Genomic DNA, 282788 nt, shown 5'->3' on the forward strand with positions numbered 1-282788 from the left:
TTAAGAACTTATAGACTTGTCATACTTAACCTCTGCAAAGCCAAACTTAGTCTTCTGACACCTTCAATGTCTGTGCCTCCTCCAGTCTTTCCTATTTTAGTGAACACCACTGGGATCTATCTAACTGCTCAAACTAGAAAACTACAAGTCATCCTCAACACCTCCTACTCCTACAACCCACAGACAAACCAGCACCAATGCCAAGTCCTGTCAGTTCACTCTCCAAGATGGTTTTCAGATTCATCCACTTCCCTGCATCTCCCTTGTGAATGCCCTTGTGTAAATTAGCATCAGTTCTTGGGACTTCCCTGATGGTCCAGTGGTTAAGACTCCGAGCTTCCACTGCAGGAGGCACGGGCTTGATCCCTGGTCAGGGGGCTAAGATCCCACATGCCACACAGTGCAGCAAAAAATAAAGAAATAAAAATAAACCAGCATCAGTTCTTCCTCAAATTACTCCACTGGTCTCCCTGCCTTCACTTGTTCCCTTTACAATTCTGTCTTTCTGTGGATCGGGCATCCAGGTTCACTTAGCTGAGTCCTTAAAGTTCAGGATCTCTCAAAGGCTTCAACCAAAGTGTGGACACAGGTCTCAAAATCACTATAAAGCTTCAGTTGGATCACCAGCTTCTCCTGCTTGTGCTTACTTGCTCAGTTGTGTCCAACTCTTTGCAGCCCCATGGGCTGTAGACCACAAGGCTCCTGTACCCATGAGATTTTCCAGGCAAGAATACTGGAATGGGGTGCCATTTCCTATGCCAGGGGATCTTTCCCACCCAGGGGTAAAACCGTGGCTCTTGTGTCTCCTACATTCTTTATCACTAGTGTCACCTGGGAAGCCCTCACCACCTTAGAGCTCCTCAATGAGTTTTCATCAGTGAATCACAGTGCATTGATGGGGAAATCCAAATGCCTTAACGTGGCTTCTGGGGCTGACCTTCAGCTCTCCTCATCACTCACCAGCATCCAGCCAGCCTGGCTTTTCAGTTCCCCCAATGTGACCAGCTATTATTTTTTGCCATGTGGCATGTGGGGTCTTAGTTCCCCAACCAAGGATCAAACCCATGCCTCCTAATGGAGTCTTAGCCACTGGACTGCCACGGAAGTCCTCTCTTTTTTACTTTCACATCAAACATTCTGTCTCCTCCCCTACTCCTCACCACTCTTTGTTTGGTTAATGCAGAACTCTTTTTTTTCTGAATAATTCTTAGTACAATCTACAGTTTTCCATTTATATATGTATTGTTATCTTGTGCTGCATAAAAAATTACCCCAAAACTTAATGGCTTACCACAACAATGTTTATTAACTCAAGTTTCTGTGGGTGAGGAATCCAGATTCACCTAGCTGAGCCCTCATTTCAGGATCTCTCAAAGGTTGTGACTGAAGTGTCCACTGGGCATGAGTTGTCTGAATGCCCAACAGGAGCAGGACCCTGCTCCGAGATCACACGTGGCTGTTGGCAGCATTCTGTTCCCTGAAGGCTCTTGTGCCAAAGATCTCAGCTGTTGGGCTAGAGGTCGCCCTCAGTTTCTTGCAGCATGGGCCTTTTCAGCATCTCAACTTGCTTTACCAAAACATACAAGCTGAAGGAGTTTCCTGGTGGTCCCATGATTAGAACTCCATGTTCTCACTGCTGAAGGCCAGGGTTCAATCCCTGGTGGAGGGACTAAGGTTCTATACCTGCATGGTGCAGCACCCCTCCCTCAAAAAAAAAAAAAAAAAAAAAAAACCAAGCTGAAAATGCAATAGAGAGAGTTGTGCTAGGAAGACAGAAGTCAGTCTTCTGAAACCTAATCATGAAAATGACATCCCATCACTTGACAATATTCTCTTCATTGGAATCAAGTCACTGGGTGAACCCTAAGCTGGAGAAGGGGAGAAGGATGTGACTCCTAGGATGTAGGAGTCATTTGGAATCGTCTTAGAGGTCTGCCTATTAAATCTGCCTCTGTGCTCACTCACTCAATTGCGTCTGACTTTTTGCGATCCCAAGGGCTGTAGCCTGCCAGGTTCTTCTGTCCATGGAATTTTCTAGGCAAGAATACTGGAGTGGGTTGCCATTTCCTCCTCCAGGGGATCTTCCTGACATAGGGATGAAACCAGCATCTCCTGTGTCTCCTACAGTGGTAGGCAGATTCTTTACCACTGAGCCACCTGGGAAGCCCCTGTGGTGAGATATGCACAACATTAAATTTACCATTTTCACCATTTTTAAGTACACAGCCCAGTGGCATTAAGCACGTTCACACTGTTGTATAGCCACCATCATCTCAAGGACTTTCTCATTTTCCCAAACTGAAACTCTGTCTCCATGAAACACTGACTCCCCAACCTCCCCCAGCCTCTGGTCCCACCATCTACTTCCTGTCTTTGTGGATTTGACTCCTCTAGGACCTCCTGTGAGTGGGATTATACAGTATTTATCCATTTGTGACTGTCTTATTTCAATTAGCCTAATGCATTAAGATTCATCTATATTGTGGCATTCTCCATTTTTTTCTTGGTAACTCTCCCATGCCTGGCTCATGGTAGGCTGATAATAAGATTTTAGTTAACAAATGAATACAGTCTCTTCTTTCTTAATTCTGGTTGCTTTTGGGGGGCTAATATCAAGCTATTTTTAAAAAAGTCTCCTTCTCCCTGTCTAAAAAACATCCATTTGTCCCAGCAAATTCACTCCTGGGTATATATCCTAAAACAATCAATCAAACAAAAAAGCCTCAAAATAGCAATTCACCACCCAGCACTCTATTTTTTAAATATATTTTAATTTTATTGGAGTAAAGTTGATTTACAATGTTGTGTTGGTTTCAGGTCTACAGAAAAATGCCTGTTATACATATACATATATTCATTCTTTTTAAAAAATGTTTGTTTATTTTTAATTGATTGATGATAAGTTTACAATATCAGTTTTTATGTCACACATCTACATGAATTAACCACAGGTGTACATAAGATAGTCATTCTTTTTTTAGATTCCTTTCTCATATAGGTTATCACAGAATGTTGAGTAGCGTTCCCTGTGCTGTACAGTAGGTGCTGTTGGTTATCTATCATATATAGTAGTGTGTGTGTGTATATCCCAAACCACCTCCCAACACTCTTGATAACCCTCGCTGGGCTCTATTACTCCAGAGCACTTGTCACCTTCTGATATAATTTTATTACTTATTATGTTTATTGATTATTTTCTGTCTCTTAGAACGTAAGCTCCAAAAGGGGAGAGAGCTTTGCTTTGTTGACAGAAGTTCTCCAAGAAAATATCCTGGCACATAGGAAGCAGAGATGTTGAAGGGATAAATCTGCTTCTTAAGCCGACAGGAAGGGCATCAGCAGCCAGGACGCTCCGAGAGGGACAGTCACTCGTAGTAAATCCTTTCCTGACAACGGCCAAGCCTCGATCCGAACGGGATTCAGCACCAGGAGCCCCTGGACAGCTCTGGAAGCCAAATACTCCCGGAACCCTTCTTCTAAAGTCTTAGTTTCCCGCCGGAGCCGTCTTGTGGCCGTACCCGCCGCTCAGTGGGAGGAAACTACTTTCCCTTGCCGGTAGGAGAGGTGGAGTCGCAGTTTGAGTGGCAACTGTAACAGCCAATGGCGTGAAGAACGTGGCCCGCGGCGCTTGGGGCGGCCACTGGTCAGAGGCGTGGGCGGGGCGTAGACAGCGGCGCGCCGAGCTAGGGCTCGGCCGGGATCCCGGCAGAAGGGTAGACACCGCCCGGCAGTTGAGCGGCAGACGGCTCTGGCAGGCGGGCGAGGACCCGGCGGAGGTACGTGCGGGCCGGGCCTGGGCGGCTCGGGACCAGGCGGGCTCTGCTGCCCATTAGCCGAGGCCCCGCCTTTGATTTGCGTCGGGTTCCCCCAACGCAGCGTGACTTGTCCCCTGTCGAGCGGGGCGCCGGGTGCAGCGCTGGGTACACAGAAGGTGCTCAATAAATGCTGAGTGAGAGGATGAATGAATGAGGCCGTCCCCTCTGCCTAGCCCTATTAGCCCCCGGTTTGAGGGCGTCCAGGCCACCCTCACCTCTACGCTACTGCCTGCGGCATTCCTGATTCTGGCAGGTATTTATTGGGCGGTTACTGTGTACCTGGCTCCGGACTGAGGAAGACAGACTTCTTGATCCTGTGGAAGTCGCAGCCCAAGGCAAGTAAGGACATTCGGGGATTTTATGTAGTTTCCTGTATCACCAGTGATGCCTAGGGCCGGGGTGTGAGACATCTCCCCCCTGGTGGCATCTGAACTGACTCGGGGACGCGGGCAGTGAGAACTGAGAGGTTGGGGGGCAGCCGCAGCCTCTTGTATTAATGGTGACATTTTCGGTCTGTCTAGGGCGAGATCGACTTCAGTTTGGCTCATCGTGTCCCATAAAGAGGTCCACATGCTTCAGCTCATCCGTTTGTTCAGCCAACTGTTACTGAAACATCGGTTCTGCTCTGGGCCTTGAGGTGGGTACAGCCGGTACCATTTAGGGCAGGGGGAGGCCCCCTCAAGGGGTCCTGGAGGCAGCAATCTGAAAGGCAAGCATCACTGGAAGGTTAGGGAAAAGTGGCTTGGGGAAGAGAGCAGGCTTGCCACAGTCAGGGACCACAAAGGCCAGTGAGGGGAGGCAACGCAGAACCTTTGTTTCAGGGTAAAGCTGTTGGATTTTACATAAGGGCAGGGGGATCTAGAACATTGTGCAATGATGGAAGTGTTCTCTTTGCTGTCCAGTATGGTGGCTGCTAGACTCAGGTGCCTGCTGGACACTTGAAATATGGTTAGCGTGACTGAGGAGCTGAATTCTACTGAATTTTATTTAAATGTTTATTATTTTTTTTGCCTGCACTGGGTCTTAGTTGTGACATGTGGGATCTAGTTCCCTGACCGGGGATTGAACCCGGGCCCCCTGCACTGGGGAGTCTTAGCCCCTGCAGTGGAGTCTTAGCCACTGGGCCAGCAGGGAAGTCCTTATTTCTGCATTTTATTTAATTAACTTACACAAACTCATGTGTCTAGTGACTGCCATACTGGACAGTGCAGCCGTGGAGAATTTTCTGCAGGAGACAATGACACATGCTAGGCCTGGAGTGGGTAGAAATACTGGGGGTGATGGGCTTGGTTTCTTGAGCTGGTCAGAGGACCAGTCCAACAGCTGACGCGGTTGCCCCTGACATTCACAGAGGCTGGACTGAGGCATGAGCCCCCAGCTGTGTGGTTGGACCCCCTAGCGCACTGTGGGACGGGAGTGTGCACCCACACATGGTTTGGCCAGACGGCGACCAGAGCAGCCAGGGGACACCACCATGGTGAAGCTGTTGGTGGCCAAAATCCTCTGCATGGTGGGCATGTTCTTCTTCATGCTGCTCGGCTCCCTGCTCCCCGTGAAGATCATCGAGATGGACTTTGAGAAGGCCCACCGCTCGAAAAAGATCCTCTCGCTCTGCAACACCTTTGGCGGTGGGGTCTTTCTGGCCACGTGCTTCAATGCTTTACTGCCGGCTGTGAGGGAAAAGGTAAGGCTCCCTGGGCTGGCAGTAGTGGCCCTTGGCACCTTATGGCCAAGCATCTCTGCTGCTTTTATTTTTTCCATTTTTTTTTAAATGAGATATAATTGATGTACAATATTTTGTCAGTTTCAGGTATGCAACATAGGGATTCACAATTTTATAAAGGTTATACTCCATTTATAGTTATTAAAGGGCTTCCCTGGTAGCTCAGCTGGTAAAGAATCTGCCTACAATGCAGGAGACCCTGGTTCAATTCCTGGGTCAGGAAGATCTGCTGGAGAAAGGATAGGCTACCCACTCCAGTATTCTTGGACTTCCCTGGTGGCTCAGCTGGTAAATAATCTGCCTGCAATGTGAAAGACCTGGGTTTGATCCCTGGCTTGGGAAGATCCCGTGGAGAAAGGAACAGCTACACACTCCAGTATTCTGGCCTGGGGAGAATTCCAGGAACTGTATAGTCTATAGGGTCGCAAAGAGTCAGACACAACTAAGCGACTTTCACTTTCACTTTCTTTATAGTTATTAGAAGCTATTGGCTATATTCCCCATGCTGTGTAATACATCCTTGTAGCCTATTTATTTAATCTTTTCCGTCTTTATTTATTTCTTTGGCTGCACCAGGTCTTAGTTGTGGTACATGGGATTTTCACTGTTACATGCACAATCTTCTTTGTGGTGTGTGGAAGCTTTAGTTGCAAACTCTTAGTTGCGGCAATTTGGACTCTTGGTTGAGACATGTGGGATCTAGTTCCCTTAAGAGGGATCAAACCCAGGCCGCCTGCATTGGGAGCTCAGAGTTTCAACTGTTGGACCATTAGGGAAGTCCCTATTTTATACATGATAATTTGTGCCTCTTAATCTCCTACCTTTGTCTTGCCCCTCCCCCATCTCTGGTACTTTTCAACCCTGATATCAAGCTTAGGGACCTTGACACTATAAGAGTGAGGGGAAGTAGAAAATGAACTTGCTATGTGACCATGAGCTGGTAGCTTTTCCTTTCTGAGTCTTACCTGGTAAACAGGGGGTTTGAGCAAGACCTGGGGTTCCCAGATGGTATGCTCATCAGTCGTTACTTGACCAGACCACTCACACCAGGCATGTGCTCTTTGTCCTGAAGCTGACGATTGTGGCCTCTCTTCAACTCCTGTATCAGTCAGATGTTTGCTGCATAACAAATTATTACAAACTTAGCATCTTAAAACAGCACATATTTTAAGACCACAGTTTCTGTGGGTTAGGAGTCTGGGTTACACTTGGCTGCTGGCTTTCATGAGGCAGCAGCAGAGGTATCTGCTGGGCTGTGGTCTCATCCCAAGGTTCAGCTGGTGACAGGTTGGCATCTGAGCTCACGTGGTTGTAAGACATAGTTCAGTTCCTTCTTGATTATCAAACTGGGGCACAGTTTCTCCCGAGCTCTTGGCTGGGAGTCACCCTCAGTCCCTGGCCACATGGGCTTCCTCACTGTGCTGTCTGCTTTATCTACAAGCCCTATCCTGTGCCTGGACTGCTGACATTGAGGGCTGGGCAGTGTCTTACACTTCTAAGCTTGTGTTCCTCCATTACGGAGCCTGGGAAACTTGTGCACTTGGCATCAGTGAGGATGAGATCTGAGTCCTCTCTGATGTACTCTCTACCCGCTTTCTGAATTCCGACAGTGTCACCACCAGCCTGGACTACTGTAATGGCCTTGCCCCTCCCTGTTCCCCTTCAGCGCTCAGGGCCCTCTCACAGTCCTCCCAGAACCACACCTGTGCCATACCCCTGCCCCAGACTCCCCAATACCTCAGTGGGCCAGGCCCCTCCTCCTGGCCACCCGCCAGCCCCCACCGGAGCTCCTGCTTCATGGTCCAGTGTGGCTGCCACTGACCATTCCAGCTGGTCAGATTTCAGTGAATTGAAATCGAACACAATTCAACAGGCCAGTCCTCAGCTGCACCAGCCACATTTCAAGTCCTCAAGGGCCACGCGTGGCTGGTGGGTTCCATGTTCGACAGCATAGACAGAGAACGTTTCCGTCATCTGGAAGGTTCTGTTGGACGGTACTGGCTCAAGGGGTCTGGTGAAGACAGCCAGATGTGCTGGCGAGCCTCCTATTGGTTCTCAGCACCTTCACCCAGGAGGGTGGAGTGACAGGGGGCCCCAGAAACAGCCTCTTGAGTCATGTGGAAGCAAACCAGTGGAGGCCTCAGGGCCAGAAGACCTGACTGACATCACCATCTGGAGGCCAGAGGTCCAGGACCAAGGGGTCAGTGGTCTGGGTCCTTCTGAGGCCATGAGAGTGAATCTATCCCGTGTCCCTCCCGACTTGTGGGGATCGTCTGCAGTCCCTGGTGTCCCTGGCCCTGTATGAGCATCACCCCATCTCTGCCTCCGTCATCACATGGCCTCTCCCTGTGTCTCTGTGTGTCTCTCCTTTTCTCTCTCAGAAGGACACCTGTCATTGGATTCAGGCCCCATCCTTATCCAGGAAGATGTCATCTCAAGATCCTTATCTTATGAATGAGTTTCTTGGGGTGACCATGACAGAAGATCAGAGATGGGGGGCTTGAACAGCAGATACTTACTCTCTCCTTGGGCTGGAAGCCACAAGTCTGAGATCAAGGTGCTGGCAGGGTGGGGCCTCCTGTGGCCTCTCTCCCTGCCTTGCAGACAGCCATCTCTTGCAGCCTCTTCACAGGATGGCTCTTCTTCTTCCTGTTAGGACACCACCTAGTGGCTTAGGGCTACCCTGACAGCCTTCTTTTAACTGAATCTCCTATTTGAAGACCTTTTCTCCAAATAGGGTTGGTTTTGAGGCACCAGGCTTCCCTGGTGTCTCAGACGGTAAAGAGTCTGCCTGCAATGCAGGCAGGGAGATCTGAGTTCAATCCCTGGGTCAGGAAGATCCCCTGGAGAAGAGAATGGCAACCCACTCCAGTATTCTTGCCTGGGAAATCCCATGGACAGAGGAGCCTGGCGGGCTACAGTCCGTGGGATTAGAAAGAGTTGGACACAACTTAGGGCTCACACACACACACCTGAGGCACTAGGGACTGGGAGACTTTCATATAAAAGTTTCTGTTTGTCAGGGACACAGCTCAGCCTGTTGCACCTCAGTTATGTCTGCAAAGAGCCTTCTTCCAAATGAGGTCACTTTCTGAAGTTCCTGGTGGACATATCTTTAGCACACTACACTATTTTATTTTTTTTAATATTTGTCTGTTTGCTTGTTTTAGAAGCTACCTGTAGATGGCTGGAGGAGTACAGAAAGGAAGGGTATCTTAGAGGGTATCAAATGGTTGCTCTTATTTTTTATTATTTTGGCCACACCGAGCAGCATGCGGAATCTTAGTTTCTCCAGCAGGAATCAAATTCGTGCCCCCTGCTGTGGAAGCATGGATTCTTTTTTTTTTAACTATTATTTATTTATTTACTTATTTTTGGCCGTGCTGGGTCTTCTGGGTCTTACTGCGGTGGTTTCTCTTGTTGCAGAGCACAGCTTCAGTAGTTGTGGCCCAGGGGCTTAGTTGCCTCAAGGCATGTGGGATCTTCCTGGACCAGGGATCAAACCTGTGTCCCCCTGCATTGGCAGGCAGATTCTTAACCACCAGGCCATCAGGGAATTCTCCAAACCATTTACAAGTTGGTCAACAGATTGGAAGTGGCGTGAGCTCTATTCCCTTTCTAATAGATTTTTTTTTCAATCCATCGAGGATGAGTCACTGTCCCCTCCCCTTTTTAAAACCTGTATGAACTGGGTATTTCTGTCATATCTGGTGACCTGTTGTATGGGCAGTGGGGTTACGGTCTCTGGCCTCTGAACCTCTCCCATCCTTTCCCCCTGGCACTCTCCACTCCAGCTCCAGGAAGTCCTGACTCTCGCGCACATCAGCACCGACTACCCACTGGCCGAGACCATCATGCTGTTGGGCTTCTTCATGACTGTCTTCTTGGAACAGCTGGTGCTGACCTTCCGCAAAGAGAGGCCAGCCTTCATCGACCTGGAGACATTCAACGCCAGCTCAGACGCTGGCAGCGACTCAGAGTACGAGAGCCCCTTCATGGGTGGCCAGCGGGGCCACACGCTCTATGCAGAGCCACATGGGCACAGCCACGGCCTGAGTGTTCAGGAGCTGTCACGCTACAGCCCGCTGCGGCTCCTCAGCCTGGTCTTCGCCTTGTCGGCCCACTCGGTCTTTGAGGGCCTGGCCCTGGGCCTGCAGGAGGAAGGGGAGAAGGTGGTGAGCCTGTTTGTGGGAGTGGCCATCCACGAGACGCTGGTGGCTGTGGCCCTGGGCATCAGCATGGCCAGGAGTGCCATGGCCCTGAGGGACGCAGCCAAGCTGGCCATCACCGTGAGCGCCATGATCCCACTGGGCATCAGCCTTGGCCTGGGCATTGAGAGCGCCCAGGGTGTGCCCAGCAGCGTGGCCTCTGTGCTACTGCAGGGCCTGGCGGGTGGCACCTTCCTCTTCGTCACCTTCTTCGAGATCCTGGCCAAGGAGCTGGAGGAGAAGAGTGACCGGCTGCTCAAGGTCCTCTTCCTGGTGCTGGGCTACACTGTCCTGGCTGGCATGGTCTTCATCAAGTGGTGACAGCTCTGCCCCCACCCAGCCGGAGCCCCACAAGATGCACAGGGCCCTGCCCCGCCTCCCCTGAGGGTTAGAGCTCAGCCCCTAGGCCATGCCTGCACATAGAAGGGCCACCTGGGACCACACTACACCCCACATCCTGCACCCCGAGCCTTGGGGCCCCACTCTTACTTTTACAAATTCTTCTCTTAAAAGTATTTCCCAAAGCTGTGTGGCCATGTCATCCTCGGGCGCGGGGATCTGGTGACTCATAGGGGAGGCGGGGCGGGACCCAGACCCTCCTCCCCACACACCCCAGCTTGGACGATATGGAAGTGGCCAGCCTCTGTCCTCCTTGCCGGTGGTGGCTCAACTGGTAGAGAATCCACCTGCAATACAGGAGACTCTGGTTCGATTCCTGGATTGGGAAGATTCCCTGGAGAAGGGATAGACTACCCATTCCAGTATTCTTGGGCTTCTCTAGTGGCTCAGATGTTAAAGAATCTGCCCACAATTTGGGAGACTGGGTTCGATCCCTGGGTCTGGAAGATCCCCTGCAGGAGGGTATGGCTTACCCATTCCAGTATTCTTGCCTGGAGAATCCCCATGGACAGAGGTGCCTGGAAGGCTACAGTTAACGGGGTCACAAAGAGTCAGACAGGACTGAGCAACTTAGCACCTGTGGCCACCCTCAGCCTCCCCTGGAGCCCTGCAGCATGCAGCTGGCGGAGTGTCCCCAGTGTTAGCAGAGGGGCCAGGCGCTGTCACGTGACACCCTGAGTGGTTTCCATTAGGAGGGCCCTGCAGGGAGCCTCTGTTCAGGGTTAGTTGGAGGCCCTGTTCAGGGTTAGTGGTTCCTGCTGCCTGAGGCTGTGCTTGGTGGGTGGACGTATGGTTTCAGGAACCCCGGAGACACCCTGTTCCCTGTTTTCGGTGCGGCCTGCCTACATGGGGAGGTTGCCACCCAGGACCTGGGGCTGAGCTCTTTGGTTCTGGTCCAGAGACACATATGGGGAGGTTCCAGGTGCCCAGGGACTCCCGGCAGGCCAGGGTCAGGGGCCAAGTGACTCAACTCCCCCCACTAGGCACAAATGAAGCTCAGGTTCAGGAGTGCAGGGGACTAACAGCCCTGTGGGGCTGGCGTACACCCTTCCCTCCATAGGAATGAGCTGTGTTAGTGTTGTCAGGGCAACCAGCAGACGCCCCCAGGGATGAGCCAGGGCTGAGGGCCCTTTCTGGGGACTTGGCTGTGTTTCTCTGGCACGGCCTTGGCTCCTCTAGGCCTGACCCCATTACGCATACCCTTCCTGCCAACTCCTTCTCCCATTCAGCTGGGGGCCCAGGCACCTTCCTAGAATCTCTAGTCTACTCCTGTCTCAGTCAGGGTCACTGCCCAGACCCATGCCAGCAAGACCTGCTGTGGCAGTGGGGTTGTTTGCGCTCCCTGACGAGGACAGGCCCCCGTGCCCTGTGGGCCTGGGCTCAGCAGGGACTCTGGCCCGAGTGTACCTGGAGCATTTAATTGCTGTTTGAGCGGTCACCCCAGGTCCTGGCCTGCTGCTGCCAGCCAGGCTCCAGAAGCATGAGAATGCACAAGCTCCGTCAGTTTCCCTGCCAGTCTCAGGGAACAAGGGTGTATGTCCAAGCACCCCCACCAGTGCTGATGGAAGTACTGGGCCTGTTTCTAGGAACATCTATCTGGCTTTTACCAGCACCCGCATCTGAAGTTCACCTGGCCTGATGCTGTCCCCATGCCAGGCAGGTGACCCCCGCGGGGGTAGGAACACATCCGCACCTTGTCCTAAGCCCAGCGCTGCTGGTGATGGCCTGCCCCCGCTTCACTCTGCCCTCAGCGGGCAGTATCCAGTGGTCTGCTAGATTCCAGGGCCTGTCTTCAGATGGACGGGTGCGACCCGTACAATGGGGTAGGGTCCCTCAGGGGCTCCTCTTCCCAAATCCAGTAGGAACCTCCCGTGGGGTCTGCTCTAGGAGTCCCCACTCCATACGCCCTGTCACCTAAGCACACACACAGCAGGGTCCCTGCCCTTCTGCCTGCCATCAGCTTCCTGGATGTCCTGGGGATACCGCAGGCCTGTCCGCCCCTCAGTCCCCACATTTCCCCTTCCATCCCTCCCACTGGAGCCCTCAAAGCCCTGCCGTTTCCCCTCACTCTGAGCCAGCTTTTGGACCAGGAAGGGCACTGCAACACCAGCAAAGAGGGGGAACCCCAGTGGGCCCCACTCATGTCTTAGACACTGCCACCCCAGTCCCTGGCGTCCTTGGATCTCCAGCCTGCCCAGCCTCTGTCAGGCTCTGGCCTCCTTCCAGGGTCCTACCAGCCCCAGGAGAACTGCTTCCAGGCCCCTGGGGATGCTGTGTGGTGTAGGAGAGGACACAAGCTGTCTCATCCACCAGCCTCCCCCAAGGCTACCCCTCCTGTCTGCTGTCGGAGGAGCCAGGGTCAGTCCCAGGGTCTGCTTCTCACTGAGATGATGGTGTCAGTCAGTTGTGGTCAGCTCTCCCCTCTTGGGGTGAGGGTCAAAGCTGAAAGTTGAGGTGAGAAGAGAGGCTCATCTCATCCAAGAGGGGCCAACCTCACTCCTGAGGGCCCCTGGCCCAAGGTGGTCGTGTCCAGTCTAGACCAGGGTCTTCTGAGGACAGCTCAGTGGCTCCACCTTCCCACGGGCTCTGATGTGAGAGTGCCACGTGGTGACGGCACTTCAGCTTTGGCTGAAGAAGCCTGTGGGTTGGAAACCCACCTCCTGGGACCCCGGACCAGCCGTGACACAGAACTGCACATTGGCCACAAAAGCCTTCATCCATCTCTAACTTTGCACCTTCGAGGAAGTGTCACTCTGAGCTCTCTGTGTCTCATGGAGGAGAAGGGGGTGGACTCCTGCTGATGATCTGTTTAACGTTGCACGGCGACCAGGCACAACCACCTTTGCTTGGACGCCAGCAATCCCAGACAGCACAAATGCCTTTCTGTTTGAAAAATAAATAAAACACGAAGCTTTCAGTACAAAATACCAGGTGCCACCTTTATCCGGATGTGCCCAGCTGGGTCAAGGCCACCCCAGCCACTTGGCCCTGACCAGGCAGGCTCCTGGTGGTACGATTATGGAGACACTAGGGGAAGAGCAGAGGCACTGCTTGGAGCTCTGCAGACAATAGAGTTGACCCAGAACCTGGCTTCAGTCCTTGGCGGAGCATCACCCTCCCTCGGCCCTGCTGCCCTCCACAGTCTGCCGGGAGAGGAGGGGAGTCGGGGCTCCCAGTGCAGGCTGTAGCTGGATGGAGTCAACTGGGTTCCCCTTCCTGATCCTGAGACAAAAGAGAAGAAAATTAGGAGGCGGCACCCAGGCTTCGCAGATTGAATCAACCATAATAACAGCATGTCTCAGCCTCTGTTGTCTGCTGTTTACATTTCTGGTGGGGAATTCATTAGCATGGGGCTGGGAGAAGGAGCCTGGTTCCCAGCCCTTCTGTGTCTTTTGGGCCTGAAAAGCAGGCATCAGACGGTTGGTATGTCCCTGCACACTGTGCCTCCAGGCCTGCCCCGACCACCAGCCCTGGACCCTCAGCCCTGCTGAGAGGAGAGGGCTGTCGGAGCCCTCCTGTCCTTGCCCCTGTTCACCATGAGCAGCTAGCTGTCCGTCAGCTTTGTGACAGAGTCAGTGACCTACCCACCTGACCTTCCAAGATCCTCCCGCAGGCCAGGAAGAGGCCAAGGAGGACTGCTGCAGGGCGTGGGGGTGGTTCTGAGAAGGCCCTAGAACTCTGTCACATTGCTGAGGCCAGACTGGGCTGCTTCTGCAGACCCTCCCCCCACCCGCTCCTGTCACCCCCGAGACCTCTACAGCTCCCAGGGCAGAAACAGCTGACTGGCCAGACAGCAGTGTTCTGGCCAAGGACCCAAGTGCTTGCTGTGTGCCTCGCCAGGCTGGAGAGAACAGGATGGGCAGTTGGGCCTTTCAGAGCCCCCGACCCAGTGCCTACAGGAACAGCTGAAGTGCTGTGTTTAATACAAAGGAAATGGCCATGATGATTCACACACTCTCCCTCAAGGGACCGGCTGGGCCTCCCTCTGAGCTAGTTCTGGTCCTGCCACTCGGGTGGACAAACTGACCCTAGAAAATGATCCCTGCACCACCACCACCCCCCCCTCCCCCGCCCAACTCCCACCCCCGACTCCTTCCGCCAACCTCCTGCTCGGCACTGGGGACATTCACCCGTCCTGAGCCTTATAGGATGTGAGCAGCAGTCCTGGCTGGGGGTGGGGTTGGAGATTTTGCATTTCCTCCAAGCTCCCAGGTGATGCTGGTTAGGGGACACGTTTGAGATCCATTTTGACCTACCCTAGGGTTCCCTCAGAACTTCTGACCTGGGGCCAGTTCATCCCCCGGGGAAGGATGTGAGCAGCAGTCCTGGCTGGGGGTGGGGTTGGAGATTTTGCATTTCCTCCAAGCTCCCAGGTGATGCTGGTTAGGGGACACGTTTGAGATCCATTTTGACCTACCCTAGGGTTCCCTCAGAACTTCTGACCTGGGGCCAGTTCATCCCCCGGGGAGGTCATTGTGGATGCTGTGAGGTATGGAGCAGACTCCCTGCCCCCACCCACTTGGCACCAGGAGCTCCCCCTGGTCATGATAGCCACAAATGTCCCAAGATATCTCTCAGTGTACCCTGGGGGCTGGATCATCCACAGGTGAGACCCACATTCATAGAGCCTAAGCAGCTCACTTTCCAAAAGTGAGACTCATGATACATGGACACGAAATGCATTAAGTGCCTTGAAGATAAAAAAAAAAAAAAAAAAGCAGGGCTTCCCTGGTGGCCCAGTAGTTAAGACTGTGCTCCCAATGCAAGGGGACACGTCAGGGAACCAGATCCCACAGGCTGCAATTAAAGATCCCGTGTGCCGTAACTATGACCTGGCACAGCCTAAATAAATAAATAAATATTAAAAAAAAAAAAAAAAAGGCAAGATAGAGGAAGAGCCAGGAAGGGAGGCAGAGGCTATTTTATTTATTTTTAAAATTTATTTATTGATTTTAATTGGATGATAATTATAATATTGTGATGGTTCAGAGACTATTTTAACATCGTGGTTGGGGGGAATCTTTGAAGGTTTCACTCCAGTCAGAAGATGGGGGGGGTGGGCATTTCTGGTGGAGGGAGTGGCCTGCAAAGGCCCTGAGGTCTCCTGCACATCGTGGTCCTTTCCTCTGACTGATCAAAGCTTCCCTGTCTTATCTTTCGCTTAAAGGGGTTCATCCTGCCAGTGGCAAAGTCTACAGTGATGGAGGCGGTGATAACCATACAGCCCAGGATCTGGAGAAGCCCCTCTGGCCACCTCCAGGGGCCAGGCAGGTGACCTCAGCCAGGGACCAGCCTCTTCCACCAGGGCCTGGGGTCCAGCTTCCACAGGTGCCGGCTGACAGAATTGAGACACCAGCCTGTTCATTCGTCAAGGCAACATGTGTTTTGACAAACGATATTCTTATTTTTAAATGTTGACACCAAACTTAAACAAAAAAACCTCTGTGGACCGGTGAGAGCATCGGTGAGAGGCTGTGGTGCCCAACCTCAGCTTCGCCCACATAATTGCATTAATCCCAGGAGCACAGAGAGAGCAGGGCATGAGACCCAGCTGCTTTGCTCCCTGCACAGTGGGCCTGGAGGCTGTCCCTCACCTGGAGCAGCCAGCAGGAGGTCCCTAGGCTGTGAGGCTAGGCAAGGAGCTGGGACCTCCTCCTCGATGAGGAGATGTCCCGTTGCATATAGGAGGACTTGTGCAGATCAAGGACAGCAGAGGCCAGGTGGGGGTCCCTGGCCCAGGCCCCCAGACAGCCAGGGACAGAGGGAGGCTGGCTCAGAACCCAACGGGCCCCAGCTCTAGCCACACACCCCCCCTTGCCTCTTCCCAGCTGGGCTGCCTTGGGAGAGCTGATTCCCTTTGCTGACCTGAAGAAACCCAGCACACTTCTGTGCTGGCTCACGAAGGCCAGGGCTCTCCCGACTGGCTGTGAAGGGGGACTGCTGCCTTGGTTTGGGGTGCTCAGGTGGGGGTTGGGCCCCATGCCCAGGGAGAGCCAAGCAGAGACTCTGGGCCAGTCCTGCCCTGGCTCACGAGGCTGAGAGGCTGGCCTGGGAGCTATAAATAGCAGCCACAGAGTGGAACTGCTCTTGGTGCCCACGCTGCTCCGCATGAGTCAGCCTGCCCCTGCCTGGGCTGGCACCCTGAGCAGCCAGAGGGCTGGCTCAAGGCCCGAAGCCCAGACCAGCACCGTTGGTCACTCAGGAGATGGAAGCAGGCAGGCAGTCAGAAGGGGAGAGAGCTGCGGCTGTCATCTCTGAGCACGCAGGTGCCTAGCAGCCCCACCGAGGTGGACGTCAGGCCCAATCGCTCCCAGCAACCCTGACAAGGAACACAATGGTGACCTTCATTCACAGATGGGGAGACTAAGGCTCAGAGGCATGCTGGGCTGGGACACAGAGATCCAGACCAGAGTGTAGGATCTGTCTGCACATGGGGCTGTCTCCATCGCTGGCTGAGAGCACTTGGAGATGCCAGCCTGGGACCAGGCCACCCTCTGTGGTACCCCACGGGGCCTAGGACACGACAAGAGGGAGGTGTGCCCAGGGAACAGCTCTAGGCAGCCACGGTTGGAAGGGGAATAGGAGGGGAGCTTGAGGAGGGCTGAAGGGGGCGGTCCAGGGAGGCCAGGAGGGAGGTGGATGGTCCAGGCGTGAGAGGTCGGGAAATGCAGCGGAGGGGTAGAATCAGGGAGAAATGGGGCTGTTCACACCCCAAAGCAGGGCAGACCTCAGGGGTCCAGACTCTGGGGGAACCAGGTGGTCTTGGGGATCATGCCCACATCTCCAAGGGAGCAGGAAGAGTCTGGCTCAGCTGGAGCCACAGACATGATGGGTCAGCAAGAATCTGGAGCCAGAGGGGCCCTTGGGTTCCAGCTGACCATCTGCTCACACATCTCATGATGGGGCACTCACCACCTTATGAAGAGCCTCTTTCACCCTGTGACCACTCTGACCCCAGAAGGCACCTCCTTGTGGGACCCTAATGTCCGCCTCCTCATCCAATCTGGGCGTACCTGCCTCTAAGAGGCGTGGGCCCTGGGGTGAGCTCAAAGACACCCCTGCCTGTGCCCCAAAGCCTGGCCTGCTCTGAAAGTCCACCCCCAGAGTCCACAGGAGGAAGGGGTGATGGCATCCTGCTAGCTTAAACGTGGACACATGGACGTCAGACACACAGATGCTTCCCAAAGGCAAACATCTACTCTCAGAGACAGCTCTGCTTTGAGACAGAGGACATTTTCCTACCAGAAAACTGCAAATCCAGCCTCCTTGGCTCCCTTTGTTCACCCCTCTACCTTTAGAAGCACCCCCCCACCTCAAAGGCCCAATTGCCATCTCTGTCTCAGTGACCTGCCCTTACCGCCATCAACCCAGACCAAGTCCCACACCTGCCAGGAAAAAGCCTCCTAGGAGGACTAGTCTCCTGAACACCCGCATTGTCCCGAGCCTTCTTGGGCCACCTCTGCCTTCTCACACATCTGTTTATTGATTATTTATTCATTCCATCAATGCACATTCCTTCCCTTGCCCCTGAGCTGGACACCTCCCACCCCCTGGACCAGCCCAAGGGGTTGCCATTCTGTCCCTCAGTACCCTTATCTACAGTTCTGCCAGCGGGCCCCTTCTCTTTGCTCCTGGGTGCCCCTCATTTGGCCCAGCTGCTGGCTGCAGGGTGACCCTGGGGTGCTACAGCTTCATCCCGGAGAAGCCGACCCCACCCCCATTGCGTCCCTGGCAGCACTGTGTGTTTGCCAGGCGGCGATGTAGGGGCGGGGGTCTGAGCGAGGCCCGGGAGGGACTGTGCGCGCGCGGCCGGGCGCGGGGCGGCGGTGACCTTGGCCCGGGGCGCGGGTCCCGGGGGAGGGGCGGAGCGCGGCGCCCGGCGGCGGGCGGGGACGGGCGGGGACGGGCGCGGGCGCGGGCGCGGCGGCGGCGAAGGCAGCTCGGGCGGGCGGCGGCAGGCGTGCGCGGGGCGGCGGCGCCCAAGCGGACACGGAGCCGGTCAGCAGCAGCCGCGGCGGCGCTGCAGGGACGAGCGCCCAGGTAGGTGGCCAGGGCGGGGGGCGGGGGGCGCCAGGGCCCTCTGCATCACCCCGCGAGGCCCGCAGGTCCTCTCCCCGCGCGCCCCTCCTTTGTCTGAGCCCCACCCTCCGCGGCCGCGGGGCTGGGCCCTCCTCCCCGCCGAGCCCTCCACCGGAACCCCCTCCTCAGTCCGGCCGGGCCCTGGCTGGGCCTCCTTCCGCGTGCCCACCTTGGACAGCTCCCTTTTGGCATCACCCCTCCCCCACGGTACTGACCGGGAGCCCTTCGACCAAGCCAGCCCCTCCGGCCCACCTCAGCCCCTCCTCGGCCCCGCCGTCAGGGCCTCTCCAGGAGGAGTCAGGTGCGCCCCGAGCTGGTCTTTCCCGACCACACACCCATTCAGCCCTTCCGCTCCCTCTTCAAGCCAAGCCCCTCATCCAGGAGCCCCTCCTCCGGTGGAAACCCCCTCCCCCATCACTTAGATCCTCCGTGGGCCAAGGGGAGCCCCTGGGCTGACCTCCCCCGACAGGCCCCTCTAGAGCAGGCCCTCTGTCATCAAACCCCTCATTGGTCAGGTAGTCCCTAAGTCAGACCCCCTTGGGGCAGCCAGCCCCTGCCCCCAGGCCCTCCCCTGAGCTGGGCCTGTTTTCTTGCACCTAAGGTCGCTCCAACCTTCCTCGCTGGACTCCGAGGCCCAGGACTGGGCAGTTTCGTCTGGCCTAGGAGTCTCAAGGTGGGCTGCCTTGCACAGGGGAAGGACCCCAGGCCTTGCAGCCAACCAGGGCCAGTTCAAACCCTGCTCTGCTCGGCCACTTCTCTGTTGTGACCTTGAGCCTGTGCCGCCCCCTCTGGAGCCTCGGTGCCCATGGCCCCCTCCTCCCCCCACCCCAGCCCAGGGGAGGTGAGGGTGGGATTCAAATGGCACCCAGGGAGGCTCCTGGCATGGGTTTGGGGGTTATGGAACAGGGCTCCCGGTCAGAGATCCCAGGCCCCCATGGATCCCTCCTGGAGGACACCCCCGTGGACATGCCTGGAAGCCTGCTGGGGGGTCTGCACTCAGCTCAAGGCAAGGGCTGGGTCGGGTCAGCCTAATCAATGGTTACCAGCCACCCCAGGTCCCTCAACCAGTCTGGGCGGTGCCTGGCTGCCAAGTGCTGAGCCCACTTCTTGGGGTGCTCACCCAGGAGAGGGCAGTAACTGCAGAGCAGGCTGCCAGCCCCACCAGCCACTGCCCACCAATGCTATGCATTTCACCAAGATGCCTAACAGTCCCCCACGAGTTAGAGCTGCTAAAGCTCCTACAAGTTTGCCGGGCACGTCATTTGTGAGGTCTGTGTCAGCCGTTAGCTTCACAGTCTGTCTTTTTCTGACAAACCTAGTACTTTTGATCACTGAGAGTGTGCCTTCCAAACCTGCCACCAGCCAGGTGCTTTACACCCTGGGTCCTTGAGATGGAGAATCATGTCTGTCCATCTTTACTGAGGGCTCTTGTGTGCCAGGCACCCGGCCAAGGGCTTTCTCCAGCATCTGGCACTCTTTGTCCCAGCACCTTCATGGAATGGGCACTGCAACTGCTCACATTTCACAGATGGGAACACTGAGGCTCGGGGACATCAATTTACTTACTGGGGTTTTCATTGCCAGGTCCATGTCGTTGGGTCTTGCATACCACATGCCCCCCCCCACCCCCAATACCTGAGGTCAGTAGCATGGCCAGGGGGGCAATCTTCCCATGTCTTCTCTATCTCATTGTAGAAACACCCCTCCATGCTGATGGATCCTCAGAGATGGCTGAGAGGAGGCAGGGAAGGGGTCTCTGCTGTTTCTATAGATAAGGATGCAGATGCTGGAGACAGGATTCCTGCCTTTTCACCCCCAGGCCACAGTTTTTCCCCCACCGTCATCATTTTAGGAATTGCTGTGCTGTGTGACCTCCCAAGGTCACTGGACCTCTCTGAGCACAGAGGAGGGGACAGAGGATGAGAGGACTCCCTCGCAGAGAGTTCTGTTCCTACAGACACATCAGACGTGAGTGGCAGGCCAGACTGTAGTCTGGGTTTGGAGTTTAGGAAGTGGGGCTTTCTCTAAGCCTAGTTCAGTTTTCTCATCTACAACCTGGAAAACCAGCTTTATGATTTGCAAATTTTTGGACCTCTCACACCAGGATCACACTTAGGGGATGTGGGAAGCAGAGCAGCTTTAAAATGCAAGTTCCCAGGACTGTGGCCCTGGACCAAAGGATTCACTGCTTCCAAGGCTGAGGCCCTGCCATTTGCATTTTAAAGATACCCCACCATGCAGCTCCCATGGGCTTGAGGGAGAGCAGAGAGCCTGTGATGGCTGGAGACAGGCATCACTTCACCTGTTTTGCAGAGGAGAAAACAGACTCAGGGTGGCAAGGCAGCTTGCCCCAGTCACAGACCCAGGGAAAAGCCAGTGCCTCCTGGGGGCTGGGGAGCGCACAGGTGGAGGAAGCTGTGGGTGTGCACCCCATGCCAGCATCTCCACGCTCCTTCCAGTCAAGTCTTTCCACACCCTGAAAGAAGCTCAAGCCCCAGATTTCATTGAGGGAAAGCAGACAGGCAGAGGGTGCGGCTCTGAATGGCAAAGTCAACCAGATCAACAGGGAGGCAGGAGAAATGCTGCCTCCTCCGAGAAGCCCACCCTTCCCACTCCCTCCTGACCTGGGTGGGCCTTTTGCATCTGACACTCCTCTCTGTGCAGGGTCGGTCTGGGGTTCTAGCAGCCACAGCTGCGAGCTCTCCCGGCCCCGCCCCCCACCCCCGCGTGGAAGATGCCTGAACAGAGCAACGACTACCGAGTGGTGGTGTTCGGGGCGGGCGGCGTGGGCAAGAGCTCGCTGGTGCTGCGCTTCGTCAAAGGCACGTTCCGGGACACCTACATCCCCACCATTGAGGACACCTACCGGCAGGTCATCAGCTGCGACAAGAGTGTGTGCACGCTGCAGATCACTGACACCACAGGCAGTCACCAGTTTCCGGCCATGCAGCGGCTGTCCATCTCCAAGGGCCATGCCTTCATCTTGGTCTTCTCGGTCACCAGCAAGCAGTCGCTGGAGGAGTTGGGCCCCATCTACAAGCTCATCGTGCAGATCAAGGGCAGCGTGGAGGACATCCCCGTCATGCTGGTGGGCAACAAGTGCGACGAGACCCAGCGGGAGGTAGACACCCGCGAGGCCCAGGCTGTGGCCCAGGAGTGGAAGTGCGCCTTCATGGAAACTTCAGCCAAGATGAACTACAACGTCAAGGAGCTATTCCAGGAGCTACTCACGCTGGAGACACGCCGGAACATGAGCCTGAACATCGACGGCAAGCGCTCCAGCAAACAGAAGAGGACAGACCGCATCAAGGGCAAATGCATCCTCATGTGAGCCCAGAGAGCCCGCCACCGCCGCTGGCACCCCTTTGTCCCAGGCACAGGCCTCTCCCCAAGTCCTGCGCCCTCTTCCTCCTCCCTTTCTCCTCCTCTCCTGGCCTCTCTCCCATTTCTTCCACTTCTCTCCCTTCATCCACCATCTCCGGCGGGGAAACTGAGGCCTTGCCGAACCTGTGGCAGATCTGGGCTTGTGGCAGCCCAGCTCTGTTGCATCACTCTGCGGTTCCCTCCCTCTTTGCCCCGACCCCCCATCCTGTCTGTATCCCCAGAAGGCGAGTGCTGGAGGTGGCCCCCATGATCTGCACGTGGGAAAACAGGCGGCGGGGGGGAAGCTGTTTGTCCCCATCTGGACTGAGGACGCCGGTTTTTTTCCCCATCTCCATGTCTGCCACTTCTGCCCCTTCCCCTTGGGTCCCCCCATTAGATCACTGTGACCTTGCTGGGGAGGAGGGAGTTGAAATGCACATGGACCTCAGATTTTGTTTTCTCCTATTTGGTGTTTAATATACACTCCCCTCCCCCTTCCATCCCTCATGACCTCTGACCTGGGCCCCCCCAACCCAGGTCCCAGACTACTCCTCTCGCTCCCATCCCCACAGCTTGGTGGGGGGCTTTGCGGGCTGGGTCTCAGGCTGCCAGGCAATAACCAAACAGGGCCCTCAGCAGTGCCCCACCAGCCCGGAATCCCACTCCACACCTGGCCTGGGCCTGGGGTGCAGGCAGAGGAGGCCCAGAACCGGCCAATGGCCACAGCACAACTCCAGGAGACTGTCTGGGATGAATGTGGAGGGCCATCCTGGACACAGCCCATGGACAGAGAGTGACACAGCTTGTCACCACTGAGCCTTGGGCAGGGAGTTGGGGAGGGGGAGCTGGACCCTGTCAGAGGCAGGCATCCGGACCCAGCGCTAGCAGGGTCCGTGGGGCTGGAGACGGAGCTCTGCCCAACCTGTTGCCTCCATCTACTAGGCCATGGGGGCTGCCCAGGAAGGTGTGTGTCCCGGAGTCCGGGTGTGCCTGCCACCCTGAGATTATGTTTTTGTAAGTGTCTAGATGACACCACACTCATGGGACCTGGTGAGGCTGTGTCGGCCAGTGTGAAGGTGACCTGTAGGCCTAGAGTGGGGTGGGGGGATCCCATGGGATGATAAACAGGGCACCTCGGTATGCTGGGCGGATGGCTTATGTCTAAGCATGTAAGGGGGGGGGCTCCTGTGTGTGTGACAGTATGCAGTGTGATCACAGTGTAGGGTGTATGGAGATGTGGGTCATGTGGTTACCAACAGGACTGGACACTTGTGACGGGTGACCTGCATTTTTGGGTGTGGGTGATGTGGTTTATTAATAGCAGAAAGCATTGGTAAACCTTTTTGTCCTGACTGAGGAATACCACACCTGTTTCACTCTGTAGTAAGGTGTCTCTCAGCCTAACATCTGTATCCGTCAGTTGTTGCTAGGGAACACATGACCACAAACTCAGCAACTTGCAACAGCATGCATTTGTGGCCTCATCTGAAGGCATGATCAGGGATGGACCCATATCCCAGCTCATGTGCTCATGGCAGCATTCAGTTGCCTGTGGTCTTGGGACGGAGGATCTCAGCTGCCTGTTTCCTGGGCCTCTCCCTGGAGCCATTTAGCAGCGCTGGTGTCATGAAGTGTAAGGAAGCTGTGTGTGTGTGTGTGTGTGTGCATGCGCACATGTGAAAGAGAGGCCCTGTAGCTGTTGTCATGTGACCACGTGGACTGTATGTGGGTGAGAAGGACTGTTTGTGTCCATCTTGGTGGCAGTGTGTTTTTTGCCCTTGCGTCTGTGCGGCTGTTCATTCCACAAGTATTTACTGGGTACACTGTGTGTGTGTGCATATGCACATGTGTGTCACTGCCCGGCATGTGGACAGGCCCATGGAAGAACAGGTAACATCCTATCTGGGTATAGCTGATCTCCCCTGGCCTGTGGTGGGTCCAGGGCCCACAGCAACTGGTGTTGACCCCTCCCACTTGAAGGTGCCAGAGAAAGTAGGGCTGGGCGGGGGCCTGCGGCCCTTTCTCAGGGACACACCCTGATAGCACAATCTCCCTGGGGCCCTGCCCGCCTCCAGGCCTCTCCTGCTCCAGGCCCTGCCCCGACCCTGGGGGACAGAGGGGTTCTGGGGACCGTGCCAGGCCATGCTTGCTGTGACCCTGCCCCTGCCCCTTGGCCCCCTCGCATGTGGGTGTCCCCCTGCCCCCCGTTGTGGGGGTCTGTGTAGCATTCACTCTAGAAATAGTCTTCCTGCAATAAAGTCGTGGATTCCACATTCCCCACCAGTGCGCCTTCTTTGGGGGTGGGGAAGTCAGCTCGCCACCTGGAAAGGATGAGGGACCAGAAGGATGGGGAGGTGTGGGGCAGAGCTGAGGGAGGGGGCTGTGGGAAGAGCTTGGACTGCTGTGAACAAGGACTCTGGGGCACCGTGGGGACATTTCAGTGCTTCTCCTCTGTGGTCCCCTCTGGAGATCTCACAGGCCCTGCTGGACCAAGTACTGACTGCAGTCAGTGAAGGGGCTCTGGCAGGCATGATGATCCCCATATTATGTGGGGGGAAAACCTGCAGGGCCTCAGCTTTCCCATCTGCTAGATGGCTCAGGACAGAATTTGCAAATTTATTTTTTTAAAACTTTATTTATTTGACTACACTGGGTCTTTGTTGTGGCACATGGGATCTTTAGTTGAGGCATGTGGGGTCTAGCTCAAACCCAGGCCCCTGGCACTGGCAGCTCAGAGTCTTAGCCACTGAACTACCAAGCAAGTTCCCAAGTTTGCCAATTGACAAGTGGGGCTGGGGCTAGAAGGAAAAGCAATGAAATGTCCCCACGGTGCCCCAGGGTGAGGAGAATGAAGCTCTCTCCACGGGTGAGGGAAAAAAAATACTCAAGTCATCTAGATATATATATTTTAATGCAATATTTAATGCAAAGGAATCCATGATGAGCAAAACATCACTATTTGAAATAAAGATAGGATCTGACAGGGCTGGGGCTAGAGGGTAGCAAGGGAGCTGGTGTGCACAAACACAGAATCAAATCTTGTCTTTCTTTAAAACTGTAGTTATTTTGTTCACCATGGATTATTTCTACATCTATTTTTAATTTTTAAAATATGACATTTATGGGGAATTCCCTGCCAGTCCAGTGTTTAAGACTCTGAGCTTCCAATGCAAGGGGTGCAGGTTTGATCCCTGATAGGGGAACTAAGATCCCACAAGCTGCACACCCTGTGGCCAAAAATTTAAAAAAAGACATTATAAATATTATATAATAGTATTTATCTTGATGGTGAATGTTTGGGGACACCCCTTTAGGTTCTGGATTTGAGAAAAGTGTCTCACTTCCCTTGCCCCAGCCCTGCCTGAATCTGTCTTTGGGGCCACTGGCAATCAGTCCCTTTACCTGACATCTGAAGGAACTGCCAGACCTAATTTTTCAAGAGCTCCTGGAAATCTGAATTTCTTTTCATGAAACATCCTAGTTTTTCAATTTTGGCAACAAATTTAGAATTTTTACAGGATTTGGAGGCCACATCTTGCCTCGGGGCCACCAGTTGGCCACCCTTGTTCAGACAGTAATTTCTCCTGAGGGATGGAGCTGGGGAGGAAGATGCAGTCCCCAGATCTCTGGTTCTGTCTGTGCACTGCGGGGAGTGAGCAGGGAGATTCCTGCGGGGATGACAGCAGCCCTGGGGGGCCCAGCTGGTAGGCCAGCAGTTCAGATCAGAGAGTAACAGTGTTGCACAAAGTTCCTGATGTCCCACAGTACAATGGCTTCATCCTCCCGTATGAGAAACTCTCCTCTCCATGACTGCTGTATACTTTTAGAGACACACCAAATGCTTCCCAACATCACCAGGGGAGCATGTCAACAATGCACACTCCAGGGGTCCAGTTGCCTTCAGGGTTCTGGTTCATTCCATCTGGGTGAGGGCCCGTAAATCTGCATTTTACAATCAAGACTCAGGATATTATGAAACCCTGGACAGGGTTGGGCGAATGACCTTGAGTTTGACCTCTCTGAGACTCATTTTCCACCTCTGTAAAACGGGGATAATATCGTTTCTCTTCCTAGCTTTATGCGGACCATTCAAGGAGAGGAAGCAGTTATTATCATTGTACAGAGGTCAAGCGACAGATCGGAAGGGGACGTTACTACCCCCAAGTGAGCTAGGATACGGATTTGAACCCTCTATCTTACCCGGGATTTGAACTGGCAAATCGCCTCGCGCCTCCTTTACGTCAGTCACCAAGTCACCTCTGAAATTCAGCTGGACCCTCGCGGAGCGGTCCACCACAACGTACCTATTTGCATATTAGCATAGCCCCGCCCCCCGCGCATTCTTCCCTTGCGGGTGGCCATCCGCGATGCCACTCAGCGCTCCGCCTCCTGGCCCCGCCCGCACCCCACACCCCGCCCTCTCTCCCAGGCGCACCCTACCCCGCTGCCTGCTCTGCGCCCCGCCCCCAGCCCAAGCTCCTTTCGCCGGGGCTCTCGATTGGCCGCGGCAGCCTCCAGTGCCCGCCCCCCGCCCGCTGGCCCTGCCCCCGCAGAGGGGAGCGGGTGCTCGCCTGCCCGCGGTGGGTTCGGCTGTGCGGCGGGGCTGAGGCGGCCGTGGTGGCCCTAGCGCAGGTAAGGGCGCTTGCCGCCGCTATTCGGGCCTGGGTCTGCCACCCCCGCCTCAAGCCCCCTGGGCAGGGCGCGGCTGGGGCGGAGGGGAGGCCTGGGCGGCTGCGGGTGGGGGAGCCCTCCTGGAACGGCTCCGATTTGGCTCGGGACGGAGTTGGGGGTCTGGGTCTGTGAGGAGGCGCCCAGGATTCTGGGCGGGAGCTGAGGGTCGGGTCTGTGAGGAGACACCGGGAATCCGGGCTGGAGTTGGGGGTCGGGGTCTGTGAGGAAGGACCAGGGATATGGGCTGGAGTTGGGGATCGGGGTCTGTGAGGAGACACCGGGGACCCGAGCTGGAGTTGGCTGTCCGGGTCTGTGAGGAGGCACTGGGGATCCGGGTTAGAGTTGGGGGTCAGGGTCTGTGGGGAGGGTCTGGGAATCCGGGCTGTAGTTGAAAGTCGGGGTTTGCGAGGAGGGTCTAGGAATCCGGACTGTAGTTGAAAGTCGGGGTCTGTGAGGAGAGTCTGGGAATCCGAGCTGGAGTTGGGGGCCGGGTTTCCTGAAGATGGGCTGGGCCCTGGATTGAGTTAGAGTTGGGGTCTGGAGCTGGGGGTTGAAGGTTAGCTGGGGAGGGGGCTGCTGATGGAGTTGAGGGTTGGAGTCCCTTGAGGAAGAAGAGACTGAGGCTGGGAATTTGGATTGGAGTTGGGGGTCGGGGTCCACTGAAAGGAGGCTGGGGATCTGAGCTGGGCTGGGGCTCTGTCATTGGAGTTGGGGATTGGGCTAGAGCTGAGGATCCAGGGTAGCAGGGGAGTGGACAGCGATGGAGTTGGTGATGGTGGAGGAACTTGGGGTCAGGGTGAGCTGGCACAGGGTCAGAGAGCAGACTTCGGGGGAACTGAGAGAAGTGGGGGGGGGGTCAGGCTTCTTTCAGAAGGCATCGATGGCTGTTGGGAGAAACAGAGTGTCTGTGAAGGAGGAGAGAGAGAGGAGAGTGGAGAGAGGTGGGCTAGAGGCTGGGAGACCACCTTCCCACCCCCGCCCCCGCCAGGTGTTTTGCAAGAGGTTGACTATTCAGGAGGAAATGGAGGGGTCTAGGTTTGAAGTCAGTAATGAGGATAGTAGAAGGGAGTTGCACCCCACTTTGACTAATCATCTGGTGTAGGCAGAGACCCCTTGGTAACTCACTGAGCTGCAGACAATGGATGCTGGTCACACTGTTTGAGGTTTGTTTCTGGTGTGCAGGGCACAGAGGGGAAGTGGAAAGGCTTGTGTTGGTGGCTGAATTTTTCAGGAATTTGGGGAGTCAGAGTCAGGAATCAAGGTAGAAGTTTTGGGGACAATGATATTGAGGGAAGTGGGTGGCACTTGATTTTCCCTGTGAAGTGGGGGTTGCTCAGGGCTGGAATATGGGTGGGAGAAGACAGGTGTGATGAGCAGCAAAGAGTCTTCACCATTGCTGGATGTCAGCGAGGCAAATGCCAAGGTCTCAGACTTGCTCAGTTGCAGGCTATGGTCTTGCACAGGTTGAGAGTGGAGTGGGCTCTGATAGGTGGGCCTGCCTTCTCCTGTTCCCTCTGACTGCTCTCTTGGCTGTGTCACCTCTGGGGGTTTAGTTTATTCCTCTGTAAAATGGGAGTAATAAAACTGGAGCAGGTACCTCACAGGATCGCTGCGAGGGTGAAACGAGGAGATGCGTGTACCTCGCACACTCCTGGCACATGGCGAGGATACGTGCGTGTTGATAATAATGTTCTAAATTAAGGTTTATTGGGGGGGAGGAAGGTGGGTGGGTAGAATTACTGGGTTGTCAGGGAGGAGAGAGAAGAAATCACTTGGAGCTTGATTTCAGTCCCTCAATCTTGGGGTGCACATTAGAATCCCTTTAGGAGTTTTAAAAAAAGAATCTGCAAAAAAAATTTTTTCTTCACATTATTAAAAATGAGGGGAAAACAACAGTGACAAAGGACAAGTCTACCTGGATCTGCCTGGATTCTGAAGCTTTATCAAGGAACAAGCACATCTACTTAAGAGAAAGCTTCTTGGGTCGTTCTGATGAAGTGTACCCCACAGGGACCATTCGAATGTGTGCCATGAAGGGGGCCACTGGGCCACAATTATATGCTCTTTATTATTATTATTATTTTTGTTTGTTTGTTTGTTTTTTATATGCTCTTTAAATACATGAGCTTTACATGGGACTTCCCACTCTGCCTTCCAATGCAGGGGGCGTGAGTTCAACTCCTGGTTGAGGAATTAAGATCCCACATGCTGCACACTGTGGCCAAAAAATAAACTAATAAAAATAAATATACGAGATTTATAAGTTGACTCTCTGTGATGGGCCAAGGTCTTTCCGCTTGTCAGTGCTCATAAACAGTGCACTGCTGGCCTTAATGCCAGGTCATCCTTTGTGGGGGGCCATCCTGGGCCCTGTGGAGTGAGGAGCAGCATCCTTGACCCCATCCGCTCAATGCTAGGAGCACCTCCCCACCAGTGTGACAATGACAGATATCCCCAGATATTGCCCTCTGTCCCCAGGGGGCAGAATCACCCCTGGTGGAAACTCCCTGTTGGAAACAAAACTAAGTTATTTTCTCCTTTAAATATCTCATCTCGCCTTTCACCCTTGGGAAGTATGGCCATTCAGATTTGGGTTGGTTTTTATGTCATCTTGTGTTCTTTTGAGAGGAGAAAAACAAAAATCACACCACTTTTAGAAAAATTTAGAAATGCTAAATTCTTTCTAGGTGGGTCTTTCATGTGGCTTTCGAACACTTCTCCTGGTTTTGAGTATGGGATTAACTGGTCAGCTGCCAGCACTGAAAGAAGCCAACATTTGTGATTGTTTTCCTTGGTTGTAACTGAGTACAGGCGTCTTCCTCAGAAGCTTGAGTTCTTCAGATGGTTCTTGGTCTTTTACTGAAAATGATTGTAATCAGTGCCTTTGCTTTCTGCTCCATGTTTCATAAAGGCCAGGGCCCTATAGTTTGAAGGGAAAGACAACTGAATATGAATTACCCTAACACAGTAAGCTTTTCGCTTACTGAATGGAGGCATTTTTTTTTTTGGTATACCCTGTAGTAGTGTAAAAAGCACCTTCTTCCCTTCAAGGTGTCATTACAAGTTTTCTCATTTGCATTTGGTAATAAATAATTATCTTTAAAATAGTATTTTCTGGGGCATTTGTGTGTGTGTTATTTTTTGTCGGGGGGCTGTGCCATGGGTCGTGCGGGATCTTAGTTCCCCAACCAGGGGTTGAACCCATATCCCCTGCAGTGGAAGCTCAGAGTCTTAACCACTGGACCTCCAGGGAAGTCCTGGGCAATTAAATTCTTGAAACTCCTTTGTAGTTTCTTAGAGAAGCATGGTTGGGCCTGGTCTCCATGACTTTGGAACTTCCTGGAGCTTTCTAGACGGGATGGTTCCCAGGACAGTTGTGTGATTGCAGGGTGTGGACACGAACTTCTCTTTCCATTGCTCCCCTACAGGTGGCTGTGTCTTCACAGCCCAAGGATGATCAGCCGAGCTGTGTCTTTGTTCTGGGAAGGTTTGTCTTCTTCAGTCTTCTGTCCTTGATGATGTCAAGGTTCACCATGTTCAATGCTCACTTCAGTAGCTCTGGACCTCACTTTTCACCACTTCTCTCTCATGCTGTCCTTGGGCATGGCCTCTCTTTCTCTCTTCAGGGTCTAGAAGAAAGGTGGGTGACTTGTCCCAGCCGCTCAGTTCCCGCCATCTCCTCTTCCATCCTGTGACGTTGCTTCTTGTCCCACTAGCTGGCAGGCAGGGGGGCTGGTGGGCCGCTCTGAGACTCTTCTAGGAAAAGTACTAGTTCTCCTGGTGGGTGCGGACGTGTCTGACTCTTTGCAACCCCATGGACAGTAGCCCACCAGGTTCCTCTGTCCATGGGATATTCTAGGCAAGAATACTGGAATGGGTTGCCACTTCCTTCTCCAGGGGATCTTCCCCGACCCGGGGATCAAATCTGAGTCTCCTGAGTTTCTTGTTTTTCTTTTCTTTTCTCTTCTTCATTTTTGTCCTGCGTTTCTTGCATTGGCAGGCAGATTCTTTACCACTGTGCCACCTGGGAAGCAAGTTCTCCTAGAGAACCTTGCAAAGGGAAAAAGTCTTACTGCTTATTTCTTAAATGGAGGTACAATTGCCACATCATAAAACTCAGCCAGTTTAGCACACACTTCAGTTTTTTTGTAAGTTTATGAGTTTTGCAACCATCTCCATAAACCTGACTTAGAACCTTCCAGTACTCCAGTAAGACCTCCATCCCCATGAGCAGTCACCCCCACCCCCTCCCTAGCCCCTGACCACCAAGAACCCACTCTCTGTGTCTGTGGATCAGCCTGTTCTGGGCATTTCTCATCAGTGGAATCATACCCTGCGTGTCCTGTGTCTGCTTCTCTCACTGCATGTCGTGTTCTCAGGGTCTGTCCACGTGATAGTGAGTGTCAGGGCTTCTCCTTTTCATGGCTGAGTGACATTCCCGTGTGAAAGGACACATGTGTTTATCTGTTCACTTGTTGGTGGACATCTGGGCTGCTCCTGCATTTTGGCGGTGAAGAATCGGTCTGCTGTGTCAATGGCTTCTTTCCTGAGCATTTGACAGCCCTCCAAACTAAAGCTCCATAGTGGGGGGTCGTTCAGGCATGAGCCTTCTGGTTCTCTTTCTCTTTCTCTTGTCTGCATTTCTTCCCTCATTGAGTTAAATGCTTCCCTGTTTCTTGCTCAGAATATCCCAGCCGGCAGATGAGCCTCTAGTCTCTCCTGCTCTGGTGGGTTGACCCTCACCCCCACCATAACCAGAATCTTCTGTCTGAAACTGAGATTGGTTCATCATTTTCCCTGCCATCTTCATCAACTCATCACCCACTCGACAAAATCAAATTGCTCCCCATGTGGGGAGTCGGCCCCACCCCACCTTTGGGCTGACCTTCACTTTGACTCCAGGAACGGCCCCTCCCACTCTGCCCACCCAGCGCATGCCCTCAGCTTTCCTGGATGGTGCAGTTTGCTGTCTCCTTTGTCTGAAACCTTCCTTCCTTCCTTCCTCTCCCCAACAAAGGCTGGTTGTGTGCCTATTTTAAGCTTCAGACCGGGTGCCAGGCGCCGGGAGCACCACGTGAATGAAACGCTTGTGTGTGTGCGGGGGGCGGTGTGGAGACGGGCCCCTGGGGCCATCCTGTCCCTGGCCCGGCTCTCTGAGTCAGGGTCCCTGGAGGGTGGTGGGGCTGGGGGCCCAGGGCTGTGTATTTCATTACCTTCCCAGGTGTTCAGTGAGAGGAAGCAGTCTTTCAGGGCACAGAGATGTGGGGGTGACACCTGTGCCCAGGACATCGAGGGAAGAGGCCAGAGAGGTCTGTGCTGAGAAGTTTGCTAGGAGACAGGTTGGGGTGAGGATGCAGTCATCATGGGCAAAGTCTTCCTCCTCCCCAGCACTCTGGACAGCAGGCCTGGTCATCCTGTCTGGGGGGGCCCTCCTGGGCATCGTGCCTGTGGAGCAGCCTCCCAGCCCCTGCCCCCTGCATGCCAGATGCAGTGCCAAGGGAGAAAGACTGATTTGTAGAAATTTCTCCTTTTTTGGAATTTCTGAAAGTTAACTGTTTGGAGATGATAAAATACAAAAAAGTGACCCATCTTTGCTGCATGACAATTAGTTGAGAGTCTGCTTTTCATAACCATGGGTGTGGGTGGGTGTGTACTTGTGTTTTCCGCGCCTCTGTGCTGACATGAGGAGGTGCCAGGGGGAGGGGCCAGGTGAATCTGGGATGCAAATGAATCTGCAGCCTGCCTGGTAGCTTCGTGATGGTGACCACTGGTCACATCTTGTCCTTTGTTGTCAAGGCCATGACCTTGGCCCCTGCCTTCTTAAGAAACCCCTTAATTTAGTGGACTAAAAAGTCAAGAGAAATCAAAGACAGGAGGTGAATCGGGCCAAGTCCATGTAGCTCCCAGGCTGGACAGACAGGCGGTTGCTGGGGGATGGGGCGGGGTGGGGGGAGGTTGAGAAATAATGCGCCAACCCTAGCAACCTTGTCTTTGGCTAATTGTGTGACTTTCCTGGGGCCCCCGTTACAAAGCACCACAGACCACATGGCCTGAAGCAACAGAAATCTCTCTTTTCCCAGGCCTAAAGGTCAGAAGTCTGCAATCCTTGTGGACAGAGCCATGCTCCCCCTGGGGCCCCCAGATCAGGAGCTCTCTTGCCTCTTCCGGCTTCTGGAAGGTGGTGTGTGTGTGTGTATGTGTGTGCTCAGTCCCTCAGTCTTGTCCGACTCTTTGAGACCCTTTGGACTGTAGCCTGCCAGGCTCCTCTGTCCATGGGATTTTCCAGGCAAGGATACTAGAGTGCGTTGCCATTTCCTTCTCCAGGGGATCTTCCTGAGCCAGGGATCAAACCCGCATCTCACTTCGTCTCCTGCATTGCAATCAGAGTCTTTACCACTGAGCCAACTGGTAAAGTCAATTCTCTTTTCCTCTGAGAAGGGAAACCCTTCTGAAAGATGGTGGTTGCCAGCAACCCCTAGTGCCCGGTGGCTCACAGACATATTACTCTGGTCTCTGCCCATGTTGTCACATGGCCTTCACCCTATGTGTCTGTCAGAGAAAACCCAGACCTGGACAGTAGTTACAACAGTAAAAACAAGAGTTTACCCAGAAATGATTGCAGTGGGGAAAAGAAACCTCATTTTAGAACTGGGCTCCACTCTGAATACAGTGCAGACCAGTGGCAATGAGTAGCCAAGGAGCAGGTGAGGGTCAGGGGATGGAAGATTGCTAAGAGGAAGCACTGGGGGAATTCTGGATAAGGGATCGCTTAGATTCCGGGTGCAGACATTAGCTGGGGGAGGAGCTGAGGAGCACAGTGAAGTATGGGGGTGATCAGATGTAGAAACTGGTGGGAATCTCAGTCCATCAACTTAGCAGGATTCTTGTTGAAATTGTACAATGTAGAGATGAACATGGGACCCAAACGTCGAGGCCCCATTGAAAAGTTCAAGATAGCCTGAGTAGAACTGGTTAAGGAGAGAATCTGTATTAAGCCTCATGTGTGTCCACATTTCCCTCTTCTGAGAACGCCAGCTGTTGGGTCAGGGCCACCCTACTCTGTGTGACCTCTCTTTAGCTCAGTGGTACCGCCAGAGACACTATTTCCAGATCAGGTCCCATTCCCAGCCACCAGGCTTAGGAAGCGTGCTTATCTTTGGTGGAAGGGGTACACAGTGTACCCCATACCACCTAGAAAGGGGCCACCCTTGCAAGGTGAGAGTCAACTTTTTGGGGGCCCTCTGATCCTAGTTGCTAAATGCCCCCCAGCCCTGCTTCACCCCGTTCCCTCTTTCTCAACACCGGAAAAGTCAACGTTTGCACCATTGCACAGAAAATGGAGAACTTGGGGCCAACTGGGCCCCTGGGAGGAAGTGGGAGTTTTCAGGTTCACTGGGACAGGGGGGTAGAGGAGGTCACAGGTGACCTTGCAGCCCCAGGGAAGTTCTTGGTTATTTGTCATCTGCAGGACACCTGTCTTGGCTGTCTTCCTGGTTGAAATGAAAGTATAAGTGTTAGTTGCTCAGTCGTGTCCAAAAAGCGTTAGTTGCTCGGTCTTGTCCGACTCTTTGTGACCCCATGGACTGTAACCCACCAGGCTCCTCTGTCCATGGAATTGTCAGGCAAGAATACCAGAGTGGGTTGCCATTTCTTCCTCCATGGGATCTTCCCAACCCAAGGATCAAACCCGGGTCTCCTGCATTGCAGGCAGATCCTTTACCATCTGAGCCACCAGGGAAGTCCCCTTCCAGGTTGTGCAGATCCAATGAATCATCTCCAGAAGGAGGCGGGGGGAGTTCTCTGTAAACATGAGCTGTTGTTGTTATTGACATGGTGGTTTTGATTAAGGCAAGGTCTCTCCTCCTTGGCACTGAGGACTGCGAGACCAAGTCATCTGCTGTGGGGTCGTCCTGGGTGCTGTGGGGTGAGGGGCGGCCTCGCAGGCCTCCACCCATTCAGTGACAGGAGCACCTAGTCCCGAGGACCACAGATGCCCCAGTCATGGCCCAGCATCCCCTGGGAGGAGGCAGAATCATCTTCTGATGGAAACCATTGGCTAAACTATTTCTAATAAGATTTTATGATTCTATGATTGCACTAAAGTAAGAAGATATTTTTCCATAAATAATTTTATTTATTTATTTTTGGCTGTACTGGGTCTCCTTGCTGTGAGCAGGCTTTGCCTAGTTGCGGAGAGCGGGGACCACTCTCTAGTTGCCATGTGCAGGCTTCTCTTTGTGGTGGCTTCTCTTGTTTGCGAAGGCGTGGGGACTTCAGTAGCTGTGGCGCATGGAGTTAGTTGCTCCGAAGTATGTGGGCTCTCCCCGGATCAGGGATTGAGCCCATGTCCCCTGCATTGGCATGTGAATTCTTATCCATTGTGCTAACAGGGAAGTTCGATTTTTTTTTTTTTTTAATAAACTTTATTTTTTAGAGCAGTTTTAAGTTCACAGCAAAACTGAGCAGAAGGAACAGAGGTTTCCCCGTATGCCCCTACCCGCCACCTGTACACAGCCTCCTCATCATCAAAATTCCCCACCAGTGGGACATTCATTATAATCAATAGACCTACATGGGCCTGTCATTATCACCCAATGTCAGTAGTTGACCAGAGGGTTCATTCTTGGTCTTGTATGTTGTATGCATTGAGACAGATGTACACTGACATGAATCCACCATGAGAGAACAGTTTCACTGCCCTGAAAATCTTCTATGCTCTGCCAATTCATCGCTCTCTCCCCAGTATTTTGTTTTTGTGGGAAAGGAGCTAAGAACAACTTAGTAACTTCGAGTGCCTGTTGGGAAAGGTCTAACTCTATACCGTGTGGAGTTTTACATGAATCATTCCTCTACATTCTCCACTCCCCAAAGCTGTGCTGTCCAACAGAAACAGGGCTGAGCCTCAAATGTCATTTTATTATTTTTTTATTTTTTTTCACTTTGAATTTTTTTTTTTATTATTATTATTTTTTTTTTCCAGTGGGTTTTGTCATACATTGATATGAATCAGCCATGGATTTACATGTATTCCCAATCCCGATCCCCCCTCCCTCATTTTATTTTTAAAAAGTTTATTTTGTTGAAGTATAGTTGATTTACAATGTTGTGTCAATTCCTGCTGTATAGCTAAGTGATGCAGTTATACATATATATATATATATATATATTATTTTTCATATTCTTTTCCATTATGGTTTACCACAGGATATTGAATAGAGTTCCCTGGTCTGTGCAATAGGACCTTGTTTTTTATCCATCCTATATATAATAGTTTGCATCTGCTCACCCCAAACTCCCAATCCTTCCTTCCCCCATCCCTCTCCTCCTTGGCAACCACATGTCTATTCTCTATGTCAGTCATAATTTTATTTTTTAATACTTTTATTGACGTCTCATCCTCTGTTGCCCTCTTCTCCTCTTGCTCTCAAATCTTTCCCAGCATCAGGGTCTTTTCCAGTGAGTCAACTCTTCACATCAGGTAGCCAAAGCATTAAAGCTTCAGCTTTAGCATCAGTCTTTCCAGTGAATATTCAGGGTTGATTTCCTTTAGGACTGACTGGTTTCCTTTAGGATTGATCTCCTTGCTGTCCAAAGGACTCTCAAGAGTCTTTTCCAGCACCATAGTTCAAAAGCATCAGTTCTCTGGTGCTCAGCCTTCTTTATGGTTCCATTCTTGCATCTGTACATTGACTACTGGAAAAAACCATAGATTTGGCTATGTGGACCTTTGTCAACAAAGTGATGTCTCTGCTTTTTAATACACTGTCTAGGTTTGTCATAGCTTTTCTTCCAAGGAGCAAGCAGTGTTGCCTCTGATGCTACCTAGTTAGGAGCTTGGATTCCCATAGCCTTCTGGGTGGGCAGGGGTTAATGATTTGGGAACAGATGTATGGAATGATTATATTTCCCATAGCATCGTGCCCTACTGAGATGGATCACTGGTTTTCTCTAGTGTCTCGAATTGTGAGAGACATGCATCTTAGAAATGACAGGCTCTTAGATTTGATGAACTGTGGCTTCTGATAGCTCAGAAAGAGGTCATATTTTAAAACATCAATTATATTTATTACAACATTCTTTAAAAATGTACAAATGTGAAACTTTGTTTATAAATGTCTGTGCTCATAGCTTTTACATTATAAATCCCCCAAAGTATGTAAAGTAAATTAAAACAGATGCAATGAACACATACTCAGTCAAACTCTTATAATGTCAGGCACTGGGTGTTTTGTAGAATGATGTTCCAGGAGTCACAGTTTGCCAGGCGAAGCGTCCCAGAGCGAGCTTGGAAGAGGCCGGGTTGACATGAAAACTAAAGCTTCCTGCCCTTGGCTGGGCGCCCACAACAGGGTTCCTCGCTCAGCAACTGCTGAACTTAGCAACGCCTTTCTCTTTAGGTTGAGAAACTGACAGATTAATTCTTCCAGGCTGACTTTTAAATATTTGAGACAAGCATGAGAAATGGAATTTTTTTTCCCCTCAAATTGCTGCTTAATGAAATGCAGAGTTGTTTTTTACTTGAATGATCAATAGCAATGGGGTTGGTGGGGCTCTGGGGATGAGCTGGGCATTTATTGTTTAAAAAAATAGATTGGCTTCTATCTCTCTTTGTCTTTGTCTCTCTGTCTCTCTTTTTCTGTCACTTTCTTCCTGTCTCTGTCTTTCTGTCTCCCTTTTTCTGTCTCTCACTCTCGCTGTCTCTCTGTCTCTCTGTGTATTTCTCTGTTTGTCTCTCTGTATCTCTCTGTCTCTCTTTCTCTCTTATTAGACATGTCCAGGAGCCTCTCTGGGACTGTGTGAAGAAAAACTGAAACATATCCAGTGCTGTTCACAAACCTCAGGTGTGTGTTCAGGTTTGGGGTGATGAAAGACAGGGGGCCAGTGTTCTGGAAACTTGGGTTCCAGTCTCAGCTCCATCTCTGATTTCCAAACTGTCAAAGTCCCCCCACTCCTCTGGGCCTCCACTTCCCTCGCTGTGAAATGGGTGCAGGATGAGCTGGTACCCACACCCGCTGCTCTGGTACCACCACTAGCATCCCACATGTCGTCTCTAGGAAAGATAGTGGACTGAGTTTTGAGACCTATTTCTTTTCTTTTTTTAATTTTATTGAAGGATAGCTAACTTACAGTGTTGCGTTCATCTCTGCTGTACGGCAAAGTGACTCAGCTGTAACGTATACATTCTCGCTCACATTCCTTCCCGTTATAGATTATTTCAGGATATTGAATACAGTTCCCTGTGCTCTACAGTAGGACCTTGTGTATTTGTCCTATATATGCTAGTTTGTATCTATCTGCTAATCCAAAACTCCTTGTTTCCTTTTTCTTTAAATTAACTTTTTATCTTGGACTAATTGCACATGTCCAGAAGGGTCACAGAGGTAGTAGAGACGATCCCGGTTGCCCTCCGCCCAGTCCCTCCCACCCCAGCACCCTTCCTCCCTAGAGCGCCTTGGCCACCCCCGAGAACTCAGTGCGGGTGCATCACCACCGACTCAGGCCCGCACTAGGTTTGGATTTCACTGGCTTCCCCTGATGTCCTTTTCTGCCCCAGCCCCGCTCCAGGATCCCACGTGACATTCAGTCGTCACATTTCCTTAGCCGCTCTGAGTGGTGACAGTTCTCTGACTTTCCTTTTCATGCCTGGACAGCCGTGAGGAGGCCGGGTCAGGAGTTTTGCAAGACATCTCTCCGTCTGGGTTTGTGTGATGCTTTTCTCATGATTAGATCAAAGTCGTGGGTTTGGGAAAGAACACACCGAGCTAAGTGCCTTCTCAACACGTTCCAGTGTCCCTGACACCCACATGGCTTCACCCAGATGTTAACCTTGATTACCTGTCCCCCCCCCCCCAGGGTACATAGAGGCCTGGGTTAGTCTCCTCAGACCCCCAGAACACCTCAGTGTGTTCCCAGTCCGATGCCAGATCCTTCACCCTCTGTGCTGAGAACTTTAAAAAAAAAAAATTTATTTATTTATTGGGCTGCCTTAGGTCTTAGTTGCCGTATGTGGGGTCCTCCATCTTCATTGCAGCAAGCGAGACCTTTAATTGTAGCATGTGGGATCTAGTTCCCTGACCAGGCTACTTGCATTGGGAGCATAGAGTCTTAGCCACTGGACCACTGGGAAAGTCCTTGCGCTGTGAACTTTGCATACAGTCTTTGCAGCGTGATGTCAGCTTTCTCTTGGTTCAGTCGTACTCAATGAAGGCTGTGTTCCTGGAGATGAAACTGAGGAGTTGACAGCTCATCATCTGGCATGTGTGGCTGCAGACACTGAGGGATGTTGGGGAGACATGTCTTCATATTACTGTGAGACACATGGGCCCCACACATCCCAAATCCATGCATGAGGGTTGGGGGACTTGGGCTCATTGCTGGTGACTGAAATCCCAGTGGAAGCCTGCCTAAGGGTTCTGGCCCAGTTTTGGGAAGGTACCATGTTCTGATCAAAGGAGGTGAGTGAAGTCACTCAGTTGTGTCCGACTCTTTGCGACCCCATGAACCATGAAGCCTACCAGGCTTCTCCATCCATGGGATTTTCCAGGCAAGAGTACCAGAGTGGGTTGCCATTTCCCTCTCCATCAAAGGAGGGGGAGCTTTGAAACCCCAGGGGAGAGTTTTGGCACAGGCAGCCCAAGACTTGGAAGCCCCGTGAAGCTGCTGCTGTTCCTACCCTCTCGCCCCGTCTCCCAGAGCCACACCCTGAGTGCTGGTTCACATGTGGGCAGAGTGTCTGGCCAAAGCAGAAGGCTGCTGGAAATCAGGCTGCTTTCTGGGGAGGTGTTTGGCGTGTCCTTTGAAAGTGAAACTGGGAGCCCCTGGGAGATGTTCTGAGAGAAGGCAGGCAGGAGTTGCCCCTGCTCTGGGGTTTGAATGGAACCCTTTGTTGAGTCAAAGCCTTTTTCTCAGCGGCCTCTTTACTCAGCCCACAACGGCGGGATGGTGCCAGGGGTGGTGCTGGTGACCATCCGTGCTGCCTGTCTCCTGTCGTCCTAAGGGAAGGCTCGGCTGGTCACAGTAGTTTCCGGAAATCAAAAATTAGTTTATCACACACCAGACACAGTCCACCTTTCTCCCCCCTCCCCCCACCCCCAGCCATCTCTCTGCTCAGCGCTGCATGAGTTTCCCAACTCACCTCCTTGCATCCACTTCAACCCACTCTGATTTGCTTTGTTTTTTCATTGTGGTGAATTACGTGTCACATTAAATTCACGGCTTTAACTGTTTTTAAGTACATTCACGCCATTATGCAACCATTCTCCCCCTGTCCTCCATCTACCCGGCACCTCTTCATCTTCTAAATTTGAAACTGTCCCTGTTAAACACTCACCGCACCATCCCCTCCTGAGCCCCTGACCGTCGTGAACCCACTCCCTGTGTCTGTGGATCGGCCTGTTCTGGACGTTTCCCATCAGTGGAATCACACCCTGTGTGTCCTTCTGTGTCTGCTTCTCTCACTGAGCATCGTGTTCTCAGAGTCTGTCCACTTTCATAGTTTAGAGCAGAATCGTGTTCCATCATATGCGTCTGTTGTGTCTTGATGTCTTCATCTATCAGTGGGCACTTGGGGTGATTCCACTGTTAGGCTGCTGTGACTTGCGCTGCAGTGAACATCCATCTTCAGGTTTTTATGTCGATGGTTGTTTTTAGTTCCCTCGGGTGGGTCCCCAGGAGTGGCATCGTGGGGCCGTCGTCTATTTTTAAACCTCTCGATTGTTTGTGCTTCTCTGCCTGGTGGGGTTTTCGTCCATTTGCTGCTTTTCTCTCAGCTCAGCCCTGGGGTCTTTGGAAGGATGTGAGTTTTTCTGGCTGATGGCATTCATCCCCCATGCCCACTCTCGTCCCCATCCTTGTTAACTGTGCAGCCAGCCCGTGGCAGCTTTCTCTGTACTGTCCATTTGTCTCCCTCCTGCATCTGGGGTCACACTCCTGCCTCTCCTGGCCTGGGATGCTCTCTGCTCTGACAAACACCACCTGCTTGCTGTTGACCCGCCCACCTCTCCACCGCACCCGGCCTCCACCTGCCCTCCTGCCCAGTGACGCCGCCCCGAACCCACTGGACTCTCGTTGGACTCCCAGCCACCTCTGCTCTGCAGTCACCAGGGGGCCTCACCCGGCTTTCTTTAGCCAGAGCTTCAGTTTTTGGTTGGTTGGTTTTATCTATAAAAGAGGCTCCTCTGTCAAGGGCGGTGGAGCAGACCACACAGAATGTATGTCTAGTAGCCAGCAGGTATGAAATAGGCAGAAAAAAATGGCTTTAAAAAAAAATTCAGACAAAAACATGGAGGGAAAAATCAGAAGCAAGCTGTGATAGAGTGATGGGGCCCCCAAGGGCGCCCCCATCCTGTTTCTTGAACACTGTGGACGCGTCACCTCATGGGACAGAGGGGACTTTGCAGGAGGGATTAACTTAAGTAAGGCCCCTGAGATGGGGATGACCCTGGATTCCCCAGGAGGCCCAGTGTCATCACAGGGTCCTTATAAGAGGGAGGCAGGAGGGTCAGAGGCAGAGAGACAGGAGATGCTGCTCTGCTGGCTGTGAGGATGGAGGGAGGGGCCATGAGCCAGAGATGTGGCGCCTCTAGAAGCTGGAAAAGGCAAGACCTTGTACTCCCCTGGAGCCTCCGAAAAGACTAGCCCTGCCAACGCTTGGATTTACCCCTGTGAGGCCTGAGCCGGACTCCTGAACCCCAGAACTATGAGAGAATCAATGGGTGTGGTTTTAAGCCCTGAACTGGTGGCAGTTTGTTAGAGTAACTGCAGGAAACTGATGTGGTTTAGGGAACTACAGTGCAGATAAAGCTCTGTGTCCTCACAGCTTCTCATCTCGTTTCTGATACATGATGCGGATCAAGAGCCTCCTGTCATGGGCTACACTGGACCCTAAAGGGCGGGTGGAATTCCCAACCACACACTTTCTACCGTGTCTGTGGCTGAGCCCATGATGCAGGATTCTATCCTGGACCCTCTTGGAGATGAACTTTCCATTTTAGTTACATCACCTGCATGTCTTTAGAGGGATTCTTATTCACTGAGCCCAGGTTGAATCCTCCAGAATGCTTTAGAGTTCTGGGGCTAATGTGATGCCTTCCTGTCCCCAGGGCTGCAGCTGCGCCTCTCTCCTCCTCCCCCTCCTCCTGCCTCAGGTCAAGGTTCCGGTGATGTGCTGGTTACTGTTGACTTGCATTTAACTTTGTGCATAGTGGTTCCCACCCAGGGCTGTATTGGCCCCAAGAGCACCCACCTGGGGTGCCCCTCTGGGGGTCTGTCTTCAGATAAGGAAACTGAGGCTCAGGACTGGGGAAGTGACACTCCAATGTTCATAACAACACTACTTATAATAAATAAGATGTGGAAGCATCCCAAGTGTCCATTGACAGATGAATGGATAAAGAAGATGTGGTGTACATATACAGTAGGATACTACTCAGTCATCAAAAAGAATGGTTATGCCGTTTGCAGCAACATGAACGGATTTAGAGTGTGTCATACTAAGTGAAGTAAGTCAGAGAAAGACAAATACCATATGATATCTCTTATATGTGGAATCTAAAAAGTACTACAAATGAAACTTATTTATAAAATAGAAACAGACTCACAGACTTAGAAAACAAACCTCTGGTTACAAAAGGGGATGGAGAGGCATAAATTAGGAGCGTGAGATTAACATATACACACTACTGTATATAAAATAGATAAACAACAAGGACCTACTGTATACCACAGGGAACTAAATTCAACATCAATATCATGATCTTTTAATAAACTATAATGGAGAAAAATGTTAAAAAGAATCTAGATATATACATATACATGTATAACTGAATTACTTTGCTGTATACCTGAATCTAATGCAGTACTACAGATCAATTATATTGTATACTTCAGTTAAAAAGAAAAGAACCAGGGAGCCAAGCCAGGAGGGACCCAGCCCCAGGCCCGCCACTCTGTAGCTCTTCCCTGAGACAAAGCTGATCATGTTGTCTGAATTTTGCGCAGGCTTTTTTGTCTCGGGGACAGAAGCAGCCATACTTCCTTCGGGCCGTGTAATTGGGTATGTGAGGCTGGCTTTGGTGCACCTGTCTCCTAGGATTAAAAACTGTGGTGTTGGGAATTCCCTGGTGGTCCAGTGAGTACAACTCAGCGCTTTCACTGTTGAGGGCCTGAGCTCAATCCCTGGTCAGAGAACTAGGACCCCACAGGCTGCACAGTGTGGCCAAACCCGTCCCCCTCAGACTGTGGTCTCATGAAAAGATTCTCCACGCTATTAGCTTTCAGAGAAATGCAAATCAAAAGCACAGTAGGACACCCCTTCACAACTATCAGGATGGCTAGAATTGAAAGACAGTGACAAGCATAGGCCAGGGTGTGGAGAGGAGAGAACCCTGGGCCCTGCTGGCAAGAATGGAAATCAGGCAGCTGATTGGAAAACGTGGGGTTTCTATACGACTCAGCAGTTCTACTCCTGGATGTCCGCTCAGGAGAAATGGGAATATTCATCCACACAAAACCCTGAACATCAATGTTCACAGCAGCATGATTCACAACAGCCAAAAGGTGGAAACCACCCAAATGTCATCTCATCAGCAGACAAGCAGATAAACAAAACTGGGTTCCCGCCACACACAGGAGCATCCCTCAGCCATGGAAAGGAGAAGCCCTGACACTCGCTACCACGTGGACGGACCCTGAGGACACGATGCTCAGTGAGAGAAGCAGACACAGAGGGACACACACGGTGTGATTCCACTGATGGGAAATGTGCAGAACAGGCAGATCCACAGGCACAGAGAGTGGGTTCCTGGTTGTCAGGGGCTGGCCATGACTACTGATGGGAACCGGGCTTCTTTTGAGATGATGGAATGTTCTGGAACTAGTTAGTGGTGATAGTTACACAACTCTGTGACTCTATTAAATGCTATTGAATTGTATACTTTAAAATGATTAAAATTATAAATTTTCTATTATGTTTATTTTACTACAACCTCTCCAACCTGTTGGTCTGAGGGGGGTGCCATTTCATGGAGTGAGCCCACATGCACTCCTTGACGGGTCGTGAAGGATGCCCATCTCTGGTTGAGGTCAAGCCATGATCTGACACTTTCTCCTTCTAAGCCTTGTCCTTCAGAGCCTGGCACAAGGACGTGAACTCTCCTGTGTCCCAGGCTGTCAAGCAGTCATACCTTGGCCTTAGCTCTTGCCAGCCCTGGGCCCTAACCGGCCATGGGTGGAACTAGGAGGGAAGGGGGAGTGCTCTGGGGTCCCTGGGAGAAGGCAGTAAGTGAGGCTTGGCTCGGGGAGTTTTGAGAGTCCTTCCCTCCTTTGTGGGATGGGGACTCCCCGGGGAGGGGTGAGATGTGGAGGAAATGTAAAGTCAAAAATGATGGAAACTTCTGGAACCTTTTGGAACCTGGTGGAATGTAGGGAACCTTGTGGCATAGTGAGACTTTGGGATTGGGGTGACTACTTAGACACTGGATGACTTTCTCCCTGGGCAATTTTGGGCAAAACCTCTTTGTTTCTGTTTCCTTGTAGGCAAAATGGAATATAAATCACTGCCCAGGATCCTCCTAAGGGCTGAGATGGTGGCCAAGGCAGTGACCCGAGTCAAGGGTGGACAGGCTATTACTGCCTTTGCTGTAATGTTATTATCATTGTTAATGTTACTATTTTATTATTAATTAAAAAAAATTTTTGGTGACACCACATGGCATGTGGGATCTTAGTTCCCCTACCAGGTATTGCACCCACGCCCCCTGCAGTGGAAACAAGGAGTCTTAACCACTGGACCACCAGGGAAGTCCCTTAATATTATTATTTATGTTACATTAGAGATAATATTCGCGTTACAGTCGGTGTATGTTGTGCTGGGTCTTTGTGGCTATGGGGGCTTTTCTCCAGCTGCAGTGAGTGGGGGCTGCTCGCTTGTTGTGATGCAGGCCTCTGACTGCGATGGTTTCTTCTGTTGAGAAGCATGGACGCGGGCCCAGGGGCCCAGTAGCTGTGGCACATGGGCTCAGTTGCTCCACTGCATATGGGGTCTTCCCAGACCAGGGGTCAACCCGTGTCCCCTGCATTGGCAGGCGGAGTCTTAATTCCTGAGCCACCGGGGAAGCCCTGCAGCGTATGTTAATATTAATGCTATTGTCTTCCCAATGACTGCCACAGACCAAAGTGGGGAAGAGACCAGGTCTGTCCCTGCAGAGATGGGGTCAGGTGTGGAGGAGACTCAGTCATGGTGGATGTGACTGGACACTGATGGCCATTCCTTGGCCCAGGAACTGAGGACCAGGGATGAGGCTGAATGGGCTGGTGGTGAGGTTGGTTGGGAAGGAGCTGCCCACTGTTCAGGTCCCGCCCTAGGCTGGACCACCCCATCTGTGCTGCAGAGGGGGAATCTGAGGCGCCACCGCAGGTAAGGCCCTGAGTCAGGGCAAAGTGAGGACTTGGTCTCGTTTACTGCGGTGCCACCACTAGGGCAGGTGACCATCCGTGAGCGGAGTGAGGCCAAGCAGAGGAGGACCTAGGAAGACAGCCTGCCAGGTGTCACCCTGTGTGGTCACTTGCTGTGGTTCCTCCTCTATCCCTTCCTGGGCTCCCCACCCCAGCCCAGCCACAGGAACTGTGTGCCACACATCCACCTCCCCGTGTGTTGCTGGGAGCTGGGGACATCCGCTGCCCTTCTGCTCAGGGCCACATGCAGGGAACGGGACCCCATCAGCTGTCTCTCATGGGCTGCTGACCCTCTGCTGACCTTGTTCCCAGGCCCTGGTGTTCAGAGGCAGGCGGCCGGAAGATAAGAGAGTTTTGGACAGGGTGAGAGGGCTTTAGGGTGTCACAGGGCTGGACTTGTCCTTCAAGCCCAAGGACCACGTCTGTGGAAGGGTGTCAGTGCAGGCCACGCATGGTCACTGCTTGGGCAATGGCCGGTTACCCTGTAGTGGCTGGTGGGCTGGGGAGTATCTGTCCCCTCCTCTGCCCTGCTGACATGGGCCGAGTCACCCTCTGCGGGCCGTCCTGCGTGCTGTGGGGGGTGGAACAGCGTCTCTGACCCCACTCCTTTGATGCCAGGATCCCGCCGCCCTGCCCTCGGTCGTGATGACCACAGATGTCCCCCAGAGTCCTAAGCCCTAGGGGGTGGGCATGCAGCCCATTACATATGTAATGGGCTCAAAGCCAAAGCTAATATGTTTGAATTGTCAGTGGCAGGTGGCGCTACTGGTTAAGAACCCACTTAGCAATGCAGGAGACCAAAGAGTCGAGGGTTTGATTCCTGGGTCAGGAAGATCCCCTGGAGAAGGGAGTGGCTACCCACTCCAGTATTCTTGCCGGGGAAATCCCATGGGCAGAGGAGCCTGGTGGGCTACAGTCTATGGGTTCACGGAGAGTCAGACACGACTGAAGTGACTCAACACATACTGTGATGCCTGTTGACATCAGCTCCACTCTGACTCAGCATCTCCTGGAACGTTCTGTCTCCAGACGATGTTCCCAAACTGTCTTCCCTAAAAAAGTTCCCGGTAGCACGTATGGAAATGTAATTATGTGACTATTTCTCCTCTGCGGGCATGACACAGATTTGGGTCTGTAATAAAGACGAATAAGTCCCTCTAGCCCTGAGGGCCAAGCCGGGCGGGCGCTCTCAGCTTGGACCCTGCTGACATCACGGCCGCCAGGAGGTCAGGTTGTCCTCTGTGGGGTGTCCTGAGCACTGTGGGGGTGGTGCAGCCTCCCTGACCCCACCCCCTCGTTTCCAGGAGCACCCCACCCCCAGTCATGATGACAGCAGACGTCCTAAGACATCACCTGGTACCCCCCAGGGGCGAAGTTGTTTCTCTTCCTCATTGAAAACTACCATGCAATGTATGTGAATGTAAGCTTTTCCTGTGTTTTTCTTGGCATTCTAGAGGAATGGTCCCCAACTTTTTGGCACCAGGGATGGGTATCGTGGAACGCAGTTTTTCCATGGACCGAGGTGGGAGATGGTTTGGGGATGATTCAAGCACACTACATGTATTGTGCACTTTATTTCTGTTATTATTACATCAACTTCACCTCAGATCATCAGGCAGTAGATCCCAGAGGTTGGGGACCCCTGACCTATAGAACCCTGGAGAAATGTTCCCCAGCACTTCTCTGGGTGGGGGGAGGCGAGGCCCACACATGAACCAGTTTAGGTCGCGGCTGTCCATCATAGTGGTCCTAGGAGAGGGGTCACACAAACTGAGATTTGCAATCTGTCACTAGCCTAGTTTGGTAAATAGTGTTGCCTGCCTCTTTACCTTCAAGCGACCTCTCTCTCTCCTTGCTGGCCAGCATTTCCCAGTCTTTGCAGTCACGAGTTTTCAACGGATAGCACTGAACTTGGCCACGACATTCTCCCCTCCAGCATTCCCTATGCCTGGATGTTTCATAAAAGCCAGGATCCTGTTTCCTGTGATGGTCCAGGGGGTGTAACCAGGCCTGCTCTGTGGTGGAGAGACCCTCTAGTCCCTCCATGCATCTGTCTCCAAGAGTGTGATCTGTTTAGATTCACTTGAGAATATGACCAACTGTCAGGGCAGTTGGCACAGTCAGGATATGTTTGAAGAATATAAAACAGTTTGCAACCTCATAGAATGTTCCATGTGTTAAAACATTGCCGGTCCCAAGTGCGTAAAAATCTGGACTTTCATCTATTCTAGTCTCAGCCAGAGAGGGAGGCGTCATGGCAGTTCTGTTTTAAGAAAAGTAGTACGATATATATATATATATATATATATATATATCTAACATATAGCGTTTTCTGAATCAGTTTTTCTTTTTGGTGACACACAATAGCACAGCTTTCAAACCCAATAATGCAGAAAAACTGCCTGACGTAGTATATGCAATTGAGTGTGAAAAATCTGGTTATAATTGTCAGCTAAGTAGAATCTGTTTTGTTCATTACCCCAGATTTCACATCTCCATTTTCAAACAATCACCTTGGGAGTCCTTGTCCTTGAAACATTTCTCCAGTGTGATTGCCTTCAAGACCAGGCTGGATTGCTTTTGTATATTTCAAATCTAGAAACTTGTATGTTTAAAATAGATTTCAGATTTTCGCCTTTAGAGGGTGGGTTTGAATTTGGAAACAGTCTGTATTAGTGTGCTAATGCTGCTGTAACAAATCACCACAAACTTAGTGACTTGAAACAACGCATGTTATTGCCTTAGGGTTTCTGTTTCTGTGAGTCAGGAACCCAGGTGCAGCTTAGCTGGGGCTTCTGCTCAGGGTCTCTCAGGCTGCAGTCGAATTCTTGGCCTGGGCTGCTGCCTTTAAAAAAAAAAAAAATTATTTATTTATGGCTGCATTGGCTCTCCATTGCGGCATGTGGACATCTCTCTAGTTGTGTGCATTTAGTTGCCTCGAAGCACGTGGGATCTTAGTTTCCTGACCAGGGCTTGAACCCATGTCCTCTGCATTGGAGGACAGATTCTTAACCACCACCAGGGAAGACCCCCTGGGTTGCCATCTTACCTCAGCTGAGAAAGGATTGCTTCCAAGCTCACTCACATGGCCGCTGGCTGGAGGCTATTCTCAGTTGTTTGGCTGTGGGCCACTGGGCCTCCCCAGCCTGGAAACTTGCTTCATCACAGCAGCAAAGGAGAGAATCTGCTGGCAAGGTGGAAGCTGCCTTCTCACATGAGATGGTCCTGGAAGTGACATCCCATCTCAGTGCTGTGTGCTAGTACAAGTCACGTGTCCTGCCCACACTCAGTGGGAGGCAGGGATACAGGCACAGGGACCAGGAGTTGGGATCACTGGGGGACCGTCTCAGAGTGCCCTCCACCCAGCCAGAGGTCACTCAGTGCTGAATAAGGTGGATGGCCCAACAGGAACAGAGTTGCTTTTGGTTGAATGTCAGGTGTTATTATTGCTAAGTCACAGGACAGCATTTCTTCTGAGATTTTTCCTTTGTCTCTGATGGTTTCCAAGGACACATCCCTGAGATGACATATCGTTCAGAAATAGTTTCTCAAGATGGCTGTTTGAAGGGAAGGATGTCTGCTTAATTCTGTCATGACGGTTCATCACCCAGCTATTAATACTTGCTGTGGATCACTTCATGTGTTTGTTAATGGAGAGTTGGAGACTAACTTTTGTGTGTTTGAAGGGACTTAAAATGAGATGAGGGGGAGGGAGGCATGCTTGGGGTACTTCTGGATCTAGAGTTCTTTAGGTGTGGGTTGCATCCAGACTGTGCCATTCAGCAGCTCTGTGACATTGGCAAGTCACTTAACCTCTCTGAACCTCTATCTTCTCATCAACAAAATGGAGGTGTCGGGGTATCTTAAGGATTAGGGATGACACGTTGTTGTTCAGCCCCTAAGTTGTGTCCGACTCTTTGCAACCCCATGGTCTGCAGCGCGCCAGGCTTCTCTGTCCTTCACTGTCAGCCAGAGTTTGCTCAAATTCATTCCCATTGAGTCAGTGATGCCATCCAACCATCTCATCCTCTGTCGCCCCCTTCTCCTCCTGCCCTCAATCTTTCCCAGAATTAGGATCTTTTCCAATAAATGCAATGTGGTATCCTAGATGGGATCTGAAACAGAAGAGAACCTTTAGTGGAAAAACTAGTGAAATCTGAATAAATGTGGAGCTTGGTTAATAGTAACGTAGCTACATTGATGTCTTAGTTGTGACAAATGCACCTTACGGAAGAAGCTGGGTGAAGGATAAATAGATTTATGTATTATCTTTGCAAGTAGTCTTCTTCAAATCTAAAATCATCCCAAAGTTAAAAAATTATTTTACAAAACCCCAAGAAGACTCTATTTTTTACGTTTAAACTGGTGAATATTAATAAAAGTAATACCCACGATAATGAGGATATGGATAGCAGGATAATATAAGATGGCATAATCTTTCTCAGCACTAATTTAGTAGTGTGTTTTCAAGAACCTTAAAAATGTGTAATGGTTTCTGATCCCATAGTGCCATCTCTAAAAATATATATTAAGAGATACATCATGGGACCTCCTTGGTGGTGAAGTGGCTAAGACTCTGAGCTTTCAATGCAGGAACCTTTGTCTCCCGCATCTCCTGCATTGGCGGGCAGATTGTTTACACAGAGTCACTTGGGAATTTGTGTGTGTGTGTGTGTGTGTGTGTGTGTGTGTGTGTGTGTATACATCCACATGTACAAATATGTCTTTTTAAGAAAAAAGATTTTAATTTAGATGGATTGTACTAGCCAATGTACTGATCTGCAGTTCTTGATGTGGACTTTTTTTTTTTTTAAAGTCTTTACTGAATTTGTTACAATATTGCTTCTGTTTTATGTTTTGTTTTTTTGGGCCCTGAGGCCCCTGGGATCTTAGTTTCCTGACCAGGGCTTGAACCCACACCACCTGCACTGGGAGGCAAATTCCTAACCACTGGACCACCAGGGAAGTCCCTGTCTTGTAGTTCTTGGTAGTCAGAAGTACCAGGGGTGACTTACAGTGTTAGTACACATGGGTCTGGGCATATGACAAGATATTAGTCCCCACCTGTTGAGCAGGGTCTCTCGCTCAGCTCTGTTGACATTTGGGTCTGATCAGGCTCTGTGTGGGGCCATCCTGGGCACCGTGGGGTGTGGAACAGCATTTCTGACCCCCATGCACTTGATCAATGCCTGGAGTGCTCCCCTGCCCTACCTGATGTCTCCGAACAGCACTGAGTGTCGCCAGGTGGGAACTGTTGGGTTTCCCCCTTCGTGAGCTTTGTACTTAAACTCAAGTTTAAAGTCTTTCTTTTCCACTTACTGATTTTGGGCAATGTCTTATGTTTTGTATTATTGTTATTGTTCAGTCGCTAAGTCATGTCCGACTCTTTGCAACCCCATGGACTGCAGCACGCCAGGCTTCCCTGTCCTCCACTATCTCCTGGAGTTTTCTCAAACTCATGTCCATTGAGTCAGTGATGCCATTCAACTATCTCTTCCTCTGTCGTCCCTTTCTCCTTCTGCCCTCAATCTCTCCCAGCATCAGGGTCTTTCCCATTGAGTCAGCTCTTCACATCAGGTGGCCAAAGTATTGAAGCTTCAGCATTAGTCCTTCCAATGAATGTTTTGTCTAGCTTTTTTTTTTTTTAAGCAGCCTTTTTCCTTACCTGAAATAGACAGGATATAGTTCCTGACCTTGCAGGTGTACTGACCTCAACCTGGTTCCCCAGGGTGCCAGCTCTGAGATGGGCAGCCGTGGTCACTATTTCTGCTCCAGAGTGGTGTCCACAGACATGGTTTTAAGGCCCTTTTTGACTCGGAGGTTGCTGGGGGCCAGGGAATGGCTGTACCCCGTGTCTCCTCTCAGGGGCTCCCCACCTCCTAACTTTTTGCACCATCATTTCAAATGCCTGGGAGCTTAACTAACCTAGCTTTTCTTTATTATTATAATTATTAATCATTTGCTGCACCAGGCAGCATGTGGGACGTGCAGAGTCTTAACCACTGGACTGCCAGGGAAGTACTCCCCCAGTGGTTTCCTAATTTCTAAAAACAATGGTCATAACTATATACTTATGTTTATATGGTGGTCCCTTTGGAGAACAAGCCAGTCAAGTTTGGAAGACATATTCATAAGGTAGTCCTGAGCGTCCTGCAGTGTCTTATGCTATATACCTTGTTTCTAGCGGTCAAGGTTTTCTTTAAAGTAAACTCCTCTTGAACCCGCGTTGGATTTACAGAAAAGTACAGAGTTCATTCCCACCTACCCCACACTCAGTTTCCCTCTGCTAGTAGCACTTAGGTCCAGGGCTGTACATTTGTCACAGTGGTTGAACTGATATTGATAAATTTTATCTTCATAGTCCATACTTTATTTAGATTTCCCTGAAAATGTTAGTTGCTCTGTCGTGTCGGACTCTTTTTGACCCTATGGGCTGTAGTCCACTACGATCCTCTGTCCATGGAATTCTTCAGGCACGGATACTGGAGTGGGGTGCCATTTCCTCCTCCAGGGGATCTTCCCGACCCAGGGATCGAACCTGGGTCTCCTGCATTGCATGCAGATTCTTTACCATCTGAGCCTTATTTTTCCCTAGATGTCCCCTTTACTGCCTCAGGGCACCTTCCAGGACCCAAATGGAGTCGTCGTGTCTCCTTAGGCCCCTCCTGGCTGTAACAGCTTTTCCGACTGTCCTTGTCCCTGACCTTCTCAGACCGTTGTGAGGACAGGTCAGAAGTTTGGCAGCACCTCCCCTGACCTGGGCGTGTCTGGTGCTTTCTTGTGATCAGACTGGGGTTATGGACGTGGGTGGAGAACCCCAGAGGTGAAGCGGCCCTCTTGTCACACCCCACTGTGGGGCTCCTTATCACTTTTGGCTGCCTGAGGCAGAACCCAGTGTTTGTTTTTTTTTAATTTTAATAAATTTATTTATTTTGGGCTTCCTGGGTAGTGCAGTGGTAACGAATCTGCCTGCCAAAGCAGGAGACGGTTCAATCCCTGGGTTGGGAAGGTCCCCTGGAGGAGGAAATGGCAACCCACTTCAGAATCCTGGCCTGGAAAATTTCACAGACAGAAGAGTCTGGTGGGCTACAGTCTACATGGTGGCAAAAAGCCAGACATGACTAGTGTACATGTACACATTTGTTTTTTGGCTGTGCTGAGTCTTTGTTGGTGTGCAAGCTTTTTCCTAGTTGTAGTGAGCAGGGGCTGCTCTCTAGTGATGGTGCCTGGGCTTCTCGTTGCTTTAGTTTGTCTTTGCGCAGAGCACAGCTCTGGGTGCACAGGCTTCCGTAGTTGTGGCATGTGATCTCAGTAGCTGTGGTACACGGGCTTGGCTGCTCCTTTGCATGTGGGATCTTCCTGGACCAGGGATCAAACCCATGTCCCCTGCACTGGCAGGTGGATTCCTATCCACTGTGCCACAGGGGAAGTACCCCAGTGGTTTTAGACATTGAATTATTATTGTTGTTGTTCACTCACCCAGTCATGTCTGACTTTTGAGACCCTATAGACTGCAGCATGCCAGGCTTCCTGGTCCCTCACCCAGAGTTTGGCCAAGTTCACATTCATTGCTTTGGTGATGCCATCCAGCCATCTCATCCTCTGATGCCCTCTTCTCCTTCTGCCTCAATCTTTTCCAGCATCAGGGACTTTTCCAATGAGTCATCTGTTCAGATGACCAGAATACTGGAACTTCAGCTTCAGCATCAGTCCTTCCAGTGAATATTCAGGGTTGATCTCCCTTAAGATTGACTGGTTTGATCTCCTTGCTGTCCAAGGGACTTTCAGGATTCTTCTCCAGCACCACAGTTTGAAGGCATCAGTTCTTTGGCGTTCTGCCTTCTTTATAATCCAGCTATCATAACCGTACGTGACCACTGGGAAGGCCATAGCCTTGACTATATGAACCTTTGTCAGCAGAGCAATGTTTCTGCTTTTCAACACATTGTCTAGGTTTGTCATAGCTTTCCTGACAAGAAGCAGTCGTCTTCTGATTTCATGGCTGCGGTCACCATCTGCAGTGATTTTGGAGCCCAAGAAGAGGAAATCTGTCACTACTTCCACTTTTTATCCTTCTATTTGCAGTAATGGGGGCAGATGCCATGATCTTTGTTTTTTAATATTTAGTCTTAAACCAGCTCTTTCACTCTCCTTTACTCTCATCAAGAGGTTCTTTAGTTCCTCTTCGCTTTCTGCCATTAGAGTGATATCATCCACATGTCTGAGGTTGTTGATGTTTCTCCCGCCTATCTTGATTCCAGCTTGCAACTCATCCAGCCCAGAGTATAGATTAAACAAGCAGGGTGACAGCAGACAGCCGTGTTGTACTCCTTTCTCCATCTTGAGCCAATCCATTGTCCTAAACAGGGTTCTAACTGTTGCTTCTTGACTCACATACAGGTTTCTCAGCAAACAGGTAAGATGGTCTCGGATTCCCAGAATTACTGAATTACTGCCAACATTTAAAAACCGGGAGCTTTTGGACTTCCCTGGCGGTCCACTGGTTAAGACTCTGAGCTTCCACTGCAGGAGCCCCAGGTTCAATCTTGTTTTGGAAACTAAGATCCCATGAGCCAAGTGACATAGCCAAAAAAAAAAAAGCAGGAACTTTTACATTTAAAAAACAAAAACAAACCTCCCAGCTTCTCAGGACACTTAGAGGGGCTGATGACATTGGGGCCACTTCCCATGTAGTGACAGCTGAGCCCGGAGCAGTACCCCCTGCCAACAAGCCAGGTGTCATCTCTCCAGGGACCAGCATTGCCGTCACCTGCCCATCTGCCTCAAACTTGTGACCCTGGGACGGACATAGAGCTCAGCGTGCCTCCTCCTCCAGGGAGAATGTTCCCAGTGAGCTCACAGCCCTCCAGGTGGGAAGTCAGGGAAGCAGGTGGGATGCCGGAGAGACGGCAACCTGGGAGTGCTTTCTGATGGGCATGAAGGACATGGCTGGGGGGTCAGTACAGTATGTGGGGGTCAGGAGACCTGGGGTTCAGGGCAAGGCTGGGAGAACAGGGGGGAAGGCCAAAGAGGGGGTGTTGTGAGCTGAGCTCTGTTCCCCCCAAAGATGTGTTCCAGTCCTCACCCCCAGCACCCAGGCATCTGACCTCATGTGGAATTGGGGTCTCTGCAGATGCAACTAGTGACAATGAGGCAAGGTCCTCCCTGGTGAGCCAGTGCTTGAGACTTCACTTCTGATGCAAGGCATACTAGTTCAGTCCCTGGTCAAGGCTAAGATCCCACATGTTTTTGCAGCCAAAAAAGCAGAACATAACACAGAAGCAATACTGTAACAAATTCAATAAGGACATTAAAAGAATGGTGGTTTAGTTACTAAGTTATGTCCAACTTTTTGTGACCCATGGACTATAGCCCACCAGACTCCTCTGTCCATGGGATTTTCCAGGCAAGAATACTGGAATGGATTGCCACTTCCTCCTCCAGGGAATCTTCCCAACCCAGGGATCAAACCTATGTCTTCTGAAGAACTCCTCCAGATTCTTTACCACTGAGCCACCTGGAAGCTCAGCTTATGTTAGCCACCAGAATAAATCCCTGATGGTCAGATGGTGTGAACCAGGGTGGCCCCCAGCATCTATGGGTGTCCTCCCCTCCCACCCACTCAGGTGTGTATTGAAATGTAAGCAGCCTACCAGACCTCAGAGGTCAGATGGTCACGGGACGCATGACTTCCTAGAATCCCTACCACAGGGGTCTCACTCAGGGTGACTCCACGCCCAGGGGACACTGGGTGACATCTGGGGACATCTGTGGTTGTCACGACTAGGGGGTGCTCCTGGCAGGAATGGGTGGGGGCCAGAGAGGCTGCTCTACTCTGGAGAGTGGCCTGAACACCTACAGGACTGGTGAGGAGAAAGCCTAGACGGAGGTGACCTTCAGATGACAGCGCGATCCGTGGGTCTCAGCACTGGGACCAGAGCGGCACCGAGGCACTGGGGCTCTGGGAAGACGAGCTGGGACAGCTGCGTGCATCCTCACTCAGCACGCTCTACCCTCCGGAGGCCGCAGGGCTGACTATGCAGGCTCAGGGGGACATGGTTCCCAGAGCTCAGAACAGAGGCCTGGCTCCATCCCATGTGAGAGCAGGGTCAAGATAAGAGTGCAGCCCACACACCTTGGGAGACGGGCTGGCATGCTGCCTGCTGCCAGTCAACCCGACAGTCCCTCACACCTATGATGACATGTGCTCCTCCTGCCAGGGCAGGACTAGAGGGTGGGCAGGAGTCAGACCCCCTCCTGGCCGAGGAGTTGATGAGTCCAGGGGCTGGCCTCCTCATCCTAAACCAGGTAGAACCAGTCCAGACTCCTTTCACTGCCAGCGAGGCTGCCTCTGCTGTCTTCATTCCTCCAACAAAGTCTTCAGTGAACACTCAAGAGTCTGGAAAAACCATGCAGGGCTTTGAGGTGGTGATGGAGGACCTCTGTGAGGAGCCAATAAACTCTATGAAGGGCCAGCTGGTCCTTTGTAGGCATGAATGTCATATGTTGTTCAGTCGATAAGTTGTGTCTGATTCTGCAACTCCATGAACTGCAGCATGCCTGGCTTCCCTGTCCCTCACCATCTCCCTGAGTTTGCTCAAATTCATGTACATTTAGTCAGAAATGCTATCTAACCATCTTATCCTCTGTCATCCCCTTCTCCTCCTGCCCTCAATCTTTCCCAGCATCACGATCTTTTCCAATGAGTCGGCTCTTCACATCAGGTGGCCAAAGTATTGGAGCTTCAGCTTCAGCATCAGTCTTTCCAGTGAATATTCAGGGTTGATTTCCTTTAGGATTGACTGGTCTGATCTCCTTGCAGTCCAAGGGACTCTCAAGAGTCTTCTCCAACACCACAGTTCAAAAGCATCTGTTCTTCAGTGCTCAGCCTTCTTTATTGTCCATTTCTCACATCCATACATGACTACTGGAAAAACCATAGCTTTGACTATACGGACCTTTGTTGGCAAAATGGTGTCTCTGCTTCTTAATATGCTGTCTAGGTTTGTCATAGTTTTCCTTCCAAGGAGCAAGTGTCTTTTAATTTCATGTGAATGTCATGGCTGGTATATAAATCAATGGATGTGGCTGTGTTTCAACAAAACTTTATTTACAGACACAAGAGGTGGGCCAGATTTGGCCCTTGGATGCTGACAGGTCAGCACTGCTGCCCCCTTCCCAGGCAGAGGCCCCTCCTTGTTAAACATGGTATTGGCCACTCCTGACTACCCCTTCTCTGAGACATCCTTCTGGTGACCAAAGGCTGGCTTTATCACTTCTCTGAGCCTCAGTTTCCCCATCTGTAGAATGATGATAATTACACTAGTATGGTCCTGTGTGTACATTGTTAGTTATTGTAAATTATTGTAGGTCAGTGCTTCTCCTCTAAGATATCCTGCCCTGGGGGACACTGTCTGGGACATCTGTGGTTGTCAGGACTAGGGGTGCTCCTGGCATCATGGGAGCAGGATTCAGGGAGGGTGCTCCAAACCCCCCAGTGCCCAGGATGCCCCATCAGGGAATGACTTGGCCCTAAATGTCTGCAGGGTGGAGAGGGAGAAACCCTGGTCTAGATGAAGGTGTCCAGTGAGTCAGCTTGCAAAGACTGGGATGCCATGTCACATCACCTGTCTGTCTGTCTTTGGACCACAGCTTCACCCTCATGTTCCAGAACTCTCCATCTGTAAAACCACCGCCCTCCCCCAAGCCCAGGCTCTGGCTGTGCACTCAGCAGGCATTGCTCCTGAGCAGTTGTGCCTCATTGCCCCGATCCGCCTGGGACGTTCCAGACATTTCCTCCCGTGGAGCAGCCCCTGGGCTGGTGTCCACCCTGGTTGTCTCAGGAACCACTCAGCCACCTGTCTTTTCTCCCCCTCCTCACTCCTCTCCTAGAAGCCAACTTCCCCTGCTGATTAGCATATCCTGTTTTTAGCGTCTTTCTTCTCTGGGCTTTATATAACCCTGTCATTATCGGATGCTGTCACAGGAACTTAATGTTCCCTCAATCACATTTCAAAGCCTCCTCAAGCATAAGTAGCTAATTGTCGTCACTCCCCTCTCTCCTTTTTCTTCTTAGATGAACTTTTCATTTCAGACTCGTTTTAGATTCACAGGAAAATTGGGAAGACAGTACAGATAGATCCCACGTACCCTGTCACCCCTGTTCTTCACATCTTACATCAAACCTGATATGTTCATCCCAATTAAGAAACCAACACTGATATGTCATTATTATTTTTATTTTTATTTTTTTTGGAGCATAGTTGCTTTACAATATTGTGTTAGTTTCTACTGTACAATAAAGTGAATCAGCCATATATATACATATAGTCCCTCTTTTTTGGATTTCCTTCCCATTTAGTTCATCACAGCGCATTGCGTAGAGGTCCCTTGGCTATGCAGGTGGCACAGAACCCGTCTACTGCGCAGGAGGCACAAGAGACGCAGGCTCCATCCCTGGTTCAGGAAGATCCGCTGGAGAAGGAAATGTCAACCCACTCCAGTGTTCTTGCCTGGAGAATCCCATGGACAGAGGAGCCTGGCAGCGTACGGTCCATGGGGTCACAAAGAATTGGACACGACTGAGCACAGCCCAGCAGAGCAGCAGGTTCTCATTAGTTATCTATTTTATACATAGTAATGGATCTGTGTCAATTCCAACATCCCAGTCCATTCCCCTCTGCCCCATTTCCCCCCTTGACGTCTGTGTCTCTATTTCTGTTTAGCAAATAGTGTCATTATTAACTGAAGTCCACACTTCATTTGGATTTCTTTAATTTTCCCCTGACACCCCTTTCTGCCCCAGGACACGCACAGGTCCATAGGACACTGAGTTGTCACCTCTACAGGTTTTCTCAGTCTCTCCGTCTGCAGAAACCATTTCTCCCTCTGGGGATGGGTTCTTCGGGGCTGTTACCGGTAGCAGTTTTGCAGATGGTAAACTGCCCTGTCTAGAATGATCGGAAAATAGTTTACTCACCAGGTCAAGATCTTTAGGAAGCCTTTTGCAACCAAGGTTGATAAAGAGCTTCTATACTTGCTAACAGAGGTTGGCCCATGGATTTTTCCCAAGGTGTTGAGAAAGCAGCAGCCCCTTCTCTGAATCTGAGGGAAGTGGTGTCTCTGTGGTGGTGAGGTTCTGTGTAGTGGATGGCCTGGGGTGATGTTACTGGGATGGTGAGGGGCAGCTGGGGGCTTTCTGTTAGGACCCAGGAACCCATTCCCCTTTGCACTGGTGCCTCCATGTGAGGCCTGGTGCCATCTGCTCACAGACTGTCTTCCAGTCTGTGGGTTGGAAACTCCAGCCTCCAACCTCTGGACTGGATCCAAGTCGCCTGGGTTAGTCAATTTCTTTTTTTTTGGCTGGACCTTGAGGCGTGTGGGATCTGAGTTCCCTGACCAGGGATCAAACCTGCACCTTCTGCATTGGAAGTATGGAGTCTTAACCACTGAACTGTCAGAGAACTCCCAAAATCAGATTTTTTTTTTTCTCGAACCATGCAGCATATGCAACTTTAGTTCTCCAGCCAGGGATCGAACCTGCATCCCCTGCTTTATTGGCACAGAGCCTCGCCCACTGGCCCACGACTGGCTGGGTTCAGTAGTAGCGACAGTGACCAAAAACATTTGCCACCTGGTCCTTCATAGAATCACTCTGCTGAGTCCTGGCCTTGTCAAAGTAAATGCAAAGCAGTTACTAGATGTTCTAGGATTGTGAAAAAGTTCCAATGATAAAGAAGTGATCCGCTATGAACAATATGCCAGGACTGATTTATGCATTTGCTAGATATTCACTTGCTTAATCCAAGAACCCCACCCGCTCAGGGGGTGCTACCCTCACCCCCACCTTGAAGATTTGGAGACTGAGGCCCTGGGGGAGTTAGTCAGTTTCGAAGTTAGGGTAGAATGAAACCATGCTGCCTCTCAGATTTGGGAATATCTGTCCCCACCCACCGCCTTCTGGGGGACGGACAGAAGCTATTTTAATTTTGAGTGAAAAAAGAAATCTGTGCATACACATTTTTTTTTTTTTAATTTGTCAGAATTGATCCTCTTCCCAAGTCAGTTGCCTGTCCCTCCATACAGGATAGTGCCAGGAGGTGGGAGGTCTGGTAATCAATGCCTGGCTCAGCAGGTGATCCTGTCCCCAAGGGGACACTAGTGATGTCTGGGCACATCTGTGTTTGCCACACTGGGGGGGCTCCTGACATTGAGTGGATGGGGGCAGGGAGGTTGTTCCACACCACACAGCTCCCAGGACGGTCCTGCATGGAGGATGATGTGCCCCGTGTCAGCTGGGCTGGGGAGGGAGACCCTGTGTTCATTATTTGGAAAAATATTGAGTTTGGTCCCTGCTTACATCATGTTGTTGTTTAGTCACTAAGTCATGATTGACTCTTTTATGTGACCCCTTGGACTGCAGCCCTCCAGGCTCCTCCATCCACGGGATTTCCCAGGCAAGAATACTGGAGTGGGTTCCCATTTCCTTCTCCACGGGATCTTCCCAACCCAGGGACTGGACCCATGTCTCCTGCATTGGCAGGTGGGTTCTTTACCACTGAGCCACCAGGGAAGCACTAGCAGAATAAACCTCCAGTGATTAGAGAATAAAGCAGGGAGATGCTGAGATTCCCCTGGTGGTCCTGTGGTTAAGACACTGAGCTTCCAGTGCAGGGGGCTCAGGTTTGATCCCTGATCGGGGAACCAAGATCCTACTTGCTGTGCAGCTTGGTCAAAAATAGGAAAGTGGAGAGACCCCACCCAATGTTAGTTGGAGGAGTGTTGAGAGACTCAGGACACAGAGCCGGGGTCAGCACCCTCCTCCCCCTATGTCTGCTGGGCTCCTGGAGACCTTTAGCCCCTGAGTCAGCCCTCTAGGCCCTTTTGTCCCATTGGACTGAATTGTGCTGGCCCCTGATCTGGGTCAGTTTCCAGACTTTGGAGAGGCACGTCCGGCTCAGGCACTTCTCCAAGAGACTCTGAGGGCTCAGGGCTGGGAGCTCAGGTGGCGAGGCTCAGGCTGCCGTCCCCCACCCCAGGCTTCTCCTCCTGCCTCATTTGCAATCAGAGCTCCTCGGGGTGACACATTTAGATGGTTGCTGTGGTGATGAGTGAAGGCTGGGGTGATAACTGCAGTGCGGGTCTATATCAAGCCTCCAGCGAGGCAAGGTGTTCCTGCCACGCGCTGGTGGGATGTCGTGTGGGGAGAGAAGGGGGCGCAGACATCCCAGGCCAACCTGCTCAGTTCCCAGGAGTGGGACCTGTACCCCAGACTGGGGGGCTTCCTGTTGCCAGATGCTGAGTCCCTGCTGTGCCTGTCCATGAGAGACGTGCTTGGAGCAGGGATCTCAGTGGGGGTGATCTCACCTCCCAGGGGACTCTGGACCACGTCTGGGGACATCTGTGCTTATTACAACTGGCAGGTGGCTTCTGGAATGAGGGGTGGGGCCAGAGAGGCTGTTCTACCCCCCACAGTGCCCAGAAGGACGCCCCCCACCCCCCCGGCAAGGAATGACCAGCCTCCACATCAGTAGCACTGAGGGCAAGACCCTGCTTTGTTTTTTATTTATTTTTTAAAATATTTATTTGTTTGTTTGTTTGTTTATTTGGCTGCGCTGGGTGTTAGTTGCAATATGCAGGATCTTTAGTTGAAGCAGGTAGGATCTAGTTCCCTGACCAGGAATGGAACCCAGGGCTAAGAACCCAGAGTCTTAGCCACTGGACCACCAGGGAAGGCCCAAGACCCTGCTTTAGAGGGAAGCAGATCAAAGTAGTGGACTTGTTTGGTCTCAGAATCAGGCGATAGTATCCCTTGATAATCTGTGAATCCCAAAGGCTTCATTTTCTCATCCTAATTGTTCTATTGCTCCCCCCTTGTTGAATTTACCAAGTCCCTTTAGTCTCTTATATCTCCCAGATGATCAGATCTATAGATGGGGGGGAAAGCAGAAAATGAAAAATCCAGTGCTGTTGGTGGCTTGCCATTAGAGAATTGTAGTGGTTGAAAAAGAAAATTCACCTGCTGTCAGGTGAATCAGCCTGGATGACAGGTATATCAGTTATCTCTTGCTGTGTAACAGATTACCCTGAAAACTTATTTTTTATTATATTTTATTTCATTATTTTGACTGTACTGGGTCTTCATTTCAGTGCATGGGCTCTCTAGTTGTGGCTTGTGGGCTCAGTTGCAGTATGTGGGACCTAGTTTCCTGTCCAGGGGTGGAACCCGGGTCCCCTGCTTTGGGAGCACAGAGTCCTTGCCACTGGACCACCAGGTAAGTCCCTGAAAGCTTAGCGTAAACCACCAGCGTTCATTCTTTCACAGTTTCTGTGGGTTGGAAACAGCTTCCCTTGGTGGTTCTGGCCCAAGGTCCCTCGGGAGGTTATGGAGCACGTGTCAGCCCAGGACCGTCTCATCTGAAGGCCCAGTGGGGTCAGAGGAGCCGCTTCAGGATGGTGCCCCACATGGTCCCTGTCCACGGTGCTGCTTGAGCTTCCTCACTCCATGGTGGCTGGCTAGCTGAGCACAGACAGAAGCCACACGTCTTTTATGACTGATCTCAGAAGTGACCTGCTGTCACTGCAGGTGATCACGCAGAGCCGCCCTGACCCCGAGCGGAAGGAGAACTGACCCTGAGTGGCAAGTGGGAGGAGACAGCACGTAGGGCATGAACTGAATCTCTGGAGGCTGGCGGTGTTGGAAACGCTGCCACAGCAGGTGAACGGAGCCCTGGATATCAGGATGGGGGGCATTAAGTTACTTGCCAATGTTCCTAAAAAAAGAAAAAGGTGCCACCAAAGGAGAAATGCTTTGTGAAGTGACTGACTGTCTCAGTGATTTCACCAGGAATTAGGGTCACAGTCCATTCCCAGGCAATCTAGGGAGAATTGTAGTTTCTGGAACCCTACTTGGGACACCTGTGCCCACTTACTTCAGCTGCTTTCACCCTCCTACCCACAAAGCTTTGGCCTCAGAAACAGGGTGGAGGGACTTCCCCGGAGGTCTCGTGGCTGACCCCACACATTCAGTGCAGGAGGCCCAGGTTGGGGAACTAGATCCTACATGCTGAAACTTAAGACCCAGTGCAGCCAAATACACAAAATATTAAAAAAAGAGAGAGAGAGGGAGATTAAAAAAGAATGGGTGGAGGACAGATTTCTTCTGTCTCATTTCTGCGTTTGCATGCGCCTTGGAGCAGAGAGAGGAAGAGGGGCCTGGCTGGTGCTGCACGCCAGGAGGTAAAAGGGATGGAATCTCTCCAGGCGGTGGCAATGGGAATGGTGAGGGTGGGAATGGTGAATGGGCGGGAAGGAAAGAGGTTGCCTCCTGCCCTCAAAATCTGCAGAAATCGGCTCAGCACCAGCCAGAATATGCTTTCCATTGGCCAAATGGGATTTGGGAGTAATCCCAGGGCACATTCTATTAGGCTCTTGTCTGATCCGCCCATAAGTCCGCCCTGGTCCCCTGGCTTGGGGACGGCTTTGGAGTAGGTTAATCCTACTACTTTGGAGTAGGCTGGAGGGGCCAGGAGATCTTGATCTGGGCAGTGTGATCCTGTTATGATACTGGCAGGGGCCTTGGGAGAAACGTAGAAAATCCACTTGGCGGGACTGACCAGCTTGTGTCTGGGTCTTGGTTCACAACAGCCTGACCCACCTGCTGGTCATGGGTGTGTGGAGCCTTCACCCGGGCTACAATGGCCTCACTCTTTCCTCCCTCCTTCCTTCTTTCTTTTCCTTTTCACAATTCCTGGCTCTCAGTATAACTCTCCCAATTCATCCCGCTTTTTTTTTTCTTCTTTTTTAAAAATTTTATTTATTTACTTTTGGATGCACTGGGTCTTCATTGCTTTGCAAGGGCTTTCTCTAGGTGCAGCAAGCAGGGGTTACTCTCTAGTTGTAGTGCACGGGCTTCTCATTGCAGTGGCTTCTTGTTGCAGAGCATGGGCTTCAGGGTGTGTGGGCTTCAGTAGTCGCAGCACATGGGCTCCGTAGCTGTGGTTAGTGAGCTCTAGAATGCAGACTCAGTAGTTCTGGTTCATGGGCTTAGTTGCTCCTTGCCGTGTGGAATCTTCCCAGACCAGAGATGGAACCTGTGTCCCCTGCATTGGCAGGTAGATTCTCAACCACTGGGCCACCAGGGAAGTCCAATTCACCCAGCTTCTAATAGGCTGCTTTTTAGAGTACTTTAGGGTTATAGAAAAATTGAGCAGAAAGTACAGGGAGTTCCGACATACCCCCTCCATACACACAGGCACACACACCCACACATACACTTTTCTCTATTATTACCATCCTGCATTAGTGTACCTCAGTTATGCTTGATGAGCCAGTATCCATATATTGTTACTTTTAAAAAGTATTTGTTTATTTACTATTTATTTGGCTACACCAGTCTTAATTGCAGCACAGGGGATCCAACCTGGGCCCCCTGCATTGGGAGCACAGTCTTAGCCACTGGACCACCAGGGAAGTCCCCATATGTTGTTATTAACTAAAGTTCATAGTTGACATCTGAGTCTAGTCTTGGTGCTATGTGTTCTGTGGGTTCAGACAAATGTATCCATTATCAGTCATTTCACTGCCTCTGGACACTACCTGTTTATCCCTCCTCCCCACAGCCCTCAAAACCACTGATCCTTCTAGTCTCTAGAGTCCTGCCTTTTCCAGAATGTCCCACAGTTGAAATCACAGTGTATAGTCTTTTCAACCTTTTAATGAATTAATCAACTTTTTTGGCTGCACTATGGGGCATGTGGGATCTTAAGTTTCCTGACCAGGGATCAAACTTGAGGCCCCCTGCATTGAAAGCACTGAATCTTAACCACTGGACCACCAGGGGAGTCCAGTGTATGGCCTTTTCTACTGGCTTCTTTCACTTGGTGACTTGTATCTGAGGTTCCTCAGTGTCTTTCCCTGCTTCATAGCTCATTCCTTTTTAGCACTGAGTAATATTCCTTTGAATGTAGGTCCTCTTTTGTGTATATATTCTTAACAGTGAGCACCCACAAACTCACCACTGAGCACAAAAACCAGAGCCTCGCCAGTTCTCTTCTGTTCCTGAGACCCTCCCCACCCAACTCGCCCACCTGGCTCCGGTCTCCAAGGCAGCCGAGGTGGAATCTCATGTCACATTTCCTGTCTTTTGTTTAATTCTGTCTTGTTTACATGTACTCCTTAACAGCATACTTTGAGTAGATTTTTACTCCTAAAAATCTATTTTAGAAAGTTGAGTTGTTTTTAACGTTATAAATAGGATATCATGCTACGCTGTACTCTCTTGGGATCTGCTCTTAAATGCAAAGTTCCAGGGCTAGATTCACTCATGTTGTCAAGTATTACAGTGTGCAGTTGGCAGAATAATGGCCCCCCAAAAATGTCCATGCCCCAGTCCCCAAAACCTGTGTTTCACTGTACGTGGTAAAAGGATTCTGCAGATGGGAATAAGTTAAAGCCCTTAGGATGGGGACAACCCTGGATCCTCTGAGGGCACCCAGTGTCATCACAAGGTCCTTATAAGAGGGAGGGGGAGGGCCAGAGGCAGAGAGACAGGAGATGCTGCACTGGTGACGGTGAGGATGGAGGGACGGGCTGCGAGCCAGCGATGTGGCGCCTCTAGAAGCTGGAAAAGGCAAGAGCTTGGGTAGATCCCCTGGAGAAGGAAATGGCAACCCACTCCAGTACCTTGCCTGGAAAATCTCATGGACAGAGGAGCCGGGTGGGCTGCAGTCCATGGGGTCGCAAAGAGTTGGGTACGACTGACTGACTAACACTTACTTACACTTGTGCTTCCCTGGAGCCTCCGAAAAGACTAGCCCTACCCAGGCCTGGATTTAGCCCCATGAAGCCCGGCCCGTGTTGGAGTCCTGACCGTAGGGCTGTGAGATGAGTTCTCAGCCAGGCTGAGGGTGCTATGTCCTGGCTCTGACCATCTAACTCCTGCTTGGTGTTGAGTGTCAGGCCTGCTGCCCCTGGACTCCGAGCCATTCCAACCTGCCTCCACATGACGGTCAGGGAACATGGTACCCAGGGTGGGCCTCTCCCAGCACCACACAGCTCTATGTGGGGCCAGTACCCTCTTCCCAGACCCACTGGGCTCCTCAGGCTCTGCCCTTGGCACCAGCTGGATTGTGTAGAATCCCCAGAACTAGTGAGATCCCACCATGGGTCGGCTCAGTGATGGTGGCATGGACTGCGTGGCGAGCAGAGCACAAACAGCTCCTGTAGTCTAGGATCTTGCATCTCCTTGAGAGCCTCAGCTTTGAGCCACATGATGCTGATGAGCGTGACAAAAGTGTCTCAGGGTTAGTGTGATGGTTGCAGAACCTGTGATTCTCCTGAAAGCCATCAAACTGGACATTTTATAGTAGGTGAATTCTATCTTAATTTTTTTAAAAGAATAAAAAAAAGGAAAGCATGTGGATGAGGTGGGACTCACAGGTTGTAAAAAGTTTTACTCGGGGGACTTCTCTGGTGGTCCAGTGGTTAGGACTCCACGCTTCCAAGGCAAGAGGCACAAGTTCAATTCCTGGTGGGGAACTGAGACCCAAAAGCCATGTGGTGTGATCAGAAGAAAAAAAAATGTGCCACCCATGACAAGAGTGTGCAATCGTCCTATCCTCTTGGGTCCCTGATTGCCACCGTTGTGAGCTTGGCCTCTTTCCTTGCAGTGAAGTCACTTGTCGGCAGTTCCAAGGGTAGGGTGTGTGTGGGGTCGGCAGGCCTAGCTTCTTACAGCCCCTGCACCCTAGGTCTCTGCTGTCACTGTTTTGAAATTTGTCATAATTTTTGAACAAGAGGTCCTACAGTCACATTTTCCACTAGCTCTGCAGATTAAAAGATGAAAATTGAAAGATACTTGCTCCTTGGAAGGAAAGCTGTGACAAACCTGAACATCATATTAAAAAGCAGAGACATCACTTTGACAACAAAAGTCCATACAGTCAAAGCTATAGTTTATCCAGTAGTCATGTACAGATGTGAGAGTTGGACCATAAAGAAGGCTGAGTGCCAAAGAATTAATGCTTTCAAATTGTGGTGCTGGAGAATTGTGGTGCAAGAGACTCTTGAGAGTCCCTTGGACAACAAGATCAGACCAGACAATCCTAAAGGAAATCAACCCTGAATATTCATTGGAAGGACTGATGCTGAAGCTGAAGCTCCAATACTTGGGCCACTTGATGCAAACAGCTAACTCATTAGAAAAGACCCTGATTCTGGGAAACATTGAGGGCAAGAGGAAAAGGGGATGACAGGAAATGAGATGGTTGGATGGTATTACTGTCTCAATGGACATGAGTTTGAGCAAACTCAGGGAGATAGTGAAGGACGGGGAAGCCTGGCAGACTGCAGTTCATGGGGTCACAAAGAGTCAGATACAACTTAGCGACTGACCAACAACTGCAGATTCTATAGGAGATCCTCCTCATGGTCCCACCTCCACAATTCATGGGGGCCTGTCATGGGGGCTTGGCGTTCACCACAGCGGGAAGGTGAAAGCCCAGCGTTTTTGTCGGTGAAGGTCACAGGCACAGCCTGGCGCCAGCTGCTGCATCTCGCAGCCTGCTCTCTCTCAGCCCCGGGGACGAGTTTTGTCCTCGCTGCTCTCTGCTCTAGTCAAAGCTGGTCTGGGCTGAGCATAGCCAGGGTGGGGGGCTCTGTGGGGCTCATCTCCCTGCCCAAGTCCAGCTTCGAGGGCTAGAGGACAGCCTGCAGCTGGCGTTAAAGGGCTGGGGATGGGGAGATTGGCAGATGGTAGATGTGAGGGCAGAGAAAGATGCCATCTCTGCAGTGATTCATAAGCTACCCGTGTTCACAGCAGTGTGATTCACAGGAGCCAGAAGTGGAAACAACCTGAACATCCATCAGTGGACTATGGATAAACACAGGGTCCCTCCACACACTGGAGCACCACTCAGCCACACAAAAGAGAGAAGCCCCAACACTGGCTACCGTGTGGACAGACCCTGAGAACATGATGCTCGATGAGAGAAGCAGACACAGAAGGACACACAGGATGTGATTCCACTGATGGGAAACGTCCAGAACAGGCAGGTCCACAGACACAGAGAGTGGGTTCCTGGTTGTCAGGGGCTGGGGAGCAGGAGAGTGACTGCTGATGGGGACAGGGCTTTTTTTGGGGTAAGGAAAATGTTCAAAAATTGGTTGTGATAACGGTTACACAACTTTGTGAATGTACAAAAAGACCACTGAATTGTGCATTTTTTTTTAAATTGTGCATTTTGAATAAGCAAAATGTGTGGCATGAGAATTGTATCTCAGTAAGACTTTAAAAAAAACAAAAAGGCGCCTAGTTTATCAGTCACTCTCTCCAGTTTGGATAATGTTCCTGAGTTGTGTAAGGAGCGGCCATCAGGGAGCTTGGTGAAGAGTGTTCCCTGGCACCCTTCTGTACTAGTTTTGCAACTTCTCATGAGCCTTTAATTGATTCAAAAATGAAATGAAGAATCAGACGCATAGATGGTCCTTTCAAGGTTGAGGCAAGTCTTGGCCTCAGGTCACGTTGCTCCAACCCTCTCATCTCTCATCCCTGTGGGCCACTGTGCTTTACGCTGTCCAGGGCGCCCCTCTGGCCTCAGTGGCCAGAGAAGCTCCAATCCTGAGCTGTTGGGCCAAGTAGAGCAGACGCTGCTACTGGATGAGTTTCTATTAGAGCTGCTGCTAGAGCCCAGAGGGTGTTCCTGAGGCTTCAGCACCACCTGCAGGTGATGGTGGGGACATGGGTTCTCCATCCTGGCCTTTAATTGACAACCAGTTAAATAGAGGGCAGGAGGAGAAGGGGGCAACAGATGAGATAGTTGGTTGGCATCACTGACTCAATGGACATGAGTTTAAGCAAGCTCTGGGAGATGGTGAAAGACAGGGAAGCCTGGCATGCTGCAGTCCATGGCGTTGCAAAGAGTCAGACACAACAGCGACTAAACAACAAAAAAATATATAGCATTTACATTTTTAAATTTAATTTTTATTTTATATTGGGGTACAGTTGGTGTACAATGTTGTGTTAGTTTCAAGTGTATGGCAAGGTTGTTCAGTTATACATACACATGTATCCATTCTGTCTCAGTTTTTTTTCCCATATAGGTTGTTACAGAGTACAGAGTAGAGTTCCCTGGACTATATACTGTAGGTCGTTGTTGATTATTTATTTTATATATAGTAGTCTGTATATGTTAATTGCAAGCCGAATTTATCCCTCCTCCCCAAACCGAAAATTTGTTTTTGAAGTCTATGGGTCTGTTTGTGTTCTATAAATAAGTTCATTTGTATAATTTTTTTAGATTCCACATATAAGTGATATCATGGTATTTGTCTTCTTCTGTCTTTATGATTCTTCACTTACTATGATAATCTCTAGGTCCATCCATGTTGCTGCAAATGGCATTATTTCATTCTTTTTTATGGCTTAGTAGTATTTTGTTGTGCGTGTATATATATTGGGGCTTCCCTGGTGGCTCAGACGGTAAAGAATCTGCCTGCAATTCGGGAGACTCAGGTTCAACCCCTGGGTGGGGAAGATCCCCTGGAGGAGGAAATGGCAACCCACCCCAATATTCTTGCCTGGAGAATTCCATGGATAGAGGAGCGTGGCTACAGTCCAAGGGGTCACAGAGAGTCGGACATGACTGCATGCCCAACACTTCGTGTATATATATATCTTATGTTCTTTATCAGATACACCATATCTTCTATATCAGTTTATCTACTGATGAATTTTTAAGTTGTTTCCATGTCCTAGATATTGTAAACAGTGCTGCTGCTATGAACATTGAGGTGCATGAATCTTTTTGAACTAGTTTCTCCAGGTTTATGCCCAGGAGTGGGAGCGCTGGATCCTGTGGCAGCCCTGTTTTCAGTTGTTTGAGAAATCTCCACACTGTTCTCCATGGTGGTTGTACCAGTTTACATTTCCACCAACAGTGTGGGAGGGTTCCCTAAATTTTTATGTATTTAAAACTTTATTTATTTTGGGGGCACACTATACAGCTTGTGGGATCTTATTTCCTCAACCAGGAACGGAACCCACGCCCCCTGCGGTGGAAGCTTGAAGTCCTAACCACTGGACCATCAGGGAAGTCCCTCCCTAAATTTTTAAACTGAAGTTTAAAAAAAGATTTTTTAGAATAACTTAGATTTTCAGAGGCATTTAAAATTACCCATCACTTAATTTCTCCCAATGACTGGGTCATTCATAAGTATAGTGTGTTTGTGATAACCAAGAGGTGGACATGGATACATTTCTGCCACCTCGATCCACTCTTTATTCAGATTTCACTTGTTTGCCCTAATGTCCTTTTTCTGCCTCAGGACCCCACCTTGCATTTAGTTGGTCACATGCCTCAGGCAAACGTGGGTGAGCTGAGTACCCCAAGGCAGGGGGTTGACTCAGTCCTCTTGCCTTCCTCCCAGGAGACCATGGGGGTCCAATGATGCAGGTGAACATCTTCTATAAACTATAAATGGTCACATGAACATCCAGTCCTTTCATCCAGTTCAGTTTTGGAACACGTGGAAACTTCATCACGGATACCACTGCAGATCGCTAGCAAACCTTCCTGTCAGGTGGCCCTGTTATTCTCATCTCTCTGCATTCTGAAGTGTCCTGTCTGTACCATCCCCGATGTCTGACAGAGTGACCAGAAGGCAGCCCTTCCATGCTCCGCACCGCCAGCCAAAGGATTTTTCTATCTCATCATAGTACCGCTGACCCCCATGTGGCAGTTCAGGCCAAATCAGACCCAGCTAACATGGTTTGTTTTTCTTCCAGGGAGCAGACACTGGGTTTCTGAACCTTGTTGCTGAAGACAGCCAGGACTTGAGCGAGCACAGGTTGGTGTCATGAGGTTTTTCTTTTCTCTATGTTTAGAGTTCACTCAGGTGTTTGGTTGGCTGTTTGGAGCCAGAATGAGTTCAGAGGCGTCCTGGCTGTGCATGCCTGCATCTTCCCAGCTTTGCTCACTTCTGGGGGTTTGTCTCACCTGCCAAGAGCACGTGGGAGCCACAGAGAATGTCTTCCATCCAGGCTCCTGGAGTGGGGGTATATGGGGCTGGCAGGTCGGGTCCTAGTGCACCCAGGATGGGCACATGCCCACAGTGGCACCTGCTTCCCAGCTCTTAGCTTCCTCCTTGAGAGGCTTAATTAGGGTCTGCGGTACTTCATCCTGTTTCCCATGTGCATGGAGGGTGACCCATCAATGCCATTCACTCAGAGCAGAGCTTGGTCATGGGACTGAACAAATACCTGAACTGTATTGCTCCCCTGGTGGGACAGCAGGTTGGGAAATGTGCCAGAGGCCTCAGGAAGAATTAAGTCAGGAGGAAAATACAGCTCAGTCCTGATCTCTCAACTGTTACGCATTTGCTTGTCTCCGGTTTTATTCCCAAGAGGACTTTGAGTGACTTTTGTGATGTAGGAAGAGGAAACAGCGTGGGGATGAATGAGATGGCTCCATGGCATCCGGGACTGCCCCGCCCAGTCCATTTACTCTAAGTGTCTGGCGGGGACCAACTGTCTTTAGAATCAACTTCCGGTTTCTAGCAAAAGTTCTGATGGATCTTTGATTCAGGTTGTGTTCCATTTAGCAATAAATTTGAGGGAGATCTGATGCCTTTATAACATTTATTTTTATCTAGTGCGTGTGTGTGTGTAAAATAAAAAATGTTAGACAAGAAGGCAGCACATGGTATAATTCCATTTAGATGAAGTCAGCACAAAATGTAAGTCTGTTGGAACAGAAAGGTGGCCCGGGCTTGCCAGGGGCTGGGGTGGGAATGGGGGTGAACTGTGTTTGGGCACCAGACACATCTTACAGTGCTGAGGGGAGGGTCCAGAACTGTGGGGCTGGGGCATCAAGCAGCTTGGTGAACTAAGAATCTTCGAGTTGTGTACTGCCAACCAGCCGATTGTATGACGTGTAAAGCAAACCTCAGTGAAGCTAAGATATATATTTTATCTCAGCCCAGGAGGGAAGCTGTCCCCACAGACAGAGACCAGGACTGAGATTGGAGCCCTGTGGTCCATCTAGCTTGTTTGTGCTCCTCGAAGGTCCCGTGCAGGTTCAGTGTTAACTCTGTGTCTCAAAGTCGCCAAGCAGGAGGGGAGTTTGGAGAACCACCTGGAGCCAGGCGAGGCCACGTAGAGTGTATGTGTCATCACAGTGTGCCTGATGAGTAAGCCCCACTCAACCCTTCTCCAATGTGTTAATGTCCGACCAGCTAACTGTAAAAAGAAACTGAATGGACAAAGGAGAGACAAGACACCCCAAACCCCACACCCACTGGGGACCGCTGCTCACACCTCAGTGAGCATCCTCCCAAACCTCTCTGAATTCCACTCACTCAAGGGATTTCGGATAAGAAGGGTTTTCTCTTTGATGTACTCATCTCCCTTGATGGGCATCTTCATTCATCCATAAACCTAGATTTCCATCTTCTTTCCTGACAATGGCTTAACATTCCATGTTATAGACAAATTATAACTTCTTTCTTTTTTAAAATTTACTGAAGTGTAGTTGATTTACAATGTGTTCATTCTACTGTCCAGCAAAGTGATTCAGTTATATATATATATATATACACACACACACACACACACACATATATATATATACACACATTCTTTTTTCATGTTCTCCATTATGATTTATCACAGGATATTGAATATAGTTCCCTGTGCTATACAGTAGGGCCTTGATATTAAAAAAATTTTTTTTTCTAATAACTAGCAGTTGTAGGCATGATTGCTTTTTTAAAGATTTTATTTATTTGTTTTTGGCTGTGCTAGGTCTTCGTTGCTGTGAGGGTTTTTCTCTAGTTGTGGACAGTGGGGGCTATTCTCTTGTTGCAGTGTACAGGTTTCTCATTGCGGTGGCTTCTCCTGTTGCCAAGCACGGGCTCTAGGGCACTTGGGCTTCAGTAGTTGCAGATCCCGGGCTGTGGAGCACATGCTCAGTAGTTGTGGCACATGGGCTTAGTTGCTCTGAGGCATGTGGGATCTTTCCAAACCAGGGATCGAACCCATGTCCCCTGCATTTGAAGGCAGATTCTCTACCCCTGAGCCACCAGGGAAGCCACAAGACCTTGTTATTTGAATTAGAATTTATTTCTTTAAGAATAATTTTATAGTTGGTTTAACTGGTCTGTTGGTGGGCTTTTTCTGGAGGGTGTTCATTTTCTTTTATTGCTTTCCTTTTCTCTCTCTTTCTAAATTTTGCTATGTTCTGGGATGGATGTCCTTGTGCAAACTTTCTTCATCCTTGGTTGGTTGTTGTTTGGGGTAAATTCCTGGAAGTAAGTTTGCCTTGCCTGTGACTTTAAGTTGGGGTGTTCTCATTTTTGTTTTAACCTTCAGCCACAAAGAAACACACCATTTTCCATCCCAGGATGTGTCTTACCACCCTCTCAAGTGCAGTTTTATGTCCTGGCCAAGCCAACAAGCCAGGACCATTTTAGTTGCTGTGTCCAGGCCTCCTTTTCATGAGCTCAGCTGTTTCTCTAAGGCGAACGGCCCGGATGCGTCCTTTCTGTTAGAGTTTCTGTCCTGTGCTGTGTTTAGTCACTCAGTTGTGTCCAGCTCTTTGCAACCCCATGGACTGCAGCCCGCCAGGCTTCTCTGTCCATGGGGATTCTCCAGGCAAGAATACTGGAGTGGCTTGCTATGCCCTCCTCCAGGGGATCTTCTCAACCCAGGAATCAAACCCAGGTCTCTCTCACTGCAGGATTCTTTACCAACTGAGCCACCAGGGAAACCCTGGTGATGTTTAAATTCTACCTATTTCTCTGTCTGGACACAGTCCACTACAAGTGTTTTTTGGAGCATGTTTCCACACTTTGCTCACAGTGCATTTTGTCATCAGGGATCTGAAACTTTCAAAGACCTGTCTTCTTTATTTTTTGTGGTCGTCTAACACATCAAGATTATAAAAACACAATCCACCTGCATTTTGTTTTGGATGGCATATTCTGCACTTCAGTCCTTGAGCCTTTTAAAATTCAGCTGTGCTAGGAGGTCTCACCTGGGGCAGGGAGAGACTGCCGGCTCCCCTCTCAGGGGACACAGATCCCTGTTGGGGGACATCTGAGGTTGTCACACTGGGGGGATGCTCCTGGCAACAAGGAGGTGGGGCCAGGAAGGTTGCTCCACACACCACAGTGCCCACAATGGCCAAGGGTAACCAGCTGCCAGGTCATCAGTGCCCAGTGGACACTGCTGGGAGAGACAGAAAACACTCCTGAGCTGGTACACGTAGCCTTGCAGTGATTCTCTGTTCCAAGGGATCCTGCTCTCCTACAAGTGGGGGGAATCAAGGCTTTTCCTGATTGCTTGTTAGTTTCATAGTCACTAGGAGCACTTCCTGTTTGCCAGTCCCCTCACATCTGAGGTCCCTACAGTACAGGGGGTACAGACAGTGGATTCTCCCATTTCTGAGCCACTGCCTGTCCAGGGGAGATGGAGTGTCGCCGAGCAAGGGCCACACTGTCCATCCTGGTGACAGCACCTTGATCCACTGTGCTGAATGTCTGCAGATGCCAGGGCTAAAAGTGGGACCTGGAGTCTGGGTGGGGCTCCAGAGGAGGGGGCTGGGGCTGGGGCAATCCCCAGAGTGCTGGGATTCCCAGTGGTGGCCACTAGGGGGCAGTGAAGGTCCATGAGGTCTCCAGCGCAACTAGCAGGGATAGATGTGAAGAGGGTGCAGGGGTCCAAGTGAGTACCCAGCTTCTTCAGTCAACCCCTCGGCCCTCGTGGAGCCCTGTGACCCCCTGTCTACATGTTCCAGGACATTCTGGTTCAGCACCCAGAGTCCACCGTCACTCTTTCCTAGGGGCCTCCACTTCACAGACCTGGAGCCTCTGTGAGTTCATTGGATGTAAGAGGAAGGTAGAAAGCACAGACTCTGACCTTGGAGCGCTCAGGATCCCTGCACCCCCCAACTCTCCTGGCCCTGGCACACCTCAGTGGCTGGAGCAGAGTTGGGACCAGAGAACGAAGGCCAGAGGGTGGGGGTGCGCATCCCTGCTGGGACAACTGGATCTTGCTTCTGGGACTGCCGCCTCTGTCGCCTGGAAGCAGCCGGTGGCTCTGATCCCCAGGCAGGAGCAAGGTGGCGGGGGGGGGCGGGGGGGGGGTTCTCCCCAGGTCGGTCTCTCGAAGCACCTCCTTTGGGACTCACCTAAACGCCAGAGACCCTCAAAGACCCCTCGGGTCTCCTGGCTGTGGAATCTGCCCAGTGTCTCCCGAGGCACCCTCAGGTGTGTGTCACCTGGGCAGTGACTGCTCGGCCTGGCCAGATGCGGTGACCCTCTCAAATGTTCTCCATCCCCTCGGCAAGGGTTTCCAAGTGTCTGCCAGGCCAGGCTCCAGGGGACGCCAGTGTGCAGGGTGGGTGTTCTAGTGAGAACTGTGGACCCGTTCGGAGTCCTCCCCATCCAACACTGCTGACGTTGGGCTGGGTCACCCTGTGGGGTGCGGTGGGCATCCTGGGCACTGTGGGGGAGGGTGGAGCAGCCTCCAGGCCCCCATCCCCATGACACCAGGAGCCCTCAGTTTTGACAACTGAGCCCACACAGATGTTCCCAGACATCACCCAGTGTCCCATGGAGGCAGGCCCCCTGCCTCACCAGTTCCTCTCATAGTGTCTCTGGATGTGGGTGCCCCCTCCCGAAACCAGATGGATCTTCCCATAAGTTTGGAAGCTCTGGCAGAGGGGAGGTGGGGGGTGGGGGGGAAAGGGTGGGGGGCTGGGACCATAGCCAGTTGGCTCCTGCCCGTGGAAGGGCTGAGCGCATGGGCCTTCATGGCGCTGGCTTTCCTTATGGAGGTGCCACTGCCCTTTTAGCCAGAGTTGGGCTTTCCAATAGGGTAGCCACGAGTCCCCGGTGGCCACTGAGCTCCTGAAAGGTAGCTCAGATGGAAATGAGTGTATTTTGCACAGGCCGGGGTGATGATTCTTAGCTGAGAACGATTTTTCCAGCTTTTCACCAGCCCTCCCTCCTGAGGCAGAGCTCAGTGACCTCCCAGCAGCCGGTGTTTTCCTGATAGCCCCTGTTCTCTGGGAGTTTGTGAACATTTCAGCTGAAAGCGCCTCCCGGATCTTTTATCTCAAGAGGGTGGCCCTCGTGTGAGGGACAAACTCCAACCCGGCGCGCCGCATCAGAGACTGTTTCTTTCTCCTGGTTGGTCCCCTGCTTCAGATGTGTGTTGAAATGCCCACAATTATCAGTTCTCTCCGCGGACAAGCTGTTCTCCTGAAAGAGCTGCCAAGATAGACAGTTGAAACCTTAAAACGTTCTTGCAGAAGGTCATGACTGCTGCCGCAGCCTCACGATACATAAGTAATTACTGGGTCCCCGCCCAGAAACCCACCAAGGGCGCCCCCCCCCCCCCCGACAGCACACAGGACCCAGAGCCACCCCCACCCCAGTAGCCCATGGCTCTGATTCTGGAATCTTGGGGAGAGCAGGCCCCAGGGTGCTTCCCATGGCAGCAGGGGGCTGCTCAGACGTGACATCGACCCCCTCCAGAAGGGTCTCACCCTTGTGATCCTGCCCCCAAGGAACACTGGGCAATGTCTGGGGATGTCTGTGGTTGTCATGACTGGAGGGGGTCCTGGCATACAGTGGGTGGGGGGCCTAGGGGTGTGCTCCACCCCTCACAGTGCTCAGGATGGCCCCACAATGTCCCAGCCTGTGTCAGCAGCGCCCAGCTGGAGTGGGGAGTGGGGAGTGGGGATCCCGCTCCCCAAGATTCTTGCTCCCAGGATGAACCAGCATCACTCTTTTTGTGCTCCATGTATTTTATCACGCTGGCTCCCACCCCGGCCCCACTCTTCCGCATGCTGCGGACGAATCCCCTCACACACTGGTTAGTGCTGCCACCTAATTGGACCAACTTGAACACCAAGGCCAAGAAAGGCTCCCATCTGATACCGCAAAGCCAGGCTTCCACCTGTGGGGCAGTGAGAACTGTCCCAGCCCAGGCAGCAGCCAAGGCCTGGAGACCCATGCATCCCCAGGCGGGCACGTTGCTAGGCAACGGCTTGACTGGTCAGCCTCCCTCAGAGCAGGGATGATGCACACACGGTCATCAATAGTCAGATTCAAGGCCTCCTTTGACTCAGAACACACATGGGGTTACAGTCACGTATGGTAAGGTGGGGGCAGGGGTATAAGGAGCCACAGGGAAGCTGAAGAGGGGCGCATTTGTGGTGGGTAGAAGGAGCCCCTACACCTCAGGGCCCATTCCCACCCCCTGCCACAAGGCACAGACCTGAATCCATCTGAGCCGGTGCACGCTGAGGATGTGGTTCTTCCTTTTGTTCCCTCCTCTCTAACTTTGTATGTTGAGTCAGCAGACACCTGTGTGCCAGGCCCAGCTGGCTAAAGCACGTGTGTCTGGGTGCAGAAGCTCCCAGTACAGTGTACACGGTGGGCATGTGTAACGGAGGACTGAGGCATGACCTGGGGAGGGCCAGGCTGAGATGAGCTCAGAAGTTGCAGGCAGGGGGAGGGCTCTGGGGGGCTGAGGGTGGGGTGGGGGCTTCAACAGGCACCCCAAATACAGGGTCACAGGGACCTGGGGTATCAGGAGCTTGTTTCTAATTGCCACTAGTATCCCCCCAAATTCAAATGTTAAAACCTACTTACTCCCCAGTGTGGTGGGAATTGAAGGTGGAGCCTTTGGGGAATATGGTCTTGGGACTTATATTAATATTAAATACATATTTTGAACTTTAGCCATGGTTTCTATCTCCCAGCTCCCAAAGCTCTTGGAATTTCTTGAGCCAGTGGAGCATCCCCTGCATGTGACTAAATGTGACAGTGATTGTGAAACCCCAGGCTCTCTGCTCTGCCATCGCACGAGGAGTGTGCTGGCTAGCTAGTGCTATGTCATAAGCGACCACAGACTCGGCACCTTATGCCTCCCCTGTCTCTCCAGGCAGAAGTGTGGCTGAGGCCTCTGCTCACAGTCTTACTGGGCCTGGCCCAGACTGAGTTCTCTCCTGAGGCTCCGCTGGGGAAGAATCCATCTCCCAGTTTGCTCAGGCCGTTGGTAGGGTTTGGTTCCTTTCAGTTGTCAGGCCCAGGTGCCCGTTGTCTTGCTAGCAGCCCACTGGGGACGGCTCTCAGCTCTTGGAGGCTGTCACCAGGCCCTGGCCTGGCTGCATGATCTCCTCCAGGGGGCCCCTCCTCCCTCCAGTCACTGCAGGAAGGGCCCTGCCCTAGGGAGGGAGGACTCACCTGATTGGGTCAGGCCCACCCATGCAGCCTTTTGATTAACTCAAAAGTCAGCTAACTTGGGAATTTATTTAATTTGATTTTGTCTCTTTCTTTTTTTGTTTTTTAAATTATGAAGTTATGATAACACATTTATAGGAGACTTTGAGAATACAGAACAAGGTTACATATAAGTTCCACTGTATATGATAATTATTTTTTAAGTAGATAAATTTTTAGTTGGAGTTTCAATATCAAACTCTCAAAGAGGAATAGAATGAATATACAGAGAAGTAGAAGGATACAGTAGACCTGGAAAGCACTATGACCCAATTCAACATAATTAAGATTCATACAGTTTTCACAACTGTAGGATACAAATTCTGTTCAAGTTCCCATAGATTATAAACGAAGAGACACTGGAACATATCTGGGGACATAAAACAAGGTGCAAAAATTTCATGATCTAAAGGTATTGAAATGATACAGAGCCTATTCTCTTATTACTGTGGAATTATATTAGAGATCAGTATCAAAAGATATTTGAAAATAACCCCCATATTTTCAAGTGTAATGTAATATTACCCAGAGTGATCTTTGACTTAGCCATTGAAAGCCTCCTTAAAGTTAGAAGACTGAAAAACCACAGAGGATGATTACAGAGAAGAAAGCATTTAAATGAGAAATTAATATCAAAATGAGAAGTTAATATCAAAGATACTTATATTTATTTATTGGTTGCACAACACTGCAGGTGGGATCTTAGTCCCCTGACCAGAGATTGAACCCACACCCCATGCAGATTCTAATCACTGGACCACAAGGGTGGTCTCTAACTTGGAACTTTAATTACACCCTCGAATTCCTTCCTCTGCAGGAAATCACCTAATCAGGGGAATGGCATCTTATCACCTTCATAGTCCTGCCAACCCCTGGGGCTTGGTCTACCGGGAGCCAAGGGTTTGGAGACTTAGACTCCTTCTGGCCACCAAGGGGCAGCAGGGGGCCTGGTCACTGCAGATGCTGGCACCTGCAGCTGGCACCAGGGCTCGCAGGGGGCCTTTGTACCCTCCTGCTCCTTGCTGGCGGCACCGCAGGCAGGTCAGTGTTGGGTGGAATGGCAGTGGTTGGAGAAGGCATGCCTTGTTTGTCTCAGTCACACCTAGACATACCTAAGGTTTCATTTTGTTTTTGTTTTTCTCTGCTGCACCGCTTGGCTTGTCGGGTCTTGGTTCCCCAACCAGCAATCAAATCTGAACCCCTTGCAGTAGAAGCTTGTCATCCTAACCACTGAACCACCAGGAAAGTCCCCTCACTGTTTTTTTTTTTTTTTAAGAAAGGCTATAATTTGAAATAATTCCAGACTCATGCATGCATGCTCAGTCATGTCTAACTATTGGCCACCCAAAGGACTGTAGCCTGCTAGGCTCCTCTGTCCATGGGGTTCTCCAGGCAAGAATACTGGAGTGGGTTGCCAATTCCTTCTCCAGGGGATCTTCCCAACCCAGGGATTGAACTGGCATCCCCTGTGTCTCCTGCATTGGCAGGTGGATTCTTTACCACTGAACAGCTGGAAAGCCCAATTCCAGGTTCATAGGAAGTTGCAAAAACCATGCAGAGTGATCCCATGCACCCTTTCCCCAGCCCCACCCCCCTGGTGGCCTCATCTTGTAACTAAAGTACAATAGGAAGTTGGTGTGTGTGCAGGCCCCTGTCCTCTGTTTAATCTGTGGGCATGCAGGACCGTCACCCATCTGCAGAATGGAGAGTTCTTCCATCCTTGTGGGGGGGGGGGGGCGGGGAAAAACGGACATGAACATGTAACCGTGGATGGCACTGTGCCCCACGCTCGGGGTGCAGGCCTAGCTCCGTGCGTCTTGTCTGCTACCTCGTCAGGCAGCCAGCCCTGCCAGTGGGTTTATTCTCTTGGGGGGATTCTGCCAGTTTGTGGGGGCTCCCAGCACCAAAGACTCAGGTTCAAATCCAGACACACCCCCACCTGCAGGGCACGCCAGGAGACGAGGCTGCTGAGACAGCCCCATGTTGGAGTCAAAGCCTCCGCGACTTCCCCAGAGGTCTCTGCTGTCTTCTCTGTGCCCTGCATGGTCGGTCGGTGTTCTGGGGGTGGGGCGGGGGGGCGTTGTGTGCGTCTTACTCCCAGGAGCCTGTTCCGTAGCAGCACCCCTCACGTCTGAGGGAGGGGGAATTCCAAGATGGTGCTCTAGATCCCCACCCCCTGGTGTCCACACTCTGGGTGGGTTCCCACTCCACAGTTAGGCTCACATGATGTGGCCAAAGAGAGTTTGCGGAGACCCCTGATCAGTGGTGGGTGGCCTGACCTAATCAGATGAGCCCTTACAAGAGACCAGAGACATATTTAGAGGAGTCAGATCCACAGACAGTAAGTAGATGGTGGGGCCAGGGGCTGGAGGAGGGGGTGGGGAGTTAGTGTTTCATGGGGACAAAGTTTCTGTTTGGGAAGGTGAGAAAGTTCTGGATGGTGGTGCAGTCACACAACAATGTGAATGTGCTTAAGGCCGTGGAGCTGTGCACTTAGAAATGGTTAAAATGGTAAACTGCTTTTTACCACAATAAACAGAGAGGGAGAGAGAGATCAGAGCAGCAGCAGACACTCCTGCTGACTTTGAAAAAGGCAAACAGCCACATTGTGTGTGTGCTGCCTGGGGAGAAGGCCACACAGCTGGGAGCTGAGAGCACCCCCCACCCGACAGCCAGCAGGAAAACAGCACCTCAGTCCCTACACTGCAGGGCAGGGGATTCCGCCAACCCCCTATCGAGCTTGGAAGGGGGCCCTGAGTCCCAGATAAGGACTCAGCCCAGCCCGTCCCTGGGTGTCGGGCTTTTGAGACTCCAAGCTGAGGGCCCAGTGAAACCACATCCCCATTTTCTGACAGAGTGACCGGGAGACAACAAAGGGTGTTGTTTTGGAGCCTATGTTGGTGACGACTTGTGACGCGGCAGCAGCTGACTGATGCACCTACCGTGCTGCCTTCCCACACGCTTGTTCTGGAACTCGCTACAGTCCTGCCACTTAGAGACAGCTATCTCCACATCACAGAGGAGAAACTGGGAGTACAGAGAAGCTGAGTAATCTGCTCAGGGCCCCTCAGTAACTGCTCTGTGACATTCAGATCAGCTGCATGTGGCACCCAGGCTGGACCGTAGGCTCCTCCAGGTCAGGGGTCTTGCCCAACTGCCCAGCCAGATGTTTAGGGAGTGAGTAGAAGAAGGGAAGAAGGAGGCCGGGGGAGGATCCTCACCTGAGCTCCTGCGCGGAGAGGTGAGCCTGTGAGCAGGGTGGGTGACACGGCAGAGCCGGCAGAGAGCGTACTCAGCCTACCCGGAGCGACCCCGCGCGGTGATCCCTGCGGGCTCCCGGCTGAGTCAGCGGCCGCACCGAGGTCTGAGCTCCTGAGCCTCCTGGAATGGGACGTGCTATCCCCAGCTATCTGACTAACATCCCGCTGAGTCACAGTTCTGGCCGGATGAGAGGCAAGAGGCGAGCCAGAGCCCTCTGCCCACGGGAGTCGCAAAGCCAGGCACCCCGGAGGCCCAGAGAACCGGGCTGCAAGCTCTGGGTTCCTCAGTGCAAGCCGGGGCTGCAGGCTGAGGATGGGCTTGCAGGGTAAGGTGGTAAGAGAGGCAGCCACACCCGCACACGGCCCTGGCAAACCAGCAACCAGATCTCCCTTGTCCCGGGGCTGAGGGGCAAGGCTGGCAGGTCCCCTTGGCAGTGCAGGGACCAATCTGGGAGCTGTGAGGGGTTCCCCCACTTTAAGCCCTCACTCCACCAATGCCAGGAACCCCCAGTCCTGACAACCACAGATGTCCCCAGACACAGCCTACTGTCCCCTGGGTGACAGACTCACCCTAGTTGAAATCCTGGTTGAGGGGCTTCCCTGGTAGCTCAGTGGGTAAAGAATCTGCCTGTAGTGCAGGAGATGCAGGAGACACTGGTTCGATCCCGGGTCAGAAAGATCCCCTGGAGGAGGAAATAGCAACCCACTCCAGTATTCTTACCTAGAAAATCCCACGGACAGAGGAGCCTGGTGGGCTACAGTCCAGAGGGTCGCAAAGAGTAGGACATGACTGAAGCGACTTAGCATACATGCACACATGTATTACCTGATAATAATAATAATAAAAGGGACCCTGGTCAAGTGAGCTGATGATGACAGCACTGCCTGAGGACAACAGCAAGGGCTCCCTCTGGGGCTTGAAGCAGGGAGGCCTTCCTGGAGGAAGTGACATCTAAGTTGAAATTGACAATGCTCTGGAGTGGATCAGGGTTGGAAAGACTCTCCAGGTGGTGGGAGTGGTGTGTGCCAAGAATGGTGGGCAGGGATGCAAGGTAAGGGGGAGCAAGGAGGCCTCAGGTGAGACCACTTTATTCTGAGGGCAGTAGGGAGCCAAGGAGGGTTTCAGCCCTACCCATGGCAGCAATCAATTGACCTCCTTGTTTTCCGGATTAGGACACCGAGGCACAGAGAAGGTGACAGGCCCTGGTCACCACCAGCAGCGGTGGGCAGAGGCCTAGGGAGCTTCGGGGCCACTTCTACAACGCTTGGGGGTAGGGTGAGTGCTGGAGCCAGACCTGGGATACAGCACTTCCCAGCTCCAAGACCCCTGGTCAGGCAGGCCTCTGCTCCCACCCTCAGTTTCCCTTAGGTAAAATTCACCCAGGGCTGCTGCCGGAAGGATGAGGGCATCAGCTCTGTAGTCCATGTCCTCAGGCAGTGCAGCGAGGGCCCTGGGAGGATGGGAAGTGTGTCCTGCCACCCTGCTGTCCTGGGGTCTCCCACCCGAGCCCCGCATGCCTCCACTCTCTGGGCTCTGACTTCGTTCTTCCTGAAGACATCAGGGGTCGTCAGGCCTCTCTGGTATCCCTGGAAAGCTGGGCCTGAGTGAAGGACCCCAGGCCCTTCAGCAGATTGGTGGTGAGCCCTGACCGAGGGCGAGAAGGAAGCCAGGGAGCAGTGGGGAAAGGATATGCCCCTGGCCCAGAGCTCGCGCCTCCAGGAGGTGACCAGCAGGGGTCTACCCTCCACAGGTCCCAGCCCCATGTCCACCAGGAAGGACAGCCGCCAGGGCGGTGCTTCCCTGTCCTGAGCTGACCTTGTTTTCCTGATCGCAGGGCAGGAACTGCCTGGCCTGTGAAGTGGACACATACAAGCTCAGTAAACAGCCTGGGAGCTCGAAGTGAGAGCTGAAGTGCCGGGCCCCCTCCCACCCGCCTGCCCTCCACTCCATCCTTGGCAATCCTCAAGAATTCTCGGGGAACCAGCCCCTGCTCCCTTCCCTTAGGACTGAGATGTCAGCCACCTCCTGGGGGCTGGGGGGAATGGCAGAAGTGCCACCTGGGGACGGCCACCTGTGTTGTGAGACCACCAGGACTGCCGTGTTTACTCACAGGCTGCTTGGCTCCACACGCACAACCTGGATGCACATGGGCTCTTGTGAGCATTTGGAGCATCTTCATGTCTGTGTGTGTGTGTGTGTGTGTGTGTGTGTGTGTGTTGTGTGTGTGTGTGTGTGTGTGTGTGTGTGTTGAGATACCCATAACATGAAATTCACCCTCTTAACCATTTTGAAGTGCACAGCTCATGGCATTAAGCACATTCACACTGTTGTGCAACCATCCGCACCATCATGTCCAGAACTTCCTCATCTTCCCAAACTGAAACTCTGTCCCCATGAAACACTCACTCCCCGTCCCCTCCCCCAGCCCCTGGCCCCACCATCTACTTCCTGTCTCTGTGGATCTGACTCCTCCAGGGACCTCCTATGATTGGGGTCAGTGTGTGTCCTTCTGTGTCTGGCTTCTCTCTCTGAGCATCATGCTCTCAAGGTCCACCTGTGTTGTGGCAGGTGTCACAATCTCCTTCCTCTTTAAGGCTGCATCATTTTCCACAATGTGGAGGGACCACATTTATTCATCCGGCCTTTGCTGATGGACGCTTAGGTTGTTTCTATCTTTTGGCTGTTGTGAATTGTGCTGCTGTAAACACAGGTGTATAATTATCTGTTTGAGACCCCACCTTTTTAAAAAAAAAATTGTGTTTATTTGGCTGTTTCAGATCTTAGCTGTGGCACGGGAGATCTTCACTGAGTCATGTGGGGTTTTTCATTGAGGCTCTTGGACTCTAGTTGTGGCGTGAGGGCTTAGTTGCTCTGTGACATGTGGGCTTTTAGTCCCATACCAGGGATCAAATCCGTGGCCCCCTGCATTGGAAGGCATATTCTTAACCACTGGACTACCAGGGAAGTCCCTGTCTGTCCTCCCTTAGTAGGGACTGGGTCAGGGCCCACCTTATCCCAGAGTGACCTCATCTCTCTTTAGCTAGTGACATCTGCAAAGATCTTATTTCCAAGTGAGGTCTCTGGACTAGTCTGCTCAAACTGCCACAACCTGATACTACAGGTCAGGGCCTTGGACAATGGGTAGTTATTCCCTCCCAGGGCTAGGGGCTAGACATCCTGGATCAAGGTGTCTACAGGCTGTCCCCCTCTGAGGCCTCTCTTTTTGCTGTGAGGATGGCCACCTTCTCCCTAAGTCCTCGTGTGGTTTCCCATCTGTGTGTACCTGTGTCCTAATTTTTTTTTTAAGGCTTTTTTTTTTTTTTGGTGCGGACCATTTTAAAAGGCTTTATTGAATCTGTTAAAATATTTTATGTAACATAAAATATTAATATCTTCTGTTTTATGTTGTGTTTTTTTGGCCCAGACACATGTGGGATCTTAGTTCCCCAACCAGGGATCAAACCCTCACCCTCTGCATTGGAGGGTAACGTCTTAACCACTGGACCACCAGGGAAGTCCCTAATCTTTCTGATAAGGACCCTTGTCCCACTGGCTCAGGGGCCACCGTTAGGACCTCATTTTACCTTAATCTCCTCTTTAAAGATCCATCTCCAAATACAGGGGCTTCCCAGGTGGTTTGGTGGTAAAGAATCTGCCTGCCAATGCAGGAGATGCAGTTTCGATTCATGGGTCAGGAATATCGCTTGGAGAAGGAAATGGCAACCCGCTCCAGTATTCTTGCCTGGAGAATCCCATGGGCAGAGGAGCCTGGCAGGCTACAGTCCATGGGGTCGCAAAGAGTCAAAGATGACTTAGCAACTAAAACAACAGCTCCAAATACAGTCACAGTCCAGGGTCCTGGGGGTCAGGGCTTCCACACAGGAATTTGGGAAACACAATTCAGTTCAAAGCAGTTACCATCTGAGGTTCTGGGCGGACAGGAATTTTTGGGGAACTGCTCAACCTACTACGGGGGAGCTGGGTTGAACTCAGTAAGAGACTCGGGGGGGGGGGTGGTCACGGGTATGGGGAGCCTGCAGCAAATAAAAACACTGTGGATGGGGCCCCTGTTGGCAGCAGCCCTGAGCAAATCACTTAGTCAAGATACAATCTCCGCCCTTGGAGTGTGCTGCCAGCGAGGGAGCCTTCGCGCCTCTGTAAACCAGGGCTGGAGGAGGTTACCCAAGGTCACGGGACAGCCTCGACTGGAGCCAGCACCTCCACCCCGCGAGGTCATTCCTTGCATGCCACTGGCTGCCCAGCCAGGGGTGATGGTGGCATGAGGACACCCTGGGGTCCCCCTGTGAGGCTGGCACTGTGGTCCCAGGATTCCACCCACTGCTGGGACATTGCCTTGAAATCTCTTCTGCTTGTAGTTGCTTAAAAATGTTGTATTCTTGCCTGAGACCTTTGCAGTTTGCGTCGTGGGGAAACGGCTTTGACTTTCCCCCCTTCTTTATACTGTGTTGATCTTGCAGTGTGAGCCACCCCTTGGGGTGCCACAGGCCCTGCCCTGGGGTGTAGTGGGGGGAAGGGTGAGGCTGTTACTGTGTCTGAGGGGGAATTGCAAGGTGAGGCAGTGGTGGGCAGACCAGGTGTGTAGGAGATGGAACAGGGCAGTGTCCTGCAGCTGGAACACAGGACTCTTTCTTTTATTGAGATGTGGTTCACACGCCAGAAAATTCATCCTTTAAAGTGTACAATTCAGTGTGTTTTCATGCCTAGTTGTGCAACAACCACCATTAGCTAATTCCAGAACATTCCATGCCCCCCAAAAGGAGCCATATCCCCATCAGCAGTCACCCCTCCCCCCCAGTCCTTAGCAACCAGGAACCCACTCTCTGTGTCTGTGAGTCGGGCTGTTCCGGATGTTTCCCATCAGTGGAGTCACACCCTGTGTGTCCTTCTGTGTCTGCTTCTCTCACTTTTGTCAGCGTCCCCCCACATGGCAGTGAGTGTCAGGGCTTCCCTCCTTCTCATGGCTGAGGGACAGTTCATGGTGGGGTTTGCCTTCGATTATGTGGTAGACATTTTGATGGGTTTTGATGTTTCTGGGGGCCCCACACCCTGATAAGGTTTTGGCCTGATTTTAAACAAGCACTTGCCCCAAACTTGCTATAATGTAGATCAACGGTAGCAAACGTTCTGTAAAGGGCCAGACCCTAAATATTCTCTTGTTTGCTAGTCAAGGTGTCTCTGCTGTAGCTACTCAGCTCTGCCCTTGTATCTTGAAACCACCAGAGACAACACCTGCAGGAATGGGTGTTGCCATGTGCCAGTAAAGCTTTATTTACAAAAAGCAAGCAGAGGGCCCCACACGTGGCCCTCAGGCCAGAGCTTGTCAACCCTGCTTTAGGATGGAAGTTCTCCAACGTTTTGATCCTGCAGGTTCCAAGGACTTTCTGTGTTTTTTATTTTAATTAAGAAATATTATTTTATTTTTGGCTGCACTGCATGGCTTTGGGGATTTTAGTTCCCTGATCAGTGATTGAACCCTGGCCCTCAGCATTGATAGCACCAAGTCCTAACCACTGGACCACAAGGGAATTCCCCAAAGAGATTTTTTTTTTTTTAAATTTTGGGTTATATTTATCAAAAGTTGCCAGATTCAAAATTAAAACTGAGAAAATTTTTAAATATTTACTAATTCATTTTAAAATAACAATAATAAACCCTAAATGGCATTTTTAAATGGAAAGTAACTTTTTTTTTTTTTCTTCAAAACAAACAGAGAATTAGTGAGAAGACGGTGAGGAAAACCAAGAGGCTGTCATGACCCAGAGTTGACTAAGGACATGTGATGACTGAACCAAGTGTGGGATCCTGGGGCAGGAGAAGGACACGGTGGGTGGGGGAGCTAGTGAAATCTGGAGGCAGTGTCAGTGTCCCAGCTGTGACAGACACGCCCCAGGGAAGAGTGGTCTGGGAAGGACAGACGGCACCCTCTCTCCTGTCTTTGCAACTTCTCTGTAAACCCCAGCTTATTTCAAAGTACGTGTTTGTTGAAAGAAAAACAGGACAGAACAAAACAACTGTGTGGTCCAGTGAGGGCTCTGGCCACATTTAGAGGAGGGTGAGGCCAACAGCGGGGAAAGTGGCTGGAGAAGCTGGGCAGCTGGGGAGTGAGTGGTGGGTCAGGCCGGGGGTCAGAATAGCGCCCTGGGGCCCAGCACAGGCTGAGGGCGATTGTAGGTGCTGGACCCGGTGGTGAGTCCAAGAATGAAGCCCCGCCCTCTGAGGACAGCGCTGGCCCAGACACCCAAACGAACAAGGACAAGAGGAGAGGTGCCGGGTAGGGCTGAGCAGAGAGAGGAGAGCCCAGGGTCCAGGGAGGTCTCGCTAGGAGGCCACGTCCACGCCTACCCCTAGAGGTGGGGAGAAGGCAGGCGCCGAGGAGGAGGGAGCTGGGAAGTGGTGGGCAGACTGTGGACAGTCCTGAGGCATGACAGCCAGATGTCCTAGAGAACAGCCTTCTGTCTAGGCTGGCCTCCTGCTTTTTTTAAAATATTTATTTATTTGGCTGCATTCAGTCTTAGTTCCCACACTCGGAATCTCCAGTGTGGTGTGGGCTACTCTACAGTGGGTGGGATCTTTGTTCCCGACCAGGGATGGAACCTGAGTCCCCTGCCTTGCAAGGTGAATTCTTATCCACTGGACCACCATGAGCGTCCTTGATCTCGTGCTTTCTATCAGACCAACGGAGGGCCACAGCTTGCAGTCCCTGAGGCAGGGTCAGAGCTCCAGTGGCCAGTCGGGCTCGGCTCCAATGTGGGTCAGCGCAGCCTCCCTGCAAGAGCCTAGTCCCCCGGCTAGGAGGACAGTTCTCAACCGGGGCGGCTCTGACCCCGCATCCCCATGTCCAGGGCATCTGTGGTCATCATGATGGAGGCGTCTGGCATCCAGTGGGCGGGGCTCAGGGAGGCTGCCCCTCACGCCACAGTGCCCAGGATGGCCCCTCACAGAGAATGTCCCAGGTCTGAGGTCAGCAGTGCCAGGGGAGACCCTGCACTAATTATTTGGAAAGAGCATTGAGCCTGATCCCTGCTCACACTGGACACCTGAGTTTAGAGTCGGGTGGACTCCAAATTGCTCTCTGCTTGCAAATTCAAATGCCTATGGCCCTGGGCTTCTCCGCCCGTCCCCTCCCCCATCCTGAGCGTCCACCAGGGTGTTGGTGGCCCACAGGGTACTCGAAGCAAGGAGGCCCCAGGAACTCCCTGTCTTTCAACTGCAGCATAGGGACAGAATCTTCAGGGCTGGGTTTGAGAGGAATACCCAGGCCCCTTGTCCCAAAGTCACCCAGAGCGGTACAGCAAGCTGGGGGGTGGGGGTGGGGGGCCTTGGGCTGGCGCTGGCTCAGCCCCAAGGTCGAGGCCAGAAGGAGGGGGTGCTCTGGGCCCCACGCCCCACCCCCTCCCCGGGCAGGGCCGTGTCCCTGGGCTCATCCCTCCAACGGGTGCCCCGCCTGCTCTAGGCCAAGCCGCTGTCCTTGGAGCCCAGCCTGTGTTTACTTCACTCGAGGCCATGCGCTGGGCCGGGTTGACCAGGAAAGGGCTGGGAAAGATGGTTCTGCAGGGAGGCCTCCCAGGCCGTGGCTGCAGACCCAGGGGGAGCATGGGGACCAGGCTCTTCCTTGGCCTGGCCAGAGCCCTGAGTCTATGTCCTCCAAGCCCTGTCCTTCCTGGTCATGAGGGCTGTGGCTTCTCCCCCCGCCACTTCCCCCCAGTGTGTTCCTGATGTGTAGATGGGACACACTTTATAAATGGGAGCAACAAGAGGCCAGTTCCAGATCCTGGGGTCACCCCAGTTTGTACCGTCTGACTGGCAGGAGCTTATTCTGGGTCCAGCAGGAGCAGGGATCAGACTCAATTTTTTGCCAAATAATTAACCCAGGGTCTCCCCCTCGGGGTTGTGGATACTGGGGCCGAGTCATCCTCCTTGGTGGTAGGGGGCGGGGCATCCAGGGCACTACGGGGAGCAGAGCGGCTCCCTGATCCCCATGCACTGGATGCCAGGGACACCCCCGGTCCTGACAACCACAGATGTTCCTAGACTGCCCCCCAGGTGAGAGCCACCCCCAGTTCAGGACCTTGGAGCTGGAGGCAGCGCTGCGGAGTCCCTCCGCAGCAGCCTCCTGGGGCAGCTGGGTCACTTTCTCAGCACCTGCCGGGAACAGGCCAGGGTTAATCGGAGCTGCTGTGGCCACAATGCCAGGAATGCAGCCCGGCCATGGCCGGGTTTCTTGGCCAAGTAGAAAGGCTGGGAGCTGTGCTTTCCAGGGATTAGGCAACAAGGAGTCTCCACATCTGTCTTCTCCTGCCAGATACACAGCAGCCCAGGACCCTGCGCCTCTATGGCTCCTCACTCTGCTCCTCGTATCCGGGGCCCTGGGCAAGGGGCTGAGCTGCTGCTTCCAGAGTCATTTCTGTTCTTGAACCAAGACGGGCAGTCTCATCGGGGTTCATCCTGCCCCAGAGGACACTGGGTGGTGTCAGGGTTTCCTCTATGGTTGTCATCACTGGGGGGCTCTGGGCATTGAGGGGTGGGGTGGAGGATGCTGCCCCACACCCCACAGTGTCCAGGACAGCTCCCTAGAGGATGACCCACCCCAGTGCCGTCTCCTGGCTCCTTCCAGTCCTGACAGTTTAAGATTCTGGTCTTAGGCCCATGAAATGATGCCAGGATGCTGGGACAGCCCCCTTTTGTGATGGGGCGATCACGGGTATGCAGAAAACTTGCCCTCTCCGGAGCTCCTGCACCCCCTGCACAACAGGGCACTGTCCTCTGGGGGTCGTGGGGTTCAGGGAGGTGCATTATCATCCTCACGCCTTGTCCCCATTCCTCAGAGCCTTTTCATGGCAGCCCACGTTCTTGATGGCCGCGGCCTTGCATGGTGATGTCAGTGGACTGCTCCGTGGTCACTGGCCTGCAGCTTCCAGGAATCTCACGCCTGCTACCGGGAGGGAACTGGGAGGGTGGCGGCCGCCTGTTTTCAGCAAGCTACAATGTGTAGGGACCCTGGTGAGATGGACAGGGAGTCAGGGCCTGGCCCGGACAGTGCCTGCGAATCCCCTCCAAGGTGAGACGGAGCTGTAGGTCCCACAGCCAGGCTGAGTCAGGGCTGTGTCACTCGGAGAGAAGGAGCCCCAGCTCAGCACCAGCTCAGGCAGCCTCAGAAGCCCTGTCAGATCACATGACCTCCCGGCTCAGCACCCACACCCCCATCGCTACCGCGTGCCCCTGCCCCAATCTCCTGAGGGCTAATGCTGTCCTCTTGGGGGCCACAAGACCTGTCAGCTTTGGACCTCACCACCTGCTCCCCCGAACGACTTCCTGGTGGCTCAGTCTGCAATGCAGGAGATGTGAGTTCGATCCCTGGGTCGGGAAGATCCCCTGGAGGAGGAAATGGCACCCCACTCCAGTATTCTTGCTTGGAGAACCCCGTGGACAGAGGAGCCTGGCAGGCTATGGGGACAGGATGTGATTCCATCAGGATGCGAGGGAACATCAAGTGCCCACTTCTTGAGGGCCGCCCTCAGGGCACATTGTTGGACTTCCATTCTTCTAAAAAGTGAATAAAGTCTTCATGACTGTATAGTAACAACCCAGCCTGCATTCATCTCCACATGCCTGCAGTTATAAATTATGGTTTCCCAGGTTACTCGTTGATGGCAGGGGCCCACAAGGCAAGTTGGCCCCCTGCTCCTCTCTCCCAGCCACAGGCACCTCCACAGTTCTGGGGACAGTCCCCCACAGAGAATGACCGGGCCCCAAGGTCGGCAATGCCCAGGAAGAGACCCTGAGTTCATTACTTGGAAAGATGTTCAATTTGATCCACAGCTCAGATTAGACTCCCGAATAAACATTTGATGGTCAGACAGTGTAAACCAGGGTGGCCCCCAGCGTGTGTGAGTTCCTCCCCCACCCCCTCCCCCCTCAGGTGTGTATTGAAAGGTGTGCAGCCTCCCAAGGACCTCCGAGGTCACATGGTCATGGAACATAATCTCCTGGGAGAGGGGGCCGTCAGTGGGATCTCCTTTCCCAGGGGGGGTCTCACCTACCCTAAATCCATGCAAGTTTTTCACACCCTCCCTCTTCATTCTCAGGCTCCTCGCCGGCTGGGACACCCTCCATCACCACCCCTTGTTCTCAGCTGATGCCTCATCACCTGGGACCCACCTGCCATGTGCAGTCGCGGCCACGAGGTGGCAGCACAGCCCTCCCGCTGGCTGGCGTTTCTGCACCCCCTCCACCCCCACCCTAGCATCCCAGAAACACCACAGTCTAGACGCCCGCCAGCCGGATGCCTCTCCCCTGAAGTCAGTCTGCGGAGACCTTCGCGCTCCTCAGGCTCGGTCATCGTCTCCCACGGTGCATTTCCAGGCTGTCTCGCCAGGGGCCAGATCACCGGGCTGAGCGGCTTCTTGATGGTCTGGGCGGGGGCAGCCCCAGCCGGGCACCCAGCTCCCCCCGACACACCCCACTTCTTGGAAGGCACGAGGGGAAGGGAACTGACCCGACAGCAGTTTCAGACCGCCACCAGGGCCAGCGCAACCAGCTGAGCTGGAAGGTGGCGGTTTCTGAGGACAGCTGTGGCCTTGCTCCCAACTGGCCCTCAGCCCAGCCCGCGAGCTCGGGCCCAGCGCCTGCCCCGTGTCTGTTTGAGTTTCTTCCGTTTGCTGCCTTTTGAGAACCGAGTCCAAACTCGGTGCTCAGAAGACAGACGTGCGCACCCCCGTGCGTGCGTGCATGCGTGCTGTCGCTTCAGTCATGTCCGACTCTTTGCGACCCTAGGGACTGTAGCCCGTCAGGCTCCTCTGCCCTGTGCCCTGAGGCCAAACCAACCGGGAAGAAGCGTTCCCCCGACCAGCCTCGCTGCTGTCCCCTCCTGAAACGCGGCGGGGTCTTGCAGAGCTTACAGCCAGTCTTACCTCTCCCGAGACTGCTCGAGCCCGCCCCCTTGTGGCTGAGACCCTTGAAGGGTCATTGTCTTCTCTGGGGATCTTGAGGGTGGAGACCAGGAGTTGCCGGGGTCCCCCCCCCGCCGCAGAATGTTCTAGGGTGGACAGTCTGTGGCTCTGGGTTCTGAAAGCCATTCCAGCGTATGAACCAGCGCATTGGTTTTCCAGCGTAGTCATTGTGATAAATGTACCATGAGCCGAGCGCCTGAAATAACATAAGTTTATCGTCTCAGAGTCCTGGAAGTCTAATACCAGACTCTGAACTCCAGCCTGTGGGTCCTGGACTGGGGACCAGTGCCCCGGGGACACCTCCTACTTTGCTTCCTGGGATTCTGGATCCTGGGACGTGGGCCTGGCCTGGCCACATCAATGGAGCACCCATTCGGAGCCAGGCAGGGCTGAGGGAGGCGCCTTCTGGTGCCACCTACAGAACAGATAATTGTCTAAGAAAGTGCTGATGAGCTTCCTTGAAGCCCTGTAAGTTGGTGAGTGGTGGAAAGTTCCCCGAGGGAACCTGTGCTGACTTGAGGTGATGCCAGCGGCCTCCTCCTTCAATACACACATGCCAGGACGATTTTCAAAAGAGTCTCACCAGCACAGTGCACCAGCAACAGGAGCTTTGTTTTGCTCAGTTGCTCAGTCATGTCTGACTTCGACCCCATGGACTACAGCATGCCAGGCTCCCCTGTCCTTCACTATCTCCCGGAGTTTGCTCAAACTCACATTCATTGAGTCAGTGATGCTATCCGACCATCTCATCCTCTGTTGCCCCCTTCTCCTCCTGTCCTTAATCTTTCCTAGCATCAGGGTCTTTTCCAATGAGTCATCTCTTCGTATTAGGTGGCCAAAGTATTGGAGCTTTAGCTTCACATCAGTCCTTCCAGTGAATATGCAGGGTTGATTTCCTTTAGGATTGACTGGTTTGATCTCCCCCATGTCCAAGGGACTCTCAAGAGTCTTCTCCAACACCACAGTTCCAAAGCTGATGCTTCAAAGATTCACATTCACATTCTTGGGTGCTTAGTTTTCTTTATGGTCCAACTCTTGCATCCATACATGACTACTGTAAAAACCATAGCTTTGACTAGATGGACTTTTGTCAGCAAAGTGATGTCTCTGCTTTTTAATACGCTGTTTAGGTTTGTCATAGCTTTTCCTCCAAGTAGCAAAAATATTTTAATTTCATGGCAACAGTCACTGTCTGCAGTGATTTTGGAACCCAAGAAAATAAACTTTGTCACTGTTTCCATTGTTTTCCCATCTATTTGCCATAAAGTCTTGGGACTTGATGCCATGATCTCAGTTTTTTGAATGTTGAGTTTTAAGCCAGGTTTTTCACTCTCCTCTTTCACCTTCATCAAGAGGCTTTTTAGTTCCTCTTCACTTTCTGCAGTCAGGGTGGTGTCATCTGCATATTTGAGGTTATTGATATTTCTCCTGGCATTAACCTTTAAAAATGTTTACATTTATATATATATTAAATTAATTACTATTGGTTGTGCTGGGTCTTGGTTGCTGCACAGGCCTTCTCTAGTTGTGGTGGCAGGCTTCTTATTGCAGTGGCCTCTCTTGTTGCAGGCTCCAGGGTGCGTGCTTAAGTAGTTGTGGTGCTCAGGCTTAGTTGCTCCAGGGTGTGTGGGATCTTTCCAGACCAAGGATCAAACCCGTGTCTCCTGCATTGGCAGGTGGATTCGTAACCACTGTACCACCAGCCAAGTCCCATTTCAATTTTTTACAACAGCATATGAAGATATTATCTTTTTTTTCAAATGTTAAACGTTTTTTTGTATTGGAGGATAGCCAATTAACATTGTTGTGATAGTTTCAGGTGAACAGCAAGGAGACTCAGCCAAATATATACTTGTATCCGTTCTCCCCCAAATTTCCCTCCCATCGAGGCTGCCACATAATGCTGAGCAGAGTTCTCTGTGCTATACAGTAGGTCTTTGTGGTTATCTATTTAAAATACGGCAGTATGTACATGACCTTCCCAAAGTCCCTAACTAAGATATTATTTATCTTGATCACTGGGTTTTTTTGGGGGCATGCCCTTCCTAAGATCCTCGCAGCCATCACCCCGGGTCGTGCAGATGCCTATCAGGTAGAAGTGCACCTGCCACTGTGAGGGCTTACCTTCCCAAAAGCCAGCTGCAGGCTGCAGGGTGAGAGGCCTGGTCTGGAGCATCTCAGGGAAGGAAAAGTGATAAAGGAGTCAGGTGGCCAAGAGAGTCCACTCCTAGGTGTGTATGCGAGGGAATCAAAGAGATACTCAAGCATACATATGTACATCGTGTTCACAGCAGTGAAAAGGTGGATCCTCCCAGACCAGGGATTGAACCTGTGTCTCCTACATCGGCAGGCAGATTCTTTACCACGGAGCCACCAGGGAAGCCCCTGGAATGTTCACTTTCGAAGGCAAAATCTGATTTTATACAGCCTCACCTCAAGTCTTTGAAAAAGTTTGCAGAAGGAGGTGTGGCTTTAGAACAGGCACACGGGTCTGGGCTGCTCTCACAGGCTTGCAGGCATCTGACGGAGGCCATGGTGCTGGCCCAGAGGGTGCCAGCAGACTGCAGGCCTGGGAGACCCCCGCGCTGCCATGGCCCCCACTTCTGTACACCCCAGGGGGTACTTGGGGACCCTCCCTCTGAGCTCCTCACAGGAGAAGAGGAGGCCCTGAGTGCCTTGGCCCGGAAGTCCAGTGGAAGGGAAACTCCACCAGGATCCTCGCCTCGTGACTCTGGGCTGAGTCTAGGACCGCACAGGTGTGCCAACACTGGGGCCACGTGAGCCAGCTCCTTGCGTCCCATCGCAAACCTGCGTCACTCGGGAGCCGATGCACTGCACCCTCAGCTCCCTCAGTGCTGGATAGACAGGCCACCCCCATAGGAATATCCACGCTCCCCCCACCCCTGCCGTGTATGTGACTGTGTGTGCACACACATGCACAGAAAGCCTCTCAGGTCCCGTTTGTCATCTCAGTTTGCAAGTTTGCCCTTGCCTGGTGTTGGGTTTCTATTTGTCACGGGGCAGATCCTCTGTGGGCAGAGAACCTTTGCTGAATCAGATCTTGCTCTCGCCTTTCAGTTTTTCTCCTCCTCCCTCCCCCTCACCTCCTCCTTTCCACCTACTCACCACCTGCAAACTGTTCTGACTTTTAGGTGTCGAAACTGAGGTGGTTTTGTTGCACGGTGGCCAGGCAGCCAGGAGGCTCAGTGTCACCTTTTTTCCAAATGCCATCTGATCTCAGGAGCCCCTTGAGGGGCTGCCGGTGATGCATCTGAGCCCCCCGCGACCTTCCCAGCCCCTCCTCTGCCGTATCCCACGTGCCATGTGCGAGCATGCTGCCTGGCTGCCAGCCAGGGAGGAACCTGCTTGCCACCATCTGCTGCAGCTGCAGGCTAGGCTGTCTCAGGCTGCTCCCTAGAAAACCTCTAACTTGTTTTTAGTGGTGACCACAGGTTAATCCTGACACCCCACAGTCTCTCATTGCAGTTGCAGTTAAGCCTATAGCTTAAGGGAGGTGAATGAGGTGCTACTAGAGTGGGTCCCCTGTGCCAAGCTGAGCCCCGGATGGGAAGCTGAGCTGGGACATATTTTATTTACCATCTTCATTTTTCTTTTCTTTTTTTTTTCTGGCTGCACCACGGGGCATGTCGAATCTTAGTTCCCTGCCAGGGATCGAACCCATGCCACCTGCAGTGGAAGTGCTGAGTCTTAACTGCTGGACCCTGAGGGAAGTCCCCTCTCATTTTTCAAAAAAAAAAAAAAGTTCTACCATTTTAATCTTTTTTTTAAAAAAATGTATTTATTTACCTGGCTGCACCAGTCTTAGATGCAGCATGTGGAATCTAATTCCCTGACCAGGAGAGCCTGAAGAGGCTGCCTTGGGAGCCTGGAATCTTAGCCACTTCACCACCAGGGAAGGTCCCCATTTTGATCTTTTTGAAGTGGACAATCCACTGGCATTCAGCACATGCAGAGTGTTGTGCGACCATCATCAGCTGCCTTCGTGCCTGTGGAGCCCACCTGGCTCTGGGCACGTGGCATTCCTGTCAGCACACACGTTTGCCCTGAAAACAGACTTTGGGGTGGGCTGAAGAATGGCCCCCCAAGTATATCAGGTCCTGAGTCCCAGGGATCTGGGCTTCCCCAGTGGCCCAGTGGTTAAGAACGTGGCTCACAATGCAGGAGACGTGGGTTCGATCGCTGGCCGGAGAACTAAGGCCCCACATGCCACAAAGCAACTAAGCCTGTGCACTGCAACTAGAGAGTCCATGCGCCACAAGGAAAGAGCTTGTGTGCCGCAACTCAGACCCAACACAGCCAAATCACATTGGCATATTTCTCAGATGCCCTCTGATCTCCATTATGTTGGAGATAATATATAGCCAAAAATATTCAATAAATATTTTTAAAAAATAAATAAATCCCAGGAATCCTTGAGTCTGCTACCTAAGCAGGCAAAGATTTTGCAGGTGTGATTCAATTAAGCCTTCTGAGATGGAGCGATTATCCTGGCGGCCCTTAAAGCAGTCCTAAGTATAAGGAGGCTGAAACTCCAGTACTTTGAGTGACTAAACAACAGATCATACTCCATTCCTTAACGTGGTGGGAGCGAGACGCAGCCCCTTGAGGCGAGAAGTGGAGGGTGGCGGAAGAGGTCTCGCCGTGGTTCAGAGGCTCAGAATAGAAAGCATTCATTTCCTCAAAAAAGAAATGTCCCTCCCTGGGATCTCAGTGGTTCCTGGTGGTCCAGTGGTTAGGACTCTGCACTCTCACTGCCGAGAGTGTGGGTTCAGTCCCTGGTTGGGGAACTAAGATCCTGCAAGCTGTGCTCCACGCCCTCCACCCCCCACCACCAAAAAAACAAAAAAGAGAAAAAGAAACATCTCTCCCTCTCAAGTTCAGGTCCCCACCTGTGAAATGAATCTCTGTGTGTGCTAAGTTGTTCTGTTGTGTCTGACTCTGGGCCACCGTATGGACTTGGGCCCACCAGGCTCCTCTATCCATGGGATTCTCCAGGCAAGAATACCGAAGTGGGTTGCCATTTCCTTCTCCAGGGGATCTTCCCGACCCAGGGATCCAACCCTGATCTCTTACAGCTCCTGCATCATCGGCAGGTGGGTTCTTAACCAATAGTGCCACCTGGGAAGCCATGAAATGAATCTAGGTGAGGCAAACTCTGAAATTCCTCCCAGCTCTAATGCCCTGCAAAAAAACCAACCAAAGATCTGTGAACAGTGAGTAAAAACAAATGTACCTTATCCTCGCAAAAGCAGTGCTGTATTCTCCAGATAGTCAGTTTCCTTATTTTTAGCCGCCACCCCACCAGCGTGAGCCCGTGTATGATTTGGTCCGTCTCAGATCCAGGCTCTGAGAACATGGTCCGGCAAATGTGTTTCCCGGTCCAGGATGGCTGGATTCCTCGGACTTTTCCCGGGAGCCCCCACGGTTCCCTCTGCAGCCTGGTGGGGTGGAAAGAACACAGCGGGCCTGCTCTTGGTAGCAGGATGCCCGCCCTGCCCTTTCACCTTCACCAACCCCTGACTGACCTCTCAGTGCTTCTGTGCCCAGCACCTGTCCTAGAACCCAGGGTCCAGGTTCCAGCCTCGATCTGGCCTGTCCTCCCAGCGCCTACCCTTCAGCTGTTGCCCCTCTCACCTTCTAACTTATTTGGGTTGTTGAATATCAATCTGGCTATAAAAGGCAATTCTGGCCTAAGGAAAAGTGGAAAAGAGGAAAGGGGTGGCCAGCTGCCCGAGTCAAGACCAGCTTCTGCTTGCATTCTGGCGTCTGGGACTCATTTAGATTCCCAGAATACTGTCGGAGGTGGCTGTTCGTGGTTTGCGCTCAGCGGCTCCAGGGCCCCAGCCCAAGATGTCCCGGCAGCCACCCGTGTGATCTCTGTCCATCTGCCCGAGGACTCAGGGTTGGGGTGACCCAGGCCCCTCACACAGACTATTCTTTTCTGCCAACTGTTTCTCCCCATGGCCCAGAGGGAGCAGAGTGAAGCCGGAGCTGGTGGGTGGTTCAGCCTCCATCAGAGTCATGTCTGGGCCTGGCGGGCTTCCTTCCTGGGGACACCTCCCAAGATGCTCCTCGCAGTTTCTGGGAGTGTGAAGGATCTTTTGGGATTCCCACTGTGTTTTCTTTTCCTCAACGGCATTTGGCTGGGGCAGGTGACCTCACTCCCTTTTCTGCAGGTGCCTCTTTCCCTTCTGCCCAGCAGGGGGGACACTGGGGCAGGGCTGGGGCGACAGAGGTGTATCCTGTATAGGGGTGCCTGAACCTACAAAACCTCAGGATGATCCCCTGGAGGAAGCCATGGCAACCCACTGCAGCATTCTTGCCTGGAGAAGAATCACATGGTCAGCGGAGCCTAGCGGGCTACAGTCCACGGGGTCCCAAAGAGTCAGACATGACTGAAACAACTTAGCACGCAGGCACCTCCATCGTGTCCACTTGGAAACACCAGGTGTCAGTGGTCGGCCGGACTGAACTGAGGCATGGTTGGTCTGGGGCTGCCTACCCACGGCCAAGGTCTTTGGAGATACAGGGTTCCAGGTCTACCAGGGGCTTGAGCTGCACATCGTGGACTCGGGCAGGTCTGGTGCCAATTCCGAGCTCGTTTTCCCAGCGGTGACCTGGAGCCGAGATCCTACAGCTGGTTCTCACTGGTAGTGTCCCAGGGCTCAGCACCCCTGGCCTGTGTCACTCGTGTTTTCTCACATGTGTGTGCCGTTTTCCAGTGGTTACGTGACTCTGATGTCACAGCAGATTGAACACAGGAGCTGGTGTGAGCTCCAGCTGTCTTCTGTTAAGCCACACAGGGAAGAAATTTGCAAAATGCAGCAAATACCACTCTTCTCCCTAAAAAACACATTTCTGTTTTTGAAAGACTTGTCATTTTAAAATGTCCTGCTAAAATTTTAGAGATAGCTTTTTTTTAAACACGAGCTGTCTGGGGTCCTCAATACATAAATTTTTTAAAATAGACATTTTTTAGAGCATTTTTAGGTTCACAGCAAAATTGAGAGGCAATACAGGGTTCCCAAATACCCCCTGTGCCCCCACTCATGCCCGCCCTCCCCAATACCTTTTTATCATCATGACAATGTACATGTGTGTGGTTTTTCTAGGCAAGTTCCTCATCCAGAGATAGGACTTGCAAATATGTTGTCCCATTCTCTGGGTTGTCTATTTACTTTCTTGCGGTGTCCTTTGAAACACAAATACTTTTAACTTTGGTGAAGTCCCCCCATTTATCTATTATTTTCCTTGTGTGTACTTTTGGTGTTGGGTCTAAGAAGGTTTCACCTGTATATACTTTAAAAATTTTATTTATTTACTTATTTTTAAATATTTATTTAGCTGTCCCAAGTCTTAGTTGCAACATGTGTGATCTAGGTTCCTGACCAGGGATGGAACCTGGGCCCTCTGCATTGGAAGCATGGAGCTTAGCCCCTGGACCACTAGGGAAGTCCATACTTTTGATTTTTAAATACAGATTTATAGGGAGTTGCAAAGAAGTGGGCAGGAGGTCCTGTGGACTCCTTCCTCCTCCAACCTTTTTTTTTCTTTTATCTGGCCATGTCACTCAGCCTGCGGGATCTTTACTTTTCCAACCAGGAGTCGAATCGGTGCCCCCAGCAGTGGAAGCTCAGAGCACTAACCACTGAAACACCAGGCAAGTCCCCTCCTTCAGCATTAACATGTTGAATAACTGAAGTACAATATCAAATCTGGGAAACCAACATGGGTACAGCCCGCAAAACTCATTCAGACTTCAGTGGTTTTACACACACTCAGTCGTGCTTGTGAGTCTTGTAATTTTATCACTCACGTGACCTTAATCATTTTTTATATTTATTTATTATTTATTTGGCTGCACCTGGGTCTTAGTTGCGGCATGTGAGATCTAGTACCCTGACAAGGGGTTGAAGCAAGGCCCCCTGCGTTGGAAACATGGAGTCTTAGCCATTGGGCCACCAGGGAAGTCTTGCCTCAATCATTTTTAAGACTGTAAATGGGTCCCACAACCAGAAAGTGCAAGAATCCCTGGAGTAACAGTTCCAGGGGATCTTTTCTTCATTTGCCTTTTAAGGCAAATGCTGCTACTGGCTTCATTTTACAGGCAAGACGCCAGGAGATTCATTCCAATTCTGTTTCCCCATCTCCCACAGCCACTGGACAGCAGTGATCGGACTGGAGAACCAATTCTTCTAGAGTCGGTGTTCTCAGCTGCCAGAAGTGTTCCTCTACTTGTTATCTTTTAAAAGATAAAACCGGAGATAAGGCAAAATTGTCCCAGGGGACCTGTCACTCAGTGAGTTTGACATGGCCCGTTTTCCCTCCACTGTCAGAACAGTCCGCTGTAACCTCATCTACATCCAGAAGCAGATGGCTTGCATTCAGGGGCTGTGCTGTTAAAAACAGTAAGAATAGAAGTGGTCATCACACAGTGCGAAGCTTTTCACCCTGAGAGTGTCTGGAACAGGGACTGAATGGGGGCAGCTTAATTGGGCATTACCATCTCGCTCTGGGCGAGTCCCCTGCGAGTACCTTCACAGAATGATGGGTGGACTTCCTCTCTGCTCCGTTTACAAAACTTCCCTTATGTTGTGTTTTCAGTCCCCCTCACAGTCACTGAATTGAATTCATGATGCTGAACACTCAAATATTGAGACACACCTTAACACCCCCGCCCCTAAACATAAGGTTCTCCCAATTGTAGTAATCTGAATTTTTGCAAATTGCATCTTATTTTTTTAAAGATTTATTGATTGATTGATTTTATTTTGGCCACTCTGCATGGCACATCATGGCATGTGGGATCTTGGTTCTCTGACCAGGGATCAAACCTGTAACCTCTACAGTGGGATCACAGAGTCTTAACCACTGGACCACCAGGGAAACCTCTGGATTGCATCCTGTTGTAAATGCATTAGGGACTTTCATTAAGCAGTCAGCCCAACCTGAAGGCCACGAAAAGGCCGGACTAGACCTTGGGAGGCCTGGAGTTCCAAGGAGAGAGTGCTATTTCCAACCTTATCACGGTCTTGGAGGCCACAGTTCAGTTCCTTTGTCAGTCGTTTTTCTAAACTCCTGGCTGACATTTTCCCAAGTCATTTGAAGGCTGCAGCTGGAATTGTGTCGAGGAGGACATGGACTTAGTAACAGGGGGTCATTTATGGCTTCCACGGGTGTCAGCCAGACTTCCCCACATTGCCGTGCCTTTTTTCTACCCTGTTCCTTTGTGCCTCCACCCGTCCATGGCTCCAAGTGGCAAGCACCCACTGGGGCTCTGACCGCACAGCCCCAGGAGGTGCAGGAGGGGTTGGCTGACCTACCAGGGCTGGGTCGCTGGGGAGGAGGAGCTCCCAGACCAGCCTTTCAGCAGTTTCACCGTGGGTGTTCCTTAAGCTGAATCCACAGAGGCCAGTTACTTGTGCAAGTATGAGTTCTTCTAGACCAGGGCTCTCACCTGGGTGGACTGGCCCCCAGGGGACCCTGGGCGATGTCCGGGACATCTATGGTTGTCATGACCAGGGTGGGCTACTGGCATCAAGGTTGGGGGGCCAGCGAGGTTGGCCCACACCTTACAGCGCCCAGAACACCCCTCAGAGGATGACCCGCTCTGAGTGTCCACTTGAGAACACTGTTTCTATCCCACACGGTCTGTTAACAAATGAAGAAGCCTGCCTTAAAAAATGCAAGAGGCAAGGATCCCTGGGAGGTGGGGGCAGAGAGGGGGGGTGGGAGTGGGGAGACCACCACCTCCCTTCCTTCAACTGCTTCTATATTGCTTCTGAACTTTGATGTCCCAGACTAAACCCTGCTGGACAACCTACTCCACAGCCTTAGAGAAATGCCCAGACTTCCCCAAATTTTGGAACTTTGGTACCCCCGGGGCATGCAGGGCTGCTGAGGGCTGAGGGCCTGTCTGCCAGCTCCCGCATCCTGCATTTCGGAGGCCAGCAGGGCTGCACCCATCTACCCTTGAAATGCTCTCAGAAAACTGGCCTGGTTTATTTGGATGAAGCGAGGAAGGGCTGGGCCAGCGCAGGATTTATTTTGGTGAAACTGAAGCCTCAGATCCCAGCGTAGATTCCCGAGAAGACTGACGTTCCCAGAGTCAGCAAGGACAAGCACAGCACTGCAGCGGGTCAGCCCGGGCCAGCGGGCCAGCCGGCCAGCCAGCAGAGCGCCGTGTGGTGTTTATGCTCACGGGAGCCAGCCGCGTTTGGTTTTTCCAGCCCCGCGCCCCGCCTCCCCTCCCCTCCCCTCCCCTCCTCGTGATCCCCCTTCCTCACCGAAACTCAGTGGAAATGTTCCTTGGAAACTCAACTTCCCATTTTGGGAGAAGCTTCTTAGAAACAAGACATCTTCCAGCTTGTAGTGAGATGACCTTTTAGCTCAGCTTCTATCTTTTTTTTCCTTCACATGAACGTAAGTTAATACAGAAGTGATACTGGCTCCCTATAAATCAGTGTCCTCTCAACCTTCTGTTTTCTTTTCTGTTTTTCACTGTCACTCCCCACCCCCAGAGCCTTGTTAGACTTGCTTGTCCTAACTGCTCATCAAAAAGAATAATGTGAGTAGTGGTTGAGAACGCACTGTATATCTAAATGCCATGAGTTCATGTGGTGCATTTTTTTTTTTTTGCCATGAGTATAGCAAAATAGATTTTTAAAAATTATTTATTTTTAATTGGAGGATAATTGCTTTACAGTATTGTGCTGGTTTCTGTCATGTATCAGTATGAGTCAGCCATAGGTATATGTATGTCCCCTCCCTCTGGAACCTTCCTCCCACCCCATGTGATACTTTTTTTAAAACCTTAATTGTCCAGCCCTCCTACACTGTTGGCAGGAATGAAAATTGGTGCAGCCACTACAGAGAACAGTATGAAGGTTTCTTAAGAAAGCAAAGATAGAGTTACCACATGATCCAGCAATCCCACTCCTAGATATATTTCCAGATGAAACACTAATTCGAAAATACATGGCACCCCACTGTTCATAGCAGCACTAGTCACAATAGCCAAGACATGCAAGCAGTGTCCCTTGATAGGTGAGTGGATAAAGAAGACCAGCAATACGTACAGTGACTGTACTCAGCCATAAAGGGGATGGAATAATGCCATTTGCAGTAACATGGATGGACCTAGAGTTTCTCATAGTCAGTGAATTAAGCCAGAGAAAGACAAATATCAGATGATGTCACTAATATGTGGAATTTAAAATATGATACAAATAAATTTATTTATAAAACAGAAAAAGACTCACAGACATAGAGAACAAACTTATGATTACCAAAGGGAAAGTGAGAGGAGGGATAAATTAGGAGTATGGGATTAACAGACACACAGCAATAAATATAAAATATGTAAACAACAAGAATTTACTATAGAGCACAGGGAACTATATTCAATATCTTGTAATAACCTATGATGGAAAAGAATCTGTAAGAGAATATATATATATATGAATATATGAACACACTCACACATATATAGCTGAATCACTTTGCTGTATTCCTGAAACTAACACAACATTGTAAATTAACTGTAGTTCAGTTTTAAAAAAAAAAAAACACACAAAATCTTATTTGCTCTCCTTTGGAGGTTGATCATTATTGGGAAAAATTGAAGTTCTGGTAATCAAAGAGCTGATGAGAGAAAACTCTCCTCATGGAAGATCTGTAAAATGCTAATAGCACAGGTACACTGTGTAACTGCTTATGTGCTGCCTGCTCACCTGCGCTTCATGCATAAAAAGTAAGATTTTTCTCGCCTCCCCAGGAATCGAGTTCCCCCACCCTCCCACCATCAAGAATGTATTTATAGGGCTTCAGGGGTGGCTCCGTGGTCACAAATCCCTGAGTCAGGAAGTTCCCCTGGAAAAGGAAATGGCAACACACTCCAGTGTACTTGCCTGGGAAATCCCGTAGACAGAGGAGCCTGGTGGGCTACAGTCCATAGGGTCTTAAAAGACTCAGACACGACTCAGCGACTAAACAACAATGATGGTATTAGTAATTTAATACTGTCATAGGCATTCAGAAAGCTGAATGAAATGCCAAATAAAAGACACCTATGACAAAGAGCAGTAGTTGAAAAAGTGAATCATCCTGACAGTATTCAGAAAATGTCTTTATAAACAACGCAGGCATGAGAAAGTGGAAATCTCTAATGGCAAGCCCCGCTACCCGGAATTAACCCCGGTTGAGAGCGTGGGACGGACAGGAACTGACAGTCACTGACGGGGGACAGAGGGCGGGCCGAGTGTCCAGTCTAGATTTTGCCCACAAATTTTAATTATGAGTCTTGAGCAAGTTTCTTTGTTTTGCTGTGTTTCAGCTTCCTTGTTTGTTCGATGGAATAATAACCATCAAAGAGATGTTGTGAGTGTGAAATTGGATAATTTATGGGAAAAGTTAAGTGGAAGGCCAGATGAGAATAATGTATTAACTAAATGCCATCCATCACTGTTCCCGTTTCACCTCTGACTCTTCTTTCTATACTTCCCTGTGCTCGGGTACCCACGGAGGCAGGGGTGTGTGAAGATGCCAAGTGTGTTGCACATTTGTGGTCCCAAGCTTTGGCTGGGAGAATCCTGGGTGTCCTGGGTTTAAGAGTATGTCCCTCTGCAGTGGTTGGGTTCTGGTAGGTTCCTCAGATGTTTGGGACCACATTATAGGTGGATTTCTTAGTTCCAGTTTCTAAGCCACCTGTGGGTGAGAATAGGACTCTGGCATCCAATCCTCAGGGAAGCCCATAGACTCAGATGGAGGCAGTGTCTTACTGCATCTCTGCACACCCAGGTGGACTTTCTGTCTAATCTCTTCCCCTGAGGATGTGGCCCCATGGGGGTCCTGGCCTTTTAAATATATATAAATTAACCATTGCAGCACCTAAGTCTAGCATCTGGTCCTGGGTGGGATCCTATGACTGAAGAAGAACACTGGGGAAATGCTAAGGAAATCTGAATAAATATGGATTATTGTTAATGATAATGTATCAGTATTGGTTCATGCATTAAGACAAATCTACCATGCTGATTCCAGAAATTAACAGTAAGGGAAACTGGGTGTGGAGTATATGAAGACTCTGTACTATCTTCACAATTTATCTGAAAAGCTAAGGCTACAAATTAGAAAGAGAAAGAGATGATAAACACAGTAGCAACACAAAGGTGGCTGAGCCCAGCTCCTGGGCTCTCACCTAGCAGTGGGGACACCACCTCCCACCACCTAGGTGCCCAGGCCTCTCACATCTTGAGTTTCTGCTAGTTTTCTTCCTTTCTGTGAGCCCAGGGTGTTAGTTTTCTTTCATCGAGTATTGCTTGGGCTTTACAGGAGGGGAGACACAAACAATGAAGTCTGCGCTGTTGCTAGAAACATGTCCCATGACAGAGGGTGATCTTTCTCAAAGCAAAACAAAAATACAACAACTCTACTTTTCTGCCTTTAGCAAAAATTTAACAGTATAGTTTGCCTATCACTTTTTGTCAATTACAATAAGTATGCCCTATTTTATTTCAATAGATTTTATTTCTAAGACACTTGCTGGTTCATAGGGGAAGGTGCAGAGGTTTCCCACATGCCCCCCCCCCACCTCACCTGACGCATTTAAAACCGAGTTAGTCATTGAAAAATAACCTTCTACAAAGCTTCTATCAATTTAAACATCCTTCAACAGCACCATTGCCCCCACAGCCTTGCCATGATGGTTAATAATTAAATGTAAAAGTTTTGCCAGTCAGTGGTGTGAAAAATGATGTCTCAATCATCAAATGATTAATTTGATGTATTAATCTTCAGTTATTTGGTCATTAAAGATATTGATCACCTTTTTCTTCCTTCTTTTTCTTTCTTTCTTCCTCTCTCTCAGTTATTTGTATCTCTTCATTAAGTATTCTATTTTTCCTGAGATTTTCATCTTATTTATTTGTAGGTGCTCTTTACATATGATGGTCACTAACACTTTGTCCATTACATATGCTGTGAGTAATTTTTCCAGTTTGTTATGTGCTTTTTGTTGACTTTATTTATGGCTCTCACTTGTCCTGAAGCTCCCAGGTATAAAAGAGAGTTTTTAGTCATTAGCCCTGGGGAAAACTTTTCCTCTACATTGGTTCTGTAGCTGAATAGCCCTGTCAGGGAGTTGGGAGAGAGAGGAACTCCAGGTCACATGCTTGGTCCCTCATAATCTCCCCCTTAAAAAAAGTCTATTAACTTTTTTTTAAATGACAATATACTGAAAAATCTAGGATATACCAAGAAAGCATAAAGAAGCATGTTTTTCCTCTTAAATACCACCACTGCTTTTCAGCCTAGCTTCAGCAAAGCAAAATTTACCCTGAAGCTCTGCAACCCTGATCCATCCTTGGGAGCCATGGGTGGGGGGCAGTTCATGGGTTTTGTGGAACACCGAGGTTGGATCCTGCTTGCATCACTAGCATCTTACGAGAGAAGGAAGAGCAGAGCAGAGTGGAGTTGGAGCAGAGTTTTGGCAAATCATTTGGGCACCTAGGAGTATTCTTTACAAATCTTGTAAGAAATGGTGAGGAGGACTGATTATTTTTGCCCTCCACATCATTGATTCCCATAGCCTTCTGAGCACCGGGCTTTTGTTTCTGAGTGGAGCATGCTGCAGGAGAATTTTCTGCCTTGTCCTCTGAGAGATGTTGCGTTGCTAGGTTACCAAGTGTACCAGTCTTCCAGGGAACAATGTACCAATAAGAATCATGTTCAACTTTGAAAAATAAAATAGATATTGATATTTTTAAAGGGTAAGAATAGTATTGGAACGTGATTTGCAAGTCCTGAGTTGCAATTCTACCATTTCAGGTAGAAATGCCATTTCAAGTGTGTGTGGACAGATGGATGAATAGGTGGATGGAATGATGAAGAATGACAGCTTTATTGACATACAGTTCACATACAGTTCATATAATTCTGCCATTTCTAAGCCTTGGTTTTCTCGTCTATAAAATATGTGAAAATGATTCTGTGCTCAATAGAGTTGAAAACTGCCCTCCTGTTTTCCCTTACCTGCTCTGATTCTCCCATAGCACCTCTAATCTTTTTTTTTTTTTAATGATACTTTAAAAGATCAACACATCCAGAAAGTTCATTTGGATAAAGGGCCTGACTTCTTGATAATGTAGTTCCTTATCATTTATTTTCTAACAACATTATGTAGTTTAGATTTATATACTATAGGATTTCCCTGGTGGTCCAGTGGTTGGGTCTCTGAGCTTCCACTATAGGGGACCCAGGTTTAATCCCTGATCTGGGAACTAAGATCCCACAAGCCACATGGAGCAGCCAAAAAAAATTTTTTTTGAAAAAAAAATAAAACAGACATTAAAAAATTTTTTCCATACTATAAACTTTACCATTTTAAATGTATAATTCAACAGTTTTTAGTATATTTACAAAATTTACAACCATTGCCACCATCTACTTCCAGCATATCCTCATCACCCTCCAGGGTCTAAAGGAGACCCCGTCCTCATTAGCAGACACTCACACCCACCCCCCAGGCCCTGGGACTCAATAACCCACTCTTTGTGGATTTGCCTATTCTGGATGCTTCACGTAAATGAAATCACATGCTATGTGGTCCTTTGTGTTTGGCTTCTCAAACTCCCCTGATTTTGTTGTTCATCCATGCTGCATTGTGAGTGCTGTTACTTTTTAAATTTTAATTTTTAGGATTGATTTTTATTGAAGTAGAAGTTGCTTTACAATGTTGTGTTAATTTTCACTCTACCACAAAGTGATTCAGTTATACATATATATCAATATATATACACGTGCTTTCCTTTTCATATTATTTTTCCTTATGGTACAGGATATTGCCTATAATTCCCTGTGCTAAATGATCATAAATATCATACAACTGTCTGTGCTCAGGGCCCAGGGGGGCCAGATCAATGTTTTATTCCCCTTCCTGCTCCCATGGTCTGGACACGGGAAGAGAGGACAGGATTCAGGCAGTAGAGACAGGGATGATACAGGAAGGCTGAGACAGGCAGGAGGAGCTGCATGGCAGGGGGACAACACTGGCACGTCAGGGTCCCACCTAAGACCCAAGGAGAATGATGGTGCCCCCAGTCTGGTGCCGGGAGCCTGGACAGAAAGGGGATCCATTGGGGGAGATGGTGGGGTGACCATCCACCCTGACTGGCCAGGGCTGAGGTGTTCCCAAGATGCAGGACTTAGAACACTCAACCAGACGATCAGGTTCCCCAGAGTTTGGGGTTCCCACAGAGCGGCCAAGGTCAGATACGTCAGCAGACAGTTAGGAGCAAAAGTCAGAGGATTACGGAGAAGAAATACAGCCCCGACAGGACAATGTTCCCACAGGGCCAGCATCTGGCTCCAGCTGCCCTCTGTCCCCACCCAATTCCCAGCCAAGGAATTGGCCCTTTGACCCACCCTGCCGGGCTCTGGGCAGCTGTTGACTTTCAAAACAAAACCCGAAAACCTCATGACATGTTTTCCGTGATCTATTTACTACCTGTCCATCTGCAGAGAGCCTGTTGTGGGCCGATCTCGGTAGGACATTTTCATCTGATGCCCTCCTGGTCGTCCCAAGGGAGTTGAAGAGGCTGCAAAGCCCAGTCACAGTTCTGCAGGACCCCCAGCGCCCCCACCAGCCCAGGCCCGGCCCCCACCGAGCTCGGGAGAGACTCTGGCTCTGGCTCCAAGGGCAGCTGGGTTTCTCTCAGAGGTGGGTTGTGCGCTGTCCGCTGCTGTGCAGTTTGTACCTGATCATCTCATCTGCACGCAAACACACTTTCCCTTCTTCCTCTCCCATCTGGATGGTTTTTATTTCATTTTCCCACCCAGCTACTGTGGTGGGAACTCCTAGTAGACGTCAAACAGAAGTGATGAAAGTAGGAATCCTCCCTTTGCCCCTGGTCTTGGAGAAAGGTGTGCAGTCTTGAACTGTGAGCACCCTGGTGGCTTCAGGGTCTGCACAGGTTCCCTGGCAGGCTGAGCAAGTCCCTTCCCAGTCCTGGTCCTGGTCTGGGGAGTGTTTTTATGACAGAGAAGTGCAGACACCTGTCCCGTCATCCTCTGCATCCTACTGAGATGATCTCATGGGTTTCACCCTTTATTCCGTTGACCTGTAGTGTGTGGCCTGACTGTCAGATGTTAAACTGACCTTGCATTCCCCAACATGTAGAATCATTTACACATGTTTCATGCATTCAGCTTGCTAATATTTTGTGGAGGAAATTACTGCAGATGGTGACTGCAGTCATGAAATTAGAAGATGTTTGCTCCTTGGAAGGAAAGCTATGACAAACCTAGACAGTGTCCTAAAAAGCAGAGGTATCACTTTGCTGCCATAGCCTGTATAGTCAAAGCAGTGTTTTTTTCTAGTAATCACATGTGGATGTGAGAGTTGGACCATAAAGAAGGCTGAATGCTGAAGAATTGATATTTTGAACTGTGGTGTTGGAGAAGACTCTTGAGAGTCTCTCAGACTGCAAGGAGATCAAACCAACCAATCATAAAGGAAATCAACCCTGAATATTCATTGGAAGGATCGATGCTGAAGCTGAAGCTCCAATACTTTGGCCACCTGATGTGAAGAGCTGACTCCTTGGAAAAGACCCTGATGCTGGGAAAAATTGAGGGCAGGAGGAGAAGGGGGCAGCAGAGGATGAGATGATTAGAGAGCATCACTGACTCAATGGATAGGAGTTTGAGCAAACTCTGGGAGATGGTGAAGGACAGGGAAGCCTGGTGTCCCTGGGGTCACAAAGAGTCAGACATGTCTTGGAGACTGAACAACAAGTAGAGGAAGAAAGACCAGAGCTCTCTGCTGTGCGAGTTCCCAGCCGGAAGGTGGCCATCTGTAGGCCGGGACACGGGCCCTCACCAGGAACCAGCCACACTGGCACCCTGCTCTCAGGCTTCAGCCTGTGAAACCAGAGAAATGACTGCTTTAAGCCCCAGTCTGTGCTACTATTCCTGCAATCCAAGAGGATGAACACGCTAATCATGATACTAACTATAATTATGTAATCTGTTGCTACTGGGGGAGGTGGAGAGAAGGGTCCACAGGATTTCCTGTGCATGGTTTTTGCAACTTCCTGTGAATCTGTAATGATTATAGAAGTTTTTTGAAATTCCTTTTTTTAAAGCAGAAATTAAAAACAGAAAAGACAGTGAGGAGCTGAGTGGAAGAGTGTGGCTAAACCCATACAGAATGGGCAGCCTCCATGGGTGGCCCTGGGCCTAGAAAGGGACTATGTGTGTGGCTTCTACCCAGGACAGTGCAGGGCGGGGCCTCTGGCATGTCCTTTCTCTGAGCTCAGCGTGGCAGCACCGGCTCGGTAGTCCCCTTGTGAACACGGAGCAGAAGTGTGGGAAGCCTCCAGCAGAAGAGGAACGGTCATGCTCTCAGCACCCTTGAGAGCTGCCAGCCACCCTGAGGTCCACAGAATTTTCCCATAAAAGGCCAGGTAGCAACTAATTTTGGTTTTGGAGATGAGGAGGCCTCTGTCGCCACTATGCAATTCTGCCATGCAGCCTCCAGAAACTTCTTGTAAAGGAATGTAGATGGCTATGTTCCAGTAAAACTTTATTCACAAAAGCAAGCAGTGGGCCGGATGGGGTCCAGGCTGGGCTTTCCCCTGCCATTCCCCTCTCAGTTGAATGTGGGCATGAGCAACTTGTCAAGAATCACCTGAGTCTCCCCTTTTGCTGGGTGTTGGTGAACAAGCAGTGAGACCTCTGGCGTGTGGTCAGGAACCTATAACTGGATGCAGAAAAAGACAGAGGTCTGCTGCTCCACGGGCACAGGGATCTTCTTAGAGGCCTGTTTTCTCAAGTGGAAGAGTCTCACAGAGACCATCAACCTGTGTGGGGGACGGACCAGCCTCGTCGTGTGCCTTTGCGGTGTCATGGCTTCTAGGTGGCTGGTTGTGTCTACCTACCTGTGGACCTATCTATCTATCGGTCGTCTGTCTAAGAATCTGTGTATGTATGCCTTTCTATCTATTAATATCTGCCTTCTATCCGTCTATCTTTATCATCTGTCCTGTCCAACTCTTTGTGACCCCCATGGACTGCAGCACACCCTGTTCTTCACAGTCTCCTGGAGTTTGCTCAAATTTGTGTCCATTGAGTCAGTGATGCCATCGGACCATCTCATTCTCTGTCGCCCCCTTCTCCTCCTGCTGTCAATCTTTCCCAGGATCAGGGTCTTTTCGAATGAATCGGCTCTTCACATCAGGTGGCCAAAGTATTGGAGCTTCACCTTCAGCGTCAGAACTTCCACTGAATATTCAGGGTTGATTTCCTTTAGGATTGACTGGTTTGATCTCCTTGCTGTCCAAGGGACTCTCAAGAATCTTCTCCAGTACCACAGTTCAAAAGCATTAGTTCTTTGGCACTCAGCCTTCTTTATGGTCCAGCTCTCACATACATACGTGACTGCTGGAAAAACCATCTGTCTATCTGTCATCTACCTGTCATCTACCATCTATCTATCCATCTGCCTGCCTATCTGCTAGAGGAGCTGTGCGTTCACACTGAGATCCCAGTTCCGAGCCCACCCCTCCTCATTTTTTTGTCACCCCACCTTCTCATGCTTGCAGACATCTCCTCCAACCACAAGAAATAAGCCTCTGAGCATCCCCAGTGTGTCTCACCATCTGGATCTTGCCCATCCCTCCCCCACTGCCCCCCTCTATCCAGCACCCCTGCCCTGCCCCCTGGTCTTAGGAAGCATTCTGCCAGCTCAGTGGTCTGGGATCCCCACCCCCTTCTCTGCCAGGTGGGGGACCCCGCTGCCTGCCCTGAGCCAGGAAGTGAAGATGGGGGGCCTGGCCTCCATGGTTCTTCCTTCCTGAACGTTTACTCAGGAAACAGAATTGCAGAGGAGAGTAGGGGGGGGTCATTGATAAGTGTCTGCTGACCAAGTGGGGTGCCACCCAGAGGCTTAACACTGAGAACAGTGTGTGTGTGGGAGGGGCACCAAGAAGGAGGAGATGCTGATCTAACCAAGCTCCCCTTCCACGAAATCCTGCAGCGAGGGACCGTCCTTGTCTCTTTATCTGGAGTTGATCTGCACTTCTGAGTTTTCCGGGAAGGAGAAGGCAGCACCCAGCTCCCCAGAGAGGAGCCTGTTGGCAAAGCACACCCCGCCTCCCCCTCCCTGCACTTTCTCTGAGTCATCGTGTCTTTCTGACCTTGTTTCCTTCTGAACCCAGAGCCCAGCATCAGGCCCCTCCCCCTCCCTCCAACCCTGATGTGTTCGATCCAGATGCCGACCGAATTCACGGTGCGTGTGGTAGGAGAGGCAAGGCAAGGGGAGGGGAGGCTGGCCGTCACCTCCCAGGAGGCTCGCCCCAGGCGACTCTGTACACCAGGACACTGGGCAGTGTCTGGGACATCTGTGGTCATCACACTGGGGGAACTTCTGGCATTGAGGGGGTGGGGCCAGGGAGGCTGAGCTAAACCCCACAGAACCCAGGATGGCCCCCCACAGAGAAGGACCCTCTGGTCAGCAGGGCCTGGCTGGGACACCCTGGCTAAGATTAACCCCCTACCCCCAGGAGACCATCATGGAGCCTTCCTGGCATCTCTGAGTCCTGTTTCATGAGCAGCAGTCAGATGCTCCTCCTGCAAGCCCCTGGAAGCTGAGACGGCCTCTTAGTCCTTTTACACCACAGTGATCGTCATGATGCTGCCTCGAGTTAAATAACCTTTGTGAAATGCCACGAGCCCCAGAGTGACTCAGCAGCCCCGCTGTGCTGCCCTCCCTCCAGGGCAGATTCTCACCTGCATCCCCCAGCCAGTCAGTGGTCAATGGGTGGCGGCTGCACATCCCATTCCCGAGGCCCAGCTCCCTGTCATCATAACAACCCAGAACCCAGGCCCCTGGCATTCCCAGTCCCAAGCGATAGCTCCTCTTGGTCCCCTGACACTCCCAGACTTCAGCTGCAGCTCCAAGGCAGCTAGAGTTCTTATCACGGAAATCCCAGTGAGGAGTGACCATGCGTCTGTCTGCTGAGGACCGGGGCAGCATGTCAGCACCAGAGCCCTCCCCAGGTAGAGGAAGCAGCATGGGGATACAGGTGAGGTCCAGGGGGCAAGAGAGACCCAAGTCCCATCAGGAAAGGGTTTGGTCCAGATGGAAGCCCAGAAAGGGTCCAGTCCCAGTCTCCTCCTGGGTCTGTGAGTCAGCCATGGTGAAGCCCCCAGCTCTGTGTGGGCCTTACCCGGTGATCCTGAGGTGGTGGCTGGGATGTCTGTGCTCATCACAACACCAGGGTGGGGGGTGGGGCTCCTGGCATCTAGTGGGGGGAATGGATGCCCAGGACATCCCCCAGAAGAGGACCTGCCCCTGAATGTCCAAAGTGCCAAGGAGGAGACAGCCAGGAGCACACCCGAAATTTGTGGAGTCTGGCTCTGGGCCCAGAAGGAAGGCAGCGTGTCAGGAGGGTGCAGAGGGGCCAGGCTGGTATGATGAGTGACCCTGGAGGACCTACAGATGTGACAGGACAGCGCCCAGCGGGGGGCTGGCAGAACACCAGGCCTTATCTATCATCTCTTTCTCTGTGTCTCTCTGTCATCTGTTTGTCATCTATCTGTGTATCATCTATTTTTAAAATAATTATATTTATGTGGTTGTGCCAGGTCTTAGTTGCAGCATGTGGGATCTAGTTCCCTGACTGGGGATCGAACCTGAGCCCTCTGCACTGGGAGCATGGAGTCTTAGCCACTAGACCATCAGGGAGGTCCCTATGTTCATTGTTAACAGTTCATTTTTAAGATTTTGAGATAGTTTGCTTGTGCCCTCGAAGAGTGTCTGTTTGCCCCAGTCCTTTGGAAGCTCTGTAATCAAATCCCTCTGGCCTTCAAAGTCGGATTCCCTGGGGATTCCCAGTCCCCTGGCTGGATCCCCAGGCTGGGAAGCCTAGTGTGAGGCCTAGAACCTTCACAACATCAGAAGAACTTCTTTGGTATTATTTTTCTCCAGTTTGTGAGTCGCCCACCCAGTGAGTATAGAATTTGATTTTATCAAAATTGTTCCCCTCCTACCCCTGCTGGCTCAGATGGTAAAGCATCTGCCTGCAATGCAGGAGACCCAGGTTAGATCCCTGGGTTGGGAAGATACCCCAGAGAAGGAAATAGCAACCCACTCCAGTACTCTTGTCTGGAAAATTCCATGGACAGAGGAGCCTGGTAGACTATAGTCCATGGGGTTGCAAAGAGTCAGACACAACTGAGCGACTTCACTACACTACCTACCATTTCACTGTGATTTCTCCTTTGTCCTTGGATGTGGGATATCTTTTTTTGGTGGGTTCCAGTATCTTCCTGTTGTTCAACAGCTAGTTGTGATTTTGGTGCTCTGGCAGGAGAAGATGAGCACATGTCCTTCTACTGCACCATCTTAATCTCATCTCGAGATAGTTGGCAACTTAGAGAAGAGGTGCAGAAACAACAGTACAGAGGGTACCCTTACACCCTTACCCAGCTTCCCTGGGCTCCATCTCTTCCTTAACCATAGAACATTGATCAAAGCTGAGAAACCAGTCTTGCTGCAGTGCTACTGACTAACGCTTAGAACCAGTTCAAATTTCACTGGTTTTTCCACTAATGAACTTTTTCCTTTTTCCATCCTATCCAGGATCCAACATTCATTAAGTTGGTTTGTTCATCTCTTATTGATTAATTGAAAATCTTCATATATGAAGGACTTCATGGTTTCGTCCCTTGTACCTGTGACGAAGTATTTCCCATTTTGCCATTTCATTTTGTTGTGGGGAACTGGTAATTCCGTAGACCACAGTCCTAACTCCAACCAGAGGGGATGGGGGAGTCTCCTAGGAAGATGCCATGTCCCACGTTAAGGAGAGTTATGGGAACAACATCAGGCGCCCAGCAGGGCACTAGCCGCATGCCGGGCCCTCCACAAACTGTTCCCACACCTTCCCATCCCCCTAAACATTCACTGTTCCCCTAGCACGTGTTGAACAGCAACACATGAGCATGTGAAAACCCTCAGGATTTCACCCCGCAGAGCTGTGCTGGCCATGAGCAGAGCTTCATCCCTCTGAGCTAACATCTGTTGAATGAGGAGTCAGTGAGGGGACCTCACCAGGCATGCGGGGATGCAGGGTGTGTCTCAAGGATCTCCAGGGAGGCGCAGAGGCCAGTTCTCACCCTCCTGCGGTCTGGGAACTCAGCTGACCTCTCCAGGGAGCCCTCCTGGGCAATTTGCAAGTGAGAAGATTGGCACCTGGCATCCAGGCCGCCCCCTCCCTACCTTTCTGTCACCTAGATTGTCCTTTTTTTTGGTTGTTTTCTCTCTAGTCTCATTATGGGGGGGTGCTCTGTCCTTAAGGCAAACCCTGTTGGGAGCAGGTAGAGGCCGCACCATAGATTCATGACTTGTGAGGCTGGGATTGTTCAAGATCACACTTCTGACGTGGGGGACCGCGGAGACTGGTCTACAGGTTACAAGTTGAATCTTCTTCATGGCCTGATTTGGGGCTAAAGATGGTATGAGAAATGGACCCTCAAGAACTGGGGAGGGGCATCTGGGCCAATGAGAGCCTCCTGTGCAGACAGGGGCAGAGGTCACGGGCTGAGGGCCGAGGCTGAAGGTGGGATGAGGGGAGGGGGTGACATCATCTGTGGCATGTGTCACCCATCTCCCCTCACACATCCCTCCCACTTCTCGCTTCTTAGTTTGTCAAATACTTATTGAATGTCTGCTTAGGATACCAGGGGTTCAGAGATGGCTTAGAGTCCTGATGTCGCCTAGCAGAGTGGCTGGAGAGGCAGGGGCACTCAGGCAGTATGACCAGGGCAAAGCCAAGCCAGGAAGGCTTCCTGGAGGAGGCAGTAGCCAAACTGAGCTTGAAAGAAAGGCAGAATAAAGGCTACCAGCAGACTGGGAGTCAGGTGGGGGAATCCAAGAGAAGTTCTCCCAGCTCCAAGGTGATAAAAATGTTAGGAACTTTTCTGTTTTATTTTTTTTTAAGTTTTTTTTTTTTTTTTTTTTGATGCAGACTATTTTTTAAGTCTTTATTGAACTTGTTACAATATTGATTGTGTTTTTTTGTTTTGTTTCGGTTTTTTGACCCCAAGTCATGTGGGATCTTAGCTCCCCGGCCAGGGATCGAACCTTTGCCCCATGCATTGGAAGGCTGAGTTGTAACCACTGGACTGCCAGGGAAGTCCTGCTTCTCTGTTTGAGATTCTCCATTTATAGTATCGGAATCTCATTCTCTCCTGCCGCATGGTCCTCACCAGCTCTGAAAATGGTACCTGCTGAGCTGTCTGGGGTGGCCCAGAGCAGCACCAGGAACCCAGGAACTTAAGAAACAGGGACTTATCCCCTGCAGGGCTGGAGGCTGAGTGTCTGAGGTCAGGGTGTGGGCAGGGCAGCTCCTGCTGAGGTGAGGTACCTTCTGTGCTCCCCTGCTTCTGGGGGTGCTGGCAGTCTGGCGTCCCTTGGCCTGGAGAAGCACTGCCCACCTCTGCCCCCAGAGGAACCGATCGTGTACTCGCATCCCAGCCCCGAGCCTGCTGTCTGGCTCCTGCCCCACGTCCAGCCTGTGACTTGCCTGTTCTCCGTTCTCCCTGGACGCCCGGCTCCCAAAACTAGCCCCACAGCCAGGGTGAGGGTCAGAGCCCTCCCTGGGCCCCCCGTGAGTCACCCCGTGAGTGTCAAACTCATCGTCCCTCTGCAGGATGGGGGCCTGAGGCTCAGGAGGGTGGCCCCCTTTGCTGTGGTTAACTTGACACGTGCCAGGTGTGTCCAAGCAGCCATCTCCCAGGCCTCTGTGTCTGGCCCTGTCCAGGCAGGGGCAGGACCCCAGAGTGAGGGTCCCTCCAGAGCAGGCAGGGAGGGCGGGCAGGCAAGGGCCAGGGGAGAGGAGCGGCTTGCATTCTCGGGATGTTTGTCCAGTCCACTGTCCCTCCCAGCCATTTCCTGGCCCCTCGCAGACAAGCAGCACTGGCACCCAGCCAGGGCTGGTGGTTTTCCACGCAGGAGATCAGTCTGGGTCCACAGCCCCAACCCAGGAGGCAGGACACACAGGTTCTAGGCCCCCCACCCCACTGCACCCCTTCCCACTGTGGACACCGGGGCTGTGTGATTTCCAGCGGGAGGGGCAGGGGTGTTGCAACAGTCCCAGCACCCTAACCCAGGACCGCCACCCCCCTACAGAGAAGGACTTGCCTGGCTCAGCAGCACCCAGGGGTCTGTAGGCACAGCACACAGGGGCTTCTGTGTCCAGGTCCCCGGATCCTGGAATACTAGAACCAAGGGTCCTCTTCACTGGACCGAGCGGTCCTCACCAGTGCTCTCGCCTGCAGGAGTTGAGTCTGTCACCTGTGCTCTGGGCGCTGTTTCTGTGGAGTTATTTACATTCTGCCTCATTCCACAAAGAACTGAGGTGATGTTCAATCAAATAGAAAAACACAAGTAGCTTTATAAAATCGAGTTGGGGGCTATGACTCTGTGCTCCCAATACAGGGGGCCCAGCTTTGATCTCTGGTCTGGGAACCAGATCCCACATGCCACAACTAAGAGCCAGTGCAGCCAAATAAATAAATGAATAGATATTTTTTTAAAAATCAAGTAGGGGGCGATGCTATGGGGCCCTCTCGGAGCTCCGATTCTGGCACCAGCTTCTCCCAGCTCTGCCGCCAGTCGACCTTCAGGGAGTTTCAGAACCTCACCTCAAAACCGCCACCCTCTGTGATGTGACGCTGCACTCGAATTCCATTTGCTTTATGTGGGAAAGCCCTACTTTGTTTTTAGATTTGCTCATGAGTATAAATATGTAGTATGCATAACATGTTTGCATAAATGTGTAATGTGTTTGTGTGCTCAGTCGTATCCGACTCCATGCAACTCCACAGATGGTAGCCCGCCAGGCTCCTCTGTCCACGGGATTCTCCAGGCAAGAATACTGGAGTGGGTTGCCATTTCCTCCTCCAGGGGATCTTCCCGACCCAGAAATCGAACCCGAGCAACCCGAGCCTCTTTCATCTCCTGTATTACCTGGCATGTTCTTTACCACTAGGTCACCTGGGAAGCCCATAAATGTGTAATGCATGTGTGCAAGGTCGCTTCAGTCATGTCCAACTCTTTGTGACCCCATGGACTGTAACCCACCAGGCTTCTCTGTTCATGGGATTCTCCAGGCAAGAATACTGGAGTGGGTTGACCATACCCTCCTCCAGGGGATCTTCCCAACCCAGTAATCGAACCCTCGTCTCATGTCTCCTGCATTGGCAGGCAGGTTCTTTACCACTAGCACCACCTGGGAAGCCCATAATTGTGTAATACATGCATATAAGTATATAACACGCATACAGCATACTATATACATGGGGTATAAGTACATGTGTAAATGTATATGTGTGTTACATACACGTTATACGTGTCTACAATACATGTAACAGCAGATCCACTGCTGGAGGCCCCTCCCCACTTTGGGTTCCTCCCCTCGGAGTCCCAGTTCAGCTGCCTTGAGAACTGTGAGCCTTCTCCATGTCTGTTCTCAGCTCTCGGGCCTGGGAAGGTGGTCTCGGGCATGTGCTGACTTTGTATCGAGATGCCCACCTGCCCTTCCGCTCCCTGCCCTGCGTAGTCCCCTCTCCCTGAGCCTGAGTGAGACCACCACCTGCTTCTCCCCAGGAGAGGGTGGCAGAGGTGACAGCCTGTCAGGCCTGTGTATGGGTTACCTCCTCTAGGGCTCCCTACAGCAGGCCCCTCGACACCCCCTCTTGCCAGCTTCGATGAGGTCAGTTGCCATGTGATGAGAGGGTGAGCGAAGGGGCCCACATGGCCAGGACCTGGGGGCAGCCTATGGGATCTGAGAGCTGAAAGCAGGGACCCCAGTCCTGAGCCCTGAGGAGGCACCTGTAGCGACAGCCTGAGGGAACTCAGAGGTGGACCCTTCCCCAGTCGAGGCGCTGATGAGCCAACAGCCCCAGCCCCACCTGGATTGCAGTCGTGGGGGCCCTGGGGCTGAGCCCTGGCTTAGCTGTGCCTTGACTCCTGAGCCCCCAACCCTGAGACACTAGACGGTGGAGATTCGTCACTCAGCATAGAAAATGAACCCACTGCCCTGGTGCCCAGCCTGTGCCCTGCAGAGGAAACAGAGATGCCAGGCTTTGCACACATGCCGGTGGCCTGGGTGCCCGTGTGCAGAGCCAGTGAGCTCAGGACAAAGGGAGTGCCCTGGCTCCCCGTTCCCCAGACGACAGAGTCTCAGCCTGAGGCTGCTTCTAGGCCCTGCCCCTCCTGTGCCACTGACCCCGTCCTCCAGGGGGCTCTGCACGTGTCCAGGAGCCATGCTGGCCCTGCAGGAAGGGCTGGACCCCACCCCGTGCCGAGTCCCAGCGCCCCACGTGCAGGCCCGGACGGAGCTAGCTGCTGGAAGCGACCCCAGCGTGTTTGTTTTTCTTGCCGGTCTCCCCGGCCCTCCCAGCTGTATGTCTGCACGTCATGTGGGTTGGGAAACTCAGTCTCAGAGGCCAGCAGCCCTGTGACCCCTGCTCTAGGAACACGCATGCCTGCACCGTGTATCCGTGTGTCTGCGTGTGCGTGCGTGCGTGTGTGCGTGCGTGAGGGTGGCATCCCTTCTCCTGGGCTGTTCATCTCCCAGCAGCTTTCCAGATGGGTCCCCATCTGGGGAAGGCACACACACTCTCTCACACACACACTATCACATACACACACACTCACACACACACACACTCACACATGCACACACAAGATAACCCAACCAGCATTTCTTCCCTCATTCCCCAGCAGCCCGGGGACAAATGTTGTCCCCACCAAAGCAAAACAAAGCCTAACATCCAAACATCGTCTTTCATGGGGCCACCCAGCAAGCCTGTGGGAGGAGCCACGAACCCACTAAATAGGTATGTGAGTGTGTTCAGTCGTGTCCTACTCTTTGCGACCCCATGAACTGCAGCATGACAGGCTTCCCTGTCCTTCACCATCTCCTGGAGCTTGCTCAAACTCACGTCCACTAAGTTGATGATGGCATCCAACCGTCTTATCCTCTGTTGCTTCTTCTCCTCCTGCCTTCAATCTTTCCCAGCATCAGAATCTTTTCCAATGAGTCAGTTTTTCACATCAGGTGGCCAAAGTATTGAAGCTTCAGCTTCAGCATCAGTCCTTCCAATGAATATTCAGTACTGATTTATTTCCTTTAGTATTGACTGGTTTGATCTCCTTACAGTCCAAAGGACTCTCAAGAGTCTTCTCCAACACAATTCGAAAGCATCAGTTCTTCGGCACTCAGCCTTCTTTATGGTCCAACTCTCACATCCATACATGACTGCTGGAAAAACCATAGCTTTGATATACAGATCTTTTGTCGGCAAAGTGATGTCTTTGCTTTTTAATATGCTATCTAGGTTTGTCATAGCTTTTCTTCCAAGGAGCAAGTGTCTTTTAGTTTCATGATTGCAGTCATCAAGGACATGACTGAAGACACTGAGGCTCAGATAAGAATGTAACTCAGAACAGGTTTTCGTGTGAAGACACTGAAACCCTCTTGCCATTGTCAATGGGAATGCGCCTGGGGCAGCCACTGTGGAGAACAGTCTGGTGGTTCCTTAAAGAACTTAGCTTAGAATTACTGCTGGATTCAGAATTGAAACCAGGGGCTGGAAGAAACACTTGTACACCCGTGTACACAGCAGCGTATTCACAATAGCTGAAAGGTGGAAACACCCCAAGTGTCCATCAGTGGATGGTGGATCAACTAAATGTGATGTATACACACCGTGGAATATTACTCAGTCTTGTAAAGGAAGGAGATTCTGACACTTGTTACAACATGGATGGACCTTGAGGACATGATGCTCAGTGAGAGAAGCAGGCACAGAAGGACAGACACTGTCTGATTCCACTCACAGCAAGTCCCTGGAGGAGTCAGATCCACAGAGACAAGAAGATGTGGGGCCAGGGGTGGGGGGAGGGGCTGGGGAGTCAGTGTTTCAGGGGGACAGAGTTTCTGTTTGGGAAGATGAGAAAGTTCTGGAGATGATGGTCGGGATGGTTATTCCACAATGTGAATGTGCTTAGTACCGCTGAGCTTAAAAATGGTCAAGAGGGTGAATTGTTTGTGAAGTATATCTGCGTGTGTGTGCCTGCGCTCAGTTGTGTCCGACTCTGTGACCCCCATGGACTGTGGCCCACCAGGCACCTCTGTCCAAGGGATTTCCCAGGCAAGAATGCTGGAGTGGGTTGCCAACCAAGGGATCAAACCCACGTCTCTTGCGTCTCGTGCGTTGGCAGGCGGATTCTTTACCAGTTGTGCCCCCTGCTGCTGCTGCTGCTAAGTCGCTTCAGTCGTGTCCGACTCTGTGCGACCCCATAGACGGCAGCCCACCAGGCTCCTCTGTCCCTGGGATTCTCCAGGCAAGAATACTGGAGTGGATTGCCAGTTCCTTCTCCAGTTGTGCCACCTAGGACAGTTAAAAAAAATTAAGAGCTCTCCCAGTGCCTCTGCCCTTCTGGCCCCACCCAACCCCGCAGGAAGTCCCCCTTCCTCCCTGATACCCACCTCTCTCTGTCACTCCCAGCTCTGAATCTTCGCTATAGTCATTAGCCTCCCAGAGTTAATTTTTTAAATTAAATTTTGAACAAAAATCAGGCTTTCCTGAAAAGGAAGCTCAGACTCCAGCTTGGCAGGCACTGACACATGCCCACGGCGGACCCTGATTGTGGTTTCTTGTCACCAGCCCCTCCCCACGGCGTCAGACCAAGCCAGCACCCAGCGGTGTGTGTGAGTTCCCCAGGGCTGTTGTACCAGAGTTACACACAACAGAAACGTGTCCTCTGGCAGCTCCAGGGACCGGAAGTCCGAGACCAAGGTGTCGGCAGGGCTGGCTCCTTCTGAGGCCATGAGAGAGGGTCTGCCCCAGGGTTTCTCGAGGCATCTGTACACCTCGCCATGTCTCTGCCTCTGTCTTCACGTGGCCTCCTCCTCATGTGCACGTTTGTGTCTAATCGTCCCTGTCTTATAAGGATACCAGTTATGTTGAATTAGGAGCCCCCTCCTTGCTCTGGTGTGACCCCACCTTCACTAATTATTCCTGCATGTGTGCATGCTGAGTCACTTCAGTTGTGTCCAACTCTGTGCCACCCCATGGACTGTAGCCTGCCAGGCTCCTCTGCCAGTGGGGATTCCTCAGGCAAGAATACTGGAGTGGGTTGTTGTGCACTCCGCCAGGGGATCTTCTTGAACCAGGAATCGAACCCACGTGTTACTCCTGCAATGCCCCTGCCTCCAAATCAGGCTGCATTCTGAGGTCTGGGGTTAGGGCTGCGACATCTGATGTGGGAGAGATACTATGTTCCCCACACCAGGGTATGGGGTTCCCCCGAGTGTCTTACCTGAATCTGGAGAGGAGTCCTCCAGCTCAGTCAGTAAGTGTTACGGAAGAGACGCTACGGGTGATGGGCCTGGGCAGGGGGATGGTGGAAGGCCACAGAGGATCACGGGAAGACTCCCACTCCCAAACCAAGCACATTCCTCAGAGGCTGGCTCCAAACTCTTCTTCACTGAAAGCCGGGGTCTCCATGGCTCCCCCTGCCCCCACGCCCAGCCCAGAATGCGCCCTGCTCAAAGGCTGGGCTCTGCTCCTCTGCAGTGACTTCTCAGAAAAAAGGATGTGTCTGGGGGTGGCCTTGGTTTTCAGGGTAGATACCCCCATCTCCCCAGTCTCAGGACCACCTCCTCCTCTCACCTACAACCTACACTTCCGTTTGGGTGAGGAGGGCCTCCCAGAACCTCAGATCCTTGTTGACCCCTCCCCAACCTTCTCAACCACTTAAGTTCCTCTCCTTCCCCACCATGGCCTCCATCCAGGCCCCCCTCATGGTTCTCATCCAGGCTGTTCCCACCTGGGATCCAGATCTGCTTATCTAGGAAGCCCACGAGAATGCTTTAACGTAACATCAGACAATAACCATGAATATGGTAACCCAGCCTGGATGCATTCATCTTTACACCAGTGTGGTCATAAAGTGTGTTTACTTTTTTTTTCTGGAGAGAGACCTCAAAAGTCATGATGAGGCCCTGCTTCTTATCCTCCCACCCTGAAGCCATCACTGCCAGCATGGAAACTTCCCTCCACCCCCAGGAAGAGGCCCAAACTCCCTGCATGGCAGGCGTGTCCATTTTGGGCCACGCTTGTGTGGCTCCAGTCATTGGCCCCTGTCCTCTCTGCTCTCACCACCCACATCCTGGCTTGAACTCTGGGGCCCATCCAGCCAGGGCCTCCCATGGAACGCCCAGCCCTGGGGTTACCCACCCTCAAGCTCTGGGCCTGGACACTGTATACTGCAGGAAGCTTCTCATACTTAACTCCTTTTTTAGAAAGTGAGATCTAATTCACATACCATAAAATTTGGGCTTCCCAAGCGGCCCAGTGGTAAAGAATCCACCTGCCAATGCAGGAGACACAGTAGACGCAGGTTCGATCCCTGGGTCGAGAAGATTCCCTGGAGGAGGAAGTGGCAAGTCACTTCAGTATTCTTGCCTGGAGAATCCCATGAACAGAGGAGCCTGTGAGCTACAGTCCATAGGAGCACAAACAATCAGACACAACTGAAGCCAGACACGATGCACACACCGTAAAATTTACACATTTAAAGTGTGCAATTCAGTGTTTCTGGTACCTTCGCAAGGTCCAAAATATCTTCATCACCCCCAAAATAACCCTAGACCCTGTTCTGTCTCCTCCAGCCCCTGACAACCAGGAACCCACTCCCTGTGTCTGTGGATCTGCCTGTTCTGGATGTTTCCCATCAGTGGAATCACACCCTGTGTGTCCTTCTGTGTCTGCTTCTCTCACTGAGCATCATTTTCTCAAGGTCCATCCATGTGGTAGCAAATGTCAGGGCTTCACCCCATTTCATGGCTGAGTGATGCTCCCATGTGTGGAGAGACCACAGTTGTTTATCCATCATCTGTTGATGGATATATGAGTCCTGATCACTTTTGGCTGTTATGGATGATGTAGCTCTGGACATTGTGCACACTTTTCTGTGTAGACATGTGTTTGCATATCTCCTGGGTACATGCCTGGAAGTGGAATTGCAGGGTCAGAGGGTGATTCTATTTTAACCTTTGGAGGAACTTTCTGTCATTCTTTTATCTCAAAGGCTGTTCATCTCTCCAGCTCAGGGTTCTGCAAACTGCAGCCAAGGGAATGGAATCTGGCCCTCTGCCTATTGTTGCAAATAAAATTTTATTGGCACACAGCACGCCCACAACATGTTGTCTGTGGCAGCTGCTGAGTTGAGTTTTTGCCACAGACACTCTGAAATATTTCCTATTTGGCCTTTTATAGAAAAATGTGTGTTAGTAGGTAGCACTTATATGATATGCTATGAGCATCTATTTCTGCATCTTGAGAATCCCTCCCTTCTCCCATCCTCCCACCAAACAGAAAGTTCCCCAAGGGCGGGAACGGGATCTCTCATTCCTGTTTCCTACCATCATTAAACACGCGGATGCACTACCCCACCCTCCCATCCGGGAGCACAGAGCCCGTGGATCGCCTGGGCCTCTCTTTCCTGTGGATGCGAGCCAGCCTCACTTGGGAGTCCCACCCTGGCTGCCCATGGAAGTTGCTTGGGGCCCCTCCAATGGGCCACACCCCAGCCAGCTGCCTCAGTTCCCCCAGGTGGGTGGGGCATCACCCCGGGGGATTCCAAACTTTGGGAACCCCTGATAACTGGTTCCTCATCCCAGATTGTCTGCAGTTCTTGGGGATTTAGTCCTGGAGGCTAGGAACCAACAGGCCCTTTCTCCCACTCAAACAGCTCCAATTTATCCACCCAGGTGGCTCAGGGGTCTAAAATCTGCCTGTCAATGCAGGAGACACATAAGACTCGGGTTTGATCCCTGGGTGGGGAAGATCCCCTGGAGGAGGACATGGCAGCCCACTCCAGTATTCTTGCCTGGAAAACCCCATGGACAGAGGAGCCTGGTGGTCGCAAAGAGTCAGACATGATTTAGCGACTAAACAACAACAAGGTATTCTCAGTGGAACAGAGGTGGAGGCAACTCTGTCCCCCAGGGGACACTGACCCATGTCAGGGGACATCTAGGGTTGTCATGACTCCAGAGGGAGCTGCTCCTGGCATCAAGGGGGAGGGGCCAGGGATGCTGCGAATCCCCTCACAGTGCCCAGGACAGCGCCCCCAACAGAGGATGAGCCAACTCCGATGTCAGCAGAGCTGAGGGGAAGAGACCCTGTCATAAATACTGAAGTAAGGATAACTTTCAACTGAAAAGAAAAGAAAAAAAAATTATATATATATATATATATATATATATAGTTTATTTGTTATTTTCAGCACCAGCTGTAGGTGTGTCCCCTGCAGCCGTAAGGAGTTGGCCCCCTGTTGGGCAGAAGACAGGCTGAGGGCACGTGGTAGCAGCAGCTCCGGGGAGTCAGAGTCTACTGTGAACCTTCTGAATCGCTGGAGTTTTGCTGCAAAACCCCGAGCGGGTGGAGGGCATGAGTGCTCACCCTGGAGCCCAGTTTCATTCTAAGAAGTAGAATGCAGAGAAACTTCTAAGAGAAGTGCCCGAGGAAGGGGATTACCCTCCTCTCTCCCCAGAAGAGTTGGTGAAAATCTGTGAGAAGCACTTCCGGTTTCTTTCCCTGCCAGGGCAGCTTCCTCCGCTGGACGCTATGCTCTTGGGCATCTCTGAGACTAAAAAAAAAAAAAAAGAAAGCAGGTGATCTATTTTTTAAGCCTTCTAGGAGAGGCCCTTCAGAGAAGACAATGGCAACCCACTCCAGTACTTTTGCCTGGAAAATCCCATGGACGGAGGAGCCTGGTAGGCTGCAGTCCATGGGGTCGCTAAGGGTCGGACATGACTGGCCAACTTCACTTTCACTTTTCACTTTCATGCATTGGAGAAGGAAGTGGCAACCCACTCCAGTGTTCTTGCCTGGAGAATCCCAGGGACGGGGGAGCCTGGTGGGCTGCTGTCTATGGGGTTGCACAGAGTCGGACACGACTGAAGTGACTTAGCAGCAGCAGGAGAGGCTCTTGGAGGTTGAGCAGCTACGCTGAGAACAGCCAGGATGAGAGCTTTAGGCAAAGGGTCCCAGAGGTGGAGCCCAGAATCCCAGGCCAGGAGGAGGTTGTGTGGAGACTGGGACTGGGTCCACCACCCCCCATCCATCTCCTGTACCTGGGCATGCTGACCTCAGCCAGTCATCCTCTGGGGGAGCTGTCCTGGGGGATGTAGGGTGTGGAGCAGCATCCCTGGCCCCCACCCTCTCTACGCCAGGAGCCCTCCAGTCCTGATGACCACAGATGTCCCATAGGGGGCAGAGCTGCCCTGGGGAAGACCCCCTGCCCTAGTGACCCACTCCTCCAACTGCACACACACACAGACACAGACACACACACACACACATGTGTGACCATCTCCCTCCACTCCTGCATATACAGCTGCTGCTGCTGCTGCTAAGTCGCCTCAGTCATATCCGACTAGCAAGGCCATGCTAATGAAAATGCACAGTCAAGGAGCCAAGCTTTCTGGAATTTTCCTCCCTGTCTCACGACTGAACCAGGGAGCAGCCTGTGTCTCCCAAAACATCAGGGACCCTGTAGGTTGGGTCTGCAAAGCAGCCACACCTTTCTCAGGAGAAAGAAGGGAAATTTAGTTTCTGACCCAGAGTAAACACTCAATGAGTATGACTGTCTCACCCCAATACCCTATGACCCCAGCCCAGCCTCTCCCCCATCGAGGCTCCACCATCCAGGAAGCGAGGATCATATCAGTAGGGATCCAGAAGCCGGGCCTCCCCAGCTGTACCCATGCCAGCCTAGGACCCAAGGCCTTCCCACTGACCCAGGCCACTCTGTCCTTGATCCCAGAGCCACAGCTCCTACTTCTCACTATTCGGGTTTAGATAAAAAATACTTTGTTGCTTAAAAAAAAAAACCAAAAGCCTCTAGCCATCATCTTGAGCCTTCAGCCAGCTGTAATATTTTTGCTGGTGGAGGGTCCTGCCTCCATGTTGTGGCCAGGGGGAGGGGGGCGTGGCAGTTTCTTAAAATAAGACAACAATGAAGTCCGCAGAATTGATGGCCTCCTCCTCTTATGAATGGTTTCTCCGTCATGTCCAATGCCCTTCGATGGCATTTTACCCACAGGAGAACTTTCTTCACAGTTGGACTTGATCCTCTCAAACTCCTTATCAGCTAAGCTTGTGTCCTGCCTTCTGGCCTTTGTTGTCATTTCAACAGTTTCCACAGCTTCCTTACCAGGAGGAGATTCCATCTCCACCCCTACTTCCTTGGACTCAGGGCAAAGCAGCACACTCTTTATTCCTTGCGGGAACTTGTTGCCACAGACATGCAATTTGTAAAAAACAAAACAAAAACTCTATATCCATGAAGTGAAATAAAATGAGGCGTGCCTGTGTATTGTGTGTCACATCCACTGCGTTATTTTTATCATTAGATCCGTACTTCCCGCCTCAATGGGCACTGTGTTTGTCTTGTTTCATCCTCACCTTAACCCTGAGAATAATGTTGTGGGTCATCATGTTACAGATGGGGCTTTAGGGTTCAGAGAAGCAGAGAACTGATGTCCAGACAAGTGCCCAGAGCCAGGGTCAGAGCTTGCTCAAAATCCCCTCCCTGCACCTCAGTTGGGCCAGAAAGACCGACTCCTTTCCCTCTCTGAGCAGACGCTGGCTCTCTGTCTTCTAAAACCTTCTAGGTTCCTCTCACCTAAATGGGCCCATCCTGTGGTCAGAATCTGTACCCTCTTTCCCACCTTCAGAAGTAAAAGTCAGGATCATGATAAGAAGAATAAAAAGTAATTCCATCAGAATAGTGATTCCCTTGGGGAGGAGGCCCTGGGATGCCTTTGGGGGTCCCAGAAATGTTCTGTCTTGATGCAGGTGATGGTGACCCAGGTGCACACATTTTTTAAATGCATGGTCTGTACATGAGCCATCTGTACACTCTCCTGTTGGCATGTCCTATGTTAATAAAACAGTGTAGCGGGACTTCCCTGGTGGTCCAGTGGTTAGGACTCCGAGCTTTCATTGCTGAGGGCCAGGGTTCAATCTCTGATCGGGGAACTAACATCCTACACATGTCTCACAGCCAAAAAAAAAAAAAGAGTGTGAGAAAATAATAGGTGTCTAAATCCGAGAAAATAGCTTGGTGCCCAGGCCTCCTGAGGCAGTGGGTGAGTGAGCAGCCTGGTGGCCCTGCTGGCACCGTTTTGCCATCTTTTTGGAGGCCAAGCGGGGAGTTGATCAAGTCCTCTATACCTTTAAACTCAGTGAAAGTCGCTCAGTCATGTCCAACTCTGCGAATTCCCCAGGCCAGAATACTGGTGTGGGTAGCCTTTCCTTTCTCCAGGGGATCATCCCAACCCGGGTATTGAACCCAGATCTCTCACATTGCAGGCAGATTCTTTACCAGCTGAGCCACAAGGAAGCCCAAGAATACTGGAGTGGGTAGCCTATCCCTTCTCCAGGGAATCTTCCCCACCCAGGCATCAAAGCAGGGTCTCCTGCCTTGCAGGAGGATTCTTTACCAACTGCACTGTGAGGGAAGCCCTTAAACTCAGAGTTAACTCTCAAGAATTCATCCTCGAGGGGGAGGGAAAGAGAGGTGTACAAAGAATTTTGTATTCTTGGATATTTGTTTCATGTGCATTTGATTTTTGTGGTATAATGATTTAAGTAAAGGAAAGAATCAGAAACAACCTAAATATCCATGGGACTTCCCTGGTGGTCCAGTGGCTAAGACCCTGTGCTCCCAATGCAGGGGGCCCGGGTTTGATCCCTGGTCAGGGAACTATATCCTACATGGCAGAACTAAGAGTTTGAATGCCACAACTAAAGATCCCATATACAACAATGAAGATAGATGATCCCAAGTTTCACAATTAAGGCCTGGCATAGCCAAATAAAATTAATTAATTAATATTTTAGAAAAGAACAATAAGCAACCTTAACATCCATTAATGGGCAACAGTATGTATACATCATACTTGTTCAGTCATTAAGTTGTGTTCAACTCTCATGGACTGCAGCACGCCAGGCTTCCTTGTCCTCCACTATCTCCCTGAGTTTGCTCAAACTCATGTCCATTGAGTCAGTGACGCCATCCAACCATCTCATCCTCTGTTGCCAGCTTCTTTCCTGCCCTCGACCTTTCGCAGCATCAGGATCTTTTCCAATGAGTCGGTTCTTTGAGTCAGGTGGCCAAGTATTGGAGTTTCAGCTTCAGCATCAGTGAATTCATTCCAGTGAATATTCAGGGTTGATTTCCTTTTAGGATTGATAGATTTGATGTCCTTGCTGTTCAGGGGACTACTACTGATCATATAAATTATGGTACATCTAAAAAGATCCTGTTTCTAAACATAGCATTAGTTTTATAGATGGGACCCCGAAACAGAACAGACATTGTTTGGAGGGCGGAGGGGAACAGCGAAATCCAGATAAAGCCTGGAGCTGAATTTAGAGTAAGGCGCCTGTGTTCATTTCTTCATTTTGGCGAGATGGCAACCTTAGGAAGAGCTGGCTGAGGGCAGATGCAAATTCTCTGTGCTGTTTTTGTCACTTTTCTTTCCATCTAAAATCATCCCCAAATCAAGTGTTAGAAGAATTTGTGATGGCATGGGGAAATACAATAAGTCCCCACGCATGAATGAGTTCCCTTCCAAAAGCACATTCGTAAGTCCCATTTTTTCGTTAAGTCCAACAAAGTTAGCCTAGTATGCAACTTTTACAGATAATGCCAGCCAGGTGAATTAGCTTATATGATTGGACATATGAACACAAGTTTGAATCTTTTTTGTTTGTTTGTTTTTTACTTATTTATTTCTGGCTGAGCTGGGTCTTTGTTGCTGCACTGGGGCTTTCCTCTGGTTGTGGCAAGCGGTGGCTACTCCCTAGTCAGGGTGAGAGGGTTTCTCATTGCAGGGGCTTCTCTTGTGGTGCACGGGCTCTAGTGCATGAAGGCTTCCGTAGTTGTGGTGCACAGGCTTAGTTGCTTCTCAGCATGTAGGACCTTCCCAGACCGGGGACTGAACCCGTGTCTCCTGCACTGGCTGGCAGATTCAGGGAAGTCTAACATTCACATCTTTAAAAGTCTGAAGAGATGGGGCGGTGGGGGGGCACTAACTGTAATGGTTTCCTCACAATGTGATATTAAGCAAATTAAGAAAAGTTTTAAAAGACAGGTAATCAAATAGTGTAAAGGACCTGAATTTGTAAAAATGGATAGATATGTGTATATGTTTTTTAAAAAATCAAGGTGATAGGATTATGGATGATCTTTGTGACTTTACCTAATCTCTAGATTTGGGAACATGAAATTGTGTTCCCTCTGTGGTCATAAAGAAGAGAAAACATGGCAACAGTAGATTATCATCATTGGCAGCAGTTCTGGGCCAAACAGTTGCCACAAACACTGAATTAGTGAACCCTGCACGCGGCTCCTGGGGACACTCGGGGCCAGGCTCCCAAGAGCCTCTGTCACCTTGTTGTCACAACCAATCCCCGCTCAGCCTTGTGTGACGTGCGTTTCTGTTTAGAGACACCCGATCTGATACCAGTTCTTTGATTAAGTCACTGCGGGGGCTGTGACCCTTGCCTGAAGGAAGCTCGTTTGATACACTTATTGTCTCCATGAACACCTCACTGCCCTGCTGCACTTGGATCCTAGCCAGCTCTTCAGCTTTATGCTTGGAGCCATTAGATACAAAATCACCCCAAAAACCCCCAAAAGCCAAAAACGTGGCCCTGAATGGTGGAAAAGGACCCTGGTTACCGCCTGGTTCCACCTCAGATGGGAAAATGCTTCTTGTTGACTCAAATTGTTTCACTGCTCTGCCTCTGTCCTCGAATGACTGCACACCCCACCCCCAAGTATCAATATGGGGGTTACAGATACCTTCTAGCCTGTAGGTGGATTCCCAAGCACAGAGTCCGCAGGTATCGAGACCTTGCCCTGTTCCCAGGGCAGGCTATCAGGGTCCCAGCCCTCGAGGGGAGCATGGGTTGGTGGTAAGGGGCCACCTCTGCACCCTGGAGCCCCAGTGCCTCAACATACTCGGCCCAGCAGTGGTGTGTCTCCCCACCCCACAGGCCACGGGAGAGCCCAGTGTTGACCTTTAGCAGGAGTTAGGGACACCTCCCCCCACCTCCCTGGATCCAGGCAAGCACTCTTCCTGCCAGGTGTCTCCCTCTATGTCTGTGTCTCACCCAGCACTTCCTCAAGGCAGAGGTCTCACCTGGGGGTGATTCTGCCCCCAGAGGACACGGGGCCATGTCTGGGGATGACTGTGGTTGGCTTCTGGTGTTGAGTGGGTGGGGGCCAGGGATGCTGCTCCACGGCCCACAATGCCAGGGACAGACTCCCATGTCAGCAGTGCCAAGGGCGGAACCCCTGCTTTATAGAAAGCTGCTCCAGCCCCCTCCTTCCTGAGGCTGGGACCCAGCTGGGTCTCCCCGGTGGCCTCTTATGCCAGCCTCCTGGGCCTGGGCCACTGAGAAAGACTCACCCTGGCCCAGGAATGGCAGCAGCGGCGCGTCCCTTTGTGTAGGTGGAAAAAAACACCGTTAGTTTGTGGAAAGAGCTAATGTTTGCAGAAAAGAGGGGCTGGCTCTTGGAAACCACAGGGGACCTTCGGAGCCAGGGGGAAACAGCCTCGCCCGAGGCCAGCCTGCAGCTCGGGATGCCTGGCCTATGCTGAGCAGGGGGCAGGGGCTTCTGTTGGCTTCCCCAGGGCGGGCCTCCCTAGAACTCAAGAGTGGGCTAGCTGCTGGCTTTTCTGTTTCTTTCCTCTTCTTTTTTTTAATTTATTTATTCGGCTGCACCAGGTCTTAGTTACAGCTCACAGGATCGTCGGTCTTCGTTGCAGCTGGTGAACTCTTAGTTGCAGCATGTGAGATCTAGTTTCCCTACCAGGGATCAAACCCGGGCCCCCTGCATTGGGAGTGCAGAGCCTTAGCCACTGGACCACCAGAGAGGTCCCTAGCTGCTGGCTTGTGATGTGTAGTCAGTGGCCTGGCAGCTGCAGGGGTCCCCGGGGAGCCCAAGCTGAGTACCTGTGTGGCCGAAGGGGACGGGTCTCCATAGCCCACAGCCTCCTCCTCCTCCCATGGGAGGTTGGTACTAGCTGTGTGTGGAGGGGACAGGTGACTGCTTGCCTCTCCCCCTGGCTTTGGCGGGTGACTCCCCGGGTGGTCTGTTCTCAGGGCAGCGGGTGCAGCGTGGGGAGCAGGGTGGAGGCTGGCATTCAGCCTCTGGGTCACCCTGACAGCTGGATGTGGCTGCCCTGGAGCCCCTCGTGCCATGCACACCAGTCATCAGACAGAGGCTTGGCTCCGTCCAGGGTTCCAGTCGGAGCAGGGGGTCCCGGCCTCTGGAGAATGATGGCTCTAAAGCACCGGCACCCACCCCACCCCCGGGGTCCACTCACAGAGACTTCCTTTCTTTCAGGGTGACCTCTCGGCCTGGGGCGGCCAGCTTCAGATCCCTCGGCTTCCTGCCCCCATATACCTGTCACCTCTTCCACCCCGAGGTTAATTGCTTTGCCCCCAGATTGCATTTTCCACCTCTCCCTTTTTTTCACCCTGGCACGTGGCTTCCATCAAAGCAGAAAACCAGACATGGAAAAACCCCAAGCCTGACACATGTCAAGGCTGGGTTCCATATCAAGGCTTGGGGTCCCTGTGTCCCAAAATGGAATAGTACAATTTCCAGAAGAAAACTCAACGCCCCTCCCCCACCCCCAGAGAAACACCATTGTGTGTCCTGCATGGATTGGTTATAAAGAAAGAAGTGGAGGGGACTTCCCTGGTGGTCCAGTGGGTAGGACACTATGCTCCCAGTGCACGGAACCTGGATTCAATCCCTGGTCAGGGAACTAGATACCACATGCAACAACTAAGACCTGGCACAGCCAAATAAATAAGAATATTTTTAAAAAAGAGAGAATGAAGTGGTTTCTCCAGAAATAACCCCCCTTTCTCTGGAGGACACGGCCTGTTTCTGCATCAAATGCCACATTTTCAGTGACAGCCAAGTATTTCTCTGAGAAGAGCTGGAGATAATTATGTTAAAAACATTTAACCAGGATTTTTTTTTCCTCTCTCTGTCTTTCTAAACAGCGTAAAGCAGTGCTGCTTCTTGGAAAAACTGAAAAAGGTATGTCGCGTTTTCTCTTACTTCACAGGCTTGGAATCCCTTGTTTTTCAAAAAAAAAGGAACAAACAAGTGGGAGTATTTGGTGCGCACATGACACACTGGGGATTGTGTCACCGGGAACAGAGCCCTGGGCTGCCCGCCAGGAAACCCGAGTTCAAATCCCAGGCCCACCTCTGCCGTGTCTGGGCAGGTCCCTTTCATCTCCCTGCAGCGGAAATAACATGCTGTGACTTCCCAAGCGTGCTCGTGTCGAGATGAAGGGAGGGCAGCTGTCAATAGGAAACCGGGCGTCGAAGGGCCTCCAACCAGCAGGCTGGAAACATGGGTCTTTCCAGGAACTCAGTCCCTTTTGTGTAGATTACCTAATCTACAGCTTACCTCTCTCCCTCCATCCGCAGCATCCTCCTACAACCCTCCCCTCCTACAGCCCTTCCCAGGTCCAGGAGTCCGGCAGGCATACCACCCTCTGGTCCCTGGCATCTTCCCCCGACTTTCTCCTCATCAGTCTGGCTGAACGCCTGTCAGGGTGGCCCCCCCTTGTCAAAGCACCAGTTTCGGTTTCTCTGGCTCCCTTCTCGTTTCTCTCGGCTATGTCGTTTATCTCAGGCTGTGTCACTTCCTTCCCCCTGCGGGCCTGGGGTTTCGCTGGCCCTTCTGGTCCCTGTTCCTCCAGGTGTCCAATCGGGTCATGGATCTGGGAACTTCCCTGACGTGCCGTCTGCATCTGGCACTTTTCCTCCCACACCCTCATCCCACAGGTTTCAGCAGGTCTCATTTTCACACTGAGCGTTTTCCGCCTGCCCCCGTGGTTTCTCCATGGCCCCGTTGGTTGTCTAAGAGCGTGTGAGTTAATTTCCACAGGTTCCGTGGCTGCTTAGGAAGGAAAGGCATCGCAGCACCTCTGTTGGTGAAGGATTTTGATGGTGATGTGGCTCAAACGGGGTTCTCTTGGGACCTTTTGCAGGGCTTGCTGAAGACGCAGTGGGAGGGCTGGATTGAGGTGGGGGAGCTTCACTCTGGACCCGGCTTCTCTGCTTCCTCTCTGAGCCTTTTTTTTTTTTTTTTTTTTGCCAAGCCATGCAGCATGTGGGACCTTAGTTCCCTGACCACTGGAAATGCAGGGACCCTAACCTCTGGACCACCAGGGAAGTCCTGAGATTAAAATTTCAATTAAAGAGGGAATTGTTTCAAGCTAACTCCAGCCCTATCAGATCCTGTCTCTAATGAATGAATTTTTTTAATTTTTAAGATTTATTCATCTATTTATTTGTTTATTTTTGGTCACGCTGGGTCTTCATTGCTGCATGGGGCCTTTCTCTATAGTTGCATTCTTCGTGCGATGTGCAGACTTCTCATTGCCACGGCTTCTCTTGTTGTGGAGCATGGGCACTTAGGTGCACAGGCTTCAGTAGTTGTGGCTCCCAGGTTCTAGATCATGGGCTCAGTAGTACAGGCTTAGCTGCTTCACGGCGTGTGGGATCTCCCCAGACTGGGAATCAAACCTGTGTCCCCTGCATTGGCAGGTGGATTCTTTACCACTGGGCCACCAGGGAAGTTCTAAAGAAAATCTTGACATTTGATTCCTTGTGGATATTTTGCATTCATTTTGACTTCTTAAAAATTATCACATGAAGATACTGATCGCGATGACTGAGTTTCCTGCGTCCCTCAGATTCCGTGCCCAAGGCAGGCACCCTGCTGTCGTCAGCACAGTCTGGCCGATGGGAACTGTGATGATGAAGACAGTGCTCTGAAACGAGGGTGCTTCCCAGTGGTCACTGGCCCCCTCGTCTTGATCTTTTCACATTGTCCATCAGCAGAGCACGGGTCTGTGGCCCCTTTTCCTCACAGGGAGGCCAGACCTCAGGTGCACCTGGTCCCCCAGGACACACACGTGTCTGGAATCACAGCAGAGCCGTGGCTGCCAGGCTCAGGTGTCAGGAGAGCGGGGGCTGCAGCCATATGGCCTCGTGCTGGGGGATTAGGTCCCTGCCCTGCCGCACCTGTCAGCCGGCAGGACACCGAGCTACAGCCGTGACGTCAGCCGGCTCCACCCAGGCCCTGGCCCTGCTCGCAGGCACCTGGCCAGCCTCTGCTGACAGCCCCTACCCACCTCCTCCCCTCCTACTGCAGACCCGGCTCACAATCCGGCTGGTGTTTATCAAGTGCCTCCTCCAGGCCAGGCCCGGCTGCTTGGTCCCATTTCATTCTGGTAGGAGCCTGGGGGAGCAGGTTTCCTTGTCCCCATTACTAGGTAGGGTAACTGAGGCATCAGGGAGACTCAGTGAGACCCAGGGCTGGTGGACTATGAGGCCAGGGTTCAAGCTCCTTTCTCTCCACCCACAAGGCACCTGGCAGCCCATATTACTCAGGGTTCTCCAAGAAACAGAACCAACAGTGTATGAATACAGAATTATTTTCAGGAATTGATTTTGGAGGCCGCAGGGTGGAGACCCAAGAGAGCCAATGCCAAAGGCCATCCCTGGAGGGTTCCCTCCTGCTCAGGGGAGGCCTGGTATTTGTTCTGTTCAGGCCTTCCTGTCAGTAGAAAAGCTCCACTGCCACCTCCCACATCCTAGGGAGTAATCCATTTGACTCAGCATCCACCAGTTTAAGAGCTTCCCTGGTGGCTCAGACGGTAAAGAATCCACTTGTCAATGCAGGAGAGGTGTGTTCAATCACGGGGTCGAGAAGATCCCCTGGAGGAGGAAATGGCAACCCACTTCAGTATTCTTGCCTGAAGAATCCCATGGACAGAGGAGCCTGGTGGGCTATAGTTGTTGCAACGAGTCGGACACGACTGAGCGACTAACACTTTTACTTTCGACCAGTTTAAGTGGCAGTCTCACCCAGAAACACCCTCACAGAAGCATCCAGAAGAATATCTGACCACATATATACCTGGACATCCCATGGCCCAGCCAAACTGACTTAAAATTAGCCATAAAAAATCGCTGTCTCTCTCTTTTTTAATACATATTTATTTGACTGCACTGGGCCATAGTTGCAGCATGTGGGATCTAGTTCCCCGACCAGGGATCAAACCCAGCCCCTCTGCATTGGGAACTCGGGGTCTTAGCCACTGGACCACCAGGAAAGTCCTTCCCCTTTTTTCTTTTAGTTTTTTAATGACAAAGTCACAACTTGGCACCAGGTCTATTGACCACCAGCCCAGGGTCCCTCCCACCCACCCACCCAACAGGTTTGAATTGGTAATGCATTCTTAGGAGATGGAGTTCTGCTTGGTTGGATTGTATTGAATTCTTTTTTATCTGTCTGTGCTGGGGTTTCCTTGCTGCATCGTGTGGGCTTTCTCTAGTTGTGGTGAATGGGGACTACACTCTAGTTGCGCTACGCGAGATTCTCATTGCAGTGGCTTCTGTTGTTGCAGAGCACTGACTCTAGGCACATGGGCTCCAGTAATTGTGGCCCACCAGCTTAGTTTCCCTTAACAGGCAGATTCTTAACCACTGCACCACCAAGGAACCCCTGTATTGAATTCTTTAATTCAAAGACAAAGTGAGCATAGTTCTTCTAAGTGTTGGGTTTGGGAGAATTAGGGCTGTGCCAACTTTTCTCTAAAAAACAGTAAGAGGACATTTGACCAGGTTCTTGCTGCACAAAGACTAGAATTATCAGATTTTTCTTGGTTGGGTAATGCAATGAAAATGGTTTTTAAAAAGTCTCCAAAAATATCTGGAGTGTGTGCTAAGTCACTTCAGTTGTGTCCTACTTTTTGAGACCCCATGGACTGTAGCCTGCAGTCTCGTCTGTCCTTGAGATTCTTCAGGCAAGAATACTGGAGTAGGTTGCCATTTCCTTCTCCAGGGGACCATCCCAACCCAGGGATTGAACCTGCGTCTATGGCCCAGCCAAACTGACACATAAAATGAACCATCACACAGTCTTCCAGGCCCCTTGCCCAGTTGGGTGGGACCCCCCTGAATCCTGTGGGGCCATCACCACTTTCTCTGAGCATCAGGGCAGGGCCAGCAGTGGGAGTTCAGTGAGGTGAGCTGAGGAGGCCAGCTCTGAAAAGCCACATACTCAAACAGATGCTTGTTCAGAAATGTCAACTGCAGCAAAATTCCCCTCAGCCAATGGTGGACCCAGCCCCACTGTCCAGCAGTTAATGATGGACACACACACCGTATCCCTTCACAGATGGGAGCATGGCTTAGCCACTCGAAAGAGAGATACGCTGACACTCGCTACCACGAGGACGGACCCTGACAAAACGATGATCAGTGAGAGAAGCAGACACAGAAGGACACACAGGGTGTGACTCCACTGATGGGAAACGTCCGGAATAGGCAGATCCACAGACACAGAGAGTGGGTTCCTGGTTTTCAGGGGCCAGGGGTGGGGATGGGGGTGACTGCTGATGGGGACAGGACTTCTTTTGGGAGAGATGGTGGAATGTTCTGGAATTAGACAGTGGTGATAGCGGCACAATAATATCAATGCACTAAATGCCAGTGAAGGTTATGCTTAAAATGGTTAAAATGACAAATGTTTTATCATATAGATATATTTTTGTAATTTTTTAAATCTAGTAACATAATATATCAAAAAACTATTGAATGAGTGAACACTTTCAGTGGTGAACTGTTTGTTTTCTGACTCTCTGTCTCGGCAAAGCTGCCGAAAGGGAAAAGAGGAGGAAGCACTGCAGTGTGCGTGCTGCAGGGCTGTCAGAGCAGTTGAATCACAGAGGTTGGTTTTCTTCCCCGTGTTCCCAGCATCTCGTGGCTGGGGTAGTGGGGACAGACGCTGGGGAGGTGAGTGGTGAAACACAGGGACAGAATCCTAGTCCCGCCAGCCTCTGCCCCAGCAAGTGGATGGTGGGGTGGGGTCGCCGTCCCCACAGTGCCCTGTGTGGGACCCACCCGGGTGCAAGCGAGACCCGCTGGGCACGTGCAGTGAGTGCTGGAGGGGGGAGATGTTGGAGGGCTAGGGGTGGGGTTCCAGGTGATTTGTTTTAAAAAGTGCAAGAAGAGGACTTCCCTGGTGGTCTGGTGGCTGAGACTCTGCTCTCAGTGCAGGGGGCACGGGTTCAATCCCTGGTCTGGGAACTAAGATTCCCGCCTGCCAAGGAGCAGTGCAAACCTCGATCATCTTTTCCCGGCTGTGCCGGGCTCTCCCCTCCCCACCATCACTCTGTCACTCCCCTACTGTCAGGGGAGACTGGGGGCTGGCTTTTCAAAGCAGGACACACAGCTGGACCTTCCTAGAGCGGTCATTTTAGTCAAAGACCTTGGGACCAGGAGGGAGTCCTTATTTCTTTGACACTCATGTTATGGTTTCTTTTTTTTTTTAATGGTACTTTATTTTGGGGGAGTGAGGGACAAGCCATGCAGCTTGCAGGATCTTAGTTCCCCTACCAGGTATATAACTCATTCCCCCTGCATTGGAAGCACCAAATCCCAACCACTGGACCACCAGGGAATTCCCAGTGTTATATTTTCTATTTATATTATTTTTACAGTCATATAGATGAATTCAGGAGCGGCAGGTCCAACTGACATGACAATGTAGGGGAAAATGAGGGAACCTCAACGGATGACCTTAGGCCATATCCTGTTCTGTCTCCTTTGGCCTGGGTCCTCTCTGCAGGTCCTCTGATGTGTTAGTCAGTGATGCTGCATAACAAATACCCCCAAGTTCCACCCACTCATCTCACGTGAGTCAGGGCTCTAGGTACAGCCTCACTGGGTCCTCTACCTGGGGTCAGAGCAGGCCACCATCCAGGTGTCAGCCAGGCTGCATTCTCACACAGAGGCTTGGCTGGGGGAGAGTCTGCTCCAGGGTCCCTAGGGGTGTTGGCAGAATTTGCTGTGGCTGTAGGGCTCTGTCCTGGGTGCCTTCTGCCTGTCCGCTAGGGGCTGCCAGCAGCTTCTGAAGTTCACCCCCACTGCTCCCAGCCAAGTGCGCTTCTTAAACACAGCCACCTGCTTCAGCAGGCCACTGAGGAATGTCCCTAGGGGCAGGGGCAGAAGTCTGAGCAGCCACCAGCACCCGTGCACCAGTCCCTGAGGGTCCCACAGGTCAAGCCCATGCATTCTATGCACCCTTTCTACTTCCAGTCCAGTGGGCCCCCAGCTGCCTCTCCTAAGCCCTGCAGAGACTCCTAGAACCGGGCACCCAGCCCTGTAGCACAGTTCCCCTTTCCAGCGAGGGCCACAGGAGACCTGGGCGCTTCCCAGGCAGCCCGGCGCTTGGCCAAGTTTCTGCGTTAACGAGAAAAGGCGTAATGGAATTTGGGCGGCCGAGAAAGAGGATGTCAGTGTGAACAGATCCAGACACTCAATCTCATTGTTAGAAATTCCTCACGGGTCACAAAAACCTCGTCTTGGAGCAGAGGCCACTGGGAAGCTGAGATTAGCTCACTCTCGCTGGGGGTTTCTGCAGACCCAGCACTGGTCTCCGCACCCCTGCTTCCCACCCCACCTGTGGTCACCCGGCTCCTGCAATCCCACCCAGTCACTGGGGCTCAGCACTCCGCAGATGGTCAGCAGGGGTAGCTGCAGGGGTAGCCCTCTCTGGAAGGTTCCACAGTGTCCCTAGATGAGGACACAGCCAGACTATACCCTGGTCAAGGCCGAGACTTGCAGTCTGGATTGAGACTGCTGCTTCTCTGCCCTTCCACCACCCTTCATCCCCCGCCACCCTGTCCTATATTTGAAGGTCAGGCTTCCAGATGAGACACATAGGAGTCAACACCCAAGTAGGGGTTCTGTCCAGACAGCCTGATGCTGTGCCTTACTGCAGGGCAGCCTGAGCTTTGACCTCAGACCCCCGTGTCTGCTAGGCACCTGGGGCCCCTTGGAGCTGGACACAGAGGTTGTGTGGTGTTGCCTGGAGCAGGTGCCCGGTAGCCATGTCGGCCCACCCGGGCTCCTCGATGGACCAGAATCGTGTGTTCATTTCACAGGAAAGGGGCTCCTGAGCTGACACACCCCTCGACCACTCGTATAGGGGTCTCCCCCAGACCCTAACTGGGCACTACTGACACAGACCAGCCGTTCTCCGAGGGGCCGTCCTGGGCGCAGTGGAGTGTGAAGCAGCCTCCCTGGCCCCAGTCCCCTCGATGCCAGGAGCCCCCAGAGGGAAGACCACAGACCTCCCAGACATGGCCTGCAGCCCCTGTTCTAGGGTCTGGCTCCCCACACAGGCGTGCCTCTAAAATTGTGCACCTAATTGCACTGTTTCCCCCCTGCCTTTTTAATATAAAAAATGTCCCTGGACTTCCCTGGTGGTCCAGTGGTTGGGAGTCTGACTGCCAATGCAGGGGACACAAGTTTGATCCCTGGTCCAGGAAGATTCCACCTGCCAAGGGCCAGCTGGGCCCACGCACCACTGCCGAGACCGAGCGTCACAGCTATTGATGCCCACGTGCTCTAAAGCCCGTGCTCCGCAACAAGAGAAGCCACCTCAATGAGATGCCTGCACGCTGCAACTAGAGAGTAGCCTCCACTCACTGCAACTAGAGAAAACCCACATAGCGACAAAGACCCAGCGCAGACAAAAAAAAATTTTAAAAAGAAAGAAAAATGTCCCTGACTACAGCTAACCCTTAGGGAGAGTCTCTCTTGGGGTGTCTGGCTCCAGGACTTTGTAGCCACATCAGAGGTGGAGTAACAGGTGCTTAGTTACCATTGGTCATTCTGATGCTGGGCTGTTTCACCTTTGGTCCCATGGGTGTTGACCAGCGACCCAGGGCCCAGAGCAAAGAGCTGGAGCCCAGCACCCAAGCTCCAGGCCCATCCACAGCAGTGCCTCTGCCCAGGAAAGGCCATCTGCACTCTGCCCTCCTGGGCACCTGCCCTCGAGTGGCGCCCGCTACAGATGTCAGGTGTGGCCAGGTGCACTGGTCTGGAGGCCTGATCCTGAGGACGCCTGTCCTAGCAGAGAGATTGGCCCCGAGGAAAGAGTGAGTTCCAGGACGGAGCCCCCGTGGTGAACGCCCTGCCCTGCAGCCACCCGTCCCTTTCGTCCAGACATCACTCTGGTGCCCAACTTCCCAGCCACAGCCCCCAAAGATGCCCCTGTCCTGGTCCCAGGACCTGTGGACACATCACCTCATTGGGCAGAGGCGACTTTGCAGGAGGGATTATTTAAGGCCCCTGAGATGGAGACGATCCTGGATTCTCCCAGGAGGCCCAATGTCATCACAGGGTCCTTATAAGAGGGAGGGGGAGGGTCAGAGGCAGAGACGGGAGATGCTGCGCTGCTGGCTCTGAGGGTGGAGGGAGGGGCTGCGAGCCAGGGATGAGGTGCCTCTAGAAGTTGGAAAAGCGGGGAGCCAGTGCTCCCCTGGAGCCTCCAGAGGAACCAGCCCTGCCCATGCCTAGATTTAGCTCCGTGAGGCCCAAGTCAAACTCCTGACCTCCAGAACCACGAGATAATCACTGTGTGTGGTTTTAAGCCAGCAAATTTGTGGTGATTTGTGACAGCAGCCACGGGAAATGCAATGCCAAGGAGCATCCACAGAGCTGTGGCTACCCCAGGGAAGGGTTCCAGTGCAGCCTTGTGCATAGATGGTAGACCAGGGGCTTCTCAGAGGGCAATGACACTTCAAGGGGCTTTGCAGGATGTGTAGGAAGTTGTCCAGGCTCAGGTGGGAACACCGCCCTGCCCTCTCCCAGCCTCCTGCCCTTTGGATCCGAGCTGCAGCCTCCCAGGGCCAGGGTGACGGCATTTCCTGGGTGCCAGGAAGCCAAGAACAGGGCTGACATTAGCCACAGGCACTCAGCACGCTGGCCCAGCCGGGTTGCCCGCTTGCACACGCTCACATGACTGCAGTCATCCTCCGGGCGGACAGAGAAGGCCCTTTCTTCTGCTCCCGCACCAGCCGCACTGTCAGCCCTCTGTCACCGCGGCGCATTGTCCGCCCGCCTCCGGGCTCCGGCCGAGGGCGGCAACTCGCCCTGCAGCTCTGTTTTTCCCTCGCCTGTGGGCACCTCATTCATTCCCTTTTTTTTCTAGCCCTTTCTAAAAATAGCTGCCAAGGGACCCGATTTAGCCCGTGCATGAAAGGACCAGCTGACAGGGAGTCACAAGACCCTGGTCTCCAGGGGGGTGCGGGCCTCCTGTGGGGAAGCATCTGCCTGGCGGAGACCCAGCTGGTCTTTCATGGCCCCTGCGGCCCACCAAAGGTCACCATGCTCAAGGTCACAGAGGCCGTCACATGGCTGGCCTGCCCCAGGCCAGGCCAGGGTGACCTCGATCCTGGGGAAGCTCAGGCCCAGATGCGAGGCCGGGAGTGGGGAGCCCAGAGCCACCCTGGCTGGAGATGGGGATGGGGGTGAGGTAGGTGGAGGGGGTGGGGATGAGGGGATAGGTGGGGGGAGGGTGAGGATGCTGGGGAGTCAAAGAGGTTTGGTCCCCCTCGTACCAAAGTCCAAGTGCCGGTGTGGTGCCCTTGGCCCTCTGCTTGGGACTGGGAGCGAGGCTAGGAGGCCCCCACGTCCAGCTGCTGGGGACACTGCAAGGCACCCTTCCCTCCCTCTGACCTTATCACCCTAAGGTCCAGCATGTGCCATTTCTGTGGAGTCTAGAGCAGGTCTCTCCCCACCCCCAGGCACAGTGAAGGAGAGAGGGCCAGACCGTCCTTTATGAGGGCCCATCCCCAGCACTGTGGGGTTTGGAGCAGCCTCCCTGGCCCCACCCCCTTGATGCCTGGAGCCCCCCAGTTGTGACAACAACAGATGCCTCAGACATCATCCCTGCGGAAACACCCTACTTAGGGGCTTCCATGCTATGGATTGTGGTGCAGGGGGCCCCTGCAAAGGCGAGCAGAGCTGAGGCCTCATGCACACAGTAGGTGTGTAAGAAACACAGGGTAGTCAGCTTGCATGTGGGCACAGCTAGTGGCCAGCCAACCCCCCAAGCCCTGCAGGAGGGCAGCTTGTTCTTAAAAGAAGCCCAGATACTGTTCTCTCAAACCTCATCTCGTTCTGTTTGGCTTTGGGATTTTTTTCCCTCTTTCCACACAGCAGCCCGCCTCCTCTTCTGAACATCGTGTTCTGGGGGGGCGGTTACCCCAGGGATGGGGGAGCCTGCTTTCTCACCCAGGCCTTGTTTGTCCTCCTGTGAAGTCTGGCTGGAGGTTTGTGTTTGGGGAGGGGGTTGTTTTGTTTCCTTCCTGTTTCATGGCAGGCGGGGAGGGGGGTCGAAATTCAGAAGCTCGGTGAGCTGTAAAGCTACCAGTTCTGGAAGTGTTAAAGCAGAATGAAGGCTGTTTCTGTTCTCTCTGAAGACACGGACTGCTCCCGCCTGCCTCCCCTTCCCTCCCTGCAGGCCAGGGATGAGGCCTGGGACACAGGCTGCTGCTGCCTGCAGCTCCCCTCCCTCTACAAGGCCACCTTCCTGGGCTCTGACTCACCCAGCATGGCCTCGTCCGCCTGGATGAGGAGGTGGGGAGGGGGCTCTCAGAACCACCTGGAGGCAGCCAGCTTTGTCTGGGCTGGGATTCACTGAGATCAACTTCCTGTGCCTTCGGAGATGAAATGCATGTGGCACTCACGTCCCAGGGAACAGGCTGGCTGCTGATGGAGAGACTGCCAGCAACTCCTCTGGCTTTAATGCTTCGCCAGCATCTCAGGGCCATTACAAAAGAGAACGCGTGTCCTGTGCCTGCTCAGCAGGAGGAGTGGCTGCCAGCTGGAATTGTCCAGCATCTGGAACAGAGAGTGCTAGAAAGAGGCCAGGCTGATGGTCAGGAGATCCCACTTGGGCCTCGCCTGGCCAGTGTATCAGCTGTCCATGCCACGTAACGAGCCAACACCGACCTCGTGGCTTCCAGCTCGAGGCCCTGAAGGTCAGCAGTCGGGTCGTGGTGTGGCTGCCCCCTCTGCTCAGGGTCTCTCCCGGCTGCTATCAGAATGCCTCACCTGGGGCTGATTCGGATTGTTCCAGAACTCGGTTCCATGCAGCTGTAGCAGGGGGTTCCCCTTCCCTTGGAGCTGCCTCTGTGTCTTGCCACACATCTGCCTCCAGCTTCAAAACCAGTGACAGAGGGTCTCCCTTGTGCGGAGTCCCCTTCACACTCTCTCCCCTGATAAGAGCAGGCCCACCAAGGTTCTCTCCCTTCCACATCTATGCCATACGACACCACCCCGCCTAGAGCCAAACCCCCGTCCTCTCCTCGGATCCTGCCCGAACCCCAGGAAAGGGGATTCTCCAGGTCACTGGGGGTCATTGAAGAGGTATGCACAGCCCCGAGGACCCCTGGCTAGATTGCTGGTGAAGGTCGGGTGTGACAGATGCCTTCTCATCATCAGTCAGCCCCCCCAAGGAAGTAGGGTCCAGGGGGTCACTCCAGGCCACAAGTGAGATCAGGTACATTAGCTCTGACTCTGGATGGGCCCCGAAACCAACGTGTGTGTGTGTGTGTGTGTGTGTGTGTGTGTGTGTGTGTGTGTGTGTGTGTGTGTGTTCAGTTGTGCCCGACTCTGCAACTCCGTGGACTGTAACCCACCAGTCTCCTCTGTCCATGGGATTTCCCAGGCAAGAATACTGGAGTGGGTTGCCATTTCTTCCTCCAGGGAATTGTCCCATCCCAGGGATCAAACCTGAGTCTCTTGTGTCTCCTGCATTGGCAGGCGAATTCTTTACCACCATGCCACCTGGGAAGCCCTGCCACACACACAGAAAAAAAAACCCTCCTTACATTTCCTTTGATGCCCTTTATCTCTTTTTTTTAAGGTGACAGTCCCCATACATTCTTTTAAACATTTATTTATTTATTTGGGTGTGTCGGGTCTTAACTGCAGCTTGTGAACTCTCTAGTTGCAGCACATGGGCTTAGTCGTGGCCCGTGGGTTTAGTTGCCCCACAGTATGTGGGATCTTAGTTCCCTGAACAGGGATCAAAGGCCATGTCCCCTGCATTGGAAGGCAGATCCTTAAACACTGGACCACCAGGCAAGTCCCACCCTTATTGTCTTTAATAGTAAAATCCAGGGCAGAAACATTGTTGTGAGGGCCCTACTGGGGGTTCTAACCCAATTCTCAAATGAGGGGTGGCCCTCCCCGGGGACATTGGGCCATGTCTGGAGATGACTATGGTTGTCACAACTGGGGGGCTCCTGGCATCAAGGTGGGGGGCAGGAATACTGCTCCACCCCCCGACAGCTCCCAGGACAGCACCAATGTCAGCTGACTTGTCTGTCCTCCTCGGAACAGTAGGTGGCCTTTTGTGGGGGCACTCTGTCTGAGAGTCAGGGGGTCCCAGCCCACCTTCTCTCTGGCCTGGCATCTTGTGCTTATGGAAGCTGCGGCCGAGGTTTTCCAGGGAGCAGCTTGTCTCACATTGAGGCCCCCAGGCTGCAGGTCCACGTTCAGTGCACAGAATTTAGAGCCGGGCCGACTCATTGGAAAAGACCCTGATGCTGGAAAAGATTGAGAGCTGGAGGAGAAGGGGGCGACAGAGGGTGAGATGGTTAGATGGCATCACTGACTCAATAGACATGAGTCTGAGCAAACTCTAGGAGACAGTGAAGCACAGGGAAGCCTGGTGTGCTGCAGTCCATGAGGTCGAAAAGAGTCGGACACGACTGAGCAACTGAACAACTGGGGTTGTGCCTGGGTGTCCACCCACTGCAGGCAGACCCTGCACCCAGGGAGGGGTCCCCAGTGGCCCCCCAGCCACCCCTCCTCTTGGACCACCAGGACCAGGAACCGCCACTCTTCTGAGGCCTTGCTCCTCGCCTCTGCCCCGCCAGCGAAAAGAATTTTTCACATTCTTTTCCTTTTACGCAGCTCAGCCGGCCAACTTTCAGAAGCGTCCCCTGGCGTCCCGTTCTTTCTCTTCTGGTAAGAGAGCAACCCCAGCGGCTGGGGTTTCGGTTTATCTCGAGCAGGCTGGGAGTGGAGCTCTTCCCAGCTATGAGAGCTATGCGCGGAATTCAAAGGGATCTCCTGCATTTTTGTGTCTCCCTGTCACTGCTTCCTCTGCAGCCGGAAAACACTGCCGAGGGTGGAGATGGCATCACAGGCTGAGCCGGGGAGCACGTCTGCTCTCGCCAGCCTCTGCTTCTGCCCACCAGAAACATGCCCGGCAGGTCAGGGCTTCCCTCTGTGCCTGGGTGTGTGCCCAGTCCTCTTTCCCATCAGCCTGGCTGCTCAGGGTCCCTGCAGGGCCTGGGCCGCCCCAGCCGGCTGTCTCCTTCTTGGTTTTATTCACGAGGTCGCCGAGGCTCAGCCCGCCCATCCCTGTTGAGGCCTCGGGTACCTATTTGCCACACATCCCCCCCACCCCCACCCCATGAGGGATAGGCACACAACAGTCGTGCTGAGCATCTTGGCAAGACCCAGCGGGCAAACAGCATCTGAGAGCTCCTGCGTCTGCACCCATTACTCCGTCTGACTCTCCGAGGCAGAAGGAAGCTGACTCGACCGCCAGGAAACGCCAAGCCCGCATCACCAGGAACCAGGGGACAGAGACGTGATCTTGAAACACCTGGTGGGGGTGCAAGGTGATGATGCAAAGGTCTCTCCGGCACACACGTGCGGCCCCATTGGAAGCTGACATGACAGTCTGCTCAAGGTCTTGGGAGAAACGTCCCGGATTCCAGGAGCCCCAGGGTCACTTACAGACAGGAGGCGCCATGCTGAGGCTCTCTGCTGTTCTATCTCACTTGGGGTTTTCTCTGACCCTGATGGCCACACAGTTGTCGTCAGCATCCCCAGCATTCTGCACAGTCCTTCCCCAAAGACAGAAGCCGCATGAGGGTCCTGACGCCTCCCTTCATGTGTGGATCCAATCCCTCAGATCCAGGATCACTATATGTCTAAACCCTTTGCCAAATGCACTGGGCCATGGAGGATGCAGAGACTGTGTCCCGCGGCCTCCGAAGCTTACCTCTGGGTTCAGGGGGCATGGAGCTTTATGTTGGGACCTGCTCCCGCCAGGGAGCTCTGGTTTGGGGATTAGATGCAAACCCTGGCCCAACCTCCACCCGATGTGTGGTCTCGGGAAAGTTATTAACATACTCATGTCTTCGAGGCTCCGTCTGTCTCCTCATCTGTAAAAAGTGGGCACAGTAACACCTTCATGAAGCCTGACATGAGGTCCACCCCTTGCACTCTGTCACCTGCCCAGCAAACGCAGTGCTCAGCACTCCAGTGCGCGTGTCCACAACCCAAAACACACAGCCTGTATTCCTGAGTCCAAGTCAAACAAACCATTGATTTTTACCATCTTCCACTTGCTTCCTAGTTAGGAAAATATATGGCTACCATTTCTTGGCCTTTTGGCTGAGATCAAGTATAGTATAGGGGCTTCCCTGGTGGCTCAGTGGTAAAGAATCCAGCTGCCAATCCAGGAGACACAAGAAACACGGGTTCAATACCTGGGTTGGGAAGGTCCCATGGAGAAGGAAATGGCAACCTACTCCAGTATTCTTGCCTGGAACATCTCATGGACAGAGGAGCCTGGCGGGCTACAATCCATAGGGTCCCAAGGAGTCAGACATGACTGAGCAGCTGAGCACTTCAACAACAGTGAGGAGGGCTTTTCTTTTTCTTTGAAAGTGTGTGCTTAAAAATGTTATTCCATGCACACAAGGAAATATTGCTCACAAAAAAGAGAGAAGCCCTGACACTCTCTACCACATGGACAGACCCTGGGAACACAATGCTCAGTGAAAGAAGCAGACACAGAAGGATGCACAAGGGTGTGATTCCATTGATGGGAAATGTCTTGTTTCTTCCTGGGGCTGCTGAGGGCTGGACTGAGGAGAAGTCAGCAGGCACTGCTGGCCTGGTCCCCATCACTCTGGCCTTGGGCCAGTTGCAGTAGACAGAGAAGTATACATGTTTTTTCAGATGATGTTTTTTTTTTTGGACTGGGTGGAGGTAAATATCGAGTTGATGGCTCTTGTGATTCTTGTGTGGTCCAAGTGCTTTTAGGGTTTTCACTTCCTGTTTATTTTCCCATGAAGATTTTGGAATTATTTTATCAAGTTCTTCCCCTTCTTCAATACTTTGGTTTGGTTTTATTTATCGCGCCCTCTTACACTTCTTGCCTTCCACCTGGGGTCATTTATCTCTAATATCTTTTTGTTTTATTTCTAATAAGGAAGGTCTGCTGGTGACAGTCTATTTGTCTGAAAATGTCTTTTGGCATCGTTGCCTGCGAGCTCAGTCTTGTCCGACTCTTTGGGACCCATGGACTGTAGCCCACTAGGCTCCTCTGTCCATGGGATTTTCCAGGCAAGAATACCCGAGTGGGTTGCCATTTCCTACTCCAGGGGATCTTCTCAATCCAGGGATTGAACCTGCATCTCCTGTGTCTTCTGCATTGGCAGGCAGATTCTTTACCACTGAGCCTGTGAAGTCCGAAAATGTCTTTGTTTTACCCTAATTCTTAAAGTTTGTTTTCACTAGGTCTAGAATTTTCACTGGATCCATAAAATTGTTAGTCCTTTTTCCTCTAGCACCTTATGTTTGTTCATTTGTTTTGTAATTAACTGATTTTATTAAATTTTTAAAATATTTATTTATTCGGTTGCCCTGGGTCTTAGTTGCTGCCTATGGGATCCTAGTTCCCTTAGCAGGTATTGAACCCAGGTCCCCTGCATTGACAGCATGGAGTCTTAGCCACCAGAACATCAGGGAAGTCCCTGATTTTATTGAGGTATAATTCCTCTTCAGTAAAATGAACAGATCTTACATAGGTAGTTTGATGAATTTTGACAAATCTATACACCTGTGTACACTAATACCTCAGTCAAGATAGAGAATATTTCTAATGTCTGTCTTCTTTCACCTGACCAAGTATTTTGAGAGTCACACACTCAGCTTCATTTGCCAGTAGGTTCTTTCCATTGTGTGAGTATCCGTGGTATGAATTACCGCAGTCTGTTTACCCATTCTCCTGTTGACAAGCATTTGGGTTACTTCCAACTTTTGCTTTTACAAATACAGACATATGAACATCTTTTACAAGTCCTTTTGTGGAAATATGTTTTTATTTATCTCAGGTAAATCTCTAGGAGTGGAATTGCTGGGTCATAGGTTAAGTATGTGTTTAACCTTATAAAATCTGTCTTTGCTGTGCTCAGTCATGTCTGACTCTTTGTGACCCCATGGACTATAGCCCACCAGGCTCCTCTTTCCATGGGATTTCCCAGGCAAGAATACTGGAGTAGATGGGCATTTCCTCCTTCAGGGGATCTTCTCAACCCAGGGATTGAACCTGTGTCTCCTGAGGCTCCTGCATTGGCAGGTGGGTTAACCTTATAAGAATCTACTAACTCGCTTTCCAGAGCAGTTGCACGGTTCTGCCAGTAACGTGTGAAACTTTCTGTTTCTTCATCCTCCCTAGGACTTGGTGTTGTCGGTCTTTTAGATTTTTGCCACTCTAGCAGCTTCGAAGCAGACTCCATGATGGTTTTCAGTTATTCTTGCCCTGATGACTAATCATTGAGCACTATTTCATGTGCCCATTGGCCATTTCTCTGTCCATTTCTAAAATGTTTCTCCTGCCTGAGGTTCTAGAGCTTCTTGAATCTGTGGCTTAAGAGTTTTTTGTTTTTGTTTTTTGTCAGTTTTGGGAACTTATCAGTCAGTATCTCTTCAAAGATTGCTTCTGTTCCATTCTCTCTCTCCCACTTCCGGAGCTCTGACATGTGTCAGACCTTACCAGAGCTTCCAGGGAGCACTAGTGGTAAAGAACCTGCCTGCCAATGCAAGAGACATAAGAGACACGGGTTCAATCCCTGTCTCATGCCCATGGGGTCTCAAAGAGTCAGACATGACTGAAGTGATTTAGCACACATGCATACCTTACTACATCCTGTGTCTCTTACCTCATTTCATGTGGTCCATGCTTCGATCTGGATATTTGCTATCGTCTGGTTCACTAATTTTCTCCTTAGTTGTCTTTAATGATATTGCTTCTTCTGTTGTGTTCATTTCATATATTGTCAGTTTCTATACACCCATTCAGTCTTTTTCTTTAGTTTCCAGTTTGCTGCTAAAATACCAGCCTCACTTATTTAACACTGTTAATATAGTTATTTTAAACTCTGTCAATTTTAGTGTATGGAACCCCTGGGGCCTGTTGGTATAGCCTGTTATTTCTGCCGATTTTTGTTTATATGGTCCTGTCTTCTTGTGTGCCTGGTCATTTCTTCTTTTTAAAAAAATATTTATTTATTTATTTGGTCTTAGTTGTGGCACATGGGATCTTCAGTCTTCACTGCAGCACACACACTCTTATTATAGTTGCGTCATGTGGGATCTAGTTCCCTGACCAGGGATCAAACCCACCCTCTGCACTGGGAGTGTGTAGTCTTAACCACTGGGCTACCAGGGAAGTCCTGCCTGGTCTTTCCTGATTGTGTGCTAGATATTGTGCCTGATGACTCATTTGTAGAAATAACATGGAGCCTAAGGTGATGCTGTTTTCTCCCAGAAAGGACAGACTTCCATTTACTTCTGCTCGGCATTTAGGGTCACATCAATCTGGTGTTGGGGACTGAGGTTACTCAGAACTCAGCTGCAGTTGCCGTGAGGGCCTGTCTGCTGCCTGTGGACCCTTTCCTTAGAAGGAAGCACTCATCCCAGCTCATATCAAGGAGATGGGGGTTCCCCAATCTGTCTCCCCTCAGGAAGCCTTGGATCTCAACCTCTGTGCTCCTAGCCTTGTGAGACCCCCTCAGCCTCTTGGCAAACCCTCCACCCCAGGAAAAGGCAGCCCCAAAGCCAGACTCCTGGGCTTCCATCCCCCTCCCCAGATTTGGGATGGAAATCCTTCACTTTCTCAGTGGTCCTTCAGTGCCTTTGAGCATCTCTACCCTGTGCAGCTCTGCCCACTGCCCTCATCAGAAGGGTGTCCACACAGGCTGGCCACCATTGTGCGAGTGGAATCTGCAGAGAGAAAGGTTTATCCAAGGTCCAGATGGCTAAGGAGGAGGCCAGGGACATAGATCATTGTGATCTTAGAGCCACAGAATGACCAATGGGGATCCAGTCTCAGCTTTTATTATTTTTTTAAGATTTATTTATTTCTTTGGCTTGGTGGGTCTTTGTAACAGTAAGTGGGGTCTACTCTGTGTTGCCATGCACAGGCTTCTCACTGAAATGGCTTCTCTTGTTTCGGAGCATGGGCTCTAGGGTGCAGGGGCTTCAGTAGCTGTGGTGCATGGGCTCAGTTGCCCCGAAGCATGTGGGATCTCCCCAGATGAGGGATGGAACCAGTGTCCCTTGCTTTACAAGGCGATTCTTAACTAGGGAAGCCCTTGACTTTTACTTTTTACTTTATTTATTTCTGGCTCCACTGGGTCTTTGTTGCTGCACGTAGGCTTTCTCTAGTTGTGGCAAGCAGGGGCTACTCTGCAGTAGCAGAGCACAGGCTCTAGGGAGTACAGACTTCAGTAGTTGTGGCTCATGGGCTTAGTTGCCCCAGGGCATGTGAGATCTTAGTTCCCCGACCAGGGATCGAACCTACATCCCCTGCGTTGAAAGGTGGAGTGTTAACCACTAGACGACCTGGGAAGTCCTATTCTCAGCTCTTAGAACATCCGCCCTCTTCTCCAGTTGAGGAAGCCCAGCCCCAGGCTAGGGCAGAGCCAGGCTGTGAGTCCAGGGTCTCCCATTTCCAGACTTTATCTTTAGGAACGGGGAGGCAGCCTCATCCCCTGGACTGAGACCAGAGGCTCTGTGGACTTAGCAGGAGAGTTTCACAACCGAGGATCACCTACCAGTAAAAGGCCAGTAACCATGTCCAAAGATGACAGGAAAGTGGCTGGACGTGACCGGTGTCGTGGGCTCCGAGCCCAGCTGGAAGTCTCACCTCAGTCTCACCTCTGCTTCTGAGCTCAAGGGGAGGGCCCTGCAGGCATTCAGGCTGGCGGAGGAAATAGGCCGTCTACATCTCTCCATCTCTGACTCTGCTACTGATTCCATCCACTCCTAGTTTTAACTCGATTCACTTCAAACTCTGCCCCTCTCTCCCCCCCATCCTTTGTGACACCCTGCCCTGCCTGGCCCCTGGGCAGGTGAGGGGAGTGGCCACCAAGCTGCCAGCAAACTGAGCAAGGAGCAAGATTTCTCAACAGCTTCCAGCAAACCTGCCGGTCCACGTTGGTTGGGCACAGGAGGTCTAGGTCACCTTGTCTCTCATCCTGTTTCCCCGGCAGCTGTGTTTGTAGGGCTGGCCCACCATGGCTGCTGACCTCAAGGGTCCCTGACCCCCAGCATAGGAACTTGGGGACCTGGAGGTTGGCCAGGCCCTGTGCTTGAGAGGGGGTGTTGCTCTGAGCACTGAGCAAAGCTAACTGTGGCTTAGAGCCACACAGCTTGGGAATCTGGGGCAGAATTCAGGTCTGCTCTTTCTGCAAGACCTCTGCCTCCCACCCTGCCCCCACTCCCACCGGGAAGGCTTCACTTGCTCCCACTTCAGAGGTGTTGTTGGTTAAGTTCAAGGGAGCCACTGACCCTATGTGACTTCTCCCAGCCAGGTTGTTGGATACTAAGAAATTTTGTCTCATATTTTGCTGTTGTTGCCAGGCCGAACCACTTGTGGGATCTTAGTTCCCCGACCAAGGATTGAACCCACCCACTCCACAGTGAAAGCGTGGAGTCCCAAGTACTGGAATGCCAGGGAATTCCCAGATGCTAAGAAATTTAAAACCTGTTTGGAAACAAACTTCTGTTCTGCTCAGTACCACTTCACTTCAATCTCAGTTCCCAAAACACTGTTTGTATTTTCCTAAAAGAATCTCTTTTAGCTGCAGAGGGTCTTCTGATAAGAGAGTTCCACTAAAGCTTTAAATCCTGCTCCCAGGGGACATTGGGTGGTGTCTGGGGACATCTGTGGTTCATCACAACTCGGGGGGATGGGGGGCTCCTGGCATCAAGGGTGTAGGGGCCAGGGAGGCTGCTCCACACCCCACAGATCCCAGGACAGATCCCCACAGAGAGTGATCCGGCCTTAGTGTGAGCAGGGCCTGAGGTGACCCTGTTCAAATGAGGTGTCCCCCCATCCAGCCATCCTGCAGCCCACCGTGGAGAATCATTGTCCTCCCCTGGTTATGGCTGATCCTCATGTGCACTGGGGCCTGGCACCCAGGTTGGGGTCTGTAGTGCTCAGGGTTGACCCTGTCTGTCATCAGCCCAGCTCACACAGCATCCTGGGCGCTCCGGCCCACACAGCCTTTGCCTCTCCGCCACACGCCCTCAACGCTTCTGTGGGAGCCCGCCTGACCCCAGTGACTTCCCGGCCCTTTACTGGGAGGCCAGCCAGGGCCCAGTGGCGTCTGTTAAGCTTCTATTTTTAGGCAAACCTCACCCCCAAGTCATGCCCCTGGCCTCGCCAGGCCTGAACTGGCCTCTCCCCAGGCGGGAACCTGACCACGGTTTGCAGCTCCAACCGCCTCCTCACTCCCTCCTGGAGGGCCCGCTCCCACCTTCTGCCCCCGCAGCTTCCCAAGGCCCTGCCTGGCGTCAAAGGGACTTCCAAGACTCCGCTGGGCCCAGGCAGGCCTGGCCAAGTCAGGTGCCTGGGGCGTCACGTGTGGTGAGGAATGTTCCTGGGCTGACTCAGCGCCTGTGCCTGCCCGAGGGAGTTGACCTAACCCCAGGGACACGCGGTGAGGCTGGGCTGGGCCTGCCTCTGCCAGGACCAGGCTTCAGTCTGCTGTCTATGTAGCCGTGCCATGGCCGTGTCTGGTCTCAGCCACTCATGCCCACACATGGATACACGCTGATGCACATGCATGCACACACAAACTCATAGACACATAGGCATGCATGCACAGACACAGATGCACTCATGCACACATGTGTGCACACATACCTGCACACAGCACACAAAGCCCAAGGAAGCCCCCTGGGGCCATCCCCAGGTGTCCGGGGTTATAACCTAGCCTGGAGGGCATCTCAAGGGTGTCATGCCCAGAAGAGGAAGCCAGCAGCACTGAGGGGCTTAGTGCCCACGAGGGAGGCCATGGTTGGGGTGGCCCCACAGGGTGTTCGGGGCTCCCAGGGTCCTGGTGGACATTCCAAGTGTGGGTGCTGAGCAGGACTCCCCAGCCTTCCAAGGAAAACACGCCATGGGGCCACCCCGTTTGTTCTCTGTCAGCGTCTATATTTAGCACTGAGTAATTTCGGTATTTTTAAGTTGAACCAAGGGTGGTTTTCCCTGAGCTGGATGTTTTGTGGCCGCTTTGAAGCACTGTGCTGAATCAGAGCACTCCGGGAGCCCACACGTGGGCCCCGCGCGCCCGGAGCAGACACATTCAGGCCTTTTCTGGCCCAGAGAGGGGCCGGGATGTCTGGCAGAGAGGCAGGCGGGCAGGCAGCAGCACAGAAGGGATTTTTTTTTTTTTTTAATGGAAACTTGGATTGAGATCACTGTAGATTCACACACAGTTATATCAGATCACTGACAGAAAGGCCCTGTATCACCTGTTGACACAGATTCCTGCGGTTTGACTTGTGTGCATGTACTAAGATCTTTGCCAGTTCATCCCCCCACCCTGGCAGACCCGTGACCCCCCCCCCCCCACACACACACACACACAGTCAGGATACTTGGCTCTTGAGTGAGGACCCCTGGTGTGCACCTGTCTACCCAGACCCCTCCCAGGCCACCGCCCCCTGGAAACCAGGAATCCCTCCTCATCTCTACTACCTTGACATCTCAGAGATGTTCTGTATGCAGAACCACACAGCATGTGACTCTGGGGGCTGCCCTTTTCACTTCGAGCGATTTCTTGGAGGGCCATCCAGGACGTACACTTCCACAGTGCATTCCTTTTGTTGTTGTTGTTTTTAATATTTATTTGGCTGTGCCGGGTCTTAGTTGCGACACGCTGAGTCTTCAGTCTTCACTTCAGCACAGGGGATCTTTAGTTGAGGCATGTGGGCTCTAGTTCCCTGACCAGGGATCGAATTCAGGCCCCCTGCATTGGGAGTGCAGTCTTAGCCCCTGGCCCACCAGGGAAGTCCCCAGTCTATTCCTTTTTATTGCCCAGTGGGAAATTTTTTGAAAACCTGGAATCTGCCTTTCCTCTTCGGCAACTGCCCCTGTGTACTGACTGGAAAACAGACAGAGGCGCAGTGTGTCATGACTGAAGCACATACTGCCGCTGAATGACCTGGCTCAATGCCAGCTGGCCAGGCGGCTCCCTGGGACCCATGAATTTGGGCTCCTGGACCTGGGCTTTGCATGCTCAATATCGAACTAATACCATGGAGACCCACTGGGAGCTTCCTCAACCCAAACAATGCGCTCACTGGGGTTAGGGCATTCTCTGCTATGATCTCAATGCCAGAAGCCCCTCCCCCTGTCATGACAACCACAGACATCCCCAGACGTCGCCCAGTGTTCCTGGGGACAGGATCTCTCTGGGTGAGAGCCCTGGGTTAGGGATCCAATGGACCCCACAGGACACTGGGTTCCTTGACCATGTGACCCCTGAGGTCCTCAGATGCTGCTCACACCTAAATACACACCTCGGGGATTCCCAGGTAGAGTCCAGTGGCTAGGACTCCACACTTTCACTGCCATGGGCCCAGATTCAAGTCGTGGCCCAGGAACTAATATCCTGCGAGGGTACAGAGGAGCCAAATAAATAAATAAATACATGTCTGAGTGGGAGAGAGGGTAGGTGACTCACAGACGCTGGAGTCACCCTGGTTCACACCATCTGGCCATCGAGGGTTTATCCTACTGTCTAGTGTGAGTTGGGATCAGATTCCATTTCACAGCCTTGGAGCTGTCAACATTTGGGGCTGGGTCATCCACTGTGGGGGGCCGCCCTGGGCACTGTCAGGGCTGAGCAACATCCCAGGTTCTGACGACCACAGATGTCTCCAGACATCACCCAGTATCCCCAGGGGGCAGGATGATCTCAATTGAGAACCTCTGTCCTAGGGCTCACTAAACATGGATTGGATGAAATAGGTAGGATTTTTAACCACCTTAAGGAAAAGAAAAAAACTTTGCATGACTATATATGTTTGCTTAGTTGCTCAGTTGTGTCTGACTCTTTGCAACCCCATGGACTGTAGCCCAGCAGGCTCCTCTGTCCATGGGGATTCTCCAGGCAAGAATACTGAAGTAGGTTGCTGTGCCCTCCTCCAGGGGATGTTCCCAACCCAGGGATCGAACCCAGGGCTCCCACATTGCTGGTGGATTCTTTACCGTCTGAGCCACCAGGGAAGCCCTCCATACCATATGGTCCCATCTAAAGAGCACTCTCATAACTAATTGAACATGGATGTAAGTCAGGTGAAAATGGGTTTTTTGAAAAATATTTGTTATTTGGCTACTCCAGGTTTTAGCTGAGGCACAGAGGATCTTCGATCTTGCTGTGGCATGCAGGATCTTTTTTATTTAGTTGCAGCATGAGGACTCTCAGCTGTGGCATGTGGGATCTAGTTCCCTGACCAGGGACCTAACCCAGGCCCCCTGCATTGGGAGCTAGGAGTCCTAACCACTGGACCACCAGGGAAGTCCCAAGACATTTTATATTTAATTATATTTCAATTCACTGGACAAATGACCAAATGAAGGCAGGAAGCTGGCCCAGGCCTTCCAGAGGAAGAGTAGGGTACCCAGGACCCATGGGTATAGGCTGCTCACGTAATCTGCCTGCATCCAGGGCCAGGGGTCGAGCCCTGGGCAACTCTGCCTCCAGCAGACATTGGGCCATATCTGGGGACATTACTGGTTGTCACACTGGAGGCGCTCTTGGCATCCAGAGGGCTGGTCTACACCCCACAAGGCCTAGGACAGCCCCCTAGAGAGAATGACCGGCCTCAGTGCCAGCCATGTTGGGGGAGGAGCAGGTGCAGGAATCAGAGAAAGCCCCCCCATTCTGAGTCAGCCAGGAGTGGGGCTGTGAGCTCTCCTGGGGCCCTTGGGTGGTCACATCCTGGGAGCACTCACTCCCGACCAACCATGGAGGGGACTGGGAAAAGGTGCTCTGGGCCAGACCTCTCACCAGGGCTGGGTTCAATCCCTGGGTTGGGAAGGTCACCCGGAGGAGAGCATGGCAACCCACTCCAGTATTCTTGCCTGGAGAATCCCCAGGGACAGAGGAGCCTGTCAGGCTACAGCCTATGGGGTTGCAAAGAGTCGGACACGACATGGCTGAAGGACATGCACGCACCCACCATGACCCAGGGGACAGAGGCATCATGACTGCAGGGTGGCCAGGCTAGGGGCCCCAGCCTGGGGCCCAGCCTGGGGAACAGGGGCGAATCCCTCCTCGCCATCCCCCACCTGCAGTCCCAGAACTTTACGAGTCAGTTTACATGTCCATCTGTTCCCCACCCAGCTCTCTGGACGACGGAGGCCCAGAGCTGATGGCAGACAATGTCAGCCACTAACAACATAGCCCAGGCTCGGAAGCTGGTGGAGCAGCTCCGCATTGAAGCTGGGATCGAGCGCATTAAGGTGAGTAGGGGAGGGGCCGCTGGACACACCCACAGCAAAGGGTGGGCACGGAGGCTAGCAGGACAGGGGGTTTTGCACTTGACTGTGCCTCTTGCTATGTGACCTTGGGCCACTGCCTAGCCTCTCTGAGCCTCCATTGTCTCAGCAGAAAGACACACCTCCTATTAAGCTAGGTTGTGGGTTGTTGTGAGGGTAGATGTGCCAGTGTGCTTCATAAACACGGTGAGACCAGAAGCAGGTCTCAAGGTCTGTTGTGAGCCCACTTCAGCCTTTGGGGTCCATCCCTGGATGGCCCCAGAGAAGGCCGGATGGGGCCCCTCCAAGAGGGTGAGCATAACGCAGGCGCTTTCTCTTCTGGCCCCTCATTCTCAGAGCTCTGTGCCACTCCCTTGTGATAGATGCAAAGAGAAGTCAGAGACCTGGCCCTGGACAAGGGAGGACACGGGGCCTTTCAATGTTTACTTTTGCCATTTCTGCATGGATTGCATTTTTGGAAATAAGCATGTTTGATTTTTATGCTAAGAAAAAGGACAAGCAGTTCCTCCTCACAAATGCTTAACCCATCAGGGACCAGGAACATGCAAAACAAATAAGATACTGCATAATTGGGCAGTGAGCTTGGCAGGCTTTTCCTTTTTAATTATTTGTATAAAGTTAACCATTTTTAAAATGCACAATTCAGTGGCATTTGGTGAACTGAAAATGTTGTGCAACCATCATGACTAATTGCAGAACATTCCATCACCCCCAAAAGAAACCTTGTCCCCATTAGCAGTCACCCGCATCCCCTCCCCAGCCCAGACAAGGCTGACAACCAGGAACCCACTCTCTGTGTCCGTGGGTCTGCCTGCTCTGCACGTTTCCCATCAGTGGAATCACACCCTGTGTGTTCTTCTGTGTCTGCTTCTCTCACTGAGCATTGTGTTTTCAGGGTCTGTCCACGTGGTAGTGAGTGTCAGGACTTCTCTCCTTTTCATGGCTGAGTGATGCTCCCATGTGTGGAGGGATACATGTATTTATATAGCTGCATCTTAAGTCCACAAGTGGACATCAGGATGACATCCAGAGCTTTCAAAGATTAAGGACCAATGGGCCAATCATGGCCTCTTACACAAGAAAGGTGTGTGCCACTTTTCAAAATCATCTTCTCACCAAACCTGTGTCCACTTTGCCAAGGATACCGAGCCGCCTCCAAGCAGCTGACTCCTGCCACAGACCCCAGCTTGCAGGTGGCCGGGCGAGGGCCAGGGAGTCTCTGTCTGGAAGACACTGGTGGTTTACACTCCCTCATTAGCCAGGCTCCAACTGCCCACTGCATTAGTCAGAGATGTATGATGATATATTACAGAGAGAGAGGGAGCATGAGAGGCAGTTTAAAGCACTAGGTCACGCAATCATGGAACTGGCAGTTCTGAAGTCTGCAGGGCTGGACGATGGGCTGGAGACCCAGGGAAGAGCTGCTGCTCTTCCCAAGAGCTCGAGTCCCAAGGCCATCAAGCAGTCTTTTTTCTGAAGGTCTTCAACTGATCAGATGCGGCCCACCCACATTAGGGCATGTGATCTGCTTTATTCAAAGTCCATCAGTTTAAATGTTAATCTCGTCTAAATTTAAACGTTAATCTCATCCCTGGTAGCTCAGCTGGTAAAGAATCCACCTGCAATGCAGGAGACCCCAGTTCGATTCCTGGGTTGGGAAGATCCCCTGGAGAAGGAAATGGCATCCCAGCCCCTCCAGTATTCTTGCCTGGGAAATCCCATGGACAGAGGAGCCTGGTGGGCTACAGTCCATGGGGTCTCAAAGAGTTGGACACAACTGAGCGACCAAACAACAATAAGAGACATCTAGATTGGCCTTTGACCAGACAGTCAGGTACCCATGGCCTCACCAAGTGAACACATAAAATCAGCCATCACCCACGTGTTTGTTCAGGGTTTGCCTCCCCCAGCACCGTCATCTTCTGTCAGTGCAAACACTCGCCCCATGGCCCTGTGGTGGGAAGGGGAGGATCTTTGAGAGCCTTGCACCTCCAGCCCAGCCAGGTGGAAGGAGGTTGCTGCAACTCCCGGGTGGGGATGGGGGGCCCCCCACGAGGCGTCTGAATGTTCCAGGACTCTGAGCACTCAAAGCATTCCTCAAGGCTGAAGACAGAGCAGCCTGGTTGAAGTGGTTTCCTCCGCCAGTCCCAGCCCTGGCAGAGATCGCTGACTCACCCACCCGTTTGATGTTGGGAGGGCTCCCCGGCAGCCTTTGAACGTGGGGAGGAGCAGAGTCGGGCATGACCCATCTCCCTCCCAGTCGCTCCTGAGGTTTTGTGGCCCCAAGACGGCGACCAGGGACGGCAGGGCCAGCCCGAGGGAGAGGCAGGGAGCCGAGGCTGAAGGCACATGGCATCCTGTCTCCAGGGATCCAGGCGGAGCAACAGAACCCGAGCCGGGGGCCCACGCAGAGGCTCCTCTGCAGACTTTCCAGAGAACCCCTGCCCGCCGCTTCTCCGGGTGGGGAGGGGACTGCCAAAGAGTCAAGGGCTGGGGCCGCAGAGATGTGCCACACCCAAGACTCAAAACAGGGCTGGAGCGGGCAGCCTGGACAGTGCAGCCTGCCCCCACCCCTGCCCTCCCTGCACTGGACACCAGACACTGCTCTCCCCAGGTCAGCTTCCCCAGCGCCGGTTAGGCAGTCCCTTCCTCTTCTCCCTCTTCTTCTGGGGACCCTGATGCAGAGGGTCCTAAGTGTCAGCTTCCTCACCACGGTCACGGCAACCCCACTGGTCAGACAGCATAGGAATCAACCACTGAAGGGCCTGTCCCCCATGCTGGTCCACCTGCCAGCCGGGCTCTCCCCCATCAGGTCCTTTCTTGGACGGACATGGAGACTTAAACCCAACCCTCCCCTGACCTTCCCTTCAGACTCCACACAAGCTCTGCTGGAGGGGGCTCAGTCCTGCGGCTGCTTCTTTAATCTTAAAATTCCAGTAGAACACACATAAAATTGACCACTAATGATATTTTGTGTGTTGACAGTGCTGTGTAACCATCAGCGCCACCTAATTCCAGAACATTCCATCACCCCGAAAAAGAAGCCCCCCTCTCCGTTAACAGTCACCGTCCCCACTAGCACCCCAGCCCCTGACAACCAGGAACCCACTCTCTGCGTCTGTGGATTGGCCTGTTCTGCACGTTTCCCATCAGTGGAGTCACACCCTGTGTGTCCTTCTGTGTCTGCTTCTCTCACTGAGCATCGTGTCCTCAGGGTCCATCCACGTGGTACCAAGTGTCGGGGCTTCTCTCCTTTCTGTGGCTGAGTGGTGCTCCCCTGTGTGTGGGACACGGTGTGTGTCTTCAGGTGACAGGCACTAGGGTTGTCTCCGTCTTTTGGCTTCTGGGGACACGGAGCCTCGGCCCTTTCTCATCTTTCCTCTCTCCTCCTGTGCCCACACCCAGGTCTCCAAAGCCTCCTCCGAACTCATGAGCTACTGTGAGCAGCACGCCCGGAACGACCCCCTGCTGGTGGGAGTCCCTGCCTCCGAGAACCCCTTTAAGGACAAGAAGCCTTGTATTATCCTATAGCTTGGTTGTCTCGCTCGCTCAACTCCTCCATCCCGCTCCCCTTCCCCCGGCCAGGGCGTCAAATCAAGGAAAACTCTTAATTCCGAAAGAAATGCAAACAGTCACCACTGCCCACATGGAGTAAAATTTAGTGTCTGGGTTCAAATGGATTACCAGACCCAGTATCGCAGCCCCGTCAGGGGTCGGGCTTCACCACCACTTCCGATGGGGAATAGCTGACATGTCCCAGCGATGTGGTGACAATTTCTGAAAACTGAACTGCCATTTGAATCGTGGTTGGGGCAGAACTGGGCCGGAGCGGGGAGGGGAAGGGAAGGAGGTGGGTGAATCCGCCGCTGGCGTGGGCGGCCCAGGCAGGTGGCAAGTCTCACACCCTTGGCCATTTGGGAAGACTTCTGCCAAGTGGATGATGTGATGCTTTTCTGGGGAGGTGGGAGGCTGTTTAGCGGAGTAACATTGGGTGGGAGTTGGGGGGGAGGGACATTATGCACCCTTTTGCGGAAATTTTTCTCCTTTTCATTTAAAACCTTGTAATTCCATGCCACTAAGAGCAGGCGTCATCGTCTGAATCTGAGGCGAAGCTGGGTCATGTAACAATGCACACGTGGATTGTAGGGGCCCAGAGGGCAGCTCTGCCCGTCAAACACTGTCCCCCAGGGCCACCCCGCTGCGTGGCTTTCCTCTGGCCAGCGTCACCCTCCAGCCACGCTGCGGCTCCCGCCCACCCCAGAAAGGGACTTTCAGCTTGTGGCCTGGGCCACTGAGATGTCCAGCTGTGTTTTCTTTAGTTTTAAGCAGGAGACTTTGGCGTGGGCAGCTAAGAGGCCACGGCCCTGTTTAGCTTCTCCATGTTTTGTTTTGTTCTGCTTTCTGCATCTCCATGGCCATTTTTCCAACAGAAATGCCACCTGGGGAGACCTGCCCGGGGCGCCTGGTGCTTCTGGGTTTGAAAAGGTGTGAGATTGTCTGAAAGTCGCTGCAGAAGCCGCGGAGATGGGAGCCTCTGCCCAGACATGGAGAGGCGCTTGCCGCGCTCCACTCCCCCTCACACCCAACCACCCGGAGTGTTTGTAAGGTGTCCTGGCGTGGCCAGTGATGGACGGGGCAGGGGCTTTTTACAATGGCTGTTTCCTATGCTGTGATATGGACGGTTCAAGGAGCAGGAGGCTAGAGGACTGGCCGAATGCACACCTGCCCTCCTCACCTGCCAGGGCCACCTGCAGCCGCCAGGACCCCACAGCCTGAGCTCCAGAGGCTGCCCGCTCCTACAGCCGGGGTGTCAGGCTCCCAGGCTGAGCGCGAGGGTCCTGGGCAGCCAGCCCAAGGCACATGGGATGGCAGGACCCAGAGCCTCTGCTCGTCTCATGCCCCTGGGCTCAGACCTCGCCTGGCTGCACAGGCTGGTGGGATGCCCAGCACCCCATGAGTGCAGACCCAGGGCCGCGCTCCCCTCGCCCAGCACCCAGCTCTCTCCGGCTGGTCCGGGAGCACCTGGGGCCTCAGGGAGCCTGGCTCCCCCGCACCTGCAATTGGACTGGGAAAAGCCCCCGAGCCCCTGACCCCTACACTGCAGCCCCGGGTGGGGAGGCCCCACCTGCCCACCCTTGGCAAAACAGCAGGATGGAACAAAGCCTATTCCAGAAACCGTGGGCACACCCCAGGGGTGGGGGTGGGGGCAGCCAGGGCACAGTGGGGCTCAGCCTGAGGGGCAGAGGAGCAGCAAGGACAGCCCACGAGCCATCTGCTGACCCGTCACCCTTCGCTCTGGGACAGAAGCCTTAATCCCTTGAGCCAGAGCTCGGTCTGCGCATGCCCAGCCTTCTTCCCAAGCCCCCACTGACCCAGGCTCCCACCGCTGGGCCCCAAAGAGGACAAGTGGTCCTGATCTCATTGGGAGAAGCCGGACCCAGACCTGCCCCTCTCTCCAGCCCCTGCCCTGCCAGTTGTGCCAAGCCCAGCACCACCATGTGTCCCCACCGAGTGACCCTGGAGAAGCCAGCAGAAAGCAAAGCTCAGGACCCCTGGCAGAGGGGTGGGGGGAAACCTGAGTTCAGCAGCCCCATCGCTGGCTCCAGGCTCAGCCAGCTGATGGCCACCCACCCCCTCAAACCCTGAGGCAAAATCAGATCTGGGCTAGAGTTCCCACCCTGTCCCCTAGTTGAGACCCCAGGGATTCAGTGGTCTGGGTAAACTGAGACCCAGAGAGCGTGGGGACCACTGTGCCCCCACCCCATGGCCACACCCGCCCAGCTGCCTCCCAGGTACCCACCCACAGCCTCAGAGCCTAGGGAGGTGGCAGGCAGTAGGAACCCTGCTGTGGGCTTCCTTCCAGCAGAGGAAAAAACGCTTTTTTCCTTTTTTATTTTTCCTCTTCAACATCACAGTCCCTAGGGTAGGCCTGGAGCATCTGGGCGCACAGGACACTGTTCTGCTTGTGCTTTTCTGGCATGCCTGTCGGCAGGAAAACAGTTTTCAGGGTGTCTTGGAGACTGTAAGTGCCCCATAAGGCCAGTGCCTCTCAGCCACATCCTGAGGGAATTAGGTACACATGCACCCACAAAAGGCAGTGCTGGGCAATGGCTGAGTCTCCCCTCTGCGGCCTGCAGTGCTTTCCTGGGCCTGGCCCAGCCCCCATTGCGTGCCCCTGCCCCTTCCTCTCCAAAGGCGACCCCCAGGCCCAGAACGAAGTGACTCAATTGTGACCTCCACCACCATGGGAATGCAGAAGGTGCTTTTTCTCCCTCTGATGTCCTGGCCGCCCTGTCTGGCACTCACTGGGCCTCCAGGCAGCTCAGGCAGCTCCAGCCTCCTGGCGGGCAGGAAACAGTCATTAGACCTCTGCCCTGAGCCTGGGTGATCAGGGGCAGTTTCGGGGCCATGGGGAGGCCACCACAGGTCGCTTGTCCTTCAAGAGCCTGCGGCTGGGTCCCCTGAAAAGAAGCCATACTTCGATACCCTGCCCACTTCCCCCCCACCCGCCCCCATCCCCGTCCCCGGAGACTATTGCCAAATGTTGTAAAGACTGGTCACCAGGTTCTCAGAAGCAATCTGTGGTTCTAGCAGGTTCTACCCCATCTGTACGTGGATGTCCAGTGGTTTTTATTTCTGATTTAAAAAAAAAAAAGAAAATTCCAGGTGTGCCACACCCACTTTCCTGCAGTGTTTTAATATCGTGTGGAATTGTTACTACCGAGTGTATTAATCCACAATAAAAAGGCTCACTGCTCCTTTCCTCCCGCCTCCAGCCTTCCTTGGCTCCCTGGCAACTGCTCGTGGGGACCGGGAGGGGTGTGTGGGCTCGGCTTCCGCAGTGGTGACAGTGGTGCCACCCCAACTCCCCCACACCAAGAGGCAGACAAGTCACCTTCAGTTTCTGACCTCTGGTTAGAGAATGTACTGTGTTGATTAGTCACTAAATCGTGTCCGACTCTTTTGTGACCCCATGGGCTGTAACCCACCAGGCTCCTCTGTCCATGGAATTTCACTGGAGTGGGTAGACAGTCCCTTCTCCAGCGGATCTTCCCAACTCAGGAATCGAGCCCGCACCTCCTGCATTGGCAGGTGGATTGCTTACCACTGAGCCACCAGGGAAGCCAGTTAGAGAATTCAGAGGGAAGCTATCTGAGGTTCTGGCACGTGTGAGCCATGGGCCCCAAGGTTTGAGGGTCGTGGGAAAGCACCATGCTCCTCTGAGAACTTGGAGCCTGGGAAAATCTTAATCTCGCCCCTTCCTGCTCTCCATCACCCAGACACCCAGGAAGAAGAGGAGGGGCTCTTGGCCCCACCTCACAGCACATCACAAAGAGTTAAATCTTGTCTTTTCCCCTAAAGATGCTTACTTAAATTTACTTTACTTATTTTTTGGCTGTACGACATGCAGGACCTCAGTTCCCTGACCGGGGATGGAACCCGTGTCCCCTGCAGTGGAAGTGCAGAGTCTTTGCTTAAGATTTCTTTTTTTTTTTTTTTTTTTTTTTACTGTGGTGGGTCTCTGTTGCTGCATGTGGGCTTTCCCTAGTTGTGGCGAGTGGGGGCTGCTCGTCGTTGCAGAGTGTGGGCTTCTCATTGCAGTGACTACTCTTCCTGCAGAGCACGGGCTCTAGGCGTGCCGGCTTCAGTAGTCGCAGCATGTGGGCTCACTAGTTTCAGCTCGCGGGCTCTGGAGCACAGGCTCAGCAGTTGTACCACACGGGCTGAGCTGCTCTTTGGCATGTAGGATCTTCCCAGACCAAGGATCGAACTGGTGTCCCTTACACCGCAAGGTGGATGCTTAACCAGGGAAGCCCCAAAGTTCAGAGTCTTAACCTCTGGACCACCAGGGCTCATCTTTAACTAGGATGTTCAGGGATAGAACCATCACATCGTCATGGCAGTCTCCATAGCCAAGTCCGTAACACAAGGTTCATTCAAACACATCATACTTATTTGTTCTTTTGATTTATCAACACAAAACGCTGAGCAGTGCAGAATGGGACATGAACATGGAGGCGAGAGCACAGAATTAAGGTGCCAGACCCTATATCCACCTCTGTAACTGGCCTTAGAGCCTCTTGAGACCCTGATGCTCTAGCCAAAAGAAACGACATGAGAGGCATCAACTGACAGGACTGAAAGACCAGATCTGGGACTTCCCTGCTGGTCCAATGGTTAAGACTCTGAGCTCGCAGTTCAGGGGGCCCAGGTTCCATCCCTGGTCAGGGAACTAGATCCCAAATGCTGCAACTAAGAGTTCACAAGCTGCAGCTAAAAGATCCCATGTTTTACAACTAAGACCCAGTGCAGCCAAATAAATAAATATTTAAAGATCAGATCTATCACTCAATTTTAAATCTGCAGCCAGTCACCCGACCATAGCTCAATGAATTCCTGTCTGCTGTATCTAGAAATCCTCTCATCACTTCTTGAATCGTGTATTCCATTTTCTCTACATTTTTCTCTTATACAATTTCTTCATCCTGTTTTTACATTTCTTCCTCTTTGTCCTTTCAATACATTGAAAAACCTCAACAAGTGGAACCTGCTTGGCCTCCTGGGGAGCTTGGGCAAGTCACTCTAACCACGGGCGCTTGGTTTTTCAGAGCTGAGAGCAAGACCAAAAACATAAAGTGAGACCTTCAGGGTTTCTTCATGATGATAAGAGGAACAAGCCACAACCAAGACGAAACTTAACACTGATAACAGTAGCTCAAAATATTAAAAAAAAACCTTAGGGACTGTCAAGATCCTGTGATAGTTCTGGAAGACAAGTGCTATTATTCTTTCAACATTTCTTTTTTTGTGTCAAGTAAGAAAATAAGTAAATTTTTAAAAATTAATTTTTAAATTATTTTTAATTTTAAATCATTTTAAAAATTATTTTTAATTAATTTAAAATTTTTTAAATTAATTTGTGTTGGAGTATAGTTGCTTTGCAGTGCTGTGTTAGTTTCTACTGTACGGCAAAGTGAATCAGCTATACAAATACATAGCCCCGTTTTTGGATTTCCCTCCCATGTGGGTGACCACAGTACACTGAGTAAGGTTCCCTGAGCTGTACAAGGTTTTAAAAACTTCTGTTGTAGCTGACTTACAATGTGTTAATTCTGCCGTGCAGCACAGTGATTCAGTTATGTGCGTGCTAAGTTGCTTCAGTTGTGTCTGACTCTGTGTGACCCCATGGACTGTAGCCCACCAGACTCCTCTGTCCATGGGGTTCTCCAGGTCAAGACTACTCGAGTGGGTTGCCATGCCCTTCTCTAGGAGATCTTCTGTCTCCTGCATTGGCAGGCGGGTTCTTCATCACTAGCTCCACCTATACACACACACAGACACACACACATGTATGTTCTTTCTTAATATTCTTTTCCATTACGGTTTATCACAGGCTATTGAATATAGTTCTCTGCACTATCCAGTAAGACCTTGCTGCTTATCCATCCTACATATAATAGTTTGCCTCTGCCAACCCCAAACTCCCATCTCTCCCTCCCTCCACCGCCTCCCCCTTGGCAACCACAGGTCTGTTTTCTGTGTCTGTTCTCACCATTTCCATAATGTCAAGTTCACACACACACACACACACACACACACACACACACACGCATGCACAGTTGTCCCTGTGTTACAGGGGCAGGGTGGGTTCTCATGGGAACAGTCTGCCTTGCGTTCACAGTGCTTATCAGAAAGGACTTCTGGGGTCACCACATGTGGAGGAGAAAGGAGGGGGCTTCAGGCTACCCCAGAGGAGCCCTGGAGCTGGGACAGTCTTGCAGAAACTCCCCTGTTGAACCCAAAGGCAGGCCTCTCTAGCTCCATCCAGAAGGCAGGGACCTGGGGCCGGGCAGCTCTCTGCATCTCCTAAAGGAGCTGACAGCTGAAGGGTGTCCGCTGACAACACTCCAGAAGCCAGGGTAACTCGTCCCTCCCTCCTTGAAGGGCTGCGGGCATCACATCTCCATGCCCACCTGCCCCACAGCCCCATCCCTCTTGAGTTTTCATATCCAACATTCTTCTACACATGAACCAGTAGCCTCTACTTAAGAGAGACTTTCGGAAGCTGGATGACATCAATGAGAGAAAGATAACAAGTCCTACCAGCCAGACTTCACGTCGCACGCATGTTACTTATGATTAGAAAGTTTGTTTTTGTGCTCAGGAAAGGGTAAGCAAGCTTTCCAGGAGGTTGTGGTGCAGAAGCAAAAGTGCTTATCTAAGCGATGACTCGAATCCTGTTTATCTGCACTTCCGCCTTTGACTCGCGGCCAGCCTCAAGCCCCTCCCCCTGGGGTGGTCCCGCCTCCGAAGCCCGGCCCCTCGCCGGTTCCCAGCCCTGCTGAGTGGTCTGTGCTAGAGCCCAGGCAGCCAATGAGGTGGCTCAGGATGCAGTCTCCCCGAGAGCGCCCAAGAGATGAGGGACCAGCATCCCACTTGACAGGGGCTTTGGAGGCGGCAGCAAAACCTCCAGGACGAGGGTGATGCCCCTGGGTGGCCACGTCAGGCCCAGCCCTTTCTGCGGTACACGTGTGGCTGATCAGGAGAAGCCAGTCGCACAGTTTACAGTGGAAAGAATGATGCAAGGCCTCACTGGAGAGCCAGCTCTAGAAACGCAGGGCTCTTTCTCACTAGAATTAATCACTCTGGGAAGAATTCCAAACCCACCGCGGACAAAGGCATCTTCCCCGTGGTCAGAACACAGTCTGCGTCTCACACCTAAGCGAAGTGGTGGTGTGGAGGCTGGGCCAACCAGCAGGTGTTTAGGGTCCCATCTTTCTTATACATTCGGTTTCCATAGCCAGTCTCAGTGATGCCTGTTAACTCACCTCCTATTATAGAGAAAACGTATAACCACAGGTTGAGCACAAGTGCGTGTGACACATCCTCTTCAAGAGCCTCCAGTCCTAAGTAGGAGGTCAGCTATAAGCAGAAGGGGGCGTTTCCACTCGACAGAACATTAGGGAAAAACTCTGCATTCACAGCCCCCAACCCACTCCCCATGTTATCAGGAGAATCTAGATGAGTCTGGCAAACACTCAGGTCCCTGTGCTCAAAGGAAGCTCAAAGCCACGTGCAGCTGCCCCAGAGAAGAGGAATTCTCAGACCAGGGGCTCAAAGTTTCACAGGATAGTCTGGGCACACTGTCTGGGGTCAGAATTGCAACCTGGGGTCAGAATTGCAGTCCCCCCATCTGGGTGCAAGGCTTAGGGGTTAAAGAAAGACAAAGCTTGAGCCTTGGGTCAAGCAACTGCTCTCCCAGCATCATTCTTCCACTGGGAGGAAGTAGTGGAAGCCCCCCTTCACCCAACACTCCTGTTTCCCTTGATCCTCTGCCAGCCTCATCCTGGCCACCTTTGGAGCAGAGAGGAAGTGCCCTTCATGTCTGGTCTCCTTCCTGGCCAGCACACTTTGAGACATTCCCTCTGTGGGCTCCTGGAGGTTCTCTGATTTCAGAAGGAACCTCAGATCCGAAGGGCCCAAGAGCCTGGAACCCAGTATCTTCCTGTAACAGTTGTGACTGCTCGGGAGGGTGGGGACAAGGGCACAGCTGGGCAATGGGTCTGCACGGCCTCAGAGAGCAGCCCAACCAGAGGCAGTGCCCTGAGATGAAAAACAAACAAGCGGGACAGGTTCCACCACCAGGTTAGCTGCGGGACTTCTGCAACTCAATTCTCTGAGTCTCCATTTCCCTGCCTGAAAAACAAGGATAATTAGTAGCATGGAGGTTGTTATGAAGATATTTAATAGGTGTAAAGTACATAGTAAGCATCCAACATGTAGAACATCTGGCTGACAGTTTAAGATGCTGTAATGCCCTTGACATCCCACTGGCTTGTGGGTCAAACAAGATAGTCAGGGATCTGTGATTTGATCCTGGAAACCTGTCTCCTATAGCAACAGAAGACAGAGAAACTACAACGGACTAAAAATTAACTGCACACATGTGCAGCTGGGCAAATTAGGAACAAAAGGTACAAAAGGCCAAAACCCAACTGCCACTTCTGAGGTGCTAGAGAAAAGGGGGCAGGATCCCCGCACACAGCACCACCAAGGGACCAGTTCACCCTTCAGGGATCCTGCAAAGGAACTGTTCCTTATTCTCCCTGCCTGGGGATACCACACAAGTCTCAATAAAGCCTTGCCTGAATTCCTCCTCTGGCCTCTTATCAATTTCTATTGACCAAAGAGTCCCAGGACCCAGGTCGGTATCAACTAAGTGATCACTGTCTCTTTTAAGTCCCGGGGGCACTTCTCTGTTCCTGGGCCTTATCTCCCCTGCCAGACTCCCCTCTTTCAGACAGACGCAAGAGGCCTGCAAGTATCACCCAGCACTACAGGAAAAGTGAAAAATAAACATAGGACATCGCCCGCTGTCATGGCCGCTGTGATCGAGGGCGAAGGTCAGGGAGGGTGAGTTTAGGCAGCTCCTCCTTCGATCCCAGCACCTAGGCCCCCTTGGCCCACCGCCACTTCCTTTCCATTTCCTGCCCATTTCTCCGAAGATGGGCAGCCGCATAAGAGGACCCGGCCTCTTCTCAGAAGGGGCGCTTTGTTTCCTGGGCCTGAGGGGCCGAGCCCTCCGGCCTCAGGCCTGGGAGGGGCCGTTGCGGGCGTCCATCGCCCCAAGCTCGACCAGCCCTTGCTCCCCTCCAAAATTGTCCCCGCGGTGCCTGCCAGAGCCAATTTCGCGGGAAGCCAGAGCGAAACCCCGCCTACCTCCAGGCCCCACCCCTTCGAGGCTGCGCAGAAGGCACTAGAGTTAGGGGGCACGCGCATCCTCAGACCCTTGTTAAGATTCGCCTTCTGATTGGCCAAGCCTCTCAGAGAGGAAGCTCCTGTACAGGCTCAAGGGGCGGAGCTTCAGCACAGGGCCCGCCCACCCGGAGGCTGGGCAGTGCGGTAAGAAACCTCTGGAAAACCAGTAAGTGAGCTCCTGGGTGCGAAACTTGCGTATGTACCTAGTCTCTTTCTCCACACCCAGGTCACTGTTATTCTAACACACGTGTTGGATTATTGGTTACCCTTAAGACCCTTCCCTGCCAAGTTATAACTTGTGGTTTAATCACCCATGAGAGGACTATACAGTTATGTTTTTATGACTCAGATATTAAATGAGAAATACATATATACTTTTTAAAAAATTATTTTACCTGTATGTCCCAAGTACTGTATTAAATATACTAGTAGCATATGAAAAAAATGTTGTTTATCCATAATGCCAAATTTAACCAGGTGTCTTGTATTTTATCTGGCAAGCCTATTTATAATCATGTGTTCATCATTGTGACCAGCTGATGGATGTTGCCATGAATCCTGGTGATCCACAAGCGCAAGCACCTGCCAGCTTTTGTGTCTCATTGTCCAGCACCCAGCAGGGTCTGGCCAAAGACAGGTAACTGTAATAGGCTGAATAAGCCCCCTCTCTGCAAAGATGTCCCATTCTATTGCCAGACTATTTTCCAGATTTTGCTGATGGGATTAAAGATTATCTGAGATGGGAATGATCCTGGATTCCCTGGAGGAGCCCAAGTCATCACGAGGTCCCTATGAGAGAAAGTGAGAGAGAGGCAGGCAACTCAGAGAAGGTTATATGATGCCCGAAGAAATAGAAAGAGCGTGTGATCCAGGACCATAAATGGAGGGATGGGACACTCTCTAGAAGCTGGACAAGGCAAGAAAATGGATTCTGCCTGAGAGCCTCCAGAAGACACGTGGCTGGCCTTGCGGAAACCTTGACTTTAGTCCAGTAAGAGGGACTTCCAACTCCTGACCTCCAGGACTTTAAGAGAATAAATCTGTGTTGTTTGTGTTGACATTACAGTAGCAATAGGAAACTCCTACAATGCCCAAAAAGGATTTGCTGAGTGAGAGAAGGAACGGATGAAGGAATGCAAAAGGCAGCTTTGGAATAAGACCTAGGTCAGAGCCCAAAGCGTCAGGACACCGTGCTGGCCTCCCATGTGTCATGAGACCCTTGGCCCGTGAAATGATCCCAGGGCCTCAGTTTCCTGATCTGTAGCACAGGGTCACTCCTGAGACCCTCAAAGACTGTGAGCCAGCCAGAAGCCAAAATGTTCCTGTTGGCTCCAGCCATCCCATCACAGCATCCTTTCTGGGACCACCCGTTCCATCACTTGCCAGGACTGTTCTACGCTCTTTCATCTCTTCACTCACATTTTTACAATAACTCTATTGTGGTTATTACCCTGTTTTCCTGAAGGAGGCAACTGAGGCACAGAGAGATGGAGTCAGTACTCCAAGGTTGCTCAGCGGTTAAGCTGGAGAGAGTAAAACCATCAGGGAAGGAGCGTTAGATGGGTCCCACTCCTGCCCTGGGTCCTCTGTACCTCGGTGTACGCTACCCCAAGCAGATATTCCTCTAGGGGACATGAAAGTCCCCCTGCCAGAGTGTGGAGATCAAGACCTATTCTCAGCAAAGCAGACGAGTCACAACCCTGAGAGGAGGTGAAAGGTGAGTGTGGGGAACCCCACCCTGTCCTGGAGATGGAATTCAGATGTGGGATGTCATAGATTCCGAGAGCCCGGAACGTCTGGCTCACCTGGAACGTGGGAACGCCCTTGAGAGGCCCCTCCCCCACAACCAGGAAACCCGGGGGGGGGGGGGGGGTGGGTGGAAGGAGGGTCCTCTCCAATCCAGGTTTGCCCCAAGGGAGGACCCCCTCCCACCCCCCACACACACACATTCCTGCGGGCTGTGTGTCCCCGTCTGCCCTTTAAAATCCACGCGAGCCTTGGGTCAGCCAGGAGGAAGAGGAGGAGGAGAGGCGGGGCGGCTAGCCTGGGTGGAGGAATCCCCAAACCGGCTATTTTTAGCCAGGGAATTTATTCTAACACCTTCCCAAAATAGAAAGCAGCCTCCTCGCCTAACAAAAGGCCAGGGCAGCTCGAGAAGGGGGTGGGACTTCAAGAAAGGTGGCCTCGGGCAGCCCCTCCCCGCCGCCCCCCGCCGCAGGTCCAGTTTCTTCCCAGCCGGTACATATAGGACTGGCTGTGCGCAGAAGGGGCTTCCCTGGTGGGCGATCCAGGGACTTAGCGGGGTCGGGATGCCCAGGAGCCGTAGGGACCGTGGAAACTGGAGTCCCCTCCACCTCCTCACTGCCCTGGCCCGAGGGCTGCTGACCCGGGAACTGGGAGGGCCCGAGTCACGTAGGCTAAAAATAGCGCTCGCCTCCTCCCAGGCTATTTTTAGAGTCCATTCGTCCTGTCCTCAACACAGAGGCAGCCAGCCGGTGGGCACACCCCGCCGGCCAGCCGGGGCGCCCGGGCTCAGACGCGGGCACCGCCTCTGGCCACCGCAGGGGCCAGGACTGGGGAGAGACCAACAGCGTGGACAGATCTGGCTTGACTGCCAGACTTGTTGGGTGGCGCCAGGATAACCCAGGCCTCTCTGAGCCCGCTTGCTGCGGAAAAGAGAGGGAGACAAGCAGTTGAGGGGTCCGGACCCCAGAAGGCGCTGGGCAAAGAGGTCTTCCAGCCCCGGCCCCTCACTCCGGACTGAGCCACGGCCTATCCCTCAGGCAGGCAAGTCTCACAGATGAGGGCCCGCGCCTCAGTTTCCGCATCTGTGAAGTGGGGACCTTGGTCGCGCTCAGGGCCGGTCGGAGCCCAGCGCTCAGCCCGCGGCCGGGCAGGTACCAGGCGCAGCGCACGTGTCACTTTCATTTCTCCGGTTCCCCCTCCCCGCCCAGGCCGGCTCCACAAACGCTGGGGCTGATGTCATCCCAGCCGGGTCCAGCCTCCCCGCGCGGCCGACGCAGGCCGGCGCCGCCGTCACAGGCGTTTCTGCGCCAGGGAATCCCGGCCCCCGCGCGGAGGCCCCAATGGAAACCCGTGACGCCAGCGCCCGCTGCCGCCGCAGGTCTTCCGGCCCGGGCGGCGGGGCGGGGCGCGGCGTGATCCTACTGGGCCCCTCCCATTCCACCACCCCCACCCACTGCCAACGCGGGTCCGGGGAGCGCGCGTGCACGGTCCCGAAGCGCGGAGTGCCCCGGGCGCCCGCAGGGACACGCGCTTGCGGGGTGCGGGCGTGCACAAGTTCACGGGCATGATCTCGTGTGGAAGGGACCGTAGACCTGCGTGCGGGAACCCGGCTAGCTCTAGGGGGTGGGTGGGAATCCCTCGCCTGGGATCCATCTCATACATAATATAATCCATCTCATACCCACCAGGGCCTGTGTTACCTGGGGTGGGGAGGTAGGGGCCCAGCCTGGACGCACACACACTGCCGAGTGCCGGTGGCCTGTGGGCGTGGGGCCGCCGCGATGACTCTGAGCCTGTTCACCGTCTCCGCGCCAGTCTGGGAGCTAATTACTGTCAGGACTAGACGGGTTGGCTGGAAAGATGAACAAATCGCAGTGTGTCTGCAGCACGTCTGGGTCTGCAGGCCCCACCGGCGTCTGTTCTGGGGGTGTAGGGCGTGACAACCGCGCTGCGTGCAGTATGCGCCATGGGGAGCCCTGGACATGTGCGTGGGACCTGGCGGGTCTCCAGTGGGTGTTGGAGGCAAGATCCCAGCCTGCAGGGGTGTGTGTGTGTGTGCGCGCGAGTGCATGTGTGAGAGATCTGTGGAAGCGTTCACTCCCCTTATGTATGAGATGGATCAATAATAGTTCTCACCTCCTATATTATGGGGAATAAATTAATAAATGTGTTTACCCACGGGAGGGGGCCCAGTGACTCCACTCCTGGGTATACTCAAGAGAAATGATTACTTGGGTCCACACCCAGACCCCACTAGCAGCTTTATTCTTTATCACCAGAAACTGTAAACAACCGCAGTTATCTATCCCAAGTGAACAGGTAAACAGGTCAGGCCATACATAAAATACTAGCCAGCAATAAAACAAACTGACTTTGAAATATTGACCCTCAGTAAGAGAAGCAGACACAGAAGGCCACACAGGATGCGATCCTATTGATAGGAAATGTCCAGAACAGGCCGATCCACAGACACAAAGAGTGGGTTCCTGGTTGTCAGGGGTGGCAGGGAGGCCTGGGGAGTGCCTGCTTGTGGGACCCGGCTGGTTCTAGGGGGTGATAAAAGTATTTTGGAATTAGAGATGATGGTTGCCCAAGTCTGAATCCACTAAAAGCCACTGAATTATACCCTTCAAAGGGGTGAATTTCATGGCATCTGAATGGTAATCTTTTTTTTTTTTTTTAAGGGGACAAACTGCTTACACAGGCAGCAACGTGATGGATCTCAGCTGCCCTGTGCTAAGTTCAAGGGCCAGACTCAGAAGGCTGGATACTGTGTGATCCTGTGTATGTGACTTCCTGAAAAAGGCTGAATCCTAGGGACAGGAGAGATGGGTGGTGGCAGGGGCTGGTTGTAGGGGAGGGGCTGGACAACCAAAGCTCAGGAAAGGAAGTCTCAGCCTTGATTATGTAAGGGTTATACAACTGTATCCTTTTGTCCACACTCACCAAATCACACACCTAAAAAGTATAAACTTACTGTTTACAAATTAGACTTCTATACACTTGCCTTCAAAAAAAAAGTTAGATTTTTTTTAAAGGTATTTTTTTGAAATGGACCATTTTTAAAGTCTTTATTGAACTTGTTACAATATTGCTTCTGTTTTATGTGTTTTGGCCCTTGTAGCATCCTGCATTGGAAGTCAGAGTCCTAACCACTGGACCACCAGGGAAGACCTGAAAGAAAGGTGTTTAGAAAAGTGTCCATTACTTAGTAAAGCAACAGTAGACGCCAGCTGTTACTATCATTGCCCTTGTTGCTGCTGCTTGTGTCTGTGCATGTGTCTGTGTGTGTGCAAGTAGCCTCAAACCCTAGGTCCCCAAATACGAAGCTTGGGTCTTGAGGACACCCGGAGCACTGGAGCCTCCCTCTCCAACACACACACACATCTGTGAGCACATACACAACACACAAACACATGAGCACGAACGCACGTGTGTGGACATACGTACAAAAATACATATGCTAGGGACTTCCCTGGTGGTCCAGTGGTTAGGATGCTGAGCACTGCAGGGGGCACTGGTTCGATCCCTGGTGTTGGGGAACAAAGGTTTCGTAAGCCGCAAGATGTGGCCCCCAAAATATACATGGGCATAGAAACACGCACAAAACACATCCACACACACACACATGCATGCACACTTGTAAATACACATGGAAGCACACGTGTGTTCATACAAATGCACACATGGACGCCCACAAAAACATGCACACACAGCTACACAAGTGCCCACACACACAATTACACACAAAAAACCCACATGTACACTCATACACACAAAACCATACACATGCATGTCACTTACACACACACACACACACACACACACTGGCAGGGCAGGAACCCCAGGAGCCCCATCTGGAGGCTGGGGAGGAAGCCTCTGAACCAAGACAGGAAGGGGACGCTTGTCTGTGTGTCCCAGATTGGGTCTCTGTCACCGTGTGTGTGTGTGTGTGTGTGTGTGTGTGTGTGTGTGTGTGTGTGTGTGTCTGTCTGTCTGTCTGTCTGTCTGTCTGTCTGCCAAGGTGGGCGTTTCTGGACTGCTAGCCTCACTCTCTGTCTCCAGGACGCAGACAGGTCATCTCCCCCCAGGCTTCCTCCCTGCCTCCCCCTGGCGTGGTCCCTACCTTCCTGTCCCCACCCTGGCTGCTGGCCGTGGGAACCTACTGTTTGGGCTGAAAGAGGGGCAAGCGGGGCCCGGCGGCATCCGCTTCTCACAGTTCCCCTTTCCCTCTGGGCCTCAGTTTGCCAAGCTGAAAAATGGAAGGACGGTTTCTGGGGGGATCCAGGAGCCACCTCTCCAAGCCCCTCCAACTCTGCACAGCTCTGACCCTGCCAACTCTGACAGTGTGTTTTTCTGGAGGCTTCTGCAGACATAACCTAAGACTGAGAAGAATTTCAAAGGGTGGAAATCCAGGCCGCAGTGCCACCTGGTAATAGATGTTCATAAGGTCAGGGGCAGGGTTCATCATGCCCAGAAGAGCCCCTCCAAACCCAGGTGTGGACTCCCAGGGACCTAGGGAGGGCAGGTCCGGAGCAGGCTGGCGGATGGAGAACACAAGCAGATTTCAGGCAGAGAAGAGGGGAAATTGTGTGCCCAGCAAAGTATTTCTCCGCAAGGCCAGTGGGTGCATACCTGACTCTGGTTTCTGCAGGTGAATGAATTAAGGTGACCTCGGGTCTTTCCTGATCCATGTGCACGGTACCCCCAAGTGTGCACAGGTGTGAACTTGTTCACACCCTGCATACATGTCTAGACTGTCAGTCCAGGGATCTTTCTGTTGTTCCCGGAGGTACAAGTGCCCAGCACTTGATGAACACTTGGTACATCATTGCATAATGATGTTTCCACTTACTATGGCTCACTCCACAAATACTTAGCCAGAGCCACACAACTGATGCTGAAGAACACAGGAGCTAAGGCCGAACACAGCCCCGGGGGCCATCGCCTGTGTCGTGTGGTTAGCATACAACCCACAAGTGAATGCAAGCCTGTGTGTGTGCACAGCACGCATGTTGGCCATGGGCTGCAGGGTTCACACATACAGGCCCAACAGGCGTGTGTGTATGTGCACACACGCCCGTACCTGAGCGTCCTCAGTGGCTCCTGTGCAGGCATGTGCAGGCCAAGCCAGGCTCCTCCTTGGCACTGCCCGCTGGCCCCACCCATCTGCCGAGAGTGCCCGGGGCCAGGTGGGGCCAGGCGGGCCCGGAAACCTCTCCCAGCTGCTGTGCCCAGTTTCAGGGAAGCCACCCGCTGGCGAGCTGCCTGCGGAGCCTGCCTGCCTTTGCACCTGCCCCCTGGGCTTCCAGGAAGCTGATGGGGAGAGGCCCTGCCCCCAGCCTTGCCGGCCTGTGTCCACTGCCCAGACCCACAGGTGGAGTGGGGAGTGTGCAGCCGGCTTCCTCTCCCTCCTTCGGAGCCCCTCACAGCCAGAACCAGCAGAGACTCAGGAGGGGAAACTGAGGCACGCACAGGGGCCCCTTGCAGAGGGTCCCAGCTCTTAAGGGGGTGCCCCCCACCCCAAATCTGCCTGGGGTCGGAGGTCTGTACAGAGAACGTTTGACCTGGGGAAGAGTTTGCAGTCTTGGGGCCCTCACGTGGTGCTTGCCTGTGAAGGTATGCGACCACAGGGTTTCCATCTGCTCCTGGGGCCTGCGCAGGCGCGGGTGTTGGAGGGCACAGTCGTCTCGGTGCCTGCTGATAGGCCTTGGTGAGCCTGTCATGCCTGTGCACAGTGGGTGCAGGCACGCACTCAGGTGCCAGGTGCCACGTACAGTGCTGTTTAACGTCAGTATCTGCATACCGTGGGCGACGCGCGCAGGGAGGGCGGGCCTCTTGCAGGTGTTTGCAGGCAGGTGGGTGCCCGCGCGCAGTAAGCCTTGCGCTCGGAAGGAGGGCCGCCCACAGTAGCATTTGCAGGGAGGAGAGGGGGCTGCCCACAGAAGGCCCTGCACGCAGATCGGACCGGGGATGATCCCCGTGGGCGTCTGCAGCCGAGAGGAGCTCCACACCGCAGGCCTCACGCGCGCAGCCCCGCGCCTCCGCGGCCGGCTCCCCACCCCCGCGCCTAGCCCGGCAGGTCAGGCGGCTCCGGCGGGGCGTGGGGCGGCCGGCGGGGCAGGGAGGCTATTCCGGGGCTGGCGCAGTGCCCGGGCCCTGCGCGCCAGGCCGCCCGGGGAAGGCGCCGCTCACAAAAGGAGGGTCTGTGCAGACGCCCCGCCTTCGGCCCGGCCGCCCGCCGCCAGGGCCTGAGGGGGGAGACGCCGCTGGGGCCGCCGCCGGCCTGGACACCCCCCCCTCTACGCCGGGGCAGCCGCAGACACCGCGCCTGGCAGGCACCACAGGGAGGCTGGCACCGCGGGGCACAGGAGGGGGTCGGTGGCGGGCGCTGAGGCTGCGCGCCCAGGACGCACCCGCGGGGCGCGGGTGAGGGTCGGGACTTGGGGAAACTCGGGGGACAGGTTTCTGCATTTCGCCCACTCGGGGATTTCTGTCTCACACACACCCGCCTCTGTCTCCAATTATCCAATTTAAGGATCGAGGAAGCCGGGACTCCTGCCTGCTGGGAAGGGAGGGGCGTCTGGGGCCTGGGTCAGCGCCCCCCGCCCAGTGTCTGGCGGGAGGGCGGGGTGGAGGGAAGGGGTAATAAGCGTTCTCCGGGCCCAGCTCTCTGGTGTATTATCAGCTTCGCCTCGCCACGTGGGAGGGTGGTTAGACTTTCCCTTTTGCGGAGGGGGAAACTGAGTCAAGCTTGCGCACACCGGTAGCTGGTTAACCGCCAAAACGAGATTCGAATCCCGAGCTCTGCAATTGCCCTTCCCCCTCGGGCCTGAACTCTGCCCATCCTCTGCCCCGGCAGCGGACCCAAAGGCACTTATGGTGCGCCTGCTGTGTACGCGTTGATACAAACGCCATCCCGGGCCTGCACGCAGGCAATTGCGCGCTCACGCCTGGGGCAGGCGCGCACACGTGTGCAAGAAGGTCATAGGCTCCTCCGCGACGCCCCTCACCCCACTCCATCCCAGAGCAGCCGCGGAGCTTGGGAACCTGGCACCCGGGAGCAGGGGATGGGTGGGAACGAGGAAGAACAAGGAAGCAGGAAAGAATAGGGAGGGACTGCAGACTGACCCCCGCCCTCTTCAGATGGAGTTGCTCTGTGTGTGTATGTGTTTGCATGCACGTGCTAATCCCCGGGCATCCTAGGGGTGGGGGTATCACTCAGGCTGTATGTCACTCTGGGTCTCAGCAGGCGATCACCGTGGGTCCCTGGGTACCCATCTGCAAGGCTGTGGGTGATGGGGAACTTGTCTGCCTGGAGCCCCCTCTCTACCCTGGAGGGTGGGTCTGGGGCCTGCAGCCTGCAGGTCTTCCAGACTCCTTGGTGTGCAACTGTGGGGGAGGGGGCATCATTCCCAGACCTTCCTTTTCCAGCAGACAAGGCCAGACTCCTCCAGCACTCCCCACTCCCTGTGCCCAGGGAACTACTGCCACCCTGATTATCTAATAAGGAGGCCACGCCCTCTGCCTGGGTACTGGGGTCAGGAGAGAGAAAAAAGGGCGGGTGAGGCACTGTGGGGTTGGAGGCAGAACACGCAGACAGGACCATGGGCCAAGGGGAGGACCTAGGAAGGACTTGGGGGTGGGGGGGGGGGGGGGGGGCGTTGCAGAGGCCAGGGGACAGAGCTCCACCCTGGGAGCAACATTTGAACACACTTTTAGGACTGCAAGACAGCAAGGCCTGGCCACGTGCACAAGTGAACTTCAGGGACCCCATGTAGTGACACGGATCCAACGAAGTTTCAGAGAGGGTTCTCAACTCACAGGGACACTGAGAGGCAGAGGCCCAGCTCAGGTAGAAAGAATCAGATATATAGTCACATACCAACCAGCTCTCCTGGAAGTCTCTCCAGGCTGCTGTAAATGCCTTGCATATTTTCACTCATTTAATGCTCACGACACCGGGCACTCCTATTCATGTGCCCATTGTACAGATAAGGAAATTGAGCCCAAAGAGGAGAAGCAATTTTCCCAAGGGCATGGCCTCCACAGCGTTCCAGCTTCCCTGACAAGGTGGTGTCACTGTGTCTGGCCGGGCCCCAGCCCTTGGCAGGTCAGTATGTGTGTTCTTTAGGGACAAAACAGTCTGTCCCAGGTCACCCAGATGACCAATGGGTCAATCTCTGGTTATTCATGAGTCCTGATCTGGCCTTGAATCTTCACTCCAGGAGCACTGAGGGTCCCACGAGGGGCTTGGCCATGAGGGGTCTAGTCGGGGTGGAGGGAGGAGAGAGGTGAGAACACAGACAGTAAAGAATCTGCCCACAGTGCAGGAGACCCAGGTTTGATCCCTGGGTGGGTAAGATCCCCTGGAGGAGGAAATGGCAACCCACTCCAGTATTCTTGCCTGGAGAACTTCACAGACAGAGGAGCCTGGCGGGCTACAGTCCGTGGGATCACAGTGTCAGACATGACTAACACACACACCCAGCCCAACTGAATCTGCGGCCTAACCCGGAGACAGTTAAGGCATAGGGGGTGGCAGGATGAAGTGTCATTCCAAACCCTCCAAGACAGGGCTGAGGTAGGGGAAGCAGATGGAACCAGGAGACAGGCTTTCAGCAGTCCTGTCTGCCTGGAGGGCTTCCCTGAGCAGGAGGCAGGTGAGGTGAGGGTGTGTGGGTGTTAGCTTGCGGAAAGGGAAGGACAAAGGGTTCTGGGCAGAGGTTAGAGGGCCAGGTGTGCAAGCAGCCACTGGACCCAGGGTGGGTGTGCAATGACGCATGCCAGGGGTGGGGTGGGACGCCTCCGCAGATTCTGGGCTTCAGGGAGGTGCTAGTGCTGCTGGGGTCCCAGGGACACAGGGCGGGCAATACAAGTTCAAACTTTGGCAGGGACACACCCTGCAAAACGGATGAGCCCCCAGATACCATGTAGGTGAGAAAAGTAAGACACAGAAGGCCACAGAATGTGTGATTCCATTTCTACTAAACGTCCAGAACAAGGAAATCCACAGAGATAAAAGAGTGGATTCGTGATTGTCAAGTCTAGAGGAGGATGGGGGTGACAGCTAATGCGTGTGCAAGTGTAGGTACCCTGAGAGGACCGTACACCCCAGTCAGGCATGTGCCCAGCTGGGAAAGAGTGCTGGCCTATACCCTCTGGCTCCTGGTACCCAGCCCTCAGCAGTGGCAGCGTCGGCGAGGGGGTACCTGCAGCAGTGGCCAAGCCTTGGTGACCTGTGGCCCCTCCACCCTGAAATCTGGTGGGGGCAGGAGTGTATTGGGGTGCCACACGCCTGATCCCTGTATCCCTGGGTTTTTAAGACTCCTGGCCAAGCCCGGGCTCCTGCACGCTGGGCCTCAGGTTCGCTTCTGGAAGATAGAACAACAGCATCGTCCTCAGTGGACAGTGGTCAAGTTTAAGGGTGTTTGCATGCAGAGAAGACTGAATCAACGAGCTGCTGTTAACTCCTCGAAACAGCCGTTGGGTTCCGGGTTCCGTCAGGAAGACTCAATGCTTTTTTTAACGACAGCAGCAGCGATAGTAGTAATAACAATAATGGGAGAACTAGTGTGAGAACGTAAGAGCCATGACCTTGAACGTTCCCAAGGTTCGCGCAGTGGCAGCGGAGTTCAAAGCCTCGGTTCGCTTCTCCTAGGAAACCACGCCCCTAGTAAGTCAAGCTCCTGTGAAAAGCCACGCCCCCTACGAGCCTTAGGTTCTTCGCCTGCAAAGACCCAAATATCCGAAGTTTAAATCAAACCGGGTCAGGAACACTGCCCGCGGAGAAGCAGAGGGACAAATCAGCTAATCCTCTCATGATTTACAGGTTTTGGTCCCCAGGGGATTTCCTCTCTCTCTCTCTCTCTTTTTATGTTTGCATCCGAGTTAAAAATACATTGCTTGAAAATATTCTTCATCTTGCCGACTGAGTTTTTGGGCGCTTGCTGCCTTAAATTTTGCACGGAAAGTGTGTGCCGGTCGCCTCACCCTAGTCTCGGCTCTGCTAGTTCACAGGATGGCCATGCGAGGATTAAAGGAGACGATTCTGGAAATGCAGGGGACATAATAACAGTGCTGATAACAGCCCTCATCGTAATAATGGATAATCCTCTTAATACATTCTGTGTCAGGGAAGCTAATCTGAGGAATATATATTTCGTTTAACCTCAGCAATTTATGAGGCAGGCAGGTAGCATTATTATTCCCCCTTTTCAGAAAGGGAAACTTGAAAGGCACAGAGAAGTTAAGGTACCAGCTCAGGGTCACACAGCTGAGGTCCCACCCATGCCCTGCGTCTCCTTGGAGCCCAGGGGCCTGGGATCGTGCCCCAACTGCACAGGAGACTTAGGGAGGAGAGGGTCAGAGGTCATACGACCTTTAAGTGTGGCCAAGGTCAGGACGGCGACAGAGCGGTCCACACCCACGGGCGGAGCCAGCGGGAGCTTTCCCACAAGCTGACCCGACTGGGGGATCTCCAGCTCAGCTCTGGGACAATGACCTCCCACACACACACCTTAGTCCTTCCGCATCGCGCCGCGCCCCTCGCCCCACACTGAAGCCTCGGCCTCTGCTCCCTCTCCCCTCTCTGGGCCCTATCTCAGGGATCCTTCTCCCCATCCCCCCCACCCCCTCACAGGCCACCTCCATCACGCGGGCCTTCCGTCCCCTCACCTCCCAACTCCAGTAGGAACCCCCTCCCTTCTCCCCTCGGACTGTTGGCTCTTCCTCCACCCGCTCAAGTCTTCTCTCTCACTTCGAGCGCCCACCCACTACAGGGATTCCTCGGCCCTTCTCCCCCTCCCGCTCAGGGTTCCCCCTCGCCCCACACCCCTTTCTCTTCAAACTCCCATCTCCACCCCCCAAGGGCTCCGGTCTCTCCACTTACAGAACCTCCCCTCCCCCAACCCCCTACAGGGATTCTTTTCAACCCCCCTTAGACCCGCTGGACCCCCCTCCTCTCCCGTAGGCTACCCACCACACCCCTCTTGCTCTCCCTCCCCGCGAGCCGGGTATCTCCTCTAAGCACCTCCCCTCCCCCACCTCCTACTGGGATTCCGCCCCCTCCCCTGTGCTGGGTGAGGGTGTCCTTACTCTCTCAGGGCTGCTTCTGCGACTCCTCCACCCCCCAGATCTCCCCTCCAGGAGGGATCCCCGCCCCGCTCCCACCCACTCCCCTCCGGGACTTCCCCCTTGCTCTTTCACTCCCCCATCCTCCCCCGGCGGGGCTCCCCCCAGCCCCGTGACTCCCCCGGGGCCGTCGGGGTTTTCCTCACGCGCCCACGTGGGGCTCCGTGGAAAGGTCGCGGCCTGGGCTGGTCCCCGGGTCGGGTCGCGCCCCCCCCCCCCCCCCCACCCCGGTTCCCAGGCCCGAGGTGCCGGGCTGAGGAGAGGGCGTCTTGCACAGGTGTCTCGAGCCCACTCCGCAGGCTCCGGGCGGACAGACTGAAGCTGGAGCTCGAGCCAGGCTGCGCTCCAAACCGCCCCCCTCCCCCGCCCGCCGCAGGGGGTCACCCGCTTGAGACTTTGGGAGAACAAGGAGGTGGCCGGCCAGGCCTCACAGTTTCGATTTAGAGGCAAAACGTAGCCGGTGCCTAGCCCAGCTGTACCGGGAGCACGACTTCCTGGGGTATTTTTCTGCTTGTTGTTTTTAGTTTGAGGAATGAAAAAAATTTTTTTTCTTCAGTGGCGTGAAAGGTCCATCCTAGGAAGGAGCAGGCTTGAGTGGGGGGTGCCTTCTGGGGGATCCCCAAAGTTCTCCTTGCTAGGCCTGAGCCCAGGGGCCGCTCTGAGCTCCAAGCCCACCTCGTTGTGTGGTCACAGGTGGCCCCTTGACCTCTCTGGAGCTGGGCTGCGGTGGCAGCTGAACAGGCAGGGGCTGCAGCCAGCCCCCCAGGGGTGCGTCTTCATGTGCCCAGAACCTGGGGTTGGCTCCAGCACCGCCAGTAACAGCAGCCGCACGGCGGCCAGGTTTCGTAATAAACCGGTCTTTTAATTGCTACGGGGCAGGAGGAGGGGAGAAGAAAAAAAAGAGGCAAAGATTTGTTGGACTTGGGTGGCGCCGGCTGCAGAGAGAAGAGGCACTGTTTTTGCAAGGAGCCTGGAGCGGCTAACTCGGACTTAAGTAACACTTCCTGGTGAGCCTGCAGGAGGGGGTGCAGGGGCACACTGCTGGAGTGCGGGGGCGGGGGCGGGGGGACCTGGTCCCTCACAGAGGCTGGACTGCAAATACACAAGAACCCAGAAGCTTTAAAAATTTATTACAAGGCCATCATAGTAGAAGTAAAAATATATGTATCTGTAAGCTTCCCCTCTGTCTTTCAGTGGTTCAAGTAACAAGTGCAAGTAACAAAATAGATTGTCAATATATTGAGTTTGCAAGCTGGGAGTTCATGGGTACAGAGCAACACGAACCCCTGCTCCCAAGTCCCAAAGTATTGTCCTGGCCGGGCTGCCGACCCTCGGCCAACCAAGGCCCGTTTTTTGCAGATGTCAGCTCCGATCTCAAGAAGGGTGGGGGCTGCAGTCAGTCCCACCCCACCCCCGAAGTGTGGAGCCCAGGCCCTCCTCGGTGGGGACTGCAAGCAGCTCCCCGGCTCCTGCGTCTGCTCTGTCACCAGGCCTGAGCTCCCGGGTCCCCTCTCCTGCTGGCCCGGGTCCTGTCTTCTCCTCACACAGTGGCCGCCGCTGGCCCCCCAGCTCCAGGCTCCCCGCCCTGGGGCGGCCGCGCACTCCCTCTCCTGTCTTCAGTCTCCAGCGATCCTGCCCCCATGGTCTCGCGGGTTGGGTTGTTGGGGGGGTTTGTTCTGGGAGGGAGGGGGGGTCAAATATTTATGTGGTTTTGTGTTTTCGGCAGCAACAGTTTCGGATGCCCGGCGGGGTCTCAGCGCTCCTGGAGGGAGATGTAGGGGACCCACTGGTTGTTCCCTCTACTTTCTTCGCAGTAACTGGCCACCTCCACCAGGCCGTGGCTTTTCCAGGTGTCTGTGTGAGGGTTCTGTGGGAGGGCGAGAAGAGGGGGTTCAGCAGGAGCCCCCAGGAGTGGGTGGGGAGTCTCCCTCTCCCAGGGCTCCCATGGGGAAAACAGGCTGGCTCAAAATAACTCGCTGGGTGAAGAGGCCTGGAGGCCAGCGGGTTGCCCACGGGACATGCCAAGCGTGGCTGAGCGCTGAGCTGGTGCACACCAGCCAGCTCCACTTTGTTGACAAACACGGGCCCAGGTGCCGGGTGGGGGTGGGGCGGGGCGGAGGCCCAGTTTGCTCACCGTGACCAGGAGACAGTGCAGGTCCCGGGCCTCGGTGGTGCCCTGGGTCTCGGCCGGCTCGCCCAGCAGCTGTGCCAGGCGCTGCATCCCCGACACCCGCACGATGTCGATGTCATTGTCGCAGCAGAAGGACTGAATGAGCGTGAAGTGGATCTGCAGGGCGATGTCGTCCTCCTCCTCCTCGTCGATGGCCAGGAGGCAAAGGACCACGCTGTCGGGATCCCTGAGGGGACAGAGGGGGATGGGTGGATTAGCTGGGGACTCGGAAGGGCCCCCCTTCACGTGCGGCAGGGAGTTTGCAAAAGCAGAGAGCAACTGCAGGTGTGCAGGGGATGGCGTCTGCAAGCAGATGGTGGGGTGGGGGAGAAGATGCTCGGTTCAAAGGCCGGCGGGGGTGGGGGGTAGGTCAGGGACACAAACAGGCGACTGTTTGCAAGTGATGTAGCCCCAGCATGCTGCAGCCTCCACGCCTCAAAAAAAACAAGCAGAAAGGTCCCCAACCCACAATGGGGACACTTGGGGGTGTCCCAGACCCATGCAAGAGAGGGGTGCAGCAGGGAGACTGCAGAGCGGAGGGGGTCCCCACCCGCGCCCAGCCGGGAGACAGAGTCTGACTCACACATTCATCAGCTTGGCCGACTCGTACACCCCCACGGTGAGGCGGTCCTGGCGCTGCGCGGCCACCAGCAACTCCTCCACCGCGGCGCTCACCGTCTGCATCCTGGGGCCAAGGAGAGCTGAGGTCAGCACCAGGCCAGGCACGGGGCGCCCCGTCCCCGCCCGGCCCAGCCCGGCCGACCTCAGGCGGCGGGGGCGCCGCTACTTACTTCTGCGCCGCGTTGTCGCACGCCACGAGCTCTTCCAGTGTCATGTTGCAGTTATAATCCACAGTGGAAAACAGCCTCAAGACAGGTTCAAGGAAGAAAATGCAATATCCAAGGCTGGAGAGCCAAAGCCTTCCCACGGAGACCAAGCGTTCGTCAAGACCTTCGGAAAGCAGCGAAACCCACCCCAAAAAAGGCGGAAAAAATTGCAAGTGTCTCAGCAAGAATAATCCAAGTAGCAACTGCAAAATATCCGAGTCCTCGGCGTCAGCGATCTGAGTTTGCGGCGACAGGCACGGTATTTTATAGACAAAGAATTTAGTGGGGGCGTGGCCCCAGTGACCCGTTCGCCCCTCTGATTGGACAAAACACAAAGGCGAGAGAAATTCGCGCTGCGGTTGGCCAGCGGCGGGGAGAGGGCGGGGCGCCGCGAGGGGGTGCCCCACGTGGGGGAGAGAGCCCGGAGGAGGGCGCCGGGGGGGTGGAGCCGGGGGGAGCGTGAGTGCCAGAAAAGAAAAAAAAAGCAGAAGTTTTCTCCTGATTTCCCGGCAGCCGCGCCGCGTTTCGGGGCGCGCGCGGGATTTCCAGCGCGCGAGGCGGCCCAGACTTTCGGGGGGGGGGGGGGGGCTGGAATCCCCTCCCGGTCCCCGGAGAGTCCCCGGCCCGAGTCTTTCCAGGTTCTGCAGGAGTTTTACCCGGAGTGGGAGCCCAGTCTGCAGCCCGATCCTTTCTAGGTGGTGGTGGTGGGAGGGGTCGCCCCAGGTTGCAGGGACCCCAGCCCCTGGGTGACTTTACTTTCTGGGCGTTTCTGCCCTGGTCTGTCTAATGGGAATGCAAAGTTGGCTTCATAAGATTGCAGAGAGTCCTAAATAAAGTGAGGGATGCACAGTAAGCGCTTAGCACGCGGTGGTGGTCGCAGGAGGTCGCCTCTAGATCCCCAAAACTGCAGGCTGCGAAGGCGGCCTCAGAGTCCCCACCTGTCCTATGACAATGCACACCGGGGCCTCACTGGGTTGCAGGAAGCATTAACTAATAAGTGGAGTACACAAGCGGCACTTGATGATAAATGTCGCCTGGTAGTCTGGGAGGTCGCCTCGACTTCCCCAGAACCAGGGGCTGCAGAGCTCGGGGCCGAGACCCGGTGCCCCCTCTGCAACCCCGCGAGTTTCAGGGTGGGGCGCGCGTGGGAGCGCAGGTGGCTCGGCCTCGCAGGCTCCACGCCCCCTGCAGGCGCCTCGCATTGCAAGGTTTGACTGCCCCTCCTCACCGCGCCTCTGTAGGGGGAAATCCAGGCCCGAGAGAGGGCGAGGGGAGCCGGTTCATCTGTGCGCCACGCGCTGCCACCTTGGCGCGCTTGTTGTGATGGTGGCCGCTTTTATTCCCTCCGGAGTGGGCGCTGAATGTGTGGAGCGCGCACTGGGTCCCAGGCTCTCCGTATCACGGTTCATTGAATCCCCAAGAACCCGGGAAGCATGGGCTATGCTTATCTGCAGGATGCAAAAGGGTAAACTGAGGTTTGGTGAGGCCTCCACTAATCCAAGGCCCCAGTTAGTTCGTGCTGGAGTTACACGTGTGCGCCAGGCGCGGCCGCGCGCTCGGACAGCCGCCAGCCACGCCATCTCCCTGGGAAAGCAGTTCACGAGCCAGGCAGGCCCGCGTGGGACTGGCTCCCACGGTCGATAGGGGGCTCCCGTATGACTCAGCTGCACCCCCACCCCCGCCAGCCTGGGGTCTGGCCTCGGCCTCACGGCTAGATTCCCCCAGCTCCCCCGCCCGCGGTCCCGCTGACGCATCGCACCGCCTCCGCACCGCCCACCTTGGGGGCGCGAAATGTCCCGGGCGCTGCGAGGCGCGGTGGCGCCACCTGGTGGCCACACGATGTCCTTGCGCCCGCAGTTCCGGAAGGGACCAACCCGCGGGGGCGGAGTGTAGAGGTGAAAAACCCAGAACGGGTGACAAATGCAATACTTTATATACACACACACATATATATGCAACATCTATTAATAACTTTATAGATTTAATTTTTTAATCAAACTACTTCCTAGGCTACTGTGGGTTTTTTTTTAATGGTAAAATATGCACGATATGTATCATTTCGATATTTGTAAGTATACCAGTCGGTGGCATGAAATACATGCACAATGCTGGGTAACAATCACCGTGATCTAGACCCAAATCTTTTCTAACATCCCCAGAGTAAACTCGGGAATGGAACACGAACTACCCCATCTCCTGACACCCACCATTGACTTTTTGTCTCTATGAATTTGATCCTTTAGGGACCTCGTATAAATTGAGTCATACTGCATTCGTCCTTTGAGTCTGGCTTATTTAACTGAACGTAATATCCTCAAGACTCATCCACAATTGTTCATTCATGTGTGTGTCACAATTGCCTTCTTTTTGAGGCTGAATAATATTAGACTGTATGGATGGACTGCATTTAGTTCATCTGTTGATGGGTACATGGGTTGTTTCTACCATTTGGCTATTGTGCACCCCATTTTTTGTCAACAAACTTTTATTGGGACCAAGGGCAGGGTATAGAGTAAGGGAATCGAGGTACTCACCTCAGGCACAAATTTTAAAGGAATGCCACAAAACTCAGTCATCCATATAATATTATAGGGACATGCGTGGCAGTCCAGTGGTTAGGACTCTGTGCTTCCACTGCCGGGGAGAGGCAGGTTTGATCCCTGGTCTGGGAACTAAGAGCCTGCAAGCCACATGGTGAGGCCAAAAGAAAAAAAAAGATAAACAATATCTTAATATAATATTCTTAACCAAAATCTATGTCCCCAAATCCCCATCCATGATGAGCAAAAATCAAGGTTTTAAAACAGGCATGATCTGACAGGGTGGCGGGTAGAGGGCAGGGAGGTGAGTTGTTCACTTGCAAGGTTAAATTCTGACTTTATTTCCAATTTTGATCTTTTCTTCATCATGATATTTTTTGCATTGATTTTTATTTTTGAAAATGTTACATTAAAGTATTTATCTTGGGACGTCCCTGGCAGTCCAGTGGTTAAGACTCTGTGTTTCCAATGCAGAGGGCATGAGTTTGATCCCTGGCAAGGGAATGAAGATCCCACATGCCATGGAGCATGGCCAAAAGAGGAAAAATAAATAAATGAAATATTTATCTTGATGATTGAGCTTCGGGCACCCTCTTAAATTTTGCTCCTAAGGTAGGAGAATGTCCCTGTCTGCTCTAGAAGAGGTGACCCTGTCTTCCAAGGGGGAAACCCATACCCTCCTGGAAAACCTGTGAGTTGGGGACTTCCCCAGTCAGGAAACCGAGCATATCCACACTCACCCTGCAAATGAGATTCCCTTGTCTCTAGAACTGATAAATGTAAGTGCTTTAAAATTTAATTTTACATTGCATTCAAGGTACACATAAGACCTGGTGGTCCAGTAGTTAGGACTCTGTGCTTCCACTGCCGGGGCATGGGTTTGATCCCTGGTCAGGGAGCTAAGATCCCACATGCAGTGGCCAAAGAAAACCAAAAAAAAAAAAAAAACACATGGATATGCATAAGAGCAAACTTTTCTTGGGGATTTATTGCATGCTAAGCCTTTCATAAGCACTTTCTCCTTCAATGCCCAGGAAGCAGTCCTGTGTGGTGGGTGTACATTTGCAGGGGGTGGAATAGAGACCCAGGAAGACGGTGCTGTTTATCCAGAGGTACAGAGCTCAGAGCTGTCTGAGGTTATTCCAAGATGCTTTTGAACTGTGGTGTTGGAGAAGACTCCTGAGAGTCCTTGGAGGCAAGGAGATCAAACCAGTCAATCCTAAAGAAAATCAACCCTGAATATTCATTGGAAGGAATGATGCTGAAGCGGAAGCTCCAATACTTTGGTCACTTGCTTTGAAGAATTGACTTGTTGGAAAAGACCCTGATCTTGGGAAAGATTGAAGACAGGAGGAGAAGGGGACAACAGAGGATGAGTTGGCTGGATGGCATCACTGACTCAATGGACATGAGTTTAAGCAAACTCAAACTGAAGGATAGGGTGAAGCCTGGCGTGCTTCAGTCCATGGGGTAAAGAGTCGGACACGACTGAGCGACTGAACAACAAATCCTAGATACTCCAGCTATTCCCAGAGGCAGGGGTTAGGACAGGATGTGTGGTCCAGAGGGAATGGGCTAGGGGGATGCGGGTCATGGAGGTCAGACTGGGACCAGACAAGCAAAGTGAGTTTTGAAGGAGGAGGAGGTATTTCCTGGTAGAGACAGGAAGTGGTCTGCCCAGCGGAGAACACGGCCTGGCCGGGGCCTGGCCCCCTGGGGAGACACTGGTGAGGCTGATTCAGAAGGACTTGGCTTGCCCTGGTGGACCAGGATGAGGAAGGAAGGAAAACTGGGTGGGGGGGGGGGGGGCGGGGGCGGTGCAAAATTTAAAGAGGCACCAAAAACTTGGTCATCAAGATAACCTCTTTTTCTCTCTCTCATTTTTTATCAAGATGGAAATCACATACCATAAAACCCGCCCATCTAGAGTGTCTAATTCAGTGGGTTTCTGTGGAATCACAAGCTTATGCAACCATCACCATTAGTCCAGAATTAGACAAACTATTTTCCCTTTTCTTCGCTGCACCACACGACTTGTGGGACCTTAGTTTCCTGACCAGTGATCTGAACCCAGGTTCCCTGCATTGGCAAGTGGATTCTTAACCACTAGACCACCAGGGAAGCCCCCTGATCCTGTCTTGATTTACAGGATAATGTAGTCAGCATGGTGTGGGTTTTTTTTTTTTTTTTTTGCATTTCTTTTAATTTTTTTAAATATTAAAGGATGTTTGGAGGGGGGCCTTTGGGGGGTAGGGTGAGATGAGGCCCTGAGGGTGGGGCCCCTGGGATTAGTGTCCTTATATGGAGAGGAAGAGAGAGCCCAGAGTGCTCTCTGCCAGGTGGGGACACAGTGAGACCAGGAACCAGGTCCTCAGCAGGAACCAGCCACACCAGACCTCCAGGACATGGAAGAGTCATGTCTGTGACTTAGGCCCCTCCAGCCCGTGGTGTTTCTGTTATGGTAACTCAAGCCCAGTAAGCCTGGAGGGGTGTGAGGGGCTGGGGTGAGGAGCATGGGGCAGGGGCAGTGGGGGTGACCAAGGAGACTGCCTGGCTTTGAATCTCCCCCTGACCATCCTGCCACCCCACACCTGTGCCTCAGTTTCCCCCTCTGTGAAATGGAAAAAATGTATTACCTAGGATCCTTCTGAGCATGGAATGTATTCATTCTGGTCCACACTTAGGAGAGGGCTCTGTGCATGGTGACTGCCCTCTAAGTGGGGGATTTAGGCATTGATTGAAGGCCTACTGGGTGCTGATTCATCGCTGGGAGTGGTGATGATGCAACTGCTTCGGGTGGCAAGGTCAGGGTGGGCTTCTCTGAGGAGGTGACATTTGAGCTGAAATCTGAGTGATGTGAGGAAAGTAAGCTAGGAACTTCTGTGGTGGTCCAGTGGCTAAGAATCCAAGTTCCCAATGCAAATCGCCCAGGTTCGATCCCTGGTCAGGGGATGAGATCCCACGTGCCACAGTTAAAAGAAGGTCTCGATCAGGGTAACTAAGTAACTAAGGTAACTAAGACCCAGCACCGTCAAATAAATAAATATTGGGAGGGTCTGAATTTGACTTGGGGTCAATATAGCAAAGGAAACTATTGTCAAGCTTGAAGCAGGGGAGGGACTGGCCTCTGACATCATTTTTTTTTTTTTTTTTCTCGAAAAGGAACAAGACCTGATTCTGGTCCCCAAGGAGCAGCTTCCGGGTGGAGGTGAGTCACCATCTGAACTTGGAGACACTGGGAAGACAGGATGGGCTGGGAGGAGGTGAACAGGACACACACCAGGTGGCAGAGACATCAAGGGCAAAGGTGAGGAGGCCCGGTCACGTCTGGGGGTGCTGGGGAGGATGGCAGTGAGCAGGAGGAAGTCAGAATGTCTGTGTCTGTGACATCCGGGTGAGGTGCTTGGTAGGGGCCACTCTGCTCTGTCAAGTTCGCCTAGTTCAAATCCCATTCCACCCCTCACAAGCTGTGTGTTCTTGGGTTGGTGACCTAACCTCTCTGGAACTCCCCTTTTTCCTGGGGAAATCAAGTTGTGAAAAGGATGATAAAAACCCATAGCCTAGACAGCTTGGCCTGTGGATCGAGCACTGTACCCCTATGGCAATTACCTTGAAAGCCACTCGAAGCCAACCCCAGTCCCCAGATGCTCATGCCCCTCCCGCCCCAAACAAGTTCTCCCTGGAGCACCCAGAGGGCTTCCTCCAAACCCACAGTCTCACCGTGCCCCTCTTCTGCTCACCCTTCCCGCTGTTCTCTTGATTGTGCCTTTACCCCTACCGGTCCTTCCCCCCAACCCAAAACAGAGATGCATTTTTTAAAAAAGGTAAAAGCGTGATTCTCACTTGAATATCCAATTAATATTTGTCAGAGTTTGCAAGGAACTCGTTAACTAATGAAGGGACAGGTAAGATGTCTTCTAGGTCATCCAGAGACTGAATTGAATTTGTTTAGTTGATGCAAAATGATACAGTACAATCGTCCTTTTTCCATGATTTATATGGATGATTTACATTTACATGATTTACATTTGTATAGATGCATGGAGTTCAGCCCATTGTTTTTTAGGTGAACATGGTTCCCATAAGACAATCCTGATTTCAGATACCAGCTGTAAGTTCATCATGGGTGGAGATTTTTTCACATATGTTTCAGTTTTTAAAAAATTACAATATTACTTTTTTTTTTTAACCTTACCACTCAGGTTGTGTGATCTTAGTTCCTTGACCAGAGATTGAACCTGTGCCCCCTGCAGTGGAAGCGCAGAGTCCTAACCACTGGACCATCAGGGAAGTTCCCCCAGAGTTTCTTTTTAGGGTAATGAAAATGTTCTAGAAATGATCATGGCCATGGTTGCACACATCTGTGAATATACTAAAACCACTGAATCATACACTTTAAAGGGTGAGTCATATGATGTGTGAATTACATCTCAATAAAGCTATTAGAATAAAACAACATGGCTGTAATTCTAGGATTTCTTGGAAGACCCATTTCCCTCCCCTTTACCTGGGCTGGGTCTATAATGGCCTTGACCTCAGGGTCGTGAGGGAGGCAACACTGCTAACCATGATCCTTAACTTCAGGAGCAGCTACTCTCTTGCTCTCAGAGGAGATGTCTGAGATTCCTGAGATGTCTCATAGGAAGTCTGTGCTGTACCAGTGGGCCTTAGGGAAACCCTGAGACTACATAGAAGAAAAAGGGGCTGGCAACGCTGCAGGTTGACCAGAGAAGGAGCTCAGATCCCCCAGCCCAGCTGCAAGTTGGACACCAATAACACATGGGATAGAAGAACCACTCTGCTGAGCCCCACCTGCATTCCCAACCCACAAAATCATGAGACATTATAAAGTCTGGGGGTAGTTTGTTACACAGCAATAGATTGGAATCGAAACCTGCAAAGCCTCCTGGCATGTCTGGTTCACATTTAGGATTCCCAGACTCCTGATGGTTCTGCACAGGAATGTGGCAGTGTGGGCAGGGCTGGCCCCACGCTGGTGGCCTGCTGCCTCTGATTTGAGGGTTTGCCCTGGATCATGAAGGTCCTCACCTGCACACAAAGGGCACCTCAGCTCACAGATCCATAACCCTCCCCCCAAACAGCTGCCCTCTGCCACCTCTGGGTCCTGTGGGTGTGCAGACTGGGGACACTGCCTGCCTTAGGAGGATGTACCCTGCACTGGAGACAAGGAATTCCCGAGTCCTGGGTACCAGAGTGAGGGCTGGAAAAGGACGTGTGGAGAAAGGTCCCGAAGGGGGACAGGCAGGCTCTAAGTGCAGCACTGACCCCAGCCCAGGTCACTACAGTCCCTCACCTGGGGACTATCCAGCATCCTCTCCACCTGTGCTGGCCAGGGAGTAAGCAGCCACCTGAGGCTACCAAGCCCTTGATACGTAGCTGGAGTTACTGAGGAACTGAATTTCAATTGAATTTTATTTTAATGAATTAAAACCCACAAACAGGGACTTCTCTGGTGGTCCAAGGGGTGAAACTCTGCGATCCCACTGTAGGGGACCTGGGTTCAATCCCTGGTCAGGGAACTAGATCCTGCATACCATAATAAGACCTATGCAGCCAAATAAATTAATAATTACTTAAAAAAAAAAAACCTACAAATAGAAATGGTGGAGGGACTTCCCTGGTGGTCCAGAGGTTAAGACATTGTGTTTCTACTGCAGGGGGCCAGGGTTCAATCCCTGGCCGGGGAACTAAGATCCCACATGCAGTGCAGCCAAAAACTAGAAAAGAAAACAAAGAAGTGGTGTAAAATACTTTTCCATTAAAAACAATTTTATTGTTTCCTTCAACTGTTGCAAATTGAGCATCCAAGTTTTGATAGGCTGAAAGTATGAAAAACAGTGGATTTCAAAGACTTAATGTGAAAAAACAAGAATGTAAAATATCTCATCAATCATTTGTGTTAATGGAAAATATGAAAAAATATATATATATAAATATATATAAAGTCGTGTCCAACTCTTTGCAACCCCATGGACTATACAGTCCATGGAATTCTCCAGGCCAGGATACTGGAGTGGGTAGCCTTTCCCTTCTCCAGGAGATCATCCCAACCCAGGGATCGAACCCAGTTCTCCCACACTGCAGGCAGATTCTTTACCAGCTGAGCCACAAGGGAAGCCAATATATATTTATAACTGAGTCATTTTGCTATATGGCAGAAATTAACACAACATTGTAAATTAACTATATACTTCAATAAGCTTTTTAATACTTTGATAAAACTTTTCAAATTGTGTATGTTGATTATAATGTTGGTTAAAATATTTGGGGTATGTCAGGTTAAGCAAAACATATTAAAAATTAATCTCTCTCCTTTCCTTTACTCTTTAAAGTACTGACTAAAATATTTAAATTAATGTGTTAGCCATTTAGTCATGTTGGACTCTTTAGGTGACCCCATGGACTGTATCCTGTCCATGGGATTTCCAGGCAAAAATATTGGAATAGGTTGCCATTTCCTTCTCCAGGGAAATCTTCCCAACCCAGCGACCAAACCCAGGTCTCCTGCATTGCAGGCAGATTCTTTACCATCTGAGCCACCAAGGAAGCCACCAATAGATGGCATTCTATTGGTGTACTATTTCTTTTCTTTCTTTTTTTTCCCTTGAGGATATTCCTTTTTTAAACTGAGATCTAATAGACATATAACACTGTGTAAGTTTCAGGTGTTGATTTGATACATTTGTTTATTACCGTATGATTACTACCAAAGGTTAACACCTCAGGTCACATAACTATCATCTCTTTTTTTGTGGTAGGATATTCTGTTTGTGTTGGAATCATGTTGTTCTGCACAGCAGTCTGAGGGAGGTTGTTTAATTCATTTTTGAAACACAAAACATATCAAACAGACAAAGAGCATCTATGTCTTAGGCAAGCAGCCTAAAGCATAGAAACATTCACAACTATGGGGCTTACAGAACACAACCACTGTGCTGACTTCTGGGTTAACCACGTCCCCACTTTTCCTTTCAATTCTCTAATATTTATAGCACCCTGAGATAGCTATAAAAATGGTAGCATACTGTAGATAGTCTTCTGCACTTTTTCTTACGTGCTCTTTTGTTTGGGTGGTCATTTGGGGCATTCACTTTTACTGCTGTAGAGTATTTCACTGTGAGTCTACACAAAGGCATCATTGTATCATGTTTTTAAATCTTTTAAATTTATTATTATTTTTTGGAGGGGGCAGGCTGCATGGCTTGTGGGACCTTAGTTCCCTGACCAGGGATTGAACCCAGGCCACTTAGGCACTTAGTGAAAGTGTCAAGTCCTAACCTACTGGACCACCAGGGAATCCCCTCACACACATCATTTTTTTTCAAATTGAAATACAACTAACTGACAATGTGCTCATTTCAAATACACAGCAAAGTGATTCAGTTATACATATATATATATATATATATATATAAATTATTTTTCAGGTTCATTATGGTAGCATAGGATACTGAACATAGTTCCCATGGGTGTGTTCTTACTGAAGGATATTTGAGCCGTTTTCAGTTTTTGTTTCCCTATAACAACAAACAGTGAGGGTTTCGAAACTCAAATCAAGTCCTCTCCTATATGATAAGGAACTAAGTTCTGGGACAACAGCCAGCAAGGATGTATATCCTCTTAATATCAGTATCAATGTGCTTGGGAGTGGACCCTGCTCCAGGGGACACCTTCACTGCAGCATCATGAACCCTGGAGCCAGACCACCCAGCTAAACCGCACCCAGCTTCCATGATCAAAGGACCCCCCTCCCCCTGCCCCGCCTCCCCCCGCCTCTGGCCACAAGGTATTTATGTGTGCATATGTGCTCAGTCACTTCAGTTATGTCCAACTCCTTGCGACCCCATGGGCTGTAGCCCGCCAGGGTCCTCTGTCCATGGGATTCTCCAGGTAAGAATACTGGAGTGGGTTGCTCTGTCCTTCTCCATGAGATCTTCCTAACCCAGGGACTGAATCCGAATCCCTTACATCTCCTGCATTGGCAGGCAAGTTTTTTACCACTAGTACCGCCTGGAAAGTCCTACTTATTATTTCCTTTTTAAAGTTAATTAATTAATTAATTTTTGGCTGTGCTGGGTCTTTGTTGCACGTGGGTTTTCTCCAGTTGCGAACGGGGGCTACTCTCCAGTTGTGACGTGCTTGGTCTTCTCATTGTAGTGGGTTCTCTTGTTGCGGAGCCTGGGCTCTAGAGTGCAGGCTCAGTAGTTGTGGTTCTGCAGCATGTGGGCTCTTCCCGGACCAGGAATCGGACCTGTCTCCTGTATCAGCAGGCGGATTCCTCGCCACTGAGCCACCAGGGAAGCCCATGTACTTATTATATTCTAACATGCCACCCCTGCCGGCTTCCCAAGAGCAGGGACGGACCTTTGTTCTGGTCACTGGTGCCACCCCAGTGCCTGGCACTGGGAGATGTCCAGTCCCAGCCCCCCAGATTTCAGTTGGGATTTCAGGGTTCCAGCTCTAGGTTCCTGACTTCTGATCCTAGATTCCAGGTTTAGCCTCCAGGCTCAGGAATCCGACCAAACTTATCCTACTCTGGGCTCTGGAACAGGGCTTCCAGATCCAGGGTCTAGAACCCCAGCTCCCCAATAGACACGAGAATCAGGGTCCCCCGAATTCAGGCCCTTCAATGCGAGTGGTCCCCTCTCCTCCCATCCGGAATCCCTGTCCTCCACCCCCACCCCCTAGCTCCAGGTTCTGCATTGAGCCCGCCCCACCCCTCCAGATTCCAGATTCCAGATTCTGCGGTCCTGCAGGTCCAGGCGCCGGAATTCAGCACCCAGACTCGTGATCCGGGCTGGGAGCCAGCGGGAGTCGTTGGGCTGAGATTTTGAAAAATTTGGCGCCAAACTCCAGCAAGGCGCCGCGGAAGGGACGGGGGATGGGGAATGGGGACGGCGGGCAGAGACTGGCCGGTCCTCCCAGGCTCGGGGATTTCTCGCCCACCGGCCGCACCCTCCAGACCCAAAGTAGGCAGCAACTGTCCATTAACTCACAAGCCCTGGGGTCACAGGGTCCTGGATTCGAACCCCCTCCCCTCCCCGCCCCTGCTGGCGGGGGAGGGGGGGTCCCAGGACAGGTCTCCGGATCGCCCCGTGCCTCAGTTTCCCGTCTTGGAAATGGGCCGAGAATCCCACCACTACCACCACCAACCCTAGCCACGTGTCGCGCCTGGTGAGCCCGTGGAGTGGACAGGCCATCTTCTCCGGGTGGCCAGACCTAGGGCTCGGCGGGGCGGGGTGGGGTTTGGGGTGAGGGGTCTGGCCCCAGCAGTCGCCGCCCGGCTTGCTCAGCGCCAAAATTTGAAAATTGCCACCGCCTCCCAAACAGAGCACGCGGAGGGGAAGCCCCGGCCCCACCCACGGGAAGCGCAGGGCTTTCTGGGACTTGGAGTCCAGACCCTTCCCCCCCCCCCCCCCCCCCCCCCCCCCGGGCTCCTCGATGGGCTGGGGGCGGGGAGGGCGCTCGGGGCACAGTTGGGGCGGAGAGTAGGGGTCAAGCTCCAGATTGAAGTCCAGGCCCGCGCAGCCCGGGGTGGGGGATGAGCGCAGGGAACAGAATTCCTGGAGGAGGGAACAGCGCAGGCCAAGACCTGGAGGCGGATGGGACATCCATATGCCATGAGGGGCCAGCCTGGTGGGCCGAGGGTAGGCTTCCGGGCCTTGCATGGCAGGAGACCGGGGCGGTGGTCAGTGGGACCTCTGATGGGGAGGGGGTTGCAGCTATGTCTGGGGGTGGAGGGGAGGAAGGTGACCCCATACTACCCAAACCCAAACCTTAGTCGTTTTTCTTCCCTCCCACCCCTCATTATGTTGTATCACTTATTGGTGATAAGTGTTAGTCGCTCAATTGTGTCAGAGTATTTGCGACCCCATGGACTGTAGACCGCCAGGTTCCTCTGTCCATGGGATTCTCCAGGCAAGAATACTGGAGTGGGTTGCCATTTCCTTCTCCAGGGGATCTTCCCACTCAGGGATGGAACCTGGATCTCCTGCATTGCAGGCAGAGTCTTTACCTCAAGCTTCCTCACGTTCTTCCCACTGTTTTGTATTTGGTGTTTCTCTTATGAGGGGCTTCCCTGGTGGCTCAGTGGTAAAGATCCCACCTGACAACGCAGGAGACACAGGTTCCTGCATCTTGCCTGGGCGATCTCATGGACAGAGGAGCCTGGTGAGCTAAGCCAATGGGATCACAAAAAGTCCGACAGGACTTAGTGACTAAACAACAACATCAAGAGTCAAGATGGGTTAGCACCAAGGGTAGACCCCCCCACCAGAGCTGGAAAAGAAAGCAAGTTTTCATGTGTCATTCGCTGGGGTCCCTGAGAAGGTTGTTTGCATCAAGTCCTCTGAGGTTAGATGTCTGGGGAGAGGGATTTTCAAGGCAGAAATAACAACTGGCAAGTTCCAGGATTAGGGGAAGTGGTTCTCAACTGAGGGTGACATTGCCCCCTTGGTGATAGGTGGCAAAATCTGGGGACACTTTGGGTTGTCTTGACTGGAATGGGTGCTGGTGCTCCTGGCATCAAGGTGGCGGGGAGGGGGAGGGGAGCCCAGCGATGCTGTCTGCCATCTTATAATGAATGGGATGCCACCTCCCCCTCCCTACTCCCCCCCCACCCCCGAAATCACAGGGGATCAAACCCATTCCCCCTGCACTGGAAGCGTAGAGTCTCAACCACTGGACCTTCAGGAAAATCCCTGGACATTTTATATGAGTGAAATCATACATTTGTGTGGCCTTTTGTGTTGCTTCTTTCACTGAACATTTTTTTTAAATTGAGGTATAATTGTCATAACATTATATAGCTTCAGATGTACAAACTAATAGTTTGATAAGTCTAGGTAAACATCTGTCACCTTACATATTAATAGTTACAGAATTTTTTCTTGTGATGAGAATATTTAAGATCTGTTTCAGCAAATTTCAAATATGCAATATAGTATTAACTCTAGACACCATGCTGTCCATTACAGCCCCATGACATTTATTTTGTAACTGGAAATGTGTAATTTTTTACTTCCTTCACCCACTTCACATCCCCAAACCCCAGCCACCAATCTGTTCTCTGTATGTAGGTGCTTGGGCTGTGCACCTGAAATTAACACGACTTTGTAAATGACTATACCTTAAAAACCACCCCCCAAAAAAAAATCAAACACACACACAAAAAACTGCAAAACTTTGCTTATAGACCTAAAAAGAAATTAAAATAAATGAAATAATTAAAAAATTAGATGATGCATACATCTTTGCAAAAATGTAAATTGGTAAACTTCTTCAGAGGATAACTTGGCAATATCTCTATAAGCCTGGGAAATATACATGTATACTGATATTTATTTATTTGGCTGCATCAGGTCTTAGGTGCAGCCTGGAGTATTTCTGATGTGTTGGGTTTTTTGTTTGTTTTTTTGTTTGTTTTTTATTCCACATATTGGTGAGATCACCGGACATTTCTGAAGTTTCTTCACCACTCCACTTGTAATTTTAATGAGGCTCCGATGACGTAGGTTAGGTTATGCAAGCGGGGAAACTGAGGCCCGGAAAGAAACCCAGGGGTCACACAGCGGTCAAGCTGGGATTTGGGGTCCGGTTGTTTGGCTCCCGGACAACGCGGGAAACTGAGCAGGAGACTACAGCTCCCGGCGTGCTGCGCACGGCGCCGGCCGGACTACAAGTCCCAGGCTGCCCCGTCGCGGCGGCGGCGGCGGGCGACGGGCGCCATCTTGGTCGGCGGCGCGGATTGAATGAGCCCGCCGAGCCGCGGCCGCCGTTCCGAGCAGCGCGGACCCCGAACGGCTGCTGCCGCCGCCGCCATGGCCACGCCGCAGGCCGGCCGCGCGGGCGGGCCCTCCACGCCGCTGTCTCCCACGCGCCTGTCGCGGCTGCAGGAGAAGGAGGAGCTGCGCGAGCTCAATGACCGCCTGGCGCACTACATCGACCGCGTCCGCGCGCTGGAGCTGGAGAACGACCGGCTGCAGCTCAAGATCTCCGAACGGGAGGAGGTGACCACGCGCGAGGTGAGCGCAGGCGCCGGGGGCCCCCGCTGGGGCGGGCCGGTCTCTCAGGGTCCCCGGGGGTTTCGGGGAAGCTCCTGCGACAGGGGGAGACTGGGGCGGGCCCTGCCCACCAAGGGGTTCCCAGGGAGCTTCGGGGGCCCCGCGCGAGGGTCACACGCTTGACTGAGCCGCGGCCTCTGAGGGTCCTCGAGGGTTTCGGGGACTTCTCCCGTGCGAGAGGTAGACTGGTTCCTGCCCCGCCCACCGAGGAGTCCGGGAACTTCTCAGGGTCTCTCGAGTGAGGGGTGCATGCCTAAGGGGCCCCTGGGAAGGTTCAAGGGGCTCTCAGTGAGGGGTGGGGGCTGGGGCGGGCGCCTACGAGGGATCCCCAAGGGTTTCTGCCGCCCCTACCCCATGCAAGAGGTGGAGACTGGCACTAGCTCCGCCCCCGAGGGATCCCTGCCGCTCTGGGGATCCCCTGAGACAGGGGTGCAGGCTAGGGTGAGTCGTGTTCTCTGGTGGGTACCCAGGGGGGGCTGGGGGACCCTGAGTGAGGGCTGCACCCTGGGGCAGGTCCCCCCACCCACCAGGGGTCTCCAGGGTGTTTCCTGTATCCCTTGAGTTTGGGGCTGACCTGTCCCCTGAAGTGGACTCGGGATTGGGGGGGGCCCCGAGTGAGGGGTCCATTAGGGTAGTCTCCCCCTCTGAGGTGTCCCCAAGGGTTGGTGGGAGGTGCCCTGATTGAGGGATGCAACCTGGGCAGGCCCCACCCTTTGAAGGGTCCCCAGGGGACCTTGGAGGATAGGGGGAGATGGAGCAGGCTCTGCCTACCAAGGGATCTGAGGAGATCCGGGGAGCTCCTGAGTGATGGGGCGTGAGCCAGGGTGGACCCCCCCCCCCAACAAAAGGAGTTGTGGAGAGTCTTCAGGGATGTGTTTGGGTGTTCTACAAGAAAACTTGGGGGAGATTTCTCCAGTCTCTGAGGAGGAGTGGAGGGTCTGGGGTGAGTCAGTGGTCTCAGTTCTCCTTGAACTTTGCAGGAGTCCCATGATGAATCCTGGGGAGTTTGGGGATTGAGTGGGATTAGGCAGTAAATTCAGTCTTTTACCAGGACCTGGGGCATAAAGAATCTGCCTGCAATGTGGGAGACCTGGGTTTGATTCCTGGTTTGGGAAGATTCCCTGGAAAAGGGCATGGCAACCCACTCCAGTATTTTTGCTTGGAGAATCCCCATGGACAGGGGAGCCTAGGGTGCTTCAGTCCATGGGGTCACAAAGAGTCAGACATGGCTAGGTGACTAAACACAGCACAGCACAGGCAGTAAGTTCAGTCTTTTACTAGGACCTGGGGGGTAGGGGTCAGAGCAGGGGAGTCCAGTGTCTCCCTGGTCCCTTGGGAAATTTGGAAGGCCCTTCGTTGGGCCCTGGGACCCCCTTGTCTAATGGGCAGGAGCCTACGAGAGTCTGGTAGCTTCTGCCCTGTCCTGGGGGGTGTGAGGGGCGGGGGAAGTGTCAGGCCTTGGGGAACCAGGAGAAGTTTTGGTGCACCTGACGGGGCAGGGGCTGGATAAGCCCTGCCCCCCAAGTGGGTGTGAGGGCAGGGGTCTGGGGATCCTGGGTGGGGTGTATCATGACTGGCTGCCAACCTAGGGGGCTCCTTTTCTCCCACAGGCCCCCCCCAACCCAAGGGCAGGCCCTCAGAATAAGGGGGAGGGGGCCACCATGTGGTTCCCCGTGGGCCCGGTGGGAGAGCCAGGACCTGAAGCTGGCACTTAGTGCTTGGAGCCTCAGCTTTCCTCTCCGAAGAATGGGCGCAGTGACGACCTCTGGGAGGAGAGCATGGCGGGGTGGGAGCTGGGGGTGGTCATTTCTGGGAGCCACTCACTGTGTGTATAACCTTGGGCAGATCACTTAACCTCTCTGAGCTCACTGCCTCTTTTGTAAAGTGCAAGTAATAATAAATACCTATTTTGGGGGCTTGTATGTGGGGCCACCATGAATTCATGTTTGTTTTATAGAATAAAGGCAATAAAGTACATGACAGTGCCCTGAGGGAACACTCCGTGGGTTCTGTTGCCCCTGCCTGGGTCCCCGGGATCAGGATGGGCCCGAAAGTGTGTCTCAGGTGTCTGGTGGTTGGTAGTGTGTTAGGTCATCTGGGATTAGATTAAAGCTTGGGATCCAAACCCTGCTTTTAATCTGTGACCTTGGGTGGGTCACTCAGCCCCGCGGAAGCTTGGTTTTGTCGTCTGTGTGATGGGACTGGAGTGGCTGCCCCAGTGGTGCCGCCTCAGCAGTGCATGCGGGTCCTCGGAGTGCAGGCCCAAGTTCTGCCTGCTGGGCTGGTCAGTGCTGGGTTCTTCACCCCGGCCTCTCCTCCCACCTGCAGGCAGTGGACGTGGGGTGCCGGCCCCACTGGATGAGTGTGGTGCCCGAGAGCGCAGGTGCCCGGGGAACTCGATGCTGTCCACGTGTCTAGGCAGTGGCATGGTTTACTTCTCGGCTGCCCGTGCTGGTTGGGACGCAGGACTGCCGGGTGGGAGCGGGAGGGGCCCCGCCACACGGTGCCCCCCAGGGCTGTGCCCAGGATCTGGAGCCACCCAGATGACAGGTGTTTGTTCACAGCAGGAGTGGGCCGTTCCCACCAGCCTGATCTGGAACTTGGGGGTGAGGTGACAAATGCCCCCTCAGCTGGTCAGTGGAGGGAACCAGTAACCTGCTGGAGCAGTGAGGTGGGCTGGTCATGTGTGCTGTGTGGAGGGAGTGACCTGGAAGTGGCCAAGGGCTGTGGGAGGGCATGGTGTGTCAGGCCTCTGACCTGGATGGCAGCTTCTCACCTGGAAGAATCTGCCCCCAGGGGACACTGGGTGATGGCTAGAGACGTCTGTGGTTGTCACACTGGGGGACTCCTGGCATCAAGGCAGTGGATCCAGGAAGGCTGCCCCACACACACTCCTCCCCCCAGAGCCCAGGACATCTCCCTACAGAGAATGATCCAGCCCCAAATGCCATTAGTGTCAAAGCTGAGAAGCCACTTAAGGAACCCAGTGGTGATGCTGTTTAAAATGTGAGCGTACTTGTAATCAGCGCAGAGGGTTCAGGTGCCTAAGGTAAAAGTTACGTTCTGGTCCGCAGACCCTCGCTGGTCGTGTGCGGATGTTTGCCTTTCCCATCAGAAATCAGATGATGGGTGTTTTGGCCTGGTGAGCTGTACAGGGTGAATGGCCACGTGCGTACCTGAAGGATTTCTGGGAGGCTGAGGGCTGGCCAGATTTCTGTATGGGAAGAGTCTTGGGTGCTGGGAGGCAGGGGGTGGCTTGAGTAGACCAGGAAGGAAAGGGGGTTCTCCAGGGAGCCCCCAACCAGGTGTTGAGTTCCCCTAGGCTTCACATTTTTTCCCTTCCTGCCCAGGTATCCTGTTGCTGTGGGGATCAGGGGGCGGGTGCTCCCCAGGTGGACCCAGGGAGCAGGAGCTGGGCTCTGGGAGTTGGAGGGTTTGCGGAGGGTCAGGGTTTGTGGAGTTTGGCAGTGGTTGTCAACTCCGGGGCAGTTTTGTCCCTGGGGACACAGGCAGGGCCTCACAGGGCAAGTCTGGGACCCTAGGAAAAGGCTACCTCAGGTCATGCGAACTCTGCTCCCTTCACGGCCACACTTGCTAACGCATCTGTTGGGATTCCTCAAGTTTTACACTTGTGCAGCGCCGGCCGTTAAAGACAGAACAAAAGCCAGAGCTGTGCCCGGGGCTCCCACGGGACACCCCAAGCATCGTAGCACATGGAGGCACAGGCCTGCCGGGAACACCTGTTCCCTGCTCTGAAAGAGCCTTTGTGACCTCGCGTCCTCCTCTGCAGAGTTTTCTCCATCGTCCTGGTGCCATAGATCAGGTTCCAGGTTTGGTAGAAGTTTTTGGGAAAAGGCTGGGGTTTCAGCTCTGTGGGTCTCAAGTGTAAGCACTCAACTCGGGCATCACGGCTGGCGGGGAAGCTGCCACGGACAGTACACGGAGGGGCGGGCCAGGGTGCGTGCCAATAAAGCTTTATTTGTGCACACTGAAGTGTGCATTTCATATGGGTACCTGTATCATGAAATATTTTTTTGTTTTTTTCTACTCAGCCATTTAAAAATATAAAAGCCGTTCTAGTCCCGCAGGCGGGTGGCTGGGGTTTTGTGCTGTGGGCCTGGCTATAGTGGATCATCTGACTGAGACACAGTTTTTTAATAGAAGGTCTGCGGCAACCCTGCCTCTGGCAAGTCTGTTGGTGCAGGGCTTCCCTGGCAGTCCAGCGGTGAAGACTCTGTGCTTCTTTGCAGGTGTGTTGGTTCAGTCCCTGCTCAGGGAACTAGGATCCCACAGCTGTGCAGCCAAAAAAAAAAAAGCTGTCGATGCTATTTTTTTCCAGCATTATTTGCCCTCTTTGCGTCTCTGTGTCACATTTTGATAGTTCTTGAGATATTTCCGACTTTCTCATTTGTAGTATTTGTCAGAGTGATCAGTGACCTTTGATGTCACTATTGCAAAAGGATTACAAGTCACTGAGGCTCAATTGACAGTTGGCATTTTTTAGCAACAAAGTATTTTAAATAAGGGCTATACATTGTTGTTTTCTTTCCTTTTTGCTTTTTGTTTGTTTGTTTTGGCCTCACCTCATGGCATGTGGGATCTTAGTTCCCTGACTAGGAGTCAAACCTATTCCCCTTGAATTGGAAGCACAGTCTTAACCACTGGACCATCAGGGAAATCCCCATGAGTGGCATCTTAATGAGATATTTAAAAAATCAAAATTAACTCTGAAGTCACTGTCAGTTAAGTGTCAGGTGTGCGTGCGGGGTTCCCTTCACCCTGGGCTCTCAGGGAGGGACAGCTTCCCATCTGATCTCGCCTTTGTTTTCTGCTGTCTTGGCCTTCAGTGCTCCTCCTGCCGAAAGGGGAAGCTGGGGAAGAAAGCCCAGTAGGAGCCAGTCTGTGGGGCCAGAGATCTTGTCCGAGACTGCAGCCTGGGTGCCAGGCCCTCCTTTGGGGTCAGGAAAGTTCTGGAAGATGAGATGGTGGGAGACAGGGCAGAGACACTCCTGTGAACCTGGGTGCCCAGCTACCCTTAGACAGTGAGGTTGGCCGCTCTTGGTGATGGTGGGTTTATTCCAGAAGGTGGAGATGGGGCGGGGTGAACAGAGCACAGGAGGGAGAGGCTTGTTTCATCTTGATCCCCACGTGTGTCTCTCTCAGAACTGTCCCCAGCAGACCTCTCTGGCCTGTACCAACAGGAGAGGGCGGTGTGCTGTCCCGTGCCTCAGTTTCCCCATCTGTGAAATGACTAAGAGTCCACACTTGTGGGATGAAATGATGAGGAGAGCTGGACTGCGGCGGGAGGGCTGGAGAGGGTGGGGGTCTCAGACCCGCTATCAAATCCAACACGCACAGGCTGGTCCTGACCTGCCTGGGACACTCTGGTTTTAACTCTAAAAACCCCACACCTGAGAATTCCCAGGTCTCAGGCAGACCAGGATAGTGATCCCCCCACCAAGCGGCAGGGCCCAGGCAGCTCCTGTGGGCCTTTCCTGTGGAAGGAGGGCCCCTCACCGGCTCTGAGCCGCCGTCTGAGCCCGGGCACAGACACTCACTGCTGTCTTGCAGCTTTGTGGGAAGTGGTGGTAGTTGTTCAGCTGTTCAGTCATTCTGACTCTTTGCAGCCCCATGTACTGCAGCACGCCAGGCTTCCCCATCCTTCACTATCTCCCGGAGCTTGCTTAAACTCGTGTCCATTGAGTAGGTGATGCCATCCAACCATCTCATCCTATGCTCTGTTGTCCCCTTCTCCTCCTGCCTTCAATCTTTCCCAGCATCAGGGTCTTTTCCAGGGAGTCGGCCCTGCACATCAGGCGGCCAGAGTACTCGGAGTTTCAGCTTTGGTGTCATTTCTTCCAATGAATATTCAGGGTTGATGTCCTTTAGAATTGGCTGGTTTGACCTCCTTGCAGTCCAAGGGACTCCCAAGAGTCTTCTCCAGCACCACAGTTCGAAGACACTCAGCTTTTTTTATTGTCCAGTTCTCACATCCATACACAACTACTGGAAAAACTATAGCTTGGACTAGACGGACCTTTGTAGGCAAAGTAATGTCTCAGCTTTTTAATATGATGTCTAGGCTTGTGACTGCTTTTCTTCTAAGGAGCAAGGGTCTTTTAATTTCATGGTTGCAGTCACTATCCACAGTGATTTTGGAGCCCAAGAAAATAAAGTCTCTCACTGTTTCCCTTGTTTCCCCATCCATTTTCTGAGAAGTGATGGGATTGGATGCCATGATATTCGTTTTTTGAATGTTGAGTTTTAAGCCAGCTTTTTCACTCTCCTCTTTCACCTTCATCAGGAGTCTATTTCCTCTTTGCTTTCTGTCATAAGGGTGGTGTCATCTGCATATCTAAGGTTATTGATATTTCTCCCAGCAATCTTGATTCCAGCTTGTGCTTCATCCAGCCGGGTATTTTGCATGATGTACTCTGCATGTAAATTAAATAAGCAGGATGACAATATACAGCCCTGACATACTCCTTTTCCAATTTTGAACCAGTCTGTTGTTCCATGTCCAGTTCTAACTGTTGCTTCTTGACCTGCGTACAGGTTTTGTAGGAGGCAGGTAAGGTGTTCTGGTATTCCCATCTCTTTAAGAATTTTCCACTCCCATCTCTTTAAGAATTTTCCACAGTTTGTTGTGATCTATACAGTCAAAGGCTTTAGCATAGTCAATGAAGCAGATGTTTTTCTGAAATTCTCTAGTTTTTTCTGTGATCCAGTGGATGTTGTCAATTTGATCTCTGGTTCCTCTGCCTTTTCTAAATCCAGCTTATACATCTGGAATTTCTCTGTTCACATACTGTTGAAGCCTCGCTTGAAGGATTTGGCCACTTGCAAAGCTAGCTGCCTTGTCACCCTCTGTTGGCCTTTTGTCAGTCCCAGGAAGGGTTTTAACTGCTTTTTTTGTTAGTTGCTCAGTCGCGTCTGACTCCGCAACCCGTGGACTGTAGCCCATCAGGCTCCTCTGTCCATGGGATTTCCCAGACAAGGATACTGGGGTGGGTTTCCATTCCCTTCTCCAGGGAATCTTTGTGACCCAGGGATCAAACCTGGGTCTTCTTCTTTGGCAGGCAGGTTCTTTACCGTTGAGCCGCCAGGGAAACCCCTGTAACCGGCTCATAGAGGCAGAATTCCCATCTCATGCAATTCATCCAATTAAACTCTTTAAGTTCGGTGGTATTTAATTGATTTACAACTGGGTAGCCATCACTTCTAATTCCAGAACATTCCATTCCCCTAAAGGAAGCTCCTTCCTGGGGAGGGGCAACATAGTGGTAGGGAATTAAGAGGAACAAACCACTATGTATAAAGTATATAAACTACAGGGATATACTTACAACACAGGGGGTATACTCAATATTTTATAATAAGTATAAATGGAGAATAACCTTTACAAATTGTGAATTACTATGTTGTACACCTATAACTCATATGGTGTGGTACATCAATTATGTTGTTGATGTTCAGTTGCTAAGTCATGTCCGACTCTTTCTTGACCCCATGGATTTCCGCATGCCAGGCTTCCCTGTCACTCACCATCTCCTGGAGTTTGCCCACGTTCATCTGTATCTCTAACAAGGATCGCACTTAAAAAGGAAACCTCGTCCCCATAGCGTTCTCCTCCCCCCATACTCCTCCCCCAGCCCCTGACAACCAGGAGCCCACTCCCTGTGTCTGTGGATCGGCCTGTTCTGCACGTTTCCCATCAGTGGAATCGCACCGTGTGTGTCCTGTGTCTGCTTCTCTCACTGAGCATCGTGTCCTCAGGGCCTGTCCACGTGGTAGCGAGTGTCTGGGCTTCACCACTTTTCAGGGCTGAGGGATGCCCCAGGTGTGGAGGGACCGCACTGTGTCCATCCATCACCTGCTGATGGGCCCTTAGGGTGTTTCCCCTTTGGGGCTGTTAGCAGTGACGTGGCTGTGAACGTGTGTGCATGGGTTTTGTGTACACGTGTGTTACTTCTCCCAGGTAGATGCCAGCGGGCGGTGGGGGTGGCATTGCTGGGTCGGTGGTTGCTGTTTGTCCACCTGAGGAACTGCCAACCTGTCTTCCATGATGGCGGCACCAGCCCCCTCTGCCATGCATGGGGGTGCCAGCTTCTCCCCATCCTCCTGACACTTGCTGTGGTCTCTGTGATGGCCATCCTTATGGGGGCAGATGGCATCTCCCTGTCCTTTTGGTCCCTGATACTTTTAAATATGTGCACAGCTCCGGGCCCCTTGGGGTAGAGCAGGGAGACCTGAGTGTGTGTCCAGCTGACAGGTGTGACCTGGGCAGGCTGCAGGGGGGCCCCGCCGGGGGGGCCCATGCCGGTAAGTGGCACTGTGTTGGTGGGGAAGAGGGCTTCACCTCAGCCCGCTGTCCCCACAGGTGAGCGGCATCAAGACATTGTATGAAGCGGAGCTGGCCGACGCCCGCCGGGTCCTGGACGAGACGGCCCGGGACCGTGCCTGCCTGCAGATTGAAATGGGCAAGCTGAGGGCCGACCTGGAGGAGGCCACCAAGAGGTGGGGCTGTGGCGGTGTGACCGCGCATGGGGCAGGAGGCGGGGGTCGTCACCCTGTGTGTGGTGGGAGGGCCCCGACTTGCAGGGCCCTCCTGGGAGCGGGCCGTGTGGATTCTGGGGCCTGGCCCTCTGGCTGCCCTGTCCAGCACCATTATCCCCTCCAAAGAATTGGCCTCCGGAGGTGAAACCTCAGTAGCTCCCCTGGGACTGAATCCCCTGGTAGCTGGCACCACCACGCCCCCAACCCTTCCCCAGCGAAGAGGTGCTCTAGGCCACAGAGCCAGCCTTGACCCCCTTTCCCCCCTTGTGCCCGCCCTGGGAAGCCGGGGAGCGGTGGGTGACCTTCTCTTCCCAACCGCAAAGCACCATCTCCTGGCTGCTCCCCAGTAAGAGTGTCACAAGTCTGGAGAACGAGGCAGCGCTGGTGGTGACGGCAGCAGAAGGAATGAAGTGACGTGAACTCAGCGAGTGTTTAGATCAGGACCCCTCCACCCTTGTTCACGGCGACCCCGGCAGGCCAGACTGGCTACAGGGACGCTGAGCACGAGGTCTGGAGACTCGGCCAGGGTCCCCCGGCTCAGCGGAACCAGCTCCGGAGGCGCCGTTCACAGTCCCGGCGGCAGCTGAGGGCTGCCTTCATGTGTGTGGGATTCTTCTTTTCTAATTAGACTTTTTTACTTTTTTGGGGAGGAGCGGTTTTAGTTTTGCAGGAGAATGAGTGGAAAACACAGGGTGCCCCAGACCCCCCTCCAGGGTCCCCTGTTGCGAGCATCTCCCGGTAACGGGTGTGCTACATTGTTACAACTGATGAGCCCATGTGAACACATTTTCATCAGCTGAGTCCCACCTCACACAGGGGCTGGCCCTTGGTGTCCCGTGCGGTCTGGGTGTGGACACGTGTGCACTAGCATGGTGCTCACCTAATGTGCACATCGTGTCACAGGGCGTGGTCCCTGCCCTCAAAATCTGCGCCTCCCCACACCGCCAGCCCCTGGAGGCCAGGGGTCCTTCCTCTCCACAGCGCTGCCGTTTCCACAATGCCCTACGGTTGGGACCAGCGTGTGCCGCCTCCGCGGACTGTCCCCTGTCACTTAGCGGGGCGTTTCTGGTTCCCGCCTGGAGCAGAGCAGCGAGCCCAGAGGCAGACCCGCGCGACACGGTCACCTGGTGTCTGGCGAGGCAATAGGGCCACCTGTGCTTTTCAAGGGGCCAGGTAGACAGGACAGCCCATCCATGTGTTATGACTGTGAATTAAAAAGTGACATGCTTTTTGGAGAAGAGCAAGAGAATGAATGCTGGAGAATTCTGGAATTCCCCCAGCCTGTCTCTCTCTCACATCCACACAGGTTCTGGAATCTTCCAGACACCCTGAACCTGCGTGTGACTCCTTGGGTGGGCTGAGAAGTCAGGTTTCTGCTTGTCAGAGTCATAGATGCTCCCTGGTGAGAAGGCCGATAACGCAGTTAACTTAAGGAGAAAAACGAGGGCTTCCCCGGTGGCTCAGTGGTAAAGAGCCCACCTGCCAATGCAGGGGACACGGTTTCCATCTCCGGTCTGGGAGGATCCCACACACCTCAGAGCAGCTGAGCCTGTGCACCGCAACTGCCAAGCCTGTGCTCTAGAGCCTGCAAGTCGCAACCACTGAAGCCTGTGTGCCCTAGAGCCCATGCTGTGCAATAAGAGAACCCTCACACCACAACTAGAGAGTAGCCCCCACTTGCCACAACTAGAGAAAAGCCTGCGCAGCAGTGAAGACCCAGCACAGCCAAAATACAGAAGTAACATTTTAAAGGGAGAAAAATGAGAGTCTCTGTGAGCCTCTGCGCAGACAGAACCTCTGAGGCCGATCTGGGGCATGCTTTTCCGCCTTTCTTAATTTACCCTCAGGGTGGGCACCCTTAGATAACAGAACGCTTTGTCTAGCTCGAGCCTGGCATTGATGTCACATGTGTCACGACGCCTCCCCAGGGCCTGGGCCTGTCACAGGCTCCTGTGACGGCTTCAGTGACAGCTCTGCCCCTCCATCGGGCACCCGGGCCGGTGACTTACCTTGGCCCCCGCTCTCGAGGAAAGGCTTCCCCAGTCTCGAGTACTTGGGTCTGCAGGCGATTTGCCTACCGGCCTTACTTCCTGCTCTTGGGCTCAGAGCCCTTGCAGACGGTGTGGGTGGCCCGTGACCCTGAACAGGGTGTACCTGCTGTGAGGTGACAGCCTGTGCTTTTCTATTTTTCAACCATGAGTACTGCGAAAACCCTGTGATGATGGAAACGCGGGTGGAGGACCTGACAGGCTGGGCTCTCCTGCCTAATCCTCCAGGAATTACGGTCCAGGGGAGGAACTTTGTACCCTTAAGCTGTCAAGCATCAGAAACTTAAGCCACTGAGGGTCGCCAGCACCCCTGCTTCCCGGACCATTCTGTGTCCTTCTTCAGCTCCGTAGCACAGGGTGACAGTGTTGAGAGATTCTCCACATTTCCTGATGCCTCTGCTCCTGTCGCCCTGGCGACACCGGGCGATGTCTGGGGACGTCTGTGGTCATCAGGACCCAGGAAGGGTGATGCTGATCCAGCCACCACTGTGCTGTCCCCACTGGTGCTGGGCAGGGCGCAGTTTCAGTTCCTTGGTGGGGAAGTGGGTAGCTTTCAACCCCAAAGAGATTTAGAGCACCATTCAGAAATGTTCACGCTATTAAGAGTTGTATGTTGGTACTTCTCTGGTGGGCCAGTGGCTAACTCCGATCTTCCAGTGCCGGGAACCTGGGTTCGCTCCCTGGTCAGGGAACTAAGATGCCATATGCTGCACAGTGCAGCCAAAAAACAAAAGAGAGAGTTGTGTATTTAGAAAGTCTCTGGCATCTTAGATGTTTCACATTGGAGATATCTATTAGAAGTTCAGGGAGCCTGCCTGAAATAGCTTAACTTTACAAATGAGATCAACGTTTAAAAGGCCAGAGTTTTAATTTGTTACTTTAGTAAATTATACATTAAAAAAAAAAAAAATCAGAGTTCTCCTGTAAATGGTCCCTCCTCCTGTGCCCAAAAGTCAGGGAAAAGGACATGAAAACCCACATCTTGAGGGTTATTTTGAGTGGCTGGCGGGGTCCCTGTGGGGCAGAGCGGATTTGAAGACAGGGCCCCTTTGGTGCTGACAGATGAGGCTCTGGTACTGAGAGCATGGGTAGGTGAGGGTCTGGGCCCCGAGGCAGCCATGAACTTGTCCTTGGGGTCAGTGCTGCCTACTAACTTCTGCTCCTGACTTTCAGCACCAAGAAGAAGGAGGGCGAGCTCACAGTGGCCCAGGGCCGCGTCAGGGACCTGGAGTCCGTGTTCCACCGAAGCGAGGCTGAGCTAGCGGCTGCACTTAGCGACAAGCGCACCCTGGAGAACGATGTGGCAGAGCTGCGGGCCCAGCTGGCTAAGGTAGCTGCAGGCAGTGAAGGCTGTGGGCTCCCCCTTCACCCCCACCCCTGCCCAGTCCATACCCCAGGGGAGTTCGGAGGCTCAGGAGATCCCCGAGGACCTTACGTGGCGGCAGACAGTGTCACCAGCTGCTTGTCCTGCATTTCCAGGCAGAGGATGGGCACGCGGTGGCTAAGAAGCAGCTGGAGAAGGAGACACTGATGCGCGTGGACCTGGAGAACCGCTGCCAGAGCCTGCAGGAGGAGCTGGCCTTCCGCAAGGATGTCTTTGAGGAGGTGGGTCATTCCCCCCACCCCCTTGCAGGAGCCAGGGTGTTCCCCCACTTCCCGCTTTTCCCTGCCTCAGGGACTCATCTGATACTTGCCTCCATCATCACGCCGCTGTCTTCTCTGTCTCTCTCTGCATCTGCGTCTCTTTATAGCGACACTTGTCCTTGGGTTTGGGGCCACCCGGCTAGTCCAGGATGGTCTTGAGCCCTGTATCTTAATCACACCTGCAAAGACCTTTGTCCAGGAAGGCTACATTGGCAGACCCTGGGGATCAGCACATGGGCATGTTTCTCGGGGTCATCATTCAGGCTCCTGCAGACTTTCCCCGGCCTCCTTGCCTCTGGGCCTCGGCTCCCTGGTTTGGCAGGACTGACTAGGCCCTGCCCCCACTGGCCTCCCACCTGGTCCTGGCCCTTTGTGCTGTCATAGCCCAGATGGAACCCGGAGGCAGCCACTGCCAGGCTCACTACAGTGTGCGGTCGGGTGAGATGCCCATGCAACTGTGGAGTGGCCTCCAGCTCCTGCCGGGCCCTGCTGCAGCCAGAGCCGCCCTGGATCCCGTGAGGAGGCCTAGGGGGCGGGAGGGCCCCTGAGGTGGGCCAGGGGTGGGGTACGGGCTGAGGGTACACTGTGCTCCTTGGCTGTTTGTGAACGCAGTGGCTTCCTGTGGACACGTTCCTGTTGTCTTCACCCACGGGGGCCAGACACATGTGACTGACGTCTGTGCAGGGAGTTTTGTCAAGTGGGGCTTCCCCACCTGCCCTTGACCCCACCACTGCCTAGTCAGCTCCTGGTGCGTGCGGTCAGGGCCAGCTGGTCACTGCCATGACCCACTGCTGTTCTATCCTAGATCCCAGGCCCCTGTGATCGGCCACATTAGGAATTTTTTTTTTTTTTTAAGAATTCTTTTTTTTATTAACAGCTTTATTGAAATAGTCCCCTACCAGAAAGCTTTCAAAGTTTACCATGTAGACTGGATCTTAGTCCATTCCCAGAGCTGTGCAGCCATCCCCTTAATTCCAGAACATTACCCCCAAAAGAAATTCTGTAGGTGCTTCCATTAGCATTCTTCCAGTTTTCCTATATAACAAAACTATTTTTAAAACATACAATTTAATGAAATTTAGTAGAGGATCGTTCAACCATCACTGTTTAGTTCCAGAACATTCCATCACCGCAATAGAAGCCCACCCCCATCAGCAGTCACCCCCATCCCCTCCCCTAGCCCCTGACAACCAGGAACCCACTCTTTCTGTGGATCAGCCTTCTCTGGACGTTTCCCATCAGTGGAATCACACCCTGTGTGTCCTTCTGTGTCTGCTTCTCTCACTGAGCATCCTGTTCTCAGGGTCCGTCCACGTGGTAGGGAGTATCAGGGCTTCTCTCCTTTTCAGGGCTGAGTGATGCTCCTGTGTGTGAAGGCATAGGTGTGTTAATCGGCAGTCAGCTGGGGGCTCTGGGTCATGGTTCTTGGGTGGTTGTGAATCGTGGTGTGGGTGTGAACAGGTGGCCCGGGTCTACCCCAGAGGGCCACCAGTGGCAGAATTGGGCGCCCTCGTTCCTGCTGCGGGGGAGAGTCAGGGACGCCTGTGACAGGACCAAGGCAGTCAGTGAGCGCGGGACTATGTCTGCAGGAAGTGCGTGAGACGCGGCGGCGGCACGAGCGCCGCCTGGTGGAGGTGGACAGCAGCCGGCAGCAGGAGTATGACTTCAAGATGGCCCAGGCGCTGGAGGAGCTGCGCGCCCAGCACGACGAGCAAGTGCGGCTGTACCGTCTGGAGCTGGAGCAGACCTACCAAGCCAAGGTGCGCACGCAAGCATGCCTGCCGGTGGGCATTGGGCCGTCCACCCCCGCCCTCTGTGCCGGCCCTCATGCCTGCCCTTGTCTCCGCAGCTGGACAACGCCAAGCTGAGCTCCGACCAGAATGACAAGGCTGCCAGCGCCGCCCGGGAAGAGCTGAAGGAGGCCCGCATGCGGGTCGAATCCCTCAGCTACCAGCTCTCCGGCCTCCAGAAGCAGGTGACTCACCAGAGCCCCAGCCCCGATCCCTCCTCGGGCCCTGTCCCGCCTCATCCCCTCCCACGGCCCCAGAGGCCTGCGGCTGGGTGGGCTTTCCCCACCATGACGCGCGTGGACCCTGCTGCAGGCGAGCGCGGCCGAGGACCGGATCCGTGAACTAGAGGAGACCGTGGCTGGGGAGCGGGACAAGTTCCGGAAGATGCTGGACGCCAAAGAGCGAGAGATGATGGAGATGCGGGACATGATGCAGCAGCAGCTGGCCGAGTACCAGGAGCTGCTGGACGTCAAGCTGGCCTTGGACATGGAGATTAGCGCCTACCGAAAGCTGCTGGAGGGCGAGGAGGAGAGGTGGGCGTGGCAGGGGCGGGGCGAGAGAAGGGGGAGGGGCGAGTGCGCCGTCCCTCCCCCTCCAATACCCGACCCCTGGACCTCAGCCCCTGATAACTCCGCCCCCCCCCGCCCCGCCCCCAGGCTGAAGCTGTCCCCCAGCCCATCGTCGCGGATCACCATCTCACGGGCCACAACGAGCAGCAGCGGCAGCAGCGTGTCCACACCCGGGCGCCCGGGCCGCAGCAAGCGGAAGCGGCTGGAGGTCGAGGAGCCTCCGGGCACGGGCTCCAGTGGCCTTGGCTCCAGCACTGGTACCAGCAGCAGCGGCAGCTTCCACCTGGCGCAGCAGGCCTCGGCCTCAGGCAGCGTCAGCATCGAGGAGATCGATCTGGAGGGCAGGTTCGTGCAACTGAAGAACAGCTCTGACAAGGTGAGGCCTCACCCCGTGCCGCGCCACCCCCTCAGGGGAGGCCCCCCGGGGTTGCCCAGAGCCCTGTGCCAACGCCAGCGCTCTTCCTCAGGATCAGTCTCTGGGCAACTGGAGGATCAAGAGGCAGGTCCTGGAAGGGGAGGAGATTTCCTACAAGTTCACCCCCAAGTATGTGCTGCGGGCTGGCCAGACTGTCACGGTAGGTGGCTGCGGATGGGCAGGTTGTGAAGTGTAGCTGGGATGGGGCAGGGGGATAGGCACCGCAGGGGACCCACCGCTGAGAACAGCTGCCTGCGATCGCGGATCACTTGTGTGTCCACATTTCTTCATCGGAGCCTTCCCTGGAGCTCTTGGGAGGCCTGAGTGATGTGCCAGGGGCCCGCGGTATGGGTGGGACTGGGTCTAGGCTGTCTGTCTGGGCTGGCAGGCAAAGTGCCAGCCATGTTAAAGTCACGGGCACAGACTCTAGGTCACCTGATCCCAGCCTGGCTCATTTACTGAGATGAAAGCCCTTGGCCACTGTGAACCTCAGTCTCTTCTTCCATACTGGAGTGACTAACATCCCTGGGCAGGATCTAAGAGTCCTAGAAGGATTAAACACCCAGGGCATCAAGGGGACCTGTGATGAATGGCTGGCTGGTGACCACTAGAATTGGAGCCCACTTTAACAGGGAAGCCTTCCTGTGTCCCCAGGTGTGGGCAGCTGGAGCTGGGGTGGCTCACAGCCCCCCATCCACACTCGTGTGGAAAAGCCAGAACAGCTGGGGCACCGGTGAGAGCTTCCGGACCACCCTGGTCAACGCTGATGGGGAGGTGAGTGCCTCCCGCTGCCTGGGTCTTGGGGCCCCTCCTGGGTGGATGGAGCCTTGGCCGCCAGGCACATGAGTGCAGCCTGGGCCTGGGTGTCCGACTGCCTCCCCTGCAAGCTGGGCTCCTGGGGTGGGGAGGGGTTTGTCTGCAGCTCTCATCTTGTACAGGAAGTGGCCATGAGAACCGTGAAGCAGTCTTCGGTGGTGCGGGAGACCGAGAATGGGGAGGAGGGCGAGGACGAGGCAGCTGAGTTTGGAGAGGAGGATCTTTTCCACCAGCAGGTAAAGGCTCCCAGGCACGCGTATACACACACACACACACCCCAGGCCCTGTTCAAACACACACACACACACACATACCCCAGGCCCTGTTAAAACACACACACACACACCCCCAGGCCCTGTTCAAACACACACACACACCCCAGGCCCTGTTCACATGCAGCTGCCCTGGGCATCACCCAGGCCACAGAGCTCACAGCAGACAGGCTGTGGGGTCAGCTGCCCTGCCCCCTGGGCCTGCCTGTTGTGTGGACCTCTGGTACCCGCCTAGGGACACCGGGAATGGGGTTGCAAAGCTGATTGTATCTCAAAGTGACTCTGGTACAGCCCCAGGGCTTCTCAGCCCACCTGCTGTTACTGTGACTCCACCAGACTGATATGCTGGTGACTTCATAATGATTTTGTGGGGAGGATGGGGGGCTGAGGAACCACGCTGAACGAGACATGAGTGCAGGGCTTTTCTGGCTCTAAGACCATTGTAATGAGTCTTGTGGCTCAGAACAGGAGTGAGGGAGACATGGAAGGTTCTGGAACAGGAGCCATGGAGGCTGGGGTCATCTTGTTGGAAGCTGAGCTTCCCTGGTGGCTCAGGCCCCAGCCTGGTCCAGCCCCTCCTGGTAGGAGGGCAGGGGGCCACCAGCTACCTGCCTGGCCAGGTTGGCATGTGCCTGCCACCCCGGGCTCACCTCACTGCACCATCCTTCCTTCCAGGGGGACCCGAGGACCACCTCTCGAGGCTGCCGCGTCATGTGAGCCGAACACGCCTCATCACATGTCTTTCTTTACCCAGAGCCACTGAAAACTATTTTTATATCATTGGCTTCTTTAATCCTTGGTACATTTCTAGAGAATTTTTAAGCAAACTGCCAGAGCATGGGGGTGGGTCTCTACTGATCTTTCCTGTCGGCGGGTTTCCTGGGACCCTTCACCACTGACCAGACTGTGTGGGTGCCCTGACCACCAGCCCAGGAGCCTAGTGGCTAGCAGACTTTGGGGAGTCCAGCAGGGGTGGGAGGAGGCCCATCAGCTGCGTGGGTCTCTGCTGCAGCCTGGAGTCGGGGCAGGAGAGGAGGCCTGGGGTGGACAGAGTGAAACTGCATAAGGATCCCATAGTTGTTTGTTTCATTTAAGCTTTCAAAAAAAACAAATTGAGAATCCAGCTTCTGACCTGGTGGGGAGGAGGGGCACCCCTGCAGAGTTTCCGTGGCTCAGCCAACTGAGCACCGGAAGGAGGGCTGGAAACAGCTTGTACTGTCAGACCTGGGCTTCGGGCGGTTTCTGCTCGGCCCTTGGGAGTCGGGTGTGTGGGGCGGGCCACTTGGCTTCCTCTCTGGCTGCCGGAGCCTCACGTTTCTGGACCTTTCTGCAGTCAACTTCCTCACTCTGTGGGACAGGCAAGAAGGAAGCTTGGGACCTGGGGACGATTCCTCTCTGAGACTTATCTCCAGGTCAGTGTCAAGGGGATGAGTGTGACAACCTTGGACATGATGGCCATGTGCGACACCGCTTTCTGCCCTCCGGTCGGCGGAGGGTGACAAGGGCGAGCCGTGGGACTCCGTGGCTCCAGCTCTGTGCCTTGCGCACGGGGCACGCCCACTCCTGTGTTCTTGGGTGCACACTGATACACTAGTTCCTCTGTAGCTTCCTGCTGAAACGAGGTTTCTTAGACAGACCTGCCCGTGCCACCGGACCTCTGTGGGATGCTCCATGCCACAGCCCAGCTTTTGATCACCCAGAGACCCCCCTCCCTGCATCAGTTCACCTTTGACCCGCACCACGTAGATACACAGAAGTTATTTTTTTAATGGATATTTATTTTTTTACATTGGTCAGTACACAGGTTGCCAGGCTCCCACCTCAGGGGCTCACTCAAGGGTCACTGGGACAGTCCCACAGTGGGGGTGGCATCAGGGGGCTCTGTCCCTGTGGGCTTTGCACCCTTGGCTGACTCTTCAGAAAGCGCAGCTCAAGTCTTAAAGACGCAATACTGAGCCATGGAGGCGGGATGGCCCCTGAAGGCAGCGTGCTTCCAGGTAGGCTGAGTGCCAGCCCCTCGGGATTTACCCAAGGCTGGAGCAGCCAATCCACCTCCTTTCCGTGGGAACTGCTCATGGTGAGGAAGGCCCAAGCCCCAGGACAGAAAAGTGTCAGCCACTGGGAAAACCAAGCTGCTACCAGGTCAGAATCTTCCTGCAGGCCAAGGCTTTAAGTCTGGGCATCTTTCCTTGGCCACCAGAGTCCTTGGCCCGAGGGCTGTGCTTGCCCTGTAGAGGGAGGTGGCCTCTCCAGAAAAATGGTGCCGCCCCTGAGAAGCGTCCTGTCCCGACAGCACCTTCTCTGTACCCCCCTCCCTCCCTCACCCCTACCCCCTTCCAGGAGTGCTTCCGGGTGCAGGCTGCTCCCTTCCCCTGGCATAACAGGAGCTGAGTGGACCATGAGGGTCTGGAGAGCATGATGGAGTCTGGGTGGTCCTGGGACAAGTGGAAACTGCACTAGTCTCGGCCACACCCTTCAGGGTGTTTTGGAAATCTTTGGGGATCGAAGCTGTGTCCTGGAATTCCGGGTGTGAAGCAGGAAGGCTGGGCTTGAGGACTTCAGGAAGGAAAGGAGAGGGCCCCTCCCTACCGGCAGGCCCAGAGGGCCTAAAAAACAGCCCCAGGGTTTGCCCAGTGCCTGCAGAACCCCCAGGCTCATAAGATGACTTCTTGATTTCAGCCAGGTCTTGGTCTCATCCCCGCCCAGTGATTGCCTGGCTGAGGTCTTGAGTGGAGCCGGGGAAGTGGCCCTGGCAGGCTGGGGTGCCCTTGACTGGTGAGGGGAGGGTGTGCTGGACCGGTGGCCAGTTGTGGCTGGATGTTGGTGACAGTCTTTGGTAATCAAGTAGTTGGAAACACAGGACAAAGTCCAATGTTACAATGTCAGCCTTGGCCTGAAAAACAGAATTTGCACTTGTTCTTAAACGTGCTTAACTTTAAGCCACTTGAAATGATGCAGAAGCGATTTTTTTCTGAGCCCGTGTCATGTGAGGAGAAGCACCCTTCTAGAGGAACAATCACTCGGCCCAGCCCTCGGAAGGGACCCAGTGCGCGGGAGACACGGACGCCTTTTTCCCCGTGGTCTGGGCGCTCAGTTTTCATCACAGCCAGGCTCTGACCTGGGCTCGTTTTTACCACACCGTCTACCCAGCAGTTCTATTTATATCAGCACATCCGAGCGGGGACTGCCATTCCTCAAGGACATTAACGCTGTTGGAAAGGTCTTAACTCCGAGCCCAAAAGGGATCATCAGCACTACACGCCAGGGGACTCAGTTTCAGCAGCCGGCTGTCTAGACACATTTCAGATGGTGATTTTTAAGATGCATGCCAAACGTGTGATCTTTTGTTTCCTCCAATGATTTGTAAACTACATTTTAAGACTGGAAACTTTTTTGTACAACATCCAATAAAACATTTTGGTTTTAAATTCTGCCCGTGAGTTACTACTCCCACGCCAGGCTGCTGCAGTAGGAGCCCAAGCCACTAGTTAAGCGGGTGTCTTAGGACCCCCATCTGCCCGCGCGGACCGCTAGGGTTTTCGGCATTCCCCGATCTGATCCACCGACCCCCCGCAGCGCTCTTGCTCCCCTAACGGCCTGGCGCTACGGGGCTTGCAAAGCGCAGGGTAGGCGCGCCCATCGTCCAGTGTGCACGCGCGGCGGGACCTTGGGGGCGGAGCCTAAGCACGGAGGTGCGGGCCTCTCGACACGGGAAACCCGACTTCGGGGCCCCTTCCTTTCTGCTCGTGCGCGGGAGGCTTCGCGCGGCCTAATGGGACTCGTAGTCCGGACCCTGCTCCCACCCACCGGAACTCCATTTCCCGTAGGGCCCTGGGGCAGCGGACTTCCGGCGTGAGTGCGGGTCGGCGCACGCGGCGGCGGTCCGGTTGACTTTGCGGAGCCATGGAGGGCGGGTTCGGCTCGGATTTCGGGGGCTCTGGCGGCGGGAAGCTGGACCCAGGGCTCATCATGGAGCAGGTGAAAGTGCAGATCGCCGTGGCCAACGCGCAGGAGCTGCTACAGGTCCGGGGCTGGCCGGGGGCTGGGTTGGGAGGCTGAGGGCTGCGGGATCCGCCGGGGCCGGTGTCGCAACTGAGGGCTCGCGTGTCCCCACAGAGGATGACGGACAAGTGCTTCCGGAAGTGTATCGGGAAGCCGGGGGGTTCCCTGGACAATTCGGAGCAGGTAAAACCAGGGGTGGCGGGGCCGCGGGCTGGACCCGGTGGGGTGGCCTCCGCGCGTGCGCTGACTTAACGAGGCGGCGTGGAGAGTATGCTGCGCGTGCGCAGTCCGCTGCCGGGGTGGGGGCACCAGCCGAGGTCCAGACCTGAGCGGCTCGCCCTTACCTTCCCCAGAAGTGCATCGCCATGTGCATGGACCGCTACATGGACGCCTGGAACACCGTGTCACGTGCCTACAACTCGCGGCTGCAGCGGGAACGAGCCAACATGTGACCGCGACGCGCCAGCAGACCAACCCCCCACCCTGGCCCTACCCCCGGACCTATTTCCATAAACGCTGTTTGTGAGGCGGGGTCCTGCATGTGCGTACTGCCTCCCAGATGTTTGTGAGGACGACATTGGTGCTGGGACCGTTGGGACTCTGCCCGTCCTTTCCGCCTAGCCGCCCACCTGCTAGCCGGTGTAGCTTGGGTCTTGGTGGGGGCGGCCCTGGCCGCGGTGCCACCTCCCTTTGTGCGCCTGTTAACGGATTATGTCGTATGGACCGTCCGTGGTGGGGCCTCAACCCCGCTTACGCTGTCTGCCTGGGAGGAGGGTGCTGCTTGACACATCATAGGCTTCAGTGGCCAGAGAATGGAGAAGCTTGAACTAGTTCAGGGCTGAATTTCACAACCCCCTGCGAGAGGGATTTAATTTTAAAGGGAGGAGTGAGGTCAGTGATGGGGAGCCATGTTTATTAGTTTACCTGGGAAGGGGCAGGGCTTTTTTGAGGGAGTGGGGGACCACCCCCTCTTTATCCTGTTTTGGTCTTTTAGTGTATGGTACTGGCTGCTGGGAGGTGTGTTGTTTAATACGTTCATAAAGTAAAACCAACATGTAATGAGATGCAGGGTCTGTTGGAGTTTGAATTGCTGCCATCTTGGGCTCAGCTGGTTCCACTTGTTTTTTTCTTTGTGTGTGTGGCGGGGGGCGTTTCCTTTTTCATCTCTGGACCCTTGAACTTAAAGGTTTATGTTAACTCTTGCTAAACGTGGGGAGGGGGGTGTGGTTGGCAGGTTTTAAGCAAATTCCTGGCTTATCCCTGGTGACAAAGCCTCCTTTTTTCTTGTCACTGCTCCTCATTGTTGAGGCACGCTGGAGGACAGATGGTTTGACTTCTGAGGCTGTTTTTTTTGCTGAACACAGGTGTGGTGGTTCCCTGGTTGAGGGGGGCAGAACTGTTCCCTGATGAGCCTAAAATATATGTGATGGTTACCAGGCTGCAGTCCCATGTGCTTGCATCCTTGCATTCGAATCGTCCTGAAGTTTGATGACTTCAAGCTGTTCACTAATGGAAGTTGAAGAGGCAATTAAGGAGGCCTGCCCAGAGATGAGCAGGCAGAGGATAGCAGTTAGTGGTAGAGAAACGGAAGAAGCCGGGCTAAGCCAAGGAGGCCTCTGTTTGACCATATTCCAAATGGAGCTTGGGTTGGGACCGAGTGTGTTATATCTGTGTAACCACTGAGCTTGCTCGTACCTGTGTTGTGTTTACCTTGATCTGACCAGAATGATTGACGCCCATGTAGCAGGTCTTAACTGTGCAGACTTCCCCTTAGATAGGAGATAGTCAAGGGGCAGCCTGTCGTTGAGAATATTTGCTACTGAGTCCAGAGAAGAGTGGAGTCCTTGTAAGGCATCCGCCATGTTTTTAGACAAATCCTCTGGGGCCTGCGTGAGACTCTAGGGGGCTGCTAGTCGGAGACTGATGACTGATCCCTTCTCCTGCCACAGTGAGTCCCGTTGCTCTTCTATCTCGGGGCTGGGTGATGTCGTGAATGGTTATATCTGGGTTGTGAGAACTTAGCCGCGTGCATTGTGCACAAATTGGGATTTGTCTAAGCAAGGGTGAGCTGGGGACTTCCCTGGCAGTCCAGTGATTGGGACTCAGCGCTTTCACTGCAGGAAACCAGGGTTCAATCCCTGATTGGGGAACTAAGGTGCCACAAGCTTTGAGGCATGGTTAAAAAAAAAGGGGGGGGGGTAACTTAAGGTCTGTGGCAGGTTCACTGGTATGTTGAGTGGGTGGCTCAATAACTTCTTTCTCAGGTGTAGGTGATGTCATTTTAGCATGGTGGCCCGTGGAATCATGCCCTGTAATCATCAGGCAGAGTGGGTGGTTGAGATTACTAGGGAAGGTCCTGCCCACCTATGGTCTGGGCTTCCCAGGTGGCTCAGTGATAAAAGGATCCTCCTGGCAATGCAGGAGATGCAGGTTCGATCCCTGGGTCGAGGTGTTCCCCTGGATGAGGAAATGGCTACTCACTTCGGTGTTCTTGCCTGGAAAATCACACAGACAGAGGAGTCTGGCAGTCTACAGCAGTACCTGGGGGTCTAACTGGTCTTGCGGATTTCCAGCGTCCCAGGTTCTCAAACCCAGTCCCCAGGGAGAAAAGGATGTGAAGTGATGTCAGAAGGGGAGGCAGCTCCAACCCTTGTAGGTGTGTACAGCTCTGACTCCTCTCTAAGGCGTGTTTCAGTGCGTCCGTCTCCCTGAGGTGGGTTTTGGAGCTGGGTGCTAGAGGAAGGGGCATCCCTCACATGCCCCCACGTGGACCCCACCTGCGTGTCCCTCAGGGGCTGTCCACGTTCTCACAAGTGCTCTAGGGGAGGGAGAGCCGGGGCAGATGAGTGTCTGGACATTACTTGGCTGAGTTTCTTTTGAGAGTTTGATTTGTTTTAGTTTTCCTGACAATTGTGGTCTCCAAGTGACATGAAAAGCCCACTTAATTCCTAGACCTCTAGAGGCTTCCTTAGAAATTTGGGAAACAAAGGCAGGCCTGTCGTGACTCTGGATGGACTTGGGAAGCCCAAACCGAGGGGTTATTTCCTTGAGCAGAGTCTTGGAGAACTCCAGGGCAGGATCTGTTTGGGTGGGGCACGCCTCAGTCTAGCTGGCAAGGGTGTCAGTGACAGCCAGCAAACATCTGACATTTCCTTGTGTTCGGGGCATCCCTAGAAAATCAGTCTGCCAGTCTTGACCTGGGTGTGTAGCTCTATCCCACATGGGGGTCACTCCCTTGACCTTGCGGGGGGTGGTGGGGGGTGAGTGTTGGGCTTATTCCGGAGGCAGACAGAGTGAGCTTCAACTGCATTTAAGGAGACGGGAGAACAGGGATGGTCGTGGACTTGATGAGCCACTGACATGGGGCCTCCTGACCGTACTGTGTACTCAGGTGAGCTGCCCGGATGGCCTGCAGCGTGATGGCCGACAGGAGGATCACCTGCCCGTGACCATTAACCATCCACCCCAGGCATTCAGGGTTTTTACGATATCACCATCTGAAAGCCTGCTCCCTTTGTTCTGGGGTGTAGATGGGAGCATACCGAAGTCCATGATCCCCGCCCCGCTTGTTCAGCTGCTGTGTCTGCCCTGTTATTCCTTTTGTTATTCCTGCATCTCCCTCTTGGTAGCCTCTGTGGTGAGTGACCGCTGCCTCCGTTGGCTTTAGAGTCAGTGTAGCTGCAGACAGCTTGCCCTTTCCCCAACTCTAGTGCCCTGGCCTGTACGCAGAGCAGCCAGAGGGCAGAGCTGTAGCGTCCTCTGCTAGAGTGATGGACCCGGGGCACGCCCTCCTTTGCATTTCCATCTTCTGTGACGCTCCTCCCATGGGTGAAACACTGATGATTCTGCAGGTCCAGAATCCGGGGGTGACCCTGTCCCATGACTTCCTCCCAATCGCGGATTAACCTTGGACCTGGCTGAGGGTGCAGGCAGGTGAGGTGAGGACATTGCAGGACCTCCGTCACCAACAGGTTGTCTGCCTCCCGCCCCTTATGAAGGGCAGGACATGGGGTGAGGGGGGTCCAGATGGTCAGGAGCTGTCCCAGAGGTTAATTCTCACCTCTCTGAGGAGCCAAGAATTAACAGCTACAGCCTGTGAGCACAGGGCAATGCTTCAGAACTTTGGTCCAGTTGCTCAGAATAGGCTGCAGCCTGAGTCAGATGCCCCAGGTGTGGGGAGGCGCCCCTGGTGAGTTCTTCCGTGTGTGTGTGTGTGTGTGTGTGTGTGTGTGTGTTGTGCACATGCGCTCCTCTGGTGAGTTCTTCCTTGTGTGTGTGTGTGCGTGTGCCCCCCTGGTGAGTTCTTCCGCGTGTGTGCACACGCGCGCGCACATGCATGTGGATGGAGCAGCTGCTTGGGTCCCGTGAAGCTAACGTGGGGACTCCCGTGGGAGGCCTTTTCAGTCCCAGGAGCACTTTTTCACAGTCGGGTCCACTCTAAAGGGTCAGGCTCCTTCACTTTTTAAAAATTTGTCTTTGTTTATTTTTGGCTGTGCTGGGTCTTCGTTGCTGCGTGGGCTTTTCTCTTTGGGGAGAGCGGGGACTTCTCAGCTGCAGCGCACGGGTTTCTCCTTGCACTTGCTCTTGTTACGGAGCTCGGACTCCAGAGGGCATGTGCTTCAGCAGGTGCGGCCCCTGGCTCGCTCAGTGGTTATGGCGCAGGGGCTTAGTTGCCCTGGCGTGTGGGACCTTCCCCAGACCAGGGATGGATCCTGTGTTTCCTGCATTGGATTCTTTACCAGTGAGCCCCCAAGGAAGCCTGGTCCTTCCCTTTTTTTTTTTTTTTAAAGATTTATTCTTGAGACGTTTAACATTTCTTTCTCATATTAAAGTCTTTGCAATCTGCTGGGCGTTTTGTGCTCAGCTGTGTCCGACTCTGCGACCCCATGGACTAGCCGGCCAGGCTCCTCTGTCCGTGCATGTCTCAGGCCAAGAATACTAGAGTGGGTTGCCATTTTGTTCTCCATGGGCCCTCGCTTTTAATTGTTCATACCAGAGCTTAGTAATCTAAGCTAAAGTTAGGGATCCCTATACAACAGAGCCCGGCCATCCCAGGAAACGCCAGAGCTGCTTTCTTGTACTGAGGGTGCCCTCTGACAAGGCCCCTCTCTCCTCTCCCTCGACTGTGCCCTGGGCCCTTCTGCGATGATGAGCTCTGCCTGCTGGGGGAGGGTTGGGCTTTCTCCTTTGAAACTTGAGGTCCTCTCTCAGCCAGGATATTAACAACGTTAACTGTGCTGTGGCAGACAGCTCTTTGATGGACTGGCAGAATGTCATCCACTCATCGGGTGGCACTGGTCGTAAGGAACACATCTGCCAGTGCAGGAGACATGAGACTCGGCGGGGGTCATGCCTGGGTGGGGAAGATCCCTGGAGGAGGGAATGGCGACCCATTCAAGTCTCCTTGCCCAGAGAATCCCATGGACAGGAGCCTGGTGGGCTATAGCCATAGGGTTGCAGAGTTGGACACTACTGAAACGATTTAGCACACACACACCACTCATTGGAGAATACTTCCTATTCTGACTCGAGGTCCCTACAATCCTTAGCTTCTTGCTGTTTAGTCACTAAGTCGTATGCAACTTTTTGCGAGCCCATGGACTGCAGCACGCCAGGCTTCCCTGTCCTTCACTGTCAGAGTTTGCTTAAACTCATGTCCATTCACCCACCTCATCCTCTGTCGTCCCCTTCTTCTCCTGCCCTCAGTCTTTCCCAGCGTCAGGGTCTTTTCCAAATGAGTCAGTTCTTCGCATCAGGTGGCCAAAATTTTGGAGCTTCAGCATCAGTCCTTCCAGTGATTATTCAGGGTTGATTTCCTTTAGGATTGACTGCTTTGATCTCGGCACCATACAGAGGGACTAACCCCCTCGAGATTAATTAGGCCATTGGTGAAGCCGCTTTCCCCAGTGGTCCAGTGAGTAGTGCTCTTCACTTCCAGGGCACAGGGCAGGGGTTTGATCCCTGGTGGGGAACTAAGATTCCACATGCTGCTCAGTGCTCCCCCCCAAAAAAAAATGGCAAACGGCAATAGCACTTGGGTGACAGAACAAGCGAATCCACAGTCAAAGGTGTTTCAGTGTTGAGGTGTTTGCTCGGAGATAAACCATAGCCTCCAGTTTCTATAGTATGTCTTTCCATGTTAGAGAAAGCAGGTGTTCCAAGACACATAAAGAGTGAGATGACCCTCTCCCGAGTTGCACTCAGGAACTCTGTTCCTGTAGCTTCCCCTGCACTCCCGTCATTCTGCATTTATCTTCACTCATTCTATCCTGTCAAGTGTTCAAGACATAGTCGGGCCCCATGTCCACTAGAAAGTCCACCGTTTTGCCCCCATGGTCAGGCAGCCAAGGCTTCTCCAGGGAGTTTCCTGGGCACCTTCAGTCCTCTTAAGTGTGTGCAACCGGCAAGGATGAACCAGGTTGAGGTGGTCCCCTGGGCTTGCTTCAAGACATTTGGGTCATCCCCCTTCCAGCGGCCCTGCTGCAGGCCTTGTGCGTGATGACTGGCTTTGAGTTCTGCTCCCCACTGTGGTCTTTGGAAGCCAGGGCGACTCATTGATATCACATAGTCCCTTTAGGGGGACCAATCGCTAAAGCCAGGTTACTGGCTGTTGGTTCTGCTCGTCTGTCTTCCTTGGCATCTGCCTCCATATCCCAGTTGTTGAACACCCTAAAGGCTGATTCCACCCCTGGGAAGTGGGCATGGGGGGCCCTGTCTCCAGCTTCTGTAATGTTCTAATGTCTGGGACATTCTGGAAAGTCAAATGGGACTTTGCACATTATTAACCAAGGGATTTTTGAGGAACTAATGTCTGTGGCCAGTGATTTGTTATGTAAGTGAATATTGAAACATCTCCAGTCAATACTGTTCGGGTAACCAAAGATGCATTCATCCACCTGTGGTCAGTAAGTTGTTAAGAATGGCCTGCCCATCCACTGACCCTAGGTTCACGTTCATGTACACGCAAAAGCATTCCCTGAGGCATTCCAGGAACCCTACAAATCACATCCCCGAGAGTGAGGTGCTGCTGGCTGTCTTCCTCTCGATGGTCCCACCTGGGGTCCGTGTTGAAAACAGCCTGAATTCCAGGCTGGTCTGGGCTTCCCTGGTTGCTCAGACAGTAAAGAATCCGCCTGCAGTGCAGGAGACCTGGGTTCAATCCCTGGGTTGGGAAGATTTCCCTGGAGAAGGAAATGGCAACCCATTCCAGTATCCTTGCCTGGGAAATCCCATGGACAGAGGAGCCTGGCAGGCTATATGGCCCATGGGGTTGCAAAGAGTCGGACACAATTAAGCAACTAACACACCACAGAGCGTGTCCGGCATGACTTTGATGGGTCTTATCAGCTTTCTCCTTTGTATTAGTTATAATCAGTGCCTTTTCTTCCCCAGGAGGATAGAATGTCACCAAGCGGGGAAACAGGTTTGGAATATTCCCTGGACTAAATTAAGAAGGACTCTTTTAGGGTCCCCTTCAAACCCTTGGATCTGTCCTTTCAGTCGGTCACACTGCTCCCTCCGCTGGGGACCTCCCAAGGGGGGAGTTGCCTACTGAGCCCGGAGGGTGGGCGTGCCATGGACTGATCCCCCTAGGAGGTGCGGAGAGATAGGGGTTGGAGAGAATAGAAGGCATGGGAACCAGGAGAGGTGGGATAGATGACTCAGGACTCCTGGGTGAGCCGGCGGAAGGGGAACACAGTCCTTGGTGGGGGAGGAGGCCATGAGGACCCTCAGGCTGGGGCCCCAATACCAGAAGTGAGGTTAGAAGTAACCCCACATTTCATGCGTAACACAGTGAGAAACTGGAATGAGGTCTTGGCCCATGTTCTTCAGATGCTGGCGGTAGAGAAGTTGGGAAATGGTGTTAGGATTTAGAGAGCATGGCTGGGCATCTCTCCCCCTCCGCCGGTTTATACTGGGGCCAGGTGACAATTCAAAAGGTCATGAGTTCTGTGTTAGTGGCGGTGATGTCCAGCTATGGAGGGTGCCCCCCAGTGGCCATTCTGCTTGTCTGGCAGCTTGGTCACACACACATGCACACACAATCCCCCTCCCCAGCCTCCCGGGAGCCCTTGCTTCTAGTCTGTCTCCAGCTCCCTGGGGCCTTGCTGGCTAGCTGGTGATGCTGCTCCCACCACATCCGGCATCCACAACGTGGTCTAGGTGCTCTGCCTGAAATCTGACCCAGTCCTCGTGAGGCTGGGAGCAGAGATGCTGTGGGAGAGGGCTGAGGTGATAAGGTCCCCTCTGATGTCAGCGACTGGAAGTTTCCAGTCCCACTGGACATGGCCCCGATCTGCAACGAGCAGCAGCCTTGCTGTAGGTGTGCTGGGGTGGGGACATTCTTCACCTGGGGGGCGCTCTGCTTGACCCTCGGCTGCTCTTAGGTCTCAGGATGAGTTCAGTAGCTCTCACTGGCCAGAGGGGCTCAGAGCTACCCGGTTGTTTAGCTGGTCTTGTCCACCCTGTGTCAGTGAGTAAGCCCTTAGTTACAGGAGGGCGTGGACCCCACATGTGTGCCAGTCTGTAACCAAACTAAATAGTGTGGACCCTGGTCTCCCGACCACAGCTCTCTGCTTCAGGGGAGGTTCTTTCTCTTCAGGTTCCAGTAGGTGAATAAGGAGACCGAAGCTGAGATGGACACAGCAGGAGCTTTATTCAGTGACCAGAGAATGGGGGATCAGGAGCTTAGTTCACCGTAAACTTCTCCCCCACCTGGCCAAAGGGATTTAATTTTAAAGGGAGGGGGAGAGAGGCTGACGTTGGGGAGGCATGTGTACTAGTCTCCCTGAAGGGCAGGGCTTTTTTGAGGGGGGCCAACCTGGTTGCCCTTTTTGACCCCTAATATCTGGTCCTGGCCTCCGGTGGGTGCGGCATCTAACGTGCTGATGTAAAGTGAGCGTCCATTGCAACTCGGTCTGGTGGAGGTGCCATGTGTTGCCATTTGTGTGGGTGTAGCTTCGTTTCTTATCTCAGGACCCTTTAACTTACAGGTTGTGTTCTCTCCTGCTGAAGGTGGGGGAGTCAGGGTTGGGAGCAGGGACCTTCCTCAGGGTCGGGGCTGAGGGTTGCGAGCAAAGACCCAGAGCAGCTCTGGCCGCGCCCAGGTCAGGCAGCCGCACGCCTGAGCATAGAATCAGGGTTTGGACCTGTGGTTGTGGCCAGGCTCCTTCTATGCTCTGACCTCCTGGAGACAGATCGCTGAGGGAGGGTCGGTGTGGGGTGGGGGGACCCTGTGTGTCTTCCCTGCTGGGGCCCCTGTGGGGACTGGTGTCAGCACCCCTCCCCTTCTTTCCCAAGCGACCCTGGGCTCCCAGGTGACAGGGAGTGTTGTTCATGTAAAGGGGAGCCTGCAGACAGGCTGCCCGGAGGCTGGGGGTGGGCCTATCCCTGAAGTGCCCCCATCCCTCCCCCTTTAGGCCCCATGTGAGGGGCGGGCAGTTGGTCATTGCTGTGACACGGAGGTGCCGAGCCAGCAGGCTACAGACGAGGGGCTGTGTTTATTGGAACAAAATATGCAACTCAGCTGCACCCTTATTACCCACAGCCCCCCACCCACCACCTCCACTTCTCTGGTCCAGGTCTGGGCAGCCACGTGGTGGTCACTCCTGGATGTTCTGCCCGATCCAGCCTCTGACAGCAGCCACCCGGGTGTACACGCCCGGGAACTGGGGCCGCCCACAGCCGTAACCCCAGCTGGTGACCCCAGTTAGCACCCAGCGGCCAGAGGGCTCCCTGCAGGCCAGGGGTCCCCCGGCGTCACCCTGAGGAGGGGAGAGAGGAAGGGTACTCAGAGTGCGCAGTACTCCCCCCCCCACCCCCCCAGCAGCCAAGGGTGGGCTGGCCTGACCTCTGTGACCCCAGGTAAGTCATAGTCCTCGCCCCTGGGAGAAGGTAAGTCATAGTCCTCGCCCCTGGGAGAGCCTCACTGCCATCTGAGAAATGGGTTCAGTGCTCAGGTGAGCTTTCATCCGGCTGGCAGACGTTGGTGGACAGCTGCCTGGTGGGCCTGGAGAAGACACGGCCTCTACCCCGCTGCTCCTAACCCTCTACCTGGCTGGGGGAGGATGCAGTGGGGTGGAACCTGGCTCTCTAGAGGTGTCCACCAAGGCGGGGTTCAGTGGAAACTCCACAGAGCCAAAGTGGCCTGTTTGAGGAGGTGGGGCCCGGCTGAGGGGCTTTGGGTTTGACGGTGTGGCCAGGGGGCCGGTTCAGTTGCAGTGTGCTCACCGAGCAGCTGTCCACGCCTCCCTGCGGGAAGCCAGCGCACAGCATGCGGCTGCTGATCTGCACCGGGTAGAAGCGGCGGCAGGTCTGCTCGCTGAGCAGCCGCACGGCCGCCTTCTGCAGCTGCCTGGCCATCGAGCCTGCAGGCGAGCGGTAAGGCGGGACTCGGTAAGGCCATGCGCCCACCCGCTACCACAGTGGGGCTCCGGGTGGGGTTCTTTCTGACGCCCCAGGAGGGGCGGCTGCGCCTACCTCCTTCGCGCACGGAGCCCCAGCCTGTAATGACGCAGCGTGTGCCGTCGGGGAGCCGCGGGGCCGGCTCGGGCAGGCAGATGGGCCGCACCAGGCGGCTGCGGCGTACTGGCCCCGCCAGCTCAAGCAGTGCCACGTCGTAGTCGAGTGTGTAGAGGTTGTAGAAGGGGTGCTTGTGGATGCGCGCCACGCGCTCCAGCTGCCCGTCAGCGCCGCTCAGGAACGGCGTGCCCAGGAAGGCTGCCCACTGCTTGGGGTCCCCGTAGCTGTGGGATGTGAAGGATAGGCGTCCGCCCGGGTCCCCTGCACCCGTGGCCGGCACCTGATCTCTCTCGGTTGAATGTCTCTTTCCTGGAATAGGGGGGAGGATGAAAGGGGCCAGCAGGCACTGAGGTGCCACTACAAGCTGTGTCCGTTCCCACCTAATGTTGGGGTTCTGGTGGCTAGAGGACCCCCGTCCTACCTCCCAACCGCTCCCACCTCGGCACTGTGAGGCGCATCCCGAGATGGGTGTTACCATGGAGGGCAGGAACCCTGGCCGGGCCCTCCTCCTGGGCACCCTGCCAGGAAGGGGACCCTCCTCTCACCTTGGAGGGCCTTTAGGGTGGTGCCGGTCCAAGCCATTTTGGCTGGGGATGGAAGTGTCTCACTGACACCGGAGACCTAGCCGGAGGCCCCCACCCCCACTCCCGCATTTGGTGGGGGCGGTGGTGGGTGGGCAGGGGAGGTTTGCGCGAAGAAGGGGCCTGGGGCTGCGGGTGTTGAGAAAAGGCGTTCCGGGCGGAGGCGCCATGCTTCAAATTTTCGGGGGCTGCTATTGGTGAACCACTGATGTGGGCTGGGACCTTTGGGACTCACACGTCGAAGCAGTGCGCCGCTGACAGCAGCCACCTCTCGGCCACCAGCACAGCCCCGCAGCGGTGCTCCCGCCGCCGCAGCCACAGGCTCACTTGCCACGGCCACTCCCCGCGGCCCGCAGCGCTGCCACCCACGATCCGGGTCAGCGCCGCAGCCGGCGCCAGACCGCAGTCTGCGGGAGAGGCAGGTGCTCGCTGGTTGGAGGGCCCGCGCCTCCTCCGTGCCAACTGTCCCGCCCCACCATGGAGCCCTGCGTGGCTGTGCTAGGGAGGAGGCGTGGGATGGGAGACCCACCTCAGGAAAACGCCCCACCCACGGGACACGGGGCCTGGCGCTTGGTCCTGCCAGCGCCTCTTGTGGTCTCAGATGTTTGAAATGCATTTGTTTCCTGTACCCTTAGCCTTGGTGCCGGGGCTCGGTGCCAGGATCCCCTCCCATCTCGACTCCTCCCAGGCAGCCTTCGGTCCCCAGGAGTCCAGTTTCCTGCTGCTCCCAAGCCCTTGCACACCCAGCGGCTTCCCAGGAGGCTCTGCCTGTCTTCCTGGATGCCAGCAATGGGCTCTTTACCCGAGTCCCGTGACCCAGTGTCCTTCCCAGGGTGTCCCCCATCCTGTGGACCCCCCACCCCCAGCACAAGGCGCACCCTCAGAACAAGAGAGTAGGACGCTCAGGTTACATATCTGATCCTGTCCCCACCACCCAGCTGTTTCCCTCCCCGCCCCCGCAGATATAGACACTGCAGGGAGCAGGAGGGCTGTGCCCTCACCTGGAGGTGGCGACAGATGGGGGCCACCTGCCTCCTTCCCCACCAGCACACCACCACCTTGGCCCATCTGACCCCATCTGGAGCTTGCCCAGGACCAGGGGCCTGGAGAATTTGGCCGAAGCTGCACCCCTCTCCTGGAAACACTACCCCCACGTGGAACAAAATGTGCCATTCCAGGGCTCCCTCCACCTCTCGGCCCCACGGTAAGAACTGTAGCTATTGGAAAATTTCATAAGCGTCACCAGGCTGGAGACCAGACCCAGCCACAGAGTTAACAGGATGCAGTGTTTTTCCGAGGGCACACTGCAGCTCTAAGTATCAACACCCTCCTCTGAGCAGCTGGCGGGAATTGCAGCCAGCAGAGGTCCCCTTGGATCCAGAGTCATCACAGAGACTCTGACTTGATTCTCAGGGGCTCTGGGCTCGACGTCCCACCTGTGTCTTAATCTTGTGGTCCCTGAGTGGGGGCCAGAAGGCATGGGGTGCAGATACCCCCACCACACTCAACACACACACGTGGTCTGCTTGGCTCTGGGCTCACTCTGGCATGCCCAGCACCCGCTCTGTCCCCACACCCCACAGCGCTGGCCTCTCTGGTGAGTCTCTCCCCATGGTTCTTTGGGGTGTGGTCTGCCTTGTAGTGAGTCCATAAACCTGACTTTGTGGGTGCAGGTCTATGGGGATTCAGGCTGCCTGGGCTCTGTGAATGTAGGGGTTGGCGGGGATGGGGACAGGCCCCATTCTCCCCCAAAGCCTGGGACACTGCCATAGAAAACTGCCTATGGTTGATGGGGCTTTTATTTTTGACCCACAAACACAGCAGTTTTGTATGTTTCTGATTAATAAGAATGAACTCAATGGCCCAGACACAAGCTGAAGGCCGCATTTTCTGTCATGACATATTCGGCCACTTACTGTCGAGCTGTCCCCACTTAGACCCTGACAGGACCTGTGGGACTGGCCATTAACATGTGCGTCTGCATGGTCGGGGTCCACGATGGGGTGACTTCTCTCCCCTCCGAAATTCCTAAGTGGAAGTCCTGACCCCCAGGATGGGACTGTGTTCAGAGATGATTACAGTAAAATGAGGTTTTTAATAATAGGGTGGGTCCTAACTGGTACGACTGGGGTCCTTATAATAGGGGATTAGGACACAGACACCCACAGAGGGGAGACTGCCTGAGGATGGGGGAGAAGGCAGCCACCTGCCCACACTGCCATCTCCGACTCCAGCTTCCAGCACCGGGAGATGACAAATATCTCAGGCCCCCAACTAGGCCACGGTGACGCAGCCCCACGACAGCCCCACACAATAACCCACCACCCACACGCGCCACTCCATCTCCCCGGGTACCTGGGAGCTGGGCGCCCACCGTGGTCTTTGGAGTCGGGGGCAGTGCTGTCTGCCCCCTTGGGGTGGAGGTTATAGCAGTGGTGGTCCTGTCGGCAGGTTGACTGGTCACCCTGCTGGTGGCCCGGGGAGTGGGTGTGCTGGCCATGACTCCCGGGACCGTGAGGCCTGTCGTCGTCCTGGTGGTATGTCTGCTGGTGGGCGTCGTGGCGGGCAGCGGGGCCATGGGGAGTGAGTGGGAGGACATGGTGGCCAGGATCCAGCCTTTGAGCTGGGTGATGCGGGTGTACACTCCTGGCTTCTTGACCTGTGCACAGCCAATGCCCCAGCTCACGATCCCAGCCAGATAAAACACACCGGGTGTCTCCTCACAGGCCAGGGGTCCCCCGGAGTCACCCTGGAAAGGAAAGACAAAGGGCTGGCTGAGCACCCAGCATCCTCACTGTGGAGGTGCTGCCAGACCCTCCCACATGCCCACAAGTGGAAGCGGCTCCTCAGTGGAGCCAGCCTCACACCCACACAGGGCTGCGGGACCTTGTGTGACCCGGAGCAGGTCACCCCTCTGAGCTGAGATGGCTCGCTCTTTTGCCTTGGCAACAAAACATCAGAAAACCCTGAAGAAAAAACAGCCCTCCTAAGGAATAATATAAAGTGGGAAAAAGAGGCAAGTGGTGCTGGGAAAGCTGGACAACCACATGTAAATCAATGAAGTTAGAACACAACCTCACTCCCTACACGAAAATAAACTGAAAATGGCTTAAAGACTTAAGTGTAAGGCATGACACCATAAAACTCCTAGAAGCGTGTTAACATAGGCAAAACGTAAATCTTACCAATGTTTTCTCAGGTCAGTCTCCCAAGGCAAGAAAAATAAAAGCAAAACTAAACAAATGGGATCTAATCACACTTAACAAGCTTTTGCACAGCAAAGCATAAAATGAAAAACCTATAGAATGGGAGAGAATATTTGCAAGTGATGCAACTGACAAGGGCTTAATCTCCAAAATACACAAACTCAGCGCTATAAGATAACCCCATCAAAAAATGGGCAGAACACCTAAATAGACATTTGCCCAAAGAGACAAATGGCCAGTAAGAACATGAAAAGATGTTCCAACATCACTAATTACTAGAAAAATGGAAATCAAAACTACAATGGAAAAAATAAAACAATTGAGGTATCACCTCACACCAGTCAGGATGGCCATCATATTTTTAAAAAATCTACAGATAACAACATGCTGGAAAGGATGTGGAGAAAAGGAAACCCTCTTAGGCTGTTGCTGAGACTGTAGATGAGTGCAGCCACTGAACAGTAGGGAGGGTCCTTAAAAAATGAGAGTCGCCATATGATGTAGCAGTCCCATTCCTGGACCATACATACAGGAAAGATGAAAAATCTAACTGGAAAAGGATACATGCACACCGAAGTTCACAGCAGCACTGTTCACAATATCCAAGACACGTAAGCAACCTGAATGTCCACTGACAGGACTGGATAAAGATGATGTGGTATGTGTATACAATTGACTATTACTCGGCCACAAAAAAGAATGAAATGTCATTTGCAGCAACATGCTTGGAGGCAGAGATGATCACACCAAGTGAGGTAAGTCAGAAAGACGAATATCATGTATCACTTATATGTGGAATCTAAAATACAACACAAGTAAACTTATAAAAACAGACTCACGGAGAATGCACTTGTGGTTGCCACAGGGGAAAGGGTCAGGGAGGGATAAACTAGGAGTTTGGCATTAATAGATGCTAAACTTGAGCGACTGGACTGACTATATATAAAATAGATTAAGGGTTTACTGTATAGTGTGGGGAACTATATTCAGTATCTTGAAATTATAATGGAAAAGAATATGAAAAGAATGTATGCATATATAACTGAGTCGCTTTGCTGTATATCAGAAACTAACACATTGTAAATCAACTACACACCAATAAAATGAAGATTTTACATGTTTGCTGTAGGTTTCTGTTATATTTCAGATGCTTTTCTTCTGATTTTGAAGGTGATCCTATGTCTCCTCTTCAAAGTACAAATGCATTGAATGACATTAATGGAGTCGAGCTTTTGGAGATCAGCTCATCTTGGTTGTGATGTTTTTCCTTATAATACCCTAGTGGATTGGATTTGCTTTTCGTTAGGCTTTTTTGTGTCTATGCTTCTAAGTAACACTGGTCTGTGAATTTTTTTCTCTTTATATTTTTTTATATTTATTTTGCCACACCGTGTGGTTTCTGGAATCTCAGTTCCCTAACCAGGGATTGAGCCTTAGGCCAGGGCGTTCCCTGGACTTCTTTTCCCTGTGTCTCTGGCCCTGATTGCATGGTGGTCTAGCTAGCTTTTTATGTTCTGGATCCAATTGGTTTCCCCTTAAAAATGGGTCACCCTAAAAATAAATGGAAAAAAATTTAAAAAAACGGGTCACCCACATGTCAGGTGTGACAGGGTGGTCATTTACATACCCATGTTTTCTCAGTTAACATGTGCTAGGCAGCCCTTAAAATCAGGACTTGTCGCGGTCCCTCTCGGCCGGGTCCCTCCAGAACTCACCTGGCAGGAATCCACCTTGCCCTCCAGGAAGCCGGCGCAGATCATCCTGTCCGTGAGCGAGAAGTTGTAGAGGGCGCTACACGCCTTGTGGTCGATGATGCCCACGGACGCCCGCTGCAGGAGGTCAGGCTTGGTGGCTGCCAAGACAAGGGGCACCCACCAGGGCCACTTACAGAGGGTCACTGTTAGGTGAGGGCTTCACTCTGACCACAGCCGCCCCCACCCAGAGGGAGGCACGGAGGCTCGTGTCCTTGCAGGGACGTGTGTAAAGTCACATAGCGAGACAGAGGTAGACCCCAGAGCCCACAAACCTCACCACGGCCCACAAGCGGGTTCCTTAGCACCTTGGGTGCCCTGCAGGGGGGCTACTCAGATTTCAAAGGAGGCATTAACTCTTGGTGGGGGCCTATGCATGGTATAACAAGGGTCCCCCAACTTTTTTCCATAAAGAGCCACACAGTAGATACATTCCACTTTATGGGCCAGTCTCCATGGAGACCACTCAACTCTGCGTTTGCTGCCCCAGGGGGCCACCTATGAGTGAGTGGGTGTGGCTGTGTGCCAATAAAACGTAATAAAATAAAAAGCAGCTGCCTTAGGCCAGAGTTTGAAACCCTGAGGTAGTGGAAAGGTGAGTGGTCTGCAAGCAGGGGGATCAGAGCCCCAGGCCAGGGGGCATGGGGAGCTCACCGTTGCCCTCCTGCGTGTTGCCCCACCCGGAGATCACACACTTGCGGCCCACAGGGAACTTCTGGATGGCCAGCGGCAGGCAGACGGGCTGCACGTACTTGTTGAAGACCAAAGGCTTGGCCAGCTCCAGCACGGCCACGTCGAAGTCCAGGATGCTGGGGTTGTACTGGGGGTGCAGCACCACCCGCCTGAGCCCCACCTTCACGGGGCTCCCGCCAACACCCGACAGGGACGCGGTGCCCAGCTGGGCCCACACCAGCTCCAGCTTCGTGCTGCCGGGAAGGGGCCGCTCAGACTCCCCGCCCCCACCTCTGCAGCCCCCAGGGCACCAGGCAGAGCTGGGGGCCCCAGGCCCCAGGGAGGGTAAGGCAGGGAGCCCCTTGACCCCGGGCCTCATTTCCTTCTGGGACAAGAAGGCGTGAGAGGCCCCCATGGCTTTGTGACCATCAGAGGTCAATGCTGCTGCCTTTGAGCGAAGGGGAGGGGCATGTCCCCCCAACTACTTGGCCCCTGTGTCCCCTACAGACCAGCTCCTCCCGGAAGCCGCTCCCCAGAGCCCCCTACTTTTTCACGCTGCCCCCCAACCACCTCACCCCATCTGCATCTGGATGTGAGCCTGGTGGGGAGGGAAGGCCTCCCCCTGCCCCACCAGCCCTCGGTCCTGAGTGGTCTCTGAGTGCGTGGGGATGTGATGGTGGGGGACCTGCCGGGTGATATCGGGAGAGTCAAGGGGGCCTTACTGGTTGAAGCAGTGGGCAGCAGACAGCAGCCAGCGGTCCCCCACCACGGTGGCTCCGCAGAAGTGCCGCGAGCCCTCCTTCAGGCTGACCTGCCAGGGCACCTCCCCCAAGGCGGCCCCAAGCCCTCCCACAATCCGGGTGGGCTTCTCCAACGCTGGCCTGGCCCCACACTCTGCAGGGACAAGACAGGAGGGTCCGGGCACCTCAGCCTGCTGGCGTCGGGACCACCCTGGTTCCAAAGGGGCCCCGGGGCTCTGCCTGGCAAGCGGCGCATCACACAGATGAGGAAACCAAGACTTAAGGAGCCCTAAGTGCTCATCCAGCGGGGTACATGGGTGAGAAAGGAGAAGGCAAGGTTGTAAGGGCCCTGGCCCCACCAGCCTTGGTGCAGCAGACACAGACCTGCAGCCCCTACAGCACAACCCAGGGGGCTCAACGGACAGAGTTGGTTATTAAGGGGCTGGGGGCAGGGCAGGTGCAGGCAGCATTTAAATGAGGCAGAGTTTGGATTGGTTCCCAGACTTGCAGGTCTATGGGACCATAAAGAGGGGTCAGCATCAGATGGGGCAGTGGGATCCTGAGGACGTGGGTCCTCAGAAACCACATGGTCAAGACAGGCGGAGAGTGCATATGGGTGCCATGTCTGTGATAGCCTCAACTCAGCTTCTCTCTGACCCTGCCCCCCCCCCCCCGACATTGGTCACTGGCTCCCTGCTGAACCTTCAGGATATTCTGCATATACCCTCCTGGATGGCCTGAGTGTTGCTGATGCTCAGTCGCATCTGACTCTGCAATCCCATGGACTGTAGCCCACCAGGCTCCTCTGTCCATGGGATTCTCCAGGCAAGAATACTGGAGTGGGTTGCCATTTCCTTCTCCAGGGGAACTTCCTTACCCAGGGATTGAACCCAGGTCTCCTGTATTGCAGGCGGATTCTTTACCACTGAGCTACCAGGGAATCAGGCAGTAAATGTGAAGGCTGACCACATGCCTTTGTCCATGCACTTGACAGACATCACTAATCAATCACCCATCTCTTCCCCAGAGTGCTTCAGAAAGCCAGTACCAAATCCATCCGACCCTGTGCAGAGCAGACACACACTGCTGCTGTCTCCCCAGAAAGTACCTTGTGGCTTAGAAGTGGTGGCCAAGTTGAGAGGCACACTGCTGGTGGCCAGTGTGGGTTTGGTGAGGGTGTCAGTCACCAGGCTCTTGGGGCTGGTGGGCCAGGCAGTGCTGAGAGTGGTGGAGACGAGAGCCACCGTGGGGGCTGGAGGCTTGCTTGCAGCGGCGATGGTCTCCAGGATCCAGTCCCGCAGACTGGTCACTCGGGCATAGACCCCTGGACGCCGGGCTTCTGCACAGCCGATTCCCCAGCTCACGATGCCGGCCAGGAAGAACCTACCAGAGGGCTCCTCGCAGACCAGGGGGCCCCCTGAGTCACCCTGGGAGACAGAGGCACACCCTCAGGAGAGGTTGGGGCTCCCCAGCCACATCTGGCCCCAGATCCAGAGTGACAGGTCATAGGGGGAGCCCTGGTTGCAGCATGCGTTCCCCCACGAGCCCACGGGGCACACATGGCTGATAACTCACATCTCAGAACCTCAGTCTCCTCCTCTAAAAATACAATAGGACACTCGGACTCCGGATCTCTAAGACCTCTTTTAGTTCTACCACTGGCAGTTAAAAACCCATCCCAGATAAACAATATCCCCTCCTCTCCTTAGCCCCATAGATCTTGGATAATGTCACCAGTGGCTTAGGAACCTCCAGTCATCTCCTGGGCAGCCACGGCATCCTCCTGAAGTGCCCGGTCTGCCCTCATTCTTCCTGTCTTGCTTTCCTTTGCCTCCTCCTCACACCCAGCTCACCGTGCACTCTTAATGTCCTTAAACACAAGCTCTCTCCTGCTATTTCCCAATGTTTTCTCCAGTTTCCAGCTCTCACGTGGCAGCCAGAGCACATTAGCAGCCTCTCCCCACCCACCAGGCCTTAGAAAGGACAGCAAAGAAACAAACTAAAAAGGAAACCCACAGCCATGTGACCAACCCAGCAGAGGGTCTTGGTGGTGGACCAGAGACAGAAGACCCCGCCACTTCTGGGAGCGGGGTGCCTCGGGTGGGAGGATGGGGGGGGCGGTTCCCAGGACCTCAGGGACTGGTGTGGTGTCCCCTGGGGCCCCCGGCCCCTTTCCCAGGTGCTGAGCTCACCTGGCAGGAATCCACCTTCCCATCCAGGTAGCCAGCACACACCATCCTGTCGGTGAGTGAGTGGCCGTAGAGGCTAGTGCACAGGGCCTGGTCCAACAGCTCCACAGTGGCCTTCTGCAGCATTTCTGGCTTGACCACTGCTTGGGACGGGGAGAGATGAGGGGGGAGCACCCCGTACCCCCAAGCCAGGAGCCTGAGCTTCAGTTTCTCCCACCCCATGCAGTGGACCTGCTGCAGCCCCAGCTCAGAAAGGAGCCAGGCCCACCAGTGCCCACTGACTACCCTCCCAACCTGGACATCTCAAGACTAGGCTCCTCCCTCCCCTCCCCAAACCTACCCACCCTAAGCCCCCACTTCCCTGCTGGAAACTTTTCTTAGCCTGGCAGTAGCCCCATCTTGACTAAACATTAAATCAGATTAGGTAGCCTTCCCTCAAAACCTCCAGGGCATTTCCCTACCCCCAGCTGAACCTGAATGCCCAAGCCTGGACCACCTACCCTGGCTACCCCAAGCCCTTTGCACATGCCATTCCAGCTGCCTACATGGTTTGTCCCTGTGAAATCTGTCTGCCTTCTTCCTTTCATCTCCTATTTTAAATCGCAGCCCCCTGCCCCTGCATCCCTGCCTGATTTTTCTCCACTTGGTACGTCACCATCTGTCACTTTTCTTGTTTACTATCTACTGCCCCTGAAATTGTGCTGTCCAACACAATAACCACTGGCCATGTAAGGCTATTTAAATGCAGACTGAAGCTCATCACGATGAAATGAAACATAGAATTCAATATCTCAGTCACACCAGCCCGGGTCATGGGGCTGCTGACTCCCTTAGTGGATGGCACAGACATGGCAGGTGTCTGCCACCGACAGTTCTATCAGGCAGTGCCAGCCTGGACTGTGGGCTCTGTGTGGGCAGGGGTCTCTCTCTGAATGGCCTGCTGCCCAACCCCTGGAATAGGGATGCCTGGTCTTATATTAGGCGCCACCATCTCAGGCCCTTTCCTAAAGATGTCCCCGACCCCAACTTCTTTTTCTTGTTTCCTTCCTAGCACCTCTCACCATCAATCACAGTTGATCTGACATAGTTACCCCTACACTGATAGTGAACCTGCCCTACCCTCCCAGGGCCAGGCTCCCCTGAGACTCTGGTCACAGCCAATCCACACGTAACCTCACAACAGTTCCTGTGTTTCTGTTTAGAGACACCTCACTTATCCTGTGTTGTTGATTCACTAATAGGGAGCTCACAGTCCATAGCGCCATAACCCTCACCTGAACAAAGCTCGTCGAATACAGGGATTTCTTCCCTATGAGACACATCCCAGCCCTCCTGAGCTTAGGACCCTAGTCAGCATGTCAGCTGTATGCTTGGGGCCTATTTAGATTTTGTCAAACTTGCCACAGAAAGCACGAAAAAAAAAAAAAAAACGTGGTGGTGAATAGACCAGAAAAAGGACACCAGTTTCTAGTCTGAGCACAGCCAAGAAGGCAGGGTGTCACCAAGCTCCCCCACCTCACTGGGAACAGATTCCGCACATTGTGGATGACCACAGTCCCCTACGAGTGTCCACCTGGGGGGACAAATGCATTTTCGCAAGTGGGCAAATTTGCAAATACAGAACCCGTGGCTAACCAGACCAGACCGTGTGAGGTTTGCTTGGTTGTGCTGTGCTGGCAGCCTAGCTGCGCGAGCGGGTGCTTACGGAAGTCCTCCTTGAGGTAGCCCCAGCCTGAGATGAGGCACTTCTTCCTCGGTGGGAAGACGTGCGAGGCGGCCGGCAGGCACACGGGCTGCACGTGCCGGCTGAAGGGCAGGGGTCCGCCCAGCTCCAGCACCGCCACGTCGAAGTCAGCTGTGTCCGAGTTGTAGGATGGGTGTGTGATGATCCGGGTCACGCGGGCCCGCACCGTGCTGGCCTCTGAGCCGCTGAGGTAGGTGGTGCCCACGTAAGCCACCCACTCCGGGGAGTCCTGGAATCTGCGGGGCAGACAGACCCCAGCTCAGAGGCCCACCAAGGCTGGAGCCGGGGCGGGGGTGGGAAGGGTGGGGAGGGGGCACGGGGCACTTACCAGGAGGCAGGTGCCCCCAGACTCAGCCATGGAAACTGATGGGAGTGTTTTCCATGCAACATTGGCAAAAATCAGAACGAATGCACAAAAATTAAAACACAGTGCATGAATTATCAGCATTTTAAACAAAGACAGGATCCACAGGGCCGGGATTAGGGTGAGGAGGGTGAGGCACTGAACACGGACTGGGCACCAGATGATACTGTGTAGCCATTTAAATTTTCTCAGGTGTGATGGTATATGTGTATTTGAGACTATGCTTCAGTTGTGCAGATGTGCTAGGGTGCCTCAGAGGTGATGCATTATGATGTTTTCTACTTAATTTCAAACTGTTTGGCAAGGATATATATGTATGAAGTGGTGTGGGGGATACAGATTATAGACACAGCCAGATGGAGAGAGTGAGAGAAAAAGAGAATATGGCGAAATAGTAACAACTTTTGAAATCAGGTACAGTAAATCCCCTACATAAAAATCTTCAAGCTGGGAACTTTCAAAGGTGTGAACATGCCCATGTATGTCAGCTATTGTACTCTTCAAGGGACTGTACTGTAAGATTAAAAATGTTTTCTTTATGCTTTGTGTTTGCTTTTTATGTATTATTTGTGTGAATTGACCTATAAATCTATTAGAGTACAGTAGCATATAACTGACTGTATTAGCTGGGTACCTAGGCTGACTTTGTTGGACTTACTCATTGGACTAACGAACGCGCTCTCAGAACGGAACTCATTTGTATGTAGGGGACTTACTGTACAGGCACATGGTACTTGTTGTACTATTTGTCCATCTTTTCTATTGAAATAGTTTCATAATAAAATGCTAAGAGGAACATAATTTAAAACAATAAAAAGAAAACAACTCTTCTTGCCCTGAATGTCATTGCTTATGTGACCTGTTTCCCCCAGTCTTCCCGGGACCGGAACCAGGCTACCCTGGGAATTAGCGACCCCCTGCCCCGGGGCAATTCTCAGGCAGTGGTTTCCCAGGGAAGTCCATATTGCCTGTTGCCCTGCCCTCTCCCCAAGGATTCTGCAGATGGAAACAAGTAGCGATGGCTGGCACAGCCAGAGCCTTCCAGAACCTTCTCCTACCTTTGGCCAGCTCCGTTCTGATTGGCCGCTCGGGTTGTTAAAGATTCTGACCATCTTCAACAACAACCAGAAACGACCCAATTCAAAACTGGGCAAAGAACCTCAACAGACATTACTCCGAAGAAGATATACAAATGGCCGATAAGCACATGAAAAGATGCTCAGCATCACTGATCATTAGGGAAATGCACATCAAAACCCCAGTGAGGGGTGAGAGGAAGGTTCAAGAAGGAGGGGATATAAGTATGCCTGTGGCTGGCTGATTCATGCTGATGTATGGCAGAAACCAACACAATAGTGTAAAGCAATTATCTTCCAATTTAAAGCAAATTAATTAAAAAATTAATATTTTCATTGGAAGGACTGATGTTGAAGCTGAAACTCCAATACTTTGGACACCTGATGCGAAGAGCTGACTCATTGGAAAAGACCCTGATGCTGGGAGGGATTGAGGGCAGGAAGAGAAGGGGACGACAGAGGATGAGATGGTTGGATGGCATCACCGACTCAATGGACATGGGTTTGAGTAGACTCCGGGAGTTGGTGATGGACAGGGAGGCCTGGCGTGCTGCGGCTCATGGAGTCACAAAGAGTTGGACACGACTGAGCGACTGAACTGAACTGAATTAAAAAAAAACCACAATAAGACACCACTTCACAGCCACGAGCATGGCCATTATGGAACAAACAGGGACTTCCCTTGTAGTTGAGTGGTTAGGACTCTGCACAAAGCAGGGGACATGGGTTCGGTCCCTGGTTGGGGAACTAAGATCCTGCATGCCAAGTGGCCAAAAAACATAAATTAATAAAAAACAAAACAAGCAAACAAAGTAACAAGTAATGGCAAAGATGTGGAGAAATGGGGAGCTCCGCCAATATGACACAGCAGAGACCCTGAGCTCATCTCCTCTCAGGAGCACACCCAAATGACAACTCTGCAGAACAGCCATCGATGGAAAAGACTGGACCTGCCAGCAAAGAGCTCCTACATCTAAAGGCACAGAAGGAAACACAGCGGGACGAGGAGACGCAGCTTCACGAAACAGTCACATCCCGTCCCCAGGTGAGCGGCCTAGGAGCTAGAGAACAACTTCTTTGCAGAGGTTCCTCTCCAAGAGTCCACATCAGGCCCCCTGGTCCGGGAGTCCAGAACTTTTTTAAGAGGAGTCCCCAGAGCTTCTGTCTTTGGAGGCTGGTGGAGCCTAACTGCAGGAGCCCTCACAGGACGGGGAAGATGGAGGCTTCATTCTTAAAGGGCTCACAGAGAACCCCAGTGCACTGGGACCCAGGGCAGAAGCTGTAATTCAATAGAAGCCTGGGCCAGACCTGCCTGCTGGACTCCGAGGGTCTCCTGGGGAGGTAGGGGTGGCAGCTGTGGGGTCACCCTGGGGGCATAGACACCAGTGAGGGGCATACTGGGGAACAACCAGCCACGTGAACACTGATGTTGGTGAAGCCACCTTGGCTTTTTGCCCCAAGACCTGGCCCCGCCCAATGGCCCGCAGGGGCCGGGTGGTGGGACACCCAAAGCCAAGCAGCTACCCGAGCAGGGGGGACACAGCCCACCCGTCGGCAGACAGGCTGCCTCAAGACCTCCCCGTCCCCAACCCCATAGCCACCCCTAGACACAGCCCTGCCCACCAGAGGACCAAGACCTACAGAAAACCTGCTAGAACAGCCTCACCCACTAGGGGCTGATACCATGAGCGCCAAGTTGCTCTAGTCGTGTCCAACCCCATGCACTGTAGCCCACCGTGCTCCTCTGTCCATGCGGTGTCCCAGGCAAGAATACTGAGGTGGGTTGCCATGCCCTCCTCCAGGGGATCTTCCTGACCCAGGGATCAAACCCGCATCTCCTGTGGCTCCTGCACTGTAGGCAGATTCTTTACCACTGAGCCCCTGGGAAAGCCCTTAGGTGGCAGACAGCAGATGCAAGGAGACCATGACCCACAAGGCACGCCAGACCCTGCCCTAGGACCAGGCCCAAGCCCTGCCCACGAGCAAGCCAGTGCAACCTCCAGGACACTCTAGAACCCATATCTGACTGTGTATGGAACCAGCCCCCTTGCCCCACCCCCAGCAATGATCTGACACCAACTCTGGGGTCCCTGGGCCCTGCAGCCAGACTCCAGGAACCAGCTCTGCCTGTCACCTGCTCTGGCTGGCACCAACCCCAGGGCCTGGCTTCACCTGCCAGTGGGTGGGCAAAAACCCCACTTCAGTCTTCAGGATCCGGATTCCACCTGCCAGTCAGCAGTCAGCAGTAGCCTCGGGCCCCCTAGGATCCCACAACTACATAGCTCGTGACCAGGACCCACTAAACAGCAGCCTGCAGCACCCACACAAGACAGTGCCCGGTGGCCAAGCAAGCCCACCAGACCACCCACAGAGTCACCTGGTTTTACAACAAATGTTAAAGGAACTTCTCAAGGATGTGGAAAACTTGGAACCCTTGCACACGGCTAGTGGGGATGGAAAACAGTGCAGCCGCTGTGGTGAACAGGATGGTGGCTCCTCAAAGGAGTAAACATAGAACCACCATATGACCCTGCAATCCTACCTCTGGGTTTATACCCAAAGGAACTGAAAGTAGTGACTCAGATACTCTCATACCCACATTTGTAGCAGCATTATTCACAACAGCCAAAAGGCAGGAAAACCCCAAGTGTCCATCGATGGATAAATGAACAGACATGTCCAACAACACACTGGAATATTATTTAACCATAAAAAGGAAAGAACTGACACCTGCTACAACCTGGATAAACCTTGAGGACGTGATGCTCAATGAGAGAACCCAGACACAGAAGAACAAACACTGTCTGATCCCACTCACAGAGGGTCCTAGAGGAGTCAGATCCACAGAGACAGGAGGTAGATGGTGGGGCCAGGGGCTGAGGGTGGGGATGAGGAGTCAGTATGGATATTTTTTGTTGTTTTTGGTTTGTTCTTATTTTTTGGCCACTTGGCCTGCTGGATCCTAGTTCTCTGACCAGAGATTGAACCTGAGTGCCCCCTGCGTTGGAAGCATGGAGTCTTAACCACTGAACCACCAGGGAAGTCCCTGAGTTAGTGTTTAAAGGGACAGAGTTTCAATTTGGGAAGATGAGAAAGTTTTGTAAATGGATGGTGGGGATGATTACATGACAGACAATGTGAATGTACTTAATGCCGCTGAGCTATACACTTGAAATGGTAAATTTGTGTTATGTATATTTTGCCACAACTAAAATACATTCAGATTTAACAAAAAGAAAAGAGAAGGAAAGAAAATAGCGAGTTCCAAGGACACTCCCAGGGTAGTGGAGTCCCCAGAGCGGAAGGAAGATGGGATACAGGCGCAGGGTGGGCTCTGAGCCCGCAGGGACGTGGACTCACTCGTTGAAGCAGTGGGCAGCAGACACCAGCCACCTGGCGCTGATGATGGCAGCCCCACAGAAGTGTTCGTTGTTTTCACGGAGGCTGACTTGCCAAGGGAACTCCCCTGGGGACGCTTCCACACCACCCACAATCCTGCCAGCTGTCTTCCAGCCAGGCTGCAAGCCACAGTCTGCAAGACAGAGATCACCAACCAGGACCCCCAGAAGGCAGGACTGCAGCTACACTCCCAGCACGTCTGTCTCCAGCCTCTCATCCCCACGGTCCCCACGTTCAGACGTCAAAGATCTGAACCAGCAAACCACCGGATTCTGGGAGACCACATGGAACAGATTCTCCCTCACGGCCTCAGAAGGAACTGACCCTGCCGACTCCTTGATCTCAGCCTTCTAGCCTCCAGAGTGGGGAGAGAGTAAATTTCTGCTGTCTCATCCACTCAGCCTGAGGTCCTTTGTTTTGCAGATCCAAGACAATCATACACTAAACTCAGCTATATGAGTGCTATGTACCTATGTGACCAACCCCCTAACGCAAAACCCTGGACACCAAGACTTGGGTGAGCTCCCCCGGGTTGGAAATACTTTGTGTGTGATGTCACACATGCTTCTGGGCAAACTGGTTAAGCACTGTCCACCTGACTCCACTGCAAGAGGCTAAATGGAAGCTTGCTTGAGCTTTGTCTCTCCTGGACTCTGCACCTTTTTCTCTGCTGACTTTCAGCTGTATCCTTTCACTGTAAGAAGCTATAACCACGCATACAGCAGCTTTACCAAGTCCTATACGTACTTCCAGTGAATCACTGAGTCTGAGGGGGTCGCGGGGACTCCTGACCACACCTGCCAATTTCAATCAACCTCTATATTGTCCTCCACATCCAGGCACCAGACACTATGAATGTGTTCCTCACCATGTATTTTGAAAGTTTTGAAGTCTTTATATGTCCATCTTTTCATAGGATGCCATATCTCTGTTTACTTAGTCTCCTTTTATGTCCTTCAGCAACATTTTCTAATTCTATTTAATTGTTAATATAGACATGACACATCATGTTTATTTTGTGTTGCTGTTGATCAGGTGGCGCAGTGGGAAAGAATCTTCGTGCCAATGCAGGAGATATGAGAGATGCAGGTTCAATCCCTGGGTCAGGAAGATCCCCTGGAGGAGGAAACAGCAACCTACTCCAGTATTCTTGCCTGGGAAACCCCATAGACAGAGGAGCCTGGCAGGCTACAGTCCGTGGGGTCACAAAAAATCGAACACAGCTGAGCGACTGAGCACATTGACCAACAGTGAGATTTTTTCCATTATATCTTCTAACCTGTTATTACTTGTATAAAGAAAAGCAATAACTTTTTTATGTGCTAGTATTTATCTCCCCCTCATTGTTGAACTGTCTTATTTTTCCAGTCTCCTTTCAGTCAATTTATTGATTCATTTAGATAATCATATCTACTGCAAATTTTGATAGTTTCCCCTCTTCCTTTCCAATACTTATACCACTGTTCTTGCCTTATTGCATGGGCTAGCATTGTTAGAAAAATGTTGACTACTCTTACGACATTTCAACTGTAATTTTCCCTTGCTCAGATCCTTTTAGTGACTCCCCACTACGTATAGAACAGACCTCCAGTTCCTGGTATTTGAGGCTTCCCACAGTTTGACCAGGAGCTCTTATCAGCCTGATATCTTCCCTCCTCACCCACACACCTCAAGCTCTCCCTTCTCTGCTTCCTGCTCATGTTTCTTGTCATATCACAGGTGCTCCCTCCCTTTCTCTGCCCAGCTCCAGTGAATGCTGGACCCACATGTCTGCATGAGATGGGCACAGTGGGCCAGAGAGCAGAGCCAGCAGCTGACCCTGGGAAAGGAATGTGACCTGTGGGCCAGTTCAGACAGGCAGACTGACCACAGTGGGCCTCGTCGGAGCCGTCGGAGCAGTCTGCTGTGTCATCACACTCTGGGTTCAGCTTGGTCACACACTGGCTGTTCCCGCAGGAAAAGGCAGTCCCTGGACAGCGACCTGAGGGCAGACAAGAACCAGGTACTTGACCTCACTCCATCTCTCCTGTCTGCACAGAGATTTCTCTCTCCAGGCAGAAACTCAAGAGCAGGAAAAACCACTTCTCTGCTTCCTTGTCACTGAGTCTTTCTGAAATAATCTTCTCTAGTACAGACACATAACAACAAGAATGCCAGTCAGTGCTTGGCCCAGGGCTGTGAAACCCAAGCAATACGTGTCCCATGTGTGCACTTTTACATTTCTACCATCCATTTTTTAAAAAAAGAGATAGGTGAAATTAATTTTTTAAATTGCAGTAGAGTACATATAACATAAAATTTGTCACTGAAGTGTAGGTTCACATTTAGGGTCGGTCATTGTCTGCAGGGTGGGGGGCGCATCCTGGGCACCGTGGGGTGGACAGCAGCATCGCCAGCCCACCACCTCTGGATGCCAGAAGCCCCCCAGTCGTCATGACTACAAATGTTCCCAGACATCACCAAGTGTCCCCTGGGGGCAGGATCACCCCTAGTTGAGAACCATTGATGTAAATCTAGATAAGTGTAAAAGAATCCACCTGCCAGTGCAGGAGATGCAAAAGACACAGGTTCGATCCCTGGGACAGGAAGATCCCCTGGAGAAGGAAATGGCAACCCACTCGGGTATTCTTGCCTGCAAAATCCCATGAACAAAGGAGATTGATGGGGTATAGTCCATGAGGTCACAAAGAGGTGGACATTGTGTGATAACACATGTTGTGAGCCAGCTGGGAGGAGAGTCACCAAAATATTTAAAGCAATGAAATTCTAGGTGGTCCATACTCTTCCCCCCCACCCCGCCAAAATTGTTTGCTTTCTGTCTTTTAACAACATTACATCACTTGAAAAAAATAAAGCCTTCTTCTAATTTTGCTTAGCTCTGAACAATTAAAAGTGTCTCATGTGCTTGCTTCGGCAGCACATATACTAAAATTGGAATGATACAGAGAAGATTAGCATGGCCCCTGCGCAAGGATGACACGCAAATTCGTGAAGCGTTCCATATTTTAAAAAAAAAAAAAAAAGTGTCTCATTTTTTAAATCCTTTGCTCACACAGGACTAGGACTCCATCTCCCCCCACAAAAGGCTGGTGCACAAAACTAGCATTTACTGTGTTTGAGGGATTTCCCTTGTGTGCCTTCAAGAAGCTTTGGGAAACCTCTCTTGGTGTTCGCAAACGGAGAAAATTGGGCAGAGGGCAAGGAGCTGAAAAAAACATACTTGATTTTTTAAAACTGAAGTATAGTTGATTTATAAGCAGGACAAAGGCTAACAGAGTTTTGCCAAGAGAATGCACTGATCATAGCAAACATCTCTTCCAACAACACAACAGAGGATTCCACACATGGACATCACCAGATGGTCAATACTGAAATCAGGTTGATTATATTCTTTGCAGCCAAAGATGGAGAAGCTCTATACAGTCAGCAAAAAAAAAAAAAAAGAGAGAGAGAGAGAGAGAGACCAGGAGCTGACTGTGGCTGAGATAATGAACTCCTTATTGCAAAATTCAGACTTAAATTGAAGAATGCAGGGAAAACCCCTGGGCCATTCAGGTATGACCTAAATCAAATCCCTTATGATTATACAGTAGAAGTGACAAATAGATTCAAGGAATTAGATCTGACAGAGTGCCTGAAGAACTATGGATAGAGGTTCATAACATTGCACAGGAGGTGGTAATCAAAACCATCTCCAAGAAAAAGAAATCCAAAAAGGCAAAATGGTTGTCTGAGGAGGCCTTACAAATAGCTGAGAAAAGAAGAGAAGTGAAAAGCAAAGGACAAAAGGAAAGATATACCCATTTAAATGCAGAGTTCCAGAGAATAGTAAGGAGTGATAAGAAAGCTTTTGTGAGTGAACAGTGCAAAGAAACAGAGGAAAATAATAGAATGGGAAAGACTAGAGATCTCTTCAGGAAAATTAGAGATACTAAGGGAACATTTCATGCAAAGATGGGCAAAATAAAGGACAGAGACAGTATGGACCTAACAGAAGCAGAAGATGTTAAGAAGAAGTGGCAAGAACACAGAAAAACTATACACAAAAGATCTTAATGACCTGGATAACCACAATTGTGTGGTGACTTACCTAGAGCATCCCAGAGTGTGAAGTCAAGGGGGCCTTAGGAAGCATCACTACAATCAAAGCTAGTGGAGGTGATGGAATTTCAGCTGAGCTATTTCAAATCCTAAAAGATGATGCTGTTAAAAGTGCTGCACTCAATACGCCAGCAAATTTGGAAAACTCAGCAGTGGCCAAAGGACTGGAAAAGGGCAGTTTTCATCCCAATCCCAAAGAAGAACATTCAAACTACTGCACAATTGCACTCATTTCACATGCTAGCAAAGTAATATTCAAAATCCTCCAAGCTAGGCTTCAACAGTATGTGAACTGTGAATTTCCAGATGTTCAAACTGGATTTAGAAAAGGCAGAGGACCCAGAGATCAAATTGCCAATATCTACTGGGTCATAGAAAAAGCTAGAGAATTCCCGAAAAACATCTACTTCTGCTTCATTGACTATGCTAAAGCCTGTGGCTGTGTAGATCACACAAAAAACCTGTGGAAAATTCTTAAAAAGATGGGAATACCAGAACACCTTACCTGCCTCCTGAGAAACCTGTATGCAGGTCAAGAAGCAACAGTTAGAACTGGACATGGAACAACAGACTGGTTCAAAATTGGGCAAGGAGTATGTCAAGGCTGTATATTGCCACTCTGCTTATTTAACTTACATGTAGAGTACATCTTGCAAAATGCCAGGCTAGATGAATCACAAGCTGGAATCAAGATTGTCGGGAGAAATATCAAGAACCTCAGATATGCAGATGACACCACCCTAATGGCAGAAAGTGAAGAGGAATTAAACAGCTTCTTGACAAAGGTGAAAGAGGAAAGTGAAAAATCTGGCTTAAAACTCAACATTCAAAAAACGAAAATCATGGCATCCAGTTCCATCACTTCATGGCAAATAGATGGGGAAACAATAGAAGCAGTGACAGATTCTCTTTTCTTAGGCTCCAAAATCACTGTAGACGGTGACTGCAGCCATGAAATTAAAAGATGCTTGCACCTTGGAAGAAAAGCAATGACAAACCTAGACAGCATATTAAAAAGCAGAGATATTACTTTCCCTACAAAGGTCCATTTAGTCAAAGCTATGATTTTTCCAGTAGTCATGTATAGATGTGAGAACTGGAAAATACAAAAGGCTGAGTGCCAAAGAACTGATGCCTTCGAACTGTGGTGCTGGAGGACTCTTGAGAATCACTTGGACATTTAGAAGATCCAACCCATCAATCCTACAGGAAATCCACCCTAAATACTCATTGGAAGGATTGATGCTGAAGCTGAAGCTCCAATACTTTGGCCACCTGATGCAGAGAGTTTGACTCACTGAAAAAGATCATAATGTTGGGAAAGATTGATGGCAGGAAGAGAAGGGGATGACAGAGGGTGAGATGGTTGGATGGCTCAATGGACATGAATTTGAGCAAACTCCTGGAGACAGTGGACAGGGAAGCCTGGAATGCTGCTGTCCATGGGGTCGCAAAGAGTCAGACACAACTGAGCTACTGAACAACAACAATAGTTGATCTATGATCTGTTCAATTCTGCTGTGTAGCAAAGTGATTCAGTTATACATGTATGTGTTTTCATATTCTTGTCCATTATGTTTTGTCTTAGGACATTGAATATATTAATAGTTCTCTGTGCTATACAGTAGGACTTCCTTGTTTATCCATCCTATATATAATAGTTTGCATCTGCTAATCCCAAACCCATAATCCTTCCCTCCCTGACCCTCCTCCACCTTGGCAATCCCAAATCTGTTCTTAATATTGTGAGTCTGTTTTGTATACAAGTTTGTTGTAACATATTTTAAATTCCACATATAAGTGATATCATATGGTATTTGTCTTTCTCTGCCTGACTTACTTCTAGTATGAGAATCTCTAGGTCCATCCAGGTTGCTGCAAATGGCATTATTTCATTCTTTTTTTACAGCTGAGTAGTATTCCATTGTGTATATGTGTGGTGTAAACACCACATTTTCTTTATCCATTCATCAAAACATACCTGATTTTAAGTCTCTTTCTGTCAGCAGCCCCTTTTGGCTTCCTGCAACAAAACAAAGAGATAAAAGATTATTTAGTGAGTGGCGAATTTCTCTGACAACATCATACTGCAAAGCAGGGAACTGCACTGTCCACCTGGGAGCCACTTAAATTCTAAATTAACTCAACTGAGGTAAAATCAGATAAAATATTCTGTTCCTCATAATAAGAGCACAACAGCCACATGGGGCGGGTGGCTGCCAGAGTGGATGGTGTAGACCTGAAACAATTTCATCTGTGCAGAAATCTCTCTTAGCACTGCCAAGGTTACTAAGACACCAAGTGTGTTATGGGTGGTAGAAGGGTACTGTAAATGTCCTCCAATGCTAGGTCAAGGCAACAATCTTTTAATCTGCACACTCTGAAATCACATCTGGCTCTCAAATCCCAACACACAGTAATATTAGAATTTCAGAGCATAACATCTACGCTTAGTTTTATACCAGGGGGCCAGGGGCCAAATCTGGCCCACCACTTGTTTTTATAAATAAAGTTTTATTGATACACAGATAAGTGTCCATTTGTTTATATATTGTCTTTGCTGCTTTTGTGCTATGATAACCAGGTTGAGTCATCTTGCCAGAGACCCAATGGGTGGCGAAGATGAAAATACAAGTTGCCACCCTGTGGTGTCTACCCTTGAAGGTAAAGCAATGTATATATGTTTCCTTGTCACTGAAAGGGTTGATTATGGAAAGTGTCAAGTTTAATGCAACTTTCACCTGGCTCCCCTCCCCCAGCATGTCCCTCCTAAAGTCTCCTCATCTCTGGGGCCACTCCCCTGTGAGCTGGGCAGGCACAATGGTGCCACAGGGGGCTGGGGGATGCCACAACCCTGGGGTCACTCACCTGTGAGCTGGGCAGACACAATGGTGCCATAGGGGGCCAGGGGGATGCCGAGGCCCTGCAGCCTCGCATGAAGTCCCTGCTGCAATAGCTGCTCCTCCAGGCCTGGGCTCGGTGTCCACAGGGCCAGCAGCAGAAAGTGCAGCCGGAAATGCACCAGGACGCTGGCGTTGCCCTCCCTGGTGGGGAGGACATTGGCCTTGAGAGGGAGGGCACTTCTCAGCTGGAATTCTCTACAAATCCAGGGGTCCCCCAAGATCCTTTACCCCCAGGAGGCCCTCACTCACCAGTAACTCAGCACCGTGCAGCCCACGCAGCTGGACTCCAACTCTGTCTCTTGAAAGCTGCTGACAAACTGCAACAGAAACAACAGCCACAAATGTGAGCCCCATGGAGACCCCTGGCTGGGAGAGTCGGGGAGGAGGAGAAAAGCATCTCCTCTTCACCTCCACGTGTGCAGTCAGCTCACACTGCTGAGTGAGTGATGGGGTGGGCAGTCCCAGGCCGTGCCTGTGGAAACACAGCTCCACCAACACATGATGGAGAAACACGTGGTCCCTCCACACACTGGAGCATCACTCAGCCATGAACAGAGGTGAGGGCCTGACACTCACAACCACGTGGATGGACCCTGAGGACACGATGCTCAGTGAGAGGAGCAGACACAGAAGGACACACAGGCTGTGATTCCACTGATGGGAAACGTCCAGAACAGGCAGATCCCAGACACAGAGAGTGGGTTCCTGGTTGTCAAGGGCTGGGGAGGGGATGGGAGTGACTGCTGATGAGGAGATGGGGTTTCCTTTTGGGGTGATGAAAGCTCCTGGAATTAGAGGTAATAGTTGCACAACTCTGTACTAAATGTCACTTTACAAATGGATGAATTTGGACTTCCCTGGTGGTCCAGTGTTTAAGACTCTGAACTTCCACTGCAGAGGGCATTAGTTCCATCCCTGGTAGAGGGTATCTGCCTGCAATATGGAAGCCCTGGGTTTGATCCCTGGGTGGGGAAGATCCCCTGAAGGAGGAAATGGCAACCCACACCAGGATTCTTGCCTGGAGAATCCCATGGACAGAGGAGCCTGGTGGGCTACAGTCCATGGGGTTGCAAAGAGTCGGACATGACTGAGCAACTAACACTTTCACTTTCAGGGGAACTAAGATCCCACATACCACATGGCATGGCCAAAAAAAAAAAAAAACAAGTGAGGTATAAGTTGAACTTCTCTGGTGGTCTAGTGGCTAAGTCTCTGTGCTTCCACTTCAGGGGGTACAGGTTCAATTCCCGGTCAGGGAAGTTCAACATGTCACACAATGCATCCAAAAAAAAAAAAAAGAGGTATAAGTCACCTACCATAAAAACTCACCTTTTAAAAGTATACAGTTAGATGGGGTTTTAGTACAGTCACAGATTTGTAAAAGCTTATTATGATTTTAAAACATTCTCATCACTCCAAAAGAAGCCTATCCCATTACCAGTTACCCCCCATCCCCTGCCCCAGCCCCTGACAACCAGGAACCCACTCTCTGTGTCTGAGGATCTGCCTGTTCTGCACATTTCCCATCAGTGGAATCACACCCTGTCTGTCCTTCTGTGTCTGCTTCTCTCACTGAGCATCATGTTCTCAGGGCCTGTCCATGTGGTAGCGAGTGTCAGGGCTGAGTGACGCTCCCGAGTGTGGAGGGATCACAACTGTTTATCCATTATCTGCTGATGGACAGTCCGGTTGCTTTCACTTTGGGGTTATCATGACTCATGGTGCTGTGAGCATCATGTGCAGGTTTCTGCGTGGACACACATTTTTGTTTCTCTGGGGCAGACACCCAGGAACAGAATGGCTGGGTCAGATGGTACTGCTATTCATCATTCAGTCGCTTAGTCGTGTCCAACTCTTTGTGACCCCATGGACTATAGCACACCAGGCTTCCCTGTCCACCACCAATTCCCAGAGTTTCCTCAAACTCAAGCCCATTAAGTTGGTGATGCCATGCAACCATCTCATCCTCTGCCGCCCCCCTCTCCTCCTGCCCTCAATCTTTCCCAGCATCAGGGTCAAATTGCCACACTGCTTTCCACAGAGGCTGCCCCTTTTCAGATTCCCACCGGCCATACAGGAAAGTTCTGATTTCTCTACTGAAATGCAGTTTACAACCTTCCAATGAGACCTATGGGTCTTGTAGACAGAGGTTCCCACACGATGCTGCCATCCCCTGCTTTCCAAAAAGCACCAGCTGCGCCCTGTTCATCCCATGGCCCCTCTCCCTTCCTCAGCCTCCCCTCTGCCCTGCTGCCTCAGTCAGAGCCCCTGGCCACCCACTTGCCTCCCCCACCCCTGGCTCCCAGGAGCCTCACCAGCATTTCCAGAGTGGGCGTCAGGGTGCGGTAGTACTCTGAGGTCTCCTGCTGCAAGCTGGGGGCAAACCGGATCCCACGCAGCTCGGCTGTGTGCTCTACGTCGACGCCCTGTGTAGAGAGGGAGGCTGCGGACGAGACCAGGGCCCCGTGAGAGCGCCCACTGCAGGGGCAGGGCTCAGCAAAGCTGGCCTCCAAGGCCCCCCGCTAGCCCAGGGCTGGTCATCCCAACTAATGGGTGTGAGCTGACTCCCTGGGGGTTGAGTGACTATTAACAGTGCTTTTTTTTTTAAGAGGACTGTTTTTTAAAAAGTCTTTATTGAATTTGTTCCAACATTGCTTCTGCTTTATGTTTTTAGTTTCTGACCACCAGGCATGGGGGATCATAGCTCCCCTACCAGGGATCAAGCCTATATCCCTGGCAAGTCCTAACCACTGGACCCCAAGGGAAGTCACTACGTGCCCCCTCATCCACTCTCACCCATCACTCACCTCAAGGCCCCCAGGTCCAGCACAAAAGCCCCAGTTGTCTCCAGGTTCCCTTAAGGGGAAGGCTGGCTGCCCCTAGAAATGCCTGGCCTAGGGCCCTGGGTCAACTTCAGCCAAAAATGGCTGAAATGGCCTCAAAAGACCTTACCTCAACTTTGGGGCAATTCCCACCTCCTCCCTGGCAGCTCAGATGATAAAGAATCCACCTGCAAAGCAGGAGACCAGGGTTCGATCCCTGGGTCAGGAGGATCCCCTGGAGAAGGGAATGGCTACCCACTCTAGTATTCTTGTCTAGAGAATCCCATGGACAGAGGAGCCTGGTGGGCTACAGTCCCTGGGGTCGTAAAGAATCAGACACAATTGAGTGACTAACACTTTCACTTTCCCTGGAAGAGGGCACGAAGTACGACAGGGGCATGGCCACAGTCAAGGGTACCAGGACTCTCAGACCCCAACCTGTGATGCCACCCTGTGAATAACACAGTTTCCAACTATTGGAAACACTGTGGAAACCACATAATAGCAAAGAACATAAGATGTCTTAAAGTAAAGAATACAACCCTACAGAGTACATGAAGACACCTGTTTCTGTCAAAAAATATCCAAGACTGGCAAAGGGGCCCACTGGTCAAAAATGATCATAATTGCAAAATTTTAAACATAGAGGGACTTCTCTGGTGGTCCAATAGTTAAAACTGAGGGTAAGAGGCAGGAAGGCTAGAGGTCCCCAAGGGGAGGAAATAGACTGTAAGTGTCAGACGTTTCTTTTTCTCTCTTAATAGGAGGAGGAAACAAACTACAAGTGTCAGAGGTTGTTCTTCCTTCTCTATGCAAAATTAAAAGGAGGTTTCTTGTAAAATTCTGTGTTGCTATGAGGACACCTGGTTCCACCTGAACTGAACTTGTCTCAAACCTTGAGCTAACCAATGCAGTTTTTCTTAAGCTATGTTAATGATCTGTCTATTTATCTTAGAATCTGCCTTTCTTCAAGTCTGTTTGACCTAAGACTCAGAACCAAAAATGGCTCAACAAACCAGTATGTTTTACTCATGGCAATATTCTCTTAAGCTATGTTAATGAAACTATGTATTTACTTGGAAATCTGCCTTTCTTCAAGATTCATATCAATTGTTTTATGGCCTAGGATAACTCACCTTGTGACAATGCTATCTCAAAATGCATGTTGTGATTGAGGGGCCTGGTGCAACTCTCTCAGTTTTGAGGCATTTTCTTTTTTCTAATTAGCAGCCTGCTAATAGGTATGTTACTCCTTACTACAAACTGGCAAGGGGACACTCTTTCTGCCCCCTTCTGATATCTATGTCAGAAGATTTCTATCTCTTTTATACTTTAATAAAACTTTATTACACAAAAAGCTCTGAGTGATCAAGCCTCATCACTGGCCCCAGATCGAATTCCTCTCCTCCGGAGGCCAAGCATCCCAGCATCATTCGTGGCTCGTACCAGCAACCTTTCAAAACTCTGAGCTGCCAATTCTGGGGCTTGGGTTCAATCCCTGTTCGGGGAAATAAGATCCCACATGCCATGTGGTTTGACCCAGTGGCTAGGACTCAGCACTTGCACTACCATGGCCCTGGGTTCAATTCCCGGTTGGGAAACTAAGACCCCACAAACCACCTGGCATGGCCAAAGTTAAAAAAGTTTTTTTAATTTAAAAATAGAAGTAGCTTTCATCTACACTATGGAGGTCAGGTCCCAGCTCTATTTACTGGAATGAATATTCATCCAGATAGATCTTTAGATATTTATTTATTAAATAGATAGACCAGACTAAAACAATTCTAAAAATGGTTGTTTTCTTCTGCAAGGAACTAAAAAGAAAGATAACAAGAACCCTGATATGTGGACACAAGTGCTTATGCTAGGGGCCCCCAATAAGCCTCACACTTTTCCTCTGAAATACCCACGGGCTCCCATGCACTTGGAGAAACAGTCCAGCCAAGGGCCCATGTAAAACTGTACACCGCCGAGTAAAATTCTGTCTCGGAAGGGGACAAATTTGATCTGTAATTTTAAAATTGTTTTTAAGTTTTAAGTGCTTCTTAAAGCCTTCCTTGGCTTCAGAGATTCTGCTGGAGATTTGTTCTACCTGTTGTCCCAGAATGTATCTGTGCTTCTAGAATGGAGTTGTGAAACTAACTCCTGCTTGGGGAGGGTGAGGGGGCGGGCGCGTGCACGCATGCACGCACACACACAAAAACCAGTTTTCCTGCACTTCACCTCACAGCCATCAGAGGGCATCTATCAGCCATGCCAGACTTCCAGCTATTTCAGATATTCACAAACATACATCTATACATTTTAAATATATATTAAAAATATACACATTTTAAATATTAAAATATATACATCCCACATTGGGTTGCCAACTTATTATTTTGCCACATGACACCATTTCCCCAAAAAACTGCCAGTTACCATCATTATTTCATGAACGAAGGGTGACTTTCACGCCCCCACACAGAACTAAGAAACTCATCTCAGAAGGAGCTCGGATCAGAGCAGAACTTCCCGTGATGGCAGAAGATCCTAGATCTGAGCATCCCCAGGAGGAACCACATGAGCCACCCGTGAAATGTGGCTGGCGGGGACGGAGGAACTGGATTTTACCTGTCATTTAAATTAAGTCTAAATAGCGCTGGGGCTCAGGGCTACCATGTGGAGGTGGGGGGCAGCCCTGAAACTCTGTGCAGTCAGCAGGCGTCCACTGGAGCCTTCCACTGACATAAAAAGACCTCTGTGCGTTTCTGTAACTGCAGCCTACAGCATTCACAACAGGTAATCATTTTGTATGTGTGGGTGTGCGGTCAGTTGTGTCCAACTCTTTTTGACCCCATGGACTGTAGTCCATCAGGCTCCTCTGTCCATGGAATTGTCCAGGCAAGAATACTGGAGTGGGTTGCCATCCCCTCCTTCAGGGGATCTTTCCGACCCAGGGATCAAATCCATGTCTTTTATGCCTCCAGGATTGGCAGGTGGGTTCTTTACCACTAGCGCCACCTGGGAAGCCTTATTTTCTATGAAGTGAGAGGGACTTCAAATATGAAGTGAGAGGGACTTCCCTGGGGGTCCAATGGTTAAGACTCAGTGCTTCCACGGCAGGAGCATGGATTCAGTTCCTGGTTGGGGAACTCAGATCCAGCATGCCGTGTGGCATGGAAAAAGTAATAATAATAACATGGGAGCCACTGTTGATTGTGGGAGGTGGGAAAGTTAACGACTGCTCATTCATTTCTTATATTTTCGGGGACTTTCCAAATTTCTCAAAATAAGTTCATTTCCCTAGTGGCCTCCATTTCACTCCAGCCATGAATCTTCATTAAGAACCCCGTAGGTGGGAGACCTGAAATTTGCAGGTATTACCGTGACGCCCAGGCTCCCAGTGCCCAGCCTGGTGCTAAGTGCAGCCACATCCAGCGCCGGGCCCCCCTGCCATGCTCTTGGTGGCCTCTGTGGCCTGTACATGTGACCCTTTGCCCTGGGACACCCCTGAGTGACTCCCAGGCATCTTTCTGCCAGTCTCCTGGTGTGTGGACCCGAGCAAGCCCATGGCCACTCACCCACAAGGACTCCCAGGGTGACGAGGACGATGCTGGTGGCCACGACGGTGGAGAGGGCCGCCCGGCAGCACACGGCATCAGCAGCCAGGACGCCCTTGGTGGCTCCAGGCACCAGCTCTAAGTCACCGGCAGAGGGCTCCATGGCTCCCGGACACAGGGACGGAGACCTGGAGGCCAGCAGAAGGGAGGCAGAGAAGTGAGGTCAGAGCTAGGGGGGCACTTCTCTTCCCCTAAGCAAGGGTCTTCCTTGTGCAAACATAGCTGCCATCACTAGCGCCTGAGGCGAGCCTGGACTCTTGTTAATAGATGTGAGTTGATTTAAGCCACTAAACGTGTGGTGATGTTGTGGTGTGGCATAGGCAGTGAATACAATGCTCCTTCATCCATTAAATGCTATTTGAAAGTCAACCAATGGCTTTGTTTTTTTGTTGTTGTTGTTTTTTGGCTGCACCACACAGCTTGTGGGACCTTAGTTCCCCAACCAGGGATTGAACCCACGGCCATGGCAACGAAAGTGTGAACAGAATCCTAACTCCTGAACTGTCAGGGAATTCCCAATGGCTTCATTCTTTTTTTTTTTTTTTTTTTAAGTTTTTTTAAATTTTATTTTCAGTTGTACTGGGTCTTCATTGCTGCACTAGGGTTTTCTCCAGTTGCAGAGAGAGGGGCTCCTCTTCACTGTGGTGCTTGGGCTTCTCATTGCAGTGGCTTCCCCTGTTGTGGAGCCTGGGTCCTACAACACGCAGGCTTCAGTAGTTGCGGCTCCCCGGCTCTAGAGCACAGGCTCAGTAGTTGTGGAACACTGGCTTAGTTGCTCTGCGACATAGGAGATCTGCCCAGATCAGGAATCAAACCTGTGTCCCTTGCATTGGCAGGTGGAGTCTCATCCACTTTGCCACCAGGGAAGTCCATCTAAAAAAATTTTTTTTAAAGTCTTTACTGAATTTGTTACAACATTGCTTCTGTTTTATGCTTTGGTTTTTTTGGCCTCGAGGCATGCGGAATCCCAGCTTCCCAACCAGGGGTGGAACCTGTACCCCCTGCATCTGGAAGGCAAAGTCCCAACCACTGGACCACCAGGGAAGTCCCGTGTTGTTTTTTTTTAATTGTAATAATTTTTATTGGCGTATAGTTGCTTTACAACAAGGGCATTTTTTTTTTTTTTGAGTATGCAAAATTTTAGCATTAGGCTGATTCTCCATCATAACAGTTAATGATACATATTTTTTTAAATCTCTTATTAGGGAGGATGGTGTCTCAGTGGTAAAGAATCCACCTGCCAATGCGGGAGACAAGGGTTCGATCCCTGGGTTGGAAAGATCCCCTGGAGGACAGCATGGGAACCCACTCCAGTATTCTTGCCTGGGAAATCCCATGGACAGAGGAGCCTGGTGGGCCACAGTCCGTGGGGTTGCAAAGAGTCAGATATGACAGACCAACTAAAACAACAAGGGTAAGAATAAGCTGTGAGATCTAACAGCTCTGGCCTCCAGCTTCCTCCTCTGTGAAATGGGCAGAAGACAATGCCTGCTGCCATCTGGCTAATTCCTGCCTCTCAGGATCCAGGATCTCAGACTCTCAGTTCGCAGAGAGCAGAGCTGAGAGGTGGAGACAGGCTGAACTCCGGCACTTCTGCTTCTCAAGTGTCTCTGTGTCAAGTGCCAACAAATTCACTTAAGGCAGTTGGCTTCTGCTCCTTGCAACTACAAGAGCCTTGAATGTGTTCAGCCCTTCCCACCCACAGCATACCCCTGCCCCCGACCTGGCTGGATAATTCCCTTCCATTCATGAGACCTGAGCAGACCTCTACTCTAAACCCTCAGCCTGCAGAGAAGCCTTTGTCTGGAAGCGGATGAGTCACCTTTACGGCTCTGCAGCGGTGGATCTCATTACCTCCCCCCACCCCTGCTCCCCATGGATGCTGCCTCCATTGTGTGGGCAGAGAATGACTCATATCTGGCCTCTGACACACTCTCCCCCTTTTGAACAGCACCCAGAAGGAAGTGGGGAGACAATCCCATTCTACTTCCCTTGACGGCGCTCCACGAAGGTGTGCACTCGGCCAGGTGCTTCTCTGGGGGGAATGGAGCTGCTTTGTAGGCCCGTATGGATGGACGGCAGGTCTGCCCATCAGGTAAAATACGGTGTGTGCATGCAAAGTCGCTTCAGTTGTGTCCGACTCTTTGCAACCCCGTGCACTGTAGCCCACCAGATTCCTCTGTCCATCAGATTCTCAAGGCAAGAATACTGCAGTGGATTGCCATGCCCTCTTCCAGTGGATCTTCCCAACGCAGGGATCGAACCCACATCTCTTATGTCTCCTGCATTGGCAGGCAGGTTCTTTACCGCTAGCACCACCTGGGAAGCCCATAAATACAGTACAGCCAGTCAAACTTAAATTTCAGATTCATAAGACCTATAGACTTCCCTGGTGGTCCAGTGGTTAAGACTCAAAGTGTCCAGTACAGGGGCACAGTTTTGATCCTTGGTTAGCGAACTAAGATCCCACATGCCACACAGCTCAGCCAAAACAAACAAGTAAACAAAAAACATGACAAAAACATCCTGTGATAGTTAATTTTATGTGTCCATAGGGCTAGGCCATGATGCTGGGTTTTGGCCAAACATGGTTCCTGACATTGCTGTGAAGACATAATTAACATTTAATTAGTTGATGCTGAGTAAAGCAGATGAGCTTCTGTAGTGTGGGTGGGCTGTATCCAATCAGTTGAAGGCCTTAGGAGAAAAGATCAAGGTCTCCCCCCAAAGAAGGGAGAATACTGCCTCCAGGTGGCCTTTGTACTTGAGCTGCAACATCAACTTTTCCCAGGGTCTCCAGCCTGCCCTGCAGATTTTGCATTTGCCAGCTCCCATGATTGTGAGCTAATTCTGGTCTCTCTGTCTTCCTCTCCATTCTACTGGTTCTCTTTCTCTAGAGAACCTGACATATACAGTTCCTAACATACCTTGTTCAAAATCTGGAACATACTTGTATTAAGAAAAAGCATTTAAAAATTTTTTATTCAGTCATTTATTTGGCTATGTTGGATCTCAGTTGCAGCATGCAGGATCTAGTTCCCTGACCAGGGATCGAACCCAGGCCCCCTGAATTGGGAGCACGGAGTCTTAGCCACTAGATTGCCAGGGAAGTCTCTCCAAAAAGTATTTGTTGTTTGTCTGAAATTCAAATTTATCTGGGTGTGCTGTATGTTGTTAAATCTGGAACCACCCCAGGGCCCAGCCAGAATGTCCTATCCGATCAAGGTAACACATCCTACTGGGAACAGCCACTCTGCGCCTCACCACCATCCACAGTCGATAAGAAAGGGGAGTAGTGCAGGGATGGGGAGCAAGGTCGTACAATGCTCACCCTTTTATTGTTACACTTGAGCTGAACTGCCTTCTGAGGAGCCAGAGAAGCTCTAAGAATCACTTGATGAAATGTTTTAAGGACAAAGACACCAAGATTCACTTTTGTGATTAGGGCTAGAAACACGAATGTAGTGTATGAGCTCATTGACAGCACCCCCTACAAACACATACACTACGTTCATTCAACCCCTGCCTGCCCTGCCACCCCCTATCCCTTGGGTTTTCTAAGGATTCCTGTGTTCTCCAAATTGTCTTGTCATCGCCATCATTAGGGCACAGAGGGGCCTCGCTGCTATTTAGCATTGAACATAGAAGCTCCATTCACTGTCTCCATCAATCTGATATTTACGACGGGCCAGGCCTGGCTGCTCTGTGCTGGGTACCCAGCCGTTAATGAGACAGATGTGATTCTCAGCTCACAGAGCATAAATCTTAGTGACAGAGACCCAAGTAAATTAAAACTGTGGCTATAATAATGGCTGGAAAAGCTAGAGATGCGTCCATGGGGCTTTGGGTCTCTGTCAAAAGGAAGCTTTGATCTAGACAGGGGTCAGGGGAGGCTTCCTGATGGAGGGATGAGTTACATAAGTTCTGAAGGATAAACAGGAATCCAGTCCATGCCTGGTGGAAGCAACAGATGTCCATACAGTAAGAACAAAATATGTAAAAGCCCTGTGGCAGGAGGGAGCAAGCAAGGGCCCTCTTAGAGGAGGTGTGCTAGTCAGCTGCTACCACGTAACAAGTTATCACACACATAGCTGTGTAAAACAATGCATGTTCGTTATCTCATGGTTTCTGCAGGTCAGGAATCGGGCACGTTTTAGGGGTCCTAAAACTGCTCAGGGTCTCACTCAGCTGCAAACAAAGCATTAGCTGGGGGAGTTCCCTGAAGGTCCAGTGATTAGGAACTTTCACTGCTGTGGCACCGGTTCAATTCCTGCTAGAAGACCTAAGATCCCACAAGCTATGCAACGCAGAACAAAAAAAGTGTGAGCTGCGTAGCATTCTCATCCAGAGGCTCAACCAGGGAGGATCCACTCCTGAGCCCACTGCTGTGGCCAGAGTCTGGTTCCTTGTGCTTGCAGGGCTGAGGCCCCCCTCTTTCTGCTGGCTGTCAGCCAGGGGCTGCTGTCAGGAACAGAGAGCTGTTGAGCTTCACACAAATTCAGTAAGCACTTCCAGCTCCCTCGACTCTCCCTCTAGATAACTTGCCAACACCTACAGTGACCAACTGTCTCAGTTGCCCTGGGATTTCCCTGTTTTAGCCCCATAAGCCCCACATCTGTGTGTGTGTGTGTGTGTGTGTGTGTGTGTGTGTGTGTGTGTGTGTGCACGTGCATGTGCGTTACTTACTCAATCCTGTCCAACTCTTTGTGACCTCATGGACTGTAGTCCATCAGGTTCCTCTGTCCATGGGATTCTCCAGGCAAGAATACTAGAGTGGGTGGCTATGCTTTCCTCCAGGGGATCTTCCTGACCCAGGTATCAAACCTGCATCTCTTGTGTCTCCTGCATTGGCAAGTGGATTCTTTTCCACTGAGCCACCTCGAAGGCCCGTATATGCAATCATTAAGTTATTTTATATAAGGGATTTGAGCGTGTATGGGTTTTGGTGTCCCTCGGACAGTGAGGGACAAGTATAATTAGTCTCTTCAGACCGTGTCTATCACCAAGTTCTGCAGATTCAATATCCTGCACTTCTCTAAAACAGGGGGCACTAAACTTCATGCCAGAGAGTGAATAATTTCAGCTTTGTAGTCCCACAGTCTACTATTAATACAACTCTGTCATGTCATAAAAGCAGCATCAGGCACATGTAAACACACAGGTATGGCTGTGTTCCCATGAAACAGGCAATTGGCTGGGGTTAATCTGAGGGCCATAATATGGTGACCCTTGGTCTAGGGTTCATCTTTTGTCTTCATCCATACTGCCTAGTGCAAGTTGTCATCACCTCAAATCTGAATTATTGCAACAACTTGGACTCCACTTCATTTTCCACACTAGAGTCAGACCGATCTTTCACCAGGAAAACCCAGTTACTCTTCTGCTTTTAAGCATTCAAACCCAACGGGTAAAGGGCAGAAAAACAAAGTTAGACAAAACTTTTTAAGAGAGACACACCCTCATCTTAGATTCTGAAGGATTCCAACAGATAAAAGCATGCTAAGGATAACTTCTCAATCTCAAAATTGCAAAACACACTAAGAAAAAAAAAAAAAAAAACCAGCAAGAGTCAGCGGAAAAAAAGAAGACAATACTAGATACTGAAGGCATTCTGAAAGTGAAACCATCTGAGATTATAAAACAATATATATGAAAATATTTTATATGCTTAAAATTAATTCAGACATAAAATAATTGAAAACAGACTGGATCACAGGCTGGATGGACATGAGTTTGAGCAAGCTCTGGGAGTTGGTGATGGACAGGGAAGCCTGGCATGCTGCAGTCCATGGGATCACAAAGAGTCGGACATAACAGAGCAACTGAACTGAAGGTTTAAAAAATTATTTAGAACTGAATGATAGTGAATAAGAAAGTAAAAAGTGAAAGTGTTAGTCGCTCAGTCATGTCCGACTTTTTGTGACCCCATGGACTGTAGCCCGTCAGGCTCCTCTGTCCATGGGATTCTCCAGGCAAGCATACTGGAGTGGGTTGCCATACCCTCCTTCAGGGGATCTTCCTGACCCAGTGATCAAACCTGTCCTTTACATCTCCTACATTGGCAGGCAACTTCTTTATCACTAGCACCATCTGGGAAGCTATCCTCATACTATATGACTGTTATTTTTTTTCTGGTTGTGCCACATGGCATGTGGGATCTTAGTTTCCTGACCAGGGACTGAACCCATATCCCCTACTTTGGAGGCATGGAGTCTTAACCACTGGACTGCCAGGGAAGTCCCTATTCTACGACTTAATGACAAAACAGTGGGGGAGGGGGGCGATAAAATAGAACACTCTAAAAACAAACAAACAAACAGACAGAAATAAATGTTGGCCTTTGCCTCCAGTTCTGGGAAGTGGTCTCTGGCAGACTGAGGTCAACCGTGTGGATGATCGATGAGTCAGTCAGTGAAGCAGTTGTGCCCAGGGAAAGCTCTGCACCCTGGAGCGTGGGGGAGCCGCCCTGACTGGCAAAGCTTCATGTGTGCTATCACACACCAATGCCGGGAGAATACTGCATCCTGACCACGCAGGAGAGGACATGAACTTGCTGTTTGTGTCCCCCACTCCCAATTCATACGTTAAAACCCTAACCCTCCATGGGATGATATTTGGAGGTGGGGGCCTTTGGGAAGTGATGAGGGTGGGGCTCCCAGCAATGAGATTAGTGCCCGTATGAGGAGAAGAAAATGGAAACCCGCTCCAGTATTCTTGCCTGGGAAATCCCATGGACAGAGGAGACTGGCGGGCTACAGTCCATGGGGTCGCAAAAAGCCAAGACATGACTTAGTGACTAAACAACAGCTAGCCACATATGACTACTGAGCACTTGAAATAAGGTACACTATAAGCCAAAAATGCACACTGGATTTCCAAAACAGTGTGGAAAAAAAAAGAGAGAGTGTAAAACATCTTACAGTCTTTATACTGACTATATGTTAAAAGGTATATAGACTATAGTGGGCTAAATAGAATGTTATTTAAAAAAATTTTTTTAAAGAAATGAAATGAATAACTAATGAAAATCTACTGTATGGCACAGGGAACTCAGTGCTCTGTGGTGACCTAAAGGGGAGGGAAATAAAAAAAAAAAGAGGACGCATGCTAAGTCGCTTCAGTTGCGTCCGACCCTTTGCAAACCTATGGACTACAGCCCACCAGGCTCCTCTGCCCATGAGATTCTCCAGCAAGAATACTGGAGTGGGTTGTCATTTCCAACTCCAGGGGATCTTCCTGACCCAGGGATCAAACCTTCATCTCTAATGTCCCCTGCATTGGCAGGTGGGTTCTTTACCACCAGCGCCACCAGTATGTCTATACATATAGCTGATTCTCTTTGCTGCACAGCAGAAATTAATATGGCACTGTACCCCAGAGAGCTCCCTGGACCCTCTGCCATAAGAAGACACAGCAAGGAGATGGCCATCGATGAGCCAAGAGGCAGGGCCTCAGCAGACACTGGACCTGCTGGTGCCTTGATGCTGGATTTCCAGCCCCCAGGACTCTGAGACGTAAATGTCTGCTGTGTATCAGCTGCCCAGCCTTGGTATTTTGGACCAGCAGCCCAAAGGGTCTCAGACAGCTAGACTCAGTACTGTGTCTCTCTCCCTTTAGCTGATCTTAATCCATCATCTTATTTTTGTTAATATTTTTATTAACTTACTTAGCTGCATCAGGTCTCACTTGTGGCTTGTGGGATCTAGCTCCCCGACCAGGGATGGAACCCAGGACCCCTGTATTAGAAGCATGGAGTTTCAGCCACTGGACCACCAGTCGTATTTGACTCTCTGCGACCCCATGGACTGCAGAATGTCAGGCTTCACTGTCCTTCATCATCTCCTGGAGTTGGGGCAAACTTATATCCATTGAGCCATTGACGCCATCCAACCATCTCATCCTTTGTTGCCCCTTTCTTCTCCTGCCTTCAGTCTTCCCCAGCATCAGAGTCTTTAACCATCAGGGAAATCCCTTAATCCATAATCTTTATCCCTCTAACTGCTACAGCTAATCTTAAATCATAACTGTGACTATTACAGCACTTACTGATTTCTGAGTCTTTCTAGTGAATTGTCAAACCTCATGGTGATTTTGGGAACCACCCCTGCTTATTAGCTTCCTGGGGTGGCATAACAAAGCACCACAAGCATGGGGTCTTATATAAGAGATGCTTGTTGACCTCCAGTTCTGGAGGTCAAGAATCAGAGGTCAGCATGTCAGCAGGGTAGCTTCCTCTGCAGCCACGAAGGAGGACTTGTTCCAGGCTCTCTCCTGGCTTCCAGGGGTGGCTGGTGACCTTTGATGTCACTTGGCTTGTGGCAGCATCATTCTGTCTCTGCCTGCATCTCTACACTGCCTCCTCCCAGTGTCCAAACGTCCCCTTGCTATAAGGACAGCAGTTGTATCGAATTAAAGCCCACCCTGATGATCTTGTTTTAACTTGACTGAATCTACAAAGACCCTATATCCAAATGAGGGCATCTCCTGAGGTGCTGGGGTTAGGACTGCAATGGTGGGCACACATTCACCCCGTACCTCCCTGAACTTGCAAATGACCTCAGAGTCAAGGACAGTCCTGCACAGAGACTGTGACCTCTGACCATGCAGTTCTCCCCACCAGCCTCACAAAGGAAAAGTGTTAAAAAGAGAGGGTATATGCCCATTAGGATGCTTATTGTCAAAAACCAAAAGATAGCAAGCACAGGCAAGAATGTGGGGCAATTAGCCCCATCATGCCCTGTCACTGGGAACGCAAACCAGTGTAGCCAACAGGGAAGCAGTCTGGAGGGTTGTCAAAAAATTAAACAGAACCACCATATGCTGCAGTAAGCTGACTCCTGGGCATACATACACCCAAAGGAACAAAGAGCTGGGTCTCAAACAGATATTTGCACACCTATGTTCACAGCAGCATATTCACACCGGCCAAAGGTAGAAGCAACCCAAGTGTCCACTGGTGGATGATGGATAAACACAATGTGGTCCATCCACACCATGGAATGTTACTCAGTCTTAAAAAGGAAGGAGATTCAGACACCTGCTACCACCTGGATGAGCCTTGAGAACATGATGCTCAGTGACAGAAGCAGACACTGAAGGACAAATACTGATTCCACTCACAGCAGGTCCTGGAGGAGCCAGAACCACAGAGACAGGAAGTAGATGATGGGGCCAGGGGCTGGCGGAGGGGACTGGGAGTCAGCGTGTAATGAGAATGAAGGTTTCGCTTGGGAAGATGAGAAAGTTCTAGAGAGGATGGTGGGGATGGTTGCACAAAGATGCGAATGTGTTTTAGTGCCACCAAGCTGTGTACCTAAAAACGGTCATGATGGTGAATTTTACATGATGTATATAATCTTCCCTGGTAGCTCAGATGGGAAAGAATCCGCCCGCAATGCGGGAGACCTGGATTCGATCCCTGGGTTGAAAAGATCCCCTGGAGGAGGGCATGGCAACCCACTCCAGTATTCTTGCCTGGATAATTCCATGGACAGAGCAGCCTGGCAGGCTACAGTCCATGGGGTCGCAAAGAGTCAAACACAACCGAGCCACTCAGCACACACACATAATCTACCCCAATAAAAATAGAAAGGAGTTGAGAGAGAGGAACTGACATATGCCAGAAGCAGAGAAGTGAGAAGGGAAAACTGTTCACAGACAGAAACACCCAGAACGTGAAGGCCAAGAGGGATTATCTGTGAACAAACGAGGAAACCCAGGAGAGGCCAGGCGGCTGGCAGCGCTGCCCCAGCTCGGAGTCCGACAAATTCTGGCCTGGACGCGCACCAGCGCATTCATGCCCCGGCACGACCTCGAAGCGGCCTCCTAGAAGGGCGCAGAAACCGCATCCAGATGTTGGCAGGTCTGGTGTAGGGCAGATAAAAATCAGACTCTGAAATCTGCCTTGGAATCAAGCGAAGCTCAGAAAACACAATGACTGTTTGGTCCAAAAATACCCGACAGTGTCTCCAGGCACTTCCACAGAAACAGCATTTTGCCTGGACACTGAGGCAGAGAAAAACACGTCCAGAAAGACGCCCCCGTCCTAGTCCTGGGACCATGGGGACATGTCACAGGGCAGAAAGGACTCTGCAGGTGGGATTAGGCCCCTGAGACAGGGCCCCTATAAGAGGGAGGGGGAGGGTCAAAGGCAGAGAGACGGGAGATGCTGCTCTGCTGGCTGTGAGGATGGAAGGAGGGGCTGCGATCCAGGGATGCGGCGCCTCTAGAAGCTGGAAAAGGCAGGAGCTGGTGCTCCTTGTAGCCCCCGGAGGGACCGGCCCTGCCCGCAGGGGGATTTAGCCCCCGTGAGGCTAAGTTACAGAAGCAACAGGAGGCTAATATAGGCTCTTTGCAGACCATGCCACACAGTGCTCACCCAAGACAGAGTTGTGTGTTGAGCGGGGACACTGAGCATCTTCGTAGGAAGAACACCTTGAACATGGGAACTGCCCTTCCCCCACTGCTCTCTCTGGTCAGGTGCAAGGACTGCTAGTCGCCAGAAGACCAATGGCCACATTCTGGCTTCAGCCCAGCTAGTTCCATGGCCCCAGCAGGGCAGTGAACCTCTCCAGGCCTCAGTTACTGGCTGGTCGTTGATAGGCTTTGTGCCGTTAGTTCTAATTTTGAATAGCAAGGGGCTGACCATGTCTTTTTGTCTTCCTAGAATTCTTTTTCCAACGGGAAAGTCCACCCCAGTCATATGCCCCACCCACTATACTAATCACAGTAGTGACTGGTCCACACTGGACCCAGGGCTGCCAATCACAATAACCAATCCTCCACCCATATCAGTGATTAGTCCATCCTGGACCTGGGCCTGTCAATCACATACCCACATCTCCATCCCTATTGATGATTGGGCCACACTGGATGCAAGCCAGCCAATCACAGTAACCACCCATCTACCCCCACCAGTGATTGGTCCATACTGGACCCAGGGTCTGCCAATCACAGTAAGCACCCCTCCATCCCTGTTGATGACTGGTCCACACTGGACACAGATCTGCCAATCACAGTAACCACCCTTTCACCCACATCAGTGACTGGTCCAAAGGGTTGCAGACCAACCAACTTTCTTCCCTGAATTTCAACTGTATGAAATTGCCACTTTTGTAGGCTAAAAACAATAGGACATGATCAGCTTCACAGGGGCTTCTCTGGTGGCTCAGACAGTAAAGAATCTGTCTGCAATGCAGGAGATCTGGGTTCCACTCCTGGGTGGGGAAGATCCCCTGGAGAAGGGAATGGCTACCCACTCCAGTGTTCTTTTCTGGAGAATTCCATGGACACAGAAGCCTGGTGGGCTATAGTCCATGGGATCACAAAAGGTTGGACCTGATTGAGTGACTAACACGTTCACACAACTAACAACAGGAGGGAGGGCACAGCCTTCTTCCCAGTGGGGCTCCTTGGCTGCCATGGCTAGGCTTGAGGCCATTAGCTGCCATCTTGGCCTCCAAAAGAAAGGCAGGAGGATGTGGTCAATTCTGAAGGAAGTGGCTGGATGGATGTAGGGAGCACAGCCAGGAAAGGACCTCAGGTGACAAGACAAAGTGACCCAGCCCTGCCTGGGGCCAGGTCTTCTCTGGACTGACCAGGCACAGGAGCCAAGCTTGGCTCAAACGGTTCAAGCTGGGGTTGTCTCTCTTACATGAATCTTGGACAAACCAAAGTAGGGAGCTGTAACTTCTACAGGGACCCTACAACACTTCACCACCTCTCCCACCATTGTAAAAAAAGAGACCACTTGATCAACACGACATCAGATTTATCCAAATTCTAGATGGCGTCACCTCTGCATACATGGGGATGCCTGTTTCCATGAGGCCTGGGCAAAGCCATGCACAGCCCATGATTAGGAGAGAACCTCCTTGCTGAGTGCACCATTCAAGTCTGAAAAAGGTCCCTGGAGACAGAGGAGCCTCACATCAGGTCTTCATGTTCTCATTCACTGGCATCCTTTTGGGAAAAATCTTGATGTACATCACAAGCAGTCACAAAATAAAGCCTGTCAAATGATTTGTAAGTGGCACCCATGCCACGGTCTGTGCAAAAGCCCTTCTTCCTCCCCAGGAGAGCCCACAACAGCAAGGATCACTTATCCACTGACAACCTCCAAGTATTAACAGAAATTTCCAGTTCAAGTTGCTCTTGAGCTTCAGTCAGGACTGACCTGGACCTGGACATCTCCCCCTGCAACTCAATGTGTCCCCGAGGTGGGGGAATCCTCCCCCGACAAACCTCTCACCCCTCTTCTCCTGAGTTCTCGGGTACCACCTCTCTCACAGATAGAGGTTAATTAACATTGTACAGGAGATGGTGATCAAAACCGTCCCCAAGAAAAAGAAACCCAAAAAGGCAAAATGGTTGTCTGAGGAGGCTTTACAAATAGCTGAGAAAAGAAGAGAAGTGAAAGGCAAAGGAGAAAAGGAAAAATATACCCATCTGAATGCAAAGTTCCAGAGAATAGCAAGGAGAGATAAGAAACCCATCTTCTTAAGTGAACAATGCAAAGAAATAGAGAAAAACAGTAAAATGGGAAAGACTAGAGATCTCTTCAAGAAAATTGAGATACTAAGAGAACATTTCATGCAAAGATGGGCACAACAAAGGACAGAAATGGTACAGACCTAACAGAAACAAAAGATATTAAGAAGAGGTGGCAAGAATACACAGAAGAACTATACAAAAAAAGGTCTTAATGACCTGGACAACCACGATGGTGTGGTCACTCACCCAGAGCCAGATGCCTGGAGTGTGAAGTCAAATGGGCCTTACAAAACATTACTACCAACAAAACTAGTGGAGCTGATGGAATTCCAGCTGAGCTACTTCAAATCCTAAAAGATGATGCTGTTAAAATGCCGCACTCAATAAGCCAGCAAATTTAGAAAACTCAGCAGTGGCCACAGGACTGGAAAAGGTTAGTTTTCATTCCAATCCCAAAGAAGGGCAATGCCAAAGAATGCTCAAACTACCACACAATTGCACTCATTTCACATGCTAGCAAAGTAATGCTCAAATTCCTTCAAGCTAAGCTTCAACAGTATGTGAACCAAGAACTTCAGATGTTCAAGCTGGATTTAAAAAAGGCAGAAGATCCAGAGATCAAATTGCCAACATCTGCTGGATCATAGACAAAGCAAGAGAATTTCAGAAAAACATCTACTTCTGCTTCATTGACTATGCTAAAGCCTTTGACTGTGTGGATCACAACAAACTGTGGAAAATTCTTAAAGAGATGGGAATACCAGACCACCTTACCTGCCTCCTGAGAAACCTGTATGCAGGTCAAGAAGCAACAGGTAGAACCGGTTATGGAACAACAGACTGGTCCAAAATTGGGAAAGGAGTACCTCAAGGTTATATGTTGTCACCCTGCTTATTTATCTTACATGTAGAGTACATCATGTGAAAAGCCAGGTTGGGTGAATTGCAAGCTGGAATCAAGATTGCTGGGAGAAATATCAACAACCTCAGATGTGCAGATGGTACCACCCTAATGGCAGAAAATGAAGAGGAACTAAAGAGCCTCTTGATGAAGGTGAAAGAGGACCATGAAAAAGCTGGCTTTAAAAAAGAAAAAAAAAGCTGGCTTAAAACTCAACATTCAAAAAACTAAGATCATGGCATCTAGTCCCATCACTTCCTGGCAAATAAATGGGGAAAAAATGGAAAGAGTGACAGACCTTATTTTCTTGGGCTCCGAAATCACTGCAGATGGTGACCGCAGCCATGAAATTAAAAGATGCTTTGCTCCTTGGCAGAAAAGCTTTGACCAGCCTAGATAGCATATTAAAAATCAAAGACATCACTTGACCAACAAAGGTCCATCTAGTCAAAGCTATGATTTTTCCAGTAGTCATATACAGAGGTGAGAGCTGGACCATAAAAAAGGCTGAGCACAGAAAAATTGATGCTTTTGAACTGTGGTGCTGGAGGAGACCCCTGAGAGTCCACTGGACAGTAAGGAGATCAAACCAGTCAATCCTAAAGGAAATCAACCCTGAATATTCATTGGAAGGACTGATGCTGAAGCACCAATACTTTGGCCACCTGATGTGAAGATGTACCAGGTGGGTACACCCAGTTCAGAGAAATTTCCAGACTCTCATCAACTCCTCAAGGACAGACCTGGACCCTCCACACCTGTCCCTTACCTCATCTCCCTGCCAAGTCTTTGCAAATGGTTGGCACAGAAAATGTGTTGTTTCTTTACTTTTTAAAAATATTTTTAATTTTTATTTATTTGGTTGTACCAGGTCTTAGTTGCAACATCTGGGATCTAGTTCCCTGACCAGGGATTATACCTGGACCCCCTGAATTGGGAGTGTGGAGTCTTAACCACTGGACCAACAGGGAAGTCCTGAAAATGTGTTTATTGCTCAAGTGAAAAGCTGACAGTTTTACCAAAGGAGAAACGGGTGACTGCTGATTAGCTCTAGCAAAAAGTGGACCAAAGCCCTCCAAGTTGCAACATCTCTGGGTTGATTTATCTTCTGTATAATTCTTTAAAATTATTTATTTGGCAGCTCCAGGTCTTAGATGCAGCATGCGGGATCTAGTTCCCTGACCAGGGATCAAATCCCAGCCCCCGGCACTGGAAGCACAGAGTCTTAGCCACTGGACCACCAGGAAGTCCTCCCCATATAAGGTTGAGGCATAAAAATTGAAGGTGGGATTGATCGCCAGTGAATTTTCTGTCTTCAGTCATCATGTAAAGTCTATTTGAAACCCAGCTTTCCCTAAATACCCATATATCTAAATTGAAATAAAGTTCTGAGCAAGATGTAAAGTCCAGGGAACTTCCCTGGTGGTCCAGTGGTTAGGACTCTGTGCTTCCACTGCAAGGGAGGCATGGGTTCTATCCTGGTTGGGGAACTAAGATTCCATATACTGCGATGTTCAGTCAAGAAAAAAAAGAAAAAAATATGTAAAGTCCATTTAGGATTTTTTAAAAAGTCAGCTTAGACAAATTATTTGGGGCTGGGTAGATCAAAAAACAAAGCTGTTTGGATGTCTCTCCTCCCTTTCACTCAGATGTAATGGAGACAGCCTGGCTGGGACAAGCAGGTGTTTCACTGAGGACAGAGGCAAAGGGGGTGGAAGATCAAGAAGATCCTTCGAGCCCCTAATCTCAGACAGCCAAATATCTTCTAGAATTGGCTTCATTTTTATTTTTTGCAAAGATCAGGGGTGGAATACAAAAGCGGAGTAGAAGGAGGGAAGATAAGAGAGAACAGGAGACTGCTGGCTCCACTCGGTGACCTCGGGCTGAGAGAGCACCCTTGACAGGATGAAGCCTAATTTAGTTTTCTAAAAGCAACTTTGGAGGATAAGTTACCACCTGGGCTTGAGAGATACCTGAAAACACCCCAGGCAGACAGATCTTAAGAACGACTCCAAGGCAGTGAAGCAAGAGAAATGAGTAGGTGGGAGATGCCATCCCCAGTTACAGGAATGATCCTTGAAAACTTCCAAAAGGATCCGCACTGGCTCTGAGACCCAAAACGTGAGCCAGACACAGGGATGGAGAAGGAAAGGGCTGGGGAGGAGGGATAGTCAGGGAGTTCAGGGTTGATATGTACACACTGCTATATTTGGACTACATAGGGGACTTTCCTGGTGGTCCAGTGGCTGGGACTCCATGCTCCCAATGCAGGGGGCCCCAGTGTGATCTCTGGTCCAGGAGCTAGATCCCACATGCCACAACTGAGAGTTCTCATTCCACAGCTAAGACCCTGTGCAGCCAAATAAGTAAATAATATTTTAAAAATAGAATGGATAACCAACAAGGACCTATGGTAGAGGACAGGGAACTCTGCTCAATATTATATAACACCTTAAATGGGTAGAGAATTTGTAAAAGAATAGATACATGTGGACTTCCCTGGTGGTACAGTGGATGAAAATCTGCCTGCCAATGCGGGGGACATGGATTCAATCCCTGGTCCGGGAAGATCCCACATGCCAAGCCGCAATAAGCCCCTGAGCCACAACTGTGGAAGCTTTCAACCCTACAGCCTGTGTTCTGCAACAAGAGAAGCCACTGCAATGAGAAGCCTGAGCACCACAACCAGAGAGTATGCCCTGCTCGCTGCAACTTGAGAAGACCCAGCAGAGCCAAAAATAAATGAAATTATAAATTGTAGTGCAATTTAAAAAATTGACACACTTTAAAAAATAGAATGGATAACCAACAAAGACCTAGTGTGTAGTGCAGGGAACTGTACTCAGTATTATGTAATAACCTAAGTGGAAAAAGAGTTCAGAAAAGAATAGGTATATGTATATGTATAACTGAATCACTTTGCTCTACACCTGAAACTAACACAATATTTCAGTCAACTAGTGACAGTTGTTCAGTTGTGTCTGACTTTTTGCGAACCCCTGGACTGTAGCCTGCCAGGCTCCTCTGTCCATGGGATTTCCCAGGCAAGAATACTGGAGTGGGTTGCCATTTCCTCCTCCAGGAGATCTTCTCAACCCAGAGATTGAACCCGAGTCTCCTGAGTCTCTTGCATTGGCAGGTGGATTCTTTACCACTGAGCCAAATATTGTCAATCAACTAGACTCCAATATAAAATAAAAAAGTTAAAAAAAGAAATAAAAAAAAAAAGGAAAAAGCTGTAGAATCTACTGTCAGAACCCACAGACTACAGATCCAGACTGTGAAGCTCAGCACCCAGGTCTCCAGCTGAGCCCACAGCTGCATCAGCCCCCTCCCTGGAATATATACCACTGTCATCCCACGGCTCGACTCTCGCCCCACCAAGCCAGTGATGGGGTGACCAATATGGGGTGACAAATCACCCCAGGTCACCTGGGGCTCTTCCAGATTGAACCTGGAAATCAGGACATTTGGTCACCCTACTCCCCCTCTGTCTTCATGTGCCAGGGAGGGTCTGGAGCCATCTGAGGTTTCCCAAGGAAGGGCTTGAGCTTTCCAAGGTGGTGCTCTTGGTAATGCAGGAGATGCAGGTTTGATCTCTGGGTCGAGAAGATCCCCTGGAGGAGGGGATGGCAACGCACTCCAGTATTTTTGCTTGGAGAATCCCATGGACAGAGGAGCCTGGTGGACTACAGTCCGTGGGGTCACAGAGAGTCAGACACAACTGAACATGCACACACACACACGGAAGGGCTCAGCCAGGGTCCCCCGAGAACTGAGTCGTCCTCATGAATGAGGCAGGAACAGTGTCTGTCCTCTCAAATGCCTGCCCAAGCCTGTTTCCAACAAGAGTGAACCTCACGCACAGAGCCTCCAGGAAGGAGCCAGGCGAGCGGGGGTGGGGTGATGAGACAACAGCCTCAGGGGACACCAATCACCTCCTCCGTCAATGAGATCAGTGGGGACTGACATACACACGTGACTACACACAAAACAGATTAACTAGTAAGGACCTTCTGTGCAGCACAGAGAACTCCACTTAATGCTCTGTAATGACCTGTATTATGCTCAAAATTCTCCAAGCCAGGCTTCAGCAATACGTGAACTGTGAAATTCCAGATGTTCAAGCAGGTTTTATTTATTTTTTTCAAGCAGGTTTTAGAAAAGGCAGAAGAACCAGAGATCAAATTGCCAACATCCTCTGGATCATCGACAAAGCAAGAGAGTTCCAGAAAAACATCTATTTCTGCTTTATTGACTATGCCAAAGCCTTTGACTGTGTGGATCACAATAAACTATGGAAAATTCTGAGAGAGATGGGAATACCAGATGACCTGACTTGCCTCTTGAGAAACCTGTATGCAGGTCAGGAAGCAACAGTTAGAACTGGACATGGAACAACAGACTGGTTCCAAATAGGAAAAGGAGTATATGTCAAGGCTGTATATTGTCACCCTGCTTATTTAACTTATATGCAGAGTACATCATGAGAAACACTGGGCTGGAGGAGACACAAGCTGGAATCAAGATTGCCGGGAGAAATATCAATAACCTCAGATATGCAGATGACACCACCCTTATGCAGAAAGTGAAGAAGAACAGCCTCTTGATGAAAGTGAAAGAGGAGAGTGAAAAAGTTGGCTTAAAGCTCAACATTCAGAAAACTGAGAGCATGGCATCTGGTCCCATCACTTCATGGCAGATAGATGGGGAAACAGTAGAAACAGTGGCTGACTTTATTTTTCTGGGCTCCAAAATCACTGCAGATGGTGATTGCAGCCATGAAATTAAAAAGACGCTTGCTCCTTGGAAGGAAAGTTATGACCAACCTAGACAGCATATTTAAAAGCAGAGACATTACTTTGCCATCAAAGGTCCATCTAGTCAAGGCTATTGTTTTTCCAATAGTCATATATGGATGTGAGAGTTTGACTATAAAGAAAGCTGAGCACAGAAGAATTGATGCTTTTGAACTGTGGTGTTGGCGAAGGCTCTTGAGAGTCCCTTGGGCTTCAAGGAGATCCAACCAGTCCATCCTAAAGGAAATCAGTCCTGGGTGTTCATTGGAGGGACTGATGTTGAAGCTGAAACTCTAATACTTTGGTCACCTGATGCAGAGAACTGACTCATTTGAAAAGACCATGATGCTGGGAAAGATTGAGGGCAGGAGAAGGGGACGACAGAGGGTGAGATGGCTGGATGACATCACGGACCCAATGGACATGGGTTTGGGTGCACTCTGGGAGTTGGTGATGGACAGGGAGGCCTGGGGTGCTGCGGTTCATGGGGTCACAAAGAGTCGGACACGACTGAGCGACTGAACTGAACTGAATGACCTGTATGGGAACAGAACCTAAAAAATAGTGGATATATGTGTATTTATAACTGGGTCACTTTGCTCTACACCTGAAACTAACACAACATTGTAAATCAACCATGTGTATGCTCAGTCATGTCCAACTCTTTGTGACCTCATACAGTGACTATACCCACTAGGCTCCTCTGTCCATGGGGATTCTCCAGGCAAGAATATTGGAGTGGGTTGCCATGCACTCCTCCAGGGGGTCTTCCCCACCCACAGATGGAACCCACATCTCTTGCATCTCCTGCATTGGCAAGCGGGTTCTTTACCACTAGCACCACCTGGGAAGCCCTTAAAGATCAATAGTATTTTCTGAAATGAAAAATCAAAATTAACACCAAGAAATCCATGAACAATCAAACAGCAACATTTTACATAAAGGCAGGCTCCCACACTGCACTCACTCAGTCACCTTTCTCTCTTCCTCCCCATCCCAGCCCTGTGTGTGTCATCTTTGCTTAAAATGTGGATATTTTGCTTCTTAAGCTTTCTCCTGCATTCACTGGGTGTGTCCATCATTGCACTGTGATATCATTTCTCTTGATCTTGAGCTTCTTGGCATTCCCTTAAACTTTGGACCGGAGGTGAGGGTCCTGCTTACCGTGTCTTAGTCTGGGCCCCAGAGGATGGTCACGATTCAATAGCACTGTCTGACTTTTTCCTCATTTTGTTTTTTAGTTCCACTCTCTTATTCATTTTCTGTCTGTGCACGTCAGCAACAAAGTTTTCATTTTCAAAAAGCTTTTAGGTTTAAAAAGTAGACTTCACAAATTAAAAAAGAAAATGTTCTAGGGACTTCCTTGGTGGTCCAGTGGGTGAGAATCTGCCTGCCAATGCAGGAGACACAAGTTCCATCCCTGGGTTGGGAAGATCCCACATGCCTCAGAGCATGCACCACAATGAACCCTGCACTCTTAAGAGACTGTGCTCTCCAGGCCATCGCAATGACAAGTCCTCGCACCACAACTAAAGTGTAGCCCCTGCTCGCCACAACTAGAGAAAAGCCCACACAGCAGTGAAGTCAAAGGCAAAAACAAAAATAAATAAAAATTTTTTTAAAAGAAAATGTTCCAAAATTGATTGTGGGGATGGTTGCATATATTTGTGAAGATATCTAAAACCACTGAACTGGTTTACATTGGTGAACTTTATGAAATGGGAATTATATCTCCATACAGCTGTTATTTTAAAAAATCAAAAGAAAAACATAGACCATTTAAAGAATATTAAATAAATATTTCACGGACTACTTGCAGATATGCACCTTGCCCCGTGATCCCATCCAGTCTGTGGTTTTAATAACACCCTGACATCTCCAAGCTCCAGGCCAGATTTATCTTCTGAATGCTCCACTTGAGTTGGCTTCTGGAACCTCCTTCCAGGTGACCTGAGGTGACCCCCACACCTGTGTGATCACCTCCCCTTGAGTGTGGTCAGGACTTGTGTTAAGTTTCTAAGCAGTAGGATATGAGGACTCATAAGAGTCCCTTGAACTTCAAGGAGATTAAACTAGTCAATCCTAAAGGAAATCAACCCTGAATATTCACTGGTAGGACTGGTGCTGAAGCTCCAATACTTTGGCCACCAGATGCAGACAGCCAACTCATTGGAAAAGATTCTGATGCTGGGAAAGATTGAATGCAAGAGGAGAAGGGGGCGGCAGAGGATGAGATGGCTAAATAGCATCATCGATTCAATGGATATGAACTTGAACAAACTCCAGGAGATAGTGAAGGATAGGGAAGCCTGACGTGCTGCAGTTCATGGGGTCACAAAATGTCAGACAGGACTTAGCAACTCAATAACAACAAAATGGGGACTTCCTTGGTGGTCCAATGGCTAGAACTTCACTCTTTCACTGTCTGGTTTCAATCTTTGGTCAGGGAACCAGATCCCACGAGCTGCATGGTCAAAAAGAAAAAAAAAAAAAAAATGGCAGTAGGATACGGCAGACGTGATATCACATTTAGTTAGGACTAAATTATATAAGACTCCCACCTTGGCAGACTGAAGACCTTCCTGGCTGGCCTGCTGAAAGGGTGAGCTTATTGGAATAGCCTGTTTGGGAAGGAGCTCTGGGTGCCTCTAGGAACCGAGGTGCCTGCCAGCCAGACCCTTGGTCACCTGCACCAGTTAGGAAGGGGATCCTTCCCTATCCAGCCTTCAGATGAGAACACAGCCCAGCCAGCCTTCTGACCGCAGCCTTGTGTGACCCTGAGCAGGGGACCCAGCTAAGCCATGCCCAGACTCCTGACCCACAGAGACCAGGAGATGATAGACATGAGCCACCTCAAGCGGCCAAACTGATGGCTATTTGTTACCACAAGCCAGTGACTGACAAATGTCCTGGGTCTGACACACGCCCGCCCAACTGACAGCCCTTCTCAGCCCCAAGAATATCTGTTCTTCCCAGGTTTCCCCGCCTCAGACAGAAGCTCCATCCTCAACATCACTCAGACCACCAATGCCTGGGGTCCTCCTGAGGCCTTTCTTGCAACCTCCATCCAGTCTGCCTGATAATGTTGTCAGTGCCTCCTCCAAAAATGCACATGGGGGATTTCCCTGGCAATGCAGTGGTTAGGACTCCCCCTTCCAATGCAGGGCCCTCAGGGTTGATCCCTGGTTGGGGAGCTAAGATCCCACATGCCTGGCAGCCAAAAAGCAAAACATAAAACAGAAGCAACATTGTAACAAATTCAATAAAGACATTAAAAATGGTCCACATTAGGGCTTTCCTGGTGGCTCAGTGGTAAAGAATCCGCCTGCCAATGCAGGAGACTCAGGTTCGATTTCTGATCCGGGACGATCCCACATGCCTTGGAGCAGCTAAGCCCAGGTGCCACAACAATCAATCCTGTGCTCGAGAGCCCAGGAGCCGCAGCTCTTCATTTGTGTTCAACTCTTTGCGATCCCATGGACTGCAGCCTACAAGGCTTCTCGGTTCATGGGATTCTCTAGGCAAAAATACTGGAGTGGGTTGCCATTTCCTCTTCCAGGAGATCTTCCCAACCCAGGGATTGAACCCATGTCTCTTATGTCTCCTGCTTTGGCAGGTGGGTTTTTTACCACCTGCACCACCACTGCCCTGGGCTAAGCAGAGATCTCCCAGACCTTGTCCTAGGGCTGGCTGCTGAAACCTGACCCAGGCCGTGTCCTAGACTTCTACCTGGCGCTCACTCAGGGCATAAGCCCCTCGTGACCTGGCCCCACCCACTCTTTGCTGTGTGTCCTCAGCTCCCTCCTCCTGTTCCAGCCACATCAGCCTCCTGACTGTTCCTCAAACACACAGACACAGCCTTGCCCCAGGGACTTTGCATGGTCTGTGCCTTCTATCCAGTGAGCTTGTCTACACCCTCAAGGCCATTACCTCCACTTCCCCTCTGCATCCCCTGCTGTGTGGGTTTTCTCCCAAACGGTGCCAAACTGCACCAGTGACAGTAGAAGGTAAGGTGGTATCTGCCAATGTGTAGAACCTGGAGTCCCTTTGGAAGAAGAGGCTGAGCACTGGAAAGGAAGCCAGGACAAGAACAAGCACAGCCCAAAATGTACGAAGAAAGCAAGTTATCCTACTCTCCACTCTGACCTCGAGCGCCAGGGAGTTCTAGTTTGATCGCTCCAGGTGATACATCATTTCTCAAGAGAATGGAAGTGCAGTGGGGAAATGCCTGCAGTAAGTCACCAAGCATGTACGGCAGATAGATGTATGTGTTCAATTGCTCAGTTGTGTCCAACTTTGCAGCTCCATGGACTACAGCCCACTATGCTCCTCTTTCCCAGGCAAGAATACTGGAATGGGTTGCCATTTCCTACTCCGGGGGATCTTCCCAACCCAGGGATTGAACCCGCGTCCCCTGTGTCTCCTGCATTGGCAGTTGTGTCCTTTACCACTAGCTGCACGTGGGGAGCCCACCTGGGAAGTCTATGTGGCAGGCATTGCACTAAATGATATTTACACTTGTTACCTAATCTATGATCACAACCATCCCGCAAGACCAGTGTATTCTGACTGAAGAGGAAACAGAGGCACACAGGAACTGGGACACTTGCCCAAGGTCATGGGGGGCTG

At 52.1% G+C, this 282788-nt stretch overlaps 7 protein-coding genes and 2 non-coding genes across 12 annotated transcripts in view; 6 read left to right on the plus strand and 3 right to left on the minus strand.

The window, feature by feature from the left end:
• The first annotated feature begins 3650 nt into the window (after window positions 1–3650).
• Window positions 3651–10270, plus strand: SLC39A3 (solute carrier family 39 member 3). Its single transcript, XM_061150740.1, has 5 exons — window positions 3651–3776; window positions 4069–4154; window positions 4337–4452; window positions 5167–5499; window positions 9333–10270. The coding sequence occupies exons 4-5, from the start codon at window positions 5290–5292 to the stop codon at window positions 10065–10067; spliced, it is 945 nt and encodes a 314-aa protein (XP_061006723.1). The 5' UTR covers window positions 3651–3776; window positions 4069–4154; window positions 4337–4452; window positions 5167–5289; the 3' UTR covers window positions 10068–10270.
• A 7826-nt stretch (window positions 10271–18096) lies between these two features.
• DIRAS1 (DIRAS family GTPase 1) lies at window positions 18097–22652 on the plus strand. Of its 2 annotated transcripts, XM_061149316.1 has the most exons (3): window positions 18097–18185; window positions 18826–18897; window positions 20889–22652. In XM_061149316.1, the coding sequence occupies exon 3, from the start codon at window positions 20959–20961 to the stop codon at window positions 21553–21555; it is 597 nt and encodes a 198-aa protein (XP_061005299.1). In that variant the 5' UTR covers window positions 18097–18185; window positions 18826–18897; window positions 20889–20958; the 3' UTR covers window positions 21556–22652. The 2 variants fall into 2 exon arrangements, with proteins under 2 accessions (XP_061005299.1, XP_061005301.1); XM_061149318.1 differs by lacking the exon at window positions 18826–18897 and having other exon boundaries at window positions 18137–18185.
• Window positions 22653–26127: 3475 nt separating this feature from the next.
• On the plus strand, window positions 26128–163689 carry GNG7 (G protein subunit gamma 7). 3 transcript variants are annotated; one of them, XM_061150742.1, is made up of 6 exons: window positions 26128–26219; window positions 69499–69560; window positions 132437–132473; window positions 145238–145291; window positions 156772–156890; window positions 160332–163689. In XM_061150742.1, the coding sequence occupies exons 5-6, from the start codon at window positions 156810–156812 to the stop codon at window positions 160455–160457; spliced, it is 207 nt and encodes a 68-aa protein (XP_061006725.1). In that variant the 5' UTR covers window positions 26128–26219; window positions 69499–69560; window positions 132437–132473; window positions 145238–145291; window positions 156772–156809; the 3' UTR covers window positions 160458–163689. The 3 variants fall into 3 exon arrangements, with proteins under 3 accessions (XP_061006725.1, XP_061006724.1, XP_061006726.1); XM_061150741.1 differs by lacking the exon at window positions 145238–145291; XM_061150743.1 differs by lacking the exons at window positions 132437–132473; window positions 145238–145291.
• A 19988-nt stretch (window positions 163690–183677) lies between these two features.
• GADD45B (growth arrest and DNA damage inducible beta) lies at window positions 183678–185793 on the minus strand. The gene is made up of 4 exons (XM_061150745.1): window positions 185526–185793; window positions 185318–185419; window positions 184699–184921; window positions 183678–184431 (listed from the first exon to the last, which is right to left on the minus strand). Exons 1-4 carry the CDS (start codon window positions 185567–185569, stop codon window positions 184318–184320), a joined length of 483 nt encoding a protein of 160 aa, XP_061006728.1. The 5' UTR covers window positions 185570–185793; the 3' UTR covers window positions 183678–184317.
• A 6525-nt stretch (window positions 185794–192318) lies between these two features.
• On the minus strand, window positions 192319–192391 carry TRNAG-UCC (transfer RNA glycine (anticodon UCC)). The gene has a single exon. It is a non-coding gene; the product is annotated as a tRNA-Gly (tRNA).
• A 7481-nt stretch (window positions 192392–199872) lies between these two features.
• Window positions 199873–219722, plus strand: LMNB2 (lamin B2). Its single transcript, XM_061150747.1, has 12 exons — window positions 199873–200145; window positions 208565–208701; window positions 211962–212118; window positions 212268–212393; window positions 214022–214192; window positions 214282–214407; window positions 214535–214755; window positions 214879–215167; window positions 215259–215366; window positions 215861–215980; window positions 216145–216258; window positions 216970–219722. Exons 1-12 carry the CDS (start codon window positions 199873–199875, stop codon window positions 217009–217011), a joined length of 1884 nt encoding a protein of 627 aa, XP_061006730.1. The 3' UTR covers window positions 217012–219722.
• A 405-nt stretch (window positions 219723–220127) lies between these two features.
• TIMM13 (translocase of inner mitochondrial membrane 13) lies at window positions 220128–221360 on the plus strand. The gene is made up of 3 exons (XM_061150748.1): window positions 220128–220317; window positions 220411–220479; window positions 220650–221360. The coding sequence occupies exons 1-3, from the start codon at window positions 220198–220200 to the stop codon at window positions 220746–220748; spliced, it is 288 nt and encodes a 95-aa protein (XP_061006731.1). The 5' UTR covers window positions 220128–220197; the 3' UTR covers window positions 220749–221360.
• Window positions 221361–227005: 5645 nt separating this feature from the next.
• Window positions 227006–282788, minus strand: part of TMPRSS9 (transmembrane serine protease 9) — a 60565-nt gene continuing 4782 nt past the window's right edge. The window contains exons 2-19 of the mRNA XM_061150746.1: window positions 259929–260095; window positions 255859–255986; window positions 253793–253860; window positions 253509–253684; window positions 252622–252663; window positions 248407–248520; window positions 246501–246672; window positions 241662–241936; window positions 239960–240096; window positions 238876–239194; window positions 237750–237921; window positions 237010–237281; window positions 236320–236456; window positions 233754–234147; window positions 231634–231805; window positions 230776–231041; window positions 230527–230663; window positions 227006–230060 (exon numbers count right to left, since the gene is read on the minus strand). Of these exons, the coding sequence (XP_061006729.1) occupies window positions 229899–230060; window positions 230527–230663; window positions 230776–231041; window positions 231634–231805; window positions 233754–234147; window positions 236320–236456; window positions 237010–237281; window positions 237750–237921; window positions 238876–239194; window positions 239960–240096; window positions 241662–241936; window positions 246501–246672; window positions 248407–248520; window positions 252622–252663; window positions 253509–253684; window positions 253793–253860; window positions 255859–255986; window positions 259929–260070 (3285 nt within the window). The 5' untranslated portion in view covers window positions 260071–260095 and the 3' untranslated portion in view covers window positions 227006–229898. The remainder of the gene's footprint in view (window positions 230061–230526; window positions 230664–230775; window positions 231042–231633; window positions 231806–233753; window positions 234148–236319; window positions 236457–237009; window positions 237282–237749; window positions 237922–238875; window positions 239195–239959; window positions 240097–241661; window positions 241937–246500; window positions 246673–248406; window positions 248521–252621; window positions 252664–253508; window positions 253685–253792; window positions 253861–255858; window positions 255987–259928; window positions 260096–282788) is intronic.
• Window positions 249441–249547, plus strand: LOC133062940 (U6 spliceosomal RNA). Its single transcript, XR_009694260.1, has one exon. It is a non-coding gene; the product is annotated as a U6 spliceosomal RNA (small nuclear RNA).

The sequence above is a fragment of the Dama dama genome, chromosome 9 (genome assembly GCF_033118175.1).
Source record: "Dama dama isolate Ldn47 chromosome 9, ASM3311817v1, whole genome shotgun sequence".
NCBI lineage: Eukaryota > Metazoa > Chordata > Mammalia > Artiodactyla > Cervidae > Dama > Dama dama.

Bases quoted from the DNA above. Each gene is read 5' to 3' on its own strand.
- SLC39A3 (XM_061150740.1), top strand. From the start codon at position 5,290: ATGGTGAAGCTGTTGGTGGCCAAAATCCTCTGCATGGTGGGCATGTTC. The intron at 5,500-9,332 runs GTAAGGCTCCCT...TCTCCACTCCAG, and splicing joins TGCCGGCTGTGAGGGAAAAG to CTCCAGGAAGTCCTGACTCT.
- DIRAS1 (XM_061149316.1), top strand. From the start codon at position 20,959: ATGCCTGAACAGAGCAACGACTACCGAGTGGTGGTGTTCGGGGCGGGC.
- GNG7 (XM_061150742.1), top strand. From the start codon at position 156,810: ATGTCAGCCACTAACAACATAGCCCAGGCTCGGAAGCTGGTGGAGCAG. The intron at 156,891-160,331 runs GTGAGTAGGGGA...GCCCACACCCAG, and splicing joins CTGGGATCGAGCGCATTAAG to GTCTCCAAAGCCTCCTCCGA.
- GADD45B (XM_061150745.1), bottom strand. From the start codon at position 185,569: ATGACACTGGAAGAGCTCGTGGCGTGCGACAACGCGGCGCAGAA. The intron at 185,420-185,525 runs GTAAGTAGCGGC...CCTTGGCCCCAG, and splicing joins TGCGACAACGCGGCGCAGAA to GATGCAGACGGTGAGCGCCG. The intron at 184,922-185,317 runs GTGAGTCAGACT...CTGTCCCCTCAG, and splicing joins TCGGCCAAGCTGATGAATGT to GGATCCCGACAGCGTGGTCC.
- LMNB2 (XM_061150747.1), top strand. From the start codon at position 199,873: ATGAGCCCGCCGAGCCGCGGCCGCCGTTCCGAGCAGCGCGGACCCCGA. The intron at 212,119-212,267 runs GTAGCTGCAGGC...CTGCATTTCCAG, and splicing joins TGCGGGCCCAGCTGGCTAAG to GCAGAGGATGGGCACGCGGT. The intron at 212,394-214,021 runs GTGGGTCATTCC...CTATGTCTGCAG, and splicing joins GCAAGGATGTCTTTGAGGAG to GAAGTGCGTGAGACGCGGCG.
- TIMM13 (XM_061150748.1), top strand. From the start codon at position 220,198: ATGGAGGGCGGGTTCGGCTCGGATTTCGGGGGCTCTGGCGGCGGGAAG. The intron at 220,318-220,410 runs GTCCGGGGCTGG...GTGTCCCCACAG, and splicing joins ACGCGCAGGAGCTGCTACAG to AGGATGACGGACAAGTGCTT. The intron at 220,480-220,649 runs GTAAAACCAGGG...TACCTTCCCCAG, and splicing joins CCCTGGACAATTCGGAGCAG to AAGTGCATCGCCATGTGCAT.